This window comes from Dermochelys coriacea, chromosome 1, assembly GCF_009764565.3.
Source record: "Dermochelys coriacea isolate rDerCor1 chromosome 1, rDerCor1.pri.v4, whole genome shotgun sequence".
Lineage (NCBI taxonomy): Eukaryota > Metazoa > Chordata > Testudines > Dermochelyidae > Dermochelys > Dermochelys coriacea.
In genome coordinates this window covers 250,349,306-250,604,265 of record NC_050068.2, presented here as the reverse complement: position 1 = coordinate 250,604,265, position 254,960 = coordinate 250,349,306, and the positions used below count along the sequence as shown (strand labels likewise).

The following is a 254,960-nucleotide window of genomic DNA, read 5'->3' as shown; positions in this document are numbered from 1 at the left end:
GTCATTTGCCGATGTGCGGGGGTCAGGAAGGCTTGTGGGGGCTAGAAGGACATACCCCCAGATATCTGTTTAACAATGTACAGGCTAGAAGTGACCAGATTGGTCATGAGACCCAAATGTAGCTTCCCAAAGGGTCAAAGGTTTTGTTTGTGGGTCTAGGGTTTTTTTTCCCTTTGGGAATAAAAATTTCCCCATCAGTAGTTTAATTTTCATTCTGCTGTTTGCTAACATTCTTAGAGGATTAGAAGAACAGATTCCTCCCATCCTTGCTTTACAAATATCTAAAGCGTTACATTGCCTGAGTACTATGTCAGAGAGAGAAGGGGGAGTGGGGATTTGATCCATCAGAGGGGGAATGCTTAAGGACACTTCTAGTAGAATTCCATAGATGGGGGGAAAAAGAAAGCAAGAGAATGAGAGAATTCAGTCTAGAGAGTTAAGCTCAGGTTTCCTGAGTGAAAAGAGAAAATTTTGAGACATCAAGGCCCTACCCGTTGTAATGTAGTTCTGTCCGTGTTCTTTCCCCTCCCTCATCCCATTTGTATAAAAGCTGTAGTAAAATGCTGTTTGAACTTGGTGAAAAAATTCTTGCTCTGGATCCTCAGCTTCAAAGGAACTCTAAACAGTCTTGTTTTCGGGTGGGTTTCCAAAGAGAGATTTTCTTATAGCGGAGAGGGTTAAGAGGGAAAAGGCGATAAAAATGGGTGCACCATTGCATCAATACTTAGAATTTCATATGTACTTGTGGTGGGGAGGGGAGAAGAGCCTAAGAAGAAGAAGGTTTGGTGGCGTGTTCCCATCAAAGTTTAGGTCTGCATGGCCACTCAGTGCCACTATAGATATACCTAAACCTAGAGCAAGGAGTGTTTCAAGGTTTACTGCAAGATGCTAGAGAATGGCAGGTCAATTGGCAGAGAGAAGAGGGATGGATCCCATGGATGGAGTTAAGGAAAAAGTCTCCCGAGAGAGAGAGAAACTGGCAAGACAGATAAGCACAGCTGTAATATCTGATCATGAGCATTTGTCCAGCGTTGAAGAAGGAAGGGATCTCAGTATGCATAGATTGGGCAAGATTATTTTATTTTGGCAAACCATCAAGTATCCCTCATGTTTGCCATTTCATATTCATAAGCTATCCTTGCACTGTTTTATTTTACCATCTCTCCCTCGCTTCCACTAAATATAATGTAAATCGGGATCTGATCTCTCAGCAGTCCATGCACCTTACATTCTTCCTTTAGAAAGACCACACTTTCCCATTTATCAAAGCCAGGAAATTCCCTATTCTCCCTGTACGTTTCCGTTGCATTCCTCTCATGTCCCATTGGTTCAGGAATGAAAGCGTCATGCTGCTTGTGTCATTAAAAGGAATAATATTGTTATTTTACTGTATGATTGTTCTGATTATTATTATTATTTTATTATTATATTTTACTCTGGGTTTTAATTGCACACGCATTCCTGCATCTTTGTGTTATTTTTCTCTTAGTATTATTATTGATGTTGTTTTGTTAATTTTATTATGAATAGTTTCTCTTCATCAGTGGCATCACAGGGGTCGCTGTGTCTGTGAGAACTGCAGGAAGAGAGGAAGATAGTTTTGTTCTGAGAAGACAAACTTCAGAGAGCATAGAGGGATCAGGGAAGGGACATGCCGTGAGAATGTGTCCTTTAGGGATAGAACATTATCCCACATGGCACCCCTGCATTTCAGCCCAATGCCAGAAACTTTCCCTTGGAGGCAGAGACCAAACAGCAACCTACGTCATTTTCTAGCAGCAGGGCTGGATTAACAGAGCATGAGAGCCCTGGGTCCATAAGGTCCAACTCATCATCACATGGTAGCAGCTAATGTTTGCTGAGGCACTTGTATGAGACCAAGACCAGGCCATGTCCCCATAAGCCCTTTAATTAACCCAAGCTGGGGCTAAGTATTAGAACTCAGTTTCCCAGAGGGGAAAACAAATGGTTGGCTCCTCAGAAGGTGCCCTATCTACCCTCCAAGCTCTGAATGAGAGAACCTGAATGGAGGAAAGAATGTGATCCCCAGTCCAGTCACTGGATAAACAACACTGGCAGACACTGAAGATATTAGCTTGTTAAAACCAAGCAGCAGGAATAGCAAGGTACCTGTCCTGTTCTACCATTTCTGAAGACTAAAGGTGTGCCATATGGCCAAGATATTTGGCTCGTGTTTCTTCCTCCTTGATATAGCTGGTCTTTTAATTATTACTTATGAAATTTTATTAAGCTTTTTTGTTGTATGGAATTATGTTTTCAGTTACATCTCCCACCCTTATTAAAGCTGTGGGTGTAGAGTCTGTGTAAAGGCCCTAATTCAGCAGCACATTTAATCACATGCTTGAGTGCTTCGCTGAATAAGGTTGGACTTTAAGCACATGCTTAAAGTCAAAATATTTGCTTACATGCATCACTATATTTGGGGCCAATAAAGTAGGGAAGAGAGGAAGGATTGGTTTTAGTCTCACTTACCAGAATGTTTGATTTATTTATTATGTTTTGCCTGTGCCCAGGTGTGTCTCGTTCTTCCACTACGCACGAATCTGATTTCTGTGGCAATAGGGTGACAGAGCTTACGACGGTGCATTCTGTGGTGTGAAGGGATGCACTGCAAAGTGGAAGGGGCAGTTGTTTGTCCTGTTCGTGCTGAGAGCAGAGTTGGGCTAGCTATGGTTCTGATCCCAGCGCAGTCAGAGTCAGTGTTGCTGGAAGGGGTTGTAATAAGTATGAACGATGTATCCGTAGTATTGTGTTTATGTTGCAATGCTAAGTGAGGACTGAGTTTTCTGCTGGGTAGGGAGACACAAAAAAATGCCTTTCCCTCTAACTCTCTCTCTCTTTCTCTCTCTGAAAATATAGTATGGTAAGTGCAGTACCGTTAGCCACACAGAGGGGCAGACGATGTTAGTAGAGGAGCTAAATTTTTGGCAGGCACATGGCTGGGGCTACACAAGTAACAATAGCTGAATTATTTAGCTTGCAGAGACCTTTGGAGTTGAAAATAGGATTGATGTGTTTTGGAATGAGCTTGGGGTTCTTTGTGTGTGTGGAGCAAACTGCTTGGAAACTTGAGTTGGGAGGTGAATGGTTCAGTACTGGAAGTATTACTGGTGGTTCCTGGTTGGCAGTGACCCCTTTCCCCATCACAGTGTCTTGCTTTTGTCTGATGCTGGAAACAGGAGAGGTGAACAGACATTGCCTCTCTTAGAGCTGGACATTCAAAGTGCTGCTATGAAACCAGAATATACAAAGAGATGGAGGGACTAGTTACCTTGAGCAGAATGAAACAGGATAATGGATGAGCTAGAACTTTTCTCAGTGTAGACTGGGCCAAATACAGCTGTTTGAAGAAGCAATTACAATTGCATTCGCCTCAGTGGAGTTGCACCTGCTTATACCGGGGCTGCGTTTGACCCTCTGCGGAGATTTTTACTCCCTCGTGCTCCATAATAGTTCTGTCAAGAAACATTCCAGCAAAGGAACGCTTCTGTTTCTGTCATACTTCTTTTTTATATTCTCAAGGGAATAGGCCTCCAAATTTGGTTTGAAAGAAATTCCATTACCAAATCAGAAGGGAAGATAAAAACCCATGTCTTTCTTTAACCAAAGAAGCTTAATAAATAAATTTAAATAAAGAGAGAAAGAGACCCTACCCATTTCAGATACAGAATTAAGTAACAGATCATGACTGTCTGGCAATAATGACACGCTATGGAATTCTTTCTTTCTTTCCTTTTCTTTTCATTTCGTTTCTTTCTGTTTCTGTCACTTGTTTATGTTTTGATTAGCTAGCTTGTTGAGTGGAGAAATTCAGTCACACTAAAATATTGCTGCTATCCTAAACTTTAGGGGACATCAAAAACGTTATGCTTCTCTCACTGTTGTTGTTGTTATTCATAATAATTACAATGTATCTTATCACTGGCAACAACGTGGTGTTGAAATTGTGAACTGTGTAATGGGAATAAGCTTCCATAAACTCCCCGAGCTTCTGTAGCATTTAACTCTCCTGCTTTAGGACTCCGTTTGCAATCTCTGTGTGTCAATGCAATGCTGTAGCTTCTGTAATGACAAAACCTCTGCAAAGTTGGGCAAATGCAGAAGTGTTTGTGGAAGTTTGTGCAGGTTTGCCATGGTTTGGCAATCAGCCCAGCAAAGGAGTATGAAGTGCTGCTTACAGGCCAAGTTCTGGACCTGTGGGTGCAGGGTCTTACTAAATGTTCCTTGTTTGGGGAGTTCTGCAGGCATTGGGAGAAATAATCCTCTCCTTCCCTGACAGGGTGCAAAGCACCAGTGTGACTCAGGCCATGGGCTGCAATAGCATCTGTACCCACTGTGTTCCCCTTCCCCCGTGTGGAGGTTTAGGTCAGTGGATCTGCAGTTGTGGACGCTCTGGCTGTACCCCCACTGATCCCCAAATCTCCTCTGCACTACTGTAGAGACAGCCTCTGACGATAACTGCTTTGCAATGTGCATGATGTGTGGAGTCCTTCAAATTCCCTCTCTGGAGTCTGGTCCTGTGCATAAGGATCACTTTAGTTACTCTGCATTTAAGGCCTCAGTTCTTAGAGAAAGGAAGATGGGACTGAGCCATGTGCATCCAGTCTTTGAGTCCACATGCTGTCATACTCTGGCAGAGCACCCTTTGAAGCCAATGGGAATTTTGCCTGCATGTAAACCAAGTTAAGACTATCAATCCATTGAGCAAAATACCCTTTCTACACACAATTTTACAGCAAAGGTCACAAATGTTTGTCACAGTACTGTAAGCTATAGTGTCTTGGCTCGTTGCTGTAGTATTGTCTTTAATAATAGGTCCAGCCCATGCTGCCTGCCCTGGGTTCCGGGTACAGAGTATGTCACCACTAGATGCTGTGATGCCAGCCCTTCAAAGTTTGCCATTATGTTCTGTTGCCACCCAGAGGCTGCAGCCTGAAGATCCTTAATTGCATTAGGCAGTGTCACTGCAGGGTTAGAGTTCAGACCAGATGGCTAATTTGGAACTCAGTCCTGCAGGTGCTTATGCCCATGAATAACTTTCCTCCATTTTGGTCCCAGAGTGTTCTTGGAATCACTCACGTGTGTAAAGTTGCTCAGGTATGTAAATGTTTGCAGGATCCAGCTCTAGATAAGCAAAGACTGATCTCAGCAAACACAAGTTGCTCTCATAGGAGAAGGAAACACACATTTTGCATCAAGTGTGAAATTTGAATGGGGAATTAGCTTAACTTTTCAGGAGTCTTATGAAGCATACTATGAGGCTTTGCTTTCTACCTTTATAGAATCAGATTGAAATTTACATTTCTCACGTACGGGTTAGTTTGTCCTTCCAGTTTTAGCAGTGCTGCTATAACAGTCTCTTCATGTGCGTATGAAGGTAAAGTTTTTGTTTTTAATCTTTTGCTTGTCATAATTAATCCAAGAAAGGCAATACTAAAGGTATATTTTTTCCAAAAATGATATTTTTTACTGCACTGATAAATATTGTGACATCTCTGATCTTAAGTCTTTAGCTGTAGGGGAAATTATGTGCAGATTCACATAGATCTTGTAAATACTTGTGTGTGGGTCTGACAGCCAGGGACTTTTTTTTTTTCTTTCTTTCTTAAAAAAAAATAAATACAAATAAAAATCGAAAGGTTTCCTCTTTGAGACGGAAAGAGATGGACAGCAGTGCTGAGGGCAAAAGAAAAGCTTATCCCACTTTCAGAACACAGCCAAGGAGCTTTTGCAGTGCTGGCATGGAGTTGATGATAATGCAGACATGATACTGATTTTTTTTTCCAGTGAATTGATTGGAAAGGAGTAAGTAAGTTAGAAAAGCTTTGGTCTGGAATTCTGATCAGAAATGTTGTTCATCAGCCACATGGCACCTCTTAGGGTTTTGTTATATTTTGTTTCTTAATTCATCTTTGTCGACTGGTTTGAGGCTTGTTTGCCTGGGTTCTAGGTTGATCTATATGTGTTCTACTGTTCTAGAACTCATTGACTCCATTGGAAGCAAACCCATCTGATCAGGATTCTGGATTCTGATTGGTTTAAAAGGTATTCTGGAGCTATGGTGGAATACCTTCCGTTTTTTAAAGAACGATTTAGATACACTTATATTACACAAACTGTGACCTAATGGCAATAATTACCTCAAATGTGGGCATTCATCCTGGTTTTAGCCTTTTTGAAAACATGTAGCCAGCTTGAACTTGGGTTTCAAAGACTATAAACTTTGTATGGGCGGAATAATGATAAATGCCCACCCTGGTCATTGTTGCTTGAATGAATTCTGAAGATCGTGATTCTTTAAAACAAAAACAAAAGAAACCAAGGAATAGATTACACTTTTATGTATTGTAATCAATTGTTAAAATGCACATGTAAGTATATATGTTTATAGCTACTGTAAAATGCTTTGGCCTTATAGAAGATATTTAATGAGTCACATTTTAAACCAATATGAACTAAATAACAGACTGTGGCTACTTAAACAGTTTTCTGGCTACATTTTATAGTTATTACAATGTTTTATAGTTTACATTTAAACTGGTACTTTTTAAGGGAAATTTCTGTTTGTAAATGACACCTTCAAAAACTCAATACAGCTGCCTCTATTTTTTAATTTTGCCCTTTTAAAACAGAAAAGTACAGGTGTGTCTTTATTATGTATATTCTGTTTTGAGATATAACATAGTATTGGAAAGTGAGTTCAGATCAAAGAATCCACCTTATTCCAAAGTATGGTTAAAAAACCACTCCACACATACTGAAGTATAGTCCAATACATGAGCTATTTATTTTTTAATAACAAACTTTAATGAAATTCCTTGGGTTGAAGCATGGAGCTCAATACTTCCAAATCAACTATCCTCTGTAGGACCATAACCTGGATGAAGATACCTGTATAATGAGAGAGAAGGATATTCAAAGGAAGGGATGTATTGTTTTGTTCATAACTCATTAGCTGAACTATTGATTCCTGAGCTAGTGAATCCCTATTTTGTTCTGGGATTGTTGGTTGTTGTTTTTTTGTGTGACAGCCACTCAGAGAGGCAATGCTGTAATTTGGCTTTCATTCTGTTCATCCCTTTATACAAGTGACTCCACCCTAGAAACATTTTGAACCAGTGAACTAACTACAAAGTCCATTGACCATCTCTCTGTAAACTTTATTAGCGAATGGTGGTACCCTTTGGTGCTGTTTCGTTGTTATAGGTTGTCATATATTTTGCATTTTGATGTAACCTCTTTTTTTTTTTCAGTCTCACTTCACCATGAGTATCTGTCTAGTTTTATCTTTGTTTTCTTTCAGTTGGGTAACCAATGAACACAGTGTAAATGTCTTGCTGGGCAAAGTGGTACTTTTAGATAATAAAAGTTCCTGAATTGGCATTTTAAAAAAATCTGTCTGAAGTACTGAGCTTCAGTCGTGGTGCTCAGGTAATCTCAACAAAGCTCCATGCATCTTTCAGTGAGGCCTGACACAGCTACACTGTTGATCTTGACAGTTGAATGAAGTTACTAGAAAACAACAGTGATACTTTACAGTTAGTCCCCCATGCTGCTGCTGGTAAAATCAGTGTCAGAACTTCCCATTGACTTCAATGGGAGCAGAATTGGTCCCTAGCCCCTCCAGTAACTCCATTCAGTGCCAGGTACCCTCACTGTAACTCACATTACCAAAGCGATAACTTATCATGACTGGGGTTGCCATTTGGTGAACTAAATAGAGGACTGTTAGCAGCCCTTGGGCAAACTGGAAAATGTCCACCCCTTACCAGGCCACAGTCACAGAATCAACAGCCACTAACCATTTTGCTGTCCTCAGCAACAGCCTGTTCTGCCTCTTTGTGGCATGAGCCAGTCCTGGAAATACCAGCTCTATTGGTTGAAGGAGCTACAGAGTTTTTTAAATACTTTGGCTTGGAACTTGTAAAGCAAGAAGGGGTTTCTAATACTGGCAATGCACATCCCTTACAATCTGAATGGTTACATATAGCACTTCTGTCCTCAAAAAGGAAATAAAACATTCTTCAATGCTTCCACATTTGGTGGTTACATACAACACTTCTGTCTTTTTTTTTCTTTATTCCTTATTTGTTTGGTTTTTGTTTTCATATTCTTAAAATGATACTTCCATGGCTATTCCAGGGCACAGCCATTTCAGATGTAGAAAGTATCTGCTCATCCCATGTGTTTCACCAACGAAGTAAACAAGGCATTTTGGGGGTATCAGATTCTACTTGGACAGAATTGGAATGTAGCTTGTATATTCTATACCAAACCAAACTTCTGAGAGGAGAGGAAGTGTAATGAATAGCTTTATTAAAATGAAAGTGAGAGAGAGAGAAAGAAAGAGAAAGAAAAGGGCATCTTGGAAGTTGAAGAGTCTAGACTAGGGTAGCTAACTAAAACTAAGAGGTGAAACAGTTTTTCTAAATAGTGAAATCCTCTTATAAAAAGGGGAAAGTGAGAAAATGTTTTATATCTTTTGACTGTCCACAAACCCAATGTACTCTAAGATGGAAAGTGGAAGTTAGCATACGCTGTGCCAGAATTGTAAAGAAGAAGAGAGGGAAAAAAACATGAAAATGTTATAAAAAATGCAAGGGAAAAGATGCCCTCTGGCCCCCACCCAGAATCTTGGATGGTTCTTTCTCTACAGTGTCATCTCAGCCCAGTAACCCCATGAAAGCCCTGATCCGTTGTGTTCCTCCACTGTATGGTTTCTGTAATATGAGTGTTAATCTTTGTGAAAATTGTATGCAACAGTATTTTCTTGTGTACTGCTTTTTTCCTATGTGAATTGTCCCTCTTTTTTTCTTTTTCCTTTTTGTCTTTTTCTTTTTCCCCCACCCTTTTTTTTGGTAAATATGTATTTCTTCTTTTTTAAAAAAACAAACAAACTGATGTGTTGTAGACCTATATGTAACCTATTCCTTAGGCTCATATTATAGGTATGTTATAAGAATGGATATTTTACTTGGCTTTAGAATGTTTTACAAGAAAACTAATTCTTAACCAATCAAGTTCTTGCTACTAAAAAAAAAATGCTTGTGTTTTTCATCATGACGTTGTGTGCTTCTAATTAAATTAATCATTTTCGTTGTAGAAAAAATGGAGTGAATTTATATTAGTCTTGGAAACTAATAATAGCATTGTAAATTTATGAGATGATTTTAACAGAAAATACATTATGAAGAAATATAGTTATTTTAATTGTAATATTACTAACCGTAGGGTGAGAAAGGAGGTCCCGTTGTGGTGAACTATGTTATAGCTTGTTATTCACGGTTTCTTTTTGATCATTTTTTCGGTCTCTGAGGTGAAACGAGTTATTAATCAGAATTTGTAAACTCACATATGCATATTGTATATGTGTAGAAATGTAATCACACTTTGTCTTGGAATTACATTAAACTGTTTTAAGTCACTGCAAAGTCCATGTCTGTTTGCCTGTCTTCCCACTGGCTAGGATTAGGTGTGAATATTATGCGGGGGGGAGGGTTGGTTGGGTGGTTGGTTGGTTGCTTTTTAACAGCCCATGGAAGTCTTTGGAAAAGACTAACTTCAAAGGGAAATAGTTTTTTTTAAGTGACAGTTTTTAGATTTGCAATACAAGTTAGATAAATATGATCTTCAGTAGTAGTGCACTGAACTCAAGCTTCACCAAATCTAAGCAGATCTAAGCTTCACCAAAATGTGAGGGGGTGCTCAGATCTCAGGTTTGGATTCAAATTCTTCTTTAGTTCCCAGGCACTTTATATTATTCTTATTGGTCTGTGGTGGTTAGATTAGTCACAATTTTGGTTCTTCTCTTTGTTGCCTGTGAACTGCATTTTATTCCTCTCCCCTCTCTAGGGAGTTACAGCTTCACATTAAAGAGATCATCCAGACTATAAAACATTTTTGTGATCACATCTCTCCTAAAGCTGGTGCCCACCAATATCTGACCTCTGGGCTGGGTCAGATTTCATCTCTAACTTCAGTAAGGAGCCTGGTGGCAGGATTTGTTCTGTAAAAGGTTCTCTATTTCAAAACATCATCCTGGAGGAGATCAATCTGTGTCCCCTCAACAACCTGTTATAGTACAAAACCCACCTGTTGGGGTTGGTGCCATTTCCTTGATATGGGGGTTGATTTTTTTGAGGCTATTGGGTTTCCTTGCCTCCAAATTTGTTTAGTTTTCTCAGGTTACGTATTCTAGCTAGTGGCTTCTTTAAGTAAATTTTAGTGTTGTACACTCTGGCCTCTCGTGGGGGGTGCTTATCTGCCTTGCCATATGCATCTGATCAACCGGTTTAACAAATAATGTCCCTGGATTTGTACAACACCAAAAGTCAGTGGTCTTGAGCTCCTAAATAAATCCTGAGGTGACACAAAAGGTGTTTATCCACAATAAATGTTTTGGGGCAAAGCCAAGACTCTCATTTTCCTGGCTGACCCTAGGACAACATTCTCTCTCAGAGATTTTATGTCTAGAGCACCAAATGAGTGGTCTAGCTTTTGTCATCTTATCGGTAGCTGTTGGAGCAGGTGACCGACAGGAGCCTACAACATCATTCTACCAGCTGCCTTTTACTGGTGTAGATTCTGTTGCAGCAAAGCAATTAAATCAAGTCTATCCCTATTCCCTTATCTTGAAACACGTGCATGGGATTTAAAAGCACCTACTTAAAATTAAGTACCTAAATCGTTGTGAATGGGGATGGTTTACTGGATGAGGGTCTTAAAGAAGAGAATTACCGGGGCAGATTCTGATTTCAGTTACATGGGTGTAAATCCAGAGTAACTCCATTAACTAACATAGAGTAGATCCATATTTACATTGTAACTTTAATATTTGTTTTAATAAAACATACTTGTGTAATTTTAAAAAATGTTTAATTTCATTGTTGGAAACATAAATAGAATTAAAATGCATTGGAGTCTAGGAGTGTGATTTTTTTTTTGAGCAGTTGTTGCCAGAGGGAAATTAATTTCCATAGCTTAGCAGGAATACCTCAAATGCACTTTTTCATGACTCTTAGGCGGGCAGGGAGGAAAAAAACCAATGAGTTTATAACTTACAGACAAAAGGCTGAAAATGTCCTTAAAGGACAAAGAACAAAGACCCAAAATTTCATCTGTAGACTTCCTAGCACCAGGGCATAAGGATACCTTGGGTATAATTTCCCAGGCTTGTGTTCTGATCAGTAACTTGCTCTCATCTCAACTTGTATGTGCCTAGGTTTATTTAACATTCACTGGCTGAAATTCTGACCCTATTGAAGTCAATGGGAGTTTTGCCGTTCACTTTCAAGGAGACAGGATTTCACCCACTATTTCTATCAGGAATTGATCCTGACTTGATCTCTCTCCTCCAAGTGTGTGTGCTGTACTGGGTCAGGGATGTGGAAAGTCCAGAATGCATAGGGACTACCATGTTTTTACTGTGCAAAGGGAAGGCCATGCAGGAGCTTGGAGATATTCCCAACACATTACTGAGTAGTGCTCAGCAATGGCTCCCTCTGTGGCACTATAGAGGGGGTGATGTATGGGTGAGCCAGAGATGTGGCACTTGGGCCCATAAACTACCTGGATCCACTGCAACCAATGCTGTGAGGGAGTGACAAGCTGTGAAGCTGTTGCTGTATAACCCAGGGACTGTAGTACTGTGCTGGTCAGGTGCTTTTCAGACTGGGAAGAGTCTATCCCTCTACTCCCATGCTAAGTTGGTTTATTCAGGATGGGAAAGGTTTTCTCCAAAGACAGAAGGAGATGCGTGTACACACATGCACGTGCTAGGGTTGCAAGGTATCCAGTTTCGACCGGAGCGCCTGGTTGAAAAGGGACCCTAGCGGTTCCAGTCAGCACCACCAACCGGGCTGTTTAAAGTCTGGTTAGTGCAGGGCTAGCAGGCTCTCCTCCTGGCTCCATGCAGCTCCCCAGAAGCGGCAACAAGTCCTCAGTTCCCTCTAAGCTTCATGGCTGGACGGCCTCCCAGCAGGCTATCAAGTGCCATGCAGTTCAGGTGTCCCTCCCCCCACTTCCGCATTGCTCCTGCCCTCTGCCTTGGAGCTGCTCCTGAAAGCCTCCTGCTTGCTGTGCAGGGGGGGGGGGGAAGGGGAAGGACAAGGGGGGCGCTGATGTCAGGGTATACCTCTCCCTCCACCTCTGTACCCCATCTCCACAGAGCGGGGAGGTGGGGGGAGGACAGGACACGACAGGGCTAGATGGAGGGAGCTTCCTGGCAGCTGCTGTTGTGTCTGAACATGCTGATCTACTTAAAAGGGCAATGTACATAAAGTGGGGCAGCATACTTAAAGGGGCAACACGCATCTCTATCCCACATGCGCACACACACACATTCATACTCACCTCCCAACACATACTTGTATTGTTGTTGTTGTTACTTCTTGATACTTCTTTCAAAGTGTGTTATTTTAGTTTTTTGACTGGTTTATGCATTTCATAATTTTTATTTCTCTCTTATGCTTAAATTTAATTCTTTGAGTAGTGAGTTCTAAAATGCCTAACCTACCCTGGCTGGAGTAATTATCCCTATGGTAATTTAAAAAAAAATATTATATCTAGGTTTTTTGTTTCTACTTGTAGTGCACATCCGCACATTACCTTGATATGGTGCACATAACAAAATTAATTCCACACATGGATGGAAAAAATTAGAGGTAACACTGGACAAGTTCCTTGACTGCAAAGCATGGGGTCAACTGGGGGGCTCCACATGCTGCCCCCGCCCCAAGTGCCAGCTCTGCAGCACCCATTGGCTGAGAACTTCAGCCAGTGAGAGCTGAAGGGGCAGCGCCTGTGGACAGAGGCAGTGTGAAGAGCCCCCTGGCCGCCCCTCCACCTAGGAGCTGGAGAGACATGCCAGTCACTTCCAGGGAGCCACCCAAAGTAAGTGCCACCCAGATCCTGCACCCCATACCCCTTTCTGCACTCCAAACTCCTCAGCCCTAGCCTGGAACCCTTTCCTGAACCCCAAACACCTCATACCCACCCCTAGCCAGAACCCTCACTCCCCCTTGCATCACAACCCCCAGCCCAGAGCTCTACCTCTACCTCTACCACACCTTAAACCCCTCATTTCTGGCCCCACCCTGGAGCCCGCACCCCCAGCTGGAGCCCTCACCCACTCCTGCACCTCAAGCCCCTGCCCTAGCCTGGTGAAAATGAGCATGTGAGTGAGGGTGGGGGAGAGCGAGCAAGCAACAGAGGGAGGAGGGGGATGGAGTGACAGGGCCTCAGAGAAGGGGCAGGGGAGGGGATGGGGGCGGGGCGAGGGTATTCCATTTTGTGCGATTAGAAATTTGGCAACCCTAGGCCACATGCACACACGCGTGCACATGGAAGTGACAGAAAGATTAGCATGAAATGATGCTTTAAAGACAGAGACCAATATTTTTAAAGCTGGGTGTCTAAAGTTCGGCTCCTAAATTCATCTCAACAGAAGTGGCCTGATTTTCATAAGTTCTGAGCACTCTCAGCTCCTACTGGCTTCAAGTGACGGTCTAGGTGCTCAACACCTTTGAAAATCGGGCTCCTTCCCTTTTGGTTTCCAATAATGGGGTTAGGAACGTCGCTTTGGACACCCAGTTAAAAAGCTTTTAAACTCTAATCCTTTGCTTTCTGATTGTGCAGCTAGATCCAGCTTATTATTCTAGTCAGCCCAGGGCCAGTATGCTTAGGTCAGCGTTTTTCTGTAATGCAGCTTGCTTTTCTGTTTTCTGCTGTGAGGTTGTTGTGTAAATAGCGTGCAATAACTGTAGAATTTAAGAGCTCCCTGACTGCACTGTACATCAGGGTCTGTGCTATCAGTGCCTGAAACCTCCCTGCGTCAGTCCAGTTCAGGAGTGGGAGACTGTTCCAAAGTAATGACAGGTTTCAGAGTAGCAGCCGTGTTAGTCTGTATTCGCAAAAAGAAAAGGAGTACTTGTGGCACCTTAGAGACTAACAAATTTATTAGAGCATAAGCTTTCATGAGCTACAGCTCACTTCATCGGATGCATTTGGTGGAAAATCCACCAAATGCATCCGATGAAGTGAGCTGTAGCTCACGAAAGCTTATGCTCTAATAAATTTGTTAGTCTCTAAGGTGCAACAAGTACTCCTTTTGTTGTTCCAAAGTAGTGTCACCACATTGCCTGCAAACGTCAAGCTGACTCATGAGGACCACTACAGACCCTGGACACCGTATTCTTTACCAGTGTGAATTATTAGCCTGACTGCATGTTGCATATTAGTCCAGTAACAAGGCCTAGTAATAACAAATGCCAGCTGTTCCTTGTTTTGAAAACAGATATTCAGAACTTACTCAGACACATACATCCCTGATGCAATCCAGGTCTAGCAGACAGTCATGCAGGTTCAGTTCCATTAAAACAAGCGCAATTGTGCTGCTTTGTGAGCTTGTTAAACACAAAAGGGTCGTTTTCTTCCTCTTTTATTTACAAATTTGCAGAAATTACGAAGTGTAATGTCACAGAAAAAAGTTGTAAAAAGAGAACCACTCCAGCAATGTGTATTTCAAAAACACACTGATGGAACCTTGTTATAAAACACAAACCCCCTTTAGACACACGGGGCAATTTAAAAACACAGGGAAAGAATTCATAAACAACCAGAAAATAAAACTTCAGTTAGAAAGAGTTAAAACCGGAAATAGCCCAGTTAACACCAGGAACAACATCCCTGTCTCTTTAGGGGCTCTCGACTGGGCCTAAGGAAACCTGGATTCTATTCCCAGATCTGCCCCTGACCTTCTGGGTGACCCTGAGCATGTCACTTCACTGCTCTGTGTCTGTGTGACCCCTTCAGCCCTTTGACTGGACTATCTCTTTTGGTTATAAATGCTTCAGGACAGGGTCTGTGTGTGTACAGACCCCATAGGTTCTGGAACTAGGGGCACTGGGGTGCTGCCACATGCCCTGGCTTGAAGTGGTTCCCATTATATACAGGATTTACAGTTTGGTTCAATGGCTCTCTGCACCCCCACTATACAAACTGTTCCAGCACCCCTGACAGAACCTGTCATCTTGGTGGTGACCTGTAGTCACTACCATAATACAAATGCTCTGAAATGCCTCCAGTTCCACATACAGGGCCAGTTAGGCAGAACTGCAGGGTCTCAGTGCTTGGATGAGATAATGGGGCAGGGAGGAGAGGTTTAGATTTATTAGGAACTGAGAAACCTTTTGGGAAAGGGGGAGCCTATACAGGAAGAATGGGCTCCACCTAAACCAAAATGGAACCGGATTGCTGGCACTTAAAATTAAAAAGGTCATAGAGCAGTTTTTAAACTAAGGGCTAGGGGAAGCAACAGGTGTGGAGGAGCACCTGGTTTGGACAGAGCCAACCCTTAGGGGAGGATCTGTTAATGGAGATTCTCTATGTCCTAGTAAGGAGGAGAGGATGGAAGATGATAACATACAGGTAGGATCTGATGAGAAACACTCTAGTGAAAAAGAGTCCCATTCAATTACATCATGTAATGGCAGACAGCTAAAACGTGACAAGTTTTTAAAGTGCTTGTAATAAAAATGCTAGAAGTCTAAATAATAAGATGGGTGAACCAGAGTGCCTCGTATTAAATGAGGATATTGATATAATACGCATCACAGAAACTTGGTGGACTGAGGATACTCAATGGGACATAGTAATACCAGGGTACAAAATATATTGGAAGGACAGAACAGTTTGTCCTGGTGGGGAGTAGCACTATATATGAAAGTAAGCATAGAGTCAAATGAAGTAAAAATCTTAAATGAACCAAACTGTACCACAGAATCTCTATGGATAGTAATTCCATGCTTGACTAATAAGAATATAGCAATAGGGAGCTATTACCGACCACCTGACCAGGATGGTGATAGTGACTGTGAAATTCTCAGGGAGAATAGAGAAGCTATACAAATAAAAAAATCAATATTAATGGGGGATTTCAACTATCCCCATATTGACTGGGTACATGTCACCTCAGGATGGGATGCAGAAATAAAGTTTCTTGACACCTTAAAATTACTGCTTCTTGGAGCAGCTAGTCCTGGAACCCACAAGAGGAGAGGCAATTCCTGATTTAGTCCTAAGGGCAGCACAGGATCTGATCCAAGAGGTGAATATAGCTGGACTGCTTGGTAATAGTGACCATCATATAATTAAATTTAACATCCCTGTGGCAGGGAAAACACCACAGCAGCCCAACACTGTAGCATTTAATTTCAGAAAGAGGGACAAAACAAAAATGAAGAAGTTAGTTAACAGAAATTAAAAGGTACAGTAACAAAAGTAAAATCTCTGCAAGCTGCATGGAAACTTTTAAAAGACACCATAATAGAGGCTCAGCTTAAATGTATACCCCAAATTAAAAAATATAGTAAGCGAACCAAAAAAGTGCCACCCTGGCTAAACAACGAAGTACAAGAAGCAGTGAGAGAAAAAAAGGCATCCTTTAAAAAGTGAAAGTTAAAGCCTAGTGAGGAAAATAGAAAGGAGCATAAACTCTGGCAAATGAAGTGTAAAAATGTAATTAGATAGGCCAAAAAACAATTTTAAGAACAGCTAGCCAAAATTTCAAAAAGTAATAGCAAAAAAAATTTAAGTACATCAGAAGCAGGAAGCCTACTAAACAACCAGTGCGGCCACTGGACAATCAAGATGCTAAAGGAGCACTCAAGGACAAGGCCATGGCAGAGAAACTAAATGAATTCTTTGCATCGGTCTTCACGGGTGAGGATGTGAGGGAAGTTCCCAAACCTGAGCTATTCTTTTTAGGTGACAGATCTATAGCCTGTCACCTAAAAAGAATAGCCATATAAATAAGTAGAAAACTAAGAAAGAAGAAGTGGGGCCGCTTAACACTGAGGATGGAGTGGAGGTTAAAGATAATCTAGGCATGGTCCAATATCTAAACAAATACTTTGCCTCAGTCTTTAATAAGGCTAAAGAGGATCTTGGGGATAATGGTAGCATGACAAATGGGAAGGAGGATATAGAGGTAGATATTACCATATCAGAGGTAGAAGCAAAACTGAAACAGCTTAATGGGACTAAATCGGGGGGCCCAGATAATCTTCATCCAAGAATATTAAAGGAATTGGCACCTGAAATTGCAAGCCCATTAGCAAGAATTTTTAATGAATCTGTAAACTCAGGAATAGTACCGAATGATTGGAGAATTGCTAATATAGTTCCTATTTTTAAGAAAGGAAAAAGAAGTGATCCGGGTAACTACAGGCCAGTTAGTTTGACATCTGTAGTATGCAAGGTCCTGGAAAAAATTTTGAAGGAGAAATTAGTTAAGGACATTGAAGTCAATGGTAAATGGGACAAAATACAACATGGTTTTACAAAAGGTAGATCGTGCCAAACCAACCTAATCTCCTTTTTCGAAAAGGTAACAGATTTTTTAGATAAAGGAAATGCAGTGGATCTAATTTACCTAGATTTCAGTAAGGCATTTGATACCGTGCCACATGGGGAATTATTAGTTAAATTGGAGAAGATGGGGATCAATATGAACATCAAAAGGTGGATAAGGAATTGGTTAAAGGGGAGACTGCAATGGGTCCTACTGAAAGGCGAACTGTCAGGTTGGAGGGAGGTTACCAGTGGAGTTCCTCAGGGATCGGTTTTGGGACCAATCTTATTTAATCTTTTTATTACTGACCTTGGCACAAAAAGTGGGAGTGTGCTAATAAAGTTTGCAGATGATACAAAGCTGGGAGGTATTGCCAATTCGGAGAAGGATCGGGATATTATACAGGAGGATCTGGACGACCTTGTAAACTGAAGTAATAGTAATAGGATGAAATTTAATAGTGAGAAGTGTAAGTTTATGCATTTAGGGATTAATAACAAGAATTTTAGTTATAAGTTGTGGACGCATCAATTAGAAGTAACGGAAGAGGAGAAGGACCTTGGAGTATTGGTTGATCATAGGATGACTATGAGCTGCCAATGTGATATGGCTGTGAAAAAAGCTAATGCGGTTTTGGGATGCATCAGGAGAGGCATTTCCAGTAGGGATAAGGAGGTTTTAGTACCGTTATACAAGGCACTGGTGAGACCTCACCTAGAATACTGTGTGCAGTTCTGGTCTCCCATGTTTAAAAAGGATGAATTCAAACTGGAGCAGGTACAGAGAAGGGCTACTAGGATGATCCGAGGAATGGAAAACCTGTCTTATGAAAGGAGACTTAAGGAGCTTGGCTTGTTTAGCCTAACTAAAAGAAGGTTGAGGGGAGATATGATTGCTCTCTATAAATATATCAGAGGGATAAATACAGGAGAGGGAGTGGAATTATTTAAGCTCAGCACCAGTGTGGACACAAGAACAAATGGGTATAAACTGGCCACCAGGAAGTTTAGACTTGAAATCAGACGAAGGTTTTTAACCACCAGAGGAGTGAAGTTTTGGAATAACCTTCCAAGGGAAGCAGTGGGGGCAAAAGATCTATCTGGTTTTAAGATTCTACTCAATAAGTTATGGAGGAGATGGTATGATGGGATAATGGGATTTTGGTAAGTAATTGATCTTTAAATATTCAGGGTAAATAGGCCAAATCCCCTGAGATGGGATATTAGATGGAAGGGATCTGATTTACTATAGAAAATTCTTTCCTGGGTATCTGGCTGGTGAATCTTGCCCATATGCTCAGGGTTTAGCTGATTGCCATATTTGGGGTCAGGAAGGAATTTTCCTCCAGGGCAGATTGGAGAGGCCCTGGAGGTTTTTTGCCTTCCTCTGTAGCATGGGGCATGGTTGACTTGAGGGAGGCTTCTCTGCTCCTTGAAGTCTTTGAACCATGATTTAAGGACTTCAATAGCTCAGACATGGGTGAGGTTTTTCATAGGAGTGGGTGGGTGAGATTCTGTGGCCTGCGCTGTGCAGGAGGTCGGACTAGATGATCAGAATGGTCCCTTCTGACCTTAGTATCTATGAATCTATGAATCTAAGGAACTGTAGCAGATTGATGTGTCATTAGAGGAGGTTTTGGAACAAACTGATAAACTAAACAGTAATAAGTCACCAGGACCAGATGGTATTCATCCAAGAGTTCTGAAGGAACTGAAAATGTGAAATTGCAGAACTAATAACTGTAGTCTGTAACCTATAATTTAAATCCACTTCTGTACCAAATGAATAGAGGACAGCTAACGTGATGCCAATTTTTAAAAAGGGCTCCAGAGGTGATCTCGGCAATTACAGGCCGGTAAACCTGACTTCAGTACTGGACAAACTGGTAGAAACTATAGTAAAGAACAAAATTGTCAGACATGCAGATGAACGTAATTTGTTTGGGAAGAGTCAACATGGTTTTTGTAAAGGGAAATCATGCCTCACCAATCTACTAGAATTCTTTGAGAGGGTCAATAAGCATGTGAACAAGAGGGATCCAGTGGATATAGTGTACATAGACTTTCAGAAAGCGTTTGACAAGGTCCCTCACCACAGGCTCTTAAGCAAAGTAAGCAGTCATGGGATAAGGGAGAAGGTCCTCTCATGGATTAGTAACTGGTTAAAAGATAGGAAACAAAGGATAGAAATAAATGGTCAGTTTTCAGACTGGAGGGAGGTAAATAGTGGTATCCCCAGAGGTCTGTACTGGGCCCAGTCCTGTTCAACATATTCATAAATGATCTGGAAAAGGGGTAAACAGCGAGATGGTAGAATTTGCAGATGATCCAAAACTACACAAGATAGTCAAGTCCAAAGCAGACTGTGAAGAGTTACAAAAGGATCTCACAAAACTGGGTGACTGGGCAACAAAATGCAGATGAAATTCAGTGTTGATAAATGCAAAGTAATGCACATTGGAAAACATAATTTCAACTATACATCTAAATTAGCTGTTACCACTCAAGAAAGAGCTCTTGGAGTCATTGTGGATAGGTCTCTGAAAACATCCACTCAATGTGCAGCAGCAGTCAAAAAAGTGAACCGAATGTCGGGAATCATTAAGAAAGGGATAGATAATAAGGCAGAATATATCATATTCCCTCTATATAGATCTTGAATACTGCATGGAGATATGGCCGCTGCATCTCAAAAAAGATATATTGGAATTGGAAAAGGTTCAGAAAAGGGCAACAAAAATGAATAGGGGTATGGAACACTTCCATATGAGGGGCAATTAATAAGACTGGGACTTTTCAGCTTGGAAAAGAGACTACTAGGGTGGATATGATAGAGGTCTATAAAATCGTGACCGGTGTGAAGAAAGTAAATAAGGAAGTGCTGTTTACTCCTTCTTATAACACAAGAACTAGGGGTCACTAAATGAAATTAATAGGCAGCAGGTTTAAAACAAAGAAAAGGAAGTATTTTTTCATTCAACGCAAAGTCGACCTATGAAACTCCTTACCAGAGGATGTTGTGAAGGCCAAGACTATAACAGGGTTTAAAAAAGAACTAGATAAGTTCATGGAGTAAAGTCCTTCAATGGCTATTAGCCAGGATGGGCAGGGATGGTGTCCCTACCTCTGTTTGCCAGAAGCTGGGAATGTGCGACAGGAGATGGATCACTTGACGATTACCTGTTCTGTCCATTCCCTCTGGGGCACCTGGCACTGGCCACTGTCAGAAGACAGGATTCTGGGCTAGATGGATCTTTGGTCTGACCCAGTATGGCCATTCTTATGTAAAAAAATTACAAAAGTTTGACCCCATTTTAAATACCCTAATGTCAGGAAGCCCAGAAATGAAGATTCAAGGGATCCTGAGACTCGGCTGCCCACTATTACATAACCCTTCATTGCTCACTGGCATCTCACCCAAGCTGCACCATCCACCCAGCCCTACTGTTGCCTGCTAAAATATACGCAGAGGTCAGAATAGCACAGAGAGAGAACACAAGGGGCCAAAAAGAATAGAGGGGGGACACTTGAGACAAAGGAAGCAGGCGAAAAGGAAAGAGGACTGTTTGGGAAACAGACACTGAGTGAATGACAAGTAGACACAGAAGAAAATGGTGCAGTGAAGGAAGACAGAACAGAGAGACAGATTTTCCAAGGGGCTGAGCACCCACAACTCCAGCTGAAGAGGATTGGGAGCGGTGACCATGCAGCACCTCAGAAAACTAGGTGCTGGGTGGGCCAAATTTTTCCAACCAGCCTCTAGCTTCACTTCTACCAATGGATGTTGAGGGGAGGGGAGACAGGTTGAGGCTTTTGTTTTTATACCTTACATTAGTGCTAAAATTTGGATGAACAGTGACCCTGATACCATGGCCTTTGGGAATGAGCTCCTTACGGTTCTTATTGTTCATTGTGGCTGGTAACTTTAATTAGGTTAAAAAAAAGAGGCTTAGACACTTATTTGAATGAGAATAGTATCTATAGTTGCACCAGCTAGGATAAAATTGTAAGGGCTACTAATCTGCATGATTCAGAGTACAAGATAATCACCATCTGGCAGTAAAGAAGAAATAACTTGCATGCACGACCATTGTATTTTTATTGCACAATTGGCCAGGTGCATTCACTATATGCAGATTTTTTTTTGTCTTCATCAGTAGTACTGTATTTGTAAAGCCAACTGTCTAACAGCACCCTGATCTACTCTAGAAGGGCCAGTGGCCTGTTCCTGGAGGACACATTTTTGTTTTTTCCATTGCTCAATTAAAAAAAATAAAAACAAAATAGCTTCTGATGGAGAATGTTGATTTTTCATAGGGTAAATTGTAAGAGTACATTCTGCCCCTATTTCCACTGTCATGCACAAGCATACTTCAGGTAATGGTGTCATTGATGAATGCTGCACATGCTCAGAATAAAGCCTACAGGCACAAAGGATTCCTTGATTCAGGCTGCTGGGGAATGAAGACCTTGTCTACACCCACAAATTGTGCCTCTTTAACTATACCAGTACAACCGAAGTGATAAAATCCCTATACTGGGGAGCTCTCTGTAGGAACTTACTTGGCCCTCAGCACTGCAGTTTTTGAGCTCCTATGGATGTTGTGTTGACACACTCTTAGGCCTGAACTCCACACAGATTTTGTATCAGTGTAACTATTCTAGGTGTGTGTGTGATTTCCCCTCCCACCCACCCCCAAAATAGCTGTACCAATAGAACCCCTTATTGTGGACACAGTTAGTACAAGGAAGCTTATGCTGCTTGATTGTAAAATACATCATGGTACGTCTGCCCTCTTGTTCTATATATTTTAAAGTAAACATTTAAAGGGTTGTTACCAAACAACACTACAAAAGATCTACTATCAGGCTGGAAAAACAGACAAAGATTTATTGTGGGATCAAAATCCTGAAGCAGCTGCGTAAAATGTATGTTCATTCTTTGCTCTGCAATCTCCTCCTATGTCCAGCAGAGAGCTCCCAACTTCTACATGTTGAAGCAATGATGAAAGACTGATATACTGAGGCAATTTATTATTCAATTTATTATTCATACACATGCTCGTTTTTATTCATCAATCCTTTACTGATGGTGGTATTTTTATTTAAATATCACCTTCCTCCCCTACTTCCTTCAATGCACTTCAGGATGTGGTATAAAAAGTGCAATATCACAGAACCATGACAAAATCCCTGCTTCTTAAAAAGATGAGCACATAAAAATGTGAGCTCAGATTTTTTTTTAAAAAGGATTTAAAGGGACGATAGTAAATATAAACTTTATATTAGTGTTTATGAGTGGTGAGGGAAAGCTCCGAGACTGGAACTGAGTCAGACTTCAAGAGGGAGTGAATAGGTGATGAGAGGTTAATGAGCTAGCCAATTATCTTTATTTTTCTAATACAATAAAAAAATTGCCTTCATTGCATTTTATTTATTATCTGTATCCCAATAGCACCTAAAGACTGCAACTTGGGTTTGGGATGGTAAGTAAAGTACACACAGAAGAGAATACAATCTTCCCCCCCTCCGTAAAGAGCTTACAATCTAAATATCTGAGATAAATTTGACTATCATAGCAATAGACTAAGATTGATTTGTTATCTTTTACATTACACAGATAAGGCAGAAGAATGACAGTGAAATACCACATCCCTTCATTGTCATGTACAATGCAGTTTTTGAAACTCAAGCCACAATGTATTGGCTTAATCCACAGTAAGGGAGGTTGAGGTTAGATATTAGGAAAAACTTTCTAATTATAAGGATAGTTAAGCACTGGAATAAGTTACCAATGAAAATTGTGGAACCCCTCAGCACTGGCAGTTTTTAAGTTCAAGTTAGACAAACACCTTTTAGGGATGATCTAGGTAAACACTGTCCTGTCTGTGTGGGGAAGCTGGAATAGATGACCGCTTGAGGTCCTTTCCAGGTACTCTATTACTGATGGAATGGTTAACAGTCTCACCATCCTAAGCCTGTTTCTTGGTTGTGATATTGTAGCTGGGAGTGTGAGCCAATGATTCTCGGAAGCAAATGCAGCAGAGGCAGGTATAAATGAGCAATGTGACCAGAGGGCAGGAGACAGCAAACAATAGACTTTTTCAGGCATTGCCTGTAGATCTGTAAAGGAGACGCTGAGCATCTGGACCCTGAACAGTTACAACAAATGAAGAGTATATTGGTGAAATTCTTTGCATGAGGTGGACAAAAAGAATGAAGTGGAAACTTACCAAGGACATATGCTGCAAATCACCAGGACTGGCGGAGAGCAAGAATAAGAAGTTCCCAGACCAACTCTAAAACGTCCCCTAAACTGCATGACATGGTAATCAAGAAGGATTTTAACAATCCAAATCACATTTGTTATGCAACACCTCTCAAACATACATCACTAAAGAGGTTCCTGCATTTGATAGGAGACAGAAAGCAGAGACTCCTACCAGAGGAAAAGCCATCTTTCCTCATCTTACATACTGCGCTTGAAAATTTGAAAGGACATACTATGAAAAATTAAAACCAGAGATCTTGAGTTACTTGAATTTAGCATATGAAAGAATAAATTCACAGAATACAAGAGCATTAGATTTCAGAACAGAAAATTTGAGGCATCACAAAATCTATTATTTGTCTTCCAATAGCACCTAGGAGCCTGAGTTGTGGACCAGGATCCCAGTGTGCCAGACAAACACAAAATAAAAAGACAGCCTCTGCCCCAGAGAGCTTACAATCTAAGTGCAGAGGCCAGTGAGCTTCAGCAGGGTAGTAGGCGAAGTATTAAAAGCTCATCAGTGTAGATGAGCTGGAAGAAAGCTGGAGAATCTGATGAGACACCATAACTAAAGCACTTCAGCCTAATTGCTCAGAAAGACAAAGAAGAATTCTGGGAACATAAAAAGATGGCCAATTGCATGGGAGCATTGAAAGATTTGAGGTGAAGAAATATTAGGTACTAGAAGAGAGAACGAAACCTAACCGAATTACTTAACAGTCAGTTAAGGATCTGAGCCAAAAGTAAGGTGCCACAAATACTCCTTTTTTTACCATCCAAAATGTTTGAAGGGAAATAAGAAGGGTTTTTACAAATATTCCCAAGGGAAAAAATAGTTAAAGAATAGTTAAGGCTGGAAGGATGTTCAACAATCCCAACAAAGGAACCTTTAAAAAAAGAACATATGTGGTTCAAAACTTTGGAAAGCTTTTTTCAGTGTGTGTGTGTGTGTGTGTGTGTGTGTGTGTGTGTGTGTGTGAGAGAGAGAGAGAGAGAGAGAGAGAGAGGATTCCTGCTCTTGCTAATTTATACCTAAAGAAATCAACAATCTGTCCCCAATGAGCTATGTTAAGAGGAATGAGTTAGTATTATGGTTGGTACTGGGGTTTTTTTTGTTTGTTTTTTTGAGAGCTGTCAGAGACTTCCTGCCTAATTCCTAACCCTAGCAAGTTCTATCCTACCAATTTCTTCTCTCACTGAGAGCAAAGGAATAATTTCTGAGTGCTAAAAAGAAAATTACACTCAAATATGATGTCAAGACTGAGAGTGCATCAGCAAAGTTAGTCCTGAGCCAGAGGAGGCCTGGATGGTGCCCTGCTGCAGCTCAGGAGACCCGACACCCGAAGTGATTCATGACATTATTTCCAATCAGACCACAATTAGCCTGACATGCAAAATTCTGTGCAGTTAAGTTCTTCCTGCGATCATCTTCATTAGATCCACTCATCTCCAGTGTGAACGAGCTTCATAGTGAGATCAGAGCTGTGGAGCTGAGGTTTGCATCCACTGAAACTGCACATGCTGCAGCTCAGTTGCTTCCGCAGCCTCCTAACATAAGGTGTTCGTTTTAGAGAGAGAGCAGGGAAGAAGGTGCAGGAAGCAGAAGTCTGAAGTTCAGGCTATGGCTACAGGTGGAGCTGGGGGTGTGATTCCCAGCTCAGGTAGACATACTTGTGCTAGCTCTCACTGAACTAACATGCTAAAAATAGCAGTGCAGCATAGGCAGTAGCAAGTGGCAGCACGGGCTAGCCACCCCAAGTACAAACCTTCTGGGACCCCTTCAGTACATATCTGAGGCAGCTAGCCTGTGCCACTGCTCACCGCTGCTCATGCTATGTGGACTGGTCTATACCACTGTTTTTAGGGTGCTGGGTTGATGAAAGCTAGTCCAAGTATGTCTATGCGAGATGGGACTCACACTTCCAGCTCCAAGCGTAGATGTAGACTCAGACCAGTTGGGTTTCCTGAAGTTGTGGTCCTCTGGCATTTTCTTCTACCTGGATTCCCCAAATACTCAACCTTGAACTCAAGAAAGGGAAAAATCAAGAAGGCTCACAAGGCCCCTAGTACTAGCACTGGCAATGGCTCTTGACCTAAACCTATAATCAATAGGTTTCATAAATCCATTGACTTCCAGAGCATCTTGGCTGTGGCCTAAATCTGAAGACTATCACCTATCGGGGGAGAGAAACTGTTTTTCTTTCAAGACTTTTCAAGGCAGCATACAGATTACACCCCGAAAGGAAGAAAAAATACCTCCATTTTGACTCTCCACTCTGCCATCCTCAAAGATTTCAAAGGCAGCAAGGCCTTCACTTTTAAAGTCTCAGAAGTGTTGAAATATGCCCAGAGTCTTGAGAGAGGAAGATCTAATCAGGAGCTGCTGCAGGACTAGAGTAACTGCTAACTAAACTCTATGCTTTCCCCTTTCTGGTTTACATAACATCATGATGCTTGAGCCTTTTCATAATGCTGTGTTACTACTTATAGTTAATGCAAGCTCTGAAGGCACTTTCCTGTCATCAGTGTTGTCTTTTATGACCCTGCTCTCCTGGCAAGGTTCTAGCTGAAGGGTTTAAAAACTAACTCTTTAGTCGGGCATGTCTTTTCTTGCAGTCTAATAAGATCCAGGCAGGGTCATATTCTTCCATTTGGCAACACCCATATTAGCTCTGCTTTCCATGATTTCTCTCTCTTCCACCTCTTCCTCCTCTTTTCTTGATCTTTCTTTCTTTTTTCCACATCATAGTCTTCCTGCTTATATCTGGGCAAGGATAGTAATGGGCTTAATTGGTCTGTGATGACCTCTGTGTCACTTGAGCTACACAATTTGCGAGCATATATTTACTTTCTCTACTGTGAAACAGTTGTTTCATTCTCTTTAGCTTATTGCAGCCTCTTTCTCCTTTTATAAATAGGACTCCTCAGCAAAGGGCACTTGAAGTACGTTGTTGAATACAACAGAGACCAGTTGAAACTACCCCTGCTGTAACACAGTGCAACTTGTGTTTCTCTCTACCCGCTGTGGCCTGGTGTATGCTCACTGCACAGACTCATACAGTAGGCTACCATCTGTGGTGGACACCCTAGCACTAAAACATCACAGTTTTGATTTGCTTGTTTTCCTGGTGAACTAACATTGGTTTCTTTCATGACCCGAAGGAGAATCTCTTTTAATTTCCTGGACACTACTGCATAAATAGTCTCCAGCATACTGCTGAGCAGCACCACCAGTCACTGTGAAATTCTACACATGCAATGTCAAGAGGTTCCATCAAACGTAAAAGAAAATGTAACCCCTCTGAACAAAAGGACTTCCTGATACAACTCTCCTATAGGGGAGACAGTTTGATCACACTGAGTACCCAAATTACCAAGAGACTGAATGTGTGCTTCTTTACTGAATGTGTGCTCCTGGGAAGTGCAAACTTAGGGTCTGCTCTGAAGCCCATTGAAGTCAGTGAAAAGATTCCCATTGACTCTAGTGTACTTTGGATCAGGCCCGTAGTGCACAAAACCTATCCATCCTAGTGGAGACATCAATAACTGACCTGGATGTCCATTATGTGCTCTTCTCAGAGACTGTGCATGTACTTGCACCCAAAGATCCTAAAAGAGCTGACGGAGGAGATTTATGGTCCTCTAATGTTCATTTTTAATACATCTTGGAATACTGGGGAAATTCCAGAATACTGGAGGAGTGCTAATGTTGTGCCAATATTTAGAAAGGCAAGTGGGTTAGCACGATGACCTATAAGCTAGTTAGCCTGACATCAGTCCAGCTCGAAATAATGGAAAAGCTGATACAAGATTCAATTGATAAATAATTAAAGATAGGAATATAATTTAAATGACAGTCAACATAGGCCTCGTCAAACAAGCCGGATTTCATTCTTTAGTGAGATGACAAGTCTGGTTGATAAAGGTAACTGAGCAAACTTAGGCTTTTGTAAGGTGTTTGACTTAGTACTGTACAGCATATGGATTAAAAAATTAGCATTATACAATATCAAAAGGGCACATGTTAAATGGATAAAGAACTGGCTAACTGACAATTCTCAAAAAGCAGTTGTCCATGGGGAATCATCATTTGAATAGGGGTGTTTCCAGTGAGGTTCTGCAAAGATTGGTACTAGCCCTGACACTGCTTGACATTTTCATCAATGATCTGGAAGTAAATATAAAAATCATGGTAGATAAACTTTGTGGATGGACGGACAGAAAGATTGGCCGAGTGGCTAAATAATTATGAAGACTGGGCAGTGATACACAGTGATCTCAATCACTTGGTAAGGTGGGCCCATTCAAACAAAATGCTTTTTAATACAGCCAAATGCAGAGTTATATATCTAGGAACAAGGCAGGCCATGCTTACAGAATGGGGGGCTGTATCCGGGAAAGCAGTGACTCTGAAAAGGATTTCAGGGTCTTAGTGGACAAGCAATTGAAGATGAGCTCCCAGTGCAATGCTCTGCCTTAAAGGGCTAATGCAATTTTTGATGTAGAAACAGGATAGCAGTGAATACATTTACTTCTGTTTATGGCATTGGTGAGACTGATACTGGAATACTGCATCCAGTTCTGATGGCCACAGTTTAAAAAGGATGTTGAAATTTTGGAGTGGGTGTGGACAAGAGCCACATAAATCTTGCAAAGGCTGAAGAAAATGCCTCAGCGAGAAACTTTAAGAGCTCCATTTGTTTAGTTTATCAAAAAGAAGACTTCAGAGTAGCAGCCGTGTTAGTCTGTATTCGCAAAAAAGAAAAGGCGTACTTGTGGCACCTTAGAGACTAACAAATTTATTTGAGCATAAGCTTTCGTGAGCTACAACTCACTTCATCAGATGCATCCGATGAAGTGAGCTGTAGCTCATGAAAGCTTATGCTCAAATAAATTTGTTAGTCTATAAAAAGAAGACTGAAAGGTGACATGATTACAGTGCAAGTGTTTTCATGGGGAGAAAACACCAAGTGATAAAGGGCTCTTTGATCTAGTAGAGAAAGCCATAAGGAGCATCAAATGGCTGGAAGCTGAAGCCAGACAAATTCAAATGAGAAATTAGGCACAAATTTTTAACAACAACGGTGACTAACCATTGGAAAAACTAGCAAGGGAAGTGGTGAATTCTTCATCTCCTGAACTTTTCAAATCAAGAATGGGTGCCTTTCAGGAAGAGAAGCTTTAGAGAAATACAAGTTATTGGGTCAATATGGGCGCAAATGGGTGAAATTTAAGGACTTGCTGTATACAAGAGGTCAGTCTAGATAATCTAATAGTCCTTTCTGCGCTTAAACTCTATGAGTCTATAACTCGGATAAATTTTGCTGAATGAGACATTGCAGTTTTGGCCTGAGAAATATCCCCACTTGACAGAGCATGATTTTTTAAAGTTGTGTGGGGATTTTAATATAGTGTCTGACTTCCTGTTTGACATGTGTCTCAACCTCTGTACACAACACGTTCATATCCACGATGTTGAACATGGAGCAAGACCACAAGCTGGTGGTGACCTGGAGGCTTCTGTGCTTCTGTTCTAAAGTTCAGCAAGGCCCTTTCTGAGAGAGAGAAGATTGTTAGAAACCAAATTAACCATTGAATTGTTTGGGATCTAATGTGAGAATTTATTCTACATCCAACTACTGTAACAGATATTGCAACCACACGCAAGGTTGTTGGGTACTATTGTATTATTAAGGCTACTAAATTTCCCAGCACATCCTTGGCAGTACACTTACTGCTCATTGCTTCAAAACAACCCAGAATTCTCCTTGGAGCGAGAAGATCCTCATTTGACGACAGTGTGTGTAGGTGGACTGGAGTATGCAAAAGATAAATGACATACTGACATGTTAGGCTCAACTGAAATAAGTTTCTTCATGAGAGACTTTGAGATGTTTCTCCAGACTAGAGCTTTGCTATTTCCTATAAGCAATTGACATAGTTTTCTTGGGATCATATCACTTGGAAGAGTCCTTGCAGCAATGGCCAGAATCTAAGCATTTCTCATCCACATTATATAACATACTTCTTACCAAACTCTCTCAAATCTCCACTCCCACAGTGAACATTGCACCTGGGATCTTAGTATTACATTAGCTCCTATTGGCTGTCAAGAATCTCTCAAATATTCCTTTTCCGTCTTGATCTGTCACACATATAAATAAATGTAGCACTACACAGTGCACAGACTGTATTATTCTCCAGCTATTTTAAATAAAATCCACCTATTATAAATGTGTGTTGCCTTAAATGTGGCCACAGCTCAGCTTCTGTGACATATCACATTTGAGACTGAAGACACAATTCCAGGCTGTAGTCATCCATACACCACTGAATAAGGAACAAACTGACTGAACTCCAGCCTAAACCCAGCTACAAGCTGAACCAGCCTTAAAAAAAAAAGCGCTATTCATCCAGAATACCACTTCTTTTGTTGGCAAAAAGTTTATTGTAAACCTATATACTACTCCAGCATTCCCCCTAGGAATTAGGGATTTGAGTTTAAAGCCAATTTTCATTTTGCCCAGTGTACACACACATTATATTAAACATTTGTAAAATCCTGGGTTCTTTACATGGTCACCTTTGAACTGATCTGACAGAACCCCTTTACAATGGGCTCCACATTTCTCCCCAGCTCCTTATTTACTGTTGAGATCCCATAGCTAATGAGATTTCAGCCATTTACAGGATTATTTTACTTATGCTGTCATAAAGCTAATTTCAGTTTAAACTTTAAATACAGGCACAGTCACTATTGTTAGCTATTTCTCAGTGGCTGCAGCATTCCCTGTATATAAGCTTGCTGATGCCACAATTTCACTACCTCACCATGGCCCTGCTGTGAAATGCACTGCCTCCATGTCGTTTTACATAGCTCCTTGTAGCTCTCTGGCTGAAGGCCAATACAAATGAGTTATTCTAAAAAGAAAAAGGCTTAGTTAAAATGTTATATGTAAACACCCTCCTTGAAAATAGGGGATTCAGTGTCAAGAGCAGGTGGATTCTGAGTATCTGAATGACTTGGGGGGTATCCAAAATCTTCAGAGAATCAGAGTTTTGGCTTAGTGAAATTTGGGTTTTATTTGGGGGACATAAACAAATTTCAGATCACTGGGATTTATTCATAGTCCTATTTCAATGGGGCCTCAGAACAAGGAATAATTAGCATATGAGCTACAAAAACTTAGTAGCAACTGCAGGATAAAACCACTTTTTGTCCTCAGGTCCCACAGACGAAAGAGCATCTGTCTCTCTATAACAGATATTTTCAGCATAGTGTGTGACAGGGATTTTGCTGTGCAACAGCCATTGACATCAATTCCATGGTATGAATAAGAATAGGGTGGGACTGTAGTGAAAGCCCCGGGCAAAGCATTGAATATATGGCTCTTTTGATTCTGTCTTCTAGTGTTATTTCTGGATTAATATGCTTACACCTGCTGTAAGTAAAGACTGCATCATTTCTGCACTGAGTGGGATCACTCTGCCACTGCAAACCAAAATGCAGTTCCTTACAATAAGCTTTGTGAGCATGGGCAGAAGCAGTGTAGCAGTTGCCAGGCAACCACTCTGAGCAACCAGATGAATGAAGAAATACAGGGGTCAAGTGACAATATCACTTTCAGGTTTACCTGATCTTTTCTGGGGGGTTGCTTTTCTTCTATAGGAAGTAATGAGCTCTCACATTTATGTAGCACTTTTGATGCTAGTAATCATAGCCATTAGTGATGGATTTCAGAGTAGCAGCCGTTTTAGTCTGTATCCATAAAAAGAAAAGGAGGACTTAGAGACTAACAAATTTATTAGACCATAAGCTTTCATGAGCTGTTAGGCCATCTTGTTCATATCCCTGCCAAAGAAGGATTTCTTCCTATAGTGTTTTCTGCAGGGCTATGTAGTCCATCACAAAATGGGAGACAATTCAAAAGTCCTATAGATCTCACTACTAGGAATTCTTTCTTGGTATCCAAGCTAAATTTTCCTTTGCCCAGTTTCACATGTACAGGATTATCTTCAAATTAGACCCCTTTTAGTTCCTCTTGAGTGCACCCCTCTGGTGGCAGGTTTCACTATCTTCACCACCCTCTGGGTGGAACCATGTGGTCCTACCAGTCTTAGAATGGGTCTCTGTACAGCCCCACTGTTTATCAACTCTGTTAACCTGACAGGCCCAACTGTGTTTGACACCAGTAAGCCCTTTTCATTTGGAAGCCTGAGACAGTGGCTGATTAAAGTGACTCAAAACAGCTTCTTCAAAACAAACCATTATTTATTCACCTAAACGTACACAGAGCAAAGGGATAAAACAACAAAAGGCCTACACACCTAGGGCTTACCTAAGCTTTATTTTTACCTTGCAAGTTTTGGGTATGTTCCACTCAGCCCAGTCATCCCTACTGCTGGCCTGGGACAGACGGACAGACCCTGCTGCATTCTCTCAGTGTAGCCCTGGCAGAGAGTCATCTCCAGCCACCGCTGCCCACTCATCCTCTTCCTCTTGAGGCTGGGGTCTTTAACAGGCTAATGCCACTTTTGTTCCCAGTCTCAGGTCTGGGAAAAATTAACCTGTTGACCTCATACAAGCCTGGTAGGTGGACATTCCCCAATTAATAGCTGCCCCGTTGTTTCCTTAAGAATCCTTGGTGTTCTTCCTGATGGTACCTTATCTCTGTCATGGTTTTGTTTCCCCCTATGTGATTTAGTTCCATGCAGTCAGGCAGGATGACTTGAACAGGTAAATTGAGGTACTTATGATATTAAAAAGAGCACAGATATCTCCCTCATTCTCCACACATAGTCTCATTGCATTACTTCTGATTATACACACCTGGACCATCGCAAACCCTCAGCTAAATGAACTCAGTAGGAGTAGTGAGGATCTAGGGATACCTAAAGCCTGCAGGACTACACTTAGGTGTGACACAGTAAAGAGAGAGAGAGAAACTAAGAGCTAACAGGTGGAATGGTCAGATTTTCCAAAGCTCAAAGTGGACTGGGTCACTCTCTCAACCAAAAAACCCAGAGAGTTCTACAGTGAGTCTGGGGAGGTCAGTCACTGGTCAGGAGATGAAGAAGGAACTGGATCTGAGGTAGTACTCCATAACTGGGAAACAGGGTTTGCACCATTAATTATCCTCCACCTTATTTCTCTCCCCAGGATATCTGTGCCCAGAAGAATGCTTTAGTTATCTGCCTCTGCACCAAGGATTTCCCTGTTCATCTGATGTTATTTATATTGTTTGAAAATTAAACCCTCTTTTCTTTTAAATTATCTTGTTGTTGTGTTGCATATAGAAGGGGATAAGTACCCTAAGTCAGCCAGTTACTAACACATGCATCTGTAAAAAGAACGAGGAGTACTTGTGGCATCTTAGAGACTAACAAATTTATTTGAGCATAAGCTTTCGTGGGCTACAGCCCACTTCATCAGATGCATAGAATGGAACATACAGTAAGAAGATAGATATATCTTACATATAGATAGATATATATACATACAGAGAAGGTGGAAGTTGATGGACTGGGTCATTACACATATTGAATCTATTTCCCCATGTTAAGTATCCTCACACCTTCTTATCAACTGTCTAAATGGGCCATCTTGATTATCACTACAAAAGTTTTTTTCTCCTGATGATAATAGCTCATCTTAATTAATTAGCCTCTTACAGTTTGTATGGCAACTTCCACCTTCTCTGTATATATGTATATATATATATATATATATATATATATATCTTCTTACTATATGTTCCATTCTATGCATCCAGTGAAGTAGGCTGTAGCCCATGAAAGCTTATGCTCTTATAAATTTGTTAGTCTCTAAGGTGCTACAAGTCCTCCTGTTCTTTTTGCGGATACAGACTAACACGGCTGCTACTCTGAAACATGCATCTGTAATAGTTTTGGTTGGTGGTTGGCCCTTCCTCACCTCCCCCCACCTTATGATGCTGGGATTCATTTTCCTCTCTCATATATCCATTTTACACCAGTAACTCCGTTGACTTTAATAGAGTTACTGTTGATTTATATCGAAGTAAGTGAGAGGCCGCTTGCATCCCCTCAGCACACAGGCCCCCATCTCACATATTGTCTCTCTCATACTATTTTTGCCTTCTCCCTCTCAACTTATTTTTTTCTTCTTTGCATTTTCATCTCCTCTTTTTCATTCATGCTTTAGCTCTTCAGCTGTATGTTCTTACTAAGGTACACTATTGCAATGGACCTATGCGCTGTAGTGTGTTTAACACTTGGACTAAAGGAAATATGCTAACTAACCGTTTCAGAAAATAAATCAAGAGAAACAGCATTGGTGAGAGAGTACTCAGAAAGCTATTGTACCGAGCTCTATCCAAAGAGTGCATATTCTTTTACAAGAGAACTAAAGTTGACGAGAACTCTTAAAAACACTCAGACACTTGCGGCAGGAAATCAAGCTTTGACGTATCTAAGAGATATGCTCTAATTTACATTTTCTCAACCAGGAGTTTATGAACAGGCTCAGGTGTCTTAACAACCATCCTTTTCTTTTTGGGCTGGATATGAGGGTCTCATTAATCTATGGGAGGGGAGTCCTGAAATATTTTGTGTGTTCTGACATGGGGCTGCTATTTGGAAAAGGGGCTTGTTGTATGGAAAAGGTTGATAGCCATGGCTCTAACTCAAACACAAGTTATTGGGCTTGAAGCAAGAATCACTGGTGAGGTTCTATGGCCAGTGTTAAGCAAGAAGTCAGACTAGATGATCATAATGATCCCTTCTGACCTTACAATCTATGATGTTAAAAGATTATAGGCCAAATCCTCAGGTACAGCCAAAATTCACAGAGCACAAGTCAGAGACTGATGTGGAAAGGTATCTTAAAGCTTTCATTTATGTTGCCCCAATCCTAGGACTGCTTTTTGCATACTGTTTCCCCTGTTCAGTGTTAGGGCAGCATTTAATGCAGCGGTTCTAAAACTGGGGGTCGGACCCCTCAGGTGGTTGTGAGGTTATTACATGGGGGGTCACGAGCTGTCAGCCTCCACCCCAAACCCCACTTTGCCGCCAGCATTTATAATGGTGTTAAATATATAAAAATGTGGTTTTAATTTATAAGGGGGGGGTCGCACTCAGAGGCTTGCTATGTGAAAGGGGTCACCAGTATAAAAGTTTGAGAACCACTGATTTAATGGCTACAGGGGGCTGAAAATGCAATATTAGACAAATGTAACATAAATGTTCACCAATGACACCCCCTTTTCTATAGCCATGCCCTTTTTCCCCCACTATGCCAGGACATAATCATTCTATCTAAGATACTTATAATAGTCTCCATTACCATATTACCTAAGTGATTCACAGTCTTTATCCTTATAAGGTAGGGAAGTAGTATTATTGTGGCAATGGGAACTGAGCACCAACTGAGCATCTTGCACAAGGTTATACAGGAAGTCTGTTGCAGAATAGGGGACTGGACCCAAATCTCTCACATGTCAAGCTAATGCTCTAACCACTGGGCCATCTTTTCTCCCCAGAAGGAACATTTTTCTTGCAGATTGTTTAAAAAAACCTGAGACTCTCTGAAGCTTTTCAGAGGTTTGGATACATGGATTAGTGAGCTGAGGGTAGCTGAAGAATTCAAAGTTTAATGAATGCAATTTATCTGCATGTATGAGCCCAGGGGTTCTCTCTAGTGGATTTAAATGCAGTATTATGATCATATATATAATTTTTCATATTCTAAAAAAAAGTCTAGTCACAAAGCATAGGTTGTAGCTCTTTCAAATGCACATAATTAAATGTGATATATGGTCTATGATTTTTAAGGGCATTAAGAATGTGTTTTTCTTAATTTTTAATTCACTAATTTTAATTAGTGTTTATGTAGTTCCTTGGAAGCATGAAACTGAAATCTGCTTACATTCTAAAGTTTTTCTTTCCTTTATTTTTTCCCCTCCATGTACCCTGATTTGTTACTGAAGGACTGCTAGGTTGAGAATTCTGGTTTGTTGTCACAGGGCTGGTCTTAAGAAGCTGTTGGTATTGATTTCTATTCTAAAAATAAAATACTGAAGTATTTGTGGATACATGTGCAAGATGTGTGTGCACACACACACACAACATGAACTTGGCAAAGGTGAGATAAGAATTGGGACTAACAATCATTTAAACTTCACTATAACTTTGTGTTGAAATAGATTAAGTAAATGGCATTTGATTAGAGCTTACTGCTTTTTGTTGTGTAGTAAGTTAGCCAGGTGGCCTGAAAGGGATCCCAAAACAAGATGCTTTGCTTACCTATTAATACAGTGGAAACCAGAGATTCAATTTAACAGAACTCCCAGACTGTAATGTGAGAAAGAAGTACTGCTGCATCAGGACAGCCAGTCTGTTTATTTCTGTCTGATCTTGGTGTTAAATAATTGCTGTGGCTGGTGTCACAATCAGTCAGAGTCTCCGAGCAGTTTTATGACAACCAGTACCACAAGTGATCCCCTGAATGACTAAAGGGAAGTATGTAAAAGTTTGTTTCTGGTCCTCAGAAAGAGAGGTTTGTGGCAGTAGTATAAGGTTCTATGGATAAAGGAAGGTAGTAAAGAGAAGAAAATTTAGCAGGATCTCCAATGATGTAAGAGAGAACCACAATAGGGGCACACTCAACAAACTGAGATAGAAGAATTTTACCTTGTTGGCTAAAGTCAGCCTTCAAAGTCACCAGTTGCTGATGATGTAGAGCAAACATGAATCAGATATATTATTACCATGTTGAAGGTGAAATGTAAAACAAACACACAGAAGTGAGCTCTCTTTTTTTCCACAGAAAATTTCTTTTTTAGCGAAAATTCCAGTACTGAAATATTTTGGCCTCAGACTGAAATATTTAGATTCAGAAATACTACTGTGGTGCCTCATGGGAGTTGTAGTTCAGGTATCTCACATCCTCATTCTCATTTCTGGGCTGCCCAGCCAGACTTCATCTGCCATGATGTGCCTTGGCAAGGGACTCCCATGGTGCACTGTCTCTCCTCTCCAAGAGGGGAGACCATGGTCCATCATAGGACATATGGTCTGACTAGGAAGCCCAGCCTATAGACGAGGACCCAAACTACAACTTCCATGAGGAACCTTAGCAGCATGTCTGAAACAAACTGTTTCAATTTTTGGCCAAACTATTTTGGTATTCAAATTTTTACCCCCAAAATTGAAATTTTCTACAGAAAAAAACTTCATTTTCTTACCAGCTCTAGGAATTAATTTTAGTTCTTCTGAGGTCTTCTTCAGAGATAGATAATACATTCCTTTCAGCATAATAAAACGCAACAGTCCCATTGTTTGTACAGATCATGAGATACGTACAGTTCTTAACTGAAACTCCACAATAAGTTAAGGACTTTATCGGCTCAGACTGAAGTCAACAGAAAGATTCCCATTAACTTCAACAGGACCTGGCTCACGTCCTTGGGCATCTGAAATCCCAGATGCAGAAGAGTTCATCACAGGATGTGTTTGGGAGACTGACTCCTAGACGAGTGATTGGTTTGGAACAGCATTCTGCTTAGAGATGGGCTGAATCTAAAAAATTTAGATCTGGATTTCAACCTTCTTCTGCAAAGTTTGGGCTTGTTCATGATTTGGGTTCTAGTGTGCCTATTATCCCTATTTTAAAACTTGAATCCAGGTTTGGATTATAATCCCCATTTTGCCCCCAGACAGAGTTTGAGTGTACAGATCCAGGATTCTGGTTCAGGGTCCTCTCTAATTCTGAGTAATGACTCCTGCATTAGTTTAACATATAGGTTCAAGAATTAACAACCTGTATGAATGGTGCACTTGTGTTTGCACCATGATCATACAGATGAAGAGTGGAAGAGTGGAGGCTTTTAGTCATTAAATATAAAACTGATGGGAAAAATACAAGGTTGAGGTCAAGCTTGGTAAACTTGTCTGTTACTTACCTCTGACATGCAGGTGCCCGGGTTTTCTCACTTTATGAGCTAGCAAGGGCTCAGTAATGTAGAGGTGGCAGGAGGGAGGGATTCTCATAGCTCTTGGAGGATCTTGCCCCACCCAGAGTGAAAAGTCATACACTGCAAAGAATCCAGCATAGATGTCTGTAAGCATATATGGGCTAGATAGAAGACCAAAACAGCATTCAAATGGTACACGTGTGAAGTCAAATAATAGGTATGTAGGCTATGACAAACAGTTGTAACTAAAGGATTGTGCACATTGTGGCTGGACTGTGGACCCCATGGGGAAGGGGTGCAGACATAGACGTACTGTAGCGGGAGTCAGCCAGGAATCCTCCTGGGGCATCAGGAAAGTGCATATTGGAGTGGAAGTCTCCCTACCCTTTCAAAAGGCAGCACATGTGCCAGGTTAGGACTGCTTCCTAACTTTACTTGGGTGGAAACTAGCATAGTGCTGCCATCTCTCATGAGTTTTGTGATATTTGCTGTTTTTTATGAAAGTCCCAGATCCTAGAATCATGTGACTCTGAGAGAATCTGAGCTTTCATTTAAGAAAAATTAAGTTTCTAGCCCTCATGAATTTGGAGAAAAGCTGGAAAACATGAACCCTAAAGGCTCAAAAACCAGATGTTAAATAAAACAGAGCCCACATTTATTATTTTTAAGCACTTCTCAATATGTTTTAAGACTTGGGATTGGCAATACTGCTAGCATCGCCACAGTGCTAGCCTTCTGCATTGCCTGCACTCCAAAGCCACACTGGGTATGTCTACACTGCAACTGGGAGGTGTGATTCCCAGCACGGTAAACAGACTTGCGCTAGCTCAGCTTAATCTAGCATGCTTCTCTGCTCCTTGACGTCTTTAAACCATGATTTGAGGACTTCAATAGCTCAGACATAGGTGAGGTTTTTCGTAGGAGAGGGTGGGTGAGATTCTGTGGCCTGCGCTGTGCAGGAGGTCGGACTAGATGATCAGAGTGGTCCCTTCTGACCTTAGTATCTATGAATATATGCTGAAAATCGCAGGGTGTATGCTGCAGCCTGGGCAGGGGTTAAGGCTAGCCATCCGAGTACAAGCCTGCCTGACATTCTGGGTCCAAGTTCGGGCTGTTAGCCTGAGACTGTACCAGTTCTGTGCTGCAACATAGCCATAGCCACTGTGGCTAGCCCCTACATAGGTGCATAAAAGTGGGAAAATGCTCCCTCTGCCTTTTCTCCTCCCTCCCCTTATGTACCCATGCAGGGCCAGCCACACTCTGGTCTTACATATGCAGCACAAGAGACATTTATAGATGCAATTATGGTGCAAGTGGATTTGGGTCGTTACCACAATAATTCAACAGAAAACTATCTAAAATACATGCACTGCAGGCCTATGATGCTAAATTGGATTTCTTCCGTGTGCCTCTGGGTGCAGATAATAAAAACAGCTTGTGTGGTGAAAGATGGTGGAAAAATAACTGGGGAAAGGGTTTCATGTTACAATAACAGCATTTTCTCTCATGTGCAGACTTTAGATTATAATCTGAAAGTGAGGCAGCCCAGAGAATTAGGATGTAGGTAATGGGAATTAAATTTAACAATGTTTTGCATTAGTATAATTACATAAAATTGGGCTATTAGTGAAATTTTTGCAAATTGTAACACCACAAAATGAAGTAAAATATTTCCAGTGAATAAAATACAATGAATGTTTTTAAAAGGATGCAGAGTTGGTCTAAGCTTTGAGACCTCTAAACACTAGTTGCATGGAGAACATTTATTACTGTGTCCATATACTATTTTGAGAAATTCTGACCCTCATTGGTGACTCAAATGGAATTTAAAAGCGAAACTTTTTCAGAAACAATAACCATGTAGAATTTAGTGCCTAAAATGTAGTTTTCACTGAGAGGGACATTAATTAACATAAAAAGAAAAGGAGTACTTGTGGCACCTTAGAGACTAACAAATTTATTTGAGCATAAGCTTTCGTGAGCTACAGCTCACTTCATCGGATGCATTTGGTGGAAAATACAGTGGGGAGATTTATATACACACACAGAGAACATGAAAAAATGGGTTTTATCATGTTTTTTTCATGTTCTCTGTGTGTATATATAAATCTCCCCACTGTATTTTCCACCAAATGCATCCGATGAAGTGAGCTGTAGCTCACGAAAGCTTATGCTCAAATAAATTTGTTAGTCTCTAAGGTGCCACAAGTACTCCTTTTCTTTTTGCGAATATAGACTAACACGGCCGCTACTCTGAAACCTGTCATTAATTAACATGTCATTTACCTGACCTTAATAATATGTTGTGTAAAATATCACTGAAAAGAATCAGAGGGGAAAAGCCTTTTTGTTCAGAGAATGCAGCTTCTCATTTCAGTAAACCTTCTAGCTGTGACTTTGAATGTCAGCAGAAGTTGCACCTGGTGCCTTCTTAACTATTCACATGGGACAAGCTTATACTCTTTTGTGACTCCCCCATGGCCCAGCTGAAAAATCCCTGTAATAAGGGACTGTATCAACCCCTCCCTTATTACCTTGCAGTTGCAAATGTAACTCAGCCAGACTACTCCCAGTAACTCAGAAACAGCAGTTGAAAATATAGATCCTTACTGGATGAGAGTTTTAGAGCTGGCCTGTGTGCACACCATTCTAACTTTTAAAACAGGTAAGTCTCAAGCTCTTAGATCCACTTACATTAACTATTAACATACTTAGGCCCTGATCCTGCAAATGCCTACTTGTGTTGTCCCAAACAAGCAGAACTGAGAATAGATGCACTTTGTCATGCTTTCATCGTACTCAGAGGCTTGCTATATGAAAGGGGTCACCAGTACAAAAATTTGAGAACCACTAGTCTAGAGAGACTGAGGATAATGCAAGACCTGGAGTAGGGCTCTCCATCCAGAATACTGGGGAAACAACCCAGGGAGAACCTGTGAGGGAGAGCTTGTAAGGAGATCTAGAGATAAGCAGAATGGAAGGATTCTGCAGAGGGTTGGCTGTATATTGTAAATAAGACAGTAGCTTCAGATTGCCCCTCAGGTGTAGGTAAATGGGTGGCTAAGCTAGCATTCATTTTGATGTCCTGTTTCTGACCCGCATTGAGCTCAATGGAGCAGTTTGTAAACAAAGAAGAACCAAAGAGCTGGAAACCTAAGACAAAGGGCTGAGGGTTAGGGGGAGTCAAGTAACATTCCTGAAGGAGAGGGGTTGTGTGGAGTTGCTGGTAAGAAGTGGTTCTCACAGACACACATCCCAGAGGTCTGGGTTCTGGAGTAATGGGGGACCTGCCTAGGGTCTCTGCCAAGGGATGGCATAGCAAGCCTGTAGGTAAGATAAACATGCATACAGGCCTTTAGTGGTTTTTAAAATCCTCTCTCTTATTCTATGCTTTGTTCCTAGTGTAGAAAAACAATATTTTATTTGGAGAAAGGTATCTGGGTCACAGTACTTACCATTGGTCACAGCTCCTGAAGGGAAGATCCATTCAGATGAGTGCAAGGTACAGTAGCCCAAGGCCTAGTCTAAGAGTAGAAACCTATGAACATCATTTATGACATCATAGAAGGGATTCAAACTCGGAGCCTAGTTCTGATTTGACTTGTAGTAAACAAGTATAACATTCATTTCAGCAAAGTTATTCCAGATTTACAATAGTACAAGATCAAAATTAGGACCACGAGGTTGAAAACTTGAAAGTTTAGCAATGGAAGCTGAGGATGAGGGTAGCTTATTCGGAAACAAGTCCATATATTCCCCAAACTAATTTTGTAAAGAGGAAAGGGTTTTTTGGCTAATTTTGCTAGGTAGCTTCCATAATATGTCTATTTTTCCCCTGGTTTAGTAACTTGGAATGAAAAGACTACTTAAGTGGCCTAGAAATGACACTTTCTAACCAACTTAGATCTCCTTTGCCCAGAGAAAAGCTGAGTTATTATATTAACCTGCTATTTTGAACAGGGTTTTTCTTACCACAGCATCTGATTTCCCGATTGGAAGGAGCAGGAGAGGCAAGTAGCCCTGAACCCACCTAAGCATTGCTTCTGGAGTTAGCAAACCAAGATGCTGCAGAAACAAAAAGTAATTACTCAGTATTGATTGTGGTTGATAGGATCTTGCTTTTGCACATACCCCATCATCCCAGCATACAACCAATTCTGTAGTGAATAGCTTCATAGGGAGTATCTGGGAGCTTAGGGCTCATAAAAGGATGGTCTCCCAACATACACTTCTCCCTCCCACCAAAATAAATGTTAATGAAGGAACTGGATGGGTGAAAGGATTGGTAATAGCTTAAAGAACTCCCCATCTTCAAGGTCACCAATAAAACTAGATGAAAACTTTTCCATCAAAATGTCTTTACAACAGAAAACATTTCAACAAAATGGAAACTGTCATGAACTTTCAGTTTTCAGCAAAAGAAACTTCAGGTTTTCATTGATAATGTCAAAAAAATGAGAGAGTGATTTTTTTTTTCACTGTGTGGAGGGAATTATAATTTCCCAAACAGCCAGTGCCTAGGTTGAATCCCAGGCCAATGGTAATTGAATGTTGCTAGAATCAAACAGCAGCTTAAATTGATTTGGTGGTTACTCTGGTGCACCCACACATCATCTCTGAACTGGATCCCTGACACGAAAGTTTGAGAAACAGAAAAGTTCTATATAATTTATAACTACCTTTATTATATTAAGAACGGCCACACTGGGTCAGACCAAAGATCCATCCAGCTTAGTATTCTGTCTACCGACAGTGGCCAATGCCAGGTGCCCCAGGGGAATGAACCTAACGAGTAGTGATCTCTCTCCTGCCATCCAACTCCACCCTCTGACAAACAGAGGCTAGGGACACCATTCCTTACCCATCCTGGCTAATAGCCATTAATGGACTTAACCTCCATGAATTTATCCAGTTCTCTTTTTAAACCCTGTTGTAGTCCTAGCCTTCACAGCCTCCTCAGGCAAGGAGTTCCACAGGTTGACTGTGTGCTGAGTGAAGAACTTCTTTTTATTTGTTTTAAACCTGCTACCCATTAATTTCATTTTGTGTCCCCTAGTTCTTGTACTATGGGAACACGTAAATAACTTTTCCTTATTCACTTTCTCCACACCACTCATGATTTTATAGACCTCTATCATAAACCCCCCCCCAGTCTCCTCTTTTCCAAGCTGAAAAGTCCTAGCCTCTTTAATCTCTCCTCATATGGAACCCGTTCCAAACCCCTAATCATTTTAGTTGCCCTTTTCTGAACCTTTTCTAATGCCAGTATATCTTTTTTGAGATGAGGGGACCACATCTGTACACAGTATTCAAGATGTGATCATACCATGGCTTTATATAAGGGCAATAAAATATTCTCCATCTTATTCTCTATCCCCTTTTTAATGATTCCTAACATTCCGTTGGCTTCTTTTGTCCGCTGCTGCACAGTGTGTGGACGTCTTCAGAGAACTATCCACGATGACACCAAGATCTTTCTCCTGATTAGTTGTAGCTCAATTAGCCCCCATCATTTTGTATGTATAGTTCAGATTATTTTTTCCAATGTGCATTACTTTACATTTATCCACATTAAATTCCATTTGCCATTTTGTTGCCCAATCACTTAGTTTTGTGAGAGTTTTCTGAAGTTCTTCACAGTCTGCTTTGCTCTTAACTATCTTGAGCAGTTTAGTATCCTCTGCAAACTTTGCCACCTTGCGGTTTACCCCTTTCTGCAGATCATTTATGAATCGGTTGAATTGGATTGGCCCTAGGACTGACCCTTGAGGAACACCACTAGTTACCTCTCTCCATTCTGAAAATTTACCATTTATTCCTACCCTTTGTTCCCTGTCTTTTTAACCAGCTCTCAATCCATGAAAGGATCTTCCCTCTTATCCCATGACAACTTAATTTACGCAAGAGCCTTTGGTGAGGGACCTTGTCAAAGGCTTTCTGGAAATCTAAGTACACTATGTTCACTGGATCCCCCTTGTCCACATGTTTGTTGACCTCCTCAAAGAACTCTAATAGATTAGGAAGACATGATCTCCCTTTACAGAAACCATGTTGACTTTTGTGCAACAATTTATGTTCCTCTATGTGTCTGTCTATTGTTTCAACTAATTTGCCCATTACTGATGTTCAACTTACTGGTCTGCAATTGCCAGGATCACCTCTAGAGCCCTTCTTAAATATTGGCGTTACATTAGCTATTAGGTACAGTAAGCAAGACAATTAGAGGACCAAAATTCATTCTTTTTATTTTCTAGCAGGATTTCCCCACCCCTTCCACCAAACCATGTTCAACGGTAATAAATGTGTGGCAGGTTTCCTGGGGGTAATATTGTTTCTCTATCACTGAATTATGGGTGTTTACCCAAAATTCTGAGCTTCCAGGCTTCAAATGTCTTGCAACAGTACCACTTGGGGAAACTTCTACCCATACAGTGTCAACTATTGGAAAATAACATTAGAAAATCCCCTGATACATTGTTAACCTGTTTAATTGTGGTCGTGCAGCTGAAACAAGGCAAGGCAGCTCAGTGTTCCAACATGATCTGTTTTAGACAGCTGCATTTGCTCTGTGACTATACTGAGATTATTATTGGACTCCTGTTATCAGAAGCTGTGGTGAAATAGCCTTTTTAATTTTGTTAGCGAGGGTAAGGTACTGTGTTCTTGGGAGTTCCTCATGGTTTTCCTTACAAGGGCAGAGTTAAGGTTGTGTGGGTGTCCTGTCAGATAAATGTAACCTTAAAGATGCATAGTCAATGCAGTCAACCTGTGGAACTCCTTGCCAGAGGATGTTGTGAAGGCCAAGACTATAACTGGGTTCAAAAAAGAACTAGATAAATTCAAGGAGGATAGGTCCATCAATGGCCATTAGGCAGGATGGGGCGGGATGGTGTCCCTAGCCTCTTTTGCCAGAAGCTGGGAAGGAGCAACAGGGGATGGATCTCTTGATGATTACCTGTTCTGTTCATTCCCTCTGGGGCACCTGGCATTGGCCACTGTTGGAAAACAGGATATTGGGCTAGATGGACCTTTGGTCTGACCCAGTATGGCCATTCTTATGATGGTTTTCCCCCATCTTTGATGTTTATAATTTCAATTCTAAAATTCTGTATGGGATGTAGATGTGGCTGTACAGGACAGTAGAATGAATTTCACTCAACATTCCCTGCTTTTTGACATTTGGGTTGAGGGATTTAAGCTCTTACTTTTGGGAAGAGTATGATGCCCACAAGGCATGGTTGTTGTGGGACTGCAACTACTAACTCCACAAAAAGTATTTTGTGTTTTCTGAACATGAATCCTTCTGGTGCAGTCAAGACACCATTTAAGGGATGAACAAGGCTTCACCATCCCTGTCTATCCCACTGTTTGTTGGAACGACTACGGCCACATCTACACTGCAGCCACAACAGTAGCACCGCAGCTGTGTGCTGCTCTAGTGCAGACACTTTCATGATCACCTAATGTGACCTCCTGCAGGCCACAGAACCTCACCCATCCACTCTCTAGCCTCTAGTTCTCCCATCATGATTCAAAAACATCATAGAGTATCAGGGTTGGAAGGGAGCTCAGAAGGTCATCTAGTCTAACCCCCTGCCCAAGCCCCAATTTTTGGACCAGATCCCTAACTGGCCCCCTCAAGGATTGTACTCGCAACCCTGGGTTTAGCAGGCCAGTGCTCAAACCACTGAGCTATCCCTGCCCCATTCTTCCATCACAGTAGCTGATCCACCTCTCTGAGAGTCAGGGGCTAGATTGATGGAAGAACTCCTCCGCTGACCTAGCCCTGCCTACACCAGTGGTTTAGGTCAACCGAACCACCCTCGAGTAAGGCCGTAGCCAGAAGCAGTTGCACCTGAAGTGGGTTTTTTTACCCATGGAAGCTTATGCCCAAATAAATGTGAGTTTTTAAGGTGCCACCGGACTCCTCATTATTGTTGTAGTAGCCAGAGCAACCTACGTTTCTGGCATAGCCCCCCCCCCCCTTCATGTTTCTGGAAGTTAACTTTTTTTCTTTCGAGGACAGGTTGGCAGCCTAACACCCCAGCCCAGCCTGGAGGGCCAGACAGCTGCTTCTCACCTCCCAGCCCTTGGAGCTGAGGGGGAGCTCCACGGGGCCACCTGCCTCCCTCCCCACCCACCCACGCTGTGAAGGGGCAGCGCCCCCTGCGCAGCGCCCGCACAATTCCAAAGGCTACAGCAACAGGAGACGAAGCTCGGCGACGTCAGAGGCCTCCTCCTCCTCCGGCCCCGCCCCTGCACACCTCCCCCACCCGCCCCATATGGGCCTTGACCCGCCCCCTGCGCGCGCCAGGCTGCCCGGGCCGGTGGTGCGCGGGGTCCCTGGCTGCCTCAGCGTTGTGCCCGCGCGCGGGGAGCAGGGGCGCGAGCCGGGCCCGGCGCAGAACGCGGGCGGGCGGGCGGGCGCGCGCGCGCTCCTCCTTCTCCCTTTCACGCGCGCACGCAGGTGCCGGGCCGCCCCGCTCCGCTCCCCGCCGCCGGGCCGGCCCCCGGCGGGATCTCGGCGCGTCTCCGGCAGGAGCTGGGGCCCGCCGTGGCGGGCGGGATAGAGCAGCCGCCGCCGCCCCGACCCACGTGAGGAGCCGAGACGGGCCGTCAGCCGCAGGAGCCTCCTGCAGCGGCTGGCACCGGGAGCTCCGGCCGGCGGGAGGAGCCCCTCTGTCCCCGGGGCGATTGCTGCCCCGCTGCCCCGAGCGCTCGCCGCCTGCGCCCGGGGCTGTCGTGCTACCCTCCTCCTCCTTCCCCTTGTGAGACCGTCCCTTCCCTGCCCCCCGCCTCGCCCTCCACCGCCCCTGCGCCCTGCGGCGGGCAGCTGCCCCGGTTACCTTGGGGGGAGGCAGGGGGCGCTGCAGCCCCCGCCCCATGCACGTGAGCCCTGCGGGGTGGATGTGCCGAGGAGGAGCCGCCGGGTCAGCCCAGCCTTGGCTTTCGGGGGATGCCCAGCGGGGCAGCGATGACTTGAGGCTGCGCTTTGCCATGGATGGGATGACATGCTTCGTGGTTGCTTTGGTGACGCTGGTGTGCTGGTGCCCGGCTCAGCCTGGGTGCATCGCCCGCCGCCCGGCCCTGCGAACGGGTCTCCTGGTGCTGCTGCCTCTGCTGCTGTCCGTGCCGGGCTTCCTGAGCTCCCCGATAGCAGGTAAGGAAACAAAAGGGAGCAGAGGCCCCATCCGTGGGCTCCTCTGCCTTGCACAGAGCAATGCTGTGCCGGGTTGCCTTGCCCATGCTTGCAGGTGTGGTCTCTACGGGTAGTGCTGTATTGAGGGCTCTTTGTACTGAGGACTCGTGGCAAAATTTGCCAGGGCTCTAATTTGTTCTGTGCTAAGTACCAAAGGCCTCTGTGAGGTTGTGTTGTCGGCTGTTTTGTGACGGATACTTCACTTTAAAAAAACATCTTATAGCATTACTGCAAGCACTTTTGGGATACAGGTTTGTTCCCCTCTCCCGGAGGTGACAGTGCTTATGTTAAAGGTGTAAGGGGGGGAGAAACAGTAGGTAACTACACTTGAATATGGGCATTCCTGTTCTTCTGTGTCAAAACCCTCGTGCTTTGTGTACAGGGAAGACTGAAAGCAAGTCATTGTAAAAAAGCTCTGTACAAGGGAATTTCAAAATATTTTTTGGAGATTTAAAAAGAATGTATTCCCCAAAAGGTTTTTGGGAAAACATTTTTTTTTTAATGTTAAGGCATAATTTCTTAAAATGAGCAGACAGCCTTATTTAAAGCGAGGTAGCTGAGTGACTGCCTATTAGCATAGCATTGAGGATGTAATTCATGTGGAGTGGTGTCAATTTCCCCCCCATCCTTCTAAATCTGTCTGGTAATTCTGTGTTTCAGTCTTCTATGATGTCATCTGAACACTGATGTGCTCTTGGAATCCATGCAGCAAATACATTTCCCACAACTTGCATGCTTCTGGAGGGATTGTTGGGTAGTCTGTACATGCGTGGTGGTGTTTTGGTGTTTTTTGTTTTTTGGTTTTTTTTTTAACAAAAGATACTTGCATATCCTGAATAGTATTGACATTTGGAAATGTCACAACGTCAATCTGTAATAGCATTTGCAGGATTCCAGATATATTGTTTTGTTTTCTGTGTGGAACCACAAAGTGCTGAAATTAGAAAACCTTGTCTAGTATGCAACTATTTTTAAAACAAAAAATGTAAACCTAGCAGTGAGATGACAACTGTCTGAAGCTGATTACCATTCATACTTTATATGGAAAGTTAATATTTTGTCAGTGCTTAAATTGCCAACGACCTGGGTTTTTAATCCAGTTTTGGCTCTAGCGGTTTAAATGAAACTGTAATGTAGTTGTTAAATTATATTACAAAGATGTGTCATACAATAAAAAGTTTGTGTGTATCACTTTTATCAGTAGAAACTTGTGCCTGCTCTTCATGACATGTCATAACAGACACCTTGTGTTGATGTATGCTTTTGTTGAAATCAAAGTTAAGATTTTTATTTAAACACCTTCTTAGGTGATAATGATAGCATAATAAACAGTAAGACATGCCTTAACCAACCACGCAATGGACCAGCCAAAGTTTGACATCAAGGAAAGGCTGATTTTCTTTTTAATGAAGGGTTAGCAAAATTGAAGTGGCAATGACTGATGTATTTGTAAGTGTTGGATATATTTAAAAAAAACCTTTACAGATGGGAGGGTTACCCATTTTTGGTTTCAGAGTAGCAGCCGTGTTAGTCTGTATTCGCAAAAAGAAAAGGAGTACTTGTGGCACCTTAGAGACTAACAAATTTATTAGAGCATAAGCTTTCGTGAGCTACAGCTCACTTCATCGGATACATCGGATGCTGTAGCTCACGAAAGCTTATGCTCTAATAAATTTGTTAGTCTCTAAGGTGCCACAAGTACTCCTTTTCTTTTTGCGAATACAGACTAACACGGCTGCTACTCTGAAACCATTTTTGGTGATGCTCTGTGCATTTGTACAGGTATATCTTCATTTATTAATACTTCATCTTTGATATTAGTTCATATTGTGGTATTGCATGTTTAAGGTCTGATCCAATTCCTTTTGCAGCTGGTGAGGGATTTTCCACTTATTTTAAACAATTGGTTGGACTCCTATGAAGGTTGAAAATCTCCAGTAAATTTCAGAGATGCTATATGTAGAATAGAGTTTAGGTATGATGTCTTTAGGGAGGTGTCAAAGCTGTCTTCTTCTAGAGGATAGTAAAAATATTTTTAGCTCCTTATGACTTTAGACAGTAAGTGGAATGTGACTTCTGTTTTAATTAGCAGCCTTTAATTGCAATGTCTCTGGGCCTCGGACATAATATTTGTGGTACTGTTTTTATAATTAAACCAGTGTCTAGCCAGTGGAAGCTAATACTCGGAGGAAATATGGCTCATTCACCGTGATGATTTTAATGTTAAAAGGGTTGCGGGTATTCTGAGAACACTGCAATAACAAAAATAAAATTAGTCTGAAGTGCTTTATAAAAGACCCAATACAGGAATCTGTCAATGATGTCTTATTCTTGTTCCCTATCCTAATCTTTGGTTTTGGTCTCACTAAAGAGTGCATGAAAACAAGAGAGGTGGTCATATGCCCCTATTAATATGCAGTAAACTCTGAGTATTCTCTTAGAATTGCCTGACGGGTAACACTGCTTCAGTATCTCTTATTGGGTACAAAGTCTTCTGATGGTCAGTGACGTTCATTCTTTAATAGTTGAAGAGCCACTAAAGCAAATGTATCACAAACTGTACAAGAAGCTTATTACAAGATAATGAAATAACTGTTCTTTAGAGCAACTTGCTTACAGTTGAAGTATCAAAGTGTAGATTACTTTTTCTTAATTTACTTTCCGCAAAACTCTGACGTCTGAAAACCAGGAAATAGAGAGTTATGGTAAATGCTCATCCAACCTTAACTCTGCCCTCTTTGAGCAATACCCTATACCATACATACTCGCTCTCCTTTTCACTACAACACACAGATGCTACCTGCATCTGGTTTACACTCAAACACTGAGCCTATTCCCCTGACACAATACCACACTTGTAAAATTTAACAGCCACTTCACACTCTTTTACAGCCCCATCACAACTGCACATAGGATACCACTTAAACTTATATCGTTCTCTAGCTATCATTAAAGCAGTCTGTGGTTTAATATCCCACCTAACTAATGACACTATCCATGGCAAGAAGATCCCAGGGCCCTGCTATTGACCCAGACTGCACAATTCTGTGTTGGCATGATGCAGACTGGAACCTCAAAATACACATGCACCTCTTTTCTTTGATTCCCACACATTGGGGTCCTCAGGTCCAGATCTCTTCATGTCACAGTTTGGCAATCCTCCTCAAACTAATCCCCAGATTTCCTCATATCACAAATGCACTTCCATTAACCTGCCCCAACTATTGCTTCCGCCATTCAGTTCAGCTACATTTAACACCCTGAATGCAACTGGAGTGCGTGCAGATAATTCCCGCTGGCTATTGCCAGGTCCAGGGGGCAGAGTTAATGTGATTGTGTACCATAACTCTGCATTTCCAGTTTTTCAGAAGTATGAGTTTTGCTGAACTCAGCTTGTGCCCTTCCAGAACACTATCAGTAAGAACTGTGTTTAGTGAGGTTTAATTCTGTGTTTAGTGAGGTTTTTTTGGCCATTTAATTATTACAAAAGTTAGGGATTCATTTTTCTCCATGAAGTGGGGAGAAGTCCTAACGGATCCTGTGCACTCAGGTAGCAGATTAGCAAAGAAGCAAACTTGGACCCAAACTTTAGTCATCTGTATTTCAGACTTCCTTTTCTCTGGAGGCTCTAGTATATTTGAGGTGCTAAACAACAGAAATTGGGACACTTGAATGAAACATGTTCGAATGCTCACTTAGGGGAGAAAAAAAAAGAGAGAGAGAAATGAGGGGTCAAGAAGGCCCAAGTTAAGTTTAAAGCTGTCGGTGCCTATTAATGTACATCTGAAAATAATATAAACATCATCTCATAGAAGGGCATAATTTAGAAATAATGACACTTTCTATTGCTCGTGCTCAGTATGCTGCAATTTTCAAATGCTTACAGCTGTTTTAGAAATCAGACTTTCATGGATGATACTCTTGAAGACTACTTGCTTGCTAAATTAAAAAGATAAGCTTGTGTGTGTGTGTGTGTATTTTGTAACAGAAAAAGGGGTGGTCCCTCCCACAAAAAAGCCTGAAGATAGTTGAGAATTTCAAAACAAAAGATTTTGTATAAGAGCAGATTTAACTTACAGTATAGTAAGTTCTGATCTTACAGTATAGCAAGATGACATTTTTGGCCTCTGTTACTGGGATGTAAATGTTTCCAAGGAGTACGGGGTGGCTGAGTGGTTGAAACACTCTGTCCTTTGTGTTTCTGACTATGGCTTAAACTTTGATTGTAAATGAAATGAGTTTTGTGTGTGCAGCTTCCCATGGGTAGCACTCTAAATCACACAACCATCACACATGGTTTGGCACAACTTGGCAGTGTCTGGAGACCAAAATGGAGCATTTATTGAGGAGGTCCCTGTAGGCTTGAGATAAGAATATTGGTGGGGCAAAAAGGGAAGCTTGCATGTCAGCTGCCCTTGCTTCCAGTTACTTAACTTTCCCAAGTGCACATACCTGGTACTCATTTTAAATCTGGAATTAATGTTGCATCAGGGAAGCTCATGTGTTATAGCTGGGATAGAAGTCATGCGGCACAAGAAGACGTAAAAATCCTGTTCCCTGTCAGAAGTCTGGTTTGAAGATGTTTTCAATTAAAAGCTGACAGTGACCTTATATCCTGTCCTTATGCTGAAAGATGGAAACAGATTTGGGCTGTCAGCCATGGACTTCCAATTCTGCAAAGATGTAATATCTTCCATTCTTAAAGAACAAAAAAAAAGTTTTCTTTGTCTTTCCAGCATTCATGTGCTTTTTATAGTAATGCAGTAAAAACTTAAAGGCATATCAACTTAATTGCACTTCTATCAGAAAATGTTTGACCCAAGATTATTATAACTGAAAGAGACTAGAAAATATTTTGTTTAAAGCTGTCTCTGGTCATAGAGAGGTAATATTCAGTCCTGGGTCACAGGCAATGTGGTTTTTGGGATGAGGGAGGTGGAGAAACTCATATGGAGTGAAAGAAGGAAAACATACCAGGATTTCTTTTAAAAATGGCAGTTGTTTGAAGTCTTCTGTGGGTTTGGACTAAATCCTGGTGAAACTGGATTAGTGGACAGAGGGCAGGTGAAAGAAAATCAGAGGTGCCTGTTAAATACAGTTTCACACACACAATCACTAACCACCAAAAAGTGCTGTCCATATATTTTTTTAAAATGTTTTTAGCAATCCTGTAGTTATGAACTACTACGTTTGTCTAATGGGAGGAAATAAAATTAAGGTAAGGAGCTTCACCTTCTAACTTTCAAGAGATTATAAAAACCCCAAGAGTTTTGAAGTAACTCAAATGTGAAATTGCTGAACTACTAACTGTGGTATGTAACCTATCATTTAAATCAGTTACTGTACCTTATGACTGGATGTGATGACATTTTTTTAAAAAAAGCTCCAGAGGTGATCCCGGTAATTACAGACCAGTAAGCCTCACTTCCGTATAGGGTTGCCAGGTGTCTGGTTTTTGACCAGAATGCCCAGTTGAAAAGGGACCCTGGTGGCTCCAGTCAGGAACCACAGCCAGTGGGAGCTGCAGGGGCGGTGCCTGCGGATGGGACCACGCACGGAGCTGCCTGGCTGCGCCTCCCTGTAGGAGCCGGAGGGGGGACATGCTGCTGGTTCTAGAAGCTGCCAGAGGCCTGCACCCCGACCCCTTCCCATGCCCCAACCCCCTTCCCCAGTCCTGATCCTTCTCCCGCCCTCTGAATCCCACAGCTCCAGCCCAGAGCACTCTCCTACACCCCAATCCCCTCATACCCACCACAGAGCCTGCACCCCCAGCCGGAGAACTCTCACATCCTGCACCCAAACCCTCTGCCACAGCCCAGCGCCCCCTCTTGCACCCCAAATCCCTCATCCCCAGAGCCCGCACCCCTAGCCAGAGCCCTCACCGCCTCCAGTGCCCCAACCACCAGCCCCAGGCCTGATTTCCCTTTCTGTCCTCCGAACCCCTCTGTCCCAGCCTGGAGCACCCTCCTACATCCCAAACCCCTCATCCCTGCCCCTACCTCAGAGCCCACACCCCCAAGCTGGAGACCTCACCCCCCTCCTACACCCCAACCCCTGAGCCAGCCTGGTGAAAATGAGTGAGTGAGGGTGGGGAGAGCGAGCAACCGGGAGAGGGGGAATAGAGTGAGAAGGGGTGGGGTAGAGGTACCACGGCGAATTGGAATTGGAAAAGGTTCAGAAAAGGGGCAACAAAAATGATGAGGGGTATGGAATGGTTTCCATATGAGGAGAGATTAGACTGGGACTTTTCAGCTTGGAAAAGAGACGACGAAGGGGGGATATGAAAGAGGTCTATAAAATCATGACTGGTATGGAGAAAGTAAATAAGGGACTGTTTACTCCTCATAACACAAGAACTAGGGGGTCACCAAATGAAATTTATAGGCAGCAGGCTTAAAACAAAAGGAAGTATTTCTTCACACAATGCACAGTCAACCTGTGGAAATCCCTGCCAGAGGATGTTGTGAAGGCCAAGACCATAACAGGGTTCAAAAAATAATTTGATAAGTTCGTGGAGGATAGGTCCATCAATGGATGGCTATTAGCCAGGATGAACAGGGATGGTGTCTCTAGCCTCTGTTTGCCAGAAGCTGGGAGTGGGTGACAGGGAATGGATCACTTGATGATTACCTGTTCTCTTCATTCCCCCTGGGGGCACCTGGCCTTTGCCATGGTTGGAAGACAGGATACTGGGCTAGATGGACCTTTGGTCTGACCCAGTGTGGCCCTACTTATGTTCTTATGGGTAATGTCTACACTTAAAATGCTTCAATGGCAGCAGTGCAGCTGCACCGTTATAGAGCTTCAGTGTAGGTGCTACAGCAATGGAAGGAGTTCTCCCATCACTGTAGTTAATCCACCTCTCAAAGAGGCAGTAGCTAGGTCAATGGAAGAATTCTTCCATCAACCTAACACTATGGACATTGGGGGTTAGTTGGCATGATTACGTCTCTCAGGCATGTAGATTTTTTTTTTTCCCCATACCCTCTGAGAGACGTAGCTATGCCAATGTAAGTTTTCGTTGTAGACCAGCCCTAACTGTTCTTGTTCAGGTATGCATGGGGCCACCTGCAGTATCATGCAATTGGTTCTCTGCTGCAAGGCCCAAAATTCTTGTGCGTGGTTCTCAGACCAGGATTTGGATCCTTCCTTCCCATATGGTGGTGTAATTCCAGGTTGCCTCAGGCGGAGGCCTTTCTTGGGCTTTAAAAGGGCACAAAATGTTATGTGGTGAGGGAGAAGATGACATACAAGGGAGATATGGGGATAGTGGATGGGATACTTTTGATAAGTTTTGCTATCTGGGGAGTGTTAAAGATATTCTTACGAGATTAGGAAGAGCAAACACCACTTTTGGAATGCTGAACAATATTTGGTCAAACAGGTCTCCTCACCAAACAAAAGGTCAGGTTATTCCATGTGATTGTACTGAGCATGCTACTGTATGGAGAAGAGACTTGGCTGATGACAATGGCTAACAAAGAGGTTGGAGGCTTCCCATCACAGATGGCTGAGGATGACGTACGTTGCATGGAAAGACAAAATAACAAATGGGAGAGTTGGGAAAATATGATCCAAGTAAGAAGGCTCCGGTTGCTGGGACCTGTACACCAAATGGAAGATGGGAGCCATGTTAAGTAAGCATTGTGGGAGGAAAGTGAAAATGAGAGAGGCCAGGGAAGAACTTTCAGATGACAATGACAGATATTGAATGTGCTGCTATCAGCTGGAAAGAACTACAACTAGTGAAAAGAAAAGGAGTACTTGTGGCACCTTAGAGACAAACAAATTTATTTGAGCACAAGCTTTCGTGAGCTACAGCTCACTTCATCGGATGCATACAGTGGAAAATACGGTAGGGGGATTTTATATACACAAAGAACATGAAACAATGGGTGTTACCATACACACTTTAACAAGAGCGATCAGGTAAGGTGAGCTATTACCAGCAGGAGGGGGGGAAAAAACCCTTTTGTAGTGATAATCAAGGTGGGCCATTTCCAGCAGTTGACAAGAACGTCTGAGGAACAGTAGGGGGGGAAAAATAAACGTGGAAATAGTTTTATTTTGTGTAATGACACATCCACTCCCAGTCTTTATTCAAGCCTAATGTAATGGTGTCCAGTTTGCAAATTAATTCCAATTCAGCAGTCTCTCGTTGGAGTCTGTTTTTGAAGCTTTTTTGTTGAAGGATAGCCACTCTTAGGTCTGTGATCGAGTGACCAGAGAGATTGAAGTGTTCTCTGACTGGTTTTTGAATGTTCTAATTCTTGACGTCTGATTTGTGTCCATTTATTCTTTTACATAGAGACTGTCCGGTTTGACCAATGTATATGGCAGAGGGGCATTGCTGGCACGTGATGGCATATATCACATTGGTAGATGCGCAGGTGAACGAGCCTCTGATAGTGTGGCTGATGTGATTAGGCCCTATGATGGTGTCCCCTGAATAGATATGTGGGCAGAGTTGGCAACAGGCTTTGTTGCAAGGATAGGTTCCTGGGTTAGTAGTGAGCGACCATAATCAATGGGGGAACTGGACCGATCAATGCATCAGCAGCACAGGCAGAACTAAGGTCTAAGGCAGGGGTCTCAAACACGCGGTGGAGTTCTTCCCTGCAGTCTGCCAAGCTCCCTGCAGTCCCCCTCTCCCCCCGCATACCCGCCTCGGTGTGCCATGTCCCCAGCCCACCTCCAGGTCAGGGGTGGGTAAACTATGGCCCCGGGCCGGATCCAGCCCCTCAAGGCTTTGGATCCAGCCCGTGGATTTGCCAACCCCGTGGTGCTGAGGGCCCCGCGCCACTCCGGGAAGCAGTGGGCACCACTTCCCTGCAGCCCCGGGGGAGGGAAAGCAGAGAACTCTGTGAGCTGTTCTTGCCTGTGGGTATCTCCCCCCCCCGAAGTTCCCATTGGCCATGCTTCCCCGTTCCTGGCCAATGGGACCTTCGGGGGTTGTGGGGGTACCCACAGGCAAGAACAGCTCAGAGTTCTCTGCTTCCCCTGCCCCTGGGGCCGCAGGGAAGCGGTGCCCACCGCTTCCCGGAGCAGAGTGGCCTGGCATGGGGCCAGGGCAGGCAGGGAGCCTACCCTGGCCCCGGTGCATGCCCCTACCACCCTGGAGCCACTCAAGGTAAGCAGCGCTGGGTCAGAACCTGAACCCCTCCTGCACCCCAACTCCCTTCCCTGAGCCCCCTGCCTGCACCCGAGCCCCCTGCCATACCCCTCATCCCTCCTGCATCCCCGCTTCCTGCTTTGAGCCCCCTGCCACACCCCGCACTCCCTCCTGCACCCGTATCCCCTGCCCTGAGCCCCCTGCTGCACCCCGTGGGCAGGGGTGGGAGTGGAGTGGGGGGGGATGCGACCCTCGGGCCAATGTACGAGTTCTCATGTGGCCCTCCTGGTGATTAGAGTTTGAGACCCCTGGTCTAAGGTAAGGTGTGGGGTGGGAAACCTTCCAGTCAGAGCCATGATTAAAGGAAGAGACGACATAATTATTCAGAAAAATGTAGGTATTACCTCCTATTTCTCAGTCCTAGTAAACATCGAGGTAGCTTTGGTGGAGCCTCTGTGACCTGGCATCTCCTACAACTGTAGGTTTGAAAACATCCGAATCAGCCCAGAAAACTTAAAAGAATAACATGGCTCTGTGTGTGTGTTTGTGGGGTTTTTTTTTTTAAGCTGTAAGGGTGGAATCCTGGCCTTATTGAAGTCCATGGCAAAACCCTCATTATCTTTAATGTGGCTGTGGAAGAGAGTTTATAGTCAATGTTCACCATCCTCCATCTTCTACTCAAAACACTGGAAAGTTTATTAAAACTAGAATAGAAATATCAGTTCAGGTTTTAGCACTTATTGATGCTAGTTGTTTCTGGCAAAGGAATATCCAGTACCAGTAAATCCAACCAGGCTGGGTGTGTCTCAGAGTAATTTCATGTATTTTATTTTGTATGCATTGTGTGATTCAGAGTTCCTGTTCACAAGTTTTATTTTGGGAAAGAAACATTTTTGTTAGATAAGCATGCAGAGATTTTTTTTAGCCTTATTTATGTGCAAGTAGAGCAAATGAAACAGTAGTTACCAGACTTTTCATAAAGTGTTTTCAGTAATTGTTTTAGGTTCAGTGGTAATTTTAGTTGGCCTAGCGTAACCCTCATTGTAATGATGTAAGCTCAAATAGTGTTACTTGATAGAAAACACTCTTCATATAACTTGCATCATTTTTTTTAAAACTCTTTGCACAGAATTCCTTATTAATTTATATTCTGAATAATATATTTTAAGTAAAATTCAGGTCTCTGTATAACTGGCTCTTAAAAGCAAGCCAGGTGGTTACTTCAAACAAGTAAATACTAGAGTTTTGTGTGTGTGCATATTACAGAATGTATTGTTTTCTGACTTCAGAAATGCATGGTATTAGATTTAAAGTTGAGATATTAAGCTCAGTCTCCCTTCCTCAAATTGGTGCTTCATACACTTATATTTCTCTGGAGTGTGTGGAATATTAAAACATCTCTATGTGTGTGAATATTCAAACATAAGTGAAGATCTAACAAATACAACCTCCACAAAATTGTTTCTCAGCTGTCAGTCTATGACCTAAAATGTAGTAGTAAAATTTCTGCTTTGTTTTTCTTCTCCATCTATTTTCTTCCCTTCTATCTTGTGGGATTTTTTTTTAACACTTTCATCTCTCTTCCTTCTTTTGTGTGTGTCCTGCTCTCTTTTTTCCTTTCCTGTATGCTGTCCTCCCCTCTGTCATGCTTCAGCTGCTGCACTGGAGTGAAACTGACAGGAGCCTGGTCAATTTCATGCTTCCTCTTCCTGGATCACAGAAATGCTATGTAGGCAGAAGGATAGGATTCCAGTCTTGTCAGTTTTACGCTAGTCACAGCTTTTCCGGGCCCTACATGATAAGAATGAAACTGTCTAGGCTTGGGTCAGTTTCTTTGGGAATACTGTGGTCCCAGAGGGGAATTTTTAGAAAGGAGAGGAAGAGCAAATGCAGGGTATCTGCAGTCCCTTGCCAAACTTAAACTTTTCCCCTTTTCATCATTAACTGCAAGTCACTTTAAGGAAAAACTACATATAAATTTGTCGAAATAACCTTTGCTATTGGTAAATGTTATACGAGCAATAGCTCACCCCAATTCTCTGGAACTCCTTTTTTTTCTTTTTAAAATCAAGTCAACTACTAGTGATTTTTTTTTAATCGAGACAAAATTTAAACTGTCACTGTATGAAATGTTTCAGAGTAGCAGCCGTGTTAGTCTGTATTCGCAAAACCCATTGTTTCATGTTCTCTGTGTGTGTGTGTGTGTGTGTGTGTAAATCTCTCCTCTGCTTTTTCCACCAAATGCATCCGATGAAGTGAGCTGTAGCTCACGAAAGCTTATGCTCTAATAAATTTGTTAGTCTCTAAGGTGCCACGGGTACTCCTTTTCTTTTTACTGTATGAAATGACAGTTCTGTGGCATCCAATTAACTAAATTGGGTTGTAAAGTAGCCTGTATCGGGTGGTATGAAATGATATTTTGAGTAGTTTTCTGTGACCTCCAAAAGATATTGCTATCCAAACTAAGGGGTTTTTTTTTGTTTTTGTTTTTTGTTGGGTTTTTGGGTTGGGGGGGTACTAAATGGAAATTGAAAGCATTCAGTACCTTGTATGATCAAGACCTACAATATATGACTGGTTGAAAAATCTATTTGTCAGTACTGGGGATGAAATTTTCTCTAGTGAGCAGAGCGCCTAAGCCATCAACTTCTGCAAAATGTAAGGTTTCGTTTAAAAAGAACAACCACTACCAAACTTTTTTGGTAACCTTTTATGACAGTGAAATAAACCTGAACTTGGAGTTGGTCTTTACGGCTGCTGGCATTTTTCCCATCAGCCATAGAGTGAAAATAACAATGTTGTGGTCTGTTTTCTTGTGATTCCAAACCCAGTGGGCAGCAGTGAAACTGACAAACTAGAAACAGCTGAGGTGAACTCACCTGTGATTTAGGAAAGCTGAACTGAAGCAGGCAGTTACTGGACTTACTCACCAGGGAGAAAATGTAGATTTTTTTTTTTTCTGAGTTGATTCCTGTCTGTATGGCTGCTTGCAGTAAAGAGTACTATTTTAGTAGGGGGGGGAAGTGAACAGATGTCTCTGTACATAGAAGGCACAGATCTGTGAAGTAAGCAGGTACTATTCTTGTGTAGTAACTTCTCTGAGTAGAATGGCACTTACCTCACAGGAGTGCTGGGCATTAGGTAAATCTTCTTACCCCATTAATTTTAGCTTTGGAAGAATCAGATGGGGAGAGGAAATCTCCCAAAAAAAAAAAACACTGGAGAAAGCATGCCAGAAATCCTGAGCTGTGGTAGGTTATGCATTCTGCCTCAAGTTTGAGACCATGAACTGTTCCAGTTATTATATATTGATACAAAAATAATTCAACAGGTAAGACTTCCCATTTTGATTGATCACCCTAATATGACTCTATTTAGACCTCAGATTTGACAAGCAAAGCCACCCACTCTGAGAAATAATTCAGTCTCTGGGCTCAGGCCATAATTTTCTCTTCAGCAAAGATTGTCAAACAGTAGTGAATTATATGATAATGTTGTGTCATATAGGGCATTGTTTTACCAAAATCATACTACAGTGGAGTCTTGTTTAAAACTACATGGTAAACTGGGGGAAAATATTCCACTAGTTCCTAGCATCTATTGAGGTGGATCAGTCTCCTTTGTGACGGCTCTAATTATGATTAGACTATCACATGAGTTTAAGACCTGCGCAAGTAACATTACCAATTCTAAAGCAACTCTGGGAGTCAGTACAAAAACAGTGAAGACACTGTCCGTATTGCCAGATTCAGCAGTAGAATACTTGCAAGAAAACAAGAGACTTTGCCAAAATAGGCTTTCGCTGAAATGCATGGTCTTTCTGTCATGTTTCTTTACTCTGGTTTAAAAGACTCAGGCCACTGCTTTTGTGTTTTGGATCATTAACTTTGATTACTGAGGATTTGTACTGTCATTAACGATATAAACAGGAAAATCTCCAGCAAGTGTGTGCTTCAGTATTTGACCTTAATCATATGTTCCATTCAGGTTTGGGTTTTTATCCACACTGATATGAGAGAATTAATCTATTTTCTATTTGATATTAAGTTGAAGGTTAATATTGTTACTTTTCTGTCTAGGCTGCTGTTTAGTCAGGCAGACGTGCTAATATAGTGGTCTCAATGAGGTACTGTGATAAGTGATCATGCAGCGATCTTGCCAGACCCTGACTTTAGCGCTAATTATGGCTGGTTTATGTAAAGCACTTTTGGAGCTGACTCGTAAGGTTTTAATGTTCTTGTATCTGTCACTTCAAATGCAGAATCTTGTTTAAAAAATATTGGCTCAAGACTTTTATTTAAATACAGCACCATATAAATCTAAACTTGCTGATGTCCAGAAAGTCTATAAGGGTGGGAAAGCAGCAGTTTTTGGTAGATTTTCATCATATGTATATTTTGGTGATCTTATCAGTGTCACTACTGGCAGGAGTAAATTGGTCTCTGTTGTGAAGTGACACTGTAGTGAATGCTAAGATGTTCATAGCTTACTATTTGTTTTTTCTCTGAAATCCCTTTAATTTCAAATAATTGTCTAGACATATGTGATATGGGGAGTGTTACTTAATTTTTATCAGGTGTGAATTATGTAAAGGGTTTGAAACCCAACTCCATTAACCTGAAAATTATGGAAGTCAGCCATGGGTGGGGGGCACATATGTAGATCATGGTAGCAAGATCCTTGTCTGAGAGGAAAGGGCATAATCAGCGGGCATGCTTGAGGTGGTTGTGATGAGTTTCTTTCCCCCCTCTTCCCGGGTGCAGCCTGGAACTGGGGTACCACTGAGCTCTCTGACTCACCAGCCTGGGTTCTCTCTCTCACTGTGCTGCTGTGACAAACTCCAGACCGCTCCTGGTCTCCTAAACTTCCACCAGCATTCACAGAGGCAGGGACATATCCAGCTGCAGTTACTATATGAACCACCAATAGAGAGGCAATAGCCAAAACACCTAGGATCCCAGAGCTGTACTGTCCTGCTCAGGTCAGTAACCCGACCAGTATGAATCATTACCCAGTTTGCCCCTCCCTCAATGTGGAGAGGAATATGCACAACAAAGCCTGTGTTAACCAAGCTGAGATTTTCCCAAACACTTCGCACAAGAACACACTGGTTAATATAAAACCTAAAACAAGTTTATTAACTACAGAAATATGGATTTTAAGTGATAGCAAACAGATCAAAGTAGATTACCTAGCAAATAAACAAAAACGGAAACTCTCTCTCTAATATATATACACGCTAGATAGATAGGATCTGAATTAGCAATATCTCACCCTGACTGATGCTACAAGCAGGCTTACAGATTTCTGAGGCAGAAGCTTCGTTTGCTTTGGAGCCTGGGTGTCCCACTCCCCTGTTCCAAGTCCTTTGTTTTCCAGAGGTTCTTTTGGGTGTTGAGTTGTGGGGGAGTGAAGACAAAAAGCATGATGTCACTCCTCAGCTTATATAGTTTCTCAATATGGTGGGAACTCTTTGTTCTGAGCTAAGTTCCCAGCCTAGTTTGTAGAAAAATATGGGTACCAAAATGGAGTTGAGTGTCATGTGGTGTGGTCACATGCCCTTGCATGACTTGCTGAGTCATAGCAGCCATTATTCATAGGCTGTCTGAAGCATTCCCAGATGAGAACATGCCTATTCCATGGTGTTCCATTGTCTTTGCCGATGGGCCATTAGCACTGGCTAGCTTCTTCATTGTTGTACCTGAAAGGCTAGTTGTGGGTTTTTCCAACTTCACCATTTTTCAGTAACACATACATAGCAAAACTTCATAACTTCACATACAATTATAGCATCTACAATCCAATGAGATATTAATGTTCAGCAGATCGACTTTTAGAATGATACCTCACAAGGCATACTTCGTACAAACTATATCATAATTATATGGCAGCGGTGAATATGGGGGTGCCAGGGTGTTGCTTTGCAGCACAGAGTGTCACAGTGGTAAGACTTTCCTTGCTACTGTTGCTCCCTGAGATGTAAGGAACAGGAATGAATTACAAACATCTATTTTGGCTGGTCTAGGTATACTTTGTCCTGCCTAGTGCAGGGGGCAAGACTAGGTGATCCTTTGAGGTCCCTTGCAGCCCTACACTTCTGTTGTTCTGTGAACCTGAAGTGATACCAGACCAGGGGTTCTCAACCTTTTTTCTTCTGAGGCCCCCCTCAATATGCTATTAAAACTCCAGGGCCCAGTGGGGGGGCCCTCAGGGCAGGGGCCTTGGGCATAGGCATAATTTGACTTCTGTTTGGAGGGGCAGGGGGCCCCTTGGGGCTTGAACCACCTCTGCATTGTGGGGTCCAGGGGGGGAGTGCCACCTCCACTCCCTGGCTCACCTCAGCAGGCCACCCAGCCTGTCTGGGTTGGGGGTGGTGAGGGGAGTACCAAAAATTATAACTCAAATGTGGAGGGGCTTAGCTCAGAAAGTTTGAAAACAGCTTAGGGTGCATGGAGGGTGTAGCTAAGAGCTGTGTGCGGGCAGGGGGTAGCTCAGGGTGCAGGGAGGGCATAGCTCAGGGTATAGGGTATTAGGGCTATAGGGTATTAGGGGCTGTGTGCTGGGAGAACTCCCCTGCAATCCATATTTGTGGAGGAGTCTGCCCGCCATGGAGCTGGGTCTCTCAACCCGGGTGGCTCTTACTGGCTGCCTCTGTGGGAGCAAAGGGGGCTGGGAGCTGAGGAGCAGCTTCCACCTGGAGCACCAGCAGGAGAGGAAGGAACACTGCCTGCTCCATAGCATCAACCAGAAAAGCAGCTGCCCTGCACTGCATGGCTCCAGCTTCCTGCTTCCGGCCTGATCAGGAGGTGGTGAGGAGATGGGGAGGGGACTCGGGAGAGGTGTGGAGATGTCCCTGGGATTGCCATGATCTTGTGTTGCAGTTTGCGGGGGCAGTGCCCCCCATGTCCACAACTCTGCCCATGGGCTCAAGGCTTCTGCCCCACAGGGAGCATAAGGGCTCCAAGATTCAGTCTTGCGCCTTCCGGCTTCAGCCCCTTGGGGGGCACTGGGACTCAGGGCTTCCCCATGCCTCCTGTCTTCCGCCCCACACCGAGGCTTGGGGCTTAAGCCCCCTTGAAAGGGCTTGCGAGCTTGCAGGGGGCTGCGGATTCCTGATTGAGAACCGCTGTACCAGATGACAGCATTGTCTTGATAACTGGCAGGCGGATGCCCTTGATGAAGGTTGGGGCCAGTACCAAGGCTGGCTACTTGAAGTGTTTGCTCCCTCCTGAATTAAGCCTGGGCCGTGTATGTTGTATCTAGGTGCTGCTCTTTCAGGTAGAGCGATATCTGTATGATAACTGCATCTGCTTATCACATTTAAGGCTAAATGTCATCATTTTGGTGGGATTTGAACTTGAGGTATCTCATGACTGCTTGTACAAGGGATATGAATGATATCTGGTTAAATACATGGATCTAACTCTCTTCTTTAAAAATAAATTTCAGTTCATTATATTAATACTCCAGCAAAACAATGTACTACTTGGGTGTTTAAAATCATGCAGACTTGAATTTTTTGCTTTAGAGCACCTTGCAAGGTGTACAAGAATTTTGTCATGTTCTCCCTAAGGTGTAAAGACAGAGTGAATTTAAAAAAAAAATCTGTTTTCTTATTGTTTGTTTCTGTTATTTCTTAGAATTGCAAATGTAATTTGACTAATGAGGAACAGAATGAGAGGATTTTTTATCAACTTGTAATAGAACTGGTTAAATCAGGAGGAAAAAAAGTCAGCCTTACCATACTAGACTGTCTTAACATACTAGAAAGTTAGTGGACCATGGTTTGAATCTTGGCATTGCAGCAGATAAAGAATTGCAAACATATTTAGTGGTGGATATTGAGATTTTTAGGTCTATAATAGCTAGTCAAAGGAGTTGTTTTGTAAAAATGCTTCTTGTGGAAGGATAGAAACGGTGATTAATTTACATGAGTTGATAGAGCAAAACTACTTGTGGTGTGATCAACACTAAATATCAGTAATGTTTGAGGCTTCACTATTGGGGAATTTAAATATTAATCTGTTAAATAGTATTTTTTATAGCTAAAACCAAAATTTAAAAAAGCAAGCCATTAAATGATTTGCTTGATAAACTTTTTTCAAATACAATTTTTTTGTTGAAAAATGATCTTTTTTTAAAAAATTTTTCTTGACAAATTGTTAACATTATCAAAACTTCTTGTTGTAATGAAAAATTGTGACATTTATCACAATTGTTATAAAAGCTGTTGAAATTTTTCATTTACTAAAACCAAGCTTTTGGTAGAGAAAAAGCTTAAATTAAAAAAAAAAAGGGGGGGGGGGAAGGTGGCAAAAAAACAAACCCTGGTTCTGCTTTGAACTCTTAAAAAGTGAAAACAACTTCAAATTATTTCATAAAACTGTATTTTTGACCAGTTTCTAGGAACCAGCTATTTTAATACTTGAGGTAAACTATTTTTAATCCTAAAATGTAGCATTAAGATATGTAAATGTCCTAGAATGCTTTCTTTTGTAAATATCAGTGGAATGAAGCAAACTACATTTTTTTGATACTTTAGCAATACTATATATGTTCTTGTACTAGTTTAGTATTTCACAGGTATTTAGTATTTTCTATTTTGCAACATACACTCTGCAACTGTTTGCCATATTAGATGATGCAATGACTTTTTTGTCATAGAATATTTCAGATTATCACATAGTATATTGCAGGATACAATTCAGGGAATTGAAGTGTGCTTCTGAAATTTAAGATGTACTAAGTGTATCACAGATGATGTTTTGCCTGGCCTTTCAAGTGAGACTTGAATTGACTTTCTCAGCTGCAGGGACATCACTGGGAGTTGGTTACAGTGTGTTTTTTATGGGAGCCAAGTCATTGGAAGAATACTCTACTCTAACAAGGCACATGCTGTGATTAAGCATTCACTTTAGATTTAAAAAAACAACAACCCACAACCAAACCCTAATTAGATTCAATTAAAAAATGGTATTTCAGTGTAGCCACTAGTACAGCATGCCTGCTCTTCCTTTATTCATTAATATGCATAAACAAAGAAGCCAAACATCAGGTTATGTAACTTCTGGATGGTTATCAATAACAGTTGTTTGTTAGGAAGCACCAATTTAAAAAAATCAATCGTTTGATCTACAGTTGTCTGAAGTTACCCAAACTGAAATACATGAACTGGGTAAGATACAATTATCTCCCTGACTCTTATAGAAAAATCATTTAAAAATATGTTAATATGCAGCAGCCTATGGAACTCCTGCCTGGAGACTGTAGGAAAAACGATGACCCAGAACCTAATAATAATGCTCTTTTTGGAACAGCCGTTATGTTTCTCTTGAAATAAATGGCAAAACCTTCCACTGACTCAAATGGAAGCAGGTTTGAGCCCTCTGTCTCTCCCTGGGCTTGGGAGATTACATGTAAATAAAGAGTTTTAGTGATGGAGAGCGTTGGTCTGTGTAATAGCTGTCTTGGAGATAACATGTGGAAAAATAAATCAAGATAGTTGTTTCTCTCTCTGCAAAAACCACCATGTGGAGTATAACAACTGGAAGAGTAACATCCATTCTAATAAATTAAGCTTTTGGTTGACATCTCACGCTCTTTTAATGTAAAAAGAAAAGGAGTACCGGTGGCACCTTAGAGACTAACAAATTTATTAGAGCATAAGCTTTCGTGAGCTACAGCTCACTTCATCGGATGCATTTGGTGGAAAAAACAGAGGAGAGATTTATATACACACACACAGAGAACATGAAACAATGGGTTTATCATACACACTGTAAGGAGAGTGATCACTTAAGATAAGCCATCACCAGCAGCAGGGGGGGGAAAAAGGAGGAAAACCTTTCATGGTGACAAGCAAGGTAGGCTAATTCCAGCAGTTAACAAGAATATCAGAGGAACAGTGGGGGGTGGGGTGGGAGGGAGAAATACCATGGGGAAATAGTTTTACTTTGTGTAATGACTCATCCATTCCCAGTCTCTATTCAAGCCTAAGTTAATTGTATCCAGTTTGCAAATTAATTCCAATTCAGCAGTCTCTCGTTGGAGTCTGTTTTTGAAGCTTTTTTGTTGAAGTATAGCCACTCTTAGGTCTGTGATCGAGTGACCAGAGAGATTGAAGTGTTCTCCAACTGGTTTTTGAATGTTATAATTCTTGGCGTCTGATTTGTGTCCATTCATTCTTTTACGTAGAGACTGTCCAGTTTGGCCAATGTACATGGCAGAGGGGCATTGCTGGCACATGATGGCAGTCTCTACGTAAAAGAATGAATGGACACAAATCAGACGTCAAGAATTATAACATTCAAAAACCAGTTGGAGAACACTTCAATCTCTCTGGTCACTCGATCACAGACCTAAGAGTGGCTATACTTCAACAAAAAAGCTTCAAAAACAGACTCCAGCGAGAGACTGCTGAATTGGAATTAATTTGCAAACTGGATACAATTAACTTAGGCTTGAATAGAGACTGGGAATGGATGAGTCATTACACAAAGTAAAACTATTTCCCCATGGTATTTCTCCCTCCCACCCCACCCCCCACTGTTCCTCTGATATTCTTGTTAACTGCTGGAATTAGCCTACCTTGCTTGTCACCATGAAAGGTTTTCCTCCTTTTTCCCCCCCCTGCTGCTGGTGATGGCTTATCTTAAGTGATCACTCTCCTTACAGTGTGTATGATAAACCCATTGTTTCATGTTCTCTGTGTGTGTGTATATAAATCTCTCCTCTGTTTTTTCCACCAAATGCATCCGATGAAGTGAGCTGTAGCTCACGAAAGCTTATGCTCTAATAAATTTGTTAGTCTCTAAGGTGCCACCGGTACTCCTTTTCTTTTTGCGAATTCAGACTAACACGGCTGCTACTCTGAAATCTTTTAATGTAGTTTTGGGACCTCTGACTGTGTAGATTTCTGTGGGTGGGAGGGGAAGGCATTATCACTTGCATACCGGCAGCCTGTCTGAAGTGGCAGGTAGGTGTAGGTTAAAACATGGACTTCTGCAGTGGTGAAAACTTTCTAATCAATTCATGTATTCTGGTATAAATTATTAATATATTAGAGATTTAATCCTAACATGTTTCATAAATTTCCTTGCCATGTTTGCCATTTACCAAAGCCATTTATGTTCTAAATCTCTGAGATGAGGTGGGAGGGAACAGATCTCTCAGTAGTTCTGTTAACCCTATTCTGAAATATAATATTTTGGTTTCTGTATTCTGTCAAGCAAAATGATGTTGGCATCATCACAAGAAGAGAATCATACTGATGTCCTTTCTATGGTTACATCAACTAAACTACACCTAATTTTCTTCGCTGCTGAAGAACAAAGCAAAACCAGTTCATGCCTTGGTTTTCTTTTTTTTATATTTTATTCAGTTGTGTCTAGAGTCCCTGTTAAGTGCCATATAAAGCCATTGGAGAGAGTCCCAAGTCCAAAGAATTTACCACTTTATTAATCATTGTGTAAAATCTGAAATAATGACAAAAGCAGGGAATGAGGAAGGGGGGATGAGCTTAATGGAAATAAGATCATGCAGTTACATAGATAGCTGAACAGCTACTACAATATTTAATACCAAATTAAAAAATAGCTGTAGCTGCCTTTTTTTTTTTAAAGGCATCATTATTGAAGTGGGTCTTGAGGAGAAGGTAGTGACTTTATGGATTTATTCAAAGGGTGTCCCCTGCAGGATGGGCAGTTTGCCAGGAGGTGCAGGGATGATTGTGAAAGAACCTGATGAGTAGGTAGAGAAGGCCAGCATTAGTGGCAGAGCAAAGTGGATTGTGACATAAAAAGTGAGAGGTTACATAGCAATGGGAAGAACTGAGAAAAACTTGAAAGTGAAGACAAACTTGAATCTGCACTTGTGGAACAATTCGAAGAGGGGAGGGAGGGATGGCCTATTTCTGGGGCCTTGAATGACCAAGGTTCCACTCCCGACACCAGGTGCAAGTTTTGTCCCGGCATCCTCATAAGTTGGCAGTATCTGGGACAGTTTTTGTTCTCCATTTTCAATGTTCCAGCTGACAATGCAGTGAAGACGGATGGTAGGGAACACCTGTACAGGTGGTTAAATGTAGGTGATGAAAAGATGGTGTAGATGATGAAAAAATGTAGATGATGAAAAGATCCATGAGTATTTTCTAAGGTGCTCACAACATATAGGATGCCTTTATGGTTTAGTCATGTGAATCTTCCTTGCTACTGACATATGACCAATGAGTTGTATTTGGTAACGTTGACTCTCGGGGAAAGTGAGGATTTCTTGCCAAACATTCTAAAAATGATGGATTGGGCAAAATCGTAGGTTTTGGAAACCTAATCACTCAAAACCATAGTGAATTAGGAATGGAATCGAACATCTACAACAGCTTGAATGAAGGCAATGCTGTGTTCCAGTTAATGCGCTTGACTTGTCCAACTAAATTGTGTGTTTGAATAATTAAGTTTTTGACCATTGGCTTTTGGGCACAAATAAATTTTGCTGGTACCCAGATAAAGATTTTTAGTGCAGTGGCCCAAGAGCCTATTTTTCTACCCAACCTGGAAGCAGATGGGGAGCACTCATTTCTTCATAATTCTATTCCTTAGATGTGCAAGATAAGACGATGGCTTACATTGGGTGATATTGTTGAAGGCACCAGTCAGTTTAAAAAGTATATCTTTAGTCGCCTATCTACCGATGTTATTTGTAACATTTGGTTTCTTGATTATCTTCATTAAAGTTAGGATGACACAGTTCCATTTTTATTTTTTTGAGAAAGCTGTGACATTTTATAACAAGGAGATAAAATTACAGGTAGAACAGTGTGCTCTGAAATAGTTACATAGTAGACTAACTTCAAGTTTACCTTGCTATAATAATGAATGTTGTCTTTTTGCTAGAAGTCTCTCTGGGAAACTTTTTAGGTAAAGAGCTACAAAAACTACTGGGTTGTTTGTGCCAAAGTCTGCATGACTACCATGAAGAATGGTCATTTTTATTAACCAGCTGCAGTGTTCTTAAAGCTGTGCAGGATGTCAATCCTTCAGAGATTTGCTATCCTGTTATAGGATCAGATCAGTTCCAACATACTAGTCTTGGAGGAAAAGATCTCTGTGAAAGCACAAGTTTAATTCTGTCTCGATGGAAATGAAAGAAAGTGGCTTATGTAGGCTGAATGAAAATAGTCTCAGCTAAACTAGATACTATCTTCCAGATTTGGCAATTATTGTTTTGAGTGCCAGACCATAGTTCAAGTGCTAAAAGGTCTTTTGCATGGTGCTGCACTGCTAAGTCGGAACCTGAGAGCACATCTCCATACCTGGAGATCTTGTATCTCAACTAAATACTGCGACTGAGAATTTACTCAACTGAACAAAATTTTTTGCACAGTAGAAATTTTATAACTTTTAAGTTAGTTTGTACATTACTGATAAAATATCATTTGATTCTTTGAGCTTTTAAAAGTAAAGACAAGTATTTAAAAAGGGATGTATAACACTTTTTTTAAAAAAGCGTTATTTGGCTGATCCTCTCCATAGCTAGGTGGCAGGGTCCTTCTGCTAGCAGGTCTTGAAACACTTCATGGAGATGTAACAGTAATCAATAAACAAGTGTAGATTAGTAACTCCATCCTGGGTTTACTTTAAGGGACATGTGAGTAGCTTTTTGGGAAGAAGGAAATGTGTCTGGGGCAGAAGCCTCTGCAGGGAAACCCTAGGAACAGCAGACACAACTCAGGCTGAAGTTCACATTTTTGTTTTGAGTTCTCAATAAAGCCAAACCCCAGGAAGGGTGTACGTTTGAACTAAACCTAGAGTGTGCAGATGTTTATGAAGTGTTGCCCCGTGATATTTGCCATTTTGATCCTTGAAAAATGTCTTTCATTTGGAGGCAGGGAGGAAGTCAGCCTTAGTTGCTACTTCAGCTTTATTTAGGACTAACAGCCATGTACAGGATCCAAGTATGGCTTGGTGGATTCTCAACAAGTTCATGCAACAAACTGTTGGTTTTGTCAGCAACCTGGAATCAATTGCACCACTATATTATGTGTGGCTGAAAGGCATTGTTTTTATTCCCTGCGCTACATGGAAAAAGTAAGGAAGCCATCACATTTAAGATTCCTGTTCCCAGTAGAGTGGCATATTAAGGGATTTAGAAAGCAGCTGAAAACTTAATAAGATTCAATTAATTTCTTCTTTTAAGGTAACACTAAGGCCATGTCTACACTCCTGCCTATGTTGGCAAAACTTGTGTTGCTCAGGGGTGTGAATATTCCACCCCCCTGAGTGACATGAGCTACTCCAACATAAGAGCTAGTGTGCACAATGCTATGTTGGTGGGAGAAGTTCTCCTACTGATATAGCTTATGCTACCCGTGGGGGTGGTTTTCTCTATGCCGATAGGAGAAATCTCTCCTGTCAGCATAGAGCATCTTCACTACATGCAGTGCAGCGGCAGAGTTGAAGCAATGTAAGTGTAGACATGGCTTAATTTCAGATGCATTCTCTTTCCATTCCTGAAAACAGTATGTTCTTTAATTGTTTTTTGTGTTGCTCAATTATAATATGTATTACAAGATTTGTGAATTGCACAGAAATAGAAGCACAGTGTGTTTTTCTCATACTGTTTTAAGCTGAATATCACTTGGAAATTGTTGGTGTCCTAGTGTGTGACATTGAAAGCATGGGAGAGGGTAAGGAATCCATCAAATAGAACCATGTTTTGAGACTTGTGAATGCAAAATCCCACCGAATGAACAGCTGTGTCTACTGAAATCTCATTAATTTTAGATATATCCTGACTTCACAGCTTTAAATGAAACTCATAGGTTGATCTGCTTAATAGTTCCCATCTCCCTCTATGCCCTGCTACCCCAGTGCTGCTGTTCACCTTTCTAAAATTGTTGGATATTGGACTGGGATCATTTCTTTGAAGATAATTTTTGAAAATTTTCTGCAGTTGCCAAGTGGAACTCTGGATGTAGGAAATTGTTTAACTATGGCATGTACAATGCATACATAACATAAAAAAAAACCTCACCAAGTGAAGGTGTGTGGATGGACAGTTTTTTAATGGAAAGTGTCTTGAAGGATCATGATTCTATGTATATTACAGGATTTTGTTTCATTTTTGCAACAATATTGCAACATTCTATAGCATAAATTTTGTGCTATACAGGAATGTCTTATGGCATTACTGGCTTATTAATGCATAGGGTGAAGTAAGGTCAAACAAAAGCTGAGGGGGTGGGGGAACAGAAGCATCAAAGATTAAATAGTTTGTTTACCATTTCTAAAAGTGCTAATGTCATTTTATTTATCAGAAATTGCTTAATTCTCTGAAGAAACCAGAAGGCTTGTTGATGAAGGGGGTGAATAGACTTGTTGACTTAATCACGGCTCCTACTTAGTGGTCACTTTCATCTGTTCTTATTCGCTAACAGAAAGGCAGTAAGTCGTAGTAATCCCATCCCTTCTGCCTCCACCACCCAGTCCACATTTTCCAGAGAAGGAGCATGTAATTTCCTTTTGACACACACAAAACATCCCTACCAAAGTCACCAAGACTTACAGATGGCACTCCAGCAGTAGGCTGATAAGCCATGCAGCTGGCTCACAGAAGGCTTGTATTTTAATCAGAGTTCTTTAATTATGTCTGACCTTGTGGGTTGATACTGCATAGTGAGCTAAAAATGGGGGTCTGTTGTCCTCTTTAGAGGGACTTTTCAAACTGAAAAGCTATCTCTTGCTGTGTTTAATTGACTGACTTCTTTTAGTGGTGTCACAGTGGTTCTCCCTAACTAGGCCATATTCCCTTCCACTTGATTTCGTGAACTTCACTCATAGTGTTGAGAGGTGACACTATTACCGAAGAGTTCAAGACTGTAATTGCCGGTCAGAGTCAAGGAGCAACCGTATCAAGAGGAAAAGAGCTACTTTTGAAATAAATGTCTGAATAGCAAAGGGGACATGTTTTTTGTGTGTTTTTTTTTTTTTTTTTTTTGAAGTATAGTAAATGTTGTTTTTCCTGCAAGGTGCTAGTTTCCTAAACATCTGCCCTCTGAAAATCAGGCCCATTTAAGATGTCCCAAGTTGTGATTTTGGGTGCCCTAGTCACTTTTGAAAAGTTCAGGCCTTGGTCTTGTGTTGTGATAGAATTCACAAGAACTATCATTTCAGATGTCGGTGTACAAACTTCTGAAAATTTTGGGCAAGCTTCTTTTGTATTATTGCAATACACATTCAAAGCATGTAACAAACGGAAAGTTTTTGCTTGAAATCAATGGCTCTTTTGAGCAAGAAATCCATTCATTGCCACCGTTGACTATGTGGGACATGCTTTATTTCATGATTTGTATGCTGCACGTAGAATCTTATGAGATTTGCAGACAGCAGTGCCACCTGGGAAATGTCCTTTTTATAAAAAAAAAAAAAAAAAAAAGCGTAGTATCTATCAAGGATTTAAGTAAGTCCTCCATTGAAATGTATTGTGCCTAAATTAAACTGTATACAAGGACTTGTTGTGTCAGATGTATTCTAGTTTTAAAAATGCACACAGACACAAACTGAAGCACTCACTCTCAGTATCTGTTACACTGTGCATATACTGTATCCGTAGAGTGAGGTTTCCTTGTTTAAGTGGGGAGAAGATTATTTACTCCTGGGGGAATTCTGTGCCACTGTGCAGTGCGGAATTTGCGCAGAAATTAATGTTCTGCACAGAATTTCCTTTCTCCCACATATGAGCTGCTGGCTGGCAGAGCCCAGCTTGCAAATAGAGGACACTGGGAGGGGGAAGGGAGTTGGAGGTTTCCAGGAAGCAGTAGTTCTCAGCTCAGCCTGCAGGAAACTCCACACATGCAGGAAGTGCCACGTAAGCCCCAGACCTAGCATCAGGCTGTTTTCTTCCCTCTGGATCCCTGGATTCTGGAGGGGAAGGGATGCAGGTATCTGGGCTGGGGGATGCCCTGTGGCTGGACTCTGGGAGGGCAAGGGGTAAAAGTGTCTGGGCTTGGGGGGTGCCCAACAGCTGGGCCTGGGGGAGTAGAGGGGTGCGAGTTTCTGGGCTGGTGGGGGGCTGCAGTTGCACTCTGGGCAGCGGGGTAGAAGATGCGAGTGTCTGAGTTGGGCGGGTGCCTTGCAGCCAGGGCTGGATTAACCTTTTGTGGGCCTCCCATGTGGGCAATGGAGCATGGTGTGGGAAGGCTGGTACCTGGAATGAGGAGCCGGCCAGGGGCAATGGGGCTCCACCCAGCCCAGTGCAAGGGCACTATTTACACACCGGCAGTCGCCAGATGCACATTGGCCCACCCAGCCCTGCGCTGCCAGCATGCCACTTCCCCTCTGGGATAGGCCCATGCCGTGCCACACAGCCCCTCTGCCCAACACTCCCTATGTCCAGCCCACCCGAACCACTATGCACAGTGCCCCCCCACCACAAATGCACAGCACCCTGCACACCACTGTGTCTGCCCAATGCCCCTGCACCCACAGCCCCACCACAACTGCCCAGCACCCCACACAGACCCCCCCTGGTGCCCCAACACACACAGATCTCCCCCTCTCCACCCTGCACTACCCAGCCCTTCTTCACATCCCCACCATCACAACTACACAGAGCTCCACATAGACCCCCCCCACTGTCCAGCGCCCCAACACACACAGGCCCCCCCCCCCCACTGCCTAGCACTCCAAAACACACAAACCTCCCATGCTGCCACACTCACCAGCCCTGCTTAACCATTGCAGAAAAGGGATATCTCTTTCCCCCTCTCTTCCCCCCCCCCAGCACAGTGCTACAGGGCAGAATAGCTGAAGCTTGGGAGCACAGATCGGCCCCATCCTCTGGGGTCCCACCCAGCCCTACCTACCTGGCGCTGGTGCCCGCGGTGGAAAGGAGGTCCCCATAGCCTCTACTGTTACACATTTGCTTATAAATGTCTCCTCCAACATGCATCTGTCCATCAGTTTGGTTGCACACTTTCTTCATTACCTGCTCCTGGAAATAGCAATTGCATGTATGTATTCAGTTTGTTTGGATATTGTGACCTTCTGCTTCGAGAAGACAAGTGGTTGGTGCTAGTGTGTGCTACTAGTCTTATCAGACTGAGATACGTGCTATTTTGTAGATGGAGGGAAAATCCTCCATGTTGATGAAAGTGGAAGGCAAGTAAGCCAGTTGTGTAGGTAAGCATTAATATCAAAACCAGAACATCCAGAGTTACAATAGTAGATCCAAAACCCCAAAAGTCTGGGAGGAGATGCAAGTCTTCATGGTATAAGACAAATTCTATCTAATAGAGGCTCAAACTTATCTTGTGGGACAGAACTGCCTGCTGCAGAGTTTCTTGCTCCTTCCTCCAAAGTTCTCAGCTGTCGGAGACAGGGCACCAGACTGGATGGATCCTGAGTCTGTTTGAGCCAGAAAGACAATTTCTCTGTTCTAAAAAATTATTCACTTTTAAGTTTAGTCTTGAAAAATGAGAAAAAAGGAGCTGGCGGATATTGTTTGCTGCCTTTATTTTGCTGAGTTTGCTTGCCTGCTTGTTGATGACACACTTGACCTTGCAGCATTAACGTGCTACAGTTTTGTGATCTATAAATGCCTAAAGATCAAATGTACGTGTACTGTTTAATGAGGACTTTGCCTTTTGGGAGCAACTTTGCTTATAAAATTCTGAAATATTTCATGGTTCCTCCTTCTGATGTTACTTTTGTTAAAATATAAAGTTAGATGAGCTTTGCACCCGTCTTTAGAGGTAGTTGAGTGTTAGTGTTTTACACCTGGGGAAGCTAGGACAGAAGGGGTTGTGAACAGGAATAGCACACCAGAATTCTTGCTTTCATTTCCATGGCCTGGTAAAAGTACCACATCTCTTGCTCATGAAGAGAATCAGATTTTAATTCTGCTCTGCAAGTCTCCTACTGAGGAGCAAGTGGACTGAAGATGATAGTATATTACATATAAACAAGTTTGCATGTATGGGGAGAAACCTTTTCTTTGTTTTGTACTGTTTATAAAAAATAACTTCCTGGGTTCTTGGAGATTCTTGATCAGTAAAATACGTGGTTGCCTAGGGAAAGAGTAGGACTATGGCTACGCTGAGTAGAGCAGAGGTTCTCAAACTCTGGTCTGTGGACCACCGGTGGTCCACAATAGTTCCCTCTAAGGTGTGCGTCTAGGCGGTTGCAAATGAAAGAATGAAGGGCCACCCACTTAATTAGTGGAGCCACGCAGGCATGGTTCCTCTAATTAGGTGCCCGGACCTTGGAGAAGACACACATGTAAGGTAAGGTGGTGGCCTTGAGGGGAATAGCGAGTAAGTGGGAGGGGGCAGTGGTAAGAGAAGAGGAGGTGGGGGAATTTGGGATATGTAGGGCTGTGGCGGACAGAGAAAGAAGCGACTTTCCCCAGCTCCAGGGCTGTGGCTGCCAGGGGGAGACCCCCCCTCCTTCCCAGCCCCAGCTCAGAGGCTGCTGCGGCAGGGGAGAGAGGGCACATCCATCGCATTAGAAAGGTAAGACTACTGATGTTAAAATGAGTTGTGTGCTTTTATTTGTAGAGCAAAAAATGTTTATTATTATTATTATTATTATTTATTATTAAGGTTTTTTTCTATAGCACTTTTATCCAAAGCACTTTACAATAGTTAGCTAATGGTACAAAGAACATTTGGAAAGATCATTAAGTGGTCTGCTGAGACCCTCAGCAATTTTCAAGTGGTCTGTGGAAAAAAAAAGTTTGAGAACCACTGGACTAGAGATCTTGTATTCTCTAATGTAGCTGCTCTAAGCTGACGGGAGAGAGCTCTCCTATTGGCTTAACTACTCCAGTCTCCACGAGCAGCAGTAGCTATGTTGGTGGGAGAAGCTCTCCTGCTGACATCGCGCTGTCCACTCCAATGCTTATGTCGGTGTAATTTCTGTCGCTCAGGGGGGTTAGTTTATTCACACCCCTGAGCGACCTAATTTATGCCGACATAAGCTGTAGTGTAGACATAGCCTAGGATTATTGTGAGATTCTAAAGACTTCAGCACCTGCCCTTCAACCAAGTTAAATCTGCAAAAAGTAATAATTTTGAATTGCAAAAATTCAACTTGGATTTGATACAATATCATTTTAAATGAGTCATCTGCCCAAATCTAACTTGTTGTTTCTAGTCTGCAGAGTGTTGATACTGCAGGGGCTTTCATTTTAGCATTTCATGGAGTTTTTACAAAGGAGCAATTCAAAACTGAGTGCTGGCTGTCTGCGTTAATGGAATGCGTCAGTTAAGTCAATTTCCTGTTGCGTGGGGAGAAAACTCAAGCAGGCTTACTGAATGAGACAGGAGAGGTACCAGAAAAAAAAAGGCAATTATTTGGTGGTTTGCAACAAGATAATTATGCTTCTTTTGGAAGGTTTGACTGAATGACATGTTGCATAAGAAGTAATTCTGTAAGGTATTAAATATGTCAGTTATAGGCAAATTGTATACACAACAGTTCCAGTGCTTTAAAAATACAAGGTTTATCTGTTACACAAATCAGAGGCAGTTCTGGCACTTGATTTTCTTTGCTTTTTTCCCTTCACGCTCCTACTCCTAAAATTAAATTTTTGTGGATATGGAGGAGCACTATGGAGCACAATAAGGCTGTATGGAGACTCCTCTAAGTAGCCACTGAAATCCAGTTCTTCCCCTCTTTAGTGCCTTGGCTACAATGGTAATCTTGTGAAAGCAGGTACTTGCCCATTGCTGTTTGTCTTCCACTGCAAAGGCGCATTAACTCTTGAGGTTGCTTCTGAGTCTGGTTTTGCTTTTGAAAGTGATTTTTTTTAATCCTTTTATTTTCCTCGTGATGCCACCTTGGATATATGTTTTCTTTCCAAAATCAAAATATATTGTATGGAATTATTAATTCTAGCGCAAGAGGTTGTAGGGATTAGTTTATGAAGAAGCATGGAGATAAATAGCTTGGCTAAGCAGCAGCTAAGGAAGGGATGGTAATAGTCTGCAAGAATTGGAAGGGTTTAAACTCCTAGGATGGAGAAGAATGCCTTAGCATACTGCTTGTGTGTGTAAGTAGGAATAATTGGTTGAGACAAAGGGTTTGTCTACACTTGCAGCACTGCAGCGGCGCACTGGTAGAGGGGCGCTTCTCTAGCGTCTTAGTGAAGACGCTATCTATGCTGACAGGAGAGCTTCTCTCATTAGTGTGGGCACGCCACTTTCCTGAGAACTGATAGTCCATGTTGATGTCGTTGATATAGTGCTGTCTAGGCTTGGCCTATGCTACCAATTTATGCTGATATAACTATGTTGCTCGGGTATGGAAAATCCACACCCCTGGGTGACCTAGTTATTCTGACCTAACCCCGGTGTAGACAGTGCTATGTTGACAGGAAAGCTTCTCCCATTGGCAAAGGTACCGCCTCTCCAGAAGGTGGATTAACTACACTGATGGGAGAAGCTCTCCTGTTGGCATAGGCAGTGTCTTCACTAAGTGCAACCAGAGGTGCAGCTACACCAGTGCAGTACTGCAAGTGTAGATAAACCCCTACAGCAGGGGTTAATTTGGAATAACTACGTCCCTCTGGAGTGTGGATTTTACACCTGGGGAAATTCTGCTCCACTGCACAATGCAAAATTTTGCTGAAATGTTGTGCATGCAGAATTTCTTCCCCCCCCCGCGGCCCCCCCCCCCCACAGAAATGGGCTCGGGTATCCTGAAGGACGACCCATCACTCTCACAGATCTTGGGAGACAGGCCAGTCCTTGCTTACAGACAGCCCCCCAACCTGAAGCAAATACTCACCAGCGACCACACAACAGAACCACTAACCCAGGAACCCATCCTTGCAACAAAGCCTGTTGCCAACTCTGCCCACATATCTATTCAGGGGACACCATCATAGGGCCTAATCGCATCAGCCACACTATCAGAGGCTCGTTCACTTGCGCATCTACCAATGTGATATATGCCATCATGTGCCAGCAATGCCCCTCTGCCACGTACATTGGTCAAACCGGACAGTCTCTATGTAAAAGAATAAATGGACACAAATCAGACGTCAGGAATTTTAACATTCAAAAACCAGTTGGAGAACGCTTCAATCTCTCTGGTCACTCGATTACAGACCTGAGAGTGGCAATTCTTCAACAAAAAAAGCTTCAAAAACAGACTCCAACGAGAGACTGCTGAATTGAAATTAATTTGCAAACTGGATACAATTAACTTAGGCTTGAATAGAGACTGGGAGTGGATGTGTCATTACACAAAGTTAAAACTATTTCCCCATGTTATTTTCCCCCTCCCTCACCCCCCCACTGTTCCTCAGACGTTCTTGTCAACTGCTGGAAATGGCCCACCTTGATTATCGCCACAAAATGTTTTCTTCCTCTTCCCCCCCCCCCCCCTTCCTGCTGGTAATAGCTCATCTGAAGTGATCACTCTCCTTACAGTGTATATGATAAAACCCACTGTTTCATGTTCTCTGTGTGTGACTGTAAATCTCCCCACTGTATTTTCCACTGAATGCATCCGATGAAGTGAGCTGTAGCTCACGAAAGCTTATGCTCAAATAAATTTTGTTAGTCTCTAAGGTGCCACAAGTACTCCTTGATTTTTATGAAGGATTGTTAAATGGTGCTCTTTCTCCTTCTATCATTTAAAAAAAATAGAAAAATATGACTTGAGGGGTAAACACTGCGCTATTGTGTACATTTTTATAAAGATCTACAGTAATGTGACAGCTCAGAGGTAACTTTCGGGGCATCCATTGTACATTAGTTCTGCTTCTGGCATACTTTTGGTAGATCAGTTTTTAAAAAAATCTAATTCCTTGTATAACTTTAAACACTGCCGTAATATTCTATCTAGGCATTTATAAGGTGCCAGTCATTATGGTATCTTGGTATTGTGTAATTTAATGCAAGGCATCCTTAAAGATGGAAACTGTATCTTGGCACTCTGTCAGAAAACGTTATTTATTCTGCCTTCATAATTACTACTGTTTGTGTATGGAGCAACCAGGATGCCTAGTTATCATAGAATCGTAGGACTGGAAGGGACCTCAAGAGGTCATCTCGTCTAGTCCCCTGCACTCATGGCAGGACTAAGTATTATCTAGACCAGAGGTGGGCAAACTACGGTTTGCGGGCCAGATTCGGCCCACAGGACCGTCCTGCCTGGCCCTTGAGCTCCCAGTTGGGGAGGCCAGCCCCCAGCCCCTCCCCTTCTGTCCCCCCCCTTCTCCGCAGCCTCAGCTCGCTGTGCCACCAGCACTCAGGGGACAAGGAGCGGGGGGTGTTGGATGGGTCAGGAGTTCTGAGGGGGGGCAGTCAGGGGGGCGGGAAGTGGGAGAGGGCAGATAGGGGGCAGGGGCCAGGCTGTTTGGGGGGCACAGCCTTCCTTTACCTGGCCCGCCATACAGTTTTGGAACCCCCCGATATGGCCCTTGGGCAAAAAAGTTTGCCCACCCCTGATCTAGACCATCACTGACAGGGGTTTGTCTAACTTGATCTTAAAAATCTCCAATGATGGAGATTCCATAGCCTCCCCAGGCAATTTATTCCAGTGCTTAACCACCCTGACAAGAAGTTTTTCCTAATGTCCAACCTAAACCACTCTTCCCACAATTTAAGCCCATTGCTGCTTATCCTATCGTTAGAGATTAGGGAGAATAATTTTTCTCCCTCCTCCTTGTAACAGCCTTGCATGTACTTGAACACTGTCATCATGTCTTTTCTTTTGCAGACTGAACAAACCCATTTATTACAATCTTCCTACATAGATAAGGCCCTACGAAATTCATGGTTCATTTTGGTCAATTTCGAGTCTAGGATTCTAAAAATCTTAAATTTCATGATTTCAGCTATTTAAATCTGAAGTTTCATAGAGTTGTAATTGTTGGGGTCCTGACGCAAAAAGGAGTTGTGGGAGGGTCGCAAGATTATTGTAGGGGGGGGTTGTGGTACTGCTACCTTTACTTTTCTGACGCTGCTGATGGCAGCACTGCCTCCAGAGCTGGGCCACTGGAGTGCAGTGGCTTCTGGCCAAGATCCCAGCTCTGAAGGCACAGCTTCCGCCAGTGGCAGCTCAGAAGTAAGGATGGCATGGTGTGGTATTGCCACTCTTTCTTCAGTGCTGCTGCCTGCAGAGCTGAGCCCTCAATCAGCAGTGGCCAGTCTCTGGTCACCCAGCTCTGAAGGCAGCACAGAAGTAAGGTGGCAATACCGTAACACCCTTAAAATAATCTTGTGACCCCTTTGGGTCAGGACCCTCAGTTTTTTAGAAATACCGGTCTCCCCCATTAAATCTGTATAGAATAGGGTAAAACACACAAGACCAGATTTCATGGGAGGAGATCAGATTTCACAGTCAGTGATGCATTTTTCATGGCCCTACTCACAGGTCATGTTTTCTAGAGCTTTAATAGCTTTTGTTGCTCTTCTCTGGACTTTCTCCAATTTGTCCACATCTTTCCTGAAATGTAATGCCCAGAACTGGGCACTATGCTCCAGTTGAGGCCTAATCAACATGGACTAGATCGGAAGAATTACTTCTCGTATCTTGCTTACAACACTCCTGCTAATGCATCCCAGAATATTTCCCTTTTTTTTTTTTTTTTTTTTTTTTTTTTTTTACACTGTTCACTCATATTTAGCTTGTGGTCCACAATGACTCCCAGATCCCTTTCTGCAGTACTCCTTCCTAGACGGTCATTTCCCATTTTGTATGTGTGCAACTGATTTTTCCTTCATAAGTGGAGGAATTTGCATTTGTCCTTATTGAATTTTATCCTATTTACTTCAGACCATTTCTTCAGTTTGTCCAGATCATTTTCAGTTTTAATCCTTGCAACCCCTCCCAGCTTGGTATTGTCTGCAAACTTTATAAGTGTACTCTCTCTGCCATTATCTAAACCATTGATGAAGATATTGAACAGAACCAGACCCAGAATTGATCTTTTTGGGACCCCACTTGATATGCTCTTCCAGCTTGACTATAGAACACTGATTATTCTCTGGGAATGGTTTTCCAACTAGTTATGCACCCACCTTATAGTAGCTCCATCTAGCTTCTATTTCCCTAGTTTGTTTTATGAGAGGGTCATATGAGACTGTATCAAAAGCCTTACTAAAATCAAGACATACCACATCTACCACTTCCCCCGCATCCACAAGGCTCGTTACCCTGTCAAAGAAAGCTACTAAATTGGTTTGACAAGATTTGTTCTTATCACCTTATCTTCTAGGTGTTTCCAAATTGATTGCTTAATTATTTGCTCCATTATCTTTCTGGGTACTGAAGTTAAGCTGACTGGGTCTGTAATTCCCTGGGTTGTCCTTATTTCCCTTTTTATAGATTGGCAGTATATGTCTTTTTCCAGTCCCCTGGAATCTCTCCTGTTTTCCATGACTTTTTGAAGATAAATTGCCAAGGGCTCAGATATCTCCGCAATCAGATCATTGAGTATTCTAGGATGTATTTCATCAGGCCCTGGCAACTTGAAGACGTCTAACTTGTCTAAGTAATTTTTAACTTGTTCTTTCCCTGTTTTAGTCTCTGATCGTACCTCATTTTCGCTGGCATCCACTATGTTAGACGTCCAACTGCTACTAACCTTTTTGGTGAAAACTGAAACAAAGAAGAGCCAGGTTATGAGCTAGGACCCCATTGTGTTAGGCGCTGTGCAAATACAGCCCATTGTGCCAATAGCTTAAACTAGAAGTAATAGGTTTTTCACTCTTAAGCATAGGTCAAACTGAGGTAGGAGCAGAGAGAAGTGACTGTGAGGTGCGTAGTGCGGTCCCATTTGTTACAATAAACCAATTCGTTTAATGCAAACTTGGTGGGAAGTAGCACTGCCCTGAGCCAGGGAGAGCAGAGTGAACAGTCCTTCCCTCTCATCCTCATCCTCCTCTTACTTTAACCTGTGAAAGCTTTACAGGCACATGGTCAAACCTGGCCTGTGCCAACATGAAATATGACCAAAGGGGGTCCCAAATGTTTGTGTTTTTAATGGTAGTCTTTCCTTCACAGTGTGACTTCACTATGGAGAAGTAGATCAGCCTCTGAAGTGAGGGCTGAAACAGACTGAAAACTGAATTATTGAAGATAAGAACAAAATAAAACTAGGAGTATAAACTTCAAACATATACAATGTGCACACTCTGTACCCTGTCAGTGGAAGAGGGTCTCGGGTACTGAGACTTCTGGGAGAGTGATTTTGTTTAGGTAATATTTTTTTCTAAAATTGTAAGATTTTTTGCAACCCTTGTTTTTGTGACTATTGACCTTTGCGAGGGACAGATTTAAAGGAAAGCTGTCCTTTCAGGTGCTCGAGGGTAAAGGATTATTACTGTTGGGGGCTGACAGCCCAGAGTCTCATTTGAACAGCCCTCTTTGGGAGCAGAATGGGAAAGTGAGTTCGTGTTTCATTTGTTGCAGGGTTGTTATAGCTGTATTGGTCCCAGGATATGAGAGAGACTAGGTGGGTGAGGTATACAGTTTATTGGACTGATTTCTTTTGGTGACAGAGACCAGCTTTTGAGCTACTGCTTCTCTTTTTCTGATTCCTGAAGAGGAGCTCTGTGTAGCTCAAAAGGTTGTCTCTTTCACAGACAGAAATTAGTCCAATAAAAGATATTACCTTACCCACCGTGTCTCTTTTTAAATTGTTGCTCGGTTTTGTGGTTCTTTGTGAGGAATAGAAAGACTTATTGTGTTAGTAACTTTGTCTTGCCTCTTTACATAATATGAGGACTAAAGGAAGAGAGACTTTCACAGATTGTGAAATGAATAAAGTAGGAGGGTACTTAGAGAAAATTACTTTCCCATGGTAGTCTAGAACAATATCTTGATTTGTGGTGAGGGCTGATCCCCATCTAGTGTTTGTGGTTTGAGTAAAGAAATACAAACTGTGTTGAGATTTAAAGGAACCCGTGAACTTTACCACCAGGAGGCATTTTCAGGGTAACATCTGACAGGGTCATATCTCCTCTGTGTGAGGCAATGGAGCCTGCATTTCCTCTGACAAATGTTAGACATTTTGATATAGTGATTTCCCCACCCTCCCCTTCGGAGGTGACCTAGAGCTGTGTATCATTTGCCTGAAGACCAGTGAGTCTCTCTCTCCCCCACAGTGCCCCTCCTCTTCTTTAGCAGTATGGGAAGGGCAGGGTAGTTGTGATCCTGTGACACCTGTTCAATACCTCTCTGGAGGTCACAATGCCCAGACTGAGAATCCCATGCTATAGACTGAAAGAGACATCCCTTAAAATGTATGTAAGAGTGTATGAAGCCTAGTAACCTGTAGCTATTCCAAAATTCACTCATGACCATACTTTAGCGTTAACCCTACTGATCTCATAACATGTGGGGAGAAGGGATGTAAATTATCTTGCTACTTCATGGGGAAGCCAAAAATTTAGACCTGTAATTCACTATACTTCTGATACTGCTTGAAATACTTTATACCGAAACACAGGAATTTATTGGCCTCTCTGATGTCCAATTATAATTCTAATACTTCATATTTTAGTGGCTATCCCAGTTTAATTTAGGATCAAACTTCATCTACACAGAGCATGTAGTTTCTTTGTTATAGTAATGGTAACTCTGGTACAGTAAATTTACCAGGTTGTTTTGAGACATGTGCCTTCTGGATTTGTTTTTTTAATGGAATGATACAGTTTTTCCCTCTTCTCATAATAATTCCATTACATGGTCATAGTTTACGGCTAACTTAAATAGCAGGGAAGAAGAATGCTGTTGTTGAATGAGTAAGGCTTAGATGACGCATGTGTCCCAGCAGTTCATTTTGTAAACACCGAAGAGCATTGCAAAATATTTTTTGATGCTTGTAAAGTTGATTAACTGAAATCAATCTGCTCTGTATCTTTTTTGAATGTTCAGAATAAGGGATTTGCAGTTGTGTATATTTATCAAAATAACTAGTTGGTGTCAGTCTGGTTTTTGTGCTAGTGTAAATATTCCCATTGCTTGTATTGCCTTAGTTTATGTGACTCAGGTAACCTTAGCTCCTTTCCTGGGCAGCCTGCATCAAATACCTACATCACAGAATCATTGCTGGCCCTTCCCTTTCCCCCCCACCCTTCCCCAATCCCCAGTCTAGGTTTAGAATTCTTCTGTGAAACAAAGTGGTGTGTAAAGGTTTCAGAAATGCAGTCACCCCACCTCTGAACTTTTACTCCTTTCAGCCCTGAATTGATGATCTGGTGGTGGTGCTTCTTAAATTTCTTTTGTTCTCTTTTTTTCTATTTCATTCATTTCTGTCTCATTCAGTATGCTGCTTTCTCATGATATGTATTTCATATGTGATTTGTTCTTGTATTTTTTTTTAAAAAAGTGTATTGGTGGTTTCTTAGATTGTAAGCTTCTTGAGTCAGGGACTATATTGCCCAGCACAGTGGAGCTCTGATTGTGATTGCATTTTAGTAGCATCCCAAAGCCTCAAATAATTAAGAAAAATTCTATATCTTAATCATTGATCTTAACTCTAGAGACTAAAGTCCACTGTCCAAACAACCATTACAAAACACACTTTCTTCTGGATGCACTGTTAACCTGGGTTTGACCTCTCCTGAAGGTGAGAGGGGGAAGTTCAAATGTATGCCCATGTTTTCTTCTGCTTTTCTGCTCAGGCTGCCAACTAATTAAGGTGATACATCAAAAAATATCTTGGCTAGTGGGCACCAGTTTGCTAGGAATTGGATTGAACCTACCAATGTATTCTGGATTGATAGGCCACTAAGGAGCTATCTAGTTACTACCATCTTGTTCATGAATCACAGCAGTGACCCAAATGGGTGAGGCTCCTAAGCCCATGTAGCAGGATGCTATTGAGTAAGACTCCAGTTTGTATAGTATAGGAAGGTGGAATGAACTAAGAATGCATATGATATGGTACCACCACAAATACAGTCTTGGTCTATTCCAAATTGCAGCAAGTCTTAAAAATACTTTATTCTCAGAAGGTTTCATGCTTAAAATTGCTACATTATAAAATGGTGATTGAAATTTAAGATGAAAATTTATAACAATCTCTTGTAAATGCCGCTCACCAGGTAACTCTTCTTTAGATCTTGGGCTTTACGCTCGAGGTCGTAGGAGTCTGATCTATTTCAAGGTCAAGGTGTAGAAGTCAGAGCATATCTGCTCAAAGATAGAAACATTATTCCTTTATTCATTGCTGCATCAGAAATGTTCTCTAATGTTAAACAAAGTGCTTAAATGCACTTAGAATTGCCAGGTGCCTGAAGTACCAACAATGCAACTCCGAAACAATCTATCATCAAAGTTTAAAATGGAGGTAGGCTGAAGACACGCTTTACCTTTTCCCATGTCCTTTTGAAAGAAGGCTTTGAACTCTCAGAAGCACATCTACAGTACTTTTAGGCATGTTGATCATCTGTTCGTGTAACCTCCCTGCATCTCTCAGAAGATGGTGTGGTGTGTGGGGTTTTTTTTGTTTGGTTGGGTTTTTTTTCCCCGTAGAGTGGGCTTTAGATCTGTTTTGGCAGAACTAGGCCATCCAGTTTCCTGGCTCAGAGATTCATCAGATGGTTGCAAGCTCCCTGAGAGTTAGAATTCCTCTAGTAGAAGACATAATTATAATTTTAAGGGAAGAAGGATGGCAGTTGGGGGTCGGCTAATCCCATTTGAGACTGTGCAAGACTGTGCTCTTTCAGCCTGCAATGTGAGGACATCTTGGAGGATGAAAATGGGATCAGATTGACTTGTTTGGTTCTGTCAGGCCAGGCAGAGGCAATAAGACCATAGTCTCCATATGTGAACTGATAATTCTGAGGAAGATCTCCTTTTCCTGAGCTGACAGAAAACATACACTCCTTTACCCTCCTCTTCCTCCCTATCAGTGAGCGCAAGGCACATGAAGAGATGTCCATTGTCCTGGCAGATGGTCCAAGTGAGGAAACATTGTCTGACCATCCTGTGGTTAGTTCCTCACTGTCGTCTTGTGGGAGAGTCCTGATGGAAAACTTTCTGCTTCTGACAAGTGCTACAATCTCTACAGCACCCCCAGAAATAGCAGCCCTCCTTGAAGGGCTTTTCCTAGAGTGGATCGTTGGATTGTGTCGTGATCTAGTAAAGGTAAAATCCCCTTTGGGAAGGCAACAGCTCTTTAGGAATACACATAAGCAGAATCTCTCAAACCACACTAAGAAGGAGGAGGAGCAGCTAGTACTGCTAGAATTATCCTGCTGACAAGTCCCAAAGAGTGGGTCTGTCATCACAAGACAGACACCTAAACAAGGTGGTGCACCCAGTGATGAACTTCTTCGGGGTGAGGAAGGAACAGTGTGGTGAAACTGGACTACTGAATCAGTACTTGTCCAGGAAAGACCGTGCATAGGGTATCCACATCATGGCTCGTCAGTGAAGGGACATTGGGGCATATAAAGTTGTCATGGGAATGACTCACAGTTGGCCATCCCTGCCTTTCATGTTAATCAAGAGCTTTCACTTCTGACCTTTGGTTTGAGCCGATATTGAACAAAGATTTGGGTGTTCCTTTGATATTTTCAGAACTCTAATATCATATCCAACTAAGAAGATTTGAGATTTTTCAGAAAACAAGTCTTAAGATCCATAAGAAGGTTGCATAGTTCCTAAGGTACTTTAGCTGGATGTATGAAGCAGTGCATTATAGTGGGTCCAGTGCAGATTCTGAGCTAAATGGAGCAACTTGGTCATCCCTTCATGAATGTCCCAAACAGACTGGTTTATGCTCAGATTCTGCTTATGCTAAACAATTTTGTTTTACTTTACATTTTGCTGTGACACTGGGAATTCCTGTCCCAGACCTGAAGAAGAGCTCTGTGTGGCTCGAAAGCTTGTCTCTTACCAACAGAAGTTGGTCCAATAAAAGATATTACCTCACCCACCTTCTGGGACTGATGAGGCTACAACTAAACTGCATGCAACAGTCAGCAGAGACCAAATTCTGAAATGAAATAGAAAAAAAAAAATGAGATAAGGTTTTTCCTACTGCAAATAAAAAGCCTGTCACTTCACTGAATGCTCAAGGTCAAAAGAAGAAAAAAATCCCTAAAACTATTGATAGGCAGCCCAAGTAAAGAGGACTGCTGCTTTCATTATGCTGCAGTAGTCTTGGGCTATGTCTACACTACCGCAGTAAGTCGACCTATGCTACACAACTCCAGCAACATGAATAATGTAGCTGGAGTCGACGTATCTTAGGTCGAGTTACCGTGGGGTCTGCACCGCAGGGGGTCGACGAGAGAAACTCTCTCGTCGACTTACTTAACTCTTCTCGTTGGGGGTAGAGTACAGGGGTTGACTGGAGAGCGATCTGCTGTTGATTTGGCCGGTTTTCACTAGACCCGCTAAATTGACCACTGGTGGATCGATCTTAGAGCGTTAATTCCAGCTGTAGTGTAGATGTAGCCTTGTTGACACAAAACACTCAATGGTTGAGTTCATTCATATGGAAGAGTAAATTATGTGGTTGTATTGAAAGTTATTACTTGTATTCCACTAGCAATCTCATTCATTTCCTTATTTTCGATTTATATAACTAGCATTCACCCTTTTAGGAAACGCTGATGCCCTGTTCCATGTCACCTGAGGATTTTTTCCATTCTCTTTAAGTCTCTTTTTTCAGCTGGCAGGACTGGAAACGTTCACTTGGAGCGACAGCCTTTCAGAGCTGTTAAACATTTAAACCGGTGAAGTTTTAACTAGGCTCAGCTTGGTCTGTAGCCAAGTCAACTATAATGCAAAGTAGTGATTTATATTGAAATGTTTACTGTACTATTGTAATTATATTTATGGCTGTTTTTATGTAAAGTAGTTTTTGTGACTTGAAATATTCAAAGAGCTTAGCGCTTGAGCTTGTTTTCAATGTAGCAAGAATATAAACACTGCTGAATTTTTTTAAACAAATATTTCTTTCTAGCAGGAAAAGAGGACACAGAAGAGCAGTTATGGGGAATTTAATTATTAACAATGAGACTGCTCCAATGCAGCTACAGAAAGAGGATATATTTAAAAAACTCAAACCCTTAGTCCTCAGTGAATGCATTCTGCTTTCCTACAAGTCTTAAACCACTTCAGCTCTGTCTGATGTACCCACAGTGCTGACTTGTAGCTGGTGTGTGCTTGTGGTGGAATGCCACCTAGTGTAAACCTGTAGCTACTAGAATAAGAAACTTTCTGGCTCTTATCCCTTCCAGAGCCATAGGTGCCAATTCCGTGGGCGCTAAAATTAGCATGTGCTTAGCCCCCACCAACAGCCAGTTCCGCCCTCCCCCCAGTGCCTCCTGCCCGCTGGCAGCCCCACTGATCAACTCCTCCCCCTCCCTTACAGCTGTTCTGTGGTGTGCAGGAGGCATTGGAGGGGAAGAGGAAGGAGTGGGGACCGGGCATGCTTGGGGAAGGGATGGAGTGGGGCAGGGCTGGAGGTGAAGCAGGGGCGGGAAAAGGCAGGGTTGAGCAACCCCCAGATAGAGAGGAAGTTGGCGCCTATGTCCAGAACCACCTGCTGCTGCAAGGCAGGGGCAAGATCTCTGCTACTTTACCAAGTTACTGTGTTCCTGGCTGCTGTGAAGATAGGGCAGGGGGGGTCAAAGGGGGAAGAGGTCTCTTCAAATTATACACTTCTCCTTACATGTGTTGTCTGGTTCTTACTCTCTTGGGAATAACTGTCCAGTCTGCCTTGGGCTACTGAGTATTTACACTCTTCCACTTGGGAAGCTGATACAGTTTAACACTGTTGAAAGTCTTTGAATTGTGTCCCAAAAATGGAGGGTCTTTTTAATTTCACTTTGGCTGCTGCTTTGCAAATGCATAAGCAGCAGCAAAGGCCCTGGAGCTTCAGGCAGACTCAGGAAGATGTCACTTCACTAGCTTATATTGAGATGGTAATCTTTGCAGCCATAAGGGATATAAAAATGGAATCTGATTTTTTTTAAAGGCTCTTAAATTCAAAGCTTATGGCCTAGGCCTGAATGCTCTAGAAAAAAATCTTTCCACTTATCACAAGTGAGTGAGCAAGTAACTTTGATCCTGGTGACTTAAGATTTTTTGAAATGCAAGAATTTGAATACAGATCTCTGGAGTCTGAAAATCAGAATGACTTAGTTACATTTTCTTGTTTTATTCATAAAAACTAAAAATTCACACTTGCCGAGTTAATCTTTATATAGCTATCCTGTTTGTTCTGTGTTCTGTCTGTGGCAGACACCCAGTGGGAAGTGAATCGGAAACAATAGGTCAGCAGCATGCCCCAGATATTAATGAGAAATTAGCATGAGTAACACAAACTATTGCAAACAGATGTAGACCATTGGATGTAATGGCTACAAAACTTCCTTCCATTAGAGACATTTATGTTTGGAGGCGATCACCACAGTACAGTGGCAGTTCCTGTATAAAAATGAGCCATAGATTGACTTGATATAGAAGAAAGCATTGTTCTTATACTGTCAATGATGACTTGATATGAAACTAGGGATCGAACATGGCTAGAAAAATTGGAGCGATGCAACTGTTTAAATAGTAGATTGTGCAGAACTTTGAAGGATTTGGTCTCAGAAATGGTAATCCTGATTTCTGTATTATTCTCTACTGAAGGTCCTTGAGTAGAGATTCTGGAAGTGTAACTTTTTCCCCCCCTCTTGCTTCTGTTGCTTATTCTCCTCCTGATGTGTGATACCAGAATCTTTTCCACCTGAAGCAGTTTTGGTGTTGCAAGCAGTGGGTTGTGATGGTGAAATAGTCTGTCAGAAACAGTAGAAACAAACGGACTCTTAAAACAGAAGTCCTCGATTTTCTGCAGTTGCCTTTGGGATTAAAGAAATACAGAAAATACTGACTAGAAGCATTTTTTTTATGCTGAAGTATGAATAGTTTAAGAATAGTAGAAACTGGTTATTTAGGGTATATCTACACTGCAATATAAGCCCAGGGTTAGTGGGACTTGAGTCAGCTGACCCGTAATAGGGAATCCTGGGCTTGACCATCTACATTGTATTTCAATCCTAGGTTAAAGCTTTAACCCTAGGACCATGGTGCACTGTGGGAAAACTTTACTGCCCGCCCTGCACCCAGGAAACAGCTTGCTTTGCAAAAGGCTTGATTGGTTTCTTCTCTGTTGCAAACCCCAGGAGGGTTAGTGTTGCTTGCAGAGCAGTGATCAGAAGAGAATGCGTTAACACTGACCTGAGTTGCTAGCATTTACAAAGGGAGGGTGGCTTCCATTTTCAATAGAGTGGATTGCAGATTGTTAGGATAGAGAGGACTAAGGAAGTTGTCCCATGGAATTGTGGGATATTTCCAGCTTACTCCTGGGTCCCAAGTCAAGTGGGGCTGCATCTACATTGCAAAGTAATAGGCTCTGACCCTGGATCCCAGCTTAATTCAAGCTCAGACCCTCCAGCCCTGCAAAGTCCTGGAATCCTGGTTCAGCACAATTGCAGTGTAGACGCAAGTGGGGGTTAGGCGTAACCCCAGGCTCAATTACAGATTTACGCTGCAGTGTAGACATACCCTCTGACCACCTGTTTCTGTATATGTTGTCTGAATCTTCAAGGAAAAAATGTAGGGTCTTAGCTTTTTTAAATCCTTTGCAGTTCTACAGACAGTGCTTTTAAAAAAAAAAAAAAAAAAAAGCAGCTAAAGAGCTGCCTTGTGATCACATATGAAATCAGTGTGGGATTTCCCACCTACCTTTTATTAATTTCATATTTCAACTAGGCAGCCTTAGTAACTGGATGGTTTAAATGCTGAGGAAGGGAAATGTTGCAGAAATATGGGTCAGATAATAGTAATGTTACTTGCAAATAGCTTTTGTTTGAAAAGGGTGTGCAGTGCTATGTTTCTTCATGGCTACTTAAGCCATGTTCTTAAGAGTCGGTACTGTGTAGTCAACAACATGGCGGTTGTCCCCCCCTCCCCCTTTTTTTTTTAAATAAACAGGAATAGATGTGAAATCTTGTATTTCCTGGGTATACCTTAAAACAAATCGCAGTTTGGTAACTGCCTGCTGCTGTGCTAAAATCACCGGAAGTTATCTCTTTGTATCCCCAAGCTGGTAGAGCTGGGGGAAAATTAGAGCGAATTGTAATTTTTTTTTTTTTGATGGAATGCCTTCGAAAATGCCAGTTCATCAAAATGAAAACGTTCTGCGGGTATGTGTCGATTTTGACCACATGTTTGGTGGAAAGCAGGCAGGTTTCTGAGCCTCTTCCCCAGGTTAAAAACAGCCTGCTGGTCACATGCTTGGAGACAAGCATTTTCTGGGCTTCTTGGCAGCTTGCCTTGTAGGGTGCCAGTCTCCCAGGATTCCTCACTGCCTGGGGAGTGAGCTCAAAAATTCACTTTCTGGGACAACAGTCTCTTTCCTGCCTGGAGGAAAAAAAAAATTTAGAATTTTTGAAAGACTATTTCTCGATCAATTCCAGGAAAAATGCAACCAGCCAGATTTCTGTTGTAAGTATAAGAATGTAGTGCAAATGCTGTGGTATTGAGATACTGATTTGTTATAGTATCGATTCACTGTTCTGCATAGGTGCTGCGGGTGCTGCAGCACCCCCTAGTTTGAAGTGGTTTCCATCATATACAGGGTTTACAGCTTGGTTCAATGGCTCTCAGCACCCTACCTGTTCTGTAATACTTTTTATTGAGATAACTTACAAATTAGGGAGCAGGATATTAGGCTGGAGTAGAATGTACCTTGACCTGCTTTTGGATCTTGACCAATAATTGCAGAAATCTATAGAAAAGCTGTTGTGTTTTGGAAGCAACACTGGGATATGCATTAGTGGTATTTTGCATTCTTCTGCCATAAGTGCATCTAGTATGTACTTCAGTTTTTAAAATACTTTTTTGAGTTTGTTTTAAGGGAATGCTTCAAACATATGTCTTTAAAGGTCTAGAATTCCACTTAATATTAACACAAAAGGGAGAACTCTTAAAAATCCTTCAGCTCTGGATGCTACTGAAAACTGATCTGAATTTGTGCAACAAATGATGTTTGAGGTCCATACGTACTTGATTTGGTTTACCCTCCTCCTCACTCATATATTAGTGCTTTAAGAATGTGTCGCTCCATGATGAGATGATATAAATCATCATTGCATTCTTTCACTAATGGATGTTGATGCAGATCTCTGTTGGAATGTTGATGTGGGGTATATTTATACTGCAACTGGGAGCATGCCTCTTAGCCCTGGTAGAAAGATATGTGCTAGGTCTGTTTGAGTTAGTGTGCTAAAAATAGTAGTGTGGATATTGAGGCACAGGCTAGCAGCCTGTGTGTGGACCCAGGGAGTGGGGTTGAGTGGGCTTATAGTCAAGGGGGCTAGCCTGTGTCACAGCATCAACACTGCTAGTTCTAGCATACTAACTCAAGCAGAACTAGCATGTGTCTGTTTACCCTGGCTGGGAATCACACCCGCAACCATAGACGTACCCTTCAGATCTGAGAACCTGATATGTGGCACGTTAGAGGTCTTCATTCTACTCTTTGGAAAGGAGGAGTATTGCTAAGCAAATGCTCTTTAAAATGAGCATATATTTGCTCCACATACAGCCAGTGAAGTGATCTCATCCTGATCTCTAGGTAGCAGAGGTAAATCAAAAGAAGCATGTTCTATGTCAAGACCCCCTAGTACTCCACAGCAAATCAGACTTCAGTTCTGTGGTCAGACCTCTGAAGTGCTGCAGCACTCCAATGCAGAGACTGGGAATCATTCTGGGCACGTCAAATTTTATCTTTAATCACATTAAATATGAAAATTAAAAAGGATTATTGTACTAATCTGTTTTTAATTTGATATATTCAATTTGTTATGCATTTTTAATTTTCAGAGTGTTGTAAGTGTTGTCAATGTATGCAGATTCCACGTTCAAAACATTTACAACTGGGTAGACACCAGTTGGATCTTTTGGCACTTGGCAATGTGTGGGACTCAGTTAAAGGTTGTGGGGTTACGGTTGTTAGCTGGTTGTTGGTGTAAGTGGTCAGCAGAGAAGTAGTTAACTCTGAAACCTAATTCTGACCATTTTAACCACTCATTGATATCAATCGAAGCAGTTCACACTGTTCTTGCAGATATTTTAGGAAGCTTGCAAATTCAGGAAGACAGGACTTCATTGACTTACTCTTGGTTTGTTTGTCATCTTTTCAACCAAACTGGCTATAAATCTGGCTTTTTTTTTTTAATGAAGGCTTAGATTTTTGGAATACAATTATAGAGCACAGGGGATTCTAAGCAAATATTTGTGGCTGCAGAATTGTCTGATATCTGAAGAGAATATACCTAGCACTGTTTAACTTTTTCCCCTTAGATTGAAGGCATTCTTGAAATACTGCCTTGGATACCTGTGGACTTATTTCATTTTTCTTCCCCACCTCACTGTAGAGACTGTCACAGGTGGAGGAAGGCAAAAATGCAACTGTCAGTCATTATTACCAAGGAGGTTTTCACAAAACATAAGATGCTGGCTGCCTCTTGCTGTCCCAGAATACAGCAGCACACTGTTCTCCGGCCGCCCAGTTTTAAATGTATATCCCACATTTTTAGACCATTGAATTGATATCAAAATGCACTGTTTATAAGCTGTATTTTATGTTTAGTAAATACAGTAGTAAGAAAATTCAGATGCAGACTTCCCAACAATACACTTTCAACCAAAATGTGTTGGAGCTCAGTCTAGTCTGGCTGAGTTGCAGAGACTTGTCAAGAAAACATTAATGACTTACAACCCAACCCCATTTTAATGAAATATTTGAATTAAACTTCTCCATGCTGCCATTCACATAAATGTTGTAGAAACAAACCCAGGATGTTTTAAGTTGTTCTTGATTCAGATTGGCTAGGGTCTCATTAATCTTATTTTACTGCCTGGCTTTAAGAAGCTTTTTTTGTCAGATCATTCTTTAATGATGTAAACTGATTTGACTGAAGAAAACAAAATGAAACCTCCTTAAGCACAAGAACTTCTTGTTTTCTTGTGAAAATCTGCTTACCCACATTGAGAAAACAATGTGAAATAACCTCAGTAAAAATCTGTTCAGTATCATCCAGTGCAGACTAGAGTAGGGTTACATTTTATTGAAATAATTACATCAGATGTCATAAGGAAAGACCTGTTGGTTTCAGCTAGTTATTACTTAGGTTTAGAAGCTTTTTCTTTTGAGAAACCTTATGTACTGGATTTGGTGAGGAAAAGTTCTGTTTTCATTTAACAAAATAAATGTTCCCTTTTCATTTGTGGAGATAAGATGGACGTGCAGGGACTGTCTTTTTATTCTGTGTTTGCACACAATGGAGTCCTGGTCCATGAGTAGTTATCCTTAGTGCCACAGTAATATAAATAATTGGTAACTGAATCTCAGGAGATGTGAATTTATGGTAGTTGTCTTCTGTTAATAGGGGGAGTGAATCTGGAAGGAAATGTCTTCTGTGAGTAAGGTCCACTGTGGGTATAAGCTAAATGACCAGTTTGTAGGCATAGTAAATCCAATAGCTGACTGGGTATCCTTGAGATACGAGGTGGGCATATTTTGCTTTGTCTTCCCATAGTAAAATAATCTGGTGACATATGAAAATATTTCCTTAATTAATATCCATCATGGCTTTCAACAGGAGGCTTTATTTTTATAGCATTGCTCCTGATTTGGTAATACAGGTGCCTGTCATTTATTCCCTAAATAAGGGGAAAATGGTATGGAAAAAGCAAACACAAGATGATATTCAAGCTGCCCAAACACCAAATGTGTGGAAGATACAACATTAAAGAAACAAAGAAGCTTATGAGCTTGGATTAATTTCTTTAACCTGTAAAACGTTACAACCTAAATTTTGAGGTTCATCATTTGATACCCCATTTATGTGAGTGAGAGAGGAGTGTATTTTGTCCCTTGCAAGGAGGCACTTGGCTAATCTATTTGAATACCAGTCATTTCTCTAAATCAAAAGTGAGCAAACTGCAGGTCCTGGTGGGATAGAGATTAATGTTTAGATTCAGAGTAAGTTTGACATGCCTCTTAATCAGGTTCATTTGAGAAAGATGTTAAGTGTATTATTTGCTGGAAATAATACACTGGAAAACTTCAATGGTATAAAGTTACTCAATTTCCAACTTGGTTTTCTTCCTGATCTCTGCTTAGGTCTCTGTAGTTATTGCTGCAAATCCACATAGAGCTGCTCTAAACTGCAGTTCATAAAAACATCTGGTTGCTTAAAATCCTGGTGGAAAAAGGGAAAAGTAATGGAAGTAAACTTAGTGTAGATGAGGACTTAAAAAAGCTCATGTCTGCAGTATTTAAAAGTAGCATGAATTACTTCCGTTGAATTTTTTAAACCTTGTACAAATGTATTTTCTCAAACATGTATTCTAATAACAAGTACACTTTTCTTTGTGCAGATCTTGAGTATTTTGCTCTTCAGAGAGAGACTACTTGTAAAATGGTTCTCCCCTTGTGTTCCCCACACCTCCTGGCCCTTACCCCACAGCTTTGAAGTCTTCAGTTCTTCCTGTGTGTACAGGAGCATGCAGCGTATGCTGGGCTGGTGAGCCTGTGAACATGCAATGGCAGAAACTATAAATCGAACCATCTGTGGAAGCAAAGCTCTTTAGACTATATTAATATCAAATTATTCTTGTGGAACCATTAAACTGGTTGCGTGGGTGGAGAAAGGCAGACAGTTTTCTCTTGGTTAACTCGTCAGGAAATGATATCATTCTCTGGGCAGTAATTCGTACGTCTCCCAAGAGGCAAAGCCACAGTGGTACTTGCTTAGTCTCTGACCTATTAGTAACTGGATCCTGGTAACCAAAGCTTATCACAACTTTTTGAGTGTAGTAACAAGGCTTGATGTATGTATGCATCTCTCTGAATTAAAAACTCTAGAAAAAGCTTTTATTCACAACAATATTTGCATGATTACTCAACAATATCCAGTTAATAGTAGAAATGTATAGGTTATGAAAATTGTACTGAATGATTTTTAGCTAAATGTGACTAATGGTAATTCATTTAAGTAACTGTGTTTCAGGAAATTATGAATGTACTTAAAAGCACATGGAATATGCTAGAATCTTTGTTGCAAAGCTTGTTTGGATGGACTCTGTCAGCGAAAGGGGAGCATATTGTAATATCTTTAATGAAACAAACTGTACCATAGAATCTCTATGGATAGCAATTCCATGCTTGAATAATAAGAATATAGCATAGGAATAGACTGTCGACCAGCTGATGAGGATGGCGATTGTGAAATGCTCTGGAAGATTAGAGAGGCTACAAAAACAGAAAATCTAATAGGGGATTTGAACTACCCTATATTTATTGATTTATATGTCATCTCATGACAGGATGCAGAGATAAACTTCTCAACACCATTAATGACAGCTACTTGGAGCAGCTAGTCCTGGAACCGACAAGGGGAGAGGAAGTTCTTGTATTTAGTCCTAAGTGGTGTGCAGGATATCATCCAAGAGGTGAATATAGCTGAACAGCTTGTTAGTGGTGACCATAACGTAATTAAATTTTACGTCCTTGTGGGGGAGAGGGAAGGGAAATACTAAAATACCCCACCATGGTAGTTAACTTTGAAAAGAGGAACTACACAAAAAGAGGAAGCTAGTTAAATGGAAATTAAAAGGACCAGTCACGAGTGAAATGCCTGCAAGCTGCATGGGAACTATGTAAAAACACTGTAATAGAGGCTCAAACTAAATTTATATTCCCAAATAAAAATAAAGGACAAAAATGAAGAGGCAAAAAAGCATTCTTTAAAAATTGAAAGTCAGATCTTACTGAGGAAAATAGAAAGGAGAATAAACTCTGGCAAGTCAAGTGTAAAAGTATAATTAGGCAGGCCAAGAAAGAATTTGAAGAACTAGCAAAAGACACACAAACTAACAGCACTTTTTTTTTCCAAGTACATCAGAAGCAGCTGCCAAACAATTAGTGGGGCCACTGGAGGATCAAAGTGCCACAGGAGCACTCAAGGAAGCGAGGGCCATTGTGGAGAAGCTAAATGAATTCTTTGCATTGGTTTTCGCTGCAGAGATGAGAGAGATTCCCACACAAGACATTTTTTAAGGTGTCAGATCTGAGCAACTGTCCCAGATTGAGGTGTTGGAGGTTTTGGAACAAATTGATAAATTAAACAATAATAAGTTACCATGACCAGATGGTATTCACCCAAGAGTTCTGAAGGAACTCAAATATGAAATTGCAGAACTAACAACTGTGGTATTTAACCTATTGCTTAAATCAGTTTGTGTACCAGATGACTGGAGGATAGGTAATGTAGTTCTGATTTATTTAAAAAAAAAAAAAAAGCTCCAGACATAATATTGGCAATTACAGACAAGTGAGTCCAACTTCAGTACCAGGCAAGTTGGCCGAAACTACAGCAAAGACGACAATTTATCAGACGCATAGATAAACGTGATATATTGGGGAAGAGTCAACACAGCTTTTGTAAAGAGAAATCATGACTAAACAATCTATTAGAATTCTTTGAGGGAGTCAACAAATATGTGGACATGGGTGATCCAATTCATACAGTGTACTTGGACTTTCAGAAAGCCTTTGACAAGGTCCTACATGAAAGGCTCTTAAGCAAAGTAAGCTGTCATGGGTGTGACAGGGTTGGGCCAGATGGCTACAGGAGAGTGATAGAAGGCAGATATGTTAGCCCCAGGTTAAGTAGGTCCCTTTTCCCTGGGTAAGGTAACAGGGAAGGTTCCAGAACAATCAGGAACCTTCTGGAAACAATTAAGACAGACAGGCTGATTAGAACACCTGCAGCCAATCAAGAAGCTGCTAGAATCAATTAAGGCAGGCTAATCAGGGCACCTGGGTTTAAAAAGGAGCTCACTTCAGTTAGTGGTGCACATGTGAGGAGCTGGGAGAAAGAGGCGCTAGGAGCTGAGAGTGAGAATGTGGACTGTTGGAGGACTGGGGAGTACAAGCATTATCAGGCACCAGGAGCAGGGTCCTATGGTGAGGATAAAGAAGGTGTTGGGAGGAGGCCATGGGGAAGTAGCCCAGGGAGTTGTAGCTGTCGCACAGCTGTTCCAGCAGGCACTCTAGGCAGCTGCATTCCACAGGGCCCTGGGCTGGAACCTGGAGTAGAGCTGGCCCGGGTTCCCCCCAAACCTCCTAACTCCTGGTCAGACACAGGAGAAGTTGACCTGGGCTGTGGGTTCACGAAAATGGCCAAACTGAGGGCTGCCATGAATCTCCGAAGCAAGCAAATCTGCCAATAAGTGCAAGACCCACCAAGATAGGGGAGGAACTTTGTCACATGGGATAAGAGGGAAGATCTCCTCCTAGATCAGTAACTGGTTAAAAAGATGGGAAACAAAGATTAGGAATATATGGTCAATTTGCATGGTGGAGAAAGGTAAATAGCGAGGTCCCCCAAGGATTTGTACTGGGACTTGTGGTGTTCAACCTATTCATAAATGATCTAGCAAAAGGGGTAAAAAGTGAGGTGGAAAAATTTGCAGATGATACAAAACTACTCAAGATAGCTAAGTCCAAAGCAGATTGTGAAGAGTTGCAAAGAGATCTCTCAAAACTGGGTGAGTGGGCAACAAAATGGAAATTCAGATGAAATTCAGTGTCAAGTGCAAAGTAATGCACATTCTTGGAGTTATCGTGGATAGTTCTCTGAAAACATCCGCTCAGTGTGCAGTGGCAATCAAAAAAAAGCAACAATGTTAGGAACCATTAGGAAAGGGAAAGATTGTAAAACAGAAAATATGCCATTCTATAATTCATGGTACACCCATACCTTGAATACGGCATACAGTTCTAGTCACCTCATCTCAAAAAGATATTAGAATTGGAAAAGGCACAGAGGTCAACAAAAATGTTTAGGGATATGGAACAGCTTCTGTGTGACGAGAGATTTTTAAAAAGTGGGACTAAGGAGTTGTGATAGAGAGCTATAAAATCAGGAATGACATGTAGAAAATGAATAAGAATGTATTTACCCCTTCACGTAACACAAGAACCACTGTCACCCAATGAAATTAATAGGCAGCAGGTTTAAAAGAAACCTAAGGAATTGGCTGGGAGCTGCAGGGACAGCGCTTGCAGGCATTGGCAACGCACGGAGACCTGCCCCCAGGTGCTGCAGACACGTGCCAGCAGCCAGCCGCTTCTAGGAGCAGCGTGGGGCCACAGCAGGCAGGTAGGTAAGCACCTGCACCTTGCACCCCCCCCTTGCACCAATGCCCCGGCCTAGAGCCCCTCCTACATCCCAACCCCGAGTCCTCTCCTGCACCCCAATCCCCTGCCCCAGGTTCAGCCAGTGCACACCCCACAGTTGAGAATGTTCCATTGATTTGTGACGATCCCTGAAGGATTTTGAATCTATAAATCACAAATTACACTAATAAAAAGTAAAACTCATGAAATGTCTAGTGGATTCTATGAGATTAGGTGCAGTGTGACCACATGACCCCTGCACCCAAACTCCCTCCCAGAGCTTGCACCCCTCACTCCTGCCCCCTGCCTCACTCATCCCGAAGCCCCCTCCTGCACCCCAATCCCCGCCCAAGCCCAGCAAAAGTGAATGTGAATGAGGGTGGGGGAGAGCAAGCGACAGAGGGAGGGGGGAATGGAGTGAGCAAGGCGGGGCCTCAGGGAAGGTGTGGGGTAGATCCTGGGTTGATCTTGAATTCAAAAAGTGATCTTATGCATAAAAGGGTTGGAGACCACTGTCCTAAGATAAGTCTACTCTTACGGCAATTTGTAGAGAACAGACACTGCACACCCAGCTAGCATGGGTATAAATAGCAGTGTAGACAGTGAGGCACCGCTTAGGTGAGTTGAGTAGAGTGCCCTACATGCCTTGAACCTGCAGGGCATATATCCTACATGGCTTTCTATGTGGCCAAGTGGAGTCTCCTATGTCTACATTGCTGTTTTTAGCCGCGTAGAGTCCTGATGCTTCTTGTTACCGGAACCTTTCCCTGCCCCAATGAAAGGGTTAGCACATCCCCTCTGCCTTTCCCTACCATGTGTAGCTACACAAAGCTGTGAGAAGTGTGGACGCAGCCTGTCTTTCATTGCAGCGTGTAGCTAAATGGGTAGTGCCTGTACTTGACACATGACCATAAGCACAGACCTAACCTGACGCACAACTTACCACTACCGAAAAGCAGACCCCACATGATAACCTTAACTCTTCCTCCTATAAAAAGAAAAGGAGTACTTGTGGCACCTTAGAGACAAATTTATTTGAGCATAAGCTTTCGTGAGCTACAGCTCACTTCATCGGATGCATTCAGTGGAAAATACAGTGGGGAGATTTATATACACAGAACATGAAACAATGGGTATTACCATACACACTGTAACGAGAGTGATCCCAGGTAAGGTGAGCTATTATCAGCAGGAGAGTGGGGGAGGGGAAAAAAGCTTTTGTAGTGATAATCAAGGTGGGCCATTTCCAGCAGTTGACAAGAACGTCTGAGGAACAGTGGGGGTGGGGTAGGGGGGAACAAACATGGGGAAATAGTTTTACTGTGTGTAATGACCCATCCACTCCCAGTCTTTATTCAAGCCTAAGTTAGTTGTATCCAGTTTGCAAATTAATTTCAATTCAGCAGTCTCTCGTTGGAGTCTGTTTCTGAAGTTATTTTGTTGAAGAATTGCCACTTTTAGGTCTGTAATTGAGTGACCAAAGAGATAGAAGTGTTCTCCAACTGGTTTTTGAATGTTATAATTCTTGACGTCTGATTTGTGTCCATTTATTCTTTGACAGAGACTGTCCGGTTTGGCCAATATACATGGCAGAGGGGCATTGCTGGCACATGATGGCATATATCACATTGGTAGATGTGCAGGTGAACGAGCCTCTAATAGTGTGGCTGATGTGATTAGGCCCTATGATGGTGTCCTGAGTAGATATGTGGACACAGTTGGCAACGGGATTTGTTGCAAGGATATGTTCCTGGGTTAGTGGTTCTGGTGTGTGGTTGCTGGTGAGTATTTGCTTCAGGTTGGGGGGCTGTCTGTAAGCAAGGACTGGCCTATCTCCCAAGATCTGTGGGAGTGATGGGTCATCCTTCAGGATAGGCTGTAGATCCTTGATGATGCATTGGAGAGGTTTTAGTTGGGGGCTGACGGTGATTGCTAGTGGCGTTCTGTTATTTTCTTTGTTGGGCCTGTCCTGCTGAATTGGCATTAATTTGCAAACTGGGTACAATTAATTTAGGCTTGAATAAAGACTGGGAGTGGATGGGTCATTACAGAAAGTTAAAACTATTCGCCTCCCACCCCCACCCCGCTGTCTTGCTGGTCATAGCTCACCTTACCTGATCACTCTCGTTAGTGTGTATGGTAACACCCATATTGTTTCATGTTCTCTGTAGGGTATTTAAATCTCCCCACTGTATTTTCCACTGACTGCATCCAGTGAAGTGAGCTGTAGATCATGAAAGCTTATGCTCAAATACAGATGAACATGGCTGCTGCTCTGAAACTCTTCCTCCTATGAATGCCAGCCGTTCATCACCCTTCTACCAAGCCAAATACCAAGAAAATACTCCCGATCTTCTCTTCTGTACCTCTTCAAAATTCTATTCCAGTGCATCATCCAACGCCTATGGGTCAGCTATGTACAGCAATTCTCCATCCCCGCTCCTTATAATTAGGCCTTTTGAGCCCTATTCCACAATATGCCTCCATATTTCTTTCTTGCACCTGGCTTATGCATTTGAATTCATGATCAATTTTGTTTGAAAAATTAGGTTGATTTTGTTCTTTTGACTTCCCAAAGTGTCAAACAAATGCATTAACAAGATGTTCAGCTGATGATAATGCATCTCTCATAGAATCATAGAATCATAGAATATCAGGGTTGGAAGGGACCCCAGAAGGTCATCTAGTCCAACCCCCTGCTCAAAGCAGGACCAAGTCCCAGTTAAATCATCCCAGCCAGGGCTTTGTCAAGCCTGACCTTAAAAACCTCTAAGGAAGGAGATTCTACCACCTCCCTAGGTAACGCATTCCAGTGTTTCACCACCCTCTTAGTGAAAAAGTTTTTCCTAATATCCAATCTAAACCTCCCCCATTGCAACTTGAGACCATTACTCCTCGTTCTGTCATCTGCTACCATTGAGAACAGTCTAGAGCCATCCTCTTTGAAACCCCCTTTCAGGTAGTTGAAAGCAGCTATCAAATCCCCCCTCATTCTTCTCTTCTGCAGACTAAACAATCCCAGCTCCCTCAGCCTCTCCTCATAAGTCATGTGCTCTAGACCCCTAATCATTTTCGTTGCCCTTCGTTGTACTCTTTCCAATTTATCCACATCCTTCCTGTAGTGTGGGGCCCAAAACTGGACACAGTACTCCAGATGAGGCCTCACCAGTGTCGAATAGAGGGGAACGATCACGTCCCTCGATCTGCTCGCTATGCCCCTACTTATACAACCCAAAATGCCATTGGCCTTCTTGGCAACAAGGGCACACTGCTGACTCATATCCAGCTTCTCGTCCACTGTCACCCCTAGGTCCTTTTCCGCAGAACTGCTGCCGAGCCATTCGGTCCCTAGTCTGTAGCGGTGCATTGGATTCTTCCATCCTAAGTGCAGGACCCTGCATTTATCCTTATTGAACCTCATTAGATTTCTTTTGGCCCAATCCTCCAATTTGTCTAGGTCCTTCTGTATCCTATCCCTCCCCTCCAGCGTATCTACCACTCCTCCCAGTTTAGTATCATCCGCAAATTTGCTGAGAGTGCAATCCACACCATCCTCCAGATCATTTATGAAGATATTGAACAAAACTCTCTCCATTTCTGACAGTCCAGTGATGAGTTAGTGAAGATAACATGTGGCAGCTCTTTGCAGATGTCCTGTGGTGTGCAAATTGATGTTAAGATGCCTTGCTGTATTGTCATAGTTCAGTGGCATTTCTTCCGAAGCTGCAGAAAGTATCCTTCTAATACCCGATCAGACTGAATGTCAAATAGGCTAAATATGCCAATTTAGAAAGTAAAAACAACTAATTTGAAGCAAAAAGAAAAGGAGTACTTGTGGCACCTTAGAGACTAACAAATTTGAGCATAAGCTTTCGTGAGCTACAGCTCACTTCATCAGATGCATTCAGTGGAAAACACAGTTTTCAAATTAGTGTTAATACCTTAACATCTCAGTTAACCTCACCTTTTAAGGTCCAAGCACAGACCACTGGGTACAATAAATATAAACATGCTTCATTTTTTCAGACTTTTAATGGGTAACAAAGCAGAGTGAGGCATAAAACGTACTTTACTAGATTTAAAGCCAATGAAATTTCTTCTTAAAATCGAAACCAATGCTAATGGCACCAAATGGCTCTGTTATTAGGCTCATTAAATCCCCATTTGTGCAACAGCAGCAGTGGGGAATGCCTGTTCTCTGGTAGTACAAGTTACTTTTTCTAATAAAGGTTTTGAAATTGCAGTGGACGTGAGACTGCTATAGATCTGTGTTAAACTGCAGTATGTAATTGTTCATGGGCCTGGCATACAATCTTGTTTATGTTCAGGTGTATGGTTTTTTTTTTTACTTGTATGCTAAATACTGGAAAGAGAGGCACTTCAGTAGTTCCCATGAAGTGTAAATTCACAGATGTGTTTTTAGTTCAAGAACATAATATAACTCTTATGAAGTGTTTCATTGTTACTAGATTTACTATGTTAGTGATTGCCAAGAAGAATACTATAATGTTTTTAATCATAGAAATACTATCAAAGAATTTACTTGTTAACTTGTAGGAAAATATTACAAGAGAGAGGAAGAATGTTTCAGTGATTTAGGGCACAAGCCTAGAACTTGGGAGAGCTGGGTTCAATTCCCCGCTTTGCCACATGTTTCCTGTGTGACCTTGGGCAAGTCATTTAACTTCTGTGCCTAAATTCCCCATCTATAAAACGGGGATAATATACTTCCGTACCTCACAGGTGTGTTGTGAGGATAAATACATTAGACTTGTAAAGTACTTTGTGATCAATTGATGGAAAGAGTTAATTATTATTTTGGATGTTAGGAATCAAAGATTGTTTCTGTAGCACTTTTCCTCAAGAAACATTACTTCTAGTATACAATAGCTGTATCAAACAGATGCATGGCTGAAACCCAGACATGTTATCAATGCTTTATGGAAGTGAAGGGAGAGAAGAATGTGTGAAATTTCTTAAAGGATACTATCATGGTGTTCTTTGTCTTTTAAAAACATACTACTTCTCCTACTCTTTTACTACCCCATGGACATTTTAAAGGTGAAATCTGTTTCCTTAACTGTTCCTTTCTCTCTCTGGTATACAGACACTGTTTTATTATCCATGGGGTGCTAATGAATGCTGAGCTGCTGTCATTGATTCTTTTTAAAACAAAACCTTTATTTAAAGGGGGGAAAACCACACCCACAAGCTCACATGATGATTTTTACTTTGTAAACATAGGGGAGAAGAAAAAAGCAGAAGAAAAAAAGATTTAGGGACTAGTCTGTCTCAAAAGCATTCTTTCAGCATCATGAATTCAAAATGATACTTGCATTGGGATTATTTATCTTCCTTGATATCTCCCTGCAGGTTGAGTGTAAGACAACTAGATTTTGATTGATTCCTTTATTAAATGATACAGGCTTCAGTTTAACTATTGTCATCTTTTTCTATTACAACTTTGCCTTTATCTGTCCTGCATTACTCATTGCATCTTACTCTAACACGTTAAAACCAGTACCCAAAAGTTGACCCTTAGGGCATTTCTACGTGAACATAGCCTGCAGTAGGCTAGAGTCACACCCATGCCTGCCATGCAGTGACTGTCCCTGTGAACCCTGCTGCTGCACACTAACAGTTGTTTAGTGTACTTTGATTTAGTTCAGTGGTTTAACCTTTTTTCACTTGTGAACCCAAAAAAAGAATTTGAATGGAGGCACGTACCCCTTTGGAAATCTTAAAGATAGTCTGTGGACTCCAGGGTCCATGGGCCACTGGATGAGAACCACTGATCTAGTCCTATTTCAAAGTACTATGATCAAATCACAGATTTATGGAACTTGGAGTTTTGCAAGGTTTCACCATTTAAGGCTGATTTTATCCAGTGGATCACTGATCACCCTCCAAATGAGAGCGATTATGATTCCACTTTCTTGTATAGGTTGCAGAGGACAATACTCTGTGCAGTTGCAATATTCTTCATTTATTACACTCCTAACAAGCCAGTTTCAGTATTTGACTTTTTGGCACCCTGTGACAGGGTTGGGAAAAAAACCCATCCATCTTGTCACACCAAGTCAATATACTCACCCTTCTTAGCACAGTAATGAGGCCTAATGGCTAGAGTCAATGTACACGCCCCTAATAGCTGGGTAGTGTGGCCAAAGTTAATAGGTTCACCCCTCTGAGCAGGGCATTAAGATGGTCTATTGGCCACAGACTATAGAGTCACCCCTCTTAGTGGGACAGTAAGGCCTAAGGGCTACAGTCAGTAAATCTGCCTCATGACAGTAAGGCCTAGGGGCCTGCATTGATAGATTCACCCTTCTCAGCAGGGCAGTAAGATGTAGCAGCCGAAGTCAGTAAATTTGCCCAGGGCAGTGTTGTCTAATGGTCAGTGTCAATAGATTTTATTCCTGGAGGAATTCTGCACCTGTGCAGAATTATGTCCCCCACAGATTTCTTTGCTTCCATGCAGAAAAATGACTGATAGGGAAGCTGCAAAAGCAGTCACACACCACTCCCTAGCTGTGCAGATAGTGTTTTCAGGCACCTGGAGGAGAGGTAAATCACTGTAGGGCTGGGGACACCCTAGCCAGTAGCTCCTACCCTGTGCCAGGATTAGCTGCTAGTTCCGACTGGGCTGGAGGCAGAACAGGATTTCCTCTTTCCCTGCAAGAGTGGCTGTGTCAGACCCACCCCCCAAAACCTCCCCCAGCTGCAGAAAGCTCAGCATCCTCCTCTGTTTCCTGCCCCCTTTGCTCCTCAGCTGCAGGGGGAGGGGTCACTATACAAGGAGCTGCTCCCTATCAGCCCAATCCCCGTGCATCTGGACCTCCCATACCCAGACACCCCCACCAAGCCTTACCCCATACACCCAGAACCTCCCTAGCCTTCCATACGTAGACCCCACCCCATTGAACTTCAACTCCTGCATCTGGAGCCCCTGCATCCAGACCTGCTGCCTCCAGACTCCCAACCAGTCCCAGACCACCCCCCAGAGTTCCCTGCACTCAAACACTCATGCTGATGAGCCCCACCTTCTGCACCATCCTGAGCCTCCCATCCAGACCCTCACCCCATCAACCCTCAGCTAGCTGCACCCAGACCCTCTGCTGAGCCCCCACCACTTTCACCTGGAAGCCCTTGCAGAGTCCCATTGCCCCTGCACTTGGAACCCCCCAACAAGCCTCTGTGCATCCAGATCCCCCCCACCAACTCAGCTGCCTGCACCCAGATTGTCGCACACAGAATCCTCTCCCCCACATTGGGATCCCCCCACACTTAGATCCCGCCTGGTTGAGCCTACCTGCCCCACATCTGGTGCAAAGGGGCAGGGCCCTAGGGTATTTCTGGGGCAGGTGCAGACCTTGTACTGCATCAGGATCGGGTGCAGCCTCACCACTGAGTCCATGTCCTGGGGGTGGGGAGGCTGCAGGGTGATCTCACCTTCGTGCAGCCAGTGGCCTGTGCCCCCCACTGCCATACTGGAGCCTCTGCATTTGTTTGACAAAACTTGCAGAATTTTAAAATATTGTGTGCAGAATTTTTAATTTAGTGGCCAGAGTCAGGAAGGGGGCCACCACACACAAGGAGAGGGGGTGGTAGCTTGGGTAGGGGGATCCAGGCCTTCCCTCTTCACTGGACCCCAGCCCAGAGCCCTGGTAGTGGCAGGAATGCGTGCCACTGAGTCAGTGTTGGGGGTTCTGACTGAAACACACTGACTCAAAAGTCTGGTTCACTAATCAGAGCATTATCTAATTCCCCTGGGCTGCTTCCTACTGTTCCTGTGGTCTGGGCATCTCTGCTATCTCAGGGTTCCCAGGTCTGTGCTGTCCCCAGCAATTTCTGATGCAGCAAGGTCTTCATAGATACCTTGGCGTCTGCCTGGGTTATGGTGTCTCCAGCCCCCATGGCCTTGGGCTTTGACTGATCCTTGGCTGGAGCCAGCGGAGTACCTCCTTCCTCCCCAGTGGTCAGCCCCAGCTGAGCTGAGCTGCTCCCTTTTATACCAGTGCACCTTGAGCATGCCCAGTAAAGTGAAGGGGATGTGGTTTCCTCAACCCACAATGTAGGGTTAACCCTTTCCTCTCCAGTGCGGGGCAAGTGCGCCCCATCACACACCCTAATAAATATTTTTGTGGCAACCTTTTCTCTCCCCTCATCTCAGATGTTTGCTAGTCCTCCTCAGTGTGTAAGGGATTAGATGAATAGTACATAACCTCTTGAATATGTTTGCTGTTGTGAATTACCTGATAAATACTGGGAAAGAGTCAGCAGCTCCTGGTCCTATTTTCTCAATGTGAAATTTGAACTTGCTATGGGCGAGAAGGATGAGTATATTATAAGGGACGAGGCCTTTGGCCTGTTACCATAAATGTAGGGATAGTGCTAATGCAGGCTGACACCTGTGTTGCTTTACAGTAGTTGTTTGCATCATTACACAGACCAAACAATGTTAGATGATCTTGTGAGACCAAAGGGTTTAATTTAATGAAAGAGCCAAGTGGCTCTTAACTACCTTGCCTAAGTTTCCATCATTCTTGAGGTTTCTGACCCAAGTTGCTTATTTGAAAGAATAAGCCAGCTCTGTGCATTTCTTTTATGTGGTTTATCAAGAAATATGCAAACAGATAAAATTAAATGAATATATTTTCAAATCAAGGTGACAATTGGAATTAAATCAATAGGTTAATGGCTTAACAATTGGTTTAAGACTGTCAATCGGTCAGATCGTCAAATAAATATAACAGGTAACCAGATCATGGGCTGACATAAATGATTACTCTTACTCTTGCAGCAGGAAACTGAAGGGGGTGACTGTTTTGGTTTAGTCTAATGCACCCCACCTCTACAAAGAGATTCAGCACATTGTTGTGAAACTGCTTTAGTTGGTATAGGTCGTAGTTGTCCATTTCAGTTTTAAGAGATTGCCTGCAGTGGTCAAATCAGCTAGTCTTAATGAAACATACAGGCCAAAGTGGTTTCTTAAACCACCTCTGAATGCTACTTTATGCTTTCTCCATAAATTTCACTGTTATAGTAATTAATATCCTCCTCCTCTTATTCCCCTGCCCACAGAGCTTGCAAGTTATTTCAGCACAGAAGTAGGTACTAATATTAATACCCATCTCTTGTATATAGGTCTTTTCATGAGTACATCTCAAAGTGCTTACAATCGTTAATACTTAGAGTTTGCACTGCAGCAATTCTGAATAACACTCTTCCTCAACTGAGGAAAACTGTGTAATGATTCAGTGTCCAGAATTAGGATTTGGGATTAGGGAATCATTATTGGTGCTGTTTCCCAAAAAGGAGAGAATCTCACATATTCACATTCATATCTCAAAAGAGGTAGAGAAAAATGATAATGGGTAAGGTTGTGATTTAGTCAAGGAGGTTATGGAAGTCACAGAATCCATGACTTCTGAAGACCTCCATGACTTCATCCAGCGCTGCCTGGGAGTTGCAGGGTCCCCTGCCGGCTGCGGAGGCAGAGAGCTGCGGTGTACCCTAGCCACCACAGGTGGTGGGAGCCCCCTGCAGCTCCTGGCCACCAGTGGCAGCAGGCGGACCCTCCATGGTTCCTGGCCGCCACGGGTGGAAAGGGGGACCCCCACAGCTCCCAGCCACTGTGGGTGACTCCCGGTGCTCCCGGCTTCCCATATGGGAGGGGGGACTCCTGCCGCTCCCGGCTGCCAGCAGAGGGGGACCCTGAAGCTCCAAGTCCCCATGGATGGATGGGTGGAGGGCCTGGAGCTCCCGCCCGCCTGCAGCTGGTCAGGCTCCCTATTTTGTCATGGATGTTTTTAGTAAAAGTCAGGGACAGCTCACGTGCTTCTGTGAATTTTTCATTATTGCCCATGACCTGTCCCTGACTTTTACTAAAAATATCCGTGACAAAATCTTAGCCTTAATGATGGGCTATGTCTCCCCTCCATTTCCCCTCCCCCCCAATAATAAAATAGAAAAAAGAGAACAAGATAATTTAGGTAAAAAGAGGTGGAACTTTTCAGCTTCGTTGTCTTGTGGGCTTTGTCTCGCATATTACTTGGTTGTAGCTAGTGTTACTAAAAATGGGTGATGGAGTACTTTGGTGACCGAGCTGGACGCCCGTAGGGGTCTCTTAAACAGTAGCAGACAAGTCTGACTGGCTTACAGTGAAAAGCCTTTATTACATCTTCTCTTAGGTAGCCTTCCAAAGGAGGGGCATTCCTTTCAGATGTGAGACAGAGAACTTAGTGCCTTCTTCGTGGTCTTGACTCTTATGGGGCAACTTCCATTTTGTTTTAGGCACTACCTTTGTTGCTTCAGGGCCAATTAGGTGGTCCGTGTGCTCTGGATACAATCAGCATGGTCCAGTCCTTATTGAGGTGGGCAGGCTTCATTTTGAGGTCACTGTGGAGAGGCCTGGTCAGGAGGCCACTGTCTGGAAAGCTCTGCTGTTGCAACTGCATGCCATGTATTCTTTCAAAATACAAATATAGGAATTGTGTGGGCCCCACCCTAAGGAATCCCTTTCCAGCCTTCTAGTGAGGGATAATGGCCATGTGGCCCATTCTTGGCACCACCATACATTATAGGCCTAAGCTGTTTCTTAAAAATATCCATGTTCTCATACATTCTCATATCAAACTGGAAATAAGTTTAACTAGTCCATGACCATTGCCACATCCTTGCATCAAGCAAGAAAATTAGGGAAGTGTAATGGTAGGACCACAGCTGGCTACAAGTTTGATTTATATTCAGTAACTTTTGATCTAAAAACAAAGGAGCTGATTTTACATTTTAGTAATGTACACTCTATTTTAGTATAAAACAACTGAAGTTTTTAATGCCAACCCAAAATCTTCACTAGGACTCCTTTTTTCACATTTTCCATCTGTGTGTGTCTGGGTTTTTTAAATTTCACCTAAAAACTGAATTTCAGAACTCAAATGTATTTGCCAGCCCAAAATTTTACTTGTGGAAATCTATTTTCTGATATAGTAGAATTATAAATATTGTCTTGCCCTGCTTTTACCCCCAGATCTTTCTTTGTTCTGTGCTGGGTTTGACCCTTCTTTTATTTCTATGACATGCAAAATATGATATAAACTCATCTTCATATAGTTTCACTAGTTTAGACTAAAACTAGAATATAGCAAATAGAGCCATTGTGGCTTTCCACTTTTTCCACTAAAAATGTCCTCACAAGAATGGAGAAAGAGAGAGAGAGATGCACACACTCAGGATCCAGAAATTAACTGTATCCAGCTGTTTTGTTACTCACAGACTTTATAATCTGCTCTGGGAATTGAAGCAGAACTGTAGGGCTGAAGAGTCACCACCCTGCATCATTGATGCAGTGCTAATAAAAAGCCACTTTCATTGGTTATTACTGGATCGTGCATTAGGGAGACAGAAAAATTCACTGTCCTGCTTAGTCATGAAATAATACGTACACAGAGTCCCCGCTTTGTGAGCAATTGAATATATTATCAGTTATTAAAGCTGTAGTATCACTTTTCCTGTTACGGGCCTTGTTTTGTATTAAATCATTTTTAGAACAGATGACTAACAGAAAAAAAAACAACACACCAAACTTCTTTCTCCTTTGTTATAGCACATTCTCTGCAGGGATTAGTTTAATTTTGCTTCTGAAAGTGTTGAAAGCTCAGCCTCTGATATTATTACAAGGTTAAAATGAATGGCTCTTTTAAAAATGAAAAACAACTCTCTACTAAATGCTTTGTACACTCTCAATGACTTTGACTAAGCTTACAATTTTAGACATTTTCACCCAAATCTTTTGTCACGGGACCTCTGTCGGAGTTTGTGTGACCTGAATATGTGTAGCTCTTAATTAGAGGAGCAAAACATATTATGGCAGGAGTGCCAAATATCCAGTTTTCAGGCCAACTCTGGCCTGCTTGGTGTGTTTATCTGGCTCCCATATCAAATTCAGGTTCTGCAGAATTTAAAGTTTAGTGTCAAATACAAATAAATTTCTAGTCCTAGAGGGTACTAAGATAACTTTCCAAATGTAAATTAATACAGCACTGTCTTAGGCACCCTGAAAGGATAACTCTATCTATGAACTGTCCACAGTCATCTCAATAAGTTCTTGGCTATTAAGCCTAATGATGATACTGTATAGGCCACATTTTAACTTAAATGAACAATTTTGTGCCTAATTTACTTACTCAATTATTGCAGTTGTGTACAGAAATTGGGTAACTGGATAAACAAATAGACAACAGGCAGCAAGAGTGGTGGTCTTAAAAGTGCCATACATCACTTCTTTTCTACTGAGTGGTGCTCAATGCAGCAGTGAATTTTGCTAAAAGTTGAGTTATTTCACCAGGCATATGTTCTGTCCTCAGTCTTTGTGCGAACAATCCATTGTTGTCAGTGAGAGAGCTGCAGAAGATTGAGAGTAAGATGGCTCTAGCTCACTAACCCCAGTTTGCAGCCCATTATCAAAAATTTAATTCCATCGTTCCCATATAATCAGTTTCATACCTCTGTAAATGAACTCTGTACCTTTCCTAAAATCACTGACAGTGTAAACACTATTCCCTTTCCCCCACCACTAACCGCTTCACCTGCACACAGCGTGCCAGAAACAGGGAGCAAAATACACCTCTGCTACTGCCAGATGTACCTAGGTAGTCACCGACTGTCCGTCATTTCAACGAAATAGTGATTTGTGAAGCTCTCACAAGGGGCAGAAAGCAATCTGAAAGGATTTGAAGTGGCACACAGAGGTAACTAATGCTATAGTTAACAATGCAGTGATAATACAAATAGTAAAAGTATTGAAAGCAGAAAACTGTATTTGCTGGCTGGGAAGCTTGTTTAATGTTTACAGCCAGGGAGCAGAATTTAGAGGGGGGTGGGGAATATCCATGGAGTCTACAAATGGATTTCTTCAAAGGGACAGAAGTCTACCAAAAGAACCTCAGCACAGATACGGGATTAGAATCCTAGCAGCGAGATAGGGCAAGGTTTTAGTGCTGGCTGTAAAATTTCCTTACTGTTCCTACTGTTCTGTTGTTCCCAGCAGCACTGCCAGTTTTGCATGTGTCCATTGTGGTCAGCAAGATGACTGTTATCATTGCCGGGTGAGGTTCAGGAATGACAACTGTAATTAGAAACCTGCCTTTCAAATATTGCAGTTTACATATGTATGGTTAAGGAGGTTGCCATCTTTTTGGTAAAACTCTGTGTAGGACACATAATTAAAACAAAGTTTAACAGACTTGATAATATTAGGGTATGTATACACTGCCATCTGAGGTGTGATTATGGCTCAGATGGCCATGGCCATAGCCACAGCCACGCTAGCACAGCTAAAAATAGCAGTGTAGATGTCGTAGTTTGGGCTTCAGTGCGGGCAGTACAAGCAGGCTAGGGACCCTGGATACATGCTCCTATTGCTAGCTCGTGCTGAAGCCCATGCCCCCATGTCTTTGTTGCTATTTTTACCTGTGCTAGCACAGATATGTCTACCTATGCTGCAATCGCACCTTGGTTTGCAGTGTAGACACTCTTTTAGGATCACCATAGTCCCCCAGTACATTTCAGGGTTTTGTGTACTCTGAAATGGAGTTAGAGCAGCTGTTCTCAACACGTGGCCCAATTAGCACATAGCTGCAGCCCAGCTGTGTGATACAAAAAAAATCAAAATTTGCCACTCTGGTCTGGCGGGGCGGGACTGGCTAAGGGGGAGACAGCCTCTCGCAACCTGTGCCTGTGCTCCCCTCCCAGCAGGGGGCTGGTGAGTACCACAGTGGGGCAGAGGGTGGGAGAGTGGGTCTGTGGGTAGGTTTGTGGGGGAGGCTCGGCTCTGGGAAATAGGGGTTTTCCCCAGGTTTTAGGAGGGGCTCTGCTCCTGGCCCCCCTTCTTGGGTCCTGGGCTGCCAGCCCACTGGCCTCTCTGTTCTTGGCCCAGTGCTGGGAGTCCTGGCTGCTGCCTGGCCCTGCGCGGCAATGGAGTCTGGGGATGTGTCCTGGCTGCTGCCTGGCCCCACGCAGCGGGATTTGGGGTCCACCTGCCATCCCACGCCCAGGGGTCCCCTCCTGGCCACGCTCTGGGTGGGGTCACTGGACATAAGGGACTGTGAGTGGTTTTAGGGTGCTGGGTGCTGCGGTCCACAATGATAAACAGGTTGAGAACCACTGAGTTAGAGTAACAGCTCTACTTGCCTGATAAAGCAGTAACTTACCTAGGTAGCATTCTTCCAAAATCCTCAGCCTGCCAGTCTGGTAAATTTTAGTTCATATTTACCATACTACTACTGAAAAATTGTCAAGCCTGTGCGTGTGCTGGAACTATTAATTGGCTCACTGTAACAGCTTTGCACTTTCAAACTACTCGGGTAGATGGGTGTCAAAAGTAGAGATCAGGATTGAAGACAACTGATGAAACTCATGCCACATTCAGAGCATTGGACATCTTCAAAGAACTGCTGCAGTCATCGGGTAAAATTTTGAATTGCTGCATAGAAAAAAATTGGGCAAGTGGAGGGGTGCATCTTTCTTTTAGAAGACATGTCTGATTTAAATTCCATGGTAGGAGGAAAAATGTGCATTGAGCGCTCCCTGGCCATTTACAGATGATTAGTTGGCGGAAATGTAATGTAAAGGAGACTTGGGGTAATTTAGCTGCTAATAAAGGTGACTGTTTCCTGCTGTTTTGAGAATACTTATGCTATAATGTCTTTATTTCTAGAAAGTTGTGGTCTGCTTTAAGTGCACACTAGAACTGAATATTTTAAATTTTAAATTAAAAAAAATAGTCTTGGATCGATACAGTTACCCTCACATCCTCTGGACAGGAATATTCACTATTGAATAATGCATTTCAGCCTTTTTAAGTGCTTCATTTGAAAATATAATAAGCAAATTTTACTTTAGTGACATGCTAAATCAGGGGTGGCCAACTTGAGCCTGAGAAGGAGCCAGAATTTACCAATGTACATTGTCAGAGCCACAGTAATACGTTAGCAGCCCCCATCAGATTCCCCCGCCCCCACTGCTCCCAGCACCTCCCACCCACTGGCCGCCTTGCCAGTCAGCACCTCTCCCTCCCTCCCTGCACCTCCCGATCAGCTGTTTCATGGCATGCAGGATACTCCTGGAGGGAGGGGGAGGAGCGAGGGCATGGCAGGTCAGGGGAGAAGGCGGGAAGGGGTGGAGTGGGGACAGAGCTTGTGGCAGAGCCAGGGTTGAGCAGTGAACACCCCCGGCACATTGGAAAGTTGACACTTGTAGCTTCAGCCCCAGAGTCGGTGCCTATACAAGGAACCGCAAATTAACTTCTGAAGAGCCGCATGTGGCTCCGGAGCCACAGGTTGGTCACCCCTATGCTAAATGATTGTATGATTTGAGACTTCCTAATAGAGCAGAATGAAAAAATATCTCAAAACAAATTAATACTCAATATTATTCAAAGTGCTGCAAAAAGATTACATGATAAGATGCTTCAGTTTTTGCAAATCCTAAGTGGTATATAATGTGTAAGGTTATGTTTACTTTTTTAAAATGACTGTAACCTAGGATTGTATACTGGTCCTAAAGCAGACAAGAGAACTGCCTGCTGGTGGGGTTTGGAGGAGGAGAAAAGGCAGTGGTGATGGAGAATAAGGTGGTAGACATAAATTGTTGAAACCACAGACAGGTTTTTTAAAATGACAAAAGCAAACCAGAATCTTTGACTTGCATAAAATTATATATACCCTCCCCTAGTCTATTTTCTTATAGGCAGAGAGTTTCGGGGGAGGAACTGTCTCATTATGTCATGTGTGTACAGTGCCTAGCCCAGTGGCCCCTGATTGGGGCCTGTATACAAAGCAGTGATTAATAAAGCAATATTGAACTAAGGTGACTAGAAGCATCAGCTATAGTCTCCACTTCTGGTATTCTCTCCCCTGGCATCAGCATACAATACAAAAAGCATGTGCACAACCCTTCTCAACAACAGCCAGGTCCCTTTTAATAACCCCAGCTCTATAGGGGGTAGATACTGCGTGGACAATAATTGTCATTCCTTCTAGTTTCTCTTTATTTGGCATACTAAAAGTAAAACTGGTATCTTCTCTTAACTTCAGAGATATCTCAGTTCCAGCTACAGTGCTGCAAGCACTAACCTTCGCCCTAAACCATGGAAATGTATCTGTCCGTGACAGTCTCCTCTCAGCTGTGTCTATGATCCTTCTTCAGATGGAATCCTGACACCGTATGAATGTGGGGAAATTCTGCAGCCCACTTTATAATATGTGCTTGCAGCTTTTTTACAGACAATCATTGCTGGCAATGAAAGGTTTTAAAGCATGTTGCAGCACCAGGAACTGTACTAGTTTGCTCTTAATGCCTCTTAGAGGCAGCAAATAAAAAAGTATTGCACTTTTGGAAGCTAAAATGGGCCTTGAAGTAAAGTTGAGTATAACCTTAACATAACCTGCTGAGAAACTTTTTCCATAACTGCAAGGGACGGAAGCAACCCACAGGAACCTGCAGTCACTGAAACGCTTCTATCCCTGTTCAGAGGGGTGGTGTATTGTTATAAAATAATATTGGCATGTATTTGTCGGCCAGTTGCCCATGCTTAGTTGATGCATCTGTGCTTGTTATGTTTTTATATTGTGTAATTGCGGTTGTGATTAAAGCTGTCTACATTACAGACTTTACAGTGGCACAACTGTACAGATGCAGCTGCGTTGATGTAAGATCTCTCATTTAACCACTCTATGCTGACGAGAGGGAGCTCTCCCATCGCCATCATTAAACCATAGTGGTAGCTATGTCAACGGGAGATACCCTCCTGCTGGCATAGTGCTGTACACCACTACTTATACCGGCATAACTGTGTCGCTGAGGGGGATGTTTTTTCACATCCCTGAGCATCATAAGTTATGCCCACATAAGTGGTAGTGTAGACATGGCCTAAGAATGAGCTGGCTGAGAACTTATAAATGCTTCTCATATCAGTTGGGAGGGGAAGAAACAATAAGAAAATAAGCAGAATAGTTAAGATATGTTCACCTAACACATCTGGAAGGTTTGAGACCAATTTCATTTCGAACAGAGTATTGAATAACCAGTCAAAAAATGTCATACAGCGCACAGTTTTCCCCACTTCAGTCCTTGGAAAGAGAAAAAGATATGCAAAGAGACTGTTTCAAGGGGGCGACTTTGGGTGTTAGTCTCCCTGTTGGAAAGGCACCCTGGGACTCCCCCAGAAATTTTTCCATATGGTGCATAGCTGAACCCCCTTGAGTCCAGTCCGCCAGGGCTCCCTGCTCTCCCAGCCAGCTCCTCCATGCAGGCTCTCTCAGCTCCTTGTAGCAGGTCTTCAGTGAGTCCTGCAGGCAGAGCAGAGGGAGACGCTGGCTGTTGGAAGCAGGGCAAGGCCAGGCAAGCCCCAGGGCCAGGCAAACCCTGGTGCAGGAGCTGGCCCCGGGGCAACAACTGGGAGGAGAAGCAGTGCACGTCGCACTCAGGTTTGGCCCTGCATGCCCCAATCATGATGGAGGCGGGGAGGGTGCAGGGCCAAAATTGAGTGAGTGTCGTTGTGACCTGGTACACGGGGGTCACAGCACTGCTCAGGTTTGTCCCTGGAGCCCCTCTGTCATGACAGCCTGGAGTGGCCAATGCTGCTTGTTCTTGCCATGTCTGTGGGCCTGGCTCCTGCAAATGCCCTCTTTTTTCCCTCCCCTCCAACCTTGTTGGCCTTCCTGGCCTTTCCCCACTTCCAACCACCTGAGCTCTGTGGGCCCCTGCCAATATTATGTACTGTGCGTCATGTGATACGGCTGAGAGTGCCACTGGAGGCACCTGCCTGCATGGCTGGACAGCTGTACTCATGCAGCCAGCCTTGGATAAGTGAAGAGGTATTGTGAATAATTCATTTGCTACAGGTGATGGACATAATTACCAGCTAAACCACAAATGTGCTGGCTTAGAACACAGCTCCATCAACTCTCAAACCACTGGTCATGGCCACATGAACTGTCCGTTCTACACCAACTCCACTCACACCAGTTCCTATCATACAGCTCAGGGTGTACCACTATTTCCCTTGTCCCCTTTTTATTTAAATTTCAGTCTCTCCCTGGCAGACTTTTAAGAGCACCACACTCAGACTCCAATTCACTGCTTCCATCTGAGTGAGCAGACGTAGGCCAGCTCTGTGCTACTGGTGTAGCCATCGGTGTAGCTATGCTGCTGTAACCCCATAGTATAGACACAGACTACGCTGACAGAAGGGATTTTTCCATCACCGTAGGAATGCCACCTCCCTGAGTGATGGTGGCTAGGTTGACAAAAGAATGCTTCTGTTGACCTAGCTGTGTCTCCCCTAGCATATCACTCAGGGCATGTCCACACTACAGGCGTCCTAAGTTGACCTATGTTCGGTCAACTTGCAGCCAATGCAGTAATTACTACAGTGCCTGATATCCACATTACCCTCCTTCTACCAGAGGTGTGCGGTCTCATCAGAGCGCTTCCACCAACTGAAGAGGGGCAGTGTGGAGGGCTCAGAGCCAGGACTCTCAGCTCCGTGCAGCTCCCTGCCAGGAGCCCAGTTGTTGTCCACCCTCCTGTCCCCCCTCCTGTCCTCCCTGCTCCCGGCCTCGGGCGGGGGCAGTTACCCAGGCTTCTCGCCTCCCTACTTGGAGGTATGTGAGGGGGGTGCAGCCACATGGGCTCTTCAGTTCTGGGAGCAGGGAGCCTCTGGGCAGCAGCCTGGCTGGGAATGGGGAGCTGGGGGCAGCTGGGCTCCAGCAAGGAGCCGTGAAACTGACAAGACAGCCAGTGTAAGTAAGGCAGTGTACTGCCTCACTCTAACTACAATGACATAATCGCTACATCTCTCGTGGAGGTGAGTCATTATGTCGGCATAGTAGCGCACTTACATCGGCGGGACAAGGCTGTATTGGGTACACAGACATAATTTGACATAAACTGCCCTATGTTGACCTTAGTGTAGACCAGGCCATAGTCATTGCAGTTGGGGTCGCTGCTCTCAGTGCATTTTGGCTTAAAGAAAGCTTCCCAAACCCCAATACTTCCAGTTGTAGTCTCTCTGCTATTTCATCACAAAGGCTGCCCCTTCTTAAAGGTGGTTATGGTGCCAGGTACTCATTGGGCCCCACTCTCAACTGTCCCTGCATCTTGTGCAGTCATTTATGCCTATTCAAGGGTGTACAATACTATCAAATCAGAATATTAGCATTTAGGACCTACTTTGCACAGGTGTAAATAACTACAAAAGGTTCAAAGTAGTGGAGGATCAGGTTCAATTGCCTTTGGGGATAGCCATGTCCTTCATATTCCTTTAAACTCCATTTAGCCTGAAGGCAAATACTTACAGCAATATGTGGATGCATATGGGGACTCAGAAATTCATTAGCATTTCTTTCCTTGTGGTTCCTTCTACTTTTGCAACAGGCCAAATAGGAGCTCTTTCCAAATTTCTCATGCTTCTCTCATCAAGATTGAAATCTTTTCATAAATGTTAAAACCCAGGCTAAGAAACCTTAATCCAAGCTAATTCAGAGAGACGATTCCAATTGTAAGAGATTATTAAATGTAAGAGATCTCTAAAATGGGAGGTCTCTAAAATATTTTGTCACGTTTTTTCTGCTGCATTTGTATGATCACCAAAACAATATTGTTAAACTTCTTGGTGGAATAAATTAGTTCATGTTAAACAGAATCTGGAAACTTCCCTGTGCTTCCAAAATTGATCATTACTGCCTTAGTGCTTAGCCAGGGACATCCCTCCCAACATGATTTTATTTCCGGCAAATGCAGCAGGCACTCTCAGGGTCTCTAGCAGATACTTATTAGCTGATGTCTTATAGAATACTGAGCTTTTTCTTAAAAATTATTAGAAGTTTTAACATTTATTTTATAGTCAAATTACCACTTGTAGCCAATGTCCTGGATACCCTCATTACCTTATAGTGATCCAATTCAGTTGCCCATCTTACAAGTAGAGGATGAGGACATCTGAGATGCATAAACTGAGGCCCCAAGATTCAGAAGTGATGTTATTCAATGGAAATATGCTATTAGGAGATTTCTGCAAGAAAAGCTGTCCAGGTTGCATCCAGATTTAACCTGGTTCCTCAGTTCAGCTCTTCCATCAAGGAGAGGAAAAATCCCAATATATAGGAACTAAGATGGGCTCCTAGAACATGTCTGGCCAGACCTAATAGGCAGGCCTCTGACCATATCTTCATTTGGAGCCAAGAATTAATTTTACAACTTCACGGGATAGAATCAAACAACTTGTATAAAAGATAATGTAAATCTGCCATCTCAAGAGTCCTTAAGCCTAATGGAGAAATTAAACATTTTTCTTTCTCTTTCCTTTGTACCAGTTCAACTTCAGATGGGGGGGGGGGTTCTAGGTAGAAATGTAATGAAAAAGGAAGTAATTTTGTGGAATTGTAATATACTTCACTTATTTACATTCTATTATCTATCCCAAGAGATGCAGATTAAAATAAATATAATTTCTGAATAGAGAAATGATAATCCAGATACTGCCATTCCCTTTAAAAGGAGCATATTGGGGCCTTTAAGATTTGTTTTGTAAACGATGAATTTCTAATTGATACATGAACAGTACAGCCAAGAGGATCTGAGCACTATCGTTGCCAGGAGGTGTTGGAGATGGATCAGTCATGTGCTTCCATCACCAGAGTAGCAATAAGATGGACACCTGAAGGCAAGTGAAATGAGGCCGCCCAAAAACAACACGGGGAAGAGCTGTGGAAGCCGAGCTGAAAAACCTGGGGCACAGCTGGGGAACCATTTAAAGACTTGCTAGAAACAGACAGGAGAGGAGGAGCTTTGTCGCTCCCCTAAACATCAGAGGCGTAATAGGAACATGATGACGATGACATGCAAAGTGGTTTTTATGTAATTTACTCTTTAGGAAGATCATCAGGAGAAATATACTATCTAGCCTGGCACTGGATTACTTCAAGATTTAAATTTACTGAGCATAAGTGGTAGGTGGGTGGTGGGTTTGTTTTTGTTTTTTTAAGTTTCTTGGGTAGAAAGAATTGTAAGACTAATTTGATCTTTATTTTAGAAAAATTTACCCATTTAGTTACTTGGATTTATACACACACACACACACACACAAAGTGAGTACCCAAAGCACACAAATTAGAAGAATAAAATAGATAATTAGTAACTAATACCACAACACCCACTAACATTCAACTTCCTACATCACACCCACAATCTTCCCTCCCACCCCTCGTCCCCAGGCAGATATAACCTCCATCAAACCATTCTCTTGCTCAAGCAAATTGCGCCTTGCATAGGGTGTTGAAGGACAATGGGTATTTCAGACAGGGTAAGGAGATGGTTCCAAATCTGAGGATCCCTCATGGAGAGAATTACTTCCAGCCCCCCTCCCCTTTTAAATTGAGGGGGATCCAGCCCAAGGTCTTCTGTTGTTTGCAGTGGTGATAAGGCACAAAGTGAGAAGCTGTCTTTCATGTAGGAAGGTCTTAAGCCGTTTATGGTTGTTCATAATTCGTTTATAATTATTGTCTTGGTAAAATGTGTTCCAAATCTGAAAGCAGCCACAAACCAGATCCCCTGAGACAAAAGGCTAGCCAGTGCCTTAGCCGGGTGTCAGCAAAGTCAAATGGACTGTCACCTGGTTAAATGGCCATTCTTTATCAGGAAATATGAGATAGGCAAAAATCTACATGAAGAACAAAAGAAACAGCTGGCGGTTCCCGTCAACACAAACATTGTCTCCTGAGCCTCATCTTCAGATGATTCTCAAAGAAGAGAAATGCTATAAGAAAGGAGAGTAAATGCCCCAAGATTATCTTTCCCCTTCCTCTCTATCCATGGCATCAACAACACTTGAAGAGCAAAGGAAACAGCATTGCACTGGGAGAAGAATCCTGATCCAGAGAGTTCAGCCAGTAAGATTGCTAAGACATGTGGTGAGAGAGACTTTTGTTTTGAATCTACTTAGCTTGTTAAGTTAGGAATTGGTTGCAATTTACTTTTATTTTCTTGTAACCAATTCTCACTTTTACACTTCATTACTTGTAATCACTTAAAATATGTCTTTCTGTAGCTAATACATTTGTTTTAGTGTTTTATCTAACCCAGCGTGTTTGGATTGAAGTGTTTGGGAAGCGCCCATTGGGATAACAGGATTTGTGTATATAATTTTCTATTAATAAAATGACAGACTTTCTATGAGCTTGTATTGTCCAGGAGAATGCTGGGAGTACAAGACACACATTTCTGGGGGAAAGTCTGGGACTGGAAATTTTCTGGTGTTACTCTGCAGTGTAATTCAAGAGTGGCTGGCATTACCACTCGTACAGTAAAGCTGGAAGTAATTTAAATTCTGGAGGCTGTCTGTGAGCAGACCAATAGTGGTTTGCTATCACAGCTAACCAGAGTAAAAGGCACCCCAGGTTTGAGAACTGAGAGGACACAACTGTTCATCAGTCCAGATTGCACCCTGGGTAATGTCACAGTAGTACTATACAAGGTTCATTGTAGTTCTCTAACTTTGACATTACAGAGACCTGGATCATGGTAGCAAGGTCTGAATCCAAATGAAACTGTTGTATTCTCAAAGCCAGAACTGTTCACCGACAGTGCTAGTATCATAATTACAAATGGAGAGTAAACACGTTTGATACATCCTGGCCATGTCTTTTGGTTGCTTTCTCCAGCCTACTGGCTTATCCAGACTGAGATGCAGCCAGCTAGTTCTTAGACATGCCCCAACCTCACCAGACACAAGAGAAGGAGTTTAACAGCTCCAGCTGGGTGAGGTGTTGTCGGCATACTGAACAGGTTGTAGCCTATACCCCCTTACCAGCATTTCAACTCTCCCCATATAGCATTTGAATATTGAGAGAGACAGTTTGGAACCCTGTGGAATGTCAAACGATAGCGGCCTTAGAGCGGCCTTTCAACCCAGGAAAGAACAGAGCCAGCCAGCAGCAGCAGTCCTCAGCATAGTCAACAATACCTCATGGTCTGTGGTACTGACGGGCTACTGAAACATCTGTCATCAACATCCTTAACATATCTTCATGGCCAGGAGGCTATTGTCTAGCAGCCTTACCAATGCAGTTTCTGTTCCATGTCCAAGTTGGTACCCAGATGGACAAAGATCAAGAATATCTGAGGTGGTTAGTCACTCAGTTGTCCCGACACAACCTTCTCTAAAATCTTTACCAGAAATGGAAGATGTGACAGTGGGGGATAGCCAGGTTGTCGGCATCAAATATTGATTTCTTGAGCAAAGTACCCACAGTAGCTTCTTTAAGAGAAGCCAGCACCCTGCTGTCTTTAATGTAGGCGTTAACAGTTTCTCTCAGCAATAGACCCAGTATTCCCCCACTAGTCTCCATCAGCCAGAAGGGATGCAGATCCTAAGAACAGATTGTGGGATGGCATGTGTCCAGTATCTTTAGCACATCACTGAGCATTGCTCATCCAGAGGAGACCTAGCGTTTTGTCCCTTCAAGATTCCTTTCTGTAAGGATAGAGGCAGACTGACTGTTGCTTCTTCAAGAATGGCTCCATGACCTCAAATTGAAGTATATCTTGATAGCATGTCTAGATTTTCCAGACCGATAGCTAAAGTTAAATCTGTTGTGAACAGAGAATAAAGAAATCTACCCCCCTCCCTTTTTTTCCTTCCGCTTAGACCAGAGCAGCCTGGCAAAGGGGCTGGTACTCTATGGGTTTGTAGAGAGAGGATAGTTTCCAGTATCACTTAATTCTTCTACACGGCAGATAAATAATTAAAATGCTGCTGCAGGAAACCCTAAACGCAAGGTCACAAAGGGCATGGCATATGCAGTGCAGTGTGAAGGATAGGCAACAGTGAGAGAAGAGTGTAAAAAGGATGATTCCTGAATGCTTCAGCGTGGCTGTTGTCAAAAGCATTTACATGATACCTTGCCCACCGTCTTTACTCCTCATTGTCCTGAAGAAGAGGCTATTTTGTTTCACCCTTCCAATAACCATCTGTCACAATAGAACAACTTCCTCAAGGATAACAAGGCAAAAGTGAGGCACTTCAGACTCTTTAATTCTTACTGTCCTGACACCTTTTTCAATCAGGCTACATTAGCATTCCTTTAGGAAATTTGTGTAGACTGATCCATTTCCCAACAGGCCTCTTCTCTTTGTCCTCATACATATTAACTTTTGGTGAGACTGAATGATCTGCTCCTTTCTGCTCTTATTTTTAGCCTTGGAAGTACCTGTTGATATAATGAACTATTGGAAAATCCCTCTTTGTAATATTCATAAAGCCCTACTCTTTTAAACTTGAGGCAGTCAAGAATTCTGCAGCCAGAATGTTCTGTAAAGAAGAACCATGCAATGCTTTCTAGTCCTACTCCCATATCCCCCACACAAATCCTTTGTTACCTTTGTTGGTTTCTTCTCAATCTCTGAATCAAGTTAAAAAAACAGCCTTTCTGATTTTTTTTCTCAAGTATGGACTCATTACATCTTGCCTCTGACTTCATATCCACTGAGTCCCAATTTATTCACACCACTGATGTTGGCCTCTTCTTTATCCCTCTCCCTTTTGTTTCCATCACGAGCAGACTGATACTGTGGACCATTCGGAGCTGTCACTTGGAATCTTGGGCTGAAGTCTTGTCCAGTCCTGTTCCCACCAGACAAGAGAATGAAGGCAGGAGCTGGGGATGCTCCTGCTTTTTAACTTACAATTTATTGGTCAACTCTGAGAAGTGCATTCACTTTTAGCTATTAAAAAGACCAAGAGACGTATTAGGACACATAACGTGTTAGTACCTTTCATAGCAGTAGCTCTATGGAAGAAGGTGAACTTTTGGACTCTGAGGACCAAGTTCACTGCTGGAATAATTGGGTACACTCTATTGAAGTCAACTGACTTGAACTTTCTTAGCCAAGCAATGGATTCCGCTCAGCTGCCGATCGTCCAGAATAAGCTGTTTCCAGGAGAATACTCTGACCTTGTTTTCACTACCATGCTAAATCAGCGCCGCTGCCATGGACGGGAGAGCATCTTCCCTCAACATAGAGCAGTGTAGGCACCGCTTTAAGTCTATATAAGTTACGTCGACGTAAGTTACGTAACTTACATAACTTAACTAATGTAACTTAGATTGATTTACAAGGTTAGTGTCGACAAGGCCTCTGACAGAAGTGATCAAGCCTGTTGTAATGCATTAGGTATACAGGAGGAATAAGAAGAGAAGGCTTCGGGCAAGTTTCTTTGCTCTGAGATAACAAATATTCTTTTTATTTGTCACCTTTGAGGATGCAATCAAAGGAGAATGAGAATTCTGATAAGAAGACTAGAATTAATTGCTAAATGTTATGACTCTTTGCTGCAATATGTGCACAGTTTGATTGCCCAATCCATCCTTCAAGTGAATGCATTTCTAGTGTCTCTAGCAAAGGTGATGGCTATGCCATCCTTTGGAACAAAACAAACATCCCATTGAAGAAATGTTAGGAAAACCTTTCTGTATCTCTGTTTTTTTGTTACATGTTTACTACAGTGTGATTGCATTGATGTAAAAAAAAATTTTGCTCCTTGGTATTATGACTAGCTTTTTGAGTATCTACTGTAGTATTTTGAGGTATTTCTCTTTCCAGTCCACACCAGGCATGCAAAAAACAGATTTAAAAGAAAAAAAAGTTTAGCCAAACTTTATTTGATACTCAAATATTTGGGTTTCATTTCACTTTTGGGCTGACGTTATTTCATCTGAACCAGTTTGTGCAGTACTGTTTGCTAGAGGTGCTGCCAAACAGCCTTTTTTCCTGCAGGAGGAACTCAGCTTTGTAGTGTTATTGAAATCACTTACAGTATACTTGTGAGTGAAGCTAAGCATTGTGACTGGTTCCCCCTGGGTGCCACCTGCAACCGGGGTACCACTGAGCCCCCCTGACCCACCAGCCTGGGCTCCCTCTCATACTGTGCTGCTGGGATAAGTTGCCAGACTCTCCAAGCTTGCTCTTTCACCAGCGTACATACAGTTAGGGACACACCCAGATGCAGTACTTACAGGTTGCTGTGATCAGCTCTGCATGGGGAGGCTACAGCTAAGAAACTGCCCAGCTGCTCAAGAACACATCCCTCTCTGGAGTGTAAACCCAAAATTATACCGTTTTGCACTGCACAGAGATCTGTATAGCGTAAGCTCATGAAATTCGCTCCCTCCCTCAATGTAGAGAGAGAATGTACAACAGCTTTTTGCCCCAAGTTATAACTCCCACAAACTGGTTTGTGATAAAGCAAAAGCAAACATATTAACTACAAAAGATAGATTTTAAATGATTATAGGGGATAGCAAACAGATCAAAGCAGGTTACCTAGCAAATAAACAAAAATGCAATCTAAGCTTAATATAGTAAAGAGATTGAATATAAGTAGCAAATTCTCACCCTAAATGGTGATTTAAGACCACTTCAGAGATTTCTTAAGGGGCCAGCTGCCCTTGCTTGCGTCTTAAAACCCCCGGGTATTCCTTTCACAGGCTAGAAATCCCTCTAGCTTGGGTCCAGCACTTCCCCCCAGTTCTCCCCTTGTACCTCAGTTGTTTCCAAGGTGTTCCCACAGTTCAGATCAACACCTTCTATCACTAGGTGTTGTAGGAAGGCGGAGCAGATTGTGGCACATCTTGGGACATGGCTCAATGTCCCGTGATGCATTACTTTCCGTCCCAGCACTCCATGGGCTTCTGGCTTTCTTTTGCAGCATTTTTCAATGGCCCTTCTTTGCGGTGCACCCCAGCATCTTTGTGAGAAGGGTTGGATCCTGCACTGCTATCCTATGCTGTGTTAATTTTCATGAAGAGATCATGGATGGCAGTGCAGTTAAGTTCTGAACTGAAGAAGACTCCCAGGCACCTGACATGCTGCGTGATATGAATAGGAGCAATTTTAGATTGCTTTTGGCATTCACAGAACAGCTGCATAGGGTAGACCATTACTTTTGGGCTCGGGAAACAAGAACTGAATGGTCGGATTGTATCATCATGCATGTGAGATGACGAGCAGTGGCTACAGAACTTTTGGATGCGGAAAGTCATCTTCCTGGAACTGTGTGTAGAGCTTGCCCCTGCTCTGCGGCACAAGGACACCAGAGTGAGAACTGCCCTATCGGTAGAGAAACGTAGCAATCGCTGTGTGGAAGCTGGTAACTCCAGACTGCTACCGGTTAGTCGTGAATCAATTTGGAGTGGGGAAGTCAACTGTTAGGGTGGCATTAATGCAAGTATGCAGGGCAATAAATCGCATCCTGCTACAAAGGACCGTGAGTCTGGGAAATGTGTGTTAAATAGTGAACAGGTTTGCAGAAATGGGTTTCCCTAACTGTGGAGGGCTGATAGATTGCGTATATATTCCAATTTTGGCACCGGACCACCTTGCGACGGAGTATATCAATAAGAAGGGGTACTTCTCTGTGGTGTTGCAGGCGCTTGTGGATCACCGTGGACATATCACTGACATCAACACGAGGTGGTCCGGGAAGGTGCATGACACATGCATCTTCAGGAATGCTGGCCTGTACAGAAAGCTACAAGAAGATTACAGTGTGGGATGTTGAAATGCCCATAGTGATCTTGGGAGACCTGGCGTACCCCTTACAGCCATAGCCAATGAAACCTTATACTGGACACCTGGACAGCAGTAAGGAATGGTTAACAGGCTGAGTAGATGCTGGATGACAGAGGAATGTGCCTTTGGCAGATTAAAGGTGCACTGGCGTTGCCTTTATGACAGGTTAGACCTCAATGAGGATAATATACCCATGGTCATAGCTGTGTGCTGTATGTTGCATAATCTCTGTGAAGCTAAGGGTGAAAGGTTTGCTCAGGGGTGGAGTGTTGAAGCAAACTGCTTGCCTGCTGATTTTGTGCAACCAGATACCAGGGCTATCAGACGAGCTCAGAGGGGGGCAATTCAAATCAGGGAGGCTTTGAAGCAACACTTTGAAAATGAGAACCAGTAATGTATATCTCTGTGATTGGTGCTGGAAAACTACATGTAATGTAACTTTGCTAGGAAGCAATGGTGACATTTGGGACCTTACATTCCAGTAAGCAAATGATTTAAAATGCCTGTGCATGTATTGGTAGTACCTGCTATCTCAATTTGTAGGAAACAAATAAAGATGAGTTACCATTTAAAAACTTGGCTTTTATTGCACAAGAAACAGTACACACAAACAAACACACAAAGATGCTTGGTGGGAAATGAAGTAACAGGAAAGGGCAGACTTTCACAGCTGTATGTAGGTCCAGCTATCACTGTGAAAGTTGTCCCAGGAGGTGGAGCGAAGGGGAAACTGAGAAATCCCGGAAAGCAGAAAGGACTGTATGGGTGGAGTTTTGGGGCGCACAGAAAAGATTTCTGAATGTGCTGCAGGGCGGGCGGGCGAGCACGGATCCTCTGTCTGCAGCAGTACTAAGGACTGCAACATCTGCGTTTGCTCCTCCATTATTTTAATCATCTACTTAGTTGCGTCCTTAACAAACTCTTGATTCTCTTTTTTGTCCTGCCGTTTGGCTTCCCAGCACTCCTTAAGTTCCCTTTTCTCTGCATTAGAGCAGTGCAGTATCTCCTGGAACATGTCTTTGCTCCATCTTGGGCGCTTTCTTATCTGGCTGACATGCTCAGCTGGGGTGTGTGGGGTGTTCCTGAAGGCCACATGATCCAAAGCACAAGTGACAATGCACAGAAGCAGGATTGTTAAATTCACAAACATCATTGAAACATTTCAGTTAAATGCACCTTTGGCAACACAATAATCACCTTCTCACTGACCCTTGGCAGGCACACATTTCTGCGAACACCCAAAGCATGGTGAGTGTTGGTGGGAGAGGGGGAGCAGGGAGATGCTCCACATGGGGAAAAGAGCACACTCTCTGCAAAGGTTGTGGTGCAGCTGACTAGGAAAAAAATTCAAAAATTCTCTCCCACTTTTCCACAAGTAGGGGTCATTCTAGCAGACATCTTACTGCTGAGGGTAAGCATATCTACTCCATGCTTGTGGCTTTCGCCTTGCTCCCTATGCTGCTTGCCTGTGTGCCGCTTTGCTCATTGCATAAGTGATTGCCCAATGGCATGGGAAGGTTTCCTAGAAATGGGGGAAGAAACAAAGCTGTTCTGCTACAAAACCTTTGGCAGAGGATTATTGAGTACCTCCAAGAAACTTTTCTGGAGATCTGTCTGGAGGATTTCTGTGAGAACTTGGGATGCAACAACACCCTGTTCCGCCGTAATGACTAGCTACACAGGGAAATGTCCACCTCACAGAAACACAGCCAGCCTTCTACATTTCTATACCCTGAACCCACCTCCACACTGCACAAACCACAGCCACTTACCAGGCGTCTCCTTTCCTGCTTCTTGCTCGCTGGAGAGCAACTGCTGAGACTGGCTAGACACCTCTGGAGTGGAGAACAGTTCCTGGATCCCTGCCCCACTGGGCGACCCTGCTGGGAGCTCCACATCATCATCTAACTCCACCTCTTCATCTGTAATTTTGTCCTCCGGGTTAGGTACTCTTTCTGCCACTTCCAAGCCCTCCGAAGTATCCACAGGCTCTTGGCGATGGAGGTGGGGTCACCACCAAGGATAGCGTCCAGCTCTTTATAGAACCAATAGGTCTTAGGTGCAGCATTGGAGTGATGGTTTGCCTCCCTCGCCTTATGGCATGCCTGCCTCAGCTCCTTTATCTTCGCTCTGCACTGCAAAATGTCCCAATCCCAGTCGTTTTTGCACAAACCTCAAGAAATTTGCCCGTAGGTATCCCAGTTTCTATGACTCAAGCACGCAGCCACCTCTTTCCATATACTGATCAGATTCAACAGCTCTGCCATGGTCCAAGCGGGAGAGTGTTTGCTGTGATAACCCATCATGGTCACCTGGGAAGATGTGATGAGACCTCTCCATGCTGAGCCAGCAGGAAATGGAATTTCAAAAATTCCAGGGGCTTCTGAGGGGGAGTTGTGGATGGTTGTTTATCTGGCTGCAGGGCAATGGAGTTGAAACTGCTGACTAGAGCAGTCAGGTTGAGCATTGTGGGACACCAATTAAAGCAATAAAATCAAGCATGTTGTCTACACTGGCACTTTGTCGAGGAAAATTTAGAGGAAGAAGATGTATTTCTCTAGTCGGGGTGGTTGTATTTCGTCACCAAAACTGGGTATTTTTCCTGACAAAAGTCACATCGCAGTGTGTACGCATTCAGTGTTTTGTCGACAAAAGGCAGTTTTTTGTTGACAAAATTTGGTAGTGTAGACAAGGTCTAATAGTATTTAGCAGGATCAAAAGATACTCCTTAAAAGTTCTGTCTTCTAAAACTTTAGTCATGCCTTGCCTAACAACTGTCTTTTAAATTAAGCTCACAAAGAGAATGATTGAGGTCCTGAATGTTTGGGTCACTTGTATACTCCTATGAGTACTAAAATTAAATCCTAGAGACAGTGTTGCTTAGAAGCAAAAAAGTATGTTGGCCAAACAGTTTAAAGCTCAGTGAAGTTTATTTATTTTCTTCTTTGTCAGCATAGTTAAGGAACTATGTCAGTGAGAAGTGTCCCTGTGGATAATGGGGTTACTAAGATACAGAATAAGCTTCATTTTAATTAGGCAGTTATGTTTGTCTTTTGGGCTGCCTGTTACCTCATCATTAGAGGTTTTTTTTACAACTGTAACACAATTTTTACAAAGTGCATCTTTATTTTTAAAAAGGATGTGTTAAATCTGAACAAAGGGATCTAAAACACTTCTATCTGATCTAGGTAATCTCTGTCAAAGAGGAGGTTAATATAAATTTAGTTGCAATTTTCAGTGCTTCTAGTATCTGCATTTTAGAGGAGGCCAGAATGTGGAAAGCATGTCAGTTGTATTTTGGTTGGATATAAACTGGCACAAGGTCTTTAGAGAATAGAACTCAAATCACAATTCAGGCTGTCTTTAATATAAACGGGGGGTGGGAGGTGGGAAAAGCATTTTATATTTTTCTTTAAAAGTGTGACCTAGTTATCATGATGAGCAAATGTAACCAGAATTTTTCTTAGAATTAACTTTTGTAAGTCCAGTTCAAGTTACGTGCACTTTTCCCCTTATATATGGCTTCCCTCACAATGGCATGTACAGCTAAATGCCAAAAAAGTGTGAACGCTCCCAGCAAAAGCTAAACTTTGAACTGCGATTTGCAGTTCTATGTATGTGTGCATAAGCTGAAGCAGAGCTTTTGGGCTTGTACAGTGTAATTGCCTTTATTTTTCTTAAAACTCTGGGTTTTCTTTTTATGTATTTGCAGTATTCTCAGGAGAATGTGATTAGTTCCTTAATTCAGTCTTCTCTCCTGACTTCTCCCGCAAATGCTCCAAAATACCCTGGTTTTGAATAATCACTTTTATCTTGTTTTCACATCTGAATCATGGCAAGTTTGTTAGGAGGTGTTACAGAATGTGAATATCCACTCAGGGCATCCATTGGTGTGAATGTTTTGTGGACTGTCTTAAAGGAGGATTTCTCTTATAATCAGAGCCATGGGTGCTCTGTCTTCATGGTTCAAACCTTTCCTTTCCCCCCAAAGAAAGAACATCCCTGAATATAGTGCACCTATCATGTTCACACAAGGCTCCATAATATGCAAAATGTCCAAAGGCAATAACGTTGCACAGTACGGTTCTACATATGTTGACTGTTTTTTAAATCCCTTCCCTACCATCTTTCCCTACTTCCTGACTCATTGATCTGTCATTATTTTTTGTGATCTCAGTAAAATTTTTCATACATCAGTTTCTCAAAGCAAGGACTATTTTTGTTTTGTTTTGTTTCTTGGGCTTTTTAACTAGTTTATAAAGCAGCATGCACAACAATGGTGCTAAATAAATAAAAGCTGCATTTTTCTTTATCTGCCAAGGACTTAGCAGAGGGTCTTAGTTCCACTCCAGCAAAGGATGTCATTACAATGAATTCCTGAATCAGAGTAATGACTGCAGCTATTTCTATTTGCTACTGGGAAATACAGAGGAAATACAGAATCCTGAACCAAGTCAAAAGCTTTTCTCCCTTAAAATAAATGGGACCTTTTTGTGAGTTGTTATGGGAAACTATTTTCATGCTGGAGGAGGAGAAAAATGGAGAATTTAATCATTTTGCAGTGATAAGTCGTAAAAGTAGAGCTTGTTATGGGCCTGATCGTGTCTTACAGGATTTTGGCCCATGTTGAGGGCTGTGTGCGGGTGCAGTACCCCTTAAGTATCACCATGAAACAGGGTGGCCAACCTGAGCCTGAGAAGGAGCCAGAATTTACCAATGTACATTGCGAAAGAGCCACAGTAATATGTCAACAGCCCCCCATCCGCTTTCCCCCGCTCCCAGTGCTTCCCGCCCACCAGCAGCCCTGCCAGTCAGCTCCTCCCCATCCCTTCCTGCACCTCCCGATCCGCTATTTCGTGGCGGGCAGGAGGAGCGAGGACATAGCAGACTCAGAGGAGGGGGCAGGAAAGGGTGGAGTGAGGGCAGAGCCAGGGGCTGAGCAGTGAGCACCCTCTGGCACATTGGAAAGTTGACGCCTGTAGCTCCAGCCCTGGAATCGGTGCCTAATCAAGGAGCCACATATTAACTTCTGAAGAGCCGCATGTGACTCTTGAGACACAGGTTGGCCACCTCTGCATGAAAGATTGTGCTCAGGGAGACAGGATTTCTGCCTAGGCTCTCCAGCAGTGAGAATGAATCTGCTGCTATATCTCTCATGTGAGCCTGGCCATCTCTGCTGACAAATATGAAGCTTGCTCCCGGAAAGCCTACAGTTGTGTCTAGCTGCTGCGCAGGAGTGCAGACTACCAGATGTGTAGCTTCTTGTTCTGTGTGCACCTGTGGAACAGCTGGGCACAATCTGACCCTACGTGGATAAAGAGAGACTTCAAGATGTCCTTTTTTGGAAATCTATAGAAACATAAAAGGCACTGAAAGTGTGTGAATGCTATATACTTTCTCACTGTACACTTTATACTTGCACAAAAGTTTTGAAATATAACCACTTATACTTGGCCTGGTATTTTATCTCCAGCTTTGTATAATGCTGAAACTTAGCATAGGCTTCTGGACTTTTGTCTTCTTGAAGGTGGACTAAGCAACTTTATTCATTGCAATTAAATTTCACAAGCGCACATGTCAAATAATGTAGGCATTTTGGATGTTTTAGAATAAAAAAATTTCTCAGAGAAATAGCTATTGAGCATGGCCTGTGTGCTTTCCAAAAGTCTGCACTGGTGCTGTAAATATAGTAACCTATTGTGACCAGGATTCCCAGGGGGGTCACTCTGATATTGCTCAGTTAGGGCAAACTGCAAAGAATGGGGCAAACAGTCCCCCAAACTGGTGGTTATTCTAATACTTAGATTCACCAAGCTAGCAACAAAACAGCTTCTACAATACCTTACTGGTTACCCAGAAGCCAGAAATACAGTTCCCTTAAAGCAACCCAGCCCTGGGCTTCCACCCAGATAGCCAAGTCAAATATGATGAGGATTACTGAAAATCTTATTAATCATATAAAAAATTCTACCAATCTCAAAGGATCGGACACATTACCCTCCAGATTAATGAATATTTCAGATCTTACCCAAATACATGCTTACAGACAGTTCTTATTAACTAAACTAAAATGTATTAAAAAAAAAAAAAAAGAAGAGAGTGACTATTGGTTAAAAGATCATTATACATACAGGTAGGAATAGAGTTCTCAGTTTCATAGTAGAGATGGTGAGCTCTAGAGTTGCAAAGAGCCCTTCTCAGAATCAGTTCATCAGGTTATAGTCCAGTGTCCAAATATTCAATATCAGGGCAGTCCAGATGGGACTGGAGACCTCAGTCTTGCGACTTAAACTTCTCCTGCATGAAGCTTAAGCAGATCTGAGATAAAAAGAATCAGGGCCCAAGATTTCTTTATATAGATCACTGGCAGCACAATAGCCTCTTGACAGCAGGTATTCATTTGGTGAACAATAGCAGCTTTGAAGTAGAACTACCTGTTTTCTATGTACACACAAGTAACTTGTTGCATTCATCAGCATAAAGTAATTATCCAGTAAGCAGTTCATAGAGAGTTTACTACAGACTTCAAAGAGAAATATAGACAATGACATTATTACACCCAAGTTTCATCTAAATGTTAATATTTCCTTTTGATCTCTGAATCAATAGCTGTAGTAATAGCCAGGAACCATTTGTTTACATGGTTAGCATCTAACAAGATATAAATAAACTCATACAATTAGGATTACCTCTAATTTTCTAAAAATACAAGTTTACATTTCAAAACTCTAGTCTATCTAACATGAAATGGCCCTAATTACCATTTACATACTTTTCTAACATATCTCTAAAGGTTGAATCTGGATCAATTAGTTGGGTAACCTTTTCTGGCCCTGTCACACCTGTGTATTATATTGGTCTAGTATGACTTTCTGTGACATTTTAAAGATTTTGCTATACTTGTGGTTCAGTTATATATATCACCAAGCAAGGTAATAATATTCTATCAGTATGCATGCCACTATATAGAGATAAAAAGCTTCAGAAAGGCCTGGGTCCACTCTCTAGGTTAGTACATAAAAAGTTGTTCCATATTCTGTCTTAATATAACTGTCTTAATAAGAAAAGGAGTACTTGTGGCACCTTAGAGACTAACAAATTTATTAGAGCATAAGCTTTCGTGAGCTACAGCTCACTTCATCGGATGCATTTGGTGGAAAAAACAGAGTAGAGATTTATATACACACACACAGAGAACATGAAACAATGGGTTTATCATACACACTGTAAGGAGAGTGATCACTTAAGATAAGCCATCACCAACAGCAGGGGGGGGAAGGAGGAAAACCTTTCATGGTGACAAGCAGGTAGGCTAATTCCAGCAGTTAACAAGAATATCAGAGGAACAGTGGGGGGTGGGGTGGGAGGGAGAAATACCATGGGGAAATAGTTTTACTTTGTGTAATGACTCATCCATTCCCAGTCTCTATTCAAGCCTAAGTTAATTGTATCCAGTTTGCAAATTAATTCCAATTCAGCAGTCTCTCGTTGGAGTCTGTTTTTGAAGCTTTTTTGTTGAAGTATAGCCACTCTTAGGTCTGTGATCGAGTGACCAGAGAGATTGAAGTGTTCTCCAACTGGTTTTTGAATGTTATAATTCTTGACGTCTGATTTGTGTCCATTCATTCTTTTACGTAGAGACTGTCCAGTTTGGCCAATGTACATGGCAGAGGGGCATTGCTGGCACATGATGGCATATATCACATTGGTAGATGCGCAGGTGAAGGAGCCTCTGATAGTGTGGCTGATGTGATTAGGCCCTATGATGGTATCCCCTGAATAGATATGTGGACAGAGTTGGCAACGGGCTTTGTTGCAAGGATAGGTTCCTGGGTTAGTGGTTCTGTTGTGTGGTGTGTGGTTGCTGGTGAGTATTTGCTTCAGATTGGGGGGCTGTCTGTAAGCAAGGACTGGTCTGTCTCCCGTATGATAAACCCATTGTTTCATGTTCTCTGTGTGTGTGTATATAAATCTCTCCTCTGTTTTTTCCACCAAATGCATCCGATGAAGTGAGCTGTAGCTCACGAAAGCTTATGCTCTAATAAATTTGTTAGTCTCTAAGGTGCCACAAGTACTCCTTTTCTTTTTGAGAATACAGACTAACACGGCTGCTACTCTGAAAACTGTCTTAATAGTATTTTATGATTTATAGGAGAGAGAAGCAAAGCAAGCTCCCTTCTCAGTCATTCTTTTACTGCTTTTGTACCTCTCTATAGAAAGTCCCAGGCATCCTGCTTTTCAAGTGCAAATGCTATTATGACTTGGTATTTTCTCAGGAGCCAGGCATCCAAGTAAATTTGCCCACAGACTTGACAGGATAACTGTGTAAATGGTTTGTGAGGACACAACATACACAGACCTGTTTGACCACAGATAATCCAGAAAGGAAAATGTTAAATGATTAAACAGTCATAGAGTCTTTGAGTTTTTGACCCTTTGAGGAAGACTTTCTGATTTTTCAAATGCATTTGCCACTATCATTGTGTTGAGGATTTCTCTGCACCAGGCACACTGATGGTCCCCTCCTGAGCTGCATTCAGGTATTTCCATCTCCTTTTGCTCCCTGTGGCAAGTGGGGAAAATGTTGGCAAATGTCTCTTTGAAATGGGATGCATGCTATCCCTCAAACACACCGACATTTAAGTAATTGTGGGACTTGTACATTGCATGCAGAGTGCTTTAGCATGTCATAATTTAGGATCCATTGTTATGTAATGCATTAATCATAATAATTTCCCGTATTGGTCTAAGTACTATCATGTGGTGGTCTCTCTCTAATGTTATTGAGCATGGTAACAGGAGGGAGCTTTGTTCCTTATCTACAGAATAAGAGCATTAAAATAGGAATGTACTGTTACAAATAAACCTTTATTATGCATAGGTCACTATGTCCATGCGCATTGAAAAGATCATTCATGAAGCAACTTTTTGTTTTGAGTAGTTTGCTGGTCCTGGTTGAGGGTTACAGATCTCTACTTACTAACTTGAAAGTGTTGCTTTGGTTTCTCTAAGAGTATTTTTATTTCTACCCTCAAAACGTAGTTTTCAAAAAATGTATAGTCTCTTCTATTGCATTCATCACTATAATGTCTCAGCACCTCACATCTATTAATGAGTTGAGCTTTGCAACATTCCTCTAAGTCAGGAAATTAATAGCCCATATTACACATGGAGAACTGGGAAACAGATTAGTGAAATGATTCTCCTAAGGTCACAGAGGATGTTTGTGGCAGAGCTGGGACTAGAAGTAGGATCTCTGGAGTCCCAGTCCAATGCTTTTTACCACAAGATCACTTTTCCTTTCCTGGGAGGACAGTTTATAGATGACACTGGACATATGATGCTGGAGTGCCACAAGACCATAGGAATATATCTCTCCTATGACTTCCATGAAAAGTTGGCTGTCCCGCTGCTGGCTTATGACACACACTTGGCCAGATGGCATTGTGCAACTTGTCACAGAAGGAGTCTATATTATGGAACAATACTCTGATTTGGTTATAGGAAAATACAGCACTGATGTTTCTTGTCTACCAGAGGTTGTGTTGGTGTATGGCCATAATCCTGTTCATACTTGAAATCTCCAAAGGTAGATCAACCAGTTTGAATGAACATCATGTTCTCTTGCTCAGTAGTCCTCAGTGACGTACTTGAATTACTGGTGGGTTATGTTCTAACTCCACTCATTACTTTGGGTAGTTTGGAAGTTAATGTTAAAGATAGTTTATCACCATGGTTTCACTGGCAAACCCTTATGGCTGCACCAACTAAAGAGTAGTCTGCAACCTAAGCCATTGCACTTGTGCCATCCGTGACTCATCTACTCAGAACCACAAGTGAGTAGTTTTCTCCTTTTACTTTTTCAAGCTGTAGCTCAGAGTCATAATTCTGTTTCCTGAGCCATCTAATCTCTCTTTTAATGTTATCAGCTTTGTAGATTTTGGCTTGTTGGCTTGTTTCCCTGTAATCATTGCCTGGCTCAGTAAGAGTATAGTTGTCCTAAGATAATAGCTGTGCTGGCAAACAAGCCAGTACTGATATTAGTCAATAACTTTGTGCAGTTCACAACATTAAAATATATCAGAGCACAGATGGTCTGTATGTTTTTGTCCCAGAGAATAGCTGGATTGGCTGCTTTGCAGTAATGAGGGTTTGTCTGTCGTGCAGTATGTTTTACCTGAGGCTTACCTCCTTCCATGAACTTCACTTTATTTTTATGCTTTCTCTTCTGTCTGTCTGCTTTTTGGAGCCCCTGCTACAAGTCCTATCTATTCTTGATGAGTTGTGCACACTGTTCTGATATGTAGCAATCTAATAATGCAGTGTTGTCCTTGAGATGACAGAAAACAATAATTTGTATTATTAATGACATGCCATTGATACTCCCTTGTTTCTTAAGAGCCCAGCAATATATACAGTATGTAGAACTTTGGCTCGCAAACTTGCTATCCGGTTGTTTCAAAATCAATAATGAACAAATAATCATAGAGTTTATGGCCAGAAGGGACTACCAGATCATCTGGTGTGACCTTATGTACATCATAGAGCCACCAGCACTATCTACTACCTTTATTCTGTTGAATTTCATCCTATTAACTTGGGTTTGAATAGGGATTGGGAGTGGCTGGGTCATTACTTATATTGAATCTATTTCCTTAAGTTAAGTATCCTCAGACCTTCTTGTCAACTGTCTAAATGGGCCATCTTGATTATCACTATAAAAGTTTTTTCTCCTGCTGATAATAGCTCATCTTAACTAATTAGCCTCTCACAGTTTGTATGGTAACTTCCAACTTATCTGTTTGTGTGTGTGTGTGTATATATATATCCATACAAACAGATAAGTTTGTTATATATATATATATATAATCTTACTATATGTTCCATTCTATGCATCCAATGAAGTGGGCTGTAGCCCATGAAAGCTTACGCTCTAATAAATTTGCTAGTCTCTAAGGTGCCACAAGTCCTCCTGTTCTTTTTGCGGATACAGACTAACACGGCTCCTACTCTAAAACATCCCATTTCTGTTACTCCAATCTCTACAAGTTCACTTCCTATATAATAATCTGATCTTCTTCTGTATTGATGGTGCCTTCCAACTTTGCATCATCAGCAGATTTCATTAACCTGCTCCTTTTTGTGCCAAGGTTGTTAAAATATTGAATAAGATTGGTCTCAAAACTGATCCTTGAGGAACTCCACTTCTAACATCCTTTCAGTCTGATAACTCACATTTCAGCACCATCCATTGCCTTCTTCCCTTTGACTAGTGACTTACCCACAATACAATTGTTGAAATACTTCCCATATTTTCTAATTTAACTAATGATTTCCCATGTAGTGCTGTGTCAAATGCTTTAGTTTTAGTCCAGGTATATTAGATCTACTCAATTGCCTTTATTTAAAAAATCAGTTATCTTCGCAAAGAAGAAAATCAGGTTAGTCTGGCACAATCTACCTTTGGTAAACCCATGTTGCATCACATCCCATTTTCTGTTTACCTTCATGGATGTAGTTATTCTTTCCCGCAAGATTTGTTCTAAAGGTATTGAAGTGAGACTATTGGACATTCCATTTGTCTAATCACCCAGCACTTTTATCCTTTCTCTGTTAGTAACTTCTCCAAAGCATTTGTATCTCAATAAAACTTCAGTATCCTTCCCAGCATCTTACAGGAGCTTGCTCACTTTCATGACATCCGTCAGGTGGCTCTCTAGGCCAGTAAAGAACACCAGAGCATGGCAAAGGTCTTGCTTGCTTTTATTGTATTGTTAACCCTTTGTGTGGTTTGAATAAGAACTAATGGAAATCTCCTCTCAAGAAATGCCTATTGCAAAGTCACAGCCTGGATTCGGAGCAACATTACCCACCTTCTTATATTTGTACATATAAGCGTGTGTTGCCAGCCTGCATGCTTATTAGATGACTTGCAGTACTGCAACTGTTTTTACAACACAATGTTATGCAACAACTCTCAATTGCTTCCAGCAGAATTTGCCTAGTATTCATTCTTCTATCACTATCATAATGCCAAAAATCCACAGAGGTTCTCAGTATGAATCTCTGGATGATGCCCAGAGGTAGTGCAAGCACCACTGAAAGTGATTCCAGTGTCCCTGGAATGGGCATAAATATCAGCAGATACAGATTTGGACCAGTGTTCCCAGGACATGTGAAGAGATTGGCTCATAATTGCACACAGTAAGTAGATTGTAGTAACACTTGCATGTCATAATGGATATGAATAGTGTATACATTTTTATAGTTACTGTGGTTGTTGTGGTAAAGAAGCCTAATACATCTGTCTTGCTGATGCAGATGAAATTATAAGTCACAAACAAAAAACAAAGAACTGCCTCCCATAAAGTCTTTGAGTGTTCATGAAAAGTTTGGCATTGCCATAAACAAGTGCACAGAGAACAAAGTGAGAAAGGAGGACAGTGTTATGGAAACACTAGGTAAATCTTATTGCATACCTGTGTGAACACTACATATAGAAGTTGTATGTGTTTACAATGTTCAGTCATTAGTCTGTCACTTTATTCTCTAGTCACTGTCTGCACACTCAAGAGGTGATTAAGAAGAAGCACAAAAACCAGGTCAAAAGATGGATCAGTGTCAGGGAGGCTTCTGATTATGCAGCAATACACCCTGGAGTTTAACCTGAACTGTATCCAAAGCACCTGCTGAAGCTTTGTGTCTGGGGAGCAATTAGCAGACAAGGTGTTGGCCTTCGTATTGGAAGGCACTTTTTTCACAATCATTCCAATCACTATACAAGTGAATGAAAATCTTTTGTAAAATTCATAATGATATGGTACACTGCACTATACGCTGGGTTCAGAGGGATAATGGAATGAATATTATTTGAGCAGAAAATTATCAGGGATACAATTGTGATTATGTATGGGTATTAGTCTTGCCCATATTTTTTTCCAAGGAAGGTACGATCAAAAGATTGTTTACTGTAATGCAGTGATTTTATACTTCGTCCATGGTTTATGGTCACTCTGTTTTCTGTTCCTATAGTGACTCAAGGCCACATAACTGCTTCTGCCTGTATTGAGGCTCAGGGGATAAACTCTGTTCAGATTTTTCCTGAGTGAGTAGTGCATATGCTGCAAGATACTGTGCATGAGTTCCATAAAATAAAATTTAACCATAGCACACATCCTTTACTGGTAGTGTCCTGCATACTAATTGTAATCTGTTAGCATTTTTCAGATCACCAGATATGAAACCAATCACATTAATGTGCCACCAGCTGAAAAATTATATTGGGGCATTTGCCAGACTGACTAAAAAGGAGCAGCTTGTCACAGCATCATTTTTGGAAGGAGGTGGTGTTGGCAGTCTGACAGTGTAACAGACATATGAACCACCTTTGCAAAGACTTGCCACAGCTTATTGAATGAAAGGGATGTTCTAGCAGGACACAGCTCCAGTTGGACAACTTACTGTACCTCTATAGAGCACTTTTTGTTTTATATCACCACATTGTATATGATGATATCAAATTATATTTCTAAACTGTTTAGTTCCTTTTCTGTGACTAAACTGCCCTGTGTATATTTTCTGTTGTCACATGCACCATTGCAGTGGTGTGCCAGTAGCATCCCACAAACACTACCATGACAGCAGTGGTGTTGGATGGGATAGCAGGGTGATCAGACGGCATGTTTTTATATGTGACCTGTCCTGAGGTAGCTCTCTTGCGTTTGGCTGCAGGGTCAGTACTTGGATCCTGAAACTCACATGGAGTATTCAAGCCACAATCTGCCTTCCTGATTCACACAAGCACACACATTTCTGAAACAGCTGTCACATAGGTCTCCATCACACCCCAAGAACACCACCATGAAAGGGGAAAGCGACATGCTAAGAGAAAGCAAGTAATGTTCAAATGAGGATATCCTGGCAGTTGGCTTTTAGCTTTTTTCAGAGGTGCTCAAATCTAGCCATTGCCACTTGGATTCTGGTAGATGGGAACAGTAAAATTGTATTCCAAATGAAGTAATAGAGTAATAATTACTCTATCAATGGCTTGCAAGTGCAGAGTAATGATCAAATGAAATGGTCACAGTATACTGCTCAGAGACTAGGAGAGGACCACATGGCAGCATTAATATAGGTTCATATCTTGCTAGAAGCAAATGACATAATTTTGCAGTTAATAAACTCTAGTGACACTGAGTGCAGACATACCCCTTGGTCCAGCATAATTAACATGAATGGTAAATCCTTTAAAATATTGTCAGGTATCAGTTGTTTAAATATCAGAACAACACACACACATCAGCTTTACACATGACCTCATGAAGCAGCTCTATTCCCAGAGAAAAGACTCACAGTTAACGTCATGCCAAGGAGCCATGAGCAGGGCATCTCTTAGCGGTGCCTACTGTCCCATTGGCATTCACATGAATGTTAACCTTGACAGCAACATTACCAAGTCTTTTCGGTTCTCTGTGCTTTGGGCAAGATCTGCAGCATCATCCCTGGGTCCATAAAATGAGGACAATGTGAAAGTATATTAGGTTTTGTACAATAGTGCACCAAAGAGGTTGGTGTGTTTGCTACAGTGTGCTACACTGTAAAGGGTATTACAGGATTTTCTACTCACGGGCTGTAATATCTGTGTCTGTGCTGACTGCTGACACTTACCACTGCATCAAATTCCTATAATGTAACAGGGAGACATGTACAATAATGAATAAAACCAGTATTGGGCTATATATATATCAACACTTACTGATATAGGAAATTGCCTCATCACATAAAGGTCTCATGGACCATTCATTGCTGTAAGTCCAGGCTCCACAGGCAGAAAAATGTTTTTAAAGAACCTGTGGCTAATTTAGTAATTCTGTAAAAAATTTTGTGAATAAAAGTGGATCCTTTTGAGAGATTCCAGATCCTTTTGAGAAATTCCATTTTACAAGATTGCTCTAGCAGCCTGAGTGTGAAGAGATGAGAAAATTTGGCTGCTCTCTGCCAGACACAACTGGCCTCAGTGACCAAATGAAGTGCTCTGCGTAGGACAGCTATAATAATTTTCTGTGGATGGTGCCTGTAGCAGGCAAAGGGAGCGGGATTGCCACCTACTGTTCATGGGTGGATGGGTGGGGAGAACTGACTGAAAAAAGTTATATCTGGGGACTAGATAACCTCTCGAGGTCCCTTTCAGCCCTTCTTTTCTATGATCCTATGACCAAAGAATTCCCTGTGAGTGAAAAGTGCAATTTTTGCATGTGTCAATTTGCTAGTCAACAAACATAATAGTACATCTCTGTATTGGGCTATTGAGCCCCATATTTCCATGCATAAACAGCAATGTGTTTGTAAATTCAGAACTGTGCTTGGATTTCTGCCCAAGTATGCATGTCCAGGTGGCAGTAGGCATAACTTTAGAATCTGTTTTTGAAAACTTGGCCCCTTATATCTTGATTGTTGTGGTGTCAGAATCCTGCATGCACTACATAACTATTTCACTGTGCACTGTGTGTTCACTTTACTGGTGAGCGTAATAAGAACTCAAGGAAATTCAGTAGTACTAATTTAAAAAAGCAGAAGAATTTTACTCTGTATTATGCCTTTTTACTCATTTTTATATACTTAGGATGTTAGCTGGCGCGTATTATAATATATGAAAAAGACAGTTGAAAACAAAGCTACTGCCTTTAAAGATCCTGTTTGCAGTGTTTTTTTAGCCCTGCTGGTCCCAGGTTATTAGAGAGGCAAGGTGGGTGAGGTAATATCTTTTATTGAACCAACTTCTGTCCGTGAGAGAGACAAGCTTTCGAGCTACACAGGCCTGAAGAAAAGCTAAGTGTAGCTCAAAAGCTTGTCTCTTTCACCAACAGAAGTTTGTCCAATAACAGATACCTCACCCACTCTGTCTCTTTAAAGATCCTATCAGTTTGGTGGGTTTAGCTAGACCATTGCTATGCTGCGTCAGGTGTGGATTGTGAAGACTTTAACGTTAAGCTGCTTGCCCACATGGAATGTATTACTGTAATAAAATTTAACATTTATGTTGACAGTCTAAACTGTCATTCAGAAGTTATGTCTCAGTCTTGGTTGTCACTTTTTACAATTATTATCTCAGAATTCTGAGTATGTTGCCTATTAACCACCATTTGTAGGGTTTCCTGATAGCAGTCTTAGTGTTTGTGCATTTGATTACATTAAAACTGATCAAATTTTTTCTTTTATTTTTCAGGTGGCTTATCCTTGGAGCAGCAAAATCTTTCCTTAGTCTCAGTGGGATCTGAACTACATCAAAGTACAGTGAGCAGCATGGCACACATGGCCTTAACACAAAGCACAGTAGAATCCCAAGAAAATAATTTTCTTCATGTGGTTTTATCATCACTTACCACTCCCTTTGATATGACTTTATTTGACCAAGAAAGAATGAGGAGAAGTGAAGAAGGAAGAACTATGCCAGTAGGAGATGGCACAGTAACTAGCAATGAAGCATTTTTAAGTGACCATGGATTGATGAGCTCCTTTTCGAATGAACAGTGGACTCCTTCACTAAAGTCTATTACAATGGAGTATAGTTCAGATAATTCAGTAGAGCCACCAAGAGAAACCTTAGAAACTGTGATGCTAACACCTTCATTATCTGTCCTTTTGTTGCCGTATGATGAAATGAAAGCACAACAAATGACATCACATGCTGCCTCTGGCCACAGTCGTGCTTTCACACAATTGAAGCCTTTTGCTCCTGATGGTATAATTCCGACTACAAGCAGCGATTTGCTATTGGACCCCACAAATACAGATATTTATTTAAGTTCCACTACATCAGAGGTGGTGGTTGGACTGGTGGAAAATGTAGATGGAAACTATGCATCTAGTTCAGACTCCTCACTGTTTTTGCCTTTTGATACTACTTCAGAAGGGTCCTCTGTTCTTATGAGACAGCTGAATGAGGATAGCCAAGTTACACCAGATGCTTTGGCAAAAAGTACTGATCAATACACTGAAGCTTACCCTGATGTGAATAGCGATGCAACAGAAACTTTTGATCTAAGGACCTATTCTGTTGCAAGCATTTCTAGGGCAGCACCTGTTTTGGTAACTAGCATGGAGCCTGCTTTGTTTTCAATTAGTCTTCCATATGTGTCTTTCCCAGTTCACTTAGCTGCTGGTTCCACTGACTCTGATACTTCTGTTACTGATGACTTGTTTACACATGTATTTTCCCATAAATCCTCCAGTACAACACCAAATTTGCCTGGCAATTTAGAAATACCAAGTCAAGTTGAGCTCTTCAGTGAGTTCGTAAGCCCAGTGCCTTTCACTAGACCTTATGCTTCATGTTCGAACTGTGGCTTTGCCTCAGTTCCACCAGAACAAGGCTTTTCAGCAGGACACACAGAACATGATGTGGGTTCGGGTGATTATATTGAAACATTGTCATTCACAGCCTCTGAGGAAAAAGGCTTTACTCCACTTACAACTGTAGTTACTGAATTGTATGAACTGGAAGAGTCAACTCCTGAAATCTTCGATACTACTTTTCCATCAAGACCTGTTGTTTCATTTTCTTCAAGACGTATAGAAGTCTCTGAATCAAACTTGTCTTTTTCAAATAGTGTGGATGTTGGTCTTAACATAATGAGTACAACAATATTTCCTTCCTACAGACAGCCCTCTGAGGGAATGTCATTGGATATCACTTCTGTTCAATTCTCCTTCCCTATTACTGAAACTGTTACTTTAACATCTGGTGTTAAAGCAAAACCTTCTGTTATCACCAGCGTTCTCCTTGAATCCATGTTTACCACAAGTGAGAATGTACCATCAGTTACAATCAAACATATAGGCCTGCTGGAATCACCTGAATTTATGCCCTCAGAATCTGTACTTTTGCTTGACAAAACACCTGCAAGTGTTTCAACAGACAAATCATCTGTAAATATTTCAGATTTTTCATCCAACCTTTTATCAACACCATTTCTCTCTGAAACTAGCAGCTGGTCATCTTTATCATCTGCTGTATCAACCTTTTATTCAAGAATGCCAAGTGATTTATCAACGCTATTACCTCAGGTCTTCCCTACACTGCTGGGGACATCAGTAGTTTTTGATGATTCCTCTAGTTGGGATTCAACTGAGTTTCCTGCCATTGACAGCACAAGCATAGAGGTTTCTCATCTCTCTCCCTGGCAGACTTCATACCTTTATTCAAATACGTTTTCTGTTCCAAACACACACAATCCTGAAGTGATATCATCAAGTTTTTACTCTTCCATGTTACTAGAAGGAACATCAGTCTTGCTAATGGGTTCTGAAGTTTCGTTTACCTCAGTTTTCACAGAAGCTACCTCTCAGTTAGAGTCTTCACTCTTCTCCCTTGAATCAGCAGTTCCTACACTGGTGCTGTCCATTTCTGACTCAGAATCTATTCTCACCAGCAATATCTTGGTTGATGAAACACACTTGACCTCATGTCAGACAACTCCTGTCTTAAGTGTATCTTTGTCCCTTCTCTCAACTGTTACAACTTCAGATGAGGATACTGGTGCTACTGCTAACCACACGTTACTTTTAACATCTCTTTCCAAGGCAACTGCTAGTACAGCACATGTTATAACAAATCCACATACACTGTTGTTGCACACAGATGTGAACAGCATTACTGCTTCACCTAAAGAGTCCATTTCTGTGGTCACATCATTTGTACCTACACAGCTGCCTCCCTCCATAAACACTTCCACTGAATTTGGCACACAAACAAAAATTAGTGTAACTGAACTTACCAATAGAACAAGTGCTACTAGTGCCACTACTACCACCATTAGTAGTATATTTGGCCATCATACAACTACTGAGAGCAACTCAATTACTTCCTCATCCCCTTCTACTGCTGTAGTGGCCACGACTCCATCTGAAGCTATAATTATCACCTCTGCCATGACCACAACCCGACAACCATATGTTTGTGACATCACGATTCCCGATACTTACTTAGTCATGGCTGGTAAGATATTGCTAACTTATTTCAATTTTTTTCTTTAAAATTGTTTCAAAAGTACTTCCCATTCTTCTCCTCCCGCGTCACCCCCAAATCACTAATGAACGTCACCTTCTAATGCAAATCTTATTTAAATTATACATGTATGGACACTCAATAAACATTTGAAAGAAACACAGCATGGAATGTAAACATACAGTCTTGATAACTTGTAGTTGTTATGAAGGGCCAGATTTTCAAAACTCAGCCTATGTTTCCATGCATATAGCCTGGTTTGTATCCCTTGCTCATACAAATTATAAAATTTAGCTGCACAAAACCTATTCCTTGTGCACAAGTGGAGTGCAAATGGTGCTTTAAAATTGACCATGCATACATGTAGGCTTAATTGCATCTCCTTTATAATTTTGGTGTTAAATTTATAGTATTCTTAAAGAACTGTTATGCAGAATCTTTTCATAGCATGGTGGAATAAGTTTCCCTTTGAAGATATTGGGAGTGTTTATAAATGCCATAATTTAAAATAAACTTTAGAACATGTGAAACTAAAGTCAGTTTTTCTAAATGTCTTTAACATTTTATTTTACCATGTGAAAATGAGCTATGTACCTGTATTTGGATTATTTTAGTTGGACATGGTGTGGTTATGATCAGAAAAATGACTTTGTATGCTTAAAAAGAAAGTTGCCTTGTTTCTGCCAAGCTAATATACTACAGTTGTGAAGGAGCCATGTTTGATGTCAATCAACAAAAATTTTCCATTTAAGTTTTATGGTCAGAATGTGTGCGTTTGATGTATAAAACAAAGAACAGAGTTTAATTTTTTCCAGCTACGAGGGTGAGATGGCTGTGCTAGTGTTAAGAAAGAGCCTTTTTTGGGGGGTGGAGGGGACTTGTAAACAGAGCAGTTTTACTGTGCAAATATTTGATGGAGAGTAAGTACGAAACACCGGGATGCCATTTTACAGTTGCTTTCAATAATCACTGTCATAATTTAAAGTGTGGTTATGGTTAGCAATGCACCTGTGAGTGTTTTTAAGGTAGTTTCTTATTCAACAGTCTTGCCTCCATGTGTAATCAGAGCAGTGTTTGCTTACTTTTTTTTAAAATAAAAATAACTGTTTTTTTTAAAATGCCTATTAGTAGTGTATATCCAACACAGTTATTGGACAGGGATTTGCATTCTATTCTGGTTTATGCATCATCTACAGAATTGTTAACTGTATTACAACAGCGGAATCTTTATTACAAGTGCTCAAGTAAAAAAGAATGCAGTTTGACTTTCAGATCCAGTTTGAATTTCTAGTCCGTCTGTTACAAAGGTAATTGTTTTTACCAGCAAATGAACAAATTTGATACGGAAAAAGTTGAGAGAAAATAACCACAGAACCCATGAAGCTATTTACAGAGTTACCTTTTCAGGGTGTAATTATACTTCTATCTGCACCTTATCCCTGTGTTTTACGCATTCAACACACTTGACCTCATTATCTGCTTTGTCATGCATCACCCAATTGAAAATGCAACAATGAACCGAAGCACCATAGATGAAGCTAAAACGTACTCTCGTTAATTTCCAGTGCTGGCCCGCAGAGCTGTGCTAGAAAATGTCAGTAATTCCATCAAAGAAGTGCTGAGAGTTCAGTTCAGGCGATCAGTAGAACTGGAGGTAAGTGGTACCAAATGTGTGCATTCTTTGCTTAGTATAATGCTATAGCATGGTGTTTGTTTTCGTTTTTAATTTTCCTATATAAAATAATGATTAAAAACACAAAAACCTGGTGATTCTAAAGCACAACGGAATTTTGTTTGAGGTTGAACAGGAATACTGTATACATAAAACATCTTTTCTCGCATTTTTAGTGCAAGTGTAACATGAATTGTTACTTATATTTTTATAATGTGACAGATTTAGGGAAGTGTGCCTTCCTCTCTGGCTTGGATTAGCAGTGTTCCCCCACAGCTCATCCTCTTTATTGGCTACTGTATTGAGAGCTCTCCCACTTTAACCCCTGCATAGATTAATATCAAAAGGTGAATTGGAAAGTTTATACCATCTAAAATATCAGTTCAGGGCTCTGTCTTTCTCCACTGCCAGCTGATGACATCCCAAGCATTTAAAACAAAGCAGGGAGCCTTCTCCATAGCTTGTGCTCATTTAGATTTTAGTGATATCAGTGCTTGCAGGGGAAATATGGAATTCTGAACTCAAGACTTGGTAGGTTGAAGAACCTAGGAAATAATTTTCAGTTGTTAAATGTCATTTTTAAGTCTACAGATAGGTATGTCTGGGATATTCAGTAGTGTTTTCCCCTGCTTCCTCTGTGATGTTGAAGTTTTGTGTTTTTGTTTTTTGTTTGTTTTAAAGGCTTAGACCACCCTCCAGGTTGGGGTGCAAATCAAGTCTGGGAATCATAGAATCATAGAACCTCGAAACGTCATCTAGTCCAGTAGTCCCCTGCACTCATGGCAGGACTAAGTGTTATTTAGACCATTCCTGATAGGTGTTTGGAGATTTTTAAGAGCAGGTTAGACAATGATGGAGATTCCACAACCTCCCTTGGCAATTTATTCCAGTGCTTAACTACCCTCACAGTTAGGAAGTTTTTCCTAGAGTCCATCCCTTGCTGTAATTTAAGCTCATTGCTTCTTGTCCTATCCTCAGGGGTTAAGAACAATAATTCTTCTCTCTCTTTCTTGTAACAATCTTTTATGTACTTGAAAACTGTTATCATGTCCCCTCTGTCTTCTCTTTTCCAGACTAAACAAACCCAATTTTTTCAGTCTTCTCTCATAGTTCATGTTTTCTAGATGTTGAATCATTTTTGTTGCTCGTGTCTGGACTTTCTCCAATTTTTCACATTTTTCCTGAAATGTGATGCCCAGAACTGGACACAATGCTCCAGTTGAGGTCTAGTCAGCACGGAGTAGAACAGAAAAATTACTTCTTGTGATCTTTATATAATGTTTCAACATGGTTCCCAAGTCTAAAAAATCAGTGTAAATTGGAACTTACATTAAAGGCTGCATTCAGTAAAAAGTACGCCTTTTAAAAAAAATTTTTTGACAGACCCTAGAAGTAGTTTTTTGGGTGGCAAACAAAATGCTGACTTTAATATCTGCATAATCAGATACTCTAAAATTCGAAATAATTATCGTTGTTATGTAATGGTGGAAGAATCTGGCCCTTAAAGATTAAGCAAAGTTTAATTAACAGATTATTACATGTAGCTATATGGAATTATCTGAATTAAAATTAGGAAGCATGAATCAGCTTCATATTACAAAAAGATGAAATGTACTGTGCATAAGGTTTTCAGAATTTCAGTATATACTGTGTAACTTTCTTCTTCAAAAAGAGATCCTTTACATTCTTTGGAAATTCATTCTTTTAGTTTGAAGATGTTGCACATAAAATGCAAGGCCTTATGCAAAAAACTATCTATATTATGGGAAATGTCACTGTCAAAAACTATTGATGCATTATTGCAAATAAGGCAGTTCAATAAATGTCACTTAAGAAGTAATCCAGCCGGTCAATAACAGTCTAAAGTCTGTGCTGTGTCTGAATGGGCTGGGAATTGCTTAGCAGTGTCATGCAACTTAGTGCTATTTTAGGATGGGTGAAAACAAGAAAATTACCCCTAAACTTTGCACCAAATTTAAGCTGAATGTGCTTTGAGGCTTCAAAAAGTTTAATTAACTTTTTCTCCCTGTCCAGTGATTTTTCACTTATGCTTCCTGTTAACTCTCTGGGTTCTAAATAAAACAGTGCTGATACTGTGTTCTCATGAGATTTCCATCTCAATTTTAAGAACGCAAGAGGCTTGGATAAGATGAAAGCTAATTCAGCCCAAGTAAAATAAAATATGGATAAATAAACAATAGTTTGTAAATGTCATGCTATTTTTACATAGGTTTTCAGGTGAGGGTTAATTTCCATAATTTGATTGTCAACAGTAGCATAGGGTTTAATAGTATCTTTGTTCTAGGATGTTATATTTTGAGATTAAGGGTAACTAACATAGTAATGCTAATGGTAACTCTTTGGGGCCAGCTCAGTTTAGCATTTTGGGTGTATTTCTGTTTACCTTAAGAATTACTGGCTTAGCTTTCTTTCATTCTTAACTATTATTGTTGACTCTAGTGAATATTTTGAAGAATATTCAAAACATCTTCTGTTTATACTCATTGTTGTCCATTCAACAAACCAAGTTTTATAAACAAAGAGCTTTTCTCCAGCTTTCTGTTAATTTGACCATAATAGCTCAGCACATCTCATTCTGTGCAAGATTCCTTTTTTAATTTTCCCAGCTTTCCTGGGTGGCTGATGGCTTGTCTTAACTGCCTGGGTAACTTGAGTTATAACTCGTATATTGCCCTTAATTCGATTCCTGTCCACATACGCAAATCCTTAACTTGAGTGTAGTGGTGCTTGCTAACTTGAGGTGTCTGCCCTGTTCGGGAGGAGGAGGGGTAAGCTAAAGCTCAAGTTAACACAACTCTGTCTCTCACTTGAGCTAGGCTAATCTGAGTGTGGATATCAATTTAACTGCAATGAAGACATAGTTTGAGGGACAAGAAGATCCAGCAGTTTGCCCCAAGGTCACAAGGGGAGTTGGTTATTATTTGAATCTGGGATAATATTAACTCCCCAAGCCTTCATGCTTTCCTTATAAACATTGTTTAAAGAGATACTAGCCCTACAACTGTATAGATTTATACAATCTAGCAAAGCCTCCCTTGATTGAACAAAGCTCAAATGTGTTGACCGTCAAGGTGTATTGCACGTGCAACCCATCTGAAAGGTTTGTCTTTCCTGTAAAGTCATCTTGAGTTATAACTTAAGTGTTGCTCCTGTCTACTCTCACAAATCTCTAGCTCGAGCACAGTGATGTTTTAAACTCAAGCTAGATGGCCTGTTGGGGTATTGGTTGAAGAATGAGTGCTGCTGATGCTCAAGCTACTGCATGCAGCTTGGTTGCAGCTAGAGTCTGCTTGAGTGCTGAAAGGTCTCCAATGCTGTCCCAGAATTCACCTTGGGACTTTGGTTGTGTTTACCTACCTGGTCCTTGGTTCAGGACTGAAAGTTACCTCCAGTCGGTATAAATAGCCTGCTTTGGTTTTCAGACACTGCCTTAGCACGTAGCTTTCTGCACCTGTTGCAATTCTTCAGATCAGATGGCATCTGGTAGAGCACCTCCCAGCATGCATCTAGCTGGCCTGAGTCTGACACCAATGTTTTTGTGGACCTGTGGTGGGAGGCCAGTAAGAATGGCTTCCGGTCCAGGACCAGAAATCAAAAGTCTTACAATGCTACCTCCAGTAAGCTCAATGAGGACGGCATTCACTGGACTAGAGAAGATAAAATCCATGAAGAACTTGTACTGCCAGGCAAAGAACCGCAAGTCCTAGTCTGATGACTCCCCTAGAATGTCTCAATCCTCTGAGGAGCTGCACTGGGTGCTCAGTGATGTCCCAAACATGGAGCCCGAGTACATCCTGGACATCTCAAGGGCCTGTGCATGGACTCAGGGGAGGAACTGAAGCCTGGTTCAGCACCAGCCACAGCAGTCTCAGCGGAGGCAGAGCAGATGTTTGCCACGTCCATGCACAGCCAGTCTGACCTCATTCAGTACTCCCAAGACCTGTTTGGGGAGGAAATGGAGAAACAGACTGGGGAGAATGCAGCAGAGGAACCAGCATCACCTCAGTTGGGTAAGGTAGTGAATGCCTTGCCCTTGTTATAGCTAGTGGGGATATGACAACATAAGGGGGCTGCTGTTGTCTGTTTCCTATCAATCTCTATTACTGTAATGGGGGGTGTTGGGTGCTGGAGGGCAGGCTTTTATACTATACTGGTTTCAGGTACACTTGAGGGGTAAGAGGAGAAATGCCATCCTACTGGGCATGTACAGTCCAAGATGAATTCTGCTTGGGGGAACAAAATTTTAAACATGCAAGCAGTGATTTTTTTTGTACACCCCTCCAGGTGTGCAAAACCGTGGCTCTTAATACAAGCCAAGCAATGGTAGCAAACGCAGCAATGGGGATGAGACAAGCATGGCTGCAGAATGCGTGTACAGCAATGTGTGTTTTCTCACACTAGTGTTATGTTTTTGGAGGCAGCCAAAACTTATATAAAAAAAAAACAAAAAACCCACTAGCCTAGGAAATAAATCCATTGCATGGTCTTTGGTAGTATAAAATCCAGAACACTTCCATAGTCTCTTGGAAATACTGGTCTGTGGTTTGGCTGCCAGGGTGGAAGGGGCTAGGTTGCAAAGGCACATCTGTGGTGCTTCTGCGTTACTGCCTCTATTTTAGCATCCTGTTTATACTGTCCCAGATTAGTTCACTAGTCCCCAGTCATCTGTTTGCCCATCACTCACCAGATGATGAAATAGCTTCCTAGCATAGATGGGTGGTTATCTCTCAGCTTCCTGGAACACCTGTTCAGGGATATAGGCAGGTTCACCTCTTCCATGGTCAGCACAACTTGAAATAACAGTACTGTCATGATATTAATGTTCTGTTGTCCCAGGCCTGTCCCTTGCACACCCAAGTCTCCAACCCCCTTTTTAAAAATGAAATTATAAAAAAAAATTGTGTGACTATATAAAGCATTTGCCATTGTTGGGGGCAGGGGAGGGAATGCTAGAACTGAGCAGCTTCAGAGTAGAGAAATGTAAAGATAGAGGACAGTGAATGCCAAGGAGATAAAAGTTGTGACTTTTCCCTCACTCTGAAGTTAAAGGGAGGAAACTTTTCTTTTTTCCCGCTCTGGGCAAAAGAATAATGCATTGTTTTTCAGGGCCATCTGCCCCAGTGCAGGTGAGACATTCACCTAGGAGACCACTGACAGTCAACACGAGAGTCCAGAACCTCTGAAGGAAAAGGATAAAGGATAACCAGCTAATAGAGATGCACAGGGACTTTGTCTGTAGACTAGACTGCCTCCTTGAGCTCCAAGGGAGATGATAGAACAGGACAGGCAGAACCAGGCTGCAGCTGAGGGGATGCTGGAGAGGAAGAAGATGGCTGCAGATTACATCACCCATGACTGCACCATGAGGGAGCAGGACCATGAGGAGTAGAGGGATCTGTCTGAGCACATGCTGGGACTGACGGCAGCAGGTTTCAGTAAAACTTGGTCTGGACCCTGTTCAGGTCAGCCTCCTGCTGTTGCCTCTCCTCCACATTAACATATCCTGCAGCCAGTGCCCTCTACAGAAGGGGTAACCCAGTCATGGATGGGAGGGAGGGCACATGGTCAGCTGTACCCTGTGCAGGCACAGTAGAGTGACGGCAAGTACTCTGACGATGTGCGTTTTTCATTACAGGTGACTTGGTATTGCACCCCCTGTGCACTTGACAACCTTCTGACAGCTGCACTGACAGGGTTACTTTCTTTCAATAAAATCTTTTGTTGTATAGTCACTTGGTGTGTAAGTACTTTGAGAACAAGACCGAGAAGAACTGTATTAAATTGCCTTAAGTGCAGGGGGCTGGACTAGATGAACAAATGAGCTCCTGTGCAGTCCTACACTTCTGTGATTTTAATACTCTCACAGCTTGACAATACGTATACAAAAAAAAAAGAGGAGTACTTGTGGCACCTTAGAGACTAAAATTTATTTGAGCATAAGCTTTCGTGAGCTACAGCTCACTTCATCGGATGTATTCGGTGGAAAATACAGTGGGGAGATTTATATACACACATAGAGAACATGAAACAATGAGTTTTATCATCCACACTGTAAGGAGAGTGATCACTTACGATGAGCTATTACCAGCAGGAAGGGGGGGGGGAGCAGGAAAACCTTTTATGGTGATAATCAAGGTGGGCCATTTCCAGCAGTTAACAAGAATGTCTGAGGAACAGTGGGGGGTGGGATGGGGGGGAGAAATAACATGGGGAAATAGTTTTACTTTGTGTAATGACCCATCCACTCCCAGTCTCTATTCAAGCCTAAGTTAATTGTATCCAGTTTGCAAATTAATTCCAATTCAGCAGTCTCTCGTTGGAGTCTGTTTTTGAAGTTTTTTTGTTGATCACTTAAGATGAGCTATTACCAGCAGGAAGGCCAGGGCGGTGAGGGGGTGGAAGCAATTCACTTAAGCTTGAATAGAAACTGGGAGTGGATGGGTCATTATTCAAAGTAAAACTATTTCCCCATGTTATTTCTCCCCTCCCCCACCCCCCACTGTTCCTCAGACGTTCTCATTAACTGCTGGAAATGGCCCACCTTGATTATCACCATAAAAGGTTTTCCTGCTTCCCCCCCCTTCCTGCTGGTAATAGCTCATCATAAGTGATCACTCTCCTTACAGTGTGGATGATAAAACCCATTGTTTCATGTTCTCTGTGTGTGTATATAAATCTCCCCACTGTATTTTCCACCGAATGCACCCGATGAAGTGAGCTGTAGCTCACAAAAGCTTATGCTCAAATAAACTTGTTAGTCTCTAAGTTGCCACAAGTACTCCTTTTCTTTTTCCGAATACAGACTAAAATGGCTGCTACTCTGAAACAATACATATACAAGCACATCATTCTCATATAGGTGTAGTCCATTACAGTAAATGCTTTCATTATCTTATTTTCCCCTTCCAAGCCAACGAGTCCGTTACTTCCCTAGCTCTTCCAGGCCCAACCTTAGCTGATGCACTTTCGGGCTGTCTGTATCGGATTTGTAAAGCAGCACAATCATTGCCCAAGTCATGCCCAAAGTATTCCCTCTTAACCTCACATCTGTTGTGCAGAACACGGCATGCCCCAATGACATGAATGACATTTTAGAAGCTACAGTCTAAATGGTTTTATAGGTAACATTAACCTTCAGTCAGCTAAATGCACCACCATCCTGCAGCTGGGCATGGTATAATTGAACCTTCTGCCAGATGTCCTCACATCCGGGCAGGGCTTCATGAGCCAGGGCAATAGAGGATAAACTGGTTTCCCAAAATAACAGAGGAGACAGACATCGTATTGATATCCCACTGGGTGGGAATAAAGTCCCCATTTGTCAAATTTCAAAAAGGCAGAATATGCAGAATGCACTGGCATCATGCTCCCTGACAGTGCATCCCATGAAATTCCCTGTGAACCTCCCTCTGTGGTCAGCCAGTGACTGCTGAACAATGAAGCAGTATCCTTTCTGGTTTATGTAGTCATGCGGTCCTTGTGGAGCATGCAGATAATGGGCACATTTCTACCACCAATGGTGCCAGCACAGTTCAGGTTGTCAATTTGTTCGAAGACTGCTATTATTTTATGAACATTTCCAATCTTCACCAAACTATAATTCATTAAAGCTATAATTGCTTTGCAGATTTCCATCACCACAGCACTAATCGTTGACATCCCGATGCTAAACTGATTAGCCACTGACCTGCATCAGTCTGGGGTAGCCAGCTTCCAAATAGCAATAACAATACACTTCCGTACTAGTACAGTCTGTCTCATCTGCTTATCCTGTCTTTAAAGTGCTGGGGAAAGCTCTTCACACAACTCCAGGAATGTGGTGAAAGTTCTGTTTCTGCTGCTGTTCATCCCAGGTCTGGGTTACATTGCGGTCCTGCCACTTGGTGCTTTGGAACAGCTGGTCAGCATAGAGAGAGTTCTCAGCTACCACAGTCTGCATGAGCTGCCTCTGTCCCTTCATCCTGCCTGCATGCGGCCTGTGTGTTCTCCTTAGTAAAGCATGTTTCCACCTTCCGAGGGCAACAAACTGCTGCCAAAAGACTCTGGGCTTCACGTCTCCTGTCCTTTATCTGTCCACATGAATGCCAACATTTGGTACATGTCATCGTTCTGAGTGTGACCCAGGTCTTCACGGAAACATAGGCTAGGTACACGCAACCAGAAGTTGCGTCCTGTAACGAGTTGACAGTCTAAGACTACTTCTGTCCATGTGCCCAGGAAGGACAGACAACTTTTCCCATAGTACACCACAAAAGAGAGAGACCAGTGTAGCACTAAGAACTAAGCAATGTTCTCCCTGGAAGACCTAACACCAGCACCTGTGTACATGCAATACTTCTAGTATAGCTAGAGGTACCTTTACAGAGTGGTTGCTGTTACCCAAGCTAGGCTAGCTCAAGTGGAGAAACTCAAATGTTATAACTTGAATTAACTCTGAAGTGAAGACCTATCCTAAGAATGTGGATCTTTGTCCACATCTTGTAGCTGGTCCACGTAAGTGGTTTATGAGTTTCTGCTACATTATTTAGTCTTCTGGTTTAAGTGGTAGAAGTTCATCATTTTAACTGTCAGGGTCCTGGATTCTGTTAGCCTAAGCAATTGGTTTTACAAGGCTCCTCTACCTTCCTGGGCTTTTTCAAGGAGGATAGTGATGTGGATTAAAGGGATATGGGAAGGTTTGTTAAGGGTGGCTATCTAGGCTTCTGGTAAGCTCTTTAATTGTATTATTTATTTTTGCAAACTGTGAATCGTTATGACTGGCAAGTACTATTATTTATTTATATCCTTTACATTTTATGTATATGAATAGTCTGTGTAGCTTAGAATAGGTGCTTCTACAGTAGATCTGCAGAATAAACCATTTTGAAATGAAATGTCCTTTCTCTTCTCCATTTAGACAAATCCAGTGATTCCAAACTATGGGCCATATCCTCATTTGGTGCAAGTCTGCATGGCTGTATTGAAGTCAAAGGTTCACTTCCGTGGACGTGCATTGATTTACACTAGCTGAGAACTAGCCCTGTATGTTTCAGTAATATGCCGACATGGTGATGTCAACTGCAATAAAACCAGACATATTACTAAATATTTGTAAAATGACTGGAGCAAACATCTGATATCCTGTCCATTCATGATTTTTGTCTTTCTAACTCATTTCTTTCATGTCCACTATTGCCATACTGCTGGGAGTCCGCTCCTCTTATAAATAATGCAGCTAGTCTTCCAAGCCTGGGTTCATCGTTTTCAAATTTTTCTCATCAAAGGCGGAGAACAGCTCTGTAAAATAAGTCATGCTTATGTTGCACTAGAAGAGTACTATCGTATGTGTTTTCTCTTAGTGATGCATTGGGGGTAGCTGTTTCTAACTCCAGAAAGCTGAAGTATTCTTGCTTCTCTAGCCTACCTGAATAAAATTTTATGTCAGTAATGGAATACTGCCAAGGTTGTTAGGCTTTAAAATTAGCATCTGTCCAATATAGTAACATGTATTAATGATTGCAGTCATGCAGCTCTCTAAACAGATTCTTCCTTGGTGCTTAGCTTAACCAAGCAAACAAATCTGACTTTTTTTTTTTTTTTTTGGCAACAGTATCATGAACTGGTTTATGTAAAGTACAACTTGAGGTAAATTAGTGCATTTTGTGTTTAATTTTTCTTTTTGTACATCTCTTATTATAGCTTACAGATGTTTCATTTTTACAGCACAGTAAAATAGGAGGCAGTTCTGTTAAATTTAGCATAGTACCAAGGTATCCTTTACAAAAAAAAATAAAATATTTGGCTGCAATTTGATGTAACTGCTGCTCCGCTGAAATATGAACAAATGTTAATGTTAAACAGGAATTGAAAATGCTTTCTTTCAACTTTTGCAGTCTGAATTCAGGAGAATCTGTCAATTCTGTGCTGCCTGGGGCTTATGAGACTAGCTGATCAGTTCTGATTCTATCCTATGGAAGGCAGTATACAAATACACATTAGTCAGGTCATTATCGTATTTATTTATGTTTTAAGACTTCTCCTAATCCTGTTAGTGATTTAGACCAAGATTTTCAAACCTGCCTATCTAAAGGTAGGCACTTAAATGATAGGCATCTAAATAAAAGTGGCCTTGTTTTTCGGAGGTGCTCTTGTGGCACCCATTAATTTCAGTGAGATCTGTGGGTGCTTGTCATTTCTGAAATTTAGGCTGTTTTTGTTTAGGTGTGAAAATATGGTTTGAAAATGTTGCCTTTAGGATCTTAAGCTGCACATCCTTGCGCACACAATAATTCAAAAAATAAAAAGCTTTGCATTTCACTTTTAATACCTACTGGCCTTGGTAAACCTTTGGGAAATAAAGTGCTTTCTAGGGATATTTTTTATTATCAGACACTTGGTACGGTGGTGGTGGTGAAGCATACTACTTAGACTTTTGTCTTGGGCCTATAATGGTTCTCCTCTCACTACCTTTCTCCAACTCACACTTCTCAAAATCTTTCAAATTATGTTTCTTTTGGATTTACTGTCCACCTCCTGTCATGATGAAGCACAAAAATGGACTCATTTGGTGTGTATCGACTTTTCAGACTATATACTTTATGCAAAATTTGAGGGAGTTTAGGGAAATAAGTTTTTTTTCTTCTCTTACCACTGAAGTGTCAGATTAGAGTACATCAGTATCAGTGCGTGCTATGCTGGGCAGTTCTCCTTCTGCATGTTTCACTTCAGCAAACACCAAATAATTGCAGCTGAAGGATTGAAAACGCTGTTTCCTCTTTTTTTTTTTTCTTGCCTGTCTTCTTTTGTGGGTACTAGACAACATTTCTCTGGCATTCCTTCCCCATTTCACAAACTGAAGCTGCTGAAAACATTGCTTCTTGAGATAAAAGGATAAACTTCAGGCAAAAAGGCTTGAAGTATCTGTTTATATTGAGCTGTTTATATTGAACTAATTTGAATGCTACAGGTCTGGATCCATTTATAATAAAATCTGACAGTAGCGCGCTTTTGGCGTCTAATTACAAGGAATATAGGGAGATCTGTATATATTTTTCTTGAGACCGTATTTTTTTCCTTGATACTTGAGGTTGTTTCTTTTTAAAATCTTTTTTAATACATCTTGCTCATTTTGTTTATCAAAAAAAATATTCTGTTGTCCTCTGAAAATTAATTTCTATTAATTTGTGCTGCCATAGAGATGTCAACAAGAGACATGTAAGCTAGGATTTGGTAGCACTTTGTGCTCTTCCACAAGGCTGATCCTCAGCTTCAAATTCTTCAAGGTATTCCATCATTTGGACAAGGTCTGGAGAGAGCTGGTATCTCCCTCTGGAAAGATATGGAAGTATACCTGAAGTCTTAGGGCTCTGATCTTGGCTTTTTGTGTAGAAAGTGTGTCACAATGTGATCATGTGTGGTAGATGGAGGGAACTGGAGTGTGAAGAAGCAGCCAGGAAGTAGGTGTGTTGACTGGGTTAGGGGAGACTTCCTGTTGGAGAAAGAAATACTGTAAAATACTCAAATCAAATCCTTCACCTTGTTTTTGTTTTAGATAATATTGTAAGGTTATAAAAAGCGCCTGCTTTGAAACCTTCACTTGGTTTTATAGTAAATCCTCTATTTAGATCCTCATCTGTTATGTGATGGCTAGAGATCTTCAGAATAGACTGCTCAACTCTAGAATTATCTTCTGAAAGGAATAGCAGGGGATATATGAATTGTGGGAAGCTTCTATTGGTAGCTGTGCTGAAATAAGGGGGAGGAGTGTCTTCTGAAAAAAAAAGTGTATGTATAGGTACACATACAAAATTGTATAATATCTATAAACTATATTGTGTGTATATTGCTTCCTATGTAACACACACACACACACACAGAATCAATGGGATGTATACACTACCATATGTGTCCAGTATGCAAGAAGCCATGCTTGTGATTCAGTAAGTAGCCAGTTATTGGTATGGAATCTGTAGTGCCCTCCAACATTATGTAGAGGATGAGATACTGTGCTGCTAGAGATGATCCATAAAACTGAAGTCCTGACCACTTTGTGGCCATTTAAATTCCCACAGTACTTTTTGCAAAAGCAAAGCTGAATGTACTGAACCAGTGGCTCTCAACCTTTCCGGACTACTATACCCTTTTCAGGAGTGTGATTTGTCTTGTGTACCCCCAAGTTTCACCTCACTTAAAAACTACTTGCTTACAAGATTGGACCTAAAAATACAAAAGTGTCACAGCCCACTATTACTGACAAATTGCTGACTTTCTCTTTTTTACCATATAATTATAAAATAAATCGATTGGAATATAAATATTGTACTTCCATTACAGTGTACAGCATATAGAGCAGTATGAACAAGTCATTGTCTGTATGAAATTTTAGTTTGTACTTTAGTTTAGTTTTAGTTTCGTTAGTATGTAGCCTGTTGTAAAACTAGGTAAAATCTAGATGAGCTGATGTACCCCCTGGAAGACCTTTGCATACCTCCAGGGGTACACATAACCCTGGTTGAGAACCATTGTACTGTACAACTTCTAATTGGGTAAACTTAGCAAAGGGAAGATGCTCTTGTGGTTACTCCCCTGGAGTGGGAGTCTGCAGATAAAGATTCTATTCCCAGTTCTCTGACTTTGTGCTTCTCTTTCCTCAGCTGTAAAATTAAGATAATATTGTTCTACCTGTCAGGGATGCATTTCTTAATTTATCCAAGTGCTTCAAGATCATTAGATGGACAGAGAAATAGAGATGTGAGGTATTGTTGCCAATATTGATGCTGATAATTTTATTTAATTTCTTTTCCATAGGTTTATAAAATTTCCCCAAAATTCTCTTTCTTGGTGACATCGGGTCCTTTTGTTTACACGGCAATAGCTGTCATAAATGTGCTTATGAACAGCAGCCTTCTACGTGGTCAGGCCCCTGTCATCCTGTCACTGCAGCCTTCTTTCACCATGCCAGATCCCAGGTTCCAAGTTCACACAGGTGAGTTCTTGTTTCTGTGCTTCACACTGTAGAGGGGGGGAGAAATAACATAGTATTGATACAGACTTTGATCTGGGAAGAAGGATGGTCTTGTGATTAATATACAAGATTGGGAATCAAAAGATCTAGGCTTTACTTTTGTGAGGCTTAATTCATGAATATTAACAAAGTGCTTTGAGATTTTTGAAGATGGAAAATGCTATATACATTCAAAACATTGCTATTACTGTTGTTTATTTAATTAGTTGAAAAATTTTTACTTGGCCAGAGGTGAACGCAATGTTTCATAGATTCATAGATACTAAGGTCAGAAGGGACCATTCTGATCATCTAGTCCGACCTCCTGCACAGCGCAGGCCACAGAATCTCACCCACCCACTCCTATGAAAAACCTCACCCATGTCTGAGCTATTGAAGTCCTTAAATCATGGTTCAAAACTTCAAGGAGCAGAGAAGCCTCCCTCCAGTCAACCATGCCCCATGCTACAGAGGAAGGCAAAAAAACCTCCAGGGCCTCTCCAATCTGCCCTGGAGGAAAATTCCTTCCCGACCCCAAATATGGCAATCAGCTAAACCCTGAGCACATGGGCAAGATTCACCAGCCAGATACCCAGGAAAGAATTTTCTATAGTAAATCAGATCCCATCCATCTAATATCCCATCTCAGGGGATTTGGCCTATTTACCCTGAATATTTAAAGATAATTACTTACCAAAATCCCATTATCCCATCATACCATCTCCTCCATAAACTTATCGAGTAGAATCTTAAAACCAGATAGATCTTTTGCCCCCACTGCTTCCCTTGGAAGGTTATTCCAAAACTTCACTCCTCTGGTGGTTAAAAACCTTCGTCTGATTTCAAGTCTAAACTTCCTGTTGGCCAGTTTATACTCATTTGTTCTTGTGTCCACATTGGTGCTGAGCTTAAATAATTCCTCTCCCTCTCCTATATTTATCCCTCTGATATATTTATAGAGAGCAATCATATCTCCCCTCAACCTTCTTTTAGTTAGGCTAAACAAGCCAAGCTCCTTAAGTCTCCTTTCATAAGACAAGTTTTCCATTCCTTGGATCAATCTCAAAAATCTCAAATGTTCTATTCTACTCCATACTTTTTGTTATAGCTGATGATGTCTCTAACAGTCAGTGTAGGGAGTTTGCATTTTTTTTACCAAGCTTTGAGAGTTAACAATTTTATCATGGTGCAAAACTCCAGATCTTTCTTCATCCTTACTGGCCACTTACCATTTGCAAACTGTTGCAGGGGAAATACAGAACCCTGAATAAGGGTCTTGGCAGATACATAAAAGAGAGAGGTATTTTGTTCTCCAGTATTTTGCTTTTAATAGTAAGGCATATTTAATTATTTATTCATGTGTATCTGAAAATTATTTTTGAATTTAAAGTTTATTTTGTTTAAAATGTTTATTTTTATTTTGCTTATAATTTAATTTTAAAAAGACATTTTCATATTCACATTGATTCATATTCATGATGTGGGAGACTGGTGCTGTCGATCTGACAGCTTTCACTAGCAATGTGCATGCTAATTAAGCCCTGGTGAAAGGTGCGAGAATGACAGCACTAGAGAGTGAAATTCTTATTATATATTTAAGAATTTCACTTTCAAGTGCTGTCGCTCTAGCACCTTTCACCAGTGCTTAATTGGTGTGCGCATGTGTACACGCATGCACACATTATATATAATGTATGTATGCTTATTAAGTGCTGTTGAAATGTGTCAGACTGGTATCAATGGATGCCTGGTAGACCAAAGTTGGAATCTTTCAACCAAACTGAATACTAGACTTCACCATCAGCCTACAAAGAAGGAGACTGCTGGTCATCTTCTTTTTAAAGATTTTCATAAAAAAAATCTTGGATAATTCAGGGATTCCAGAGCTTCAGACGACTGACTCAGTATTAGAGACAATTTGTGTATAGCTGGGAATCTTTCAGTAGCCTGTAATAAGAAGTGGATTTTTTTTTTTTTGGCTGCAGAATCTCTTGACAGGAAGTGAGCCTTATTGTCACATCAGATTTTATTGACAAGAAAATCTTCTGCATCAATACAGAACAGTTTCTGCAGTAATTAATTTCTTGAGCTGCACTGTTTGGACTTTCAGCTGCCAAGAGTGCAGTCAGGATTTAATGGAAAACTGATTCATTTATGGAGGGAGAGGGTTCCCTGCTTTCCCACTCTCTCCCTTCAGTGCAAATAACTGCACTGCACTCAGTCAGACTAACACATACCCTTTACCTCCAGTGCTTCAGTTTGTGCCTCAAAACGTTGATACTGGCTTCTGCAACTTCAGCCAGCGCATTGAAAAAGGGCTGACAATGGCATTCATGGAGGTGAGAAAACATCACCAGGATATCTACAACTTCACAGTGCAGGTAAGAATGCTAGCATGCTCTGAGAAAAAGGAAGTTCACCGTACTCTGCATTACATATTTTGAGTGGGTAATCTAATGGTGGGTTTATATTGAGGATAACTAATAGATTTTAAGGTTTTTGGGTTCCACGGTTCAGCAGTGTTTCCACCAGTGCCATGTGCCCTTAGTAGCGATTACCTGAACTTTAGATTTGGAGAGTGAGGAGTCTTTATTCGATACTGTACTCAATAAAGGGGCTTAAAACTCATTGGATATAAACTCTAAATCCAATTAATAAGACATGCTGCCTTTTTTTCCTTAAAGTTTATTTATTCTAACTTTGTTCTAAAACTAAAATCAATAAAAATCGTGCTGTATAAACTCATAAGCAATGTAAATAGTATCTAATCACCAAAAAAATAAAATAACTTCTTTGTGTTTAAGTACATGTCTTTAAAGTGAAGAATATATGCAAAATATTGTACAACATAGATATTAAGAAAATAGAAATACTTGGGTTAATAAAAATGGCAATATAAGATGTCATAATAAAGTATTTATGAAACAGCTTGTAATACCTGTAATTTTCCCATACCAAAATTAACTTTAAACACACTAGCCTGTCTGCTTTTGATGCATGTGATTTGTTTGTGAACGTAACTACTAGGTGAATTCCAGGGAAAGACCTATGGAAGCACATATTGAGATCTGATTGCACTTTGTTTCCACCCGTCTTTGGCTCTGAAAGTGCAGGGCATAGTGGATTTTGACAGGACAGCTCTCTTTCCACAGTGTTCATTTACCTTACACTGAGGGTCTCTTCCTATCTTTTCCAGATAGGTAAGGTATCCACACAGGCTTATTTTGTTGCTAGCTTTTGTTTTGCTGACTCTGCGTTTGACTTTTCTCTGGACGTTTTCTTCAGTCGTTTTCTGGATAGCTCCTTTCTCATCAGCATGGATTGTAACCCAGTTTAAAGAATAAATCTTGGAAGGGAAACTGTGTCCTTGCTGAGACAGTGTGGCTGAATTAGTCTGAAATGAATGTTACTCAGCTCTCTTGTAAAGCATCCCACTTTATATTATTATTATAAAAAAAAGCGGGGTAGGGAGGGAACAGAAGTGCTGGTGTTTTTGCTGTTCCTGACCTGTCTAGTTTTGTCTTTTCAGATACTGAATATAACTCTGAGCAAGCCTCGTGTGGCATTTCGGCAAGGCCCTGTGAACATTGTCTTTGCCATTCAGGATACATATGGATTCTTGAATGGATCTGAAATCAGTGAGCTGCTGAGGAACCTGTCTGTGGTAGAGTTCAGTTTCTACTTGGGCTTTCCTGTGCAGCAAATTGCTGAACGTGAGTACGTCATATCACTAAGGCGGCAGAAAATTGGTTTTGTGTGGTGTTCTCTGCAGTTTCATAGTAATGTTCTATATAGGTGTTAACATTAGTTAATTTCCTTAACTTCTGATTTGGTCTTTCTATGCAAATCTATACAACAGTGCCTCTGATCACTTAAGCTGTCCCTGTGCAACAGTAGCTGGGCTTAATCACTGACTCTAGTATTGGTTCAATCTGTAATTTGCAATGGGAGGGGAGGAGGAGGCAAAATCATAACACTTGTCCACAGGCAGCTAAGACTTCTGTTTTGTTTGTGAGATGATAAAATGAGATCCTCTCCTGTTCTGGCTGTGGTCTCAATCTCTCAAATAAATTAAAGTGAATAATTGTTGCTTCCTTAATTGTCTGAAGGCATTTCTCTTCACTCATTTGCTTGGTTTTAGTATGACTTACTCTCACTTAGTCCTATAGCTCTTAGTTTTGTATGCTCTTTAACCCAAATTTTGAAATGCTAGTACCCCAACAAGTCTGCGATTGTCAGGAAGGACAGAGAATGTCCATAATTTATTTCAAATTGAGCTACATAATATTATGGACTATGTCTTTCTAGCTTGAAAACTATATCTGATCATACAGAATAATCCTAGGTTAGTTCTCCATCAGTCCGGTCTGCTGTTACATACTCATTGTCACTGTGTCCATGAATATGTTTTGTTTCTGGCCCTGTGTCAAGATGGTAGCGAATAGGGGCTGGTAAGCTTCTGTACTTGGGCCTTCCTTTGTATTTGCATCAAATCCTTTACAATATATTAGTGGGCTGGTTTGTTTTGATTAATTTCTTCATTGAAAACCCATGTCCTGCTGCTTCAATGCTACAGGACAATGAAATGAGAACAGAATTTCTACCTAGAGCAATACATCCTGGAAGGCATGGTGCCTTGTGTTAAAAACCTTATAAAACATCCAAGTGTGCTATCCTTTGTTTTGGATTTTATGGTATGTACGTGTAATTTTAAAGATAGCCTTGTCTGCTCTGTGGGCCAGGGACTGTCTGATAGGGTATGTCTACCCAGGAAACGTACCCTGCGACAGAGAGTTTCAGAACCCAAGTCAGTTGCCCTGGGCTCTGAGACTCCCTGTTGCGAGTGTTTTTTGCTGTATAGATGTACCTTTTGTGTATGTTTGTGTGTACAATGCCTAGCACGATGGGACTGCTTCCTGACTGGGGCTGCTAGGTGCTACTGTAAATCAAATAAAAAATAATAATACAAATGATGCAGGGCAGTGTTTCTTGACCTGGGAACCTGGGGGTTGTGGGAGGACTTTAGGGTGGGTCGCAAGCAGGGCCAGCATTAGGGGGTAGGAAGCAGGGCAATTGCCTGGGGCCCCACAAAGCTAATTTACATGTTTCAGCTCCGCTTAGGATGAAGCCCCGAGCCCCAGGTAGGACTGCTGAAGCTCTGAGCCCCATTCTTAAGGTGGGGGGGGGCAATTATTTTTTTTAGATCCAAAGCAAAAAGGTTGAGAAATATTGAAATAGGGCATTCTCCATTTCCTCCTCACTGAGTACCTGTGTAAAGTGGTCCAGAAGATTGTTCTCTTTTTTCACCTGGTCACTGTGTAGAGTCAGAACAATAAAACCATGTGCATGATCATTGCTTTAGCCTGTTAAATCTGGTATCCCTACATATAATGGCAGATTCAAGCATACAGATCAGATTTTTCTGCAGCTTTGTCTCAGGCATAGAAGAATTTACCCCTGCACATTTGCCATCCCTCAGGACTTGTGACACAAGGGCCAAGATACCTTCCATTGCTGTGAATTCCAGCATTGAGTTCTGTAGCCTGTGCAAAGGCTCAGACATCGAGATTTTTCCCCTCTTGCACAGGAAGAGAGACTTAGTCACGGTGTTAAGTAAATCATAAAATTCAATGTGATCACAAATTTGCCTATCTTGAGCTCTTTAAGAGTGGCTCTAACTTGAGCTGCATCAGCCCCTGACTCCATTTCTGGAGTGTGTTCCAAGTAGGGGACAGCCAATTGATATTTTTATATCACTGCCTTCAGTGATCTGACCTAACTAGCAATTCACTGTGTTTGATGTATACTGCTAAATAGCACAACATTTGCTTCAAAGGCCTCAGTAAGGGGTTGGATTTGCCAGTGTCTTTTGGGGACTGAAGTAGTCAAATTTGAAGATGTCTTTAAAAATAAATTCAGATTTTTTAAAATAATCAGCTTTGAGTCTAGAATATAACAGGATCAAGGGTGTGGGTGATGCTGTGCACAGAAACATGAGGAATATCTTGTCTAAACTTGGCCGGTCCAGGATTTGAACAGCTCATATTCACCGCAGTTCTGTCCAAACAGGGAAACCAGTTTTGATTTGATCCCCATGTCTCCTAAAGCTGTTTTTATTCTTTGGGTGATATCATTAACTGTCCCAGGTTCCAAGTCTGCTGTGTCAGCAAAGAGACTCCAAGGCTTTTCACCCTGCACAAATCTAATGCCCTCCGATTCTTTCTCAGCTATGGGCCTGACAGTGGATCCCTTAGCAAGCAAAATAATAAACCTAGCTTACGTGCATTTCTGAGCAGTTTCCCTCAGCATATGCCTACGCTGCAGTTAAAAATCTGCGGCAGGCTCACGTCAGCTGATGCAGGATAAGGGGCTGTTTAATTGTGGTGTAGATATTCAGGCTTGGGCTGGAGCCTGGCCTCTAGGACCCTGCTAGGTGGGGAGGGTCCCAGAGCTTGGGTGTCTACACCACAATTAAACAAACCCTTTGCCCGAGCCCCGGGAGCCTGAGTCAGCTAGCACTGGTCAGTCGTCGGTGTCTAATTTCAGTGTAGACATACCTAAGAGACTTTCCAGTTGCCTTTATAAAGTTTTCACATTGGAAGTGTTAATATAGTTTGAGCAAAGGTTAAGACCAATTTTTGTCCTATAACTTGCAGAGTATTTCTAAATTGTTAAAACTGAGATCACGCTTAAAGAGTTTGTAAGCGGTGTTAAGATGGCAAACTATTTCTGTTGCCTTTTACACTGCATTCTTGTAATGGGGACCAAGTCTTTCTGCTTTCATGCATTTCACTTGATCAGCAGAGCAGTCATATACTTGCAGGAAGTCAGATCTAAAGATCTTAAACCCACTAAACAAGGCAATCGCTATACTCTTGAATGAACTCTCTCAGAAAAATGATAAGACGAAAACACCGTATCACCTGTGGGTGAACACTTTTCACAAAGTGATCGCTCTATATCTGACCTGTATATCTGCCATGGAGGATTACCTGCCTTATGGGTGGGTGTCATTTGTGTGCATTCGGTGCAAGGAGCTCCTGGCCATCAGACACTTGTATGAGCTGTGGAGACTAGAGTTGCTGAATTGGAGGAGATAAGGGAGATAGAGAGGTACATAAATGAGACTTTCCGGGACACAGTAGAACAGTCCCATCCCTGGTCAGACAGCCTGTACTGTGGTGGAGGATGAAAGTCTCAGGGAAGAAAAACATGAAACTGGAGCAGAGGGAAACGATCCCATAGTTGGGACTCTCCTTCCAGATGAAGTCATGGTATCCTCTCGCACTAAGGATACCTCTTTGGGGGAGGGAACTCCAGTTATTTGGAAGAGACAGGTAATAGTAATGGGGGATTTGATCATTAGAAACAGATAGCTGGGTTTACAATGACTGAGAGAACTGCATGGTGACTTGCCTGCCTGGTGCGAAGGTTACGGATCTCTCAAGATAGACTTATGTGTAGCGCAGGGGAGGAGCTGGTGATACATATGGGTACCATGTGGTACCAGTGGTATAGGGAAGGATAAGAGAGATGTCCTGGAGGCTAAATTTGGCTGCTAGGTAAGAGATTGTAGTCCAGGATCTCGATGGTAACATTCTCTGAAATGTTTCCAGTTCCACATGCAGGGCCAGTTAGGCAGAACTGCAGGGTCTCAGTGCTTGAATGAGATGATGGGGCAGGGAAGAGAGGTTTAGATTTATTAGGAACTGAGAAACCTTTTGGGAAAGGGGGAGCCTATACAGGAAGGATGGGCTCCACCTAAACCAAAATGGAACCAGATTGCTGGCACATAAAATTAAAAAGGTCGTAGAGCAGTTTTTAAACTAAGGGGGAAAGCTGACAGGTGTGGAAGAGCACGTGGTTTGGACAGAGACATCCCTTAGGGGAGGATCTATTAATGGAGATTCTCTATATCCTAGTAAGGAGGAGAGGATGGAAGATGATAAAATACAGGTAGGATCTGATCAGAAACAGTTAAATGAAAAAGAGACCCATTCAATTACATCATGTAATGGCAGACAGTTAAAAAGTGACAGTTTTTAAAGTACTTATATACAAATGCTAGAAGTGTAAACACAAAGATGGGTGAATTTGAGTGCCTTGATAAATGAGGATATTGATATAATAGGCTACACAGAAACTTGGTGGAATGAGAATAATCAAGGGACACGCTAATACCAGAGTACAAAATATATCGGAAGGACAGAACAGGCCGTCCTGGTCGGGGAGTGGCAGTATATGTGAAAGTAAGTGTAGAGTCAAATGAAGTAAAAATTTTAAATGAACCAAACAGTACCATAGAATCTCGATCAATAGTAATTCCATGCTTGAATAATAATAATATAGCAGTAGGGATATATTACTAACCACCTGACCAGGATGGTGATAGTGACTGTGAAATGCTCAGGGAGATTAGAGAGGTTATAAAAATAAAAAAATCAATAATATTGGGGGATTTCAGCTATCCCCATATTGACTGGGAACATGTCACCTCAGGATGGGATGCCGAGATAGTTTCCTGACACCTTAAATGACTGCTACTTAGAGCAGCTAGTCCTGGAACCCAAAAGAGGAGAGGCAATTCTTGATTTAGTCCTGAGTGGAGCACAGGATCTGATCCAAGAGGTGGATATAGCTGAACTGCTTGGTATTAGTGACCATAACACAATAAAATTTCACATCCCTGTCAGGGATTGTGGGAGGGGGGCCAGCAGCCCACCACAGTAACATTTAATTTCAGAAAAGTAGACTACACTAAAATGAGGAAGTTAGTTAAACAGAAATTAAAAGGTACAGTGCCAAAAGTGAAATCCCTGCAAGCAGCCTGGAAACTTTTTAACAATACCATAATAGAGGCTCAATTTAAATGTATACACCAAATTAAAAAACATAGTAAAAAGGATCAAAAAGTGCCACTGTGGCTAAACAACAAAGTAAAAGAAGCAGTGAGAGACAAAAAGGCATCCTTTAAAAAGTGAAAGTTATATCCTAGTGAGGAAAATAGAAAGGAGAATAAACTCTGGCAAGTGAAGTGTAAAAATATAATTTGGAAGGCCAAAAAAAAAGTTAAAGAATAGCTAGCCAAAGGCTCAGAAAGTAACAGCAAAAAAAATTTTAAATACTTCAGAAGCAGGAAGCTTGCTAAACAACCAGTGGGGCCACTAGGTAATCGAGATGCTGAAGGAGCATTCAAGGATGATAAGGCCATTGCAGAGAAACTAAGTTAATTCTTTGCATTGGTCTTCACGGCTGAGGATGTGAGGGAGCTTCCCAAACCTGAGCCGTTCTGTTTAGGTGACATACCTGAGGGAATTGTCCTGGACTGAGGTGTCATTAGAGGAGTTTTTGAAACACACTGATAGATTAAACAATAGTAAGTCACCAGGATCAGATGGTATTCACCCAAGAGTTCTGAAGGAACTCAAATACGAAATTGCAGAACTGCTAACTGTGGTATGTAATGTATTGCTTAAATCTGCCTCTGTATTGGATGACTGGTGGATAGCAATTTTTTAAAAAAGTCTCTAGAGTCAATCCTGGCAATTTCAGGCCGGTAAGTCTAACTCCAATATCAGGCAAATTGATTGAAACTATAGCAAAGAACAGAATTATCAGACCCATAGATGAACATGGTATATCGGGGAAGCGTCAACATGTTTTTTGTAAAGAGAAATTGCGCCTCACCAATCTACTAGAATTCTTAGAGGGAGTCAACAAGCATGTGGACAAGGGTGATCCAGTGCATGTAGTGTACTTGGACTTTCAGAAAGCCTTTGACAAGGTCCCTCACCACAGGCTCTTAAGCAAAGTAAGCTGTCACGGGATAAGAGGGAAGGTCCTCTCATGGATCAGTTACTGATTGAAAGACAGGACACACAGGGTAGAAGTCAACAGTCCATTTTCAGAATGGAGAGAGGTAAATGGTGGTGTCCCCCAGGGGTCTGCACAAGGAGCAGTCCTGTTCAACATATTCATAAATTATTTGGAAAAATGGGAAATAATGAGGTGGCAAAATCTGCAGATGAAACAAAACTACTCAAGATAGTTAAGTCCAAAGCAGACTGTGAAGAGTTACAAAGGGATCTCACAAAGCTGGGTGACTGGGCAACAAAATGGCAGAGGAAATACAATGTTGATAAATGCAAAGTAATGCACATTGGAAAACATAATCCCAACTATACATATAAAATGATGGGGTCTAAATTAGCAGTTACCACTCAAGAAAGAGACCTTGGAGTCATTGTGGATAGTTCTTTGAAAACATCCACTCAATGTACCGCAGCAGTCAAAAAAGTGAACCGAATGTTGGGAATAATTAAGAAAGGGATAGATAATAGGATAGAAAATATCATATTGCCTCTATATAAATCTCTAGTACATCCACATCTTGAATACTGCGTGCAGCTGTGGTTGCCCCATCTCCAAAAAAAAATTTATAGGAATTGGAAAAGGTACAGAAAAGGGCAAGAAAAATGATTAAGGTATGGAACTGCTTCCGTATGAGAAGAGATTAATAAGACTGGGACTTTTCATCTTGGAAAGGAGATGGCGGGGGGGGATATGACAGAGGTCTATAAAATCATAACTGATCTGGGGAAAGTAAATAAGGAAGTGTTATTTACTCCTTCGCATAACATAAGAACTAGGGATCACCAAATGAAATGAATAGGCTGGAGGTTTAAAAGAAACAAAAGAAGGTATTTCTTCACACTGGAACTCTTTGCCGGAGGATCTGATCCAAGACTATAACAGGGTTAAAAAGGAACTAGATAAGTTCATGGAGGATAGGTCCATCAATGGCTATTAGCCAGGATGGGCAGGGAAGCAAAACCCAGCTTTGAAGTGTCCCTAGTCTCTGTTTTCCAGAAGTTTGGAATGAGCGACAGGGGATGGATCACTTGGTGATTGCCTCTTCTGTTCATTCCCTCTGAAACACCTACTAATGGCCACTGTCAGAAGATGGGATACTGGGCTACATGGACTATTGGTCTGACCCGGGATATCCCTTCTTGTAAGAGGTCCACCCTTGTCAGAAATCTGCTTATGCATTCAGCAAATTATACAGAATCCTTCATCTATAATGCAAAATTTAGCTTTTCATTAATTCTGGAAAGTGCATTTACATCTCAGTTTCTCATATTGCCTAGCATACTTTTCTGTGCCATTTGCTTCGTAGTTATTTGGCCCACCACTTTCAGTATTACGCTATGAAGAGTTGTTTGATACATTCCAAAGATTTTTCCCAGTGTTTTTTTTTTTCCCCCAAATCAGTCTTGTCTGTTTTCAGAGTAGCAGCCGTGTTAGTCTTATTAGCCGTGTTATTCGCAAAAAGAAAAGGAGTACTTGTGGCACCTTAGAGACTAACAAATTTATTAGAGCATAAGCTTTCGTGAGCTACAGCATCCGACGAAGTGAGCTGTAGCTCACGAAAGCTTATGCTCTAATAAATTTGTTAGTCTCTAAGATGCCACAAGTACTCCTTAGTCTTGTCTGTGTATGTTTTTTTTTTTAATATATAAATGTGTTTAAAATAGTGTGAAAGTAAAGGACTGATTTGCAAATTTCAGGTGAGTTTAGTTGCAAGCAAGTTGACGTTGATTCAAACTAAGGAAAAGCTAATCTTATATTATAACTCAAACTGTTGGGCGTGATTAAATGAAACCTTTGACAGCCTGAATATTAGTAACTGTGTCTGGAAAAAGAAATTTGTTATGCCCAGTCTTTGTCTATTTTAGATCATCTTCTGTATAAAAACCTTTTACTGGAGACTGTTCATAAAGCTTAAACAGAATCCAAACGCTTGCGGGATAGTCCTAATGCTGTACATAGTTAGGTTATAAGGTACTTAGGGATATTTTGTAACTTTCTTATTTTTAATAAAGGTACCTTTTGCACAGTGGAGGGGTCTGTGCAAGAATAATAGCAGTGGGAATGGCCAAGGGTGGGAGCTGCCAGCTTTTTTCTTTTTTTCTCTTTTTTTTCAAGGTACTAAAGAGTGCTAGGCAATTTTAACATCTTATCTCTACTAAAATATCCTGTCTGTTATTTCATCTCCCCTCCCATCTGTCCATTTGTTTTTTCCCTTGCCCAGGTGTTTACATTTAGTTTTTCAGATTAGAAGCTGATTCAGGCAGAGATTTTACTACAACTTAATCAAGGCTTTCTAGGGTGCTATTTTAATACAAATAATTAATAAGAGTATGTTTTATAATCTGGATTGACAAGGATCTTGAGCATGGTGGACTGCTACGAAGACAATTATAGTGTTATCATTATCATAGTGCTCTGTTGCCAGTCCCAGGCATCCAAAAATCATGAATCAACCCCCCCCCCAAATCATGAGTTTCTTTTTAAAATAATAAACTCTGGGCTCTTTTTCTTTGTGGCTTCTGAACCTTTAGGGATTGCTTTATTCTGCAGAAATATACTTCCTGTTTTGAGTGCGAGCACTGAGATTCTCATGCATTCACATGATTCCAGCAGCTGGGACTCTGAACAACAAATATCACAGGACTTGCCATAAAATCATGAAAGTGGGCAAAACATAGTGCTGTATGTTCTGTAAAAGATATACTGTGTCAAATAAAAGGCTTCGTGTTCCAAAGAGAGTGCAGTCTTAAAGGCACGAAAAGGTACAGGGCAATATGATACAATACAGTACGAGATGAAACAATACATGTTCTTCATGGCTGGCAGGTTTCAGTGAACAAGTTGGCTTTTGAATTTAAGTGAGTCGATTATTCCAACCCCTCCTCCTCGGTACAAAAAAGTTCAAGAAAAGCCTGTTTGGATTAAAGAACTGTTTTTAATTTCCCCTTTCCAGTTCAATTCTGGTTTATAAACTTACTGGACTCTTGATAAATAGCCCAGTGGTGCAGTAATATGGATCAATGAGATGGGTCAGGTCACTTCTTTGAATTCTCCACATATTGTCCATTTTTGATTATTTAATCCTCCACAATTCTGCAGAACAGTGGACGTTTTAGTAAGACTATTGGTTTCTCTGCCTAACTATTTTCATAAAGAGCACAGCTGATAACTTCCAGAACCCCATATATTGGGCGATATATTTTGTTTGGAGACAGATCACTCTATTGGATGGCTTAAGGGAGAGGTTAAAGAGTGAAGAATCGTTTTAGGAATAGTTTAAAAATAGTCTATATAACGTATAGTTTATGACTTCAGCTCTTTCTATGTAAATGTTCCCCAAATCATGGTATCTAACCTGAGACATTTCTTGCTCAGTAACATGTTGCTAATCAATACAAAGTATCATTAAAAACTGAAGAAAAGTGAAAAGGCAATGGAACAAAGTTTTTCTGAAGCTCTTAAACAAATCTCCCATAGGAAACTATTAAAATCATGATGGTTATTGGATTCTAAAAGAAATACAATTTTTAATTAGAATAGTAGAATCCAGTGCTCACTAGAGAGGGGAAAGGGTGAATGGAGGTGCACACAAAGTCCTGAGAGGGGGAGATTGGGAGACCATAGTATGGAGAAAGGGTTGCACACAGAGCCTCTGGTATGAAGGAGGGAGTGTATACAAATGCATCCGATGAAGTGAGCTGTAGCTCACGAAAGCTTATGCTCTAATAAATTTGTTAGTCTCTAAGGTGCCACGGGTACTCCTTTTCTTTTTGCGAATACAGACTAACACGGCTGCTACTCTGAAACCTATACAAAGAACAGAAATTACATTTGGGTTATTCAGTACTCCTTATGGGTGTCAGGTGCATTTAAATACCAGCCCATATTACATTGCACTTAGGTGTACTATATTCTTTTTTTGCATTTTACAATTCATTACCTAGATCATGTCAAAAAAAACAAATGGCTTCTACAAAGACTGCGTAGCAATGGGAACATTGTCAACGTGGAACTCCTTCTGAGCATGAAACACAGGAGCGAGTTGGACAGAGCTCAGCTGTACCGTGTACATGTTCCCAATCCTTTCATGCACTCTTTGCCAGGTTTTCAGCCTAGGACTGCATGGCTGAAAGATTAGAGCACTTCTTTCATTGTACCATCAAGATTAGATGCTCAAGGATATTTTTTTTAAGTTTCTAGTTCTATATGAAGTTTGTTTGAAGTTTGCATACAGGAATTTGCATACATTAAATCATTTTCAAGCACTAATTAGAAAAAAGGGTATATCATATTGAGTGTCAAAGCACAACTGTTATCTTGTTTTAAAAAAAGAAAATAATTAAACACTCTTAACAGTTCAAAATTTTATTGTCATTGGCAGATGGTTAATTATCTTGTGATCTTGCTTTTCCTGGGCTTTGGAAAACACCAGTGCAGCTGCAGTTTACACATATTTTGCGGGATGATATTTTTAGATTGAGGTAAATGAGTGCATTACCATAGTAAACCAATCTCCAACCTTCTAGCTATACTGAGCCATATCCACTCATCCTTTGGTTTAGAAGAACCCTGCAGCAATATATATTTTAATATAATATAGAAATGTAAAAAGTGGGGTGCTTCCTGTTTGTACATTGCAAGTGGCATTTTTAGACATTTGTTACGTAATATTTATTTCAAATACATAAATGGCCATATTCTGATACCCTTATGCACATTGACCACTACTGTACTTCACAGTAGTGGTCTCAATAGCACTATTCGTGAAACAAGGTGCTACTAAACTGGAATAGGGATATCAGAAAACGTTGAATTTGAAGTCAGTTTTTGGGCATAGTGACATTTAATTTAAACAAGAAGAGAATAAAGAGTAAATTATTTCACTATACAGAATGAAAGTGCAGTGTCAAAAGCAGAGTTTTAAAGAAAGGTTCTATATATCTAGAGACTCTTCTGCTTTTGCATTAGGGGAGAAAAGAGTGATCAAGTTTTTAATGGTAAAAATCACCAGATTCTGGAAGGTAACATATTTATGTAAACAATCTTATACACAGATAGAGAGGCCTTAGCTAGCAAGCTTGCAAATAAGACACACTAAGTAAATTAGAAAGTTAATAATTTTTTCGTTTCTTTGAGTGCCTACAATAGCAGCAGTTGAACTAATTATAGTGTAGTGGTTAAAACACAGAACTGGAAGTCAGGGTACCTTGATTTTTGGTTTTGACTCACCTTGTGACCTTAGGCTAAGTCAGTTTAATTTTGTGTGTCTCACTCTCCCCATCCTTAAAATGTGTTTTAAACAAGTTATCTTTGTTAAGCACTTTAAGAATTTTGAATGATTCAGGGAAAACTTTGACAAAATTATGCCTTCTCCCCCCACCTCCCATTCCTTTCATGAAGTTTTGATCTCTTTTCAGGAAAGCTAGTCCCAGCCTCTATCTTTATCTATTCACTTGTGCCTCTTTACTTTGCTCCAGTGGGAATCTGGGGTGAAATCCTGGTCCCACAGGCGTTGACGGGAGTTTTTTCATTAACTTCAGTGAGGCCTAGATTTTACCTCTGAAGCTTAGCGTTTCCAGGAGGCTAGTCATTTTGACAAAACTTGGGCTATTGAACAAAATAAAACCATAATGCCACGGGATTTGTCATGGAATTCATTTATGATTTTCATAAATCTAATTTGAACTTCACAATGGTTAATGCATATTTTATTTTATTATGGCTCATAATACAAAATAGGTACATTCAATTTTCTCTTTTATACTTAAGTCTTAACTTTTCTACCTGGTTCCGGTCACAAAGAATTAGATGCTTTCTTCCTCAAAAAGCCATGAATGACTCACCTAGAGCAGCAGTTCCCAAACAGTGGGTCCCGACCCCGTTTTAAGGGGTCACCAGGGCTGGTGTTAGACTTGTTGAGGCCAGGGCTGAATCCAAAGTCCAAGCCCCACCACCCAGGGCTGAAGCTGAAGCCCAAGGGCTTCATCCTTGGGCAGCAGGGGTCAGGTTACAACCCCCCAGCCCAGAGCAAAGCCCTCAAGCTTTGGCCCCTCCCCAGGGTGGCAGGGCCTGGGCTTTGACCCCACCGTAGGGGGTGGTGGGGCTCAGGCTTCAGTCCCTCTTCCCAGGATCATGTAATAGTTTTTGTTGCCAGAAGGGGGTCGCAGTGCAATGAAGTTTGAGAAACCCTGACCTGTAGTCATCCAGCGTACAGCCTGATCTTAGCAAACAAAAATCTCATCTTACATTAAAGACAAATTAGCCAAACAGGCTTTGCTTAATATTTCTAAAAACAAAGCTGTTGGGGTGGTATGTTAAATATTTCAGGTAATTAATCTGACCACTTTAGTCAGCTGCTTTACATTCAGACATATGAACCAGAAAATATACATCAAGAGCAATGTCTTTCTGTCACTTATGTATAGTGCTAAGAGTTGTATCGGCAAATAAGATGTTCACTGACTTAATGTGAATTATGAAACAGCCTCTTTTCTTGTTTTTGTGCTATTGAGTATACAGTTCTTACAGATGTTTTTTTCCCCCAGCCTTTCATTACCCTCAACTCAATGTGTCTCAATTGATGAAATCTTCCTGGGTGAGAACAGGTATGTAGACTATATAAGGGTAGATAGCTGTGAGACCATTTTTGTTAGCTGGGAGCTAGGTAACACATTAATAACTTTTGAGATTGCTTACGGTTTGAGGTAATAACTATATTCAGGTCTGAATAAACTCCAAAGCAAAAGAATGAATAATCTGGAACTGCTGTAAAAGGCACTTGTGTAGAATAAACTATTGCAATTCCTTGTTTATTGGCTCAAAAATTGTTTTATATTTAGAATGCAATTTATTCAAAGTGCAGTAACACTGCTCTGGTATGCAGAGGGTGCAGTATACACTAACTGCCATTTAAGTTGGACATTGCTTTATTTTATTTTTTTAAGCTGTTTTTTTTTTTAAACTTTTAACACTTGATTTATTCATGGCACCTTACACCAAAGCACACACAGCTATGCAACAGAATACAAATAGATGCCATACAATTTAAACGGTTTTAGGGACTGTAATGATGCAGCTCCATCCTATTTTGTTTTTTCCCGCCAAATTAATTTCCTGGAAATTGCTCTCATCCAAGTCAGCTGACCTAATTTGCCCTGAATATAATCATAAAACAGTGAGAGTTAGTGCTTTCTGTAACTATGCCCTTCTGGTGTGGAATCCACTTGCTGCTATTATTTGTAATTCTCAATCTATTTGAATTTAAAAGAAGGTGAAAAAATTATATTGTCAAGTTTCCTGCATTTAATTGTTCTTGATCACTGATAGTTTATATTGCCATTTAATTCTGAGATACTTCATTTGTGATTAGAGCCACTTGAAAGATACCACTTATTTTTTGTAGGAAATTTCTTTTTGGGGGGCGGAGGAGGAGAGAATCTAAAATTTCCTGTGACTTTTTTGTTTTGTTGTTCAATGGAGAAACTTGAACAAAAAGCTTAAAAAAAAAAAGGAGCATTTGAAAATCGTTTAGGCTTAAAAAGAATTCAAAACTGAAACACAAACATTTGTACTGAAAACCAAATTAAAAAATGAAATTTTTAACCAAAAATATAAAAACTTTTCTGAAAACTGAATTTTTGGTCAGACTCTTCTGAGCTTTTGATCCATTTTTTCAATTAAGAAAAAAGAAAAATTTGACCAAAATGAAAATTTTGTATGAAAATTTTCATCCAAAAAATGTTTCAACCAGCTCTGTTTGTGAAGGATATTTTTGATGTATTAATTTCTGTTGCTGAGAATGTCAATCCAGCATCCTGCTATGATAGAAATTTCACAAGCAGGTAAATCCTTTTCCATGCAACTGTGATTGAGATGTACACTAGGGTAGTGCTAGTCACAGAGTCAGCTGCTTTTCTATACATTAATGGCCCGCTAAAGGGCCAGGCTATTACTGTTTCACCAGCCAGGGGAGGAGCTGCTCCAGCTTTGGGACTGATCAAAAACTAAAACTCTTTTATGTGGCTGAGTCAGTTTCCATTAGTCAGTCAAATCATGGGGGTGGAACAAGTGATGGAAGCCATCTTAGAAAGTGGGAGAGTGAAGCAGTGGTCCCTCTAGCCCTGAAGGGAGCAAGAGATGCTCCTGGAATGTGGCCCACACCAATAAAGGAGCTTTTCTGTAAAGAGGCAGAAAGAGAGGGGAGGCTGAGAAAAGAGCGGGAGAAGGGGGCGGCGGGGAGGCTGAGTTAAGGAACCTCGCATCTTTATGTATGTGAGATCGGGGATAGGGGTGTTCAGTAAGAAAAGGCCAAGGAAAAGCAGCCTGAAATGGCAATGCTGTGAGGAAGTCTCTGGGGAACACAGTTATGGCTAGAGGCTGCCCCAGACACAGCTCGGGGCCTGGGGAAGGAAGACTCAGCTAAAGGACTGTAGCAGGTGCGGGCGTGGAATTCCAGCCTGCTGGAGACCAGATTCAAAAGGTTGAGGTCCAAAGTAGTAAGGCAGCTGCCCAGCATGGATAAGCCCTAAAGACTTTAGAACCTGTGGGTTCCTTCCAGGGGAGTGCATGGGCCCATGGAGGTTAGAACTTGTCTGAACCAAAAAAGGACTTCTGTGCCCAGTAACTACTGATGAAATTGCTAAATGTGGTATGCCTTAATGATGATGATTAGTGTAACCCCTTTAACTGAACTGCTGTGGTGGCTCTAATGGTTGGAGTGTCTACAGCACTTGCCTCCTGGGTTGTCCAAGCCACTCATGTTAACCAGTTTCTGTGCACCACTGCTCTCATAGACTTAGGCTCGGGGCTGTTTGAAACAGGTGACAATACACTCTTCTCCTTTCTGTTTCCTACCTGTTCTGCTATTTCTGTCCTATTTTATCTTCCTGTTTATATCCCCTATCCCTGCCTACCCCTGACTTTGTGACTGGTGAACTCAAAGTATGTTAACATTGAAAGCAGGTGAATCGGAATTGGTTATAACTTTGAATTCTTTACTCTCTGCTGCTTGTGTTTTGATATATATCACTATATATATATTTTTTTTCCATATATTTAGCTTTTTTGGAGGCAGGGCTGCCCCATGACTGCATTTGTTCTGGACCAGTCTAGCCCCTGTGAAGTTCCAGGAATCACCTCAGTGTTTTTTTCTTTTAATTCCTCTTCTTCCAAAGTCTTGCATTGCAACTTGCAATCTCCCGCTGAGCTGGGAGGGATTCCTGTGTGAATATTTCAATGCTATGCTTAAATAGTCCAGCAGAGGGCTCTAGAGAATAATTCAAGACCTGCAATTGAAGTTGCATAAAAGACACTGAGAACTAATGCTTCTTACTAATTTGTTTGTTCTTGGGTTGATTTTTTTTTAATGTAGTTCTCTTGGGTGTCGTCAACCAGCGAATTCAGGAGGAAGTGTTTCAGGCTGAGATGGAGCGGAAATTGGCTCAGCTGTTAAATGAGGCTTTGACCGGAGGGCGAATATGGAAACGAGCCACGTTTGCCGGCAACAACATTGTGCAGGTACTAATAGGTCAGAGGCTGGACCTGTGCTTGTGTGTGTATGTATATGTATATGTGTATGTGTAAAGGGGAATAAACTATTCAAACAGTAAATAATACCTAGCACTTGAAGGAAGGAGAGATGAAATGAAAGCCTCTAGTCCAACTGCCATATGTGACTGATGCATAAATCATGTTGTGCAACTAACATTCTTTTTGCTGCTCTGCTGCCTTTTGAACTAATGACTGTGATAACAGCGAAAACAATGGGAGTGTTAAATGGTTATAAAGTAAGTATTGTGATTTTAAAAACAATCCTCAGAAACAGCTCTTAAAAGCAGCCTATTTTAAGAACTGACTGAGTTCCTGATTTAGTTGAGGTGTCTTGCAAAGAGAGGGACAATGCTTTTATGGATCAAAGCCTGCCTCCCCATTTGGGGGGGCCACACAGCTCTTAAAACACTTCTAGGCACTCTGTCGTGTTTTGTAACAGTATATAAATATGAAATAGGATAATGCGTCTGAGTGCTGGCTGGCACTTATGCTGTGCAGCTAAGGGATCTTGTCAAACAGAATAACATATTACACTTTTTAACTGCCTGTTTGGTCTGATATTCTCGGTCATAGAAGTTGCAGTGAAAGAAGAATTAACTGCACCAGCACCACGTTTGGCATCCATAATAGCCCCTTCTATACTGTGATATCTGGGTGTTGGTGGTTCTCAGACTGTACCTTCATTGTGGCTGGTGGTGTTCATGTGGGCGAAAGCCACTTTTTGGCTGCAAAGGTTTGAAAACTTAACCTTTCCTTAGATTTCTGGCTGTCACAGATGGTCCTTTATCAGCCAGATCAACAAACTGAAACCCAGTCTACCTTTCTAATGGGAAAGTTGTTTAAAAATAACTTTGCCAGCTAATCCATCAACAGTTGACCTCAGAGTTGCCATCCAGGCAGTTCAGACCTATCATCTTCCTTCACTATAACCCTGCAGTGTCCCCTCCTCTTTTAATTTCCAGATGTTTGAGAGGTTTGGGGCTCAAAGAAGCATCTGTTCTATGAGTAGTTTGTATTTTATTTTTTTTGCGCCGCTATGATTCACTGTGAATACAGTGCCCTGTTTCAGATTTTTCATTCTCTCCATTGCACATGTTTATCGCTCTGTCTCTTGAAATAAAATAAACCTTATGTCTTACCCACAAAGATGCGATCATATTGAAAATACATACAGTTAGGCTGCATGGGAAAAGTTACTGTTTTATCCTTTAGGTAATAAACTGCCAGTTCTGTGTTGTTTACATGCACAGGTTTTAAGAGAGATCCCTTTCTAGCTATAGCATTGTATTTCACTGGGAGAGAACACAGAGCTTTACTCCCAGAAGTGGCTGTACTTCTGCTGTATTCTCTGGGCCAGGTCTTAGGCCTGGTCTACACTTAAAAATTAGATCAGCCTAGCTACGTTGCTTAGGGCCAGCGGCACTGGAATAATTTGTCCAGTGGGGGTGCTGAGAGCAATTGAATCAAGCTGTAAATCCTATATATCATGGAAACCACTTCAGTCCACAGGGTGCAGCAGCAGCACCCTTAATTCCAGCACCTGTGCTTAGGGGTGTGAAAAATTTTGTGTCCTGAGTGTTGTAAGTTGGGTTGACCTAACCCTGGTGCAGATATAGGTAGGCCAATGGAAGAATTCTTGAATTGACCTAGCTACCACCTCTTGGATAGGTGGATTATCTACATTGATGGAAAAACACCTCCACTGATGTGGGAAGCATCTGCCCTAAGGCCCTACAGCAGAACAGCTGCAGCAGCTGTATTGCAGACATGGCCTTAGTCACCAATAACTGTTCCTTTTTACTGCTTCATTGGTACAAAGGAACTATCAAGCTTCCTTAACTGGGCAGCAGCTGAGGATACCCCCAGTGGTGAGGCAGTACAACCTCATACTGCACCCCATAACCTTTGCTTAGTTCCCAAGGGATACCAGCCTTTTATCACTCCCTTTTACCAAACTATACCATACTTTCCCAGCACAACACAGCACTGCACCAAACCGCCATAGCTAATTGCGTTAGGTGAGGGTAGTTTGGTGAATGGGTGTATGGAGAAAAGATGGTTGAAGGGGGAAGAGTTCAGGTTGTGGTATATGGTAGTTGTGATAATGTTAAGACACATGCCTGTAGATGAAGGAGGAGAGGATATATATTGTCAAGTGGCTTAACTTCTCATATCCTTGCTTTTGTGGGCTAGTGTCAGGTATGCAGTGTATGTAGCAACCCTGTCCTCTTCACACCATTTGTATATTTTATATATAATACTTCCAACAGTCCTTTTGGCGCATAAGTGACACCTGTGATCTAGTACATGTAGTCCCTTGTGCGTGTGTTGGCTGACAATTACCTACTTTATCTCCTGGATCAAGTTATTAACTATCAGAAAGTGACCACACTTTTGTAATTTTTCTTTTTTACACTCCATTGTTTGCCAGTACCCACTTAGAAGACAACAGGGAAGAATCTTATGCACCCACAAACACAACCCTTCATGTGTCTTCACCCAAGTTTGGATTTACAATCCTAGGGTGAGCATGGAGTTATAGTCTCTGCGCTGTGTGACTGAGAAATCTGGAGCACTTTCTTTTAGCCTGCATGTAACTGAGTGTAAACATGAACATAAATGTTTCTCTCCCTACCTGCAGTATTTTTTCTTCTATAGGCAAAAGTAACTAGTACAGCGCACTATTTACATAATGTGACTTGTCACCTAAACAGGACTTGTGTTCTTCCCTCTCCAGCCCTCAGAACCACATATTAGACTGTGAAACTTTGCAGTGTTCTCACCAAAAATGATGAAGTTCTTTTCAGTTGGGCTGCCCTTTGCAGATAGGTAGTTAATGTAGTAATAAGGTAACATTGAGTTTTGGGGGATCAGCAACTGTTTTATTAAGGGGGTAACCATCTTTTCATAAGAATTGTTATTCTCTCAGTGTTCGGAACATAGAACTACTGCACATGCTCCTTGCCCTGCCTCTTGCGGCCACTCGCTAATAGGATCTGCTAGAACAGCAGAGTTTTAGTGTGTACAGTGATGCTATTTGGGGGAGGTGTAGGCTGGATATTAGGAAAAACTTTTTCACTTGGAGAGTGGTGAAACACTGGAATGCATTACCTAGGGAAGTGGTGGAATCTCCTTCCTTAGAAGTTTTTAAGGTCAGGCTTGACAAAGCCCTGGCTGGGATGATTTAGTTGGGGATTGGTCCTGCTTTGAGCAGGGGGTTGGACTAGATGACCTCCTGAGGTCCCTTCCAACCCTGATATTCTATGATTCTATGGGTTTGGCCTGTAATTATTGAAGGTGAGGTAGCAGAAATGTAGGTTTGAGCCAAGATTCCTGACCCCAATAAAGCTACTCTGCACCATTACATGAGGATTCTTTTGGTGTTAGGGACTCCAGGTGGTGCAGAGTTAGTCCTATACCATCATGCCAGCCCTGACATAGTGCGACATATGCCTGAGACTAGGGTGGTTGGCTGGAGTGTTGTGGCATTTCAGTGGTCCATTGGCTGCACAATAGCCCCTTGGAGCCTGTTGCAAATTGTTGTAACATAGAACATCACCTCTCCCACCTCAGCTGAGTTTAGGAGGCATAGAAATCAATTCTCAACCGCAATAAACCTTTTAATTTTACTGCAGCAGATTCTTCAGGTTTCTCTGAATGAGATTGTGAACTGGTTTGGAGAAGTAAGTGTGTGTGTGTGTATGTGTGTGCGCGCGCGCACACATCCAGAGGACACCATGACACAAATAACAAAATTTCCAGTCTATGCATGTTATTTTCAACCTTTCTCTTATACTGCAGGATAGCAGCATGTGGTGCATAATGTAATGCCTTTTCTGATAGTTCTGTTATAATACCAACCCACAATGGAGTGAAATAAGGGCGCAGACTGCCAGTTGTACCAAACTGTGTGTTGTTTTAGTTAAAAGGACATTTGTCCACTGGAGACTAAACTGAGACCACACATTCATTTCACTTGTGACAAACCAGTTTAGAACTGAGGTTTCCTGAAGTGAAAGGTACTTTTTATTAAAACACGACACCACTGAGCGCTATGGAAATTGAAGAGCTTGTGCTGAAAATGAGGCAATTGTTGATAAATGCTATCACAATAATTGTTTTCCTTTCCTATGCTGTGAAAGTAAAACTGGCACCGTTGGGGGGGGCACATTTTTTTCCTTAATAAATACGTTTATTGAAAAACATAACTGGGTAAAATCACTTCTTTAAATCTAAATGCTTTTGAACCTTTCATAAAAATAAGAGGTTTGGACTGACAGTACCCAAATGGCTCATCTTTTCTTTTCCCATTCTCTCATCTGCATTGCTCATATGGTGGCACTCTCTGTTAGATAAACACCTAAAGCCATAGCTACACACAGGATTTACAGCCTTACAGCTGCTTATTATACACAAAACAATCACATCTATGTTTGTGTATTCATTCAAATGTTTCACAGAGAATTTCACCTTTTATAGCTTCTTCTTGCAAATGCAAGGCATACTCTGTAGGTTACATTACATCATGCAGACTTAAAGGCACTTGACATTTTTATGAGTAGTCTGTCATGTCAGCTCTCATGCACTTTTATGAGGAATGAGGCTGTTAAGTATTGTTTTAAAAAAAAAACCACCAGAAGCTCATATTAAAATAATACTTAATTTACGTTAGATTGAAATTATCTATGTTCCTTTTGAATGCTGTAGAGAACAAGAAGGTGAATCCTAGAAAAGAATGGCAATTAAGGTTGTGGCACAACATGACAAAAGCAGTGAAGTTCTCAGTTAAAGGAAAACTACAGAAATTAAACAACTCATATGGCTAATATTTAATTATCTAAGAATCTATATAAGAAAATAATTATTATATAAATGTGGTAGCAACCTTGATATCAAAGGTGGGTTCAGCTTTTCACTGAGAGCAGTGTCTTCTTTTGTATGATCAGTGTACCCTTCCAAAATTGACAGCACATAATCTGTGAGTAAAGATTGAGGTTATCTGGGATTTTTATTATTTTTAAATGGAAACTTTCAGAATTTCCACTGTCTGACCTTTTTGTTGGAATTCTTTTGTTAACTTTTGCTACTCCAGCAGCTGCCCTAGCTGGTGAACCACCTGTTAGTTTGCTGTCTGGGGGCATGTCTAAACTTACTGGGGATCCACGCTGCTGCAATCGATACACCAGAGGTTGATTTAGCCAGTCTAGAGAAGACCCGCTAAATCGACCGCAGATCTCTCTCCTGTCGATTCCGGTATTCCACCGGAATGAGAAGTGTAAGGTAAGTCGACGGGAGAGCATCTCCTGTCGATGCTGCACAGTATAGACACCGCAGTAAGTCAACCTAAGCTACCTTGTCTCCAGCTACATTATTCACAAAGCTGGAGTTGCATAACTTCTGTCAAATTGCCCCCATAGTGTAGACAAGGCCTGGTTTGATGAACCAGTGGCATCAGAGAGCTTGAGGGACCCATCCAGCACATGAGGGTGTTCCTGGCAGTGGTATTTGGGGTGGATTTCTGAAGGGAACTATAGTGTTTCCGTGTACTTCCAGTAGTGTTTCCATAGGCTTCCAGTAATGTCCTCAGATAGAGATCAAGTCCTTGGGCTCCCCTCTGCCTATGACTGTTGGACAAAACCGTTTTGTTGTGGCAAACCAGATTTCCAGCTGGCAAAATAGAGGTGGTTTGCTGGCTGGGATAGCTGCTAGAGAAACAGACCTTGTAGCTGGCGCCTCATACAGATTTATTTACTAGTCCCTCCCAACATGACAATTGCAGAATCAGAGCCTAAATGCCAAATTGGATGAATACTTGATATTAGTCACAAATACTGCGACATGTAGACCCAGCAAGATTGCTTAAGGACACAGCTGCCATCATTTAAGCTACACCAGTGTATTTCCTGGCTTTGCAGGTTTATGCAACATCTTACTCAAACCTAAGGTAGACTTTGTGTGTGTGTTGCTCATTGAACATATGGTTCATGCTGTAATGTCTGCTAAGTAATCCAGACCCTGGCACAGCTTGACTTAATTGCATTGATGTTTAAATCCTATTTTTGATAGAGCAGAATCTCTTTTTGTTCTTTTTTCCTGTGGGATGTACATATTTCAAAAAGAGAAGTAATCCTGCTGTTTACTAAAAATTGGCAACTGATTATAGGATCTTTTGGCTTGCTGACACAGTGCAAATGTTTTCTGAGTTGCTCCACTACTAGATTTTCCTACTGTAATTTATGGACTAGAATTGCTTACCAAAGCAACACTATTCACTGACCTATGGTACTCCTTTGGAAACATTTTTTTTAATTAATTTTTACTGACACTGCAACATAGTTAGCTTTTAGTCTGTAGAGGTTAAAGCACATGTCTAATATTAACAGAAAAGATGTGATTTATGCAAGCAGAAACGGAGTGAATTGCACTGACGAGGGGTTTTTTGGTTTTGTTTTTTTAATGATTGAAATTCTTGCTTTTTTCATATGCTTCCTCTCCCTTCTCCTCCACCCTCAAAGCACAGATATAAAATGCTGGCTCTTGCTTCTTAACACATGGAAGGCATCTCCATTTGATGGGAAAACTGGATTTCTATGCATTTGTGCTGTCTTTAGCACCTTAAAGGACAGACCTTTACAAATTATAAAACAAAAATAATTTGAAATTGTACAGAAGACCTCACTGGGAAAATAGTATGAGACCTACTACATATAAACTTTATACACATATATACACACTGTGGTCTATGCCTTGTACTATGAAATATATCTAAAATAATACTTTAGATGTAAACTGCTATGTAAGTGTAGAGAAATCCAGAGTTTTGCAAAAGTGGGTGTTAATTACCCCACTTTACAGATGTTGACTTGATAAAGTGTGCAGATGACCCAAAAATTGAGTATATTATATTCTCAATGGTATATAATGAAGAGGATGGTCACTGATTTAGAGCAAACTAGATTACTTTCTAAACTGGGCATAAGCACCAATATGTGTTTATGGATAAATTTAAGTGTGTACATCTGGGAACAAAGAATGTAGGCCATACTTAGGGATGGGCATCTCTATCCTGGGAATATTTGGGGTTATGGTGGATAATCTAGCTGAACATGAGCTCCTAGTGCAGTGGTTCTCAACCTGTTTATCATTGTGGGCCACATATGCAGCCCACAAAGTGTTACCTGGGCCACAGGTTGAGAACCACAGTGCCACCTCCCCCCACAAACCCAGCGCCCTCCACCCAGAGCCCCCTCCACAGAGTGGGGCCAGAAGCAGAGAGCTGAGCAGGGACCCTGGCCCTGGACCACACCATGTGGGATCGGGCAGCGGCCCAGCCCCCGGTGGCAGCCTGCAGCCCACCGGGTGGGGCCAGGCAGCTGCTGGCAGCCCAGAGCCCACAGGGCAGTGGGGAGCCCAGAGCCCGGGGCCTTTAGCATTCAGTTCAGCTAGGCCGCAGCTGTGTGCTAATTGGGCTGCATGCGGGCCATGGGTTGAGAACCGCTGTCCTAGTGTGCCACTGTGGCCAAAAGGGCTAATGTGATCCTGGAATGCATAAACGGGGGAATCTTCAGTAGTAGAGTGCTTATTTTATCCTGTACTTGGCACTGGTGTGACTGTTGCTGGAATAGCATGTCCAGTTCTGTTGTTCAGAGTTCAAGGACCATGCTGATAAATTAGAGAGGGTTCAAAGAAGAGCCATAAGAGGATGAGCATTCTCTGGGTTGCAGCGAACCCTAGGCTGCCTGCAGCAGACAGGGCCTGCCTGCCCATCCCCTGCTGACCGTGTCCATACCTGGAGCTCACAGCCAGAGCAGCAAGCTGCCTTGTAAGTCATTATATTAAAATCTGTAAAATTCATTATTTGCAAGCAACAGCTGGTGCAGGGTGGAAATTTGTCCTGTGGGTGACTTCCCAGCTAGGGTGTCCCTTGGCTTGGTGGATGGGATTGCCCCTGCCGCTGACTGTCTGGTAGCAGCCATGGAGGGACATGTTCCGACTGGGCAGCCGCAACAGGCCAGGTGGGGAGGATCCCTCTCCCCCTCCTGTGCAATCTCTGCTACAGGTCTCTAGTGCCCTCCACAGCAGTGGCCCTCTCTGGCCTGGACAGCATTCCAGTGTTGAGCCCCACATGGGGCTCCTACTGCACTGAGCTGGGCTTGGAGCAACCTGCTGGGTCCCAGCTGTACCCCCTCCATAGTCACTACCGCCAGCCGGAGGTCAGTGCCCACTCACCCATGCACAGAGACAGCAGCTGGGCAGCCTGCTCTGCCTCCACCTCAGATGAGCTCCAGGGGAGAGGCGCCCAGGGCACAGAGCTGCTGTGTGCCACACGCCAGGCACGCTACCCCCTGCACTGCAGCGCAGTGGCCCAGAGGAGGATATACTGCTGACCCTGTGCTGTTTCGTGGGCCCAGCTCAGGCAAGGCTTAAAGTAGGCAGAGTCGCAAGAGGTCACAGTCCTGGCAAAAAAGAATTAAAAGTGGAGTCGGGTTACAAAGGGGTGCACTTTTAAGTGCTGCCCTGCCAACTTCATGAACATTTATTTCAGCTGGAATTATCAAAGAGCCACCCCCTGCATACATTCTTTTTCCAGGTTAATCCCCCCCTCACCCCTGCCCCAGTATTATATATCATGGGCAATGGCATTTTATATTCTGTGGTTGGAGCCCACGTAACACATAGAGAGCTGCATATGCGGTCCACAATGGTAAATAGGTTGAGAACCATTGAGATCTAGATTGCTCCTCAGTTGGCAGAAGGGTTGAAAGAGAGTGGGAGGGTGAGATCCTCCCATCTTTTTCCAATCTTTGTACTGAAAAGAAATTTGTCTTGTTTGTGTGTTAGAATGTGAAATCTAAAGTGTATATTCATGATATAATTGCATGAGAGTCCAATAACACTGTTACAATAAAGGATCTGTCAATGATTTCATCATAAACTTGATGTTCTGAGATGGAATGTTACAGCTGATACAACTGGTGTGAACTGGAATATTGCACTGCACTCCCTAATAACAATTTGAGTGTTGGAAACTGGGGAGGGGAAAGTAGTTGGCTTTGCTTTCATAAGCCCTGATCCTGCAAACACTGATGCATGTGCTTAACTTTAAACATGTGCACAAATGGTTGGAGGAATGAGACTCGAAATCATCAGTTGAATGAATTCCTTATTAAAAGACAATTCTGTGAGAGAATAATACCATTGCCCTACTGTTACGATTCTTTCCATATCGTATTACCTTGGTTCAGCCTTCCATAGAATCATTCCCAGCATTTTTCACCTACTTTTAAACTGAATGCACCATATAAATGACCAATCTAAAGATGGTTAAAATGTATTAGATTTAATTTTACAAGAACAGAGTATTGAGGTTCTCATCTACAATTTAAATGTTCATTCATGAGAAGGTGTCTACAGAGCTGCCTCAGAGAACACATATTTTTGATTAATGGCATTAAAGTTGCACTGAAGGAGTGGCTTCTTAGTGTGTCTTGTAAATTCTTGGCTTCTTGTAGAAAGTTTGGTGCTCTAGTTGTGGACAAGCAAAATGATTCATTTGAAGCAAATAGAAAGCCTACCTATGCATATGGGTAACGTCAACACAATTTGGGTCTAAATCAGGTAAATGAAGTAAAAAACAATAAAGTGAAGCCAAAATAGATGCTTTGGGAAAGGCAAGTGAAATCAAACCATAAGTGAAATCAAACCCACGAATCCTTAGAGTATTACAAATTCCTGACATCACATTCCAACTGCATTGTAAAATTTAGCTGGGAATTAACTTCTTTATTTGGCACAAATCTGAATCACTAGAAGTCACTCCTACTCCCATCTCACACCCAGAAATCTGTGTTACAGCGATACCAAAGTTGTTCAAGCCAAGAACTTCAGCTTTGTGCTTGAACTGTTGTGTTGTGCAAAGGATTAGTTCATCTTAAATAATTGCCTCTTCAGTCACCAGGCAGTCATTTCTATAGATTTCTCCCTTTCCTGCAGCACTTGAATGTTGTCTTGTGTAATTAAGGGCACTGATTTAACACTGCATTGATGTAATCATCCACGGGAATAGATGGAGTTTTCTCTTAATAATTAATTGTGATTATTATTCCATTATTATTACTTATGAGGTGATGTCTTGAGTTTTACTTCGGAAGCAAATTATTATGGATTAATGATAAACACCTAACGATCAGTTTTTGATGTCCTTGCTTCCCCACTATTAACTAGAGTGCTGCTAAAATCAGGGATATTTGCATGCTTAGAAGTACTGTAGAATTAGGTCTTATATTGTCTCTTTAGTACTCTCACAATCTTGGAGTTGTTTACACAACACGACTTTCTGCTGGGTTTCTCTGGATACTGTCAATTTCCAGTGAGCATTTAGTGGGGTACCATGTGTTCTGGTGTGCCTGGTCTGATGGATATTAAGATTTCACCTTAGTGGTAACATTTTTTCTCACCGTGATCTAATTTGAGGCCTTTTGCTCTTGCGTCATCAGGAGTTAGTGACAGTGGCAATTCAAAGAGAAGAACTGATTCTCTCTAGGTAAAGCTGTTCTCATCACCTTTCTTTTTGGGTGCAAACCCATAAGCATAGTAGTGTGTGAGGAAAGGGTTAAAAGATGAAATATGGGAGAACCTTGGAGGAAAAAAAAATTTTATTTGACGTTTTAAAACATTCCTGTATCTCTTCAGATTGTCAACGTGTCACGGCTAGTGGGTGCTGATAACCCTGTAGAACTCATCTATTTTGTGGAAGATCAAACTGGAGAGAGGCTCAGCGCTGTAAAGTCTTCAGATCTGATTAACAGAGTTGACATCCAGAGAGCCGCTATCATTCTTGGATACCGCATTCAAGGCACAGTTGCACAACGTAAGTCCCACCAACTCTGCATCACTGTACCACTGAAAAGAAAGGAGAAACATGACCCTAGTTATGGGAAATCTGGAGACTTCCCCAAAGCAAACTGTAATACGTATTATATCATGTCTGTAATGGATTAGAACTGTCTGTGCAATGCCAGGTCTGTGTCCGCCAGCCAGAAACGGGACTTTTGAGGCCCTTTTTGCTGCTCCAGCCCCTTTAAGCACCATGAAGGAGCTGGAGCAGGGGTGAGGATCTCACCCGTGAATTTACAAAAAATGTAGGGTAATGGGAAAAAGTATACTTGCGGGATGGAATATTCCATCTATGTGAAATATGCAAGCCTACATAATTTAAATATTACTCTTTTTACAACTCCCTCCCCCCCCAAAAAAGCAAGCCACTTTTTGTTTGTGAGTGAAAGATGCAGTTACTGTGGGAAGGGGTTGTTTGGATCATATCAGCTGGGAGGCATAACTTGTGGCTTCTTTTCCTTGATTGAATGTCATAGATCTCATTTTTATTTACTGATCTATTAGTGATATGTCTGTAGTTTTATCTTGTCATTACCTGTTAATAAGATTTCATTAACTAGATGTGCATGAGCATTAGTATAGGAGATCCCTAGCATGCCAACTCAATGAGAGTTGTGTGGCGGGAATGTGAAATGGAAAATATTTACAGCCAAATGAAGCTAAGGTACCATATAAGAATTACTCTAAACTGTACACCCTGGTGAGGGGCAAAGGCTTAAAATCTATAACATTTGTAATATAAACAATATAATATCTCTGAATAGATTTAAATCCATAATTAACTTCATTTGTTTTCAGTGTAGGCAACACATAGAAACATAGGACACAGGACTGGAAGAGGTCTCCTGGATCATTCAGTCCAGTCACTTCCTATCTCAGGCAACCACGTCTCATAATCCAATTAATAAATTTAGCAAACTCCATTTAAAACTAGTTAGGTTGTTTGCCCTCAGTACTCCTATTGGAACACAAGACTTTGCTGTATGTAGATGAGAAGTGAATGACACGAAAGCACAAAGTCTTTTTGCTTTGTTAGCAACAGCTAGAATAGTCAGATATAATACAGCATATGTCTGATCTACAAAGTCACTTGCAGAAGGATTTTTATGGAAAAAATGTATACCCAGTGAGGTAGTCATTACGAAAATATTAATGATTGGTTTACACATGATTTTAAAATATTATTTTCCCTCTAGTTTAGTAGTTTAGGTAGCTCAGTTACCTTTTAAGATTATGTTCTATACTTACTAATGTAGTGTAATATTTGTTTGGGAAATATTCACGAAGTTGTAAGGATAAACCAGTATTGGGATGTTATTTAAGAACATAAGAACGGCCATATGGGGTCAAACCAAAGGTCCATCTAGCCCCGTATCCTGTCTTCTGACAGTGGCCAATGCCAGGTGCCCCAGAGGGAATGAAGAGAACCGGTAATAATCAAATGATCCATCTCGTCTCGCCCATTCCCAGTTTCTGGCAAAGAGACTAGGGATACCATCCCTGTCCATCCTGGCTAATAACCACTGATGGACCTATCCTCCATGAATTTATCTAATTCTTTTTTTAACCCTGTTACAGTCTTGGCCTTCACAACATCCTCTGGCAAGAAGTTCTACAGATTGACTGTGCATTATGTGAAAAAATACTTTCTTTTGTTTCTTTTAAACCTGCTGCCTATTCATTTCATTTGGTGACCCCAAGCTCTTGTGTTATGAGACAGAGTAAATAACACTTCCTTATTTACTTTCTCCACATCGGTCATGATTTTATAGACCTCTACCATGTCCCCCCCCCCCTTAGTAGTCTCTTTTACAAGCTGAAAAGTCCCAGTTTTATTAATCTCTCCTCATATGGAAGCTGTTCCATACCCCTCATCATTTTTGTTGCCATTTTCTGAACCTTTTCCAATTGTAATGTACCTTTTTTGAGATGAGGCAACACATCTGCATGCAGTCTTCAAGATGTGGGCGTACCATGGATTTATATAGAGGCAATATGATATTTTCTGTCCTATTATCTATCCCTTTCTTAATTATTCCCAACATTCGGTTCACTTTTTTGACTGCTGCTGTACATTGAGTGGATGTTTTCAAAGAACTATCCACAATGACTCCAAGGTCTCTTTCTTGAGTGGTAACTGCTAATTTAGACCCCATAATTTTATATGTATAGTTGGGATTATGTTTTCCAATGTGCATTACTTTGCATTTATCAACATTGTATTTCCTCTGCCATTTTGTTGCCCAGTCACCCAGCTTTGTGAGATCCCTTTGTAACTCTTCACAGTCTGCTTTGGACTTAACTATCTTGAGTAGTTTTGTTTCATCTGCAGATTTTGCCCACCTCACTGTTTACCTCTTTTTCCAGATCATTTATGAATATGTTGAACAGGACTGCTCGCAGTGCAGACCCCTGGGGAACACCATTATTTACCTCTCTCCATTCTGAAAACTGACCATTTATTCCTACCCTTTGTTTCCTATCTTTTAGCCAGTTACCAATCCATGAGAGGAGCTTTCCTCTTATCCCATGGCAGTTTACTTTGCTTAAGAGCCTTTGGTGAGGGACCTTGTCAAAGGCTTTCTGAAAGTCTAAGTACACTATATCCACTGGATCCCCCTTGTCTACATGCTTGTTGCCCCCCTCAAAGAATTCTAATAGATTGACGAGCCATGATTTCCTTTTACAAAAAACATGTTGACTCTTCCCCAATAAATTTGTTCTTTATAGTTCCAACCAGTTTGCCCAGTACTGAAGTCAGGTTTACTGGCCTGTAATTGCCAGGATCACCTCTGGAGCCCTTTTTAAAAATTGGTGTCACATTAGCTATCGTCCAGTCATTTGGTACAGAAGCAGATTTAAATGATAGGTTACAAACTACAGTTAATAGTTCTGCAATTTCATATTTGAGTTCCTTCAGAACTCTTGGATGAATACCATCTGGTCCTGGTGACTTATTACTGTTTAGTTTATCAGTTTGTTCCAAAACTTCCTCTAACGTCATCTCAATCTGGGACAGTTCCTCAGATTTGTCACCTAAAAAGAATGGCTTAGGTTTGGGAAACTCCCTCACATCCTCAACAGTGAAGACCCATGCAAAGAATTTATGTAGTTTCTCTGCAATGGCCTTATCATCCTGAGTGAGTCCTTTAGCATCTCAGTCATCCAGTCACCCCACTGGTTGTTTAGCAGGCTTCCTGCTTCTGATGTACTTGAAAAAAAATTGCTATTACTTTTCGAATCTTTGGCTAGGCTGTTCTTCAAATTCTTTTTTGCCCTTTTATGCTCCTTTCTATTTTCCTCACTAGCATTTAACTTCCACTTTTTAAAGGATGCTTTTTTGTCTCTCACTGCTTCTTTTACTTTGTTTTTTTTAGCCATGGGGGCATTTTTTTGATTCTCTTACTATGTTTTTTAGTTTGGGGTATACATTTAAGTTGAGTCTCTATTATAGTGTCTTTAAAAAGTTTCTATGCAGCTTACAGGGATTTCACTTTTGACACTGTACCTTTTTAATTTATGCTTCACTAACTTCCTCATTTTTGTGTAGTCCCCCTTTCTGAAGTTAAATGCGATGATGTTGGGCTGCTATGGTGTCTTCCCATTATAGGGAAGATGCTAATGGCTGTGTATGCCCAAGTGTTTTTTTAAGTTTGTTCTCATTTATTTTATCATTTTAAATGAAATTTCAGTTCCAAATAATTAATTTTAAAAAGTTTGAAGATCATAAATCACAAATAAAAAGCATATATGTTATTTTTATGTGTTTGTCTCTCCTGTTGCTGTCAAAAGCCCACAGAAACCAAAGGAAAACTTAATATATTGATAGAAACAGTGAAACCGACTATACTCCAAGTGGTATCAAATGTGTGAAGTAAACAAAAGGGAAAAAATCTGATAATTATTTTCCTCTAATCTCTTCCAGTTGTACCAACTGGAGTTACTTGTAAGAATAATACACAAAAATAAATTCACACAGAAATATTAATTTTAGTTTGAAAGTGTCCCTTTAAAAATTACAGTTCTGACTGAAAATGTTTTACCTGCTGTTGTTTCAAGTAGCATTTATAATTACTGTAAATGAAATTGACTAGAATTAATTTTCTCTATTTCCAGTTTGTTTACTTTGTGCATAGTCAGTTTCCTTGTGTCCTCTTGTGTAATTAGTTTCCTCCTTTGTTAGTAGGGACTTGCACATAATAACGAGAAAGAAAAACATTTAGTAAATAAATTGGGAAAATATGATGGCAGAACTCAGGGCTAGGTGTAATACTGTACGTGAAAATACTGTTTAACCTGGTTTTTGTAGGTGACTGGATTTCAAATTGACTGTGTCCCTTTTACAAAGTCAGGGTACAGGCAAGAATGCTAAAAGTTCTCCCACACTGTTCCATGTCAACTCAATTTATGGCTCCTCCTGAACAGAGAGGACTAATGATGTCAAAGGGTATGATGGAAATCCATTTTCACTTGCAACTTAAGCACAGGTCTCCAGAATTGAAAGTAGGCTTTAAGACAACTGATCATTTGCTCCACATTTGTGTTTCCTGGCCAAGATGTACATTAAGTAATACGTTTATCACTTTGCCTATACGGCACAGTCTGTTTCCTATAAATGTAGCTCTTTACTAACAATTATGAGAGTGTAGAAATGAATATCCCCTGAAGTGTCAACAGATAAAAAGAAATATAACTGTATAAAATTCTTGTCTCCCCACTACCCCCTTCTAACTCTGCAGCTGTGGATAAAGTGAAAGAGTCATCATCTGAGTCCCAGAATAACAATCTGTGGATTATTGTTGGTGTGGCAGTCCCACTGGCTGTGGTGCTGCTTATCATTATTATTTTATACTGGAAGCTCTGCCGAACAGACAAGTTGGAGTTTCAGCCAGACACCATGAGCAATATTCAGCAGCGACAGAAGGTAAAAGGGGATGGGAAGATGTGTTGGGAATAGTTAAGGTAACCTGAGCACTTGTGAATGCAACAGTCTGGAAAATATATAGTGTCGTTAGATGAGAAGGTGAGACGCACCATGGCAGAGGCTTCCTGCAATCTGGAAAAAAAAGTGGAACTGCTGTGAATCACACAATAATATAAATCCAAAAAACTCAGTGGTTCCCATTGCTTTTCCTTTGCTTGTTGTATTATCTAATGCTGTGTCACACTCCTAGGATCTGTCTTCCCGTTGGGGAAACTTAGGTGACAAAGTTGAAAGAAACTTGCCTGCATCATTTTAATCCATCTTTTTACCTTTGTTACTTTTGAGAAAGATGCTGTATTATTCCTTCTAGATGCAAGAAATTCTCTAACTTTGTCTGGATCATCTCTGTGTCTTTTGAATGCCTCATAAGCCAAACTGTTCTGTTGCCCAATTGTCCCATTAATTCCTGGAAGTCAAGACTTATCTTAAGGCTCCTTTGACATAGGCTATTACAAATTTACTAAGTATTTTGCAAGTATATTGCAAAAAGCATGTATTTTGTCCTCTTAACTTCCTAACTTGCCTTTACAAGTGGATTTACCGACCCCAAATGGCAGCTAAAACCTTTTATCCCTCCCACCAATCATGTACAATTTGTCTGATCACAAATAATATAGTACATGCATATAATGAAATCTTATAACCTGGGCTGTGTAATGGGTCTGTTCTTGGACATTTTCGTTGCTGTGCAGTTCTGTATGGCTGTGTGTGTGTATGTTTACAGAGATGTGTGTGTGTGTTCTACTGAGTGGAATATATCAGACTTCGGTCATTTCAGTTCTCTGTGCTGACAGAGCTCTTCCTTTAACTTCCTGGAGAGAGAATCTTTTGGTTTTTTGGAGCTGATATACTGAGCTCATTCAGTATTGATAGAAATATGCAGTTGGTTAACAACTTAAAGCTCTGTCTACCTTGCAACCGGGGGTTTAATGTGTAGCTTTTGTAGATGTACCTGCACTATCTTTAATCTAGCTAGTTAACTACAAATAACAATGATGCCCTGGTGCACAAGCTTCAGTGCAGGCTGTATAATCCTACGTGGTCCCCCGGGTAGATACATGCATTGGTAGGCATGATGTAGCCTGCGCTGCAGTGTTCTCATTGCTATTTTTCGTGAACTACCTAAATTAAAGGTAGCATGGGTGTGACTACATGAGCTGAAGATTACACCCCTACTTGCAGCGTAGATGTAGCCTGAGTATTCAGCTACAAATTTTTATGTGGTGTGTGCAACGTTTCCCTCCACAAGTTTATGTGGGGCAAGGCATTGTCTGGTCTTGCTGTGTTTCCCAGAAGTGGGGAAAGGTTTGGAAATGTAAAACAACAAACAAGCAAAAACCCCCACCCAAAACAACCACTCTGCTTTGACTCAGTACTGATTCACAGGGAAGCGTGCTGCCTGGTGAATCACAAACCTCGCTTTCTCCGGAAGCCCAAAGTGGTTTTTGGAGGTCTTCCACCCAAGCATTAAGCAAAGCAGGCCATATGTCAACCCCAGTTCTGCACTGGGATCTGCTAGAGCAAACCCTTGCATCTGTGTGCTGCCCCCTGCAAGTGAACAGGTCTCAACATGGGCTCTGGGGTCCCTGCTTAGTAGGTCCTGATGCACGCCTGGGGCTTGAGATTGAACAAGATCAGAGCTTCGGGTATTATAGCTAAAGTCATGGAGGGCTAGGCCATGGAGGGCTCACCAAAGGCTCTTACGTAATTAAGTTGTCATGGGATAAGAGGGAAGATCCTTTCATGGATTGAGAACTGGTTAGAAGACAGGGAACAAAGCGTAGGAATAAATGGTAAATTTTCAGAATGGAGAGGGGTAACTAGTGGTGTGCCCCAAGGGTCAGTCCTAGGACCAATCCTTTTCAACTTATTCATAAATGATCTGGAGAAAGGGGTAAACAGCGAGGTGGCAAAGTTTGCAGAAGATACTGAACTGCTCAAGATAATTAAGAGCAAAGCAGACTGTGAAGAACTTCAGAAAGCTCTCACAAAACTAAGTGATTGGGCAATAAAATGACAAATGAATTTTAATGTGGATAAATGTAAAGTAATGCACACTGGAAAAAATAACCCCAACTCTACATACAATATGATGGGGGCTAATTTAGCTACAACTAATCAGGAGAAAGATCTTGGCGTCATTGTGGATAGTTCTCTGAAGATGTCCACACAGTGTGCAGCAGCAGTCAAAAAAGCAAATGAATCATTAAAAAAGGGATAGAGAATAAGATGGAGAATATCTTATTGCCCTTATATAAATCCATGGTGCGCCCACATCTTAAATCCTGCATACATGTGTGATCCCTCATCTCAAAAAAAGATATACTGGCATTATAAAAAGTTCAGAAAAGGGCAACTAAAATGATTAGGGGTTTGGAACGGGTCCCATAGGAGGAGAGATTAAAGAGGCTAGGACTTTTCAGCTTTGAAAAGAGGAGACTAAGGGGGGATATGATAGAGGTCTATAAAATCATGAGTGGAGTGAATAAAGTGAATAAAGAAAAGTTATGTTCCCATAATATAAGAACGAGGGGCCACCAAATGAAATTAATGGGTAGCAGGTTTAAACAAATAAAAGGAAGTTCTTCTTCACTCAGTGCACAGTCAACCTGTGGAATTCCTTGCCTGAGGAGGTTGTGAAGGCTAGGACTATAACAGGGTTTAAAAGAGAACTAGATAAATTCATGGAGGTTAAGTCCATTAATGACTATTAGCCAGGATGGGTAAAGAATGGTGTCCCTAGCCTCTGTTTGTCAGAGGGTGGAGATGGTTGGCAGGAGAGAAATCACTAGATCATTACCTGTTAGGTTCATTCCCTCTGGGGCACCTGGCATTGGCCACTGTTGGTAGACAGGATACTGGGCTGGATGGACCTTTGGTCTGACCCAGTATGGCCGTTCTTATGGTAAGGAATTTGATAGTGTATTTTTATGCTAAACTGCCTAAAGTTGTATTTTCATAAAAAATGCATTAGTACAAAGACAAAACTAGTATGGAGTCTCCTTTTTCTTTGTACTTACTGAACAAAATTGAGGAGGACATGGTAGTGTGTCTGAAATACTTTAGTGGCTAAACTCTTGCTTTCTCTTGCCATGGACATTAGTACGATATTACTACAGTTATGTTCAGCGTACTGTCACCTCATGTTCAGTCAAACAGTAGTTAATCAATAGTAGCGCCCACTTATCTTGCCATTGTAGATTCAGTTGCAGAATCAAGGTCAACAATTGAAACCTTACATGACATTTCATTTTACCCTGGCTGTGGTAATATTTAATTCAGCATTTGATTGGAATAATACTTAATCCGGAATAGGAGTTGAAAATTAATTTGAGGTTTGGCATGTAGTGAAGGATAATACTTTTGATAGGGTTGCGGGGGGGGGGGGGAGGGGAGGTTGTTTTGTTTGGAGAAAGTGTTTAAAAATAAACTTAACAGTTAAATAGTATTATTATTTATTTGGTAAGCTTTGATAATATGCGAAGGTCTGTGCTATATAATAAATAAAGGAAGACACAGTCCCTTCCTCAAGAGGATTAAAATTGAAGTAGGTAAGCAATGATCAGCTATGAAGGCACTTGAGAGACTTAAAGGATGATTGCTAATTTAGGGTTAAATTAACCCCAATTTTGATGTCTTTGTGCAAGGCATCTCTGCAGTGAGGTGACTTTCACCACTAGCATGTATGAAAAGAGCTTATAATAGCTCATAATTTTTTCCAGAAATTTCAGAGCAAGATGGTGGCTGATTACATGAAATCTTGCAATATAACATATTACAATAGTTTCAACAGTTTTTATTAATTTGTAATAAAATGCTAACATTCATTTCTGTTGTATCAAAGTGTCTAATAAATCTGTGTCCCAACAGAGGAATTTGTAACCTCAGTGTACTCTTGTATCCTCCAAATTCTCAATTTTCTGTTGTCTCAAGCAGAGATAAGAGAAGCAGTCTCTTTGACCCACAGACCAGACACAGCTTAAGTAGTATCTACTTTGTTTTGGAAATATCTGGACTCTATACTCAGTTTGTCCTTTCCGTCTCTGTTTCCATTGTACTTTCCATTTTAGTCACTAAAGAGTCAAAAATCTTGATTTTTTTGTTCAAGTCTTGCTTCAGTTGTCTAGAAAGCCTGCAGCATTATTTTTTTAGGGAAGTATCTGTAAGTACAACAGTATCATACCAATTGAAAAGGACCTGTAAGGTCATCTAGTCCAACCCTCACGTGCCAGTGGAAGATGATCCCTATAATACATTTTTAATGCTTTGCTGAGCCTATATTAAATGTTGCACATGATCGGTCTTTAACTACTTACAGAAGAGCTTCCCGGTAGCGTTTGCTCCTTTTCCCCCAGTGCTGAGCCATGGACAAAGGAAATGATCCTACCCCTTTGATGATAGTGAACAACAAATCTGATTCTTCCCAGCCCCATAGCACTAAAATTAGGCTTTACAAAGCTATATTACATTACATTTGGTGCAAGTGTTTAGATGAGAAACAAGTATCAAAACTAGAATTGTTTGGACCCTCCTTAAATTGGTAGATTATGAAGCAATCAGAGCAGTTCTGTTTATTACCTGTAAGGCCACTAGGTTAAGCAGCACTATTCCTCTCCCTCTGATCATCCAAAAATTGATTAATGAAAGCTGATCTGCTCTGGATGCCCATTTTACTTTGATTGTCAATTTGCCTAAGCTGTTCAAGCTTCCAGCTGATAAAACCAAATTCTACGCTATGGTTCCGAAGGTGATTTCAGCTGTTGCCAGTTATTCAGGGAAAAGCTCTCCTCCTACTGAAGGTAATCAGTATCACCCATAGAGCTGTCCTGGATAAGTATGTTGACTTATTTAAAAGATCTTGTAAGTTATCTTACAACTATTTGGCACTTCGTATCCACTGGCTTTACAGCTATGGCTTTGACTGAATGGCATGTGCAATTCCTCCACCTTCACCAGAAGACCACATCTAAAAGTCCAGAGGTGACTTTCCACCTTTCAGGGCACCAGAGCCAATTCTGTGCCTTGCTCTGCTCCATTTGTGCCACTCAGGTGCCTCAAAGGCAGCAGAGAAGGGCCACATCTCCCTTGATATGGATTTTGCCAGAGGGCATAGAACATACACAACCCTGCCTGCAGTTCCCAACATGGGATATGTCAGGTTGGGGAAGGAGACATGGCCAGAGCACATTGTATTTCTGCTATTCCCAGCTAATGTGCAGTCCCTTGGGGGAATTGTTGCCAGCTGGCAGAGGCACTTCTTTAATGTGCACCAGGGCTGATAGCTGGACCAGGGGCACTGGAACAATTTGTATAGTGGGCGTGCTGAGAGCTATTGAAACAAACTTTAAACCCTGGATATGATGGAAACCATTTCAAGCCAAGAGGTGCGGCAACATCCCGAGCACCCCTAGTTCCAGCACCTACGGCTGGATGAGTATTCCTGATGCCCCCTGCTTTGCCAGGAACCTGACTGTGTCTGTACATGTCTGCAAAGAGTGCTTTTTCAAGCAGGGACACCTATTAAGTCAAAGTGCACTGGGGAACTTTACACAAAGTAAAACTATTCCCCCCCCCCCACACACACACACAGTGTTCCTCACATGTTCTTGTTAACTGCTGGAAATGGCCCACCTTGATTATCACTACAAAAAGTTTGTTTTTTTTTCTCTCCTGCTGGTAATAGCTCACCTTACCTGATCACTCTCGTTACAGTGTGTGTGGTAACACCCATTGTTTCATGTTCTCTGTGTATATAAAATCTCCCCACTGTATTTTCCACTGCATGCATCCGATGAAGTGAGCTGTAGCCCACGAAAGCTTATGGTCAAATAAATTTGTTAGTCTCTAAGGTCCCACAAGTACTCCTTTTCTTTTTGTGGATACAGACTAACATGGCTGCTACTCTGATACAAACACAGTGGGATTAAATACTAAAACTTAATATGTGTCTTGGTAGTTCCAAAACTTTAGTTAGTGGTAAATGTTTCCAAATGTCTCTTTTAATACTGTGCTGAGAGGATGGGTTAATAGGTCCCTTGGAAAAAATGTAATTTTAGAAATAACTTGGAGAATTGGATAGAAAAATGGTAAACCAAATAAGGTGCAATTAAATGTACACCTTTGTATGCACAGCAGTTGCGAGAAATAGTTTGCATTATTGGTGCATTCTGAGAGTCATACAATGAATTCACACTTGACCATGCTGTGTTATTCTCGCAATACATAGAACAGCTTAATGCTGTAAATCTGAAATTGTGGAAGTCTGTGACCATTGTATAACTTTTAGCTGCCAGACCACTGAAATGGATTTTCAGCATCTGCTAGTGCTATGTTTATTGGCTTTTTTTTCCTCCCCAGATTTAAATGAGTAGATATCAAAATATCTTTACTGGGAATTTTTTTTCAAGTAAATGTTCATTATTTTGTTCTGTTGGTTTTCCAGAATTGTGTGCACTAGTATTTTAGTTATATCATAATTCAGCAAGACATTTTTACAGGGTTTCCAGTGCTGTTCACAGATTAGCTGCCAGAACTGAAATATTATTCTTGGGATCAAATTTAGTTCCTTTGTTTCATTAGCAATATATTTTGGCAACCTCTGTTCAGTGCATATGTCTCTTCAAAGAACAAGGCAATACTGTTCATATAAAAATAAATAGAAAAAAAATGTCTCAAATGTAATATGTAGATTAGTACATCAGTAGTAGCTATAAGTATAGGAGATGTGTGATTGATGCTTTACGAAATGAATACATTATTTTAAAGAAAACCAATTTCCTCCATATTGTTTTCCATTCTAACCATTCACAGATGTGTGTCCAAACGTTATTATTGGAAAACAAATTGATCTCATTCATGTTGTGCCTTTACCTAGGAAAACAGTATATTGGCAAACACATGGTCTGTGTTAAAAGCGTCAAATGATTTTCAGCCAGTCTCATCCCCCTTGATTGGATGAACATTCTTGAATGTCTCAGCCAAGATTTTCAAAAAATGGAATCCTCATGCTAGTCTCTTTAAATCCATATTTAGGCACCTGAATAAATGGTCTGATTTTTCAAAAGTGTCAGTCACCTAAGAGCTCCCATTGAATTTGGTGTCTAAATATAGACTTCGGAGGCTAACCTGAGGCACCAGTTTTTTAAACATCTTGACTCTCAATTTCAGTAGATATTACCTTGTACTGAACAACAGCTGCCTTAACGATGGGTTAGCTCATTCTCTTTATTGAAGCTGTGACAGTATTTTTCACTGAATTTTGTAACTGCTTTTTGTTTTGCCATTTAGAAACTTAGCTTTAAAAATTGAGTTTTTTACAATGTAAAATTAAACATCCCCCTAAGAGAACCTAACCTGAGACTTTCAAAGTACTGATTTTGTGCAGTCTTAGGCACAGGCTGAGAAGGCAATAAAATAAAGCTGAAGGTTTTATTTCAGTACCAGGACAGACAGATGTACCAGAACAAATGTGTTTTCTTCAAAGAGGTGTAATAGTTTGATCTCTTCCATTCCTACCCCCCAATTTCCATCACTGGTGTGTGAGGAATAAAGTGACTGATCTTCCCATGGGATTCTGGTTACCTCTGTTCAGAGATGAACATAGATGGTATAATCAGGTAAACCTGCTACAGCTTATCACTTTTTATTACCAAAAAAAAAAAAAGATGAAAGTAGTCTGTGTCACACATGAAAACAAATACAGGAATGCCTCAGGGCCTTTTCAGTCTTGAATTACACTGATGTTATTTATTCCACTGCATCTTAGTGTTATGACCATCTTGCTTTGCTGAATATGGACTTGTGTTGCAATGTCCTTTTGACACTTGTCACCATGAATGTGATTTTGGCCAGTATCATTTTTAAGAAGAATCATGAGGTCAAAAAAATGAAGATCATAGAAATGTAGAGGTGGTTTTTTTTGTTTGTTTGGGTTTTTTTTTGTTTTTGTGTCTTTTACAAAATGGGCATTGTGTCTGTATCCAAAAATACACTAATTTTTCTGTTTTTAATAAAAATATTGAGCACCTAGTATGTTTTGAGAACAGCTTAGCTCAAATGGTAGGAGTTGCCTACCACCTTTAGTAAACCCAGACTAACTTCAGATTTTATAGATAAATACAGATATATAGTAGGCAGAGCCGGTAGCTCCTAGCCAGCTGTAGTAAAGGTTGCCTGACACTTCCTGTTTTCAGTGCTTATAACTTTGCTAAACTTTTGGCTGAAATTTCCCATGTTGGGTGTCTGTTTCAGGCTGAATCATTTTGGGAAGTTTCAACAAAAAGGGTTCTGCTATTTTAAAAGAATGAGATTAAGGAAAAATACATTGTTTTGTACATATTACTAATACCATCTCGGAACTGTTTTGTTGAGGAGATCTAGAGCCTCTGTGCTTTGGAGCAAGGGCTCAAAATTTGGCAGGAGGGTGGAATTTCTGCCAGGGATATGTCTTTTGTTGAAAAATGCAACCAAGTTGTAAACCTTAGACAAATTGCAGTTTGCACATTAGGCTTTTTAGTCGAGTTTGGGGGCAAAATTATCAGAAGATTCCATCTGTACTGAACATGCTCTATCCCAAGGTTGCAGAGGCTGAGCACAACTCTCCTTGCACTGACTAGGGCTGTGGGGTCAGGCACCAGAAGTGAGACCAGGGATCCCATCTCTCCTGTGCTCTCAGTGCTCCCTCTGCTGGCACCCAGGCAGCATGGAAGAGAAACCTGCTGTCTGGTAATGCAGAAGGGATAAAAGATGGGCAGCAGAGGGAATAGACTGGAAATGGGAACCCCAGGGAGGAGAGACGGGGAGTGACTGGGCAAGAAGATTGGGACTGGGAACAGGAAGATTGGGACTGAGGTCTGATGAGGAACCAGAGTGGTCAGGTGTGGGAGAAACAGGGCGGAGTGGTGTGTGGCCGGTAGACCACATGCCCCTCCAAAACCTGGAGTGGAACTAGATATTCCTGAGTTACCATTCCTCTGCTGTCAGCAAGTGACTCTGAACCCACTGGCAAAGTGCATGCCTTGTTCTGCTTTAGTGGCAGATCCACATGGAAGATAACAGCCTCCTTCTCTCTGCATTCCTGGCTCATTCGCTAGACACCTTCCATCTTCTGCAACAGAGGAGGTAGATAACAGCCTCTTGCACTACACAGTTCTGATTCATCCTTGGAGAACAGTCCATCCTATGTACTGAATGAGGCAGGGGTCCTGGGGGAAAATAATATGTGATCATATCATTAAAAATTGTATATGTACAAAAGGTCTGAATTAACTCTTCATGGGCAACCTTAATTCTAACATTTCCTAAGTCACTGGTAATTTTTAAGTAATTGGCCATTGCTAGTTGAAGCCACGTGAGTGGATAAGATCATCCAGGGTGTAAAGGGAGAAGAGTCTCTCTCCTCCTCCTCCACTCCACCCCACCCAATACCAAAAGAAACACTGAAAGAATGATCAGAAAGGATTGAAGAGAACTAGAAAAGGACAGGGTTGTGAAAACCAAGGGAGGAGAAGAGTTTAAGAAGGCTGGTGTGTTCTCTGCTGTTTTTGTTTCTATTGAAGTCGAGGAGGATGGGGATGGAGTAGAAGATCTGAGATTTAGGAAGAGGTTGCAAGAAACCTCAGGTGAGTGTGTTTTTGGTGGAATGAAGGAGGAAGGATGAGAGTTGGAGGGGAGAAACTTGAGATAGCGATTATTAATGGCACACTGCATAAATGTAAAGAAAAAGGGCAGAAGGAAGATGGAGCCATAGTTTTAGAGTCAGGGTGGGTGTTCTGCTCATGGGGGAGCAGACGAGAAAAAGAGTCAGAGGTTGTGGAGGAGTGATAGGGAGTGGGTGAGAGTAGGGATTGGGGGGAGGGCAGATAGTTGCCAGGAGTAGATGGAGTTGAGTGAGCAAGTGAGTGGGTTGGAGGAAAGGGTATTGAAGAAGATGAAAGGGGGTGGGGGAAGTGGAGGAGAAATGGAAAGAGGAAGATCATGTCAGACATTGGTCTTTTATATGTATATATTTTAAAGTCAATAAGATTGTGTGCAGAAGAGGGGGATATAGTGTGGGGGAGAGGTTCAGATACATGGCTGGGGTTGTGGGCACGGAAGTCAAAGATGGAGAAACAGCACTAGATCCTCAGCTAGTATAAATCAACATAGCTCAGTTGAAGTCAAATAGATCTGTGATTTATTCATTTCAGGATCTGGCCCATAATGCTGAATGCTGCCCTCTTTCACCTTGCAGGGGAGAAGTGTGTGTGTGAAGGGGGGGGGGTAAGTTGAGGAAATCCAAAGTATCTAGTAAACTAGTAAGTTTTCTCCTCTTATGCAAAATGCACCCAAAAAAAAAGACATGATTGGGCATGTGTTGTATATGCCCTTGTCAAGGAATCTTTTCAACAGTAGGGCTTCTATCACCATCTGCTGGATGAAGCAGACAGTGCACACGTCTTCAACATGCTCTTCTAGAACCTTTGGAAAATATTTTGACGATCTCAAAATGTTCCATAGGCAGACTTGTTTTGGCATTTTATCAGCCTTTTTGTAGTTGGAAACTGCATGCTAGGCTTAATGAAAGGGGGCTCATTTAAACATTTAGAACTAGATGCATCCGTCAGCATACTCAGATGCACCTTTCGGTTTGTGGAAAACCTATTTTGGGAACAGACAGAGTGGTGGGTGTTTTTGTTTGCTGTGCAAACCAGAATTGTCAAAGGTTTTTCTTGCTTTCAGCTTCCAGACTTTTTAATTAAATGTGACCTAAAGAAAAACAATTTTTTTAAAAAAATGTGTAAAAAATTAGAAGGGAACAGTTTCTGATTATTTCAAGGTCTGGAAAATTAGCAGGTGAACTTCTCATTCTCATAATTTGATTAAGTTGAAAGAGCCAAAAACAAATATTATTAAAATAATAAGTTTGTTATTTTATAAATGTTGTTTAGACTATTAAGGCCCAATTTTGAACTCCTTACTCAAATAAAATTCCCATTAAATCCTGTAGGAGGGTTACCTAAATAATGATCTGAGGGCCATAATTTCTTTAGATTAGCAGAACTTGACAAACTTTTTTTCCCAGCATCCAGAGTGAAGCCTAGTACAGGTAGTTAAAGAATTTTTAATCTTGTGGTTTCCTCAGGCCCTGTAACTCCTTTCCTGCTTTCCCACTGGGATTGCTGTTGCTTAAAGCACAGTACCATCCCATCAGTAACAGTGATCCGATTGCACCTACACTTTGGCTTTGTGGTCCTGGTGAGGTTTGGTCCTTCAGAGCACCGCTTCCCAGCCAAAACAGTCATCTATTGTAATTTAGTAATACTGTACAAATGGATAAGGAAGGATAGTCTTGGGTCTGATCTGGTATGGCAGTTTCTACAGTCCTCTGTATCTCTATGCCTCAGTCTCCTCATCTGTAAAATGGGAACAATAATCCTTCCGTATCTCATAGGTACTGAGAGACATTTGTAAAGTTTGTGCAGTGTTTTGAGATCCTCAGATGGAAAACCCAATGAAAATGACAGGTATTATTGTAATGATTAAATCTAAGGAATTAGTTGTCTGTGTGGTAGCAACATAATGCCTTCTCTCCCCTGGAGCTGTTGCCTTTGTATCTTAAAATATATATAATCTGAAAACATGTTTGCAGATATAGTTTTTCTTTTTCTTTTTACAGCGCTTTCCCACTCACCCTTGGAATCTGTTATCTGGTCACCGTCCTAAAAATCATTGATTACAACTCTGAACAACAGCCTGACATTAAGATTTCACACTTAGTGTCTTCTAATATTTTTTGTTTTGTCTTTATTCTTTGATTACAGCTACAAGCCCCCAGTGTGAAGGGGTTTGATTTTGCTAAGCAGCATCTGGGCCAGCACAACAAAGATGATATCCTAATCATTCATGAGCCAGCTCCTCTTCCAGGACCTCTTAAGGACACTACCCCTTCTGAAAATGGAGATGTGCCAAGCCCCAAATCAAAGACTACTTCAAAGCCTTCAAAGAATGTTCGACACAGAGGGAGGTTAGTTCAGCTGAAGAGAAGTAGCGTTGGTTAGATTACGGTTAATTAAATGCAAAGTGTTATTGTAAACTGCAAAGCATTTTCAGTGAAGGATCCTCGACTTTGGACCTTGCTCTTTCTAGCAGTTCATCAGAGCTTATGTCTAGCTACTTTATAGGCGCCATTGCAAGACTGGGGGTTTTTTGGCTTTTAATTGCAGCATTTTCAGATAATGCTGATATCTTGGGCTGGGTATAGGTTGGTCAGAATCAGAGCATTACCTATTATGGAGTAATGTTAAGTGTATGCTTTTAATGGATTGAATTTTGTAATTGCTTGCGGTTAGCAGGGGAATGGGTCATTAGGAAATCCTATTAGTGATACTAGTTGCTATTATTATATGTAAGTCAGACTAATATTCCCACAAATCAACAAAAGCTGCAAAACTCAGACTACACTCTTTTCTGTGCCCGTCACTGTGTTACCTATCTGCTAAATGTACAACACTCTCCTCAAACTGATGTCAGGCAAAAAGGTCCACAGCTAAGCAAGTTGAGAACAACATATCACCCTTCACTTAGAATTTCCTGACTGTCAGCAAGGGCTGAATGACATCATCATTCATCCACTACTCATTGCATTGCCAGAGCCAGGGAATCAGGCCTGTGGGGAGAAAGGGTGTGTAGCTGAGACAGTGAGTTAGAGATTTTAGTGCTGTGGCATTTATGATGACTGAAGCCATCCATCTTCCTCTCTCATAGAGCTATTAATTATCTTGAGTATTGTGATGAAGAAGGTCTCCTACCAGCCCAGTTCTCTCTGTCTTGTGCAGCATACTGAGGAAGGAATGCCGTACTCTGATATTCTCCTGAATGTGTATGTCACATAACTAAACTTCACTAGAGCTGCTGTCGGAATCGTTCTCACCAAAGCAGGACACTGAGATATGCTGCAGCTTTGCAGAAGAGACTGGATATTAGTTTGTGGAAGACGGGTGGCTTCCTTGCTCACAAATGTGCTGATTGAATGAAAATCACTGGTGCTTTATGAAACCACCTATATCAAGTGTTTGCAATTTTGGCACCCATAACTTCTATAGCCTCACTCCTCAATCGTGCTTCCACACCCAAGTCCCTGGGCTGATGTTACCCTACTCCCTTACCATATTTATCAGTGTTGATGCATATCAGTATTTAAAAGCTGAATGTGGTTGAGAATTAGCAGGGCGTGTGATGGATGAAGATGATGGGTAGGAGATGCATATGGAGGAGCGGGGCTGTGTGAGGACATGGGGCATAGGATTGTATTAGTACTGTATGTGGGTGCCTAGGAAGAGTGTGGAGGGGGGGGCTTTAAGGAAGTCTGTGAGGGAAAGGAATGTGGCATTGCAGGGAGAGTACTGAGTGGTGTGCAGGGGTGTAGCCAGGCATGACAGTTGATTGGGCTGTGGGGGCATACAAAAATTTGGACCGAGAGGGAAATGTGGAACAAATGGGCCAGAGCTGGGTGGGGCCTGATGGGAAGAAATGAAGCAGAGAAGAGGAGCCATGGTATGATGAACCACAAGTGGCTCAGCAGAAGAGAGCTCCTCTCTGCTGCACTTTCCACCAGTTCTTCCTCCTCTCCCCTTCACATCTCTGCTCACTCCCACCCCTTCTTCACCATCCCTGTTTGCAACCCAGATGCCCCCCCAACACACACAGCCATTTGTCCCTTGCTGTGTCCCCCAACATGGTTGCTCATTCCACCTCGGCTGCCCACAGGTCTGCTGCATTATGACCGGGGGAAACCAAGAGTGATGGTGGTTGAGGATGTGGAGAGGGAGTGAGGGGTGCGTGTGGAGAGGGGGGAGAATATTTTGGGTGGAGAGGCTTGCTGGGAAGAATGAGGGGCATACAGATGGTGCTTTGGGGGGTCTCAGCAGCACGCTGCCTCTGTACTGACTTGTTGGCACTTGAAGGGCTCTTCATCTGCTGCTGCCTGGACTCCCTAGTGCATTGCACTGGCAGCACTGTGGGGAACCCCTGGTACATCATTGCCTCTGCACAGAAGCACTTGACTCCTCTGGTTCTGCGCAGCATGGTGTGCCAGAAAGCAGAGGATGGGCATCTCCTTTTCCTTCCCACCTAAGTCTCCCTGCTCAGTGTCAGATCCCTGCACCCCAACTCACCCCTATAAATCTCCACACCTCTCCACTCAATCCCTCATGCACCCCAAAGCTTCATTCACTCATCTTGCCTCCTGACACCCTTGCTGCCACACATGAGCTTCTCCAAAGCCCATCCCCCATATTCCCTGCCTCCCCATGGGCTTTGTAAGGAGTAGAGCTAGTGAGTCCAGGACCAAGGCTAGCAGCATCCCAGAAAACAGAAGCAGTTGAAGGAACTTGTCCCTTCTGTCAGCTAATCTTGGCTCATATCAATTAGATTATTCTAAATGAGAGATGAGTTCATGTGTTTCATTTTAAAATTTCAAAAGTGGCCTGTGTCAGAGAGATTATCAGAATGTGTAAGTGTGTGAAGAGAGAGAGTAGCTTGGAGTTTGAGAGCTCTGTGGTGTCTGAGGGTTTTAGCAGGACTCAAAGGAAAACATGGTAAATTTTCAAAAAGAAGCTTTTTTAAATGTTTCCTATGGATAAGTTAGTAAATATTTTACTTAAAAAATCATTATGCCAAATTTGAAATGTGGGCATTTCCCCCCTGCTTTAAGTGCAATCTTCATGTAGGCTCCGCTGTGGAATCACTTCATAATATGTTGATGTGCAGCTGCCAGTGAGATGTTTAAAACATTTTCTCCCTGCGGGAGGGAAAGACGGACACATTACAGACTTATATTTTATGGATTATTCTTTCAGTTCTTTGGTTTTGTGGGTATGTACAGAATAAAACAGAATCTGATTCAATATAGTGCTGTACAAAACAATATGGTGAATATTCATATTTGTTATTTGTATTTACTGAAACACTGAGTCATGGACAAGGACCCTATTGTACTAGGTACTGTACAGACACAACAAAAAGACGGTTTGGGATAATAAAGTAGTTTTGTTGATGTTTACGGGGGAGCTTCTATAAGTGTGAGGGGCAACATGGGAGAAAGCACAAAGGTGCTTGTTTGAAAATTTAACTAGTGGGCAGAGGAGGCTGACATCATGGGCTGATCAGAGGTGAGAGCTAACTCAATAGGTAGAGTGGAGATAGACTGTTATGGGTCAGTGGTTGTCTTAGTACATACCTTACACTTAGAGATGAGAAGCAGATTCAACAAGTAGCAAATGGAAGAGACTTATGATATATAAACTATTTATTTATTCAAGTAGTACCTTGAGGCCCCAACTGAAATCAGGGTGCTTTTGTGCTGTGCAAGGTACAAATGCATAATAAGGGACATTCCCTGCCCTGAACATCTTACAACAGCACCCAGCAAAATGGAGCCCCAATCCCTAATAAGACATTTGTATGCTACCATAAAATACATATTTACTAAAAATCTAAATAGAAAAGACGAAGAGTGGGAGGTAGAACAAAGGCACAGAATGAGGAAAATGAGAAAATTAGTTAAACAGAAATTAAAAGGAACTGTCATAAGAGTGAAATGCCTGCAAGCTGCATGGAAACTTTTAAAAACACCATGATAGAGGCTCAAACTAAATGTAACCCCCCAAATAAAAAATACGGCAAGAGCAGCAAATACAAATACAGCAAAAAAATGGCCCCCTGGCTAACCAACAGAGTAGAAGAGGAGATTAGAGACAAAAAGTCATCCTTTAAAATTTGGAAGTCAAATCCTACTGAGGAAAATAGTAAGGAGCATAAACTCTGGCAAGTCTAGTATAAAAGTGTAAGTAGGCAAGCCAAGAAAGAATTTGAAGAGCAACTAACAGAAGACATGAAAACCAGCAAAAAAAACATTTTTAAGTACATCAGAAGCAGGAAGCCTGCCAAAAAATCCAGTGGAGCTACTGGACCATCAAAGTGTTAATGGAGTACTCAAGGAAGGGCCATTCTGGGGAAGCTAAATTAATTCTTTTCATCACTCTTTGCTGCAGAAGATATGAGGGAGATTCCCACACCTGAGCCATTCTGTTTAGGTGTCAGATCTAAGGAACTGTCCCAGATTGAAGTGTCAGTAGAGGAGGTTTTGGAACAAATTGATAGATTAAATAGTAGTAAGTCACCTGTACTAGATTGTATTCACCCAAGAGTTCTGAAGGAACTCAAATCTGAAATTTTAGAATTACTAATTGTGGTATGTAACTGGTGGTTTAAATCAGCCTCTGTACCAGATGCTTGGAGGATAGTTATTGTAATGCTGATTTTTTTAAAAATGTTTCAGAAGCAATCGTGGCAATTACAGACCAGTAAACCTAATTTCAGTATCAGACAAATTGGTTGAAACTATAGCAAAGAACAGAATTATTAGATATATAGATGAAAACAATATATTAAGGAAGAGTCAACATGGCTTTTGCAAAGGGAAATCATGCCTCACCAATCTATTAGAATTATTTTAAAGTATCAACAAGTGTGCACAAGGGTGATGCAGTGGATATGTTGTACTTGGACCTTCAGAATGCATTTAACAAAGTCCCTTATCAAAAGCTCTTAAGGAAACTAAGTAGTCATGGAATAAGAGGGAAGGTCCTCTCATAAATCAGTAATTAGTTAAAAGATGGGAAACAAAGAGTAGGAATAAATAGTCAGTTTTCATAGTGGAGAGCAGCAAATAGCAGGGTCCCCCAAGGATCTTTACTGGGACCAGTTCTGTTCAACGTATACATAAAATGATCCTGGAAAAAAGGGGAAACAGTGAGATGGCCAAGTTTGCGTACAGTATGAGATTACTCAAGACAGGTAAGTCCAAAGCAGACTGCAAAGAGTTACAAAGGGATATCACAAAACTGGGTGACTGGGCAACAAAAATGGCTGATGAAATATAGTGTTGATAAATGCAAAGTAATACACATTGGAAAACGTAATCCCAACAATACAGACAAAGTGATGGGGTCTAAATTAGCTATTTCCACTCAAGAAAGAGATCATGGAGTCACCAGCGATAGTTCTCTGGTGCAAAGACAGTCAAAAAAGCTAACAGAATGTAAGGAACCATTAGGAAAGGGATAGATCAGGGATCGGACCTTTGGCACACGGTCCATCAGGGAAATCTGTTGGCGGGCTGGGACGGTTTGTTTACCTGCAGCGTCTGCAAGTTCTGCCGATCGCAGCTCCCACTGGCCACGGTTCACCATTCCAGGCCAATAGAGGCTGCGGAAAGCAGCGGCCAGCATATCCCTCGGCCCACGCTGCTTCCTGCAGCCCCCATTGGCCTGGAACGGCGAACGCGGCCAGTGGGAACTGCGATCGGATGAACCTGCGGATGCTGCAGGTAAACAAACCAGCCTGGCCCGCCAGCAGATTTCCCTGATGGGCCGCGTGCCAAAGGTTGCCAATTGCCGGGATACATAATAAGACAGAAAAATATCATAATGCCACCCTATAAATCCATCCTTGAATACTGCATGCAGTTCTAGTCACCCCATCTCAAAAAAGATTTATTAGAATTGAAAAAAGTACAGAGAAGGTCAGCAAAAATGATGAAGGGTCTGGAACAGCTTCCATACGAGGAGAGATTAAAGTGTGAGACTGTTCATCTTAGAAAAGAGACAAGGGGGATATGATAGATGTCTATAAAATCATAAATGGTGGTGGAGAAAGTAAATAAGGAAGTGTTATTTACCCTTTCACATAACACAAGAACCAGGGGTCTCCCAATGAAATTAATAGGCAGCAGATTCAAAACAAATATAAGGAAGTAGTTCTTCACACAACACACGGTCAACCTTTGGAATTTGTTGCCAGGGGATGTTGTGAAGGCCAAAAGTATAACTGGGTTCAAAAAAGAACTAAATTAATTCTTAACCAAGATGGTCAGGGATGCAACCCTGTGATCTGGGCGTACCTAAGCCTCTATCTGCCCCAAGCTGGGAGTGGTGGACAACAGGGGATGGATCACTCAATAAATACCCTGTTCTGTTCATTCCCTCCCTACCATCTGCCCCAAGCCACTGTCAGAAGACAGGATACTGGACTAGATGGACCATTGGTGTTGACTTAGCAAGGGCATTCTTATGTTCTGAGAAAGAGGTGCTCAAACAGAGAGAGCTCAGCTCTCACTTTCCTGTTTGTGGGGCTCTTCTGTCTATAAAAAAGATTATGTAGTGAGGAAGATTTGTATATACTATAGTGATTCCCTTTTTTCCAGGAGTATTTTGTATTGGGATTTGAATAACCAATATACTACTTTTGCAGGAAGAGAATTTGTATGGAGTTCTGTAGATAGACTGGCAGTATGCATAGGATGAGGGAAGTTGAGTTAGGAATGCTAACAAGTGCACGTGGTGGGTTGAACTTTTGATGAACTCATCTGCCTGAGCAGCACTTATCTTAGTGTGCACTCTCTAGGGAAGGCTGACCTTTAGTTGAAGGCTTTAGTAACTGGATCAAATATCTGCCAAATCTGGAACTTAGCAAGGTTGGTGAACCAACTAGTCCACTTCATGAAACCATTGCATTAGTGCACAGACTGACTATGAATGTTTACAAGATTATATGTCCAATATGCATACTATCGCATCAGCTAATCCTCTGCTGAAGTGCTGAGTTTAGAATCAGTTGCATGTAGTGTATTTTGTCCCGTTATTGTTTTGTATTCTGTTTTTTGAATAGCTGTCAGCTGAAATACGCATGAGTTCAGAGGCTGGTGGGGAAAAACACAAGATTGCCTTTAATTGTTCCGTATATACCTACCATGAGCTAATTAAATTGATATAAGAAATTATAGGTTATTAGTATTCCTGCAGCTCCTGAATGCCCAAATAAATGAAGGCCCATTTTACTAGATACTGAACAAACATGTAGGTGACACAATCTCTGCCCCAGTTAGCTTACAATCTAAATCTAAGACAAACAAGTTAACAGAGGTGCTGAGGAGGAAGGATGGGATAACAATAATGCTAATGTGTTTTTGCATAGACAAGCTGTGTCCACGATTTGTAGAAACCAAGGGATTGTATCTTTCTTTTGTTTTGTACTGTATTGAGTAAATAAAATATTAATAGTCCTGGCTGATTGTAGGCTTAAATAGTCAGCAAAACTATCAGTGTGGACTTACTTTCAGAGTTACTTTAGTACCTGGACTTGGTAACTTCATACTCTGATACTAACTACACATTTAGTCATATTACTTTTGAAGTAACAGATGACTTTTCTGCCTGAAAAGTATTCCTGCTAGTTGCTAATGTGAAGGGTTTTCTGTTACAATTAAGATTACCTTTTTAAACGTAAAAACAGGTTACTTAACAATCCTGTCATGTGTATGAGTGAAGTCACGGGGCACAGCATTGCAACAGCCTAATTTTGCAATTCCCACACTCATGACAAAGATAATCAGTTATGTATTATAAGTCAAAGTTCTTTCTCAAAAGAACTTTAACAGTCCTACCAACATATGTTCTTAGGGGATCTCCTTGTACCTACTGGCCATAGCCCTTTATAAACCCGTATAACATTTCATTAATTTTTTTTTATATCTTCTTTATTTATGGCTGCAGAGTTTCCCCTTCAGATGCTGACTCCACAGCGAGTGAACAGTCCAGTGGGAGAGAGACAGGGGAAGAAACCGCAAGACCACCAACCACTGCCAATGAGGGCAAACCACGCAGAGCTCCAAAGAATGGTTTGTTACATTTTTTTCTTCAGTCTCTTGCTGCAGTGTTTTGGTAAGGCACAACTGAGATACATTTCAGTGCTGCCACTTTCTAAAAAGTAATTTTTGTCTATTGGATCTTCTTGTTTTGGTTCTCCCCCATTTTTCTCTCTGTTTATTTTCTCTTTCATATGTTGCAGTTGGAGATCTGCATGTTTTTCATTCAGGCATGCATCTGATCCAAGTGATATAACACCATCACCCTCTGTTCTCTCATCCAGCAAATATGTTTCTAATCACGTCATTATGACTCTGTTGGTAGCAATCTTGCAGGAAATTATAGGAGTAAGGAGATCACAACAGGACTTGATACTTTGGGGGCATATGCCTTTAACTGTGACTTTGAAAAAGTGAGATTTAAAAATAGGGTGGCAAGTTAAGAGTTTAAAAATCAGTGTGATGCTTGTGCATGGTATAATTTAGGAAGTCAAGATGCCTTATTATTAGCACGAGTTTTGGTAAAGACTTGTTGGCATCTCATGGAAAATATTGCACGTTATTCACCTCACCCCATCATATTTTTATTCCATTTTACCCCATTTTAAAGTATTTAAAATGTTTGCATGGATTTTGATTAAGAGCTAACACTTCTATTCATATTGCTTACTTCTCACTAGAGATTTTAGGACCAGATCCTCAGCTCATCAATCAGAGTAGCTCTAGTGTGGAGGTCCAGATACATTACAATCCTGTTTTGTACAAATGTCCTTAGTAGCAGTAAAACAAGAGAGAAGAGAATACTGGAAGTACCACAGGCAGATCCCTCTAAAAGTTGAATGGTGTTCAGAATTTTCCATGAGGTGGCTATTGAGGAATGCAATGCCAATATACTTGAACTAATAGCATACATTTCCCAGTTTACCATTGTGTCAGAGAAAAGATGATAATGAGTAAGATGCAAGAGGTCTTTATGATAATATCAGTTACTAGTTCCCTTCCAAAGCACCTGTTTTTCCCCAGTGTATGCTTCTACCTACGCAATGCTCAGCACACTGAATGATCCTGAAAGGGCTGGTTTGATGAGGCTGGTTTACCTCCTGGATGAACATTCTGTTGTAGGATGTAAGCAAACAAAACACAAAGTAGGCAAATGCTGCCAGAAAATAAAGTGTGCTTCCTAATAAACTAGAATGCAATACAGGTCCCTTGCATACAGCTTTCACGAGATGCCCTTCTTATTTTGTAAGATGTCATCCTAGTGGCCTAGGGTATATGTTATAATGTTTTATGTTTGCTGTAAGGACCAGAATTAATGCCTGAATAAATGAGTATAATATTAGTGTTTTATGAGGAGTTAATGTTATGAAAGGCTGTTGGACTACCACTTGTTCCAATCTATGTGAATCCAGCCCTACTGCATCTCATTCAATTCTATCTCATTGCCTCCTGCTGGGAAACTCCCTATTTGTCACCTTGTTTCGCATCTTCCTCAGAGTTTCCATGTTAGGCTTTAGGGAGTGTTAGAAGTTGTTACAGCAAGAGCTAATTGTAACTGTATCTTAATTATCTGGAAGGATTTGCTGGAGAGCTATGCAAAATGTGTCCACTTTTTCCCTTCTGCAATTCTGGGGTTGAAGAAGCCGTTTCTCAGTAATTGATCCTCCTGGTCAAGGGATAAAGGGGACTATTTTTAAAGTTCAAGATCAGACCCCACTGTCATGGTGTAATCTACTGTTGCTAAACTCCAGTCTGAACCTCCTTTTCCTACAGCTAAGGCTTGGCAATCATGTATCTCACTCAGCACCAGAGCGGCCTTTTTATCATACGTTTTTCTAAATGCCATTTCTGCTGAATTATTCATAACTATGGTGTCATCTTTTTTTGCTTTCTCCTTTATGCTGTCAGGAGCAAACAGAGTGGGTAAGTATCCTAGAGTTTGACAGCCTTTGTTTAACTGGCAGTTTTGTTGTACAAATGCGAATAAAGGTCTTAGAAAGTTTAACTAATTGTATCTGAAGTTTGAGTCGATTTGTCCTCAGAGTCTAAAAACCAAGATTGGTTTTGAGCAATTTACTGTCAGAAAGAATTCTCAACACAAATTATATTAAAGGATAATTTGTTTATCTAGTAGCAAGTGCATTTTTTCTAATTGAGGCTTTTTGTTTAATTATGTGATTTGTGATGTTTTGACTGAAGTATTGTATGCTCTGTTATTCTTTGCCTTTTGGCTTCCTTCCCTGAACAGAATGTGAATAGTTAATATCTTTTAAATGGCCAATATTTATGCTGCTTTGAACTCTGTCAGCTGTTCAGTTTAACGTAGTGTATATTATTAGATAGCTCCTAGCCCGAAGTGATATCATTGTGACTCGTAAATTTGTCTTTACTTCCGTGGGACTGGATGGCTCAAGGGGTTGATAATTGAATAATGAGCCTTCACTTGTTCAGTTATTACTCAACCCAGGTCTGTTGGGACTAAAAATTATCAGTTGGCTATTCAGTGTCATATGTGAAGATAGGTTGGTGGCTTCCTTACTGTACCTACTACTGCCAAGTGACTACAGTGGACTTTGGACGATGCCCATTGAAGGGAAATAGCTGCACTTGGACTTGCTTTGTGTTAAATTAGAGGGACAAAATTAGAGAGGTTAGATCACATTTGTACAAGAAACTTAGATTTTGTAAAGACAAGCTTTTGCAGAATTCTTAAAACCAATACAAATGCTCAATATCTTTTGTTAAGTTCTAATGGAAATAATTGTTTTAACAAAGTAGCATTTCTCAGCTGTGCTTGGAACCTAAGCCACTGCATTGTGTTAATACGTGAGAAGCTGAAAATGAAAGTAACTAGAATGGACAGTGAACAAGAAAAACTGTGTTTAAATTGTTTGAGGAAAGGAAACAAACACCATAAATAGTAAAAAGTAAATTAGGTGATTCAAATTATTTATTTTTAATCATCTAAGTTGTTGTCAATAGCATAGATAAACTCAATGAGATATCCATAGGATATTTGCTATTCATTTTAATATTTAATATTATTTAAATAAAATGTTTAACTCTCTTAATTGTAGGTTAGTAAATTACAGATGTGATTGATCAATTGAAATAATATAATCATTTCAGAGACTTTTTTCCCCTTTTAGTATTTACAGAAGGAATTAGTTTTTGTCTTTTATTTTTCTGCCTAGAAGGACACAATCGTATTAGAATATGCTACTTTCTGTATTTGTATTAAAAATAATACTTATGATTATTGGTGCTGAAAAAAATTAGGCAAAATAAAATTCTCTTGTTTTTTCCAAATGTGTTCCATTAATGCATTTGACAGCACTTTTTTGTATAGTCTGTTTCTCTAGTTCATTTGTACAATCAGTCATTTAGGCCTCAGTCCTGCAAATTGTTCCACATGAGCAGCTCCCAGGACCTATGCAGAGTTCTCCTGACTCACTTCTTAGGGCTTCCACAAGCACAGAAGTGCCTTCATCTGGAGTTTGTTGTAGGAGTAGTGAGTTTTAGTGAGTTTCTTCCTTTGTTTGTGAGTCTTTCATGCAGCAGCAGTGGGGAGAGGAACATATTTTTTTTCAAAAAGTAAAATGTTATTGTAGAACCACAAAAACTGGCAGAAGGACATAGGGGCAGGTGTAGTACTTGAAACTACTTTTAATTAATTTTGTTAAATTGACCATATTTCGGATTGACATTTTCTCTGAAACTTTCATTTATAGAATAGGCACTGTGAACAAAAAGTTATGGATAAAATTATAAAGGTTCTGACTAAGTAGTGTAGTTGCATATGTTACCAATTAGTACAGAAATGTAACAAGATATTTGATGAGCTTGTTATCAAGCAAATGTCCGTTGGTTCCCTAGAATGACTCTCTTAAGTATATTTGGATTGTAGGTGTAGAAATTAATTTTCCCAATGAATCAGAGCAAAGCATTGTTTGTACAGCTAAACACCTAATTCTAGACTGTTTACCATCTGTTAGTAAGAAAAAACAGATGATTAAAAAGCTTAAATTTGTAAAAATTATCTCTAAAACTACATTTTGGACAGATTTTTAAATCTTCGTTTAGTTGAAAATTTGCCCTTGCTATCACTTATCTGTTAAAGTACGGCATTTCGTAGTTCGAAGTCTTTTATTGGCTTGTAAAACTCCATTTGTGGAATCTGAGCCTTCTTAAGTAATGTTATCAATAGCAATTTGTAGTACGTACTAGAGCATTCTGAATAGCTTTTGGTGGGATAAAACTGGTTTGAGATTTTTATCTTTGTAAAATATCAAATACTTGATTTAAAAAAATAAAGAATGATTGTTCACCCTCAGGAGGAAAAATGAAAAAGTTTAGTAATCTGCAGACTACTGAGTAAACTGCCTGCAATAAATCTGCAGCGGATGGAAGACCTCCAGTGCAAATTAAATGCAGCGGCAAAGATGGCATAATGTCGTAGCACACCATTTCATGTTATCTTGTATGGCCAGACATTTCACTGAGTTGATCCTAGCTATGACACTGTCTTTTATTTTATTTGTTCTGGTAATTCAGGACCTCCGCAGACCAGTAGTGGAAACGAGCAGCACTCCTCGGCCTCTATCTTTGAGCATGTGGACAGGATGTCTCGTTCCTCAGACGCAAGTAGACGGGTCCCCAGCAAGATCCAGTTGATTGCCATGCAGCCAATCGCAGCCCCTCCAGCTCAGAACCCAGCACTGTCTGACCGAGTAGCAGAGTCCAACAAAATTAACAAAGAGGTATTTTTAAGATAGTATATGTGTGCCTGACTATAACAGGGTTCAAAAAAAAACTAGATAAGTTCATGAAGGATAGGTCCATCAATGGCTATTAGTCAGGATGGACAGGGATGGTGTCCCTAGCCTCTGTTTGCCACATACTGGGAATGGGCAATGGGATGGATCACTTGATGATTACCTGTTCTGTTCATTCCCTCTGGGGCACCGGGCATTGGCCACTGGCCACTGTTGGAAGACAGGATACTGGGCTAGATGGACGTTTGAGCTGACCCATTCTTATGTTCTTGTGTTCATGCAATGGTGTATATACAATGGATATAGAAATGGGCTGCTAAGTGAGAAGGGGAGCAAAAAGGTTCACATTTCCCTTATATGTTGAGAGTAACACTTCAGATCCTGTGAATGGTATTTTCTTTTATAAGTGTATAGTCATGAGTTGCCTGTTGTTTTGGGTCATGGAGAAAAGCCTGACCTTTTGTTTGAGCTCTGATTTAGGTATATCTTGCAGCTAGAGTGGTGACACACTGTTTACCATGCAACCTTGAGTTACCATGCATGTACTTATAAACACTCTGTGGTGCGTGGTGGCTCTTTACATTTGTGTGACACCTAGATGACTCGGCTATCTGGGTCTAGTTCTGCATGCTTCTCCCAGCTGCTGCTCAGTAAATCATTTTATACTTGGTTGAAGATCGTCTCCTCCCCCTGCTTCTAGGTTAAAAGCTCAATTCGTCCTTTGTGTTGAGTAGAATCATAGAAGGTCAGGGTTGGAAGGGACCTCAGGAGGTCATCTAGTCAAAGGAGGTCAAAGCAGGGCCAATCTCCAATTTTTATTTTTATTTTTTGCCCCAGATCCCTAAATGGCCCTCTCAAGGATTGAACTCACAACCCTGGGTTTAGCAGGCCAATGTTTAAACCACTGTGCTATCCCTCCCCCTGCATAATATGTTGGAAAGTAAATTAATACATCTAATACCAGTAGACAAGGAAGTCCAGGAAATGTAAATTTAACTACTAGGAAAAATCCTGCTATGTACATTTGTCTAATGGCTTTTTTATACTTTTGTAAAAGATTATAGTGGGTTTTATTTTTCGTGCTTTTTGTGCACCTCAACACAGTTCCAAAACAATCACAGTGGTCATTAAGTGCCTGATCCAATACCTACTGTAATCAATGGAAAGAGTCCCATTGACTTCAGTAGGTGTTGGACCAGCTCTAAAAGCATTGGTCTACGTTTAAACTGGTGAACTGAAGAACCTATTGCCATTCCCTGAACCATTCCACTCCTCCTTCCCTCTTCCAACTGTGCTCCTCAAGCAGCTCCTTAAGTTCTTGCCCCTCATATTATGAGGTTTTTTTAAAAAAAGGAATCAGAGACAGACTTTGGCTATAGTTATCAAATCTCTCCTATGATGGGTGCAGGCAGACATATGCCATGTACACCCTTGGTTGCAATCTAATTTTAATGGAGCAATGCTTCTCATGGCAACTGTCAGGACTTTTTGTTATTCATCACTCCTTTTATAAACACTCTGCCACTTGTCTTTAATTTCACTTGCTGTGTTAGTGATTATACTGTGTCTGATAGCACATCTACCTGGGGAGATTATGGGTCTATTACCCGCAAAAGGACGAGATAACTGAGGGAGGACTTGTGTGCCAATTTCAAATTGCTTGCTTTAGCTCTGGCTCTCCTTTTTATTGCACAGCAGTAATAGGCTCTATTTGCAAAAGTGTATCTCATGGTTTTCTCTTTTTCTTCCTTTAAGATACAAACAGCTCTGAGGCATAAGTCTGAGATCGAGCATCACCGCAATAAGATCCGTCTTCGAGCCAAGCGCAAAGGCCACTATGAATTTCCAGTTGTGGATGATGTGATGGTTGTTGACGCCAAAGAGCAGCATAGAATATACCGCAAAGCGCAGATGCAGATTGACAAGATCTTGGACCCTGGGGGCAACGTGCCTACTGTTTTTATAGAACCCAGGAAGAGGTACAGACTGAGAGCAAGGGGAAGATTCAGTCTCCTTTAGAATCAGTGTCAAGACTTGCAAACTGCATCAGGCCTGTATTTCTGCACTTGGAGAGCTTAGAATCATTTTGTTCCCTAAAGAACTTTTGGATTGGAGAGATGAAAGGGTTGGGGTTATTCTGAGTGTTTTGGTCTAGTCAATACATGCCAGAGGTTTTTTGGGTGGTGGTTGGGTTTCTTTAACAGCATTCAGAGGGCCATGCGTTTTTTTTTTTACAGGTTCTCGTGGACAGTTTCTCAATAGTGGAACCAAACATACCAAAGCCATTTTTAAGGAGATGTTTATTATTTGTGCCGCTACTTTTGCACACTCTTTCATTTAGTAGCTGCATAAGATCACATGGAAACTGTCTAATTCCTCTAGTGTAATTGTTTAAATACAATGTAATTTTGGGAGCAGGCTGAAGCAGAACTACGTAATCACACACTAACCCCACACCACCACCACAATTTTTACTAAGTATCACAGGTAACAAACCCAGGGTGAAACAAAGTTTGAATTTACTTAAGAGCACTAACAGAGACTAAGGAATAAGAAAAAAAAGTAAATGGCAAAGAATACTATTTTCATATCAAAACAGAGAAAAACATGCAGTCAAGAGACCATGAAAACTAATGATAAAATATACAAAAGTTCAGATATATCTTTAAAACTCTGCAAATACCAGACAATAAAATCCCTTCTTCCTTATTCCTTCATGGTAACCAGATTCACACAACACTTAACCCATCTCACAGACTTCCCTCCTGGTCTTATATTTCAAGACAGTGTCTGCTCTGTGTCTTCTGTGGGGTATATGGACACAGGGGGCTCTTGAGTTCCAGGTTCCCTAAACGCAGTCCTGCCTGGACCACTTTCACACTGAGAACAAACAAAACTTTTCCTCCACTGTCTTTCCTTCAGCTGACTTAGCCCTGGTCTACACTGTGGAGGGTCAACCTAAGATACGCAACTTCAGCTATGCGAATAGTGTAGCTGAAGTTGGTGTATCTGAGGTCGACTTACCTGGCCGTGAGGACGGGGGCAAGTCTGCCACTGCCGCTCCCCTGTCTACTCCGTTTCCGCCTCTCGCAAGCTGGAGTTCCAGAGTCGATGGGGAGTGCATTCAGGTATCGATTTATTGCGTCTAGGTGAGTTGCGATAAATCGATCCTCAAAAGATCGATCACTACCTGCTGATCCGGCGGGTAGTGAAGACCCCTGCCCTTACATACATCAATTTAAAGCTCAGCGTAATCTCTGACCTGCAGTCTGATCATTACTTTGTTAGCTCCATAATGCCATCATTTAGAATGCTGCAGGTCTGAAATATGAGGAATATCGGGGGTTAGGGAAACTGAGCCCGGGATGGGATGAACTGGGACTGGCTTGGCAAGAAGAATGGGAATGGACTGGGTGAGACTGGGACAAGGGAGACTGAGTGTTTGTGAAGCAAGGAGACTGGGACTGGGATAAGAAGCCTGAGTGGAGCCTCACTGGAGACTGCTAGTTGAGAAAACAGGACAGGAACGAGGAGCTGGGGTGGGAAGATACAAGACTGGGATGGTGACAGGACAAAAGGTCTCAAGACTTGGGGGGAAATGGCAGTAGCGTCTGTGTCCAGTAGAGCACAGAGTTCCTATGTGGTGATGGACGAGTCGGTTAAACCAAATTTTTCATGGGTGGTCGGTTCCTCATTTTCTGGGTGACTAACTTAAGACCCTGGGGTCTTATTTGCAGAATTCCAGAGCATTTGCATCTTAAACTGAAGTCAGTGGTGAGACTGCTCTGAACATACAGAATGCTATATAATGCTAGGAACGCTGAAAAATCAGGTCCTGAGTGTCTCAAACTGGGCACTCAAAATTCCTTTCCATCATACAGGCACTATAATAGGATTGACTGCTTATCAGATTCTGTCATTCAATTGTATTAGGGAGTATTGATTTACTTTTTATGTAGTTTTATTTCTTAAAAATCCTAAAAATATGAAATGTAAATCAATACTCTCTACTGTGATTGAAGGAGACTGGAAGAATATATGAACTTATTAAATATTCTAGGTGCCATCCAAGGTAGAAAAATTGTCTTCCAAAGCAAAATTGAACACTCATTCACTCACGCACAGACTGTATGTAGTGATAGCATCCTTGTCACCAAGGTCATTCTCAGAAGTATATTGATGCTTTGCCAAAGGATGACCAAATATATGTTTCTCTTTTTGTTTTAAATCCCTCCTTTATGACATAATTAAATTTTTATGTGACCCTCTACCACATAAAGTGTCTGGCAGTTTTCATGTAGAATTATATGACTGAGATATTGCACTATACTTCATAGGAGATGTCCCTTGCCTGAGGACTCTCCAAAATGTTCATGTGCAGCAGGGGGTCATACCTGAAAGGGTGCACATAAGAACTGAGGACAATCCATAACCAGCCATAAAAGCTAGTTGTATTTCTAGTAAGACAAAAGACGCTGAACTTTCTCTTGGTTTTTATTTCTCTCTCTCTCTCTCTCTCTCTCTTTTTTTTTTTTTTTTTTTTAGTTCACGTGCAAAACGTTCTCCCAAGCAGCGTCGGAGACATCAGATAAATGGAAGCCCTATTGATGCTGAGAAGGACAGGTTAATCACCACTGACAGTGATGGGACATACAAAAGACCACCAGGAGTCAATAATTCTGCATATATTGTATGTTTGTCTTTTAGATGACAGGAATACACTGATAGTTCTTACGATAACTGTGACTTAGGCGAATCTCCTATTTTCCTGGTATGCTCTGAATGGCTACTTTATATGCTAATTCCATTTGGATGAAACTGAGTGAGTCAAGAACCTCCTATGCAGAATGTATGGGTAAATAGTGAAAATCTGTCATTTTCCACTCGTGCTGGTATTGCTTGGTCTTCAAAACAGAAGCGCTGAAAAGCATTTTTATCAGTCCCAATAAACTATATAATGAGAATTGGAAATGGGGCCATTAGGGACAGTAATCATAGGAAATGCTATGAAATGAGAAAAGGATTCTCCAGTGAGCAACGTTAGAAACTAAAATATAAATCCTGGAAAAGACCCAGCAAATGAAAACATGTGCATGCTACAGGATCCTTTGAGCACAGTCAGTTCAGTACATTCTAATCTACCTTGCCAGTGATTAAATAATCCCAAATGTTATAGGAAATTTTATTCTAGTTTTTTAGGTAGTGAAAAACTGAGGTCCCTCAATGATAGATTTTCTTTTCTTTAAACATAGATAACAGTGCAGAAATAACTGAAATCATTTTCATACAGTATCTAGCAAATTAGCTATCTTTCCATGTTAAAAATAGAAACTAAGAACTTTTAAGTTTAATAATATCATGTAATAAACTGCACTTACTGTGCTTCCTGGACTGGTGCACCCGCACTCTGGCCACTAATCAGTCTTCACTCAGATGCTGCTAACATTCCAACCCTCTGGACAGTTTCAAACAGTTTCATTTTTTAAAATGTAGTGAAGGACCCTAATGTTTCTTTCTGTGGTCTTCATCGGCGTTCAAACATGCGCCATGATCATTTTAATGTCACCTGTATTGGAATGAATTCTAGTCCGTAGCTATTTAATTGAGACTTGTCACATTGCAAGCTCAGGCCTTTCGGCACCCATGGAGAGTTGGCCCTCAGCATTCTAAACTTCCAGTGACGTAGAGGGGTGTGGCTTGATAGGTGACACTGCAGCCGGCATGCAGTGGCAAGAAGGAGCTGACACAATAAGTCTGCTACTGCAAAGCTGCGTAATTTCCTGTTACTGAGGAGCAATATGCTCTTGAAGTAAGACCGTATGTAGTAATTGTGCTGGCTACATCGGGCACTGTTGTGAATCCCTTTAGGACAATGCACTTCAGTTCAGCTTCCTCACAGCTAACTGCTTAGCTGTTGAATAGCTCCTGTCTTGTATTGCTTAGGATAGCCGTAATTGTTTCACATTTCAGCTAACATGGTCAATTGTTACACAAAGACTCAACTCGCTCCGTAGAGCTGCAAAGGTTCAGAAAGACTTCATTTAGAGCAGGGGTGGGCAAACTACGGCTCAAGGGCCTCATCCAGCCCTTCAGGCGATTTTAATCCGTCCCTCAAGCTCCTGACGGGGAGCAGGGTCCGGGGCTTGCCCTGCTCCGCCCATGCTGGGGCTCCGCGTGGCTCCCAGAAGCAGCGGCATGTCCCCGCTCCAGCTCCTATGCATAGGGGCAGCTAGAGGGCTCCACATGCTGCCCCTGCCTCAAGCGCCACTCCCGCAGCTCTCATTGGCCGGGAACTATGAGCATTCATGGCCCGCCATCCAATTTCCACACCCAGGTTTGGCCTTCCGGCCAAAAGGTTTGCCCACCCCTGATTTAGAGAGAGAGAGCTCAGACTGTCATCTTCTAGATAAGCGTCAGCATTCACTATGTGATTTCAGATACATATACATTTACAAACCACATCATTCTAGTGCAGCTTGGTCTCTATCAGGTGGTACGCTGTTCCCCACCTAGTATCATAATGAGGAAGCTTAAATTGGCTGAAATAGTTGAACTAAAATGACTCTCTGGTAGAAGAACTGGGCCGGTTTTGTCTGACACTCACACAGATGCCTTAAATCTCAACTTGGTTTCAATGGTCATAGGATTTAAGGTTAGAAGGCACCACCAGATCATCTAGTCTGACCTCCTGTATGTCACAGGCCACCAACACCACCCCACATACTAAACCCAACAACCAAATTGAGACCAAAGTGTTACAGCACTCAGATTAGATTGTTATGCTGCAGGGAGAGAATAGGAGGGACTGAGGTTCACCAGTGCCTGAGACCCCCACAGTGGCAGGGAAATGATTAAGTGAGATGTACCCAGATAATCCTGGCAAGTGACCCACCCCCATATGCTGCAAAGTAAGGTGAAAAACCCCCTAGGTCACTGTAATCTGACCTTGGGGGAAATTCCTTTCTGACCGCATATATGACGATCAGTTAGACCCTGAACAGGTGAGCAAGAACCAGCCAGCAAGCACCTGAGAGACAGAATGCTCGATGCCACCTTAGAGCACTGGCCCACTCCATCCAGGGTCTCATCTATAGCTGTGTCCACCCCGGATGATGCTTTGGAGGAAGGAGACCAACCCCCGACCAAATTCTCGGGGGGGCGGAGGGAGGAAATCCCTTCCTGATTCCTGCAGGTGGCTGGCTGAAGCTCTGAAGCATGAGCTTTTACAAGACAAAAACCGGAAATGAGCCCCGGCACCTACCATCACCAGCAGTGCTATCGTAGAGTCGCATTGATCAATTTGTGCTGTTCTCTTGTGTTTGCCTGCACAACTCCTACTAGGAGGCAGTTCTAGAACCTGACTTCTCTGATGGTTAGAAGCCTTCTTCTGATTTCCAGCCTGCAATTGTTTGGAGTCAGTTCAACCCATTTGTTCTTCTGCCAACACTGTCCTGTAGCTTAAATAGCTCTTCACCCTCCCTGATATTTACCCCTCCCCCAATGTATTTATAGAGAGCAATCATATCCCCGATCAGCCTTTTTTTTGCTAGGATAAACAATCCAAGCTCTTCTGGTCTCCTCTCATAAGATAGGCTGTCCGTTCTCTCCTGATCATACTAGTAGCCCTTCTCTGCATCTGCTCCAGTTTGAGTTCATCTTTCTTGAACATGGGTGACCAAAATTGTACACAGTATTCCAGATGAAGTCTCACCAGTGCCTCGTACAGTGGCATTAACACTTCTCTATCTCTACTGGAAATTCCTTGTCTTTTTCACAACTGCGTCCCACTGGTGGCTAATAGTTATCCTGTGATTAATCCACACACCGAGGTCTCTCTCCTCTGTTGCTTCCAGTTTATTCTAATCCTTATTCAGAAGTTAAATGTCACTGACTTGAAACTGCGTATGTAAAAGTCTGTCTGACTCCTGGTTCCATTCTCTGTCTTCTCTGTAGTCTGATCCTGACCTGCCTGCCGAACCACAGACACCTTCTTCTCTTGATCTCGGGAAGTACCCAGGCTTGCCTCCCCACCCAGCCTCTCAGTACATCCCTCCACAGCCATCCATTGAAGAGGCCCGGCAGACCATGCATACTCTCTTGGATGATGCCTTTGCCCTGGTGGCTCCCAGTAGCCAAGCAGCCAGTTCCACTGCCATCACATCACCTGGGGTCTCTGCGGGACAGCCGGTAAACAACACTCCTGCTCGAGCAGGGAGGGGAACCACATGCCCCCAGTGGGGATCACCATATGGTCCAGCCCAGGCAGTAAACAACCCATTTAGTGTGAGTGATACATCTTGAAAGGCTTTTCTGGGTAGGGTGTTAGGACCAGTTGAGCCGTGGTCACTATTGTTATACCTTTTAGATCAGGGTTCATCACGGATATTGAGCAATTACTGGAACCAGGGATATCTGTGATGTGAACAGTTACCAGATGGGGGACTCACTGTTTAAACCATCCTGTGAACTTCTTTTCTCAGTCAGAGGCAGATAGCAGTTCTCTTTTAAGAGAACACTTTCCTGGTCCACTCAGTTGTGATCTTTCACAGATCAGTCTTGGTATTTAAATGAATAACATTTCTTTTCTAAAGTCTGTTTTACCTTAGCACCTATTTAGAGCCCACGAAGATAAAGTTCTAAGTATTTAGGCAGAGTTTTCCACCAGGACATTTGAGACTATGACATCCTGATTCCACCTCCCCTGCTCTAACCATTAGCTGATGCTCCTGTATGAAATTGTAAATAGAGTTGGAAGTCTGTTGTACAAAATAAATTATTTTAGGCAGGATAAATTAAGATCTAGCACTACCTGTGTGCCATTGGCTCCCCCCACTCTCACAAGGCAAAATAATAGCTTAATTTTTCTTAAAATTTATATTAAATACACATTAAAGGGGGCCTTGAGCTGCAAGTCAGAGAAGACATTTTTCAAAAGGTGGATAAGCCACATAAGGAGCATGGGCAAACAGAAGAACTGGTTGTCCTGTTGGAGCTGCACTTCCCAGGTCATCTTGTGCCATTTAACAAAAAATGTTTGTAAATCTTTGTCAGTAAACTTGCAGTCAGCTCACACGTAGGCCCGGCAATTGGGTCTCATTCAAGCTGTAAAAGACTGACTGAAATTTCCAATTTATTGATTTTATTTTTATTAATTTATTTCCAACAGAGATACGTGGAATTTGGAATGACTCCTCCAACAGCGCCAGGTCTGCTGCAGAGGTACCTTTCTGTTCATGGAATTATAATTATTATTTATATTACATTAGCTCCAAGAGACCCTACTCTGTTAGGTACTGTGCAAACTCAGGGTGTCAAACAGGTGGCCCACAGGCCAGATGCAACCTGCATAAAGTATTTATGTGGCCAACATGACATACTCGGATTATGTAGATTCCAAGCTTTAATTAAAAAACAATAAATTTCAAGCCTTCATGGCTGCGAAGATAACCTTCCAAATGTGAATGGAGCATACCATTGAGTGGCAGAGTCTGCAGAGAGCCTGAAACAATGACATCAACATGTGTAACATGTTAATCTCATTGGAATGGCATTTCTAAAGCCCAGTGATGAAGAAATATCATTTCAACATTAACTGTTCCATTGCTGAACATTTTAATAGACGGAACAGGAAAAAGGGTGGGAGCTGGGAGTTCCTGGGAGAAAAGTGCAGAAGAGAAAGACTTAAGAGAAGAGTGTGGGAGGGGAAGGAAGAAAAACACAGGGCAGGAGTAGCATCGGCCCAAAGGGGAGCTGATTATCTCAATGAACGATGCTGAATATGTCAAAAAGTTGCTGAATAAATAGCTAATAAATAAAAGTTTAGTTACTATATAGAGGCTGTCTGTATCTTTCCCTTAATCTCTGCGCAAACTTCTCTCACTGATGTCAGTGAGAGATGCACTGTGGATTGAGGAGAATATGAAGTTCTGAATTTATATCCTGACCATGGGCCGTAATTAAACATGTAATTAAACTCTTTCATCTGAGTAGATTTGACACTCTTGGTATAAACACGTATTAAGAGAGAGTCTCTGTCGCAATGAACTTACACTCTAAACAGACAAGACAGACAAAGGGTCTGAGGGCAAATGGAGCACAGAGGTGGAGCCCAGAATAGAGCTCAGGTGTCCTGCATACCAGTCCAGTGCACTCTCCTTTGCACTAAGCTGCTTCTCCTGTCTTTGTTTCATACATATAACATGAGTAAGCTGTATGCCAATGATAGAATGCTTTCTTTGTTGCTGGGCAGCCACTTTTGCAATGATTAAACATATGGAAACTCCATGCTTGTTAACTCTTTTTATTCTACTGCACAAATGGAGATCTAGGCCCCAGTCCTTTGAGAACTTCATGGATACACCCCTGCAGTTCTCATGCCAGAGATGGAAAGTTAGCCATATTCTGAGGACACATGCTTGAAGAGAAGTTTGGAAGGAACTGTATGATCCCTTCCATATCTCTCAGTGCTCTGCTCATGGTGCAGCGGAAGGCTATAGGAAGCTCATACTTTGCAGTCTCAGCTAGATGGAAAAGCACTGTGGTAGTTAGGGGAGATTAAGGTTTGTGCCAGATGCTGAATGAATAGCGGAACACTGCCCATGCTCAAATGTCAGATGTTAATAATAAAAAAAATTAAATTAACCAACCAGTAAATCAGAGCAACCAAATGTACTTCACTCCACCCAAAGACTCCTTCTTGCCCATTCCCTCTGCCCTCTTGAAAATCCCTGTAAATAAATGGTCTTCCCTGCATGATTTATAGATTAAGAGATTCAATTTATTTTGGTCCAAGTGGGGAGTAAATTCCAGAGCAAAGGGGCCTCTCAGAGAAGGCCTGGTAGCAAGCCCACCTTTATAAAATCAGTGGGGATCTATCTCGTAGGTTCTCCTGGCCCTGCTGTGGTACTCTCATATGAAGGAGGTGAGAACATCCCAATCTATGTAGATATATAAGGGAAACATTATTCCTTGTAGGTTTACAACTGGTAAATGCCTCCCTTCCCTCCCAACTCCAAATTTCTATTTGGCTTTCCCTTTAATTCCCATATAACCACAAATGTTCAATATACATTATCAGGTGGGAGCAAGTTACAGTCCCAAAAGCTTACCCCAGTAAAGGGAAGATCACCTACTAACCTCGGAGACAGATGTGTCAGAGCACAAATTCTCCTCAGGACAAAGCTCCAAGAGAAAGTCGGGGTCTGATTTATACATAGTGTATTACTTCCTTATTTTATTTATTTTAAAATGAATGTAGTTCTTGAAGAAGGGCTTGCTGATAGTTCTAGGCACTGAAAACCTCTATCTGCAGAATGAGAATGGACAGTTTTTCCCTGCCCATGGGACTGAGACTGAAAGGATCACTTCTAGAAGGGGAGAGGGGAATTTAGTCCCCATGCACATTTGCTCTTTGAGGTCTTGGCTTATACAGCCAATCATGACGTGAGAAGATGATTTTGTGATTGAGACACTAGCACATTAGAAACTGTACTGAGATCACCAGCTCACTGTATGTAGATCACCACTAGGCATCAATTATTAACAATTTTCATTCACCCTCAATCTGTCTCAGATTTAGAGAGGTGGCCTAATAGTGAAAGGCTCCGTAGCCAGTTATCAAATCTTTGAACAAGGCAGTACCTTCACTGTGCATTACTTTTTCAAAAGGCTATGAACCCCTTGATACCCACAGTTTGAATTTCCTTAAGTTAAACATTAATACCACAGTTGGTGGTAGTGGTGGAAACCCAGGACCTGCTAGTGCCACGGGGTTAAAGTAACAACCTGCAACTTCATTGACCTGCACAGGAAGGTTTCTTAAAGTCCGTATAAAATACCATGGCTTCTTCATTTACATCGTGATGGAGCAGGGAAGAAATGTATTGTATTCTAGTAAAGAAGGTTACACTCATTTCCTGAAGACAAAGATAATGAAACTGGTAGAAACAATGCAGAAACCTATAGAAATAGAAAGGGGAGTGTTTTGAAGTCACTACAGGTCGATATTATTAACGTCACAGATCAAAGGCTTAAATAGCCAATGCACAGAACAGTGATCGGGAAACCAGATTGTTCCCTTTTCTCTATACTAATGCAATCAACATATTTAATGGGCTGGAACCAACCTGGGCAGAAAGGCAAAACATATTAAGTTAGGTCACTTATTTACTGTGCTGATACTGGGGCTTGGCAGCCATTATCATGGTACGAATGTTGCATCATGCAATAGATGTACACTGATCTTGAGCATGCTGAGAAAGTCTAAATCTAAAAATTGATTTGCAAAGGGTTTTTTCCAATTAAATTGGATAGAAGTGAAACCTTTCCACTGAAACTAGAGAAGGCAGATGGAAGGCTGGTCTGGAAAATAGAAGCCAGGACTGGAAAGTCTGACTGATCCAAATTAGGACTAGCAATAGCGAGGTAATGATACAGATATCCATTTTGCATAATCTGTCATGGATCTCTGACTAGTGGTAAAGAGTAGTTAAAACCATCATTTATTATAATGGGAGGCTTGAGGAGAGCTGTTAAACATGAACTTCTTTCATCTACAGAAAGAGCAACAATAATGGAAATATTTGTGCCCTCAAAAAATAATTTTGCACAAAAATAATACCCTCAGCTGTAATCTTGGGAGGATATTTTCTTTGAAAGGAAACATCTAAAATGATTCTAATAGATTACTGATTGATTATAAGGTTCCAGTTTGGTGGTATAGGCATGAAATACCATATGGGCGCTTCTCTCACTGTTGCACTCTTACTGGTCCCCAGTTAACAACCCCAAATAGGCATCGTTAAACCCCTTTCAGACATTCATTTAATGTCCCATGATGCTTGGAAAGCTGGTTCCAAATCACTTCTCTGGATTGCTGAGTAGATAATTGGGAACAAGACCATGGGATATAGGGAGAATGTGGCTGTTCCAAACTAAAAATGTTTCTCTTCAACCCTTCAGAACTCTTTGTTAGGCTGTATCCTAAATGACTAATATATTGTATTTTAAATTACTGGTTTCTCTGTATTAGGTTCCATCTCCCATTACCAACTTTGAGTCATGCAGTCCTCTGAGCCTTTCTTATGTAGGTCACTAGTTCAAATGCTCCCCAGGTCAGTAGTGGCTTGAGTGAGATACAATCAGATGACTGTTTAGTGGTCTATGTTAATGAGTTGAATAAAAATCTAGGGAGAATAAATAGCCCAATTCCTAGGAAAAAGCTGCTCAGACACCAGGGTGATGAGCATAGTATAGAAACTTGGGTCCCAGTCCTGTAAAATGCTCAATCTGAGCACATGAGTTCCTGCAGAGCTGATTGCAGGATCGAGAGTATAGCTAAATGGGAGTCTATGTCACAGAGAGCACTCTCCCAATGAGCACTGATTGGCACCATGTTGACACACTCAGCAGAAAAACTGAGAGTTCGATAGACAGTGGAGATCAAGCTAATCCTTAAATGTGATGTCTCCAGCTCAGGGTGAGTCACATTGGTATAACAGTTCAGTGAATATGCTTTCCTCTCCAGTGCTGTCAATCTGACACATTTTATTAATGCTAAGTCACCTTAGACTACCCTTGGTAAGCAAACAATTGTGGAGTTAAGATTATCACCATTGGTGGAGACTGCCTTTGAATAATCGCACTGCAGGATGTAGGCATGTTAACGTATGTTTTCTTGACCTGTGTCTCGACACAACATGACATGGTGCGATGTATCATATATAATCAGAGGATGTTCGGAAATTTCTAGAGCTCAATGCAACAAATATTCATGACACTTAGGGAAGTAACCCATAAACCAAATGGTATCTCTGTTTGCCAAATACACGTTACATTTTGCACTTTCTTCCTGTTGATTTAGATCCAAGCCCCTGACTCAACAACATTTGTTAGTAGGGTTTTTGGGTCCCTAAATTAAGCAGGTGCATTTCTACTGAAGTCAGTGAAGTTAGATGAACCTGCTTACATTAGTAGTGAATTTGACTCTGTCCTGTTCCATGGTCGCTTTGAGGTAGTAGCGATGATGGTTTTCCTCAGCGAAAAAGTAAATCTTTCTTTTTTTTCAAACCCTTCTCAGTGCATTGAAGCCACCCCAATCCATGAAAATGCTTGTGTTTAAACTCCTGTGTTAGTCTTTGTACAAGCCTATTCTTAAGAAGTACATGTTATGAAAGAGGATTGTGGTAATGAAGTTTAATTCTTTTTGTAGCAGCTACAGTAAAAATATGCATGAGTGATCATAATGGGGTTAAGTATAAGGGACAAGTGTAAATATTTTCACAGTGGAAAGATCAATCAATGTGATCTTATGTTGCTCTGCCAACAGGCAAAGTTTTGGCCCGGGTTTCCTTCAGCCTCCAGAGTTAATGCACCCAGACCAACAACAATCTGATGTTCAGTATTCCTCCAGAGGGCTATACCCAGAAGAAATGCCATCGGTGGCACGGCCACGACCAGTTGGAAGCACTGCAGGTACTTTGGGTTTATACTGAACGTGCACTGAAATATTACATCTTTTTCCAATATGTTCTATATATAGTTATCCCTATTAAAAGTCATCATTTGCCATCAAGTGGTATTATGGTGACCAGATAGCACGTGTGAAAAATTGGGGAGGGGAGTGATAGGGTCTGGTGTAAGAGAAAGCCTCTGATATTGGGACAGGCCCTATAAAATCGGGACATCTGGTCACCGTAGATGGTATACTCCAAACTTAGGCTTTGTTTTCACTGCCAGCTAACTATTGATAGCTATCCCCCAGTGGAGACAGGGCACTGTAGTTTTTTACTGCTAGCTCGCAAGGCAAGATGATCATCATACCCAGGCCTGAGCCTCGCTGCCTCGTGGTAAAAACTACAGTGCCACTAGGATTTTTCAGTGGGATAGCTAATGTGTATTAGTTATCCTGTGGTTAAAAACACCTTTTTTTTTTTGTAGTGAAAAAGATAGCCTTAGAATAGGAAATAACTTCAGCATTTCAAAAACAGTTCAGTGAATGTTGACTTTTCACAGGTGACCGCAGTATTTCCTTTGTGGTAAGTTAAACGGTAACTGATGCCTTCTGGAGAAAATATTCTGTTCAGAAAAATTTTGCCTATTTATCCTGCAACTTTTTTTTCTTTTTTCTTACTAGGGACATTTGCATAAAAACAGTATCTGAAGAGTCTGTCTGTACCACATGAAATCATCTTCCTGACTGTGAGACAATTTCCATAGCAAACAAGGTTCTAACTTCACATTGGGTTTAAACGGCAGGAGCTGATAAACTCTTAAGAAACAAAGATTCTGTTCTCATGTAAATGTCTCTATTAACTTTCTTCCAAAAGAGAGGGAATTAAAATACTGAAAATATAGGAGTGCTCAAGAATTTCTAAATTAGACATGTCCATGTTGTAGTCCAGAGAATTAACTTTGACCTGCAGCTGTCCTCTCCCTATAATTGTGCAAAGTGATGGTGGTGAGGGGGTTCATTATTTCATAGATGATTTAATATATTATGTAAACTGTTCCTTAAGTTTCTATAGTTGATCAGCTGCGGGTTTTTGTTTCTGGTGAACTCAACTAACCAGTTTTTTATCCTTCAATTAAGGAAGATACAAGAACAACCAAATATCAGTTTTATAATTTTTTTAAAATTTATTTTAGGGAAAGAAGAGTAAAGTAAATATTACATGCAAGTTAGGCAACTTGTCTATGTGCCCACCCCCCCACAAAACACACAGTCACAAAGTATCAACAGCTCCTGTTTTTCAAAATTTTCAATGAGGTATCTGCGGATCTTCAAAGTTATTTCGCTCCTAATGTATTTACAGAAAATTTTTGGCCCATCATAAGAGAAAATATGGGGAAAAGTAAACTTGGCATGTTGCTAGATGTCTCTCTTGCAATTAATGATGATAGCTGTCCTGCCATTCAGCAGAAAGCAGTTGGAAAGGAGTGGACTTAGGTTCCAGGCTGAGTTAATAAAGGAAGTAAGCTGTGTACTGACCTTCCCGTTGGTTAATGTCAGTACTGTTTAATCTTTAAGCACAAACGAAAGCAGGAAAAACCATATACAGGGATAGCCAATCATGTTGTGGCTCTGAGGGATGGAACAGAGAACAGTGTGCAGACTTAGGGTCTTGCTGGTCTGTTGGTGCAATAGCAAATGTCTCCTCTTTGCTGCCAGATCACTAGCATTTAAAATTGTAAGGGCTTTCTATAGTCTTTGTTTCAATGACTGGCACACACCTGAGATGTACATTCAGTGTCTGATGTGCATGTATGTGTAATGTTTGTTATCAATGAAAGGTAATGAAAAATACCAAATTTTGAGTGAGCTGCACCAGAGTAAATGCATTTCCCTTCTCCAATCTGCATTGGTATTCTTCTGTCTGCTGATCCTGATTTGTGTGTTAAACAAAAACTAAACTTTTTTTTCTTCCTGCCTCTCCCAAAAAATTATATGTTAGCTTTTTGTCATTTGTCTGCCCTGCAAATTTACTGTATATAAAGATGAAAAAACAATATTTGCTTTTAAGGTTCTCAGATACAGCACCTCACTCAGGTGGGAATTGCTAGCAGAATTGGAGCCCAACATGTGGAGATTCCCTCAGTCAGAGCAGGGCATGGCCAGCCAGGGGGACCAGGGTGGCCCCAGTATCGTGGAGAGGATGAATGTGCTAGGAGAGATGCAGTGAGTACTGTGTTTCACATTTTTATAGTTTCTAAAGCAGTGATATGTTTAGATTTTGCCTTCGTTGCCGTTTGGAATTTCTTCCGATGATTCTTTCACTTGCTTTTCTGACGATCTCCGCTTGCTCTTCCAACCTTCACTAGCTCTTCTAATCTCTCTTGCTTGCTATTCTTTCACCTCTGCTTCTCTAACCTCTTTCACTCACTCTTCCCTAACCACTTCCTCACTCAAGGCCTTTAACTACTGTGTTCTGGTTACAGTTCACCACTTCTACCCCGGAGTTCCAGCAGAGGTCGAGTATGCTTTCCATGCACTTTTTTAATTTGAGATAATTGCCGATAGAAAGCACTGAAGTAAGTGGCCCAGGTTTTCTGCTGGCATGCATTGGCACAGCTCCATTACTTCTTTGGAGCTGCACCAGTTCATATAGGCAGAGAATCTGGGTACTGAATGTAGAATTAGATGTGTTGTGTACAGCAGTAGAGATTTCTGGACAAGGTGTTTTCCTTTCGCCTGTCAACAACATATCTGTTAGTTTACCTATACTACCGGACAGGCATCATGATTTGACGGAATACTGCTTCCAGAAGATGAAATTTCTGATTAAACTATAAGCGTTGTGATGTTTCAGCTACTGTATTGTCTTTCTCACGAAAGATGTGGATACCTGTCACCAGCATTTCATGCACTTGGTCTTTAAACCATTCCTCTACCCATACTGGCCTATGCCAGCTTCCTCGAGGTACCCTTTTGGAGATAACCCCTTTATGCTCTGGCTTTCTGCCCCATGCTCAAGTTGTCATCTCTGTTCAAATTCGTCCCCTCCCTGAGGAAGAGAATTTCCTCCCTTTGTGTATTTCCACCAGCATTTGTCCCCACTAGCAATCACCACAATCCATATTCCATGTTGTCTTAAAATAGGTTTAATAAAAATATTGAGAGGCTCAACAAAATTAAGCAGGATTGAGGCCTGATTCTCAAAGATGCAGAGCACTTCCTATTAACTTCAGTTTGAATTGTGGGCGCTCAACACCTCTGAAAATCAGACAGGATGTAAATATGACTCTCCTCATGCTATGCAAAACATAGCTAACAAGGCCAAAATGGTCTGTTTGTCTAATGTAGCTGGATATCTGTACTCCTGTTCCGTGCTTAGGAATGTGGTATCCAAGTAACTCATTCCATTCTGGTCAAGATAAGCATCAGAATGCTCATTTACACCTGGACTGGCACTCAGCAGAGAGATCTTACAGGCTCTGTTCCATGCCTCTTCCAGTGGTATCTCAGGGTCCGTGTTGGTTTGTCAGCTCTCATAATTTGTCCTTCAGCCCTTTCCCTAGGCAGCTCAAGTGCATTTAGTTTTATCGGTCTTCAGGGCTTTTTTCTCAAGTGCTTATGGACCATTATACCATTAATATTTTATTACTTGTATTACAGTATTGCTCAGACTCCAGTCAGGATCAGAGCCCCATTTTGCAAGATGCTAAGTAAACAGTTCTTTATTTCAGACGTCAATACCTATCATATACACTCTTCCAATGTTATCTCTATATTGTCATACATTTCATTAAATAATTTTTTCCTTGATAGACTCTTCATTTTCTCCCATCAGTTGTCTGGGTGGTTAGCGAGCATTTCAAAGCTTCTGGGCCCATTTCAAAGGATTTTATTGCCCTTATTTTCAGTTAGCAGCTTTTGTTACCATTGCTCTAATGTGGTTTCAGCAAACATCCTTTTCTTTAGTCAACTGTGGTAACATTAACCCTGCTCTTTTTCCTTTCTGATTGCTACAATTTGTATGCAGATCTTATGAGGTTTTATCAGTTTTCTTAAACAAAAAAGTGCAGATTATAACATTGACTAAAACCCTTGTGACAGGGTCAGGTCAGATGGCTACAGGAGAGTGATAGAAGGCACATATATTAGCCCCAGGTTAAGTAGGTCCTTTTTCCCTGGGTAAGGTAACGGGGAAGGTTCCAGAACAATCAGGAACTTTCTGGAAAAATTAAGGCAGACAGGCCGATTAGAACACCTGCAGCCAATCAAGAAGCTGCTGGAATCAATAAAGGCAGGCTAATCAGGGCACCTGGGCTTTAAAAAGGAGCTCACTTCAGTTTGTGGTGTGTGCGAGGAGTTGGGAGCAAGAGGCGCAAGGACCTGAGAGTGAGAGGGCGTGCTGCTGGTGGACTGAGGATAACACTATCTGGCATCAGGAGGAAGGTCCTGTGGTGAGAATAAAGAAGGTGTTGGGAGGAGGCCATGGGGAAGTAGCCCAGGGAGTTGTCACGGTCACGCAGCTGTTACAGGAGCCACTGTAGACAGCTGCAATCCACAGGTCCCTGGGCTGGAACCCAGAGTAGAGGGCAGGCCCGGGTTATCTCCCATCCCTCCATCCCCCCAGCTCCCTACTTGATACTGGAGGAGCTGAACTGAACTGTGGGTTCCACCACAGGGGAAGATCGCTGACCTGTTCCCCGATCCACTAGGTGGATCAGCAGAGACTGCGGGGATTGTTCTTCTTCCTTTCCCCATGCTGGCCAGTGATGAGGCTAACTGAGTGAACGGCAGCTTTGAGCCATGAAAGTGGCCACACTGAGGGCTGCTGTGAACCTCTGAGGTGAGAAAATCCACCAATGAGCGCAGGACCCACCAAGGCAGAGGAGGAACTTTGTCACACCCTACAGAACATCGGTTCTGTTGCTTGTCACAGAGCCCACCTGAATGCCTACTGTGCCCCTCCAGTGGAGCAGTCGTTCTTTCCCTCCTTCTTACAAAGTGTAATTAAATGGGAAAAGAGAAAAAAATGCTAAATCCGTGCCCTATCTGACAGTTCCCTGAAACAGAAAGGAAGTTTTTTTCTATTGTATCTTCACAGACTTTCTTTCGCTTGTTCAGATCTTTGCAATTCTCCTCTTTGGAAAGATGACATCTTTCAAAGTTTTCTTTGTTAACTATTGCATTCCTCAGGTGTCATGTTTGGTGGATGCTTGGGACCCTTTCACCAACATTCTTCCTGGTCTCTCGCTCGCTCACTCTGTCTCTCTCATATGAACACACATTTCTGACATTACCCTCCACAGTTAGGAACGTTAGAACTAGAATATTTCTTCCCTGGTTGACACAGGTGGGTTCTGATTCTTTCATGTTCCTGTGATGGATTCTATTACCTTACAGTATTCTTACCTCTGCTTCCCACAGTCTGCACTCTTGAAGATTTTCTCTGGAATATGCTAAGATATGATTCTTCAGTCTTGCTTCCTGACCCAAAATCAGCAAGCAGGTCACTACACTTCATCCTACTTTTCCACTAAGCTAATCCAAGAAGGCTTGATACAGACTCCTTTGAAGTCAGTGGGAGGCTTTCCATTGATTTCAGAGGTATTTGGATAGCTAGAACAAGTTATTATATTTCTTTTAGGAAACAGTAAAATACAGCCATCACTGGTACTCTTTCTGTGTCAAAATAGAGTGCATTATGAAGGAGGAAAGAATTCTCACTGAGAAAGTATCAGTGAAGTAGGGTAAACACTTAACAGCAGTACCTGTTACTTTGATACTTATCTGCATGGTAGAAAACATCTTTGTTTTGATAAGAAAAGGAAAATATAATAGACTAAAACTACTTGTACAAATCCTTGTGCCTTTTTACTGGTAGATCATCTTCAACTGGTTGTCTTAATCCATTTTATTGGTGGCATTGTGAGCTAGTGTGTCTCCATTTTTTTAGCCTCAGACTTGTTTACCAATCTGATTTCAGCTATTAGAGCCCAATAGTAGCCACTTGTGCTTTTAATAAGATATTAAAAAACATCTAGGCAACTTTAAAACCAAAATAATCAACAAACAGTCAGCAAACATTCTCTTTTAATTCCACCAAGAAACCATTCCTGCAGTATACTATTGACTGTTTTTACTAGATAAGAAGCTGAATCGTATAGTGACTTCTAATGTTAATATACTCTGAAAATAGCTTAATTTCCTGGTAAACCGTCAGTGTCAAATGGAGTTTGTTTGCTTTTTTCAATTGGGACCATAGAACCTGTCCCTCTTCAATATAGAATTAGACTACCTGTCAGGTCTGCTAACCAAAGACTGCAGGTAAGAATTATTTGAGTGCATTTGCCCAGGATGCCTCTATTTTGAAAAATCAAAGCAGCAATTCATTTATTTCCAATAACTGGAATTGTTTCTTTCTCACAAGCAGGATGGAATACCACTTACAACAGAAAAAAGTCCTACTTTATCCAGCATAAATCCTTTCATTTTCCTGTCAAAGCTCCTTTCCCCAAAAAAACCCAGCTGCACTATACATGAGCTGTGCAAGATAGCATCCTACATATTATGAGGATGACTGTGATTTCAAAATTGTCATTTTAACAAAAATCTCAAGCCTATTCTTTAGTTGTCGTCCATTACTAGTTTCAACAGCTTTGCCAGATTTCTCCATTCACAGTTTGAGAGCCATTAAAAGAGACTACCGAGAATTTATTGTTTTGCTTAATGAATACAATTTTCTTCACTAGGGTCCCCTCTTTTCCTCCCCCACTTAAACTAAGACCCTCTTTTGTTTCTTAAGCAAATAGCACTAGGGAACAAAAACAGGGTGTATTCCTTGTTAATTTGAGACAATTGAGCCTTACACCAAGGCAATGTTTCTGAATCTGTGTAGCTCAAACAACTCTAGAGAGTGGAAATATGAAATTTTTCTTGCTGAGTCTATCTTCTAGTTCTACTTTTACTAATATGGGACCCTATTGGTCTCAGCACTGACCAAACACATGGTGACAGTCCCTGCCCTGGAGATTGCACAGTCTGAATAGACAAGACAGAAATGAGTAGGGAAAGGGAAATACTAGTATCCCCATTTTACAGATATGGGGAACTGAAGCACAGAGAGATTAAGTGACTTGCCCAAGGGCCAACAGGAAGTTGATAGCAGAGTGAGGAATTAAACCAAGTCCAGTCCAGTGCCTTATCCACAAGACGGTCCTTCGTGACTTTCTCCCATCTTTTCTGTATTTAAACATCAGACATTAGAGAATGGCCAAATTTTTGTAAACCTTGGAAGAGAATATGAGAATTCCTGAACTTAGGACAATCCAGCAACTTATTTGTATTGTGCCTCACAAGCACAATCACCCTTTCAGGCAGTAGGGAACTAGCAGGGGTTAGACATATCTCCATGCTGCTTTTTCTCTCTCTCCTCTGCCTTTTGTCTTTCTCCTTTCTTCTCCTTTCTCAAGCTCACCTTATTTTGAATAGGAGGAACAATCACTTTTTTTTTTCATTTTGCAGACACATATATATGGACATCAAGAATATTCCTCCTCACCAGTGTTCCAGATGCAGAGGACTTCGGCCAGACAGCCCTCAGCACCACCTGCTCATCTTCCACACAGCAGCCTTCAGGGACAGGGGCTCTGCTACACCACCAGTTCCAATGAGGACCTCCAAACTGGTCACTCCTCAGCATCTCTCATAAAAGCAATTAGAGAGGAGCTTCTGCGACTCTCACAGAAACAGACAACAGTTCAGAACTTTCACAGCTGATTTGTCATGCTCTTGCAAATCTGCCAGGTATCTGCTTCCTATGGAAGCAAGACTCAAAGGAAATCAGCAACGTTTTTCTTCTGTCATCAGAGTAAACTTCCACAGCGTCAGAGATTACACTTCAGAAAAGAGCAGCAAAAGAAGGAGAGAGAGAGAGAGAGAGAGAGAGATTTGTGTGGAGGCAGGGAGAGGGAGGCCAAAGTGGTGTTGTCAGAGCTGGCTATCCTGCTTAATCTGTTAGCATTCTGTGCCCCTCTTTGGTTTGATCTAATGAACAAAATAAAATTTTAGGTCAAAAGCTAACCCTAAAAAAACACACACACGCACACAAAACCCCCACCAAGAATAGTAGACGGTGAGACATCTTGCTTAAAGAAGAAGGCAAAGCGTTCCTGTTACCAGCAAGATGGACTGAATTAACATTTGATGAGAGATTACAAGAATTCTAACCTCTCCAGTGTTTTTAGTGAAGTGGCTCGTGTTGCTGCTTTGAGGGATTATAAACTATATAGGATCGGAGACATTGAAGGTGTGATCCAGAATAGGAAATCACCTTAATGACAATAACAGTAAGACTACTTGGGGGGGAAAAAAAGGATTTCTGAGCTACTTGTAACAAACCAGAACAATAATTGTTAGAGCTCTGTGTTTTCAAATGGAGCTACTCTCTGCACTCCTCCTCGTTTTTCTTCTGGTGCTGAAGCTTCAAGTGTCCCTTCATCTTCATGTTTGCAAAGTAGAACCATGGCCTTTTTAAACCAAGAATATATCCGGAAACTCATTCAGAGTGGAAAAGCAAATTGTCCAAAAAGAAAAGGCTGGATATTTATTTTGTTAAAAATACATTGAAATCTAGTTGAGAATTCTTAGTCACAGTTGAATTTTGGAGCATAAGTATGTATGTTTGTCTTCTAAACATAAATACTCTCATACTATATGCTTTCACAAGACAAGGGATAAAATATACTAATCTGTCGTTTGCTGTGTGACCAGAAAGCAAGCCAGCCTGGGTGATGCAGGATCACCAGCACTAGTTATACATTTACCATAAACCACAGCTTACGTTGGGATCTCAGTCATATCTAGTAAAACTGAATCTTACAAAAGATAAAACTTGGGGCAAAGACATTTAGAATATTAACATAAGCTTAGATTTGTTGTTTGAGACAGTTATTTTATTTCTATCTGTTCCTACTGTCCCCATGGATGAAGGGGCACAGTAATGATGGTACATGTCTTGGAGTATCTGTCATTATTTTTCCAGTTTAATTTACAATTAGCTATGAGTTTACTAATATTTGGCCATTGCACAATTGTAACCTGCATAATACAAGTGAAAATTCTAACTAAATTTTGTTTTGTTGGAGTATTTTTATTTTTAACTTGCATCAAATTAAAGCTAAAATGGTGGCATAGAGAAAGTGTAGGTTAATATTGGTCAGGAGGCTTAGGAGTCTCTCACTGAGACAGTGATGTTCTTGACTACTTGATACTAGGAGTTGGGATTTTCAAACAGAACCAAAGGGTAGTAATGAATGGTCTGAACTATGGACCACAAAAGGGGTCACCAAGCAGGTGGCTTTGGGGTATGTCTGAGTCTGCCTCATATAGATACCTTATTTGGCTGATACTTGAGTCAGCATTGGTATAGTATGCATAGATAGCATTGCTATGGTAGGGTAACTATGAGGCTATGCACTTGCAGTCTAAGTGAAATTCTGAGGTTTATAATCAATCCCCCAGCCAGTGCTCCAAGCCTTCATGAGCCCAGATTGAATTTAATCCTGATGCCTGTATGGTTGTGACCAGCAGAACCATCAGGTCACTGAATTTTTATATTTTTTAAAATATATTAATGAGACATTCTTCAAGTTTTACCTGTTGACTTAGTGTATAACATGTCATTCCTGGTACAAACATAATGGATGAAACATTGGTTTCATACAATGGTTTGTAAAAGCAAACCCTATGGATGCTTTAAAGAGAGACTTTCACACTGAAGCAAATTTGAAAAACAAGAGCATTAGCAGCATGAGAAATGTACTTGGGACAGTATTTGTATGTTTTGATATTACTGAAGACTGTTTATTGGGTATTTCATTAAAAATTCTGTCCTTCACAGCCCAGATTCTCCTTCTAGAACCTGAAGTGAAGTCTAATTACTGCGCTTCTGACATCACTCTGCTTATGGTATCATTAATACATTGTGCTGTTAATACATGATCATTGGTACATTGTGCAATCATTCATATAGTGTTCTGAGTTCACTCCAGGAGAAAATGGGCTGTTGGGTGTAAAATCTTTATTAAATGCAAATACTGCAACCAGCAAACATAAGTAAGAATTATGGAAGAATAGCTCTGAAATGGATGGGAGAATAGGTGATTTATGCTATACCCTCACTGTAGCATGTGGAGAGAACATTGGAGTAAATCATCAGTTGTAGGGATGGGGAAACAAGCACTTTTTCTTCCCAGTTTAAACACTGTGAACAACTTGAGAAAGGTGAAGGATTTAAGTTAGTCTGTTAAGCTTTCTCTAGTATGAAAGTCCCTCTTTAAGACCTGAAGCGTTCAGAGAGAAGTACAATGGAAAACACATGTAACAGTTTTGAGCCCGAGTACCGCTCTCAGACCTGCTAGAGACCTTATTTGCTATTCACCATCTATATATGGTCCTCTGTCTCCCAATGCCATTTAAAACCCTCCATATAAGATGTCCAATGCTTCACTCAAAAGAATGGCCGTAACACAAAGGGGTTGTGTACAGACTTTCTGCAACTGCTGAATTGTTGAAGATTTAGGTGGTTCATGTGCTGCAAGAAAAGAGCACTGTCTGAAACATATGGGCCAAGATGTGTGTTTCCTCTTTAGAATCCAGGCAAATGATCCAGTACTAATCATGTATATGTTTACCAACCAATTGTAATGTTTTTAGTCACCTTTAAAGAGGAAACCTGAGAAGGAAAACAGAGTGAGTTTCAAGATGAGGGAGATTGGTTACCTAGGCCAACTAGGTGTCTGGTTTTGTCACTTGTCCTTTTTATTGTACTGTTGTATTACAGCTTTGTGGACAAACAAAGGGTAAAATATAAAGCATATGTTAATGAATCTCATCAATCCCATTGATCACTTGGCTAGTACGTACATGCAGAAGAAGCAGTGTTACCAATGCTTATATTTTAATTCCATGGTTACACCATTCTATTTTGTAGAAGCCTACACGCTCTCATAACCCTTCACAACTTTCCATGAATTATTATTTGTATAGTCAGTGGTTAATTTGGAATATACAGGTGAAAGAAAGAAACTGGCAAAATGAAAGCTAGATTTTTTTTTTGTCAAAGTGCTGACCTCTAGCCTGTTTGATACTTAGTTGTTGGAACTAACTGAAATATTTTAGACCTACGCTTTATGTAATTGATCGCATGGAGGTTGTCATGTGTTTCCCATGCCTCCCTATGATACAACATAATTCACAAGGAGATTATACTAATAGTCCAGTGATAGTTTCAAAGATAGTTTTGCTTAGGAAACACTGCATAGCTTCTGTGAGCGTGTGATTCAGAAAAGGGAACGTTGATGGACAGATAGGCTTCATAGCAGGAAGTATTTAAAATCTGGACTTCAGGGGAGAGGAGATATTTCAAAGACCAGTCCTCTTGCTCCAGTGTCAGGACAGTTCGCAGCAAGGATTCATATCCAGTGTTTGGAGGTTGGCAGCTTCACCCAGGGTGCTCACTTTTTACTTCTACATTCAGACCAAGACTTTTGAAATTAAGCCCCAGAAGTTCTGCTCCTATGTCCACACTTATTTAGGTGTCTAAGTATGGATAGAGGAGCATAAATTTAGGCTCCCATTTTTGAAAGTCTTGCCACCCCTGTGTCTTGGGCATCTTTTGCCTATTTCTAGTACTTTTTATACTAAATGTAAAGAGGAAAAGGAAATTTTGTACATTACTATCACCAGCCTCTTGATATTCACGTGTTCCAGTGTGGCTAGAGAGTAAAGCTTCAGGAAGGAAGGGGAAACCTAAATTTAGAAAGGAGAATTTTCAAAGCAGTTCTATGGTTCAGAAGCATGGAGAGGACTTGGCTGCTGGGTGCCTGGTCTCCCCTGTGCATGCAGAACATTCTTTGAAGTGCAGTTCATGTCAGAAAAATGACTGTAAAAATTCATGCTCAGCAAATCTGCTCCTCATGTACATTCAGTCAGATCTTCCTCTAGTGTCAGAAGTAAAAGTGTGTTTTATTTTTGTGTTACTTTTTACTTCTTGTAACTCTGTAGAACCAATACAGCTCTGGTAGAGTGAACTGGATTCTGCTGCTGCTCACATGTCAACAGAATCATTGAGTATAGCTATGCTACAAACAGAAAAGGTTTTTCAATCGATGTATTTAATCTGCTTCTACGAGAGGCAGTATGCAGGTCAACAGAAGAACTCCATCTACACCGGGAGTTCAGGTGACCTAGCTGTATTGGATAGGGCACAACATTTTCCAGGGCCCTTGGCAACATAGCTAGGTTGATCTAATTGTTAAGTGTAGCTCAGGCTTGAGTTCCAATAGTTGATCCATTTTCTATCCCCGTACACCAGTGCAACTCCTCTGAAAACCATTGTGTTGCAGAGATGTGAATGAGGGTTAAATTTGGCCCACAGATCTTTTGTTTCAGAGTAGCAGCCGTGTTAGTCTGTATTCGCAAAAAGAAAAGGAGTACTTGTGGCACCTTAGAGACTAACAAATTTATTTAAGCATAAGCTTTCATGAGCTACAGCTCACTTCATCGGATGCATGCAGTGGAAAATACAGTGGGGAGATTTATATACATAGAGAACATGAAACAATGGGTGTTACCATACACACTGTAACCAGAGTGATCACTTAAGGTGAGCTATTACCAGCAGGAGAGCGGGGGGTGAGGGGTGGGACTTTTGTAGTGATAATCAAGGTGGGCCATTTCCAGCAGTTGACAAGAATGTCTGAGGAACAGTGGGGGGGGGGTAAACATGGGGAAATAGTTTTACTTTGTGTAATGACACATCCGCTCCCAGTCTTTATTCAAGCCTAAATTAATTGTATCCAGTTTGCAAATTAATTCCAATTCAGCAGTCTCTCATTGGAGTCTGTTTTTGAAGTTTTTTTGTTGAAGAATTGCCACTTTTAGGTTTGTAATTGAGTGACCAAAGAGATAGTGTTCTCCGACTGGTTTTTGAATGTTATAATTCTTGACATCTGATTTGTGTCCATTTATTCTTTTACGTAGAGACTGTCCAGTTTGACCAGTGTACATGGCAGAGGGGCATTGCTGGCACATGATGTGCTAGCCGGAGAACATCCAGTCTGACTTTCAGATCCCAGGGTGAGTTTACAGGTATGTGGAATTGACTGAGGAACAGGAAACATGGAACCCAACAATTCCTTTTTAAAGAGTCACTCCCCAGAACAGAAGCTCAATTGAGAGTTCTGTTGAAGGCCAATGGACAGAAAAGTGACTTTAGGGCACTTACTCTAGAACAGCACGCTAAAGGTCTCTGCCTATGTAGCTTGCAGGGCTGCAGTATTTAGTTTTGGTTTTGTGTGTTGTTTACTGATGACTTATTTCACATTTAAAGCAAATATTTCTCTTGGAATTGCTAACCCTATTTAGTTTTCAGTAGTTCTTGCTCCATAACTGGATGTTTATGTTCAGACTACTCCTCCCTATTGCCTTGATCAGTATGTTTGAATGGATGAAGTGAAAGTTTTCTTCAGCTTATGTATGCTAAACTGCTATGAAAATGTAATGTGGGTTTTTTGGTTTCGTGTTATTTTAGCCTTGTGACTGCTGTTGGTAGTTACTTAGCAAAGTTTCAGTGAAATGAAAATCGAGAGGATGGAAAAGAGACTGAGGACTGAGAGTTGTCAGGTTTCCTGTGGAGCTATATTTGTGGCACTCCTGTGTCATGTTCCACTGGCCATTTCCTTAAGGTTTTTCCTGTCATTTCTGAGGCAAAGACAGAATTGGCTTCTCTGTCAGGCTGTTTATTTTTTAGTGTCCTGTGATGTGTGTAATTTGAGAGCAATAGCTAGATTTACCATAGACTGCGACCTTGCTTTTCCTTCTACTGGTATACAAAACAAAGTATCGTTATATACAGCAATACATTAACCTTGTTCTGGATTTAAAAGACAGACCTGGATGAAGTGTGGTTCTGTAGTTAAAAGAAAACATTGAAATAGTAATAAAGCAGGAAATTATTGAGCATTGGCAACAGGAAAACAGCAGATGGAGTTGTGAATTAAGCCACCATCTGTGGCAGTTTAAAAGATGTAGCTTTGTTGTCAAATCTTAAACCAATTAAAGGGTTATCAGCTATGAATGATTCTGGCACTTAAAATAGTGGAATAGCAAACAAACTTATGGATTGATTGGTATAGGATATATTAAACTGTGTGACCCTGATTAAAGTGACACCAGATAAGTTGGGAACAGATATTTATAGAGCACATTTTATCAAAAGTTCCCAAGTATTGTGACATTCATAAACCCATTTACAAACAGGGATAAGTTCTGTACTCATTGCAACATTTCCACTTCTGCGGTTGAAGGTGGGAACCTTTACACAACACATTACAACCATTCAGGATACAAAGTGAAGAATCCCCTGTTCAGTGCAAACTACAGGGGAGTTTCACCTAATTGGAATTTAGGCAGGATGCTGGTTCCAATCATCTTGCTCTGGTGAAAAGTGTAGTAGGATTTTTAGTGACCACAAGTGTTGAAGGATATTTGTCCCTTCAGAAAGAGAGCATCTCCAGCAACACAGTGCGCCCTAACACTATTCAAAGGTGTTGGTTCAGAATAGGTGGGGAGAGAAAAACATGCACTTCCTGAAATCACCATTACTACTTCCTGCTGCATTCTGAGGTGGGATTTCGGAAGCAGTCAGCACTGAAGCCAGTGGGAGTTTTAATATTGACTTCTATGGGAACAGAGTTGAGGCTAGTGTGCAGAGCACATTAGAAAATCCCACTTCTATTTGCCCATGAATATCTCATCCTTAGCATTGCTCAGCCTCAGGCCTGCTCAGCTTTTGAGATACGACAGAATGGCAGCCTGAGTGGTAAGGCTAACTTGAAATATTGCACTTACTAGAGCATTGGAGAGTCAACTGAATATTAAAAGGTTTCAGAGTAGCAGCCTTGTTAGTCTGTATTCGCAAAAAGAAAAGGAGTACTTGTGGCACCTTAGAGACTAACAAATTTATTACCTTACCCTTAAGTTTTTACTCTTATACACTTAATATAACGGGAGTTTTAATTATGCTACCCTGTCAGAGAAGATGAATCTCTGCTGATTGGCTCTGTTAGTTGATACCATATGCATGAACTTCAGTAAGTGAGAAAGGGGGGGAAGTGAGGCGATACAGTGAATAATGTAGTGGGTCCATTAGGGCTGATGTGTAGTAACCGCCATTAGTCAGCATTTTCAGCTGATTGCAGAACAATTAGAACTTAATGAATATGACAAATGGTTCCAAACTAATCAGCATGGTATTTGTAATGTAACATCTTTGGCTCAGACTGGGGGCCGTCCCAGTGCTATCAGTACTCTTGTACCTTCGCTATGGCCCTCATCCAACAGAAGACTTCAGTGGGCTTTGGGTCAGGCCTGCAGGGTGCTGAAGTGTCTCATAGCAGCAAATGAGAGTTATGTAGTGAACAGCATTTGAGTCTCTGCCATTTGGTTCTTGATTTTGAATTATAGCCTTGATGATGGTGGGAATAGGGCACCACTGCAGATTCCGACACAGTACAATGAAACTGCAGCCCTCTGCAACAAAATTTTCAAATGCAAGTCTCTTCAGTCAGGCACCTAAATAAGTGGTCTGGTTTTCAGAGTTGAAGATCCCTGAAAAGCCACTTGTGTTTAGCTACTTAAATGTGTATTTAGGTATAAATTTTATAAACCACCGTAGGGAAATTTTGTCCCTATTGCTTAGAACGAAGGTATGGGAGTTAGGAGGACCCTGTCTGTGCTGGCGAGTCACTACATGATCTAGTGATGTCTCAATCAGCTTACTGTGAACATTGACTAATAACTAAGTGCCTGGTTTGCCATTGCTTTGTACTTGTGTAGTCATTTATACCAGTGCAAGTCGGTTTAAGATGCTACCAGATCAGAGTGGTTGAGTTTTACATCTGCTTTTCACTGGTATAAATGACTGCACAAGGCATAGAGCAATAGAGAATCAGGCCCTAAACTCTGAGTGATGGCTCACTTTTGTAGGGCAAATAAGTACATTACAAACCCTGATTATCAGGAAGATACTGGAGCAAAAATGTAGCTGAGTGCCTATTCTGTCAGTTCTTCTAGAAAGGATTCTGAAGAAGGAGGTGCTACTGATGTGAGAGGCACGTAAGTCTTATTTCATACTGAAAGCTTTATTTCTTATCATTCAATCTACTACGAATTTCCGGCTGTAGAGAAAAGCCCCAGAAGACTCAAGTGCCAATGTTTTGTGTGTCTGCTCGCAATAAAATAACAACGCTTTTTAGCATTTATAAAGTGCTTTATATCTTCAGAGAGTTTACAAACATTAACAAAGGAAAATGAAATTTACTAACTTTGGTATTGATTTGAACTAGGGCACTCTGAGCATGCTGATGAAGAGAATATTTTCCTAACAGATCCTGGGAACTGTTGGGTACAATATATTACATTAGTGACACCCTATGAGTCAAGGGTTCTCAATAGATGTCTTTGTGTGGACCAAAACTAGACAGAGAGAGAGTGCCTCAAGCACACCTCCGTTCCTATTCACTGTCCTGTGGACTACCTCCACTTCCCGTTCATAATTGCCTGACATTCCTGTGTAACGTGGAAGTGTAATATTAAGAAAGTATTTGGCTGAATGTTTAACTGTTACTAATTTGATCTAATAACTAGAGACTATAGGGTGAACAGATGTCCCGATTTTATAGGGACAGTCTCAATTTTTTGATCTTTTTCTTATATAGGCTCCTATTACCCCTCACCCCCGTCCTGATTTTTCACACTTGCTGTCTGGTCAGCCTAAGAGACTAGGAAAGGCCAGCACCATGTGACCAACCAACTCTCCATACAATACCAATGGTTCATGGACTAAAGGTTGAGAATCAAATAATGTGGTGGGTTTATTTTAGACAAGGAAATTGGAAGTGCCTCTGACACCGAAGTATTTTATGGAAAAAAGCCAGTGGAGGGGAAAGAACTGTCATGTAAAGTGCACTCATCAGAGAAGAAAGATTAGTTTATGGCAAGATAAACTAGGGAGTGATTAAAATGTCATGTTTTTTCTCTAGGAAGCCAGGAGGGGAGGTTCACAGGACTTTTGGATTGTCACAACAAACACTGAATACACTTATAGGGTGGAGAACTATAGAAAAGGGTATAGAGCCTTGAAGTTTCAAAAAACACTACAAGATGTGGAGACGACCAAAGGGTTTGGAGGGTGAGGTGGTTATGGAGCATAGAAGCAAAAGGAAAGTGTTATGATGGGAACACAAGATTGAAGGTAGGATGAGGTATGTCTGTCTCTTAAAAATATAAATATAAATAATTAATAAATAAAAGCTCTATAATTCCTAAGTATTGGTGATTGATGTATCAATCAATATCACCAATACTTAGGAATTATAGAGCTTTTATGTGGTTAAAGTGCTGTGCAGATCTTATGTAGTGAATATGAAAGTGTTAAAGGGAAACCAAGATCAGAAGGGAGAGAGAGAGAAACAAGAGTGGTGACCAGAATAAAAAGGAAAAGGAAAAGAGAAAGTCATTGAGGAGTGTTGATATAATCTATCCATTGTTTCCAAAGGGTTAACTTCAAAATGCCCAGGCTGACTGCTTAAATAATTCTATTCTATTTTTGAAAAGAACCATATTGCAGTAGCATGTGAAAAGCCCATGTATTCTCTAGCAACTAGATCTAAATTATGTTGCGACCTGGTTTCTGGGGTTCTCTAGCGTGGCAAACTCAAGCTTCTGTGGCAACTTTGGTAAGTATAAAAACGGAGGCTTCTGACTAACTAATACAGTGTGTAGTGTGTTGTTGTTTTAGTTTATACTGCCCCTAAATTTTCAACGTACTGCAGATATTTGTATAGCAAAAACCTAATTGTATAGCTGATGTTGGCAGAGGGGGAAATTAGAGGTTTCCACAGTTGAGGAGGGGACAGTTGGAGCTTTCAGAGTGTGGGACAGCGAAGGGGACACTGAGTTTTGGCACTCTGGAAGCATTTTAGCTTTCGTGACATGTGGATGCATCTCTTCTTTTCCTCCCTCTTTGAGTCACCATATGTCTATGCTATAAATGCTGCAGCGCTGTCAAGACTGGGGCTTAGGTTGACTTAACTACATCTCTCAGAAGAATTGAATTTTTTACATCACTGTGTGACGTAGCTAGGATGACCTAACTTTTAGATATCAACCAAACCTTAGAGGTGACTTTAGGTTCTGAAGCAGAAATTGAATTCTTTTTTTTTCATACCAGCAACGTTTTGCAGCCCCTGCCCCAATATTTGCCATTGCATCCAACACAAATGAGTTAGCTGAATGTTTCTTTTACAGTGATCAACAGTGAAATGCTGATACTTAATTGCTAACAATTAAACTGACCTCCTTAGGGTTCAGAGTTGACATCCCACTTAGATGAAGGGGCAGTTCTATGGCTATTGTTTCAAGCTGTTTGCAGACTCAGGAAGACAGTACTGCATTGTTTACGCTCAGTCACATTTGGAAGGTTATCAGCGTGACATAAGGGCTGGAAACTTATTCTTTTTAAAGTAAACATTTAGATACCGGTTCACATCTGCAACAAGGAGTGAATTCTATGGCAGATGCTGAAACCTCTGAATCACGGAATACAGGAGGTCTTGAGCATATAGTTCTGAGCATAATTGTTGTGGCTTCCCATGAATGTCTGCTACTGTCCTTGGTTATAATGGGAGTAATTAAGTACACTAATTTAATGAAATCTATTAACTTCTTTGGCTTAAAAAACCCAGCTCTTAAAGTCCCAGTACAGACCATCTTTTCTTATTAAGTTAATCTCTGTCTTCACTCTGTACATTAGATGCATGCAGGAAGCTCTGGTGTTTTGCCAGCTTTCATCCCTCTGGTGAACTTGTAAAGTGCAATCATTGTAAAGTGCAATTGATTAATGTGTAGCCTATTCAGTAAAACCCCAAAGAACAGCCCCTTGATAGAAACAGTGAGTGAGTAGTGTGAGTAATTACCAGAACAGCGGTATCGAGAAAGATGAAGAGTCGCGCATGAAGTGCTAATAAGTTTAGCCTTGAGTTAAGGAATAAGGAAAAATCCTAGTCAGATATACAGTAGTTGGATTTACTGTATTTCAGAGCAAGTTAATGTATTTACATCAGAATCATTTGCTGCGACTAATGCTCATTTATTTCAATGGCACTTGTTGGTATTAGAAAAGCTGATCAGCTGCAAGCCTCCTGCTGCTCTATTCATTTTATTAGGTGCATAGAACTCTCGTTCTATTTAACCTAATGGCAACTTTATTGGATATTCCCTCCCTCTTTATAGGCACTACATCTCATGCCTGGAATTGGGAATCTTTGTTACCCTCGTCAAAAGCAAATATAAGTCTTCTGGTTTGACCAACAATAAGATTCACACTGGGGTTATTCAGTTTTGTTTATTTGTCTTGCCATCCAAATTCAACCCTTTTTGCCTTTTCTCTGTTCTAATGGCCAGGACAGGATTACATGGGTTAGAGATGGGGAAGGCATTTAGTCCATCTTCATGCCAGTGCAAAGCGGTTCTGTGCAGTGCACACTCCTGTGCTTTGACTTGTCAAGTTCTAAATGATTTGAGCATTGAAACTTCCATCGTCGCCTGTGGGAGGTATTCACAGTTTAATAGATCACTTGGTCAGTCCGTGTTCATTTTAACGTGCTTTGTCTTAGACATTTGGGTACCTAAAACATCTTAAACAATCCAATAACACCCGTACTGTATGTACTAGCTTAAGAGTTGTGAGGTTTATCGCAGATGAAAATGAAGCTTGCACATAAATTAGTTGGTCTTAATGTTCTGTACTGTGAAAGAGAGATTGGTTAGCTTTGCTAATTTGTAATGCCAAAACTAAAGGTTGGGACATCTGGGGTATATTGGTTTGCTCCACTGGAGGTCAATAAAACTATGCAGATTTACACCAGCTGAGGTTCTGGTCGGCTGTATTTATTATTAGCAGTGTAATTGTAGCAGACTAAATGCTTCATGGTTTTGTATAAAGAACACAGTTGTGAAAGGTGCTGTACTACTGAATCGTCTTTGGCTTACACAACAAATAAGATGTCCAGTTTTCATTTGTATTTTCACATTGATAAACTTTCTGTTGTGATTTTGTCAGTCAGAAAGAAGCTATTTAGCAGCTCCACAACATAAATACTACTGTGATGTGTTTTCCACCTCCAAAATACGCTAACAAATGTAGCTGCAAATCACAAATAAACTTTTGGTTGTACTTGGGTTCTGTGCACTGTTG

General features: G+C 41.4%; 1 protein-coding gene across 7 annotated transcripts; it reads left to right on the top strand.

The window, feature by feature from the left end:
• Positions 1-40,077: 40,077 nt before the first annotated feature.
• On the top strand, positions 40,078-249,620 carry KIAA1549 (KIAA1549 ortholog). Of its 7 annotated transcripts, none has more exons than XM_038383011.2 (21): positions 45,848-46,753; positions 142,978-145,749; positions 147,324-147,412; positions 160,238-160,415; positions 162,684-162,814; positions 163,963-164,146; positions 176,852-176,911; positions 179,677-179,822; positions 190,548-190,725; positions 195,491-195,675; positions 207,537-207,739; positions 215,328-215,452; positions 217,328-217,342; positions 219,974-220,179; positions 221,950-222,173; positions 224,740-224,884; positions 228,148-228,477; positions 229,361-229,413; positions 234,521-234,666; positions 236,715-236,869; positions 242,165-249,620. In XM_038383011.2, exons 1-21 carry the CDS (start codon positions 46,477-46,479, stop codon positions 242,417-242,419), a joined length of 6,057 nt encoding a protein of 2,018 aa, XP_038238939.1. In that variant the 5' UTR covers positions 45,848-46,476; the 3' UTR covers positions 242,420-249,620. The 7 variants fall into 7 exon arrangements, with proteins under 7 accessions (XP_038238977.1, XP_038238939.1, XP_043374904.1 ...); XM_038383030.2 differs by having other exon boundaries at positions 45,849-46,753; positions 228,148-228,381; XM_038383049.2 differs by lacking the exons at positions 45,848-46,753; positions 217,328-217,342 and adding an exon at positions 40,078-40,258.
• Positions 249,621-254,960: the final 5,340 nt, after the last annotated feature.

Excerpts from the sequence above, each read along its gene's own strand:
- KIAA1549 (XM_038383011.2), top strand. The coding sequence starts at position 46,477 with ATGCACGTGAGCCCTGCGGGGTGGATGTGCCGAGGAGGAGCCGCCGGG. Across the intron at positions 46,754-142,977 it reads CCTGAGCTCCCCGATAGCAG|GTGGCTTATCCTTGGAGCAG; the intron begins GTAAGGAAACAA and ends TTTATTTTTCAG. Across the intron at positions 228,478-229,360 it reads CAGTAAACAACCCATTTAGT|AGATACGTGGAATTTGGAAT; the intron begins GTGAGTGATACA and ends TATTTCCAACAG.